Below are 257,666 nucleotides of genomic sequence, written 5' to 3'. Positions count from 1 at the left end.
AGTTTTCTGCTCATTTTCTTTAACTTTGTCCAGAAACAAAAAGGTAGCTGTTGAAACTTGAACAAGAAATATAAACTGAGAAAGGGACTCACTGATGTCTCCTCTCAGATTGGCGAAAGCCACTGGCTCTGGAAAAATGTCAAGATTTTCTCTACCAGATGGAAGATACCAGAAAATCTCTACAAGTCCATTAGCTAGGTCCTTCTTAATCGCTCGGTCCTCCATGTCTTTATGTATGAAGATATTGTGGCTTTGCTGCCCACGGCTAAGAACAAGATTGAGCATCTGGGACTTTGAAAAACTGCTGTTCTGTAGACGAACAAAGGAATATAATGGAATGTTTGCTTCCACAACAGTGTCCTCAATGAAACCTTTTGATTCAGACAAGGCATGAGGTTGCCACTCTTTTACAATTCATTGTAAAGCCCAAATCATCAGGCTACACTGACTCTTGTGGCTTTGTGGCAAGACTAGTGGGACAGAAAACTGACACATCGACATTCTGAGAGCCAATTCTTGCTGTAAGAAACTGTCGGCACAAAGAAAAAGTGCTACTATAAGGTCAAGAACGTTGATCCCACTGTTATTTTCTTCTTTTGAGTTGAGGTCTAGGCTTAAAAGGTCATCCTTTCCCTCATCACTGCCTGGTAATTGTGCACAGCTTCTGCATTCAGCATTCATCTGTAAGAGGTTTCTGAGAAAATACCATGGAATTTCCTTCCGTGATGAAGCAGGATTTGCATTTATGTCATCTTTGCTGATCTCCAACAGAGAACGAAGGGTGAGTTTGTTGGGGTAGAATTTTGTCAAACCAAGTCTGGAAAGAGTAACGAACAAGCCTGTAAATGACCAAAAGAGGAAAATGTTAAGAAAATGAAATTATTTAACTAATGTTAATTATAGACAAAAGCCCACTGGTAGCTATATATTTTGCTAAAATTTATTCCTATTGTTTTTTTGTTTTTTTTTATTCTCCTTGGTGAGTAACAGGATTTCCTTTCAAATGTAAGAAGAAGGATTTTTACTGTTGTCCTTTCCACTACAAATGTCCTACAAATTTACTGGACCTGTGTTCTGTAGCTATATGGTGTCTTTGAGAGGATTTAATGTGAAGATGAAAGGTTCACTCCATTTGTGACATCTCCATACCAACGGGAGATTCTCATTTTATGAGAAAGGGCAAAAGAATGGAATCTGAATGGGAGTTCTGGAATCTCATTGCAGACATGGTTTAGTGGAGCCAAGGCTTTTTGGTAGCCGAAGGAGCAGTTGTTGAATTTTCCTTACGTATAAGTAGAAATATGTAAATATAGTTTTGCATCACCTTTTATAAGCCGGAAGAAATAAAATCCTGAAAATTAAACAAAATTATTTTGTACTCTTGGCAGATGGTATTGTTCAGCCAGATATAGTTTAAGTTGGAAAAGCAGAGACAGCCAAGTGAATGTTCAAAGCAAAGAGCTGCTGAGAAGCACAGACATGTGGTTAAGAGTGGGCAAAAACAGATTTGTATACAGCTGGTGGAGAATAGTTTGTCAGAGTTTAGTGCATACCAGTGGCGGCCGGCCCATAGGGGGCGCTGGGGCACCGCCCTCCCTGATAAGAAGAGAGAAACGTAAAATATATTTTTAGAAATTAACTCATAAATGTCAGTTTTACTCTCTAGAGTGTGTACCTATAAGCAAAACAAATTATATAAACTACATTTCCCTACCTACTGTCATTCTTTTGTGGATTTCCACAGACAGACTCCTACTGCCTCTGTCTTGGGGCTCTGATCAGACTGCACCACATTTGCAGAGAATCTGTCAATCATGTACTATTGCTAGGTGAATTTAATGGCCAATCAGCATCTCAGAACTTTATGGTCTTGTGGCGCTGAAAATACTGCACTTTAACAGGCTTCTGCACCCAAGCGCAGGTGCAGACAATTAGAGGGATGATGGCGAATATAAGGTGTACACGAAGGTGTACGTGTTTATGCTACGGGGACTTGTCATCTTCAGTCTGGCGGCGTCTTTGCTGGATTCAAACCCAGTTTGGTGTAATTGAATAAGTCAATGAATCTGTGTAAAAGATTTAAGTTGTAAAAATTATTTGTTTTTGTATATCAATTGTTTGTGGAGGTAATATATGGACAAAACTGATTAATGAGACTGAGCCTGGATTCTTGGAGGCCAAAGAACCCGTCACAGTGACCCAAATCATCACTGTTACTGTTATTATATAGTAAATTAAATCATTACTGTTAAATTGTATTTCATTTCCAATTGTTTATTTGAATTCTTATTCCGAATTAGTTGGAGACATACACTAGGCTATATCAGCCCCACCAAAAATATTTTTCACCAGCCGCCACTGGTGCATACCACTTATTGAATGAATGTGTGCGAAAATTAAACACTGCACAACTTTCTAACTGCGTGCTGAAATCTGCGCTGAAGTTTTTACACAAAATAGTAGGTCTTCCTGCAACAGTTTACCGCCCCATAAATGTTTAAATGGCACGTAGTGCCAGACCTTTACTCATATTTTCACCCCTACTTTTTATATGGTAAATGGCCTGTACTTATATAGCACTTTTTTCAAGTCAGGAGACTTGACCAAAGCACTTTACACTACCTTCAGCCATTCACCCATTCACACACATACTCAAACACAGATGGTGGCAAGCTACATTGTAGCCACAGCTGCCCTGGGGCTCACTGACAGAAGCAAGGCTGCCATATACTGACGCCACCGGGCCCTCTGACCACCATCAGTAGAAAATGCAAGTGAAGTGTCTTGCCCAAGGACACAACAACACTGAAAGTCAGAGCTGGGGCTTGAATCGTCAATCCTTCGATTTCAGAACTGTCCCCCCACATATAGTTCCAGACCCAAGGGTAGGCTGGCCAAAGAGGGGTTCAGTAGGAAATCTCCATATGGCTTGTGTCAGGCTTAACTGGTCTGAACTTAGCCCAGTAAAATGTAGCCACATTGTTGCATTGCCCTCATGTATGCAGGTGGTACAGTGAAATGTCAGAAAGAGGAAGTTTCATAATTGGATATGAAGGGAAGGTACAAGTGGTCCTGCATACATGAAATAATATATAATCTGACCTTTTAATTTATTTCTATGTTTTTCTGACCAGAGAAGGGTTCACATTTCTATATTGCAAAAGGGAACCTTATTTCCAGGGAGAGTCCATTGTCTTGTTCCATCAGTACATTAACATGCAGCTATTTTTTTTCTAGTTTAGAAAATTACAAATAAGACGGAAAAAAAAATTGTCTTGTGTAGTTTTATTCATATGGTTGTATCATACTGTGAACCACTATCAAGATAATCATCATTCCGATTGTCAGGTACGAGCACCAGTGTCAGTCGTACTGAAGTTGATGCAGAGGGACAGGATATGCCAGTTATAAGCAGGAGGAAGAGGATAAGAAGGAAGAGATGGATCAGAAAGGACAGAAGAAGGAGGAAGAGAAAGACATGAAAGAGACTCATCTAGGAGGAGCATAACCTGCAAGTGTGAAAATATAATTCTTTCATGAGAGATCTGCATATGTTACCTGAGCTTTTGAAAGAAGTCAGCTTATATTTAATAAATATTTTTATTGAAGTAATTTGCTCATCCTGCTGTTTTCTATTTTCATTGTTTGTTTTTTTAACATACATTATTAGAAAAAGAGGAGGAATAAATTATGTAACAGAAAATAAATCAGACTCTCCAAGTATATGAAAACAAAAAAAAAATCTACGGTAAAAAGTGTCATTCAGCTTTTAAAGTCAATGCAATTTTACCAAGAATATGAAAAAAACTGCTAAACTCTGAAGTTGTAAATGTATATATATATGGCCTCCCGTTTAGGAATTTATTATTATATATACTGACAAGAGTTAGAATACATCAGTGGTGGCTGGTGAAAAATATTTTTGGTGGGGTTGATATAGCCTAATGTATGTCTCCTACTAATCCAGAATAAGAATTCAAATAAACAATTGGAAATGAAATACAATTTAACAGTAATGATTTAATTTACTTTATAATAACAGTAACAGTGATGATTTTGGTCACTGTGACAGGGTTCTTTGGCCTCCAAGAATCCAGGCTCAGTCGGGTTACCGGTGTTGGTGATTTATTGTGCTCAAAAACTTAAAACAGGGTGCAAAAGAAACTAAACATATACAAGATACTCTGGGCCTCAGCCTCCCTCCAGTTACCAGCAATGTAACAAAGAAACAGAAAACAGAATTGGCCACTCTTCTTCCCACAGCCCTCATTAAATAGTTTAAGCCCCTCACCTCAGGCTCTCTTATTTCTGATTTCTTCTCATAAATCAGTTTTGTCCATATATTACCTCCACAAACAATTGATATACAAAAACAAATAATTTTTACAACTTAATCCCTTTACACAGATTCATTGACTTATTCAATTACACCAAACTGGGTTTGAACCCAGCAAAGACGCTGCCAGACTGAAGATGACCAGTGCCCGTAGCATAAACACGTACACACACACACACACACCACACACACACACACACACACACACACACACACACACACACACACGGCTAACCCCACTGAAATATTAAGTGTGCACCTTCAATACGCCAGCAGGTAACCAGGAACAGCTTGTGTGTTTTAAGTTAATGGACCGCTACTGGGCTCAGCGCGAGTGTATTGGTCCTCACAAGCACAGTATAACAGGAATGTGTGTGTGGCACGCAAAGTTAGAGGTTATTTTAAGTGAGGAGGTGGATTCGTCACAGTCACAATAACCATGACATGAAGTTTTCATATCCTACAACAGGGATGTTCTTCTGGCAAACGGGTAGATAAATAAGGATCTCACCGAATTTGGTGGAAGCTGCATCTCGCTCATTACGTTCACCATCGTCCCTCTAATTGTCTGCACCTGCGCTTGGGTGCAGAAGCCTGTTGAAGGGCAGTATTTTCAGAGCCCCAAGACTATAAAATTCTGAGACGCTGGTTGGCCATTAAATTATTAAATTCACCTAGCAGTAGTACATGATTGGCAGATTCTCTGCAAATGTGGGGCAGTCTGATCAGAGCCCCAAGACAGTGATGGTAGAAGTCTGTCTGTGGAAATCCACAAATGAATGACAGTAGATAGAGAAATGTAATTTATATAATTTGTTTTGCTTATAGGTACACACTCTAGAGAGTAAAACTGACATTTATGAGTTAATTTCTAAAAATATATTTTACGTTTCTCTCTTCTTATCAGGGAGGGCGGTGCCCCAGCGCCCCCTATGGGCCGGCCGCCACTGGAATACATCGAACGAAAGTTGAATATTTTGAATAATGTTTAAATATTTTGAATGATGTTCTGAGAAAATTGAATGAAGCCTGAATATTTTGAATGAAAAATTAATATTTTGAATGATTTCCTGAGAATATTGAAAAAAACTTGAATATTTTGTGTTGGGATCCTCAGGCTTGCCCACCAGAGGGCGCCAAGGATCCTCTTCCGCTCTTTGTTGTTTTTACTGTTTAGGACTGGAGTTTCTGTTGGGATCTGGAAATTACCATCTGTCTCCAGCAGAGTGCGCCGTGGGTCTCCTAGGGCTGGAGTCTTCCAGCACACCTGAGACGCATCTACTCATTAGGAGACCTTCCCTTTATAAACACCGGCCAGACCTTGCTTCCACGCCGCAGTGTTGATCTTAGTTTGGTTAGCAACCTGAGCCTCTGTATCTGAAAGTGTCTTAGTTGTCTCTAGTGAGAGATCTGATTCTAACTCTCCTTTGTTTGTGCCTTACAGGAAACCTGTCTCTAGCCTGAAGCTCTGGATGAGCTGCCTCACAGGAAACCTGTCTCTAGCCTGAAGCTCTGGGTGAGCTGCCTCACAGGAAGCCTGTCTCCAGCCTGAAGCTCTGGGTGAGCTGCCTCACAGGAAACCTGTCTCTAGCCTGAAGCTCTGGGTGAGCTTAACCTGCCAATCTGCCCTGGTGAGCCAACCTGAAGATTCCTATGTGGAGTTTACCTGCAGATTCCTATGTGGAATCAACCTGAGGATTCCTATGTGGATATCCCCTGCTGTTCTCTGAGAAGAACTGGAAGCTCAGATCAAGGTTGGCCATGTTAAGTCTGAAGCTAGACGCTTTAGCTCCTCATGAACTCTGCTAACCAACAGTCTCTGGTCCCAGTCAAGACTTCAGTGAACCAGCCCGAACCAGTTCCAGATCCAGTCCTTGATTTTGTGTTTCTGTGCAACTAAACTCAGTTAAACTTTTTCCCTGCCTCCGTTGTGTTCTGCATATGGGCCTGCATCTAGACCCATCATGACATTTTGAAGGATTTCCTGAGAATATGGAATGAAACTTGAATATTTTGAATGATTTTGAATATTGAATGAAATCTTGGAATATATGGAATGAAAGTTTGTTAGGTTTATTCAATGATGATTATAAAGTTAATGTGTGTACATATGAAACATTGGAGAAATGAGATGCTTCACTCTGTTTACTGCAAACTGTTATGCAACGGTGGTAGACTCTAATCCGGTATTCAGCTGTAACTTATGTTCAACTCCGCCAAGATGCTGGTGAAAATACTGATGATGTGGCAACTGTGTAATCTGTTACAGGGATAATTATAATTTTCCCTCTATTGGAGAGGTTTTGCCTACTCAAGGGATAGGTTTTTGAAGCTTTTTACATTCTTGATAAATGTAACATTTTTGCTTAAGTTTTACATTTCAATCCTTTTCATATTTTTGTGTTTTGTATATTAATCTTTGATCACTGAATTCCCTATCTACAATGCATTTATGATATTGTAGTAAAAATCTTTTTAGAAGTGCTACATGCTGATGTTTATATGCACAACAGGAGGGAAATGTTAGGTTTATTCAATGATGATTATAAAGTTAATGTGTGTACATATGAAACATTGGAGAAATGAGATGCTTCACGCTGTTTACTGAAAACTATCATGCAACGGTGGTAGAAAATTGCTGATGTTTTTGCAAGGCTAATCACAGTTATCAGAAGACCACTCTATTCTGTGATTCAATCAGAGGAGCATTTTGTCCTATGACCTGATCAATTGCCTTGTCAGAAGAACACTCTATTTTGTAACCCACCCCATGTGTTATGATCTGCTAATAAAAAGGCTTCTGCAGAGGAAGTCCGTGAGAGAGTAGATGTAGCTCTCTCCTTCTGCAGAAGCCGTTAATAAATCCCCCTCCTGTGTAGACTCAGTTCCTCTTTTACGAACCTACATTTTTTAACCTAACATTTTGGTGCCGAAACCCGGGAGTCAAGATCCAATTATCCAGGACCGTGTGGGACCAAGGCCAAGAATCTGTCGACAGCCGTCCTCCCTTCGCCTGACAGGGCCCATAGTTTGGTCCAGCCCTGCCCTGGGCATCCTGGTGACGACTCCTGCTGAGGACTGGTCTAAACGACAAAGGGTAGGCCTAACGCTTTTGATCAAAAGTTGGTCTGGGACTATTTAAGTTACAGCTATAATCGCAAGAATAGTTGTTGAAGGATGTGGCATTTGGGTATTCTGTGCGTTAGAGTTTGGGACTCTATGTTGTTCTCCAGATAGTAAGGTTTGCAGCTGCAGCAGCAGGGATATTTGACAAAACGAAGTTTTGTTGACAGATGTGGCATCTGTCCGGTGCGTGCGAGGGCCTGCAGTTTGAGACTCCAAAGTGTACACGTAACGATAGGTGTTTTGCGTCTATATTGGTTAAAATAAAAAATATATATAATAGGCCTTAAAATAGGAGTGACTGTGTGAGAGTGTGTGAGGAAATAATCGAACTGTTGGGTTCTGTTGTTTCATACTAAAACAGCAGGGGTTTAATACAGTACAGCTCTTGTGGATGCAGAGGCAAGAATTTCTCACCTGAAAAGGTAGAAGAAGAAATATCGTCAACAATTTTTGGGTACTGTCCTGCTGAATAAACATCCAGTGAATAGAATACCCTAGGTGTTTGTACTGGACTAAATTCTTTAAAATGGGTAAAGGTCAAAATAAATTTAGAAATAATTTAAAATCTATGATCAGAAGTTTGTAGAAGTGCAGGATTCAACAAAAAATAAACACTTGAATGTATGGTTTAAAAAAAAAATATGGGTTTGAGGGACGACTCTATTCCAAAATAATAAAATAATAAGAACTTAAGAATAAAATAACTAAGGAGAGCCAGGGAGGTAAAAGAATTAAAAAGGATGGGTTCAGGGAAGAGTGTAGAGAAGATCATAAAGGGGATGAAAAGTTTGTGTCAGATTGATCCAAGTAATTTAAAATACTTGTAGAAGTGGAAGCAAAAGTATGAAATAGATGGTGTGTGGAAGTAGATCAATGGAGAAATGTTATGTGCCGGCTAGAAACAAGCACTAGTGCAAAAATAGATAAATAAATATATAAATAAATAAATGAGCTCCAAATGGCGAGTTGTTGATATAATACATGTGCAAAGTAGATACGATGTTATTATTAAAAATCAAATAAATAGATCTAATTCTGTGTTTGTCCATCTTTTAATGTTATGTGTTTCTGTCTTTAAAGTTATGTTTGTGGGTTTTTTAGGTTGTTTGTGCATCCAAAAGATAATGAAACACAGTTAAAAGGGAGACAGCTTGAATCTGCAGCAGCGGGGGAGTATGTCAGTGGAACAATGACTGCAGCAATGATCCAACTGATAGCCTTCCTAATGCATCTGCAGGGTCTCCAAAACTATTAGGTTTGGAACCAAAAAATTAAAACTAAATAACCCACCAGAAAATTATTTTAGTCATTCAAGCTACATACAGGGAATCAAAAAAACTAGAGGGGTTAAAAAGGTGGATTGTGCAAGCTAAAACATAGAAAAAGCTATTAAGTGTGGTTTGGACCATAATTGGGCTCAAGTGAGGGACTGGTGGTCACAGGGGAAAAACAATTGGTCACTGATGAAGAGGGATTCATGGTGAAAGCTGATTTTGTGTTAAGCCCAGACTGTCCAGTTCATTTATTAAGCAGAGATTTGTTAAGGGAATTGCAATTAGTACTGGTACCTATAGACAATGGGAGTGAGAAGATGTACAGCTTTTATGTTACAAGAAGAAGTTACTCCAGACCTAGAAGCAGCTGACACACATGTGATACATTCAGGCTCATTCCCAAAAACATGAATAGTTCTAGCAATTAATGGACAGGCAGTTAAACTTATATGCGATTCAGGAGCCTGTGAGACTTGTGTTAAAGATAATGTAAATGCTAAAACCATTTAAAAGGCTAATTTTTGTAAAATCAGCAAATAATCAAACATCCTAGGAATGGATGTCAAGGATCATAGAAATAGAAGACCTTCAAACAGGAAAAAAGTTGCAAGGTTGCATGTTTTTGTAGTAATATCACCAATTCACCCCATTAATCTGTTAAAGTGAGACTTGATGGAAAATTAGGCATTGCAATTTTCCCCAACTGGGGGGAATGTAGGCTGTATGACTAATACATGTAATGGTGTTGAAACTAAATCCTTCTGTGTTTTATGCAACATGCTTAGCATTTCTGCTCTATGTCTATCTGTTCCAACGATGGAAACAGCCTTATAAAATTATGTTCTTGTAAAACCCCAGGTTCAAGATTTAGTATGTGTTAAAATAACTCAGCATTGTTTGCTATCCCAATCTGATGAAAATGATTTCAAAGATATTCCAAATGATTTGTGGTCTACAGGAAAAAAATTATGTAGGACTGTTGACAACTGTAGATCCAGTTAAAATAGTTCCTAAATTGCAATACAGGCCAAGGGTAAAACAATATCTGTTAAAATGTGAACCAAAGGAAAGTATAAAACCAGTTATAAAAATGTTAGCGGATGCAGAAACAAGTCTGTTGCTTGGGCCATGTTATTTCAGAAGAAGGTAAAAAGCTACAAGAAGAGTGCAAAAATTGTAATAGCAAGAGCATAAGCCAGTAACTAAAGAACAAATGTTTTTTTAGAATTGTGCAATTACTGCAGAGCTTAGATTCCACATTGTGAGAAAAAAACTCAGCTTTTTTTAAGTTTTTTTTTTTTTTTTTATGACACTAGTAGCTATGTCAGAGACCATCTAATGGACCCCAGAAGTAGAATAGAAGTTCACAAAGCTAAAAGTAGAACTTTTCTCAGCAACTGTCTTAGCTCTAAAAAATTATTAAAAACCGTTCATCTAAACAGTTACGGTTAAGCAAGGTTAAGCAAGTTATATGACCTCTGTGTTTGCAGCCTCAAAGTGATAGAATCATACTTGTAGTGTCCTACTCTAAAGGATTAAAGGGGACCCATGGAAACAGTAGCTCCCCCCTATTCTTATTTTTTATCTGTATTATATTGTGTAGTTGGATGTGTGTGTATATATATATATATATATATATATATATATATATATATATATATATATATATATATATATATATATATATATATATATATATATATATATATATATATATATATATATATATATATATATTAGCTTTTTCAGTTCATCTCATTTCTATTCTCAACCGAAGGAAATAACGCATTGTTGCACAAATGCCTATTTGCACTGAACCATTGCAATTTGCACACTGTTTTTATCCACTGCACTGTTCACACCTTGACCACTGCTGCACTTTTTGTATAACTCGTGTGTAACAATCCGGAAATGTATTCCATCTCATTTGAAATATCAATGCAATATTCATAAGCTGTATGCAACGCAATTTCGTTCTGTATGCACTCTGTGCATACAAAATGACAAATAAAGGGTCTAAAGTCTAAAAGTCTATATATACATATATATATATATATATATATATATAAAAAACTGTGACTGAAGCATGTAACAAAAGTAATTTCCCTCTGGGATTATTAAAGTGTTTCTGATTTTGATTGAAAGCAGCAGCTATTTTGAGCCATGAGTTTATCATGTCTCAACAGGAGGGATATTGAGTATAGTACAACAAATATTTAATCCAACTGCAGGATTAAATAACTACTTTAAAAACTTTTGCAGAGCATGTCTCACATGTTGCGAAGAACATGTAATCTGCCCATTGCTCCTTTTGTTTCCCCACAGGAAGGCCTGAAGCCTGGAGATCGAGAACTGATTAAAATCATCAAAAGGAAAAATTGGGCAGCTCCTAGGTGGGAAGGACCCTACATTGTGCAACTAACAACTCCAACCGCTGTGAAGATCCAGGAGAGAGACACTTGGATCCACCAGAGTCATAAGCTGATTAAAGATTTTCCTCAGCGAGAAGCCCAGTGCAGTTCACAGGGACCCCACGACTAAGGTAGGGATCTGTGGTGAAGCCCAGCTACAAAGGGGTTAAGCAATTTAGAGCTTTTCGTCTCAACGCTGGTGAAGAAACCAACCTAACCCAATACTTTAGAGTCCTGGTTAGTGGGTGCTTCCTTGGAGGGACTGGTGAAGATGGGAAAACTAAAGTGGCTCTGCTGCTTGATGGTGACCATTGGACTGGTGCTCTTAAGGACTCAAAATGACCGCCAGAAACAAAGGAAAACCAGAATGGTTTTTGATGGATCCACACCAAGTCATCCCTATGGTGCCAAGATGTGGTGGCAGCATTCCAAGCGCTTTTGAACAAAACAGACTTTTCACACCTCCGGTGCAAGTCCAGCACCATGGACAAGTTGGTTCACCATCAGATCATGGTTGCAGGTGCTGATGAAGATAGTTTTACCATTTGTAGGATTGTTCATATTTTTCCTTTTCATTTGTTGCTTAATACCATGCCTCCAGTCAATGATTCAGAGAATAATAGGATCCACTCTAATCCAGTATTCAGAATCCTGAGATTGGGAGTTCGATCCCCGACTCCCCCAGACTGCCACCCTGGGTCCCTGACCAAGACCCTTAACCCCACACTGCTCCCTGGTCACCGCACAATGGCAGCCCACTTCTCCCCAAGGGGATGGGTTATATGCAGAGATAAATTTCTCCAATGTGAGATCAATAATGTTTAATTTATTTATTCTCAGCACATCATTCAAAATATTCAATTTTCATTCCATACTCTCAGGAAATCATCCAAAATATTCAAATTTCATTTAAAATATTCAAGCTTCATTCAATTTTCTCAGAAAATCATAAAAGATGTTCCAACATCATTTCAAATATTTGAATATCATTCTAAATATTCAACTTTCATTCAAAATATTCAACTTTCATACCATATTCTCAGGAAATCATTCAAAATATTCAACTTTCATTCAAAATATTCAAGCTCAAAGATTTCCTGAGAATATGGAATAAAACCTTTGAATATTTGGAATGAAAGCTGGCCTGAAAGAATCATGGGTAATGTAGTTTCACAACAGATAGACAACTGTAGACTTCAGGCCAATTCACAGATTTTGGCTTGTTAAAGGCTTTCATACTGTTCTTAAAAGTTTTAATAATTTAATTTGTGTTCATTTAGAATTAGAATTAACCTAAACAGTGTTTATTTATTTATTTCACAAACACCAACAGATGGTCACTTATACGACCACCTTAAATTACCAAATCAGATCACATAAATCTACAGTGAGGGAAAAAAAATTGGATTTTGAGTGGATGTTATTTAAGAATGTTTTTATTTATACACTGATTAGGTTATTTTGATTAATTATTTTAAATGAACACAAATTAATTCGTTTTGAAACTACATTATATATATATTAGTGCTGTCAATCGATTAAATTTTTTTAATCGCGATTAATCGCATCAATGCCTGAGTTAGCTCGCGATTAATCACATTTTAATCGCAAATTTTTTTTCTGATTGAAAATCATTTAAATACTCTCGATGACATACAAAAAATACATACAGGCTAGGTTTGTGCCAATGTTCTTTTTTTTAATGAAAACAGGTCACAGATACTGATTTATGCCATAGAAACATATGGCAAGAAGATGGGGAGGCATGTAGCAAAAAAAAACAAATATGTAGCCAAAAAAAAGGCCCTGAAAACAGGCTGATGTAAAAGACAGTCTTTACAGTTAATACAGTCTTTTGAACAAAGACAAGCATTTTACCCTACTGCTATAAAATGTAGTACAGTTAACATTAGATGTTAATTAACCAAGATAATAATGAACAATTTTCAATCAATACATCAAAATCAATAGACCGACATCACTAGATGGAGGTAGTCTGTGCTCTAGAAAGTTACTTTTCAGCCTCTTAACAAAAATGAGAACACACAGACACACCCACCCACCCACCCACACACAGACACACCCACACCCACACACACACACACACACACACACACAGGATACCGACCTGTGGCGTACACAGACAGCAAGAGTGCCGTAGCAGATTCCATTTCACCTCAGTAATCTGTTTTCTCAGCGTATTTCAGGTTGCTACTAGGCACCAGACACTCAACTTGTTTGTTGGTGGTGGGGCTTAAAGAAAAGGCACTAGCGTCACCCAGTGTATGAGCGTCTTTTTCCCTTGAGGAGCTCCGCTCTCGAAGCCTATGAGAAATGCATACACTGGGGGAAAATAGCCCCGCCTTCTCGCAGGCTGCAGCGGGATGTACTTGGAAAATTGTACCATAAAACCACATAGCGTTAATCTCACGTTAAAAAAATTAGCGCCGTTAAAATGGCGCGGTAATAACGCGATAATTTTGACAGCACTAATAAATATATATATATATATATATATATATGTATATTAGGGGTGGAACGGTTCACAAAATCCACGGTTCGGTTCGATTCACGGTTTCTGGTCACGGTTTTCGGTTCGGTTCGATACATGTTGATTGTTACACCGAAATCCCATAAAAATTTAGGAAATAATGAAAAAATCCCCCCAAAAATAATGGATTGTAATTATTTTAAATGATCCGCGGAAACCCTGGATCATTTCCGTATGTTTTGCTGCTTTGAATTTAATCATCTCGCGCATGTTCTCTACCATCTCCAAGGGACTCAGAGGGGAGCGGACGGGAGCCACAGTGGGGGCTGTAGGCTTTGCTTTGAGCAGCCGGTCTGGAGCGCAGCGGGGCGGAGCGGGGGTTGCTGACGGAGTATGAGGGATTTTGGGGTTAGCGTGACATGTTGGTCATGTTGCTGTTAGCGTAAACAAAACGTGTTGCACAATGCTCGCACACTGTTGCACTTTTATCCACAATTTTTTTCCGCCGTCATCGTAGGTCACTCTAAATGCAAAGCGATACCATACAGCAGACCTATAAAGTGCTGCTGGCGCGTCTTCCAACTCCTGTTCTTTCCACAACACAATTCTCCACAACAACTGATTTTTTTCCTGCTACACCCGGCTAAGCTGCTTCGCTTCTTCTTCTTGTTTACTACTGCTAGTTGGCTTTGGTCGCAGTAGCGCCACCTTCTGCTCTGGAGTGTAAAGGCTTTACCTATGAGGAAAAAAGAGCAGCGCATGAACCGAACGAAACACACGCGAACCAAACCGAGACAGTCGAACCGAACGGTTCTGACGGTTTTCATAAATCGTCCCATCCCTAATATATATATGGATGGATGGATGGATGGATGGATGGATGGATGGATGGATGGATGGATGGATGGATGGATGGATGGATGGATGGATGGATGGATGGATGGATGGATGGATAGATAGATAGATAGATAGATAGATAGATAGATAGATAGATAGATAGATAGATAGATAGATAGATAGATAGATAGATAGATAGATAGATAGATAGATAGAAATGTACCTTCTGGCAGTTGTTCATTCATTGTAGATGTGGTCCGACTCTTTTCTTTATCTGAAAACTAAAAGAAACAATAAACATAGTATAAAGAAAGAACACAAAACCACATTTTGTGTACCCAAATAATTGAATACATTGGTTCTTTTAAAAGGAAACGAAACTGTTTTATTTTGCATTTATCTTCACCTATCAGTTAAACTCTTCTTAACAATCAAAATCATTGTTTAATTTACTTCATACTAATATTTTTATTATGACTTTCTAGTAATTGTTAATTGATAATAATAAATAATAAACTATTTTAAGTTGAGAGAGGTTTACCAAGCATATGGGGAATTGTGATCCAAAGGCTGCAACACTGCCCGTGAGTATATAGTACCTGAAACAGAAAGTAAAAACTTTAAAATACTTTTGACTTTGCTTAAAATCAAATAGATTCAAATGCAAAATCTGCACACTGTGGTTAAAGACATACAAGTGTGCAGTTTCTTGAGGCTGTTTTGATCATACTTATTAAATTTCTTCACTTTTCCAACAAGATATTTGACTATTTTCCACATTCCCACAAATCACAAGTTATTAGCAAATCTTTAAGCCTCCAGCATGTTCACCATGTTTGTTGCTGTTGTGCAACCATAAGACTGATGTAAACGTTTCTTCCAAAAAATTTTGCATTTACTCATCAAAATACCAATGGAGACATGGGAGAGCTTCTAAATAATAAGAATGATGTGTCTGGTGAATAATTGAGAAAGATATGTGTAATTGTCGACATGGCAATAAATGTACATTTCTGATCAAATAAACTGATTTAATATTGTTACCACAGATGTCCAGATACCACAGATCTGAAAACACTGAAAACTACTCTGCACTATGTTGGTGTGTGGTTTGAAAAGTGAGCTGTAATGTAATGTAATGATGTTTCTTGTTTATAATAATGAAAAATTAGATGCTTTGAAAACTTTATATTTTTGCACATTTACAGCCTTCAATTGTCTCCATAATATATATGAAGCAGATTTTTTTTTTCAAACAATTTAATAATATATAAAAAACAATATTAGATAAAATAAAAACTGTTTCAGGAAAAAAACGCGAGCAGGACCGTCTGATTCCCAGAATCTTTGCATAAAAAAATGTAAAGTTAAGTAATACAGCCCTGATAAAGTAAAGAATGCGTGTTGATTAAAGGCAGCCAGCTGTCAGTCAGTGTCGGCCGCGCTCAACAACGTTTCTCGGTAATGCGCGCGCTCGTGCTCATCGCTGCGCGTGCTCATATCTCTTCGTGCTCTTCTCGCGCTCACAACTTTTTAGTTTATGAAGCTGGATGTAAATTAAACACACCTAGTGTCCAATCAAAGACAGGCCTTGATTTAATTGCAATATAGATCATGTATATAATAATGTACATTTTAGAGCTAAGTAACGCGAGAAAAAAATGCCTTTGTCTCATTATTAGATTGTGGATATTTAGGTTATTATTGCCTTTGTATCGGATGAAAGCAGGAAAAATAAATCCCATTTTAATTTAAATCCATATCAAAACTTCTGCAGGTAAAATAATAAAGAAAATACAATATAGGCATTTGTTTGACCAACATACTACATCATCTCTCAGGAGCTGGTATAAAAAAAAATCCTAAAGATAAGACAAAAACGTTTTTTAATTGTGATTTACGCGACGTTCTCTGGAAAATAAAAATTGTATATTTTAGTAAACATATTAAATATTTATTAATATTGAACTTTTAAGTGTTTTTTATATTATTCTCTAGAATTATATTTTGCTTTTCCTTAAACCCTGCTGTTTGTTTTTGTAGTCCTCTGCCAATGTGCAGTATTTTGAGTATTTTTGAGGATTACTGATCGGATAACAAAAAGGCTTGTCTTTGTTTGGCCTGTTTGTGTGGTTCATTTATATACGGTTTTACAAGTTGTCAGAACGAGCACATTCCATTTGTTCATCAAAATACCAGTGGAGACATGGAAGAAACTGCTTAATAATAATAAAAATGATGTGTCTGGTGCAATGCTAATGAAGGTTTTGTCTATTATTGTTAAAGGTGTCATTTTTGACACAGCAATAAATGTAAAATTCTGATAAAACTCATTAAATATTTTTACCCCAAATTATATTCATACATTTGTACCTCAATAATTATCTTTTATTATAGGCTTGTCTTATTTCCTACCAGACAAATAAACCAGATTTATGTATATTTTTGGGCTAAATGTTAAATTCTCTCCAACCTTTTATGTATCTAAAATAAACAATTCAGAATAAACAAGTTATCACAATAACATATCATGTTCTTGATTTAGTTACATTAAAATATTGAACTTGGCTTAACACTTTGTAGAATATTACAGTCTCAAATGAAAAATGTAGTTGGTGAAGCACAGCTTACCTGGCATAAATGTAGGGTTGGTTTGGAGGATGTCTCAGCGCTGGTGTTTTATACACTAGCAACCGAAAGCAAAACACATTAAAGAGCTTGAAGAACTGGTTTAGATCTAACAGAATTCCTGTTCTACTTACTTAATAACAGGTTATTCTCTAACACTTTTTCTATAGCGTTTTTTTTTTTAGAAATACAAGGTAACAGAGAAACACAAATGATGAAAACCGTCAAGATCTGTGTTGTTGGTGTGATTTGAGTCTGTTTTCCTTTTCCCCTAGTTCACTAACAGTGTTGTTGATTAAAAAAAATTTAGTTATAGTTAGGCTACTACTTACTTCCCCAAAAAAGTAACTAAGCTAGTAACGAGGTCACTGCTCAGTAAAGTAAATCATTGCTAGTCAAATTAACTGTTAATTCAATTCAATTCTATTCAGTTTATTTATAAAGCACAGCAGAACCAGGCTCAGCATGAGCGGCAATCTGCTGAGGTCGACTGGAGTTCAAGGAGACAGAAACAGACATACAGAAAGAAGCAGAGACACACAAACTGTCAACCAGCTCCAGCCCCTTGCAGGAAACACACAGCCAGGCAGACGAGCTCCGACCAAGCTCCCATGTCAGAGGATGAAAAGAGCACATCCAGTTAATCACAGTCAGAGAAACAGGACTAGACTAAAAATAGGCTAAGCTCCAACTTCTATAAAGAAAGGTGTTGATGGCACAGCTGATATTTCTCTCCAGGATGGAGTCACAGCCAAACAGGAACAGCTCAGCTGAAGCTACTATAACAAAAAGCAGAGAGAGCATGGGGTCGTGGGGTTAGCATCTTCAGAAAGGGGGACGAGATGTCCCACTCATCAGCCACTTCAGCCAGCTCCTCTGGGGGAATGCCAGGGTGCTCCCAGGCCAGCTGAGAAATAGCATGTCCTGGGTCTCCCCCCTCCCCCTCCTCCCAGTGGGATGTGCCCGGAACACCTCACCAGGAAGATGTCCAGAAGGCATCCAAACCAGATACTCGAGCCACCTCAGCTGGCTCCTCTCGACGTGCAGCAGCAGGAAAGTCAGCAAGTCAGTTCTACTCTGAATCCTCCCGGGATGACTGAGCTCCCTATCCTATCTCTAAGAGAGAGCCGAGACACACTACTGAAAAAACTCATTTCAGCCACTTCTATCCGGGATCTTGTTCTTTCGGTCATGACCCAAAGCTCATGACCATAGATGAGTGTAGGAACATAGATTGACAGGTAAATTGAGAGCTTTGTCTTTTGGCTCAGCTCTGTCTTCACCACAACAGACCGGTACAGCGCACGCTTCACAGCAGACGCCGCACCAATCTGCCTATCGATCTCCCACTCCATCTTCCCCTCATTCATGAGACCCCAAGATACTTAAGCTCCCCCACTAGGGGCAGTATCCTCCCAAACCCGGAGAAGGCACCCTACCCTTTTCTGGCTCAAGACCATGATCTCTGATCTGGAGGTACTGATCCTCATCTCAGCCGCTTCACACTCGGCTCCGAACCACTCCAGTGAGAGCTGTAGATCATGCCCCAATGAAGCCAATAGAACTACATCATCTGCGAATAACAGAGACGCGATCCTGAGGCCACCAAAACGGATCCCCTCAGCACCTTGGCAGCTCCTAGAAATTCTGTCCCTAAAAGTTATGAACAGAATTGTTTTGCCAAAGGGCAACCTTGGCGGAGTCCAACCCTCACTCAAAACAAGTCCGACTTACTGCTGGCAATGTGGACCAAGCTCTAACAACAGTCATACAGAGTCCCAACGGACCTTATTAAAGGGCCAGGTACTCCATACTACCGGAGTACCCCCCACAGGACCCCCCAAGGGACACCGTCAAATGCCTTCTCCAGATCCACAAAACACATGTAGACTGGTTGGGCAAACTCCCATGCACCCTCCAGGATCCTGCTGAGGGTGTAGAGCTGATCCAGTGTTCCACGGCCAGGACGAAAACCACACTGTTCCTCCTGAATCTAAGATTCGACTATCTGATGGAACCCCCTTTCAAATGGAAACTGATGAGTGGGTCGTTTGGTTCCATTGTTAGCCTGTAATACCTGGAACCTGTCTATGATTCTGAAGGTCGGTCGTTAAAGGGGGAGATTGTCGTTAAAGGGGGGGGGGGGGGGGGGGGGATTGTCTCCTGTAATATCTGAAACCTATGATTCTAAATCTATGATTGTTAAGGGTCGGTCGTTAAGGAGGTGTTGTTCATTGGCTGGAGCAGGTAGGGGCTTTGTTCCTCTGTGATGGGGTGGGGGGTGTGGTGATGATCCTGGAAAGGATCATCTCTATAACTGAATTGTAAGTTTTTGGAAGCTGGAATCTGAGTCCACCACCTCTGTTTAAAGTTGTTTTTTCTCTGTTAAGATAGATGGCTTCCTTCACGCCCCTCTCAAACCACCTATTTTCTTTATCCACAATGTGATCATGCCGGTCCTCAAAAGAATGTCCTTTGTCCTATGTAGATGTACTGCAGAGTCTTGTCCAGAGGAGGCCACTCTTCTGTGTTGGGCCATGCGTCTGTGGAGAGGTTGTTTGGTTTCTCCAATATAAAGATCAGAGCATTCCTCGCTGCACTGAACAGCATATACCACTCCTCTCACATTCGGTCTGGGGGTTTTATCTTTAGAATGCACTAGCCTCTGTTTAAAGGTTTTGTTTGGTTTGAAATGTACTGGGATTTTGTGTTTGAAGAAAATCCTCTTGAGCTTTTCAGACACTCCAGCAACATAAGGGATTGTGATGTTTTTGCGTTTTATTTTCTCATCGATATCTTCTGTTACGTGTCTTTTGGATTTCCTTGCTGATTTGATAAATGCCCAGTTTGGATATCCACAGTTTTGGAGAGCATCTTTGATGTGTTTCTGTTCTTTGTGCTTCCCATCTGTTTTAGTAGGGACATGTTCTGCCCGGTGTTGTAAGGTTCTGATGACTGAGAGTTTGTGTTCCAGTGGGTGGTGTGAGTCAAAAAGAAGATACTGGTCTGTGTGAGTAGGTTTCCTATACACTTCAATGTTTAGGCTTCCATCTTCTTCCATGCTCACCAGGCAGTACAGAATGGGTAGTTTGTTGTCCTTGGCATCCTTTCTGGTGAATTTGATGTTATGGTCAACAGAGTTGAAGTGTTTTGTGAAAGCTTCCACTTCCTTTAGCTGGATTTTGACGAATGTGTCATCCATGTATCTTAACCAGTGGCTTGGTGGTGTTCTCTTGAAAGTGTCTGAAGCTCTCTTTTTTTATTTCTTCCATGTAAAGATTGGCTACAATTGGTGACACTGGAGATCCCATTGTACAACCAAACTTCTGTCTGTAAAAATTACCTCTGAATTTGAAATAGGTTGTGGAAAGACAAAGGCCCAGTAGTGAGCAGATCTGGTCCGGAGTGAAATTAGTCCTGTTGTTTCTCTCCGGACCAGATCTGCACACTACTGGGAAGTATAGGAAATATAAATTCCCAGCGGGCTGGGATGTAGTAATGAGTGGGTAACCGTAGAGAAGCTGTAGAGAGGTCTGTTTAACTATGACTCTGCTTCCTGGTCTGCACCCTGGGATTTTCAGATAGCCAAAGTTTCCTTAAATAATTTTTTTTAGGAAATTAAACCAGGTCAAACTGAATAGAGCATATTGAAAGATTTTCTTTATTTTTAATTCAAAATGTTTGTATATATATATATATATTTTTTTTTTACAATTTTGATATAATTACTGCTCTAAGTTAGCCTGACGTAGTCCGACTCAATTCTAGTCAGAATATGAGTCTGATACTGCTCCATAGAGCTGTGATTATGGGGCGTGTTTCGAATGAACCAGGAAAAAAAATGCCTCTGCACTCAATTGGATAGATCTACAACCAATAAGAGCAACGGAGTGCGTGACGTATGTTAAGCGAGGCATAGTTGTTGTCCACAAAAATCAAAGCGTGCAGTTTCACGCCTAGAATAAGAAGATGAGACTTGATCGCGTTTCTCTGTTCCTCTTTTAAAATTAATTTGCTGTCGATATCTTCTAGAACAGACCTAATAGCAGAATCTACTCACCCAAACTCTCCAGCGGCAGCCATTATTGTTGTCACCCTAGCGCGCTTTGGTCACGTGGTTGATTACGTTACTCTTGATCATCTGTCCATCATCGTATTAAGTCTGTCCTGACAATTTGATTGGATCGCCTGACAGTGGGCGATAATACTCGCGCTACTGTGGAGCAGAGCCAGACCGAACTTCCCCGAACTCAAACCTTGTGGGCGGGACTAAGTTCTGACTGGCACCCAGGCTAGCTCTAAGTTGGTTGCTCTGTCTGCTAAAGGCATGTTTTAGAGTCTCTATACTCCAGGTAGCGATTAATCGATCGAAATTAGCTGATGATTATTTCAATAATAGATTAATCCCAATTAATCCAATTCAATGTTTTAGCCTTTAAATCTTTGCATCTGTTTTCCTTCTATGTTTTCTCTGGATTTATAAATGATAAAATGGAACTAGGTGTTCAGTTTTAGCAGTGTCTGTGTGAGGTACTATTGCTGGCAATGTTAATCTAAAAAGTAAAAGTAAAATTGGTTCTAACTGCTGCAGGAATGTTGTCCAGCATATCAAAACAACCACACCTTTTTAGAGAAACAGCCTGTTCATCAGACACATTGTTTATATCTAAAGCATACCTAATATGTTTTGACATTGACTTCCTGATGACATTTCTAATTAACACGGTTTAATTATCTAACCTGTAAAACTTCTAACAATGGAAACAAAAAATATTGGACATCACAAGATTTGACCTGAGATATAGGAAAAATACAAGAGAAAGGATAAGTCTAATGCCTGAGTTATCTTGTTTTGAATCCTTAATCAGACTCTGGTATTGATATGCCTTAGGTCTTACCCACCAGTGAGTGTCAGAACCTCATGCACATGGTCTCCCCAGTGTGACCAGTTCAGGGCTACTGGTAAAGAGAAGGTAATCAACCTTTAAGCAGAGTTTTGTTTAGAGGTGGCTGACTGAAGCTGTGACATTGCCCTCCAGGGGCCACGTAAAAGCTCTGCTGGGCTTTCTTGGTGAGGGAGTTGATGTTTAGCTCCCACTTTAGGTCCTTTCAGATGATAGTTCCCAGGAAGCAAATAGACTCCACAGTGTCATTATCATGATCTTCTCCATTGGGATTCTTTTCTAATTTATTTGATTTTGGTCATGGGAAAGACACTGTCTGGGTGGAGTAATGAGTGGGTAACAGTAGAGAAGCTGCAGAGAGGTATGTTCAACTACGACTCTGCTTCCTAGTCTGCACCCTGGGTTTTGCAGTTAGGTAAAGTTTCCTTAAATAAGTTTTTTTTAGGAAATTAAACCAGGTCTAACTACAACTTTTCCCCTTGAGGAGTTCTGAAAAGAGCATATTGACATATTTTTTTTTTCTTAAATGCAATCGTTTATATATATTTTTTTTTACAATTTTGGTATAATTACTGCTCTAAGTTAGTTGCTCTGTCACCTAAAGACATGTTTTAGAGTCTTTACACTCCAGGTTGCGATATCATAATAATGTTTCAGCCCTACTTTAAATCTTTCCATCTGTTCTCTTTCTGTGTTTTCTCTGGATTTATAAATGATAAAATTAAACCAGATTTTCAATTTTTAACAATGTCTGTGTGAGATGAAGCTCTAGCGGAAGTTCAATTGAAGAAACTCTGACTTACCTCCATCAATCAGAAGCCGATCCGTCTCTGAAGCGAGCCAATCAGCTTCGAACTACTCCACCACGAAACCCAATCAGCGTCAGGCTTCCACTTTATAAACTCCCTCAAATCTCACCACAGCCGCTATCCTGCAATCGCAATGTCGGATTTCGATTCAGACGACAATTCACCCACCTCCATCCCCTTCTCCGCCATCGCAGCTGAATCGTCCTCCATGACACGACTTCACCTCAACCTCATCAGAGAGTATTAATCCCAGTTGTCACCATCCCTCGTCTCATCGCATTGGTCCGGCAGAAGACCACCATGTTGAGCCCGGTTCTGCCAGAGGTTTCTTCCCAAAGGGGAGTTTTTCCTCTCCACTGTCGCTCCATGCTTGCTCATCATGGACAGTTCACGGTACCTGCATCACCAAGCAGGACCTCTATATCCCGAGTCTGAGTGAAGCCCCGGCGTCAGCTCCCTCAGTCTTCTAGTCCCACAATTCTGCCCAGCAGATCACCTTGTCAACCAGCTTGGATTAAACCACCACCAGTTTCAGGCCGGGGGGAACATCCCTATTCTCATTCATCTACTCATGCATGTTAAAGCATAAGTCAGCATGAATGTTCCTGCCGAGGTCTGAGCGCCAAAGACTATACTTTCTTATCAATAAATTCTTCTAATTATCTTTTCTCTCTGTGTGAGTTTTTCAGATTGAAATACTATTGCTGGCAATGTTAATCTAGAAAGCAAAGTAAAATTGGTTCTAGCTACTGCAGGAATGTTGTTTAGCATATCAAAACAACCACACCTTTTTAGAGAAACAGCCTGTTCATCAGACACATTGTTTATATCTAAAGCATACCTAATATGTTTTGACATTGACTTCATGATGTCACTTCTAATTAACACGGTTTAATTATCTAACCTTTAAAACTTCTAACAATGGAAACAAAATTTATTGGACATCACAGGCTTTGACCTGAGATATAGGAAAAATACAAGAGAAAGGAGAAGTCTAATGTCTGAGTTATCCTGTTTTGAATTCTTAATCAGACTCTGGTCTTGACATGCCTTAGGTCTTACCCACCAGTGAGTTTCAGACCCTCATGCACATGCTCACTGTAAAAGGGTTAATGTTGTACAGTCTGGGTATGTTGTGTTATTCAGTTCAATGTTTCCATCCATGGCCTTGAGCAAACAGGCCAAATATTTGTGCAAGTTAGTAGAGATCAATAATAACTGTCAGTGTTTTTTTTTTTTTTTTTGTGATTGCTGGGTTTTGGCATTTTTAAAGAATTTATAAATGAAAACTAGAGCCACCCATTCAGTTTTAACAATTTCTAATGATATCTGGGTAGTTCTGGCAATGATCACTGTGAAAGCAGAATTTAGCCCAGAAACTTTAAAAATGTTACCTAGCAGGTCTTATCGTACCCATTTCTATTTAAGAGACAATCTGTTATATAGAACCATTGTTTTTGTATGAGATATGGATCTTTGATGACTAAAACATAGCTAGTCATAGGTTTGAGTTTTGGTCAATGAGACGAGACTAAATAAAAATTAGCAAGTCGTTGGTCACACCTGTAAAATTCATCATTGTTCTGTAATCAGCAAAGCAGTAACATCCATGCAGCTGTGTCCTGTTTGATCCTGCCACCCACATGCTACGCAGCGTTGCACATGCTGCAGGAGCACAGATGGATCAGGGCAACATCAGCAGGGTCTGAGAAAATAATCTGAAATGGTCCAGTACTGTGTGCTAAAAGCTGACAAATTCTGCTCTGATCTTCCATCTGTGCTTGTGCAGTAATGTCTTTGCACTTGTAGCTCTGATTCTGCACTTTCAGGCTCCACTCTAATAGTTCGCTCTCAGCAGTATGTCTCTTCCATCGCTACTAAATAAACTATATGGCTGATCATCCACAACCAACTGTAAAAAATCCCCTTTGTCTAACTATCAAGATTTTATTTATTTCAGCTCACAAGGGGTGATACTAAACATTCTTTAATTTCTACCTAATGAATCCCTAAGTTATATCCAAACACAATATTTCATTGAATTCTGTTTATTTTTGGATAAAGAGCCAGATAAATAGGTACATAGATCTTTGGATATTACTCTCTTGTTTCTATCTATTTAAATGTGATGGAAATGTTTCCTTGTATTGTCATTAAAATATTTCAGTTAGCATATTCATTTAATTTAGATCTGGACTGCCATGGCAGAACAAGGCAATAATGTACGTTCTCTCTGCATTTTTTTTGTTATATTAAAACCCTAAGAGTTTAAAACTACTTTGACACCTGAGCAGTGGTAACTAAGGGGCAAATTCTTAGAAATAAAGCCAAAATTGCCAAAGTAGAAAAAAGAATGCGTTTGTCCTTTGCTATTGTTCTGTGTGTAATGCATAATTTATAGTAGATCAGGAAGTGTTTGCTTTTGAACGGAAACCGTGTGCGTCTAAAACCATTCATTTATTGTGCATTTTTTCAGCTTGTCTGTCTGCTATTTTAACCAATATGATGTATGGAACTAGATCTGCTATTTTCACAACTTTTGTGAGACAGTTTTTTATAAAGTAGGGCATTAATTCATGAAAAAGTATTTGATTTCTATAAATCAGAGTTTTCAGCAATTATAAACTGCACGGCAGCATTCTATACCCAGTGATTATAGTATCTAGGCAAGAGCTGTCAGTCTGGTAAAGATTATGGTTGTTATTCGAAATTGGTTTTGCAACATAAAACTGACTAAAACTAGACTGAAGCCTTTCTAAGTTTTAGTCGGCTAAAACTATTACATATTGTAGTGACTAAAATGTGACTAAGTCTAATAATAGTTTTCATCCTGAAGACTAAGACTTTGTCAGAGTAAATGAAAGATGGCTGTCAAAAACAACACTGGTTGTACACTAATGGCACTCTAACAGACTCCAAACAGGGTACTCATACCCCTAGTGGTCCACGAGTGCATTGCAAGGGATATATGAAAATATTTTATTTGTCAGGTAATTAAATAGAATAAAATAGATAAAACAAGATATATCGACCACAAAGCATGTTTTAATCATAAGTTTGAGTTCACCTTCAGGGTTGACACAAATTGGCCAACAGGGTAAACAGGTCGAACAGTTTGGGAAACACTGCTCTAATACATCCATTTGTGTTTCTATAAGTAAAACAGAGCAATGTTTAAACACTTGATTTTTATATTAATCACACTCATTCTTAAAGCTTTTTTTTTAAAACTTAGGGTAAACAAACAAATTCAATCCACTTTTAAAATAAATCTTGCACCAAATAAATCAATGATGAGAGGAGTCCTGATCTGCAAAGTAACCACTAGGTGGCAGCATCCGACAGTTTTAAACCAACCAAGTGATTGGATTTTAGTATCATTGTGTCCTGGAAAACCACAGCACATGAAACACAATTACCTTCTTCAGTTTGACTCTTATTAAGGGCGTTTTAAATCTTTATTGCGGCTCGACTCAACAATACTGAATGGGCTGAACTTTTAATTTGCTACTTAACTATTACAGACAAAAACACTGCTGTAGGGTTATCATTATCAGCAAACTTTCATGCTACTTATGAAATAATTTTTAATATCAATTCAGGAATTATTTTGAAAATGTCCCTGTTCAAGCATTTGTGTTTATGATATTTCCAGGATCTTTGATTAATGAGAAGCAGCTTAAACCGGTTCTCACTAATAAAGGTGAGGGATAGAAGGACAGTAGTTCTGCTCACTGTGAGCAGTGTTAGTAATTATAGTCTTTTACTTGTGTGATTGCAGAGCTGTGATCTATTAATGCTTAAAGAGCAACTGTTTAATTTAGTAGCTTTATAATTCCTGCTGAACTGCATGTGTATCACTTCATCCCCCTGAATTGCTAACAATTTGCCCCTGGATAATCTGTTGTGTTGTATTTAACTAGGATGAATAGTTGAATACTTTTTAAAGGGAGTGTAAATTACCTGTAGATAATGGGACAGATTTTGAAGTTCTATCGTAGTAGAACAAAAGGCAAGGTTCCAGAGAATTGTCAACTCCCCAAGAAGAAATTTTTGATTTAATGTTGCAATACAAAGATAAGATAAACCAATATGATGAGAAGCTAGAGGCTAAAAAGAAGGTAAGGTAAGAAATTTACAGATAAAAAAAAAAACAGTTTAAAATGACGGATGGATGAGAGGAGATTTCAAAGAAACTCTCAGCTCCAGAGAGAAATGGGTTAAAATAAGAATTGAAAAACACTGCATGAAAAGTGGGATTTTCGTCAATATGCAGCACTGTAGATTGTCGTGGAACTTCAGGTTAGCGGCAGTTTACGAAAATTTGCAGGCTTCGCCGAAAACTCCCGTAAATTGTCAGAAATTGACGTGGACTTTCTTAGGCAGTGTTCCCCCCATGCCTCCCCCCCATGAAATTCTAGGGGAGGCTTTAACATGTAAATGAACATGCTGTGAGCTATACAAATGCAAATCAGGGTTGCAGGGGGGGTTTTACTCCAAGTGACATTTTTCTAAAAGGTAAGAAAATCTCTGATACAAAGATATCAGGCTTAGTATAGCCTCTTACATTTTAGCTTGAATTGATTTATTTAATTAAAGTATAGAGACCAAAACAGATCTTTAGCTGACAGAGCAATACATTTAGAGCAGTAATTATTTAAATAAAAATTTGCATTTAAGATAAAAAATAAAATGTTGTCTGTCAATATGCTCAATTCACAATTACTTAAGTGGAAAAGTTTCAAGAAATGAGTCTGAGATGATTCACTTTACAACATGGCGCATTATCCTGCTGGAAGTAGCCATCAGAAGATTGGTACACTGTGGTCATAAGGTCCGGCCAGGTCAAGATCCGCAATTGCAATCGCACCAAACAGGAAAAACAACATCGACAAATTCCGGTTCGTCAAATTAAAATATAGCAGCAACAGATCGGTGACTAGAAATTATAGCACAATTCTTATATATATAAAAAAAAAAAAAACTAACACCGTTTATTTAAATGATTGGATCCAAACTATTGGTTATTCACCAACGAGGAAGCAGATTTCTCATCTCCATCAAAATATTTATTTTATACCGAGGGACTTAAACTTTAATCAAATCCATTCAAAAGAAACTTCTTATTACAGGAATTTAAAAAGATGCTGAGTTTGGGAGTAGTGAACAAGTTCATAAAAAAAAGCAGTTTTGAATTATCCTTATCCCCGTTACAAAAATCTACAAAAATATATATATATATTTGGGCAGAAACTGAACATATGCTGGATGATGGTGGGATTTTTTTAATATGTCATATTAAATTAAGCGCTCACAGGGTTCATACAGGAATGAGTGACTCTAATTTAATGCTATTTTAATGCTATTTGAAATGATTTTAATGCCATCAACAAGAACCATGTACACAAGTTATTAGTGTACATGAAATATGAAGGAGCTGTAAGCAGAGTTCCATGACTCCTGTATGTATGTAAACACACACACACACACATCCTTAGTAAAATGGCGGCGCCCCTGGCGGCAGCGGCTGGCATACAGCTCCGACCAACTTGCGGAGATTTTCATAAAAATATACCGCCAAACCCGCTGCAAACTGCTTATCTACCTAGCAAATCATCACTGGACCGCCAGCGCCTGCTGGAGTTACGATCATGCAGTGTATTTGGACTTGTAACCACCACTACGCTCGACTGTTTACGTGACTCCGGAGTGCTCCGGGATCAAGCCCCGGAGGCCTGCGATGCAGCGGACCCGTCGAGCGGCTCACGCTGGAGGAGAGCCAAGCGAAAGCGGTGCAGCCGGCCGAGGAAACGCGGCTGTCGCGGAGGGTTAGCAGCCAAGCTAAAGGCTAACCCCCACAGACCATCGCTTCCATCCATCCTGCTCTCCAACGTACGTTCACTGGATAACAAAACTGACCATCTTCAACTCGAGCTCTCAGCAAAGAGGGAGTTTAGGGACTGTTGCGCTCTCATTCTGACAGAGACGTGGCTCACATCATCAACCCCGGACAACGCCATTAGCCTGGAGGGGCTAGCTACTTTCCGCGCCGACAGAAACAAAGAACTCAGCGGTAAGAGCCGAGGAGGCGGACTCTGTGTTTACATCAATAACAACTGGTGTAAAAATGCTAGAATAGTCACAAGTTTTTGCTCTCCGGACATAGAGCTTCTGACTGTTAGCTGCAGACCCTTTTACCTGCCCAGAGAGTTCACTGTTGTTACCATCACAGCGGTGTATGTCCCCCCCAGCGCTGATACAAAGGAGGCCATGAGTGTTCTCTATCGGACTGTCTCTGAGCTGCAATCTACACACACAGAGGGCGTTTTCATCATTGCTGGAGATTTTAATCAGGCGAATATGAAAACTGTTCTCCCTCATTTTTATCAACACGTGGATTTTGCTACTCGTGGAGAGAACACTCTGGACTTAGTTTATACAAACATAAAAGACGCATTCAGAGCAGCCCCCCGCCCCCACATCGGCTCCTCAGACCACCTTTCTGTGATGCTAATTCCTGCATACAGACCCCTGCTGATCAGAGCAAAACCTACAGTGAAGCAGGTGAGGGTCTGGACGGAGGGGGCCATGGATGCACTCCAGGACTGCTTTGAATGCTCTGAATGGGACATGTTCAAATCAGCAGCAACATATGACAACAAGATCAATGTTGATGAGTACGCCATGACTGTTTCAGCCTACATCAACCACTGCATCGAGGACGTCAGCACAACAAAGACCATCACCACCCGAGCCAACCAACGGCCCTGGATGACTGAGGAGGTCCGCCACGCGCTAAAAGCACGGAACTCAGCCTTCAAGTCTGGTGACAAGGAGGCACTGAGGACAGCTAGAGCCACCCTGAACCGTGCCATCAGGTTAGCAAAGCGGAACCATAATCAGAAAATCCAGCATCTGTTCCACGACGCCAACAACACCAGGAGCATGTGGCAAGGCATACGGGCGATCACAGACTACAACACACCCCCTGCCCCGGTGGATGAAGTTGATGCTGACTTCCTAAACGGACTAAATAACTTCTTTGGGAGGTTTGAGGCACTAAATCGCACTCCAGCAGTGAAGGCTGTCCCACATCAGGAAGAGGAGGTTCTCTGCCTTGACACAGCCGACGTGTGGAAGACTCTGAGGACGGTCAACCCGCGGAAGGCCCCAGGTCCCGACAACATACCTGGGCGGGTGCTCAAGGAGTGTGCAGGTCAGCTAGCTGGTGTCCTCACGGACATTTTTAACACCTCGCTGGAGCAAGCCACAGTGCCAGCATGCTTCAAGTCTGCCTCCATCATCCCAGTGCCAAAGAAACCTCAAGTCACCTGCTACAACGACTACCGGCCCGTCGCACTGACTCCCATCATGATGAAGTGCTTTGAAAGGCTGGTAAAGGAACACATCGTCTCCAGTCTCCCCCCAACACTCGACCCGTTCCAGTTTGCCTACCGGCGAAACCGCTCCACTGAGGACGCCATCTCCTCTGCTCTTCACCTGAGCCTGGCCCACCTGGAGGAGAAGAACACCCACGTGCGGATGCTGTTCCTGGACTTCAGTTCAGCGTTTAACACCATCATCCCACAGCACCTGGTGGGAAAGCTGGAACATCTGGGCTTCAACACACCCCTTCGAAACTGGCTGCTGGACTTCCTCACCAACAGACCTCAGTCAGTCCGGGTCGGTCAGAACACCTCTGATGTCATCACCCTCAGCACGGGCTCCCCTCAGGGCTGCGTCCTGAGCCCCCTGCTGTTCACCCTGATGACATATGACTGCGTCCCCAGGTTCACCACCAATCACATCGTGAAGTTTGCGGACGACACCACGGTGGTGGGCCTCATCAGGGACGACAACGACCGGGACTACAGAGAGGAGGTGGAGCAGCTGGTGGGCTGGTGCAGTGAAAACAGTCTGATCCTGAACGTGGAGAAGACGAAGGAGATCATCGTCGACTTCAGGAAAAACCGCCCCCACCATGCTCCACTGCTCATCAACAGCTCAGCTGTGGAGGTGGTCAGCAGCACAAAGTTCCTGGGGGTGCACATCACGGACAACCTCACCTGGACTGTAAACACTTCATCTCTAGTGAAGAGGGCACAGAAGCGCTTGTACTTTCTGCGGAGGATGAGGAGAGCCCGCCTGCCCCCGCCCATCCTCACAACCTTCTACAGAAGCACCATAGAGAGCGTTCTGACCAGCTGTCTCTCTCTGTGGTGTGGAGGCTGCAGAGCTTCTGACTGGAAGAATGTGAGGAGGGTGGTGAGGACAGCGGAAGGAATCATTGGGGCTCCTCTTCCCTCCATTAAGGACATTTCATCACAGCGCTGTGTGTCCCGAGCCCGTAATATCATCAAAGACCCCTCACACCCCCACCATGGACTGTTCTCCCTGCTGCCCTCTGGAAAGAGGTTCCGCAGCATCCGCTGCAGATCCACCAGGTTGTGCAACAGCTTCTTCCCCACTGCCATCAGACTGTTGAACCTTTGATCCACAATCCGAACTCTGCACCTATTGCACATTATCGGGCATCAAATGCTGCTGAACTTTTAACTTTTAGCCCTTTAAATTGTTCATCTCATTGTATTTTTCAATAACGCATTTTTTGCACAAATGCCATTTTGCACTGAACCACTGCAACTTGCACACTGTCTCTTATCCTCTGCACTGTTCACACTTTGACCACTGCTGCACTTTTTGTATTTTTCTATAACTCGTGCCATTTGAAATATCAATGCAACGTTCATAAGCTGTATGTAACGCAATTTCGTTCTGTATGCACCCTGTGCATACAAAATGACAAATAAAGAAGTCTAAGTCTAAGTCTAAGTCTACATACACTCACCGGCCACTTTATTAGGTACCCCATGCTAGTAACAGGTTGGACCCCCTTTTGCCTTCAGAACTGCCTCAATTCTTCGTGGCATAGATTCAACAAGGTGCTGGAAGCATTCCTCAGGGAGTTTGGTCCATATTGACATGATGGCATCACACAGTTGCCGCAGATTTGTCGGCTGCACATCCATGATGCGAATCTCCCGTTCCACCACATCCCAAAGATGCTCTATTGGATTGAGATCTGGTGACTGTGGAGGCCATTCGAGTACAGTGAACTCATTGCCATGTTCAAGAAACCAGTCTGACATGATTCCAGCTTTATGACATGGCGCATTATCCTGCTGAAAGTAGCCATCAGAAGTTGGGTACATTGTGGTCATAAAGGGATGGACATGGTCAGCAACAATACTCAGGTAGGCTGTGGCGTTGCAACAATGCTCAATTGGTACCAAGGGGCCCAAAGAGTGCCAAGAAAATATTCCCCACACCATGACACCACCACCACCAGCCTGAACCGTTGATACAAGGCAGGATGGATCCATGCTTTCATGTTGTAGACGCCAAATTCTGACCCTACCATCCGAATGTCGAAGCAGAAATCGAGACACATCAGACCAGGCAACGTTTTTCCAATCTTCTATTGTCCAATTTCGATGAGCTTGTGCAAATTGTAGCCTCAGTTTCCTGTTCTTAGCTGAAAGGAGTGGCACCCGGTGTGGTCTTCTGCTGCTGTAGCCCATCTGCCTCAAAGTTCGACGTACTGTGCGTTCAGAGATGCTCTTCTGCCCACCTTGGTTGTAACGGGTGGTTATTTGAGTCACTGTTGCCCTTCTATCAGGTCGAACCAGTCTGGCCTTTCTCCTCTGACCTCTGGCATCAACAAGGCATTTCCGCCCACAGAACTGCCGCTCACTGGATGTTTTTTCTTTTTCGGATGATGGTTGTGCGTGAAAATCCCAGTAGATTAGCAGTTTCTGAAATACTCAGACCAGCCCTTCTGGAACCAACAATCATGCCACGTTCAAAGTCACTCAAATCACCTTTCTTCCCCATACTGATGCTCGGTTTGAACTGCAGGAGATTGTCTTGACCATGTCTACATGCCTAAATGCACTGAGTTGCCGCCATGTGATTGTCTGCTTAGAAATTAAGTGTTAACGAGCAGTTGGACAGGTGTACCTAATAAAGTGACCGGTGAGTGTATATACGTATATATATATCCTCTAGCTTTTTCTCCGCCTGGAGCGATATAATATATCTGACGAAATTGTTTTTATAAGCATTTTTTATTAAAGAATTATAAATACTTCGATAAACATATTTAAATAACTTTAGTGCCAATTAAGGCCTTGATTTAAAAAAAAAAAGAATGATTTTTTAATTATTTTTATTGATCCGCGGAAATCCTGGTTCATCTCGCGCATGCTCTTTACGATCTCCAAAAAAACTCAGAGCGGCGCGGTCTGCAGCCACAGTGGAGGATGTATGCTTTGCTTTGTGCAGGCGGTCTGGAGCGGAGTATGTGGGATTTCGGGGTAAAACTCCTCTTGGACGCGATGGCGACTCTGCATCGAACAAGACGAACTCAAAGAAGAGATGCTAGCGGTAAATATATGTTCGATTACTGCCTGCTAGGCTAATAGCAGCCTAGCCTAAAGCTACGGCTACTAACAGCCTAGCCTAAAGCTACGGCTAATAGTAGCCTTGCAAGAACAAGCTTTATTAAAGTGTACTTTTTGTGATTTACAGGAAGCAGTACGCCGTCTTCACAACTCGGAGACTAATTGCAGGCGCTATGAACCGGAGCAAGGGTAAGATTTAAAGAATATGCTTTCATTCTGCGGTAAAAGGCAATGGATACGGATAGATACCGATCATAGCTGTACATTTTGTTTTCACAGACCTCCTATTTGCTCGGAGTCATATCAGCAAGTCCAGATTTGCACGATGTTGATAAAGACGACATTGTGTGTAAGTGACATGTTTTAATGTTTTCTCCTTCCTTGTTACTGTGACTTGCGTTTGATTTTTTATTCATACCACTCTCATTTAATTGTTTTCCAGCTGCCTGTAAGACGTATTTTCAGACGGTACGCAGGAGCTTCAGATATACGCAGCCAGCCAACACGTTGCGTGCGGAGGCTATCTGCTCGGAGTCGGGCCAGAAGAAAGAGGGTAAGACTTTATTTGGTGACTATTTTTCAGGTGCATTGATAGATGTGTTGTGTCCATACGCAGTGCGCTGATTCATTGTTTTTTTTCGGCTGCTGAAAGCGAGGCAGAGTGTGCTAGCAGATGAGGAAGTGGAACTCTGGAAGTCCGCCACCGTCGGCCTCATGTCCGACGAAAAAGATGGCGTCGTTGGCGGGGTCTCTGGATGGATTGTACGGTCGCCGCCATTTCGTAGGCCGGATCTCACTGAACTCTGTGTTAAGCTGCAGTCCCGGTTAGAAGCGATGCCGAAGTACAGGGCCACGCACAGTAGGCGTCTGCACATCGGACCTGCCTCGGAGGGAATGCTGCCAGTTACCTCCAACCCCGAGGAAGCAAACGGACCGTTCACGGACTTGTAATTTTTAGATACGCATGTGTTTGGATACGCGTTGTATATAGTTGTGTGTGTTTTAATAAAGCTCTTTCTTTGCATAAACAGCTTCCAGGCAAATGTTCATTTCCTGTATAAATTCATTCATGTCCTTGATGGTAGCCTAATAATTGTGTAGTAGTGTAGGATAACATAAATACACAGCATATGAATGAATAAATATATGAATGAATAAATATATGAATGAATAAATATATATTCATATATATATATATATATATATATATATATATATATATATATATATATATATATATATATATATATATATGTAAATTTTATGTAAGTATATATATATGCCAACCAATCACGAGCGACTTTACTTGTTTAAAAAGAAGTGGTTCCGTCCAATACTCAGTAAGAAAATTAAAGCCTGGCGTGGCCATGTGTGGTTTTGCTGCCAATCACGAGCGATTTTACTTGTTTTAGAATAGTGGTTTTAGCCAATACTGAGTAGGTTATTCAAGCCAGACCTGACCAGCCGCGCAGGTTTACTGCATTCATATGCTAATTAGGGCCATTAGTACAGCTGATCGCTCTCCACATACATCAGAGTCCGTTTCCGACAATTTGTGGCACGACAAACGCGGACAAGCGCGGGTTGCAAATTGTCGGAAACTGACGAAAATCAGGCAGATCTGCGGGAGTTTACGGGGACGAAAATCACACTTTTCATGTAGTGAAAGGCAGTGTTTAAACCTGATACTAAACATATTTACACTGTATTATATATTAAACGTACACTATACTAAGTAATAATAATGAATTTTAATTTAAATGGTGCTTTTAAAAGAAACAAACTATCAATTTTTTACAGGAAATTAATAACTCATAGCTAAAAATAAAAAACTGTTAAATTATTACAGAAAAAAAGTAAGTAGGGCATAAAATAAGGTGAAATTAAAAGTTTAAAACTGAAAAAACTTGTAAAATGGAGGAATTAACCCAAAATTAAATTCCAAAAAATCTAAATTAAATTGTGAAAAGTATGTTGAAAAAAAAAGGCAGAGTATGTTGAAAAAAAGGCAAAGGTATGTTGATGAGAAAAGCAAAGATATGGTGATGAGAAAAGTATGCAACCAGAAGGGGAACGTGACTTAAAGTGACTGAAGGATGAAGTGGGGCGAATGACAAGACGACATTTCCTTCCTGAAAAGGCTTCTTCTTTTATATGGTGAAGATGAACAAGTTTATATTATTTTGTATTATTATTATTCATTTGAAACATTGAAACTCTTCCTTAAACTAACCATTGTTTTTTTTTTACTCCCTGCCCTTTAAACAAGACTCCCTGATCGGAGCCGCTCCTTGTGGAATTCAGACCTGGAGGAGTTGCCCCCTCCCATCAGCCTGCCGGAGAAAGACAGCCTGCAACAACAGTCAATCTCCCCCCACCCCCCAACGCACACACCGTCACAGCAACCGGATGGAAATGATGAGTTAAAATATGGGGAAAACAAGACAAAAGGATTTTCATCTGCTCTGAACCCCTGACCCTAATAACTCACCTGAGCTGCAACTTGCTCCCCAGTGTGTGTGTGTGCAAGAACCATGAGGACAGAGACACTGGCAAATTTTATTTTGTGGGGAAACAAGGAGGAGGTGCACCAAAAATAAGGCTTTCCTTCTCTCCGGTGCCAAATAAATTTTTAATTATTGAATTATTTGTTTTGTTTGAGAAGTGGCTAACCTTTTTGGACTGAGGTGGGGGAGCTCCAGGACTGAAACCGCCTGGAAGTAGCAATCAGTAAAGGGTAAAGTGATTGTTTATATATTTTCTTTTCTTTATTTTATTTTATTTTCCATTTCCATAGACTTCCAACTATGCAAGAAAAGCTTGATAACTTTCTTATTAGATTCCTTTCTGCATCTTGCAATGAAGAAAATGCTGCTGACTAGGGGTGTAAATCATATCCATCGTGGCGATTCAATTCAGTATCGATTTCCTGACCCAACGATTCGATTATTTTCGATACTCAAGAATACACCACGATGCGATTAGATTCGATTCGATTAATCGGTTAATTTTTTTTTTTTTTACACCTTACAGGCTAAACAAAGTTTCAAGTTTGAAATAAATCAATGAAAGCTTTAATATCGTTATGCATATATTTTTTTTAGAAACAACAGCAAATAACAGAAGTAGAAAAGTTGTATCAAAAAATACTGCACATAATCAGTGCAATGAGTGCAATGCAATATCTCGGCTCCAGACGTCCCCGCCCCCTTGAGAGATGCTCCACTGCTCCTCTCCCAAATTGTAGCTGACCACAAACAGTGCCGCAGACAGGAGGCCAGCTTGTTTTGTTTTTATGACCGAAACTGCGGAAAACAACTCGTGAAGTTTGACCCGCTAGAAGAGCGAGGTGTGCAAGAACGCTGGGACCCTTTTTCCATCTGGATCTCCGCTCTTTTTGGCCCTCATGTCCCTCCATCGTCGGACTAAACTCGCCCCCACTTCCTCGCCGCCTCGGCCGTATCTAGATCCACAGAGTGTAGCACAGACCACGCTTCAATATTGAGCATAATTTAAAAATGTCTGTGTCAAGCAAACCAGTAAAGTAAATAAATAGGGGAATAAAATGGCCTTATAAAGGAAAAGGATCTATTAAGGTAATTCTTAGCAGCAGAGGACAGAAACGACTGCTAGACTACTGGATGAAGTTTGAACACCTCAGCCTGACTGTCCGATGTGCATTTGGGAAAACCAGCTTTGTTGATGGTTCAGCTTCGTGCACCCCGTCTTGTTTCTGCTTCTTTGATTTTGCTTTGCCTTGGAAACATTGTTCTTGAAATCGGATGGAAAGCCTATTTTCTTCTTCCACACAGTGTGTGGAAGAAGTGTGTGCTGCAGCGTCTCCCCTTGTTTACATTGCTGCAGTCCACTGACACACACACAGTCCTCTGCTGAGGTGAAGTTTGTTTGGATTTCTGCAGGTGCAGAGTATAAGGAAGTACATTTACTGGGTAAGTTTGAAATTATGGAATAATTCAATGATTTGTGACAAAGTTCAAATTTTAATCTACAATTCCTTAAGCTACATGAACTTGTTTTATCTACTATTGTTTGTGAAAGGGTATTGGTTAATTAACACATCAGTAGTCCACCTGATGTGTTGAGGACCAGCTGCTCTGCAGACCACCCACTGAACCTCGTTCAAAATGTCGCCTGTATAAGGGACCAACATCAACAGAAAGATGAAGACGCCCACCTGAAGATGTCTGACATCAGCTTTGGCTTTTTGATTTTTTAATCATACAACATGAATGAGAAGGGAAATGTGTTGTATTTTAATCAAAAAGGAAAATTTTTAGTATCTAAGTGTTTGATATTACTTTTGTTGATAAAAAAAGAAAGTTCAAGTGTTAGATGAGCACCTGATGGCTGATGGTCAGTATTGGCAGAGATTTCTGGAATAGAGAATGAACTCTGATGATCGGGTCATCTCAGCTACCATTGAGAAAGAGGAGCGCTGAGATTAAATCCTCCAACTTTTCAATGTGTGCTTTGACTGACCCTGATTCTAAAGAGCTGAACTCTTCATCTGCGTGAAACATCTTTGTGTTATAATTTTAACATTTTGCAGGGAGATTGATCCTTTTTTTACTTTTTCATTTCAATTTCATTTCAATTCAGTTTATTTATATAGCGCCAAATTCACAACACATGTCAACTCAAGGCACTTTACAGTTCAACCAGATCATCCAGTCAAATTGATACAAAGTTTTCTATCTAAGGAAAACCAGTTGATTGCATTGACTCATTGACTCAAATACAATCCCTCACACTAAGCATGCTTGTAGCGGCAGTGGAGAGGAAAAACTCCCGTTTAACAGGAAGAAACCTCCAGCAGAACCAGGCTCGGTGTGAGCGGCCATCTGCTGAGGCCGACTGGGGTTCAAGGAGACAGAAGCAGAGACACAAAAAGCAGCTGTAAAAGGCGGCCCCGTCCAGGAAACACACAGCCAGGCAGACGAGCTCCGAGCCAGCTCCCATGCCAGAGGAGGAAGAGAGCACATCCAGCCAGTTACAGTCAGAGAAACAGGACTACACTAGAAAACAGACCGATCTCCAACATCTATAAAGAAGGTTGTTGATGGCAGCAGCAAAGCTGATATCTCTCTCCAGGATGGAGTCACAGCCAAACAGGAACAGATTTATTTTAATGGTTGTAACTTAATCTGAATATAAAAATCTAACTAAACTGTTTTATATTGACACAGATTTTAATCCAGGCTGCTGGAGGATACCCAGCACTTTTACAGGATACAGTAAAAACAACTGGAGGGCATTTCATTTTATAGTGGTCATTATTATTATTATTTTTTAAATCATGTGTTTTTATTTTTATATATAAACCTATAAAATGGTAAAAATAACTGTACTGATGCAGACTTGCCCTGAACACAATGTTGCTCACCTGTCATTGGGAGAGGGACGGTGCTGTAGGTGGATGCATCTGTTTTCATGGTGAATGAGGAACAATTTTGGATGCCGTGGCTTGGCGGAGCACAGGGAGGTAGGGGAATAATAATTGAAGTGAATCAAACGTGAGCAAGATGCCTACTCCTAGCAAGGTTGTAGATGGCCCATAAAAAAGTAATAATCTTGTTTAATGTTGGGATTAAAGGAATAGTTCAATCCATGATCAAATTGCTGTGCAATTTTGCCACGTATTTTCTTATCTTGTATCATGTAATTTTCCAGGTACTGCACATCCTTTAAATATTAAAATCAAAATGTTAGAAATTGCATTTCTAAGTTAATTTGTATAAAATCCTCCTCTTGTGGAGTAGAGAACACAGAAAGTGAGGCTGTCTGTGTTTAAAGCAGTTTAGCTTTATATTCTGTTTACCTCAGACGAAAACTTTTTGTTGATTACATCACACATAAATAAATGAGCCTACTTGTATTTCGCTATACATTTCTGGTAACAAACTATGGGTGAGCTGACACTTATAGTATCAAACTAGCATACGCGTATGCAAATCTGACGTCTTGGGCATGCACATTGATTATGGGTATGCTAGTCTGATGGGGTTTCCTGATCTGACAGATCACTGGCTGTAGCTAGATCAGTGCACAAAATTATTTGCAAGGCCAAATCTATTCCTCCAACCTCTATCTATGCTGTTCAGTTCTGAGCAAAACTCACATAGCTCAGCAATTTTCCTTTGCAATGATACATTTGAAAGAGATTATATATTTGTGATTGGTCATCATAAGCTAATACATTCAGTTGATATTGTTAGCGAATGTATTTATTTTCCCACAATGGTAACAAAATTGTATTTTTTTTCCGACACAAAATACAATTTATTACAAATTCAGTACACTTCTTAAGCAGCCACAGAATCTACATTTTTCATCGATTGTTTTGTGGAAATGCAGACTGTACAGCATGGTTGCTATGCTGGAAGAAGCAGAAAAGGTGTAGCTAAAAAGCACCATTAGATCCCAGGGCTTTAGTGCCAGAAATATGTTTAGTTTAAAATTAAAATCTACGAGATGTTCACTGGGCGGTTTGTGGCCCCCTCTCATGACCAAATTCAGGTAAGGAATGAGATCACTGTTCTCCTCAAATGATGCAAGCTTCTTGGGTTAAAAGCTTGTAAAATGCAACAACACAACACTTTAATCCTTAATCCTTGTCAATTTATCTTATAACATTCTGCTTACCTTTCAGATAGAATGCAACATAAAGAGGAGCTGACCTTTGTATACTGGAAACTTTGGTTTGAGTGACCCAACAGCTGTCATTGCTTTAATAACTGCGACCCCCAGAGACAAAAAAAAGCTCAATTCAAGGATTATTCTGAGCAGCAGATACACCATAAAATTCATGACATAGAAAATCTTAATTTGATAAGACATTTAACCTGTTCCAGGTAGCCCAGTGTTTGCAGAGAGGTGAGGGAAACAGGCTAACAGAGAGGAGGAATCTTACAGGGCAACTTTTGGTCCCAGCAGGTTTCAGGCATCCTTGACATGTGTAGTGGAAAAAAGGATTCAACTAATCACCCTAGTTAAATAAACAGAGATCAATGGATTTCACTAAGTCGGCACATTTATTCATATCTTTGCAAAGAGAGAACAGATCATCATACAGCCCTAATGGCACAGCATTCTGCCCTGTTCTGCTAGAGCAACATTCGTCCCCCCTTAGAACAATGCAAAAGTAGTCAAAGTCAAAACTAATTACGGACACTTTGGTTAAACAGTAACATGTTATGAATAAACCTTGAGAAAGAATATGGTTTGTTAGGGGAAGAAGCAATGTCTGGTCTACAAACACCATCCTGCAGAGAATGGTGTGGCCTTGAGAGAGAAACAGACTGAGTGAAAACTTTTATACTGAGTAAATAGGATAAATTAATATATAATAGAAGAGAAATAAAAATTTTCTGAAAACAGTCCACCTTCTCGATTATAAAAGGATATTGTCCTTGTGTAATCGATATTATAAAAAAAGGAAAATTTATGATATAAAAAACAAAAAAACTAAAATTTTGCGTAAATGTAAAAAAAAGCTAACAACTACAAAACTAAAATTATAAGTATATGTACAGCTATGACCTAAAAACTAAAATTGTGAATAAATTTAAAGAAAGCTGAAAACTAAAATAAATTAAAATAAAAAAAATTATAATAAAAAAATATCAAAAATCCACAACTGCATTCAAGTGAGTAGCAATGTTAAATGATTATAATAGATGCAAAAATCATGGAAAAGATTATGATAGCTAAAATGTGTTGCCAATAAATAGAGGCCTGGAATCACATCTTAGATGGCAAAAATATTTACTGTTTTTCCCCATGATGATACTTTTATGGTAAAATATCTATTTGCCAAAAATTAAAATTTTTAGTTCTTATCATTATCAGTTACCGTTTTTGTTTCCCTGGAAAGAGAAAAGTTCAAATCAGTCAAAACAATAGACTCCTTCATCTCTACAAAGTGTAAGTCAAATTATTAATCTGAGCTTCATTAAAAGTAAAAAAAAAAAAAAAAGGATCAATCTGTATGCAAAATGTTAAAATCATAACACGAAGATGTTTCACACAGATTCAGTTAAGCTCTTCAGAATCAGGGTCAGTCAAAGCACACATCGAAAAGTTGGAGGATTTAATCTCAGCGCTCCTCTTCCCCAATGGTAGCTGAGATGACCCGATCATCGGAGTTCATTCTCTAATCCAGAAATCTCTGCCAATACTGACCATCAGCCATCAGGTGCTCATCTGACACTTGGACTTAAAGACTAATATCAAACACTCAGATACTAACAATGTTCACCTTTCATTAAAATACAACACATTTCCCTTCTCATTCATGTCGTATAATTAAATAATCAAAAAGCCAAAGCTGATGTCAGACATCTTCAGGTGGGCATCTTCATCTTTCTGTTGATGTTGGTCCCTTATACAGGCAACGTTTTGAACGCGGTCTGCAGAACAGCTGGTCTTCAACACATCAGGTGGACTACTGATGTGTTAATTAACAAATCATAGGGGATTATTCTGCCCCTCTATTCTGATTTGTTTTTTTTAAGCTTTTCCTGGTTCCTTCCTGATGAGCTCAGATGTGCTCTGGTCACTTTATTTTGATGACTTTTAGCCACACCTCCTCATGCTGAAGAATGGAAGGATGGCTGAGATGGTCGGTCCTCCATGAGGGTCTCCAGGCACCTTGGTCCATCTGTAAAACCGTCTCTAACTAAGGGAAAAAATGTCTTGTAGTTCATTTTAATGTGTTACCTGTCAGTCCTAGTCTGGCCAGAGGTCAGTGGTCTGGTCCGCTCTGTGGTCCAGGAAAGGGTCGACCAGTCATGAGCTCATGTGGAGGAAAACTGTGAGTCAAAGTTACCAACAGTCTGAATTAAAGGAGCCGAGAGAAGGACAGATCAGATGTTATCTTACCCTTTCACAAGCAATAGTAGATAAAACAAGTTCATGTAGCTTAAAGAATTTTAGATTAAAAATGTAACTTTGTCACAAATCTCATGAATTATTCCATAATTTCAAACTTACCCAGTAAATTGTACTTCCTTAGTGTTCGGTACTCTTTATCATTTCTGCACCTGCAGAAGTCCAAACAAACTTCTCCTCAGCAGAGGAGGGAGGAAGGACAGTGTGTGTGTCAGTGGACTGCAGTGCTGTAAACAAGGGGGGACACTGCAGCACAGCCTTCTCTGTTGCTTCCACCAGACATGATGTGTGTGGAAGAAGAAAAATGGGCTTTCCATCTGATTTAAAGAACAATGTTTCCAAGGCGAAGCAAAATCAAAGAACCAGAAACAAGTGTTTCAGGAGGTGAAGAAACACCGAACCGGGGGTGCAAGAAGCTGAACCATCAACAGACATCAACAAAGCTGGTTTTTCCAAACGCACATCAAAAATTAACAATTGTTTGATGTTAAACATTTTACAATATTTTCTGTAACTAAAACACTACTTTACTGATTTCCATTTTACATTTTTTTAATGTCATGATTTTACCAAATTTTTATGTAAATTTTACTGACTTTTTTTACTGTGTGCCTCACCAGTCCAGTGTCTCCCTGTGTTCTGACAGAGCCTCCCTCACCAGTCAACCTTCTTCCTAGGTTCTAACTGTTTCTGCCTCATCAGTCCAGCTTCTCCCTGGATTCTGACTGTTTATCCCTCAGCAGTCCAGCTTTTTTCTGGGTTCTGACTTTGTCTGCCTCTTCAGTCCATCTTCTCCCTGGTACTGACTCTTTCTGTCTCATCAGCCCACCATCTCCCTGGGTTCTGACTCTTTCTGTCTCATCAGCCCACCTTCTCCCTGGGTTCTGACTCTTTCTGTCTCATCAGCCCACCTTCTACCTGGGTTCTGACTGTTTCTGTCTCATCAGCCCAGCTTTTCCCTGGGTTCTGACTGTTCCTGTCTCATCAGTCCAGCTTTTCCCTGGGTTCTGACTGTTCCTGTCTCATCAGCCCAGATTCTCCCTGGGTTCTGACTGTTTCTGCCTCATCAGTCCAGCTTTTTTCTGGGTTCTGACTTTGTCTGCCTCTTCAGTCCACCATATCCCTGGTTCTGACAGTTTCTACCTCATCAGTCCAACTTCTCCCTGTGTTCTGACTGTTCCTGCCTAATCAGCACAGCTTCTCGCTGGATTCTGACTGTTCCTGCCTCATCAGTCCACCTTCTCCCTGGTTCTGACTCTTTCTGCCTCATCAGTCCACCTTCTCCCTGGTTCTGACTCTTTCTGCCTCATTAGCCCAGCTTCTCCCTGGTTCTGACTCCTTCTGCCTCATCAGTCCACCTTCTCCCTGGTACTGACTGTTTCTGCCTCATCAGTCCACCTTCTCCCTGGTTCTGACTCTTTCTGCCTCATTAGCCCAGCTTCTCCCTGGTTCTGACTCCTTCTGCCTCATCAGTCCACCTTCTCCCAGGTTCTGACTCTTTCTGCCTCATCAGTCCACCTTCTCCCTGTGTTATGACTGTTTCTGCCTCATCAGCCCAGCTTCTCCCTGGTTCTGACTCCTTCTGCCTCATCAGTCCACCTTCTCCCTGGTTCTGACTCTTTCTGCCTCATCAGTCCACCTTCTCCCTGTGTTATGACTGTTCCTGCCTCATCAGCCCAGCTTCTCCCTGTGTTATGACTGTTCCTCCCTCATCAGTCCACCTTCTCCCTGGGTTCTGACTGTTCCTGCCTCATCAGCCCACCTTCTCCCTGGGTTCTGACTGTTTCTGTCTCATCAATCCACCTTCTCCCTGGGTTCTGACTGTTTCTGTCTCATCAGTCCACCTTCTCCCTGGTTCTGACTCTTTCTGTCTCATCAGCCCACCTTCTCCCTGGTTCTGACTGTTTTAGCCTAATCAGTCCAACTTCTCCCTGGTTCTGACTGTTTCTGCCTCATCAGTCCACCTTCTCCCTGGTTCTGACTCTTTCTGCCTCATCAGCCCAGCTTCTCCCTGGGTTCTAACTGTTTCTGCCTCATCAGTCCACCTTCTCCCTGGTTCTGACTCTTTCTGCTTTATCAGTCCACCTTCTCTCTGGGTTCTGACTGTTAATGTCTCATTAGTCCACCTTCTCTCTGGGTTCTGACTGTTTCTGTCTCATTAGTCCACCTTCTCTCTGGGTTCTGACTGTTCCTGCCTCATCAGTCCACCTTCTCCCTGGGTTCTGACTGTTTCTGTCTCATTAGTCCACCTTCTCTCTGGGTTCTGACTGTTCCTGCCTCATTAGTCCACCTTCTCTCTGGGTTCTGACTGTTTCTGTCTCATTAGTCCACCTTCTCTCTGGGTTCTGACTGTTCCTGCCTCATCAGTCCACCTTCTCCCTGGGTTCTGACTGTTTCTGTCTCATTAGTCCACCTTCTCTCTGGGTTCTGACTGTTCCTCCCTCATCAGTCCACCTTCTCCCTGGGTTCTGACTGTTCCTACCTCATCAGCCCACCTTCTCCCTGGGTTCTGACTGTTTCCGTGTCGTTAGTCCACCTTCTCCCTGGGTTCTGACTGTTCCTGCCTCATCAGCCCACCTTCTCCCTGAGTTCTGACTGTTTCCGTGTCGTTAGTCCACCTTCTCCCTGGGTTCTGACTGTTTCTGCCTCATCAGCCCAGCTTCTCCCTGGGTTCTGACTGTTTCTGTCTCATCAGTCCACCTTCTCCCTGGTTCTGACTGTTTTAGCCTAATCAGTCCACCGTCTCCCTGGTTCTGACTGTTTCTGCCTCATCAGTCCACCTTCTCCCTGGTTCTGACTCTTTCTACCTCATCAGCCCAGCTTCTCCCTGGGTTCTAACTGTTTCTGCCTCATCAGTCCACCTTCTCCCTGGTTCTGACTCTTTCTGCTTTATCAGTCCACCTTCTCTCTGGGTTCTGACTGTTTCTCCCTGATCAGTCCACCTTCTCCCTGGGTTCTGACTGTTCCTGCCTCATCAGCCCACATTCTCCCTGGGTTCTGACTGTTTCTCCCTGATCAGTCCACCTTCTCTCTGGGTTCTGACTGTTCCTGCCTCATCAGTCCACCTTCCCCCTGGGTTTTGACTGTTTCTGCCTCATCAGTCCACCTTCTCTCTGGGTTCTGACTGTTCCTGCCTCATCAGTCCACCTTCCCCCTGGGTTTTGACTGTTTCTGCCTCATCAGTCCACCTTCCCCCTGGGTTTTGACTGTTTCTGCCTCATCAGTCCACCTTCTCTCTGGGTTCTGACTGTTCCTGCCTCATCAGCCCACATTCTCCCTGGGTTCTGACTGTTTCTCCCTGATCAGTCCACCTTCTCTCTGGGTTCTGACTGTTCCTGCCTCATCAGTCCACCTTCTCTCTGGGTTCTGACTGTTCCTGCCTCATCAGTCCACCTTCCCCCTGGGTTTTGACTGTTCCTGCCTCATCAGCCCACCTTCTCTCTGGGTTCTGACTGTTTCTGTCTCATTAGTCCACCTTCTCTCTGGGTTCTGACTGTTCCTGCCTCATCAGTCCACCTTCCCCCTGGGTTTTGACTGTTTTAGCCTCATCAGTCCAGTCCCTGGTACTGACTGTTTCTGCCTCATCAGTCCACCTTCTCCCTGCACAGTAAATGTTGCAGTGTTAAAATAACACTCAAGAGTACATTTGGTCCCACTCTGAATTAGTGTGGGGACCAAATTTACTCTCAAAGTGTTAATTTAACACTGCAACATTTACTGTGTGGTACTGACTGTTTCTGCCTCATCAGTCCACCTTCTCTCTGGGTTCTGACTGTTTCTGTCTCATTAGTCCACCTTCTCTCTGGGTTCTGACTGTTTTTGTCTCATTAGTCCACCTTCTCCCTGGGTTCTGACTGTTTCTGTCTCATTAGTCCACCTTCTCCCTGTGTTCTGACTGTTCCTGCTTCATCAGTCCAGCTTCTCCTCCAGGTTTGGAGGTTTTCAGGCCACAAATATCTGAATAGAGCTGAAGGTTTCTCACTGCTCTCCTCTGCTGCAGCAGAAAGAACTGATGTTCCTCCTGATGAGGGCGGAGATCCACCAGTACAGGTCTCAACAGGAACCAGCGTCGCTTACGCACGTGCACGCGCAGGCTGGCGGGCACGCGGGCCGTCTGCCTATCAGATGGGACGGCGCTGCGCGTGCCGCCTCCTGTCTGTCTGCATTCAGACGTCGGAAGGCAACGCTCCGCTGCAGCGTCACCGATCCGCTTTACCCCCGACCCGTCAGGACCATCATCATCATCATCATCAAAGGTCAGTGGGCTGATGAAGGCGTTTATCACACACGGTGTGACGCGCGTGTTTCTGCCACATCCCCACGGGGTTAGATCTGCCCACAGGTGTGTGTTGTGGATGTGGCTTATGTGCGCGCGCATCCACTGCGTGGCAGTTTGCTTTATGGCTGTCAGTGGGCTGTCTGTCCTGGTCCTGGTCCTGGTCCTGGTCCTGGTCCTGGTCCTGGTCCTGGTCCTGGTTCTTGTTCTGGTCCTGGTTCTGGATCTCGTTCTGGTCCAATGGAAGCGGACCAGAACCTGCTTTTCACTGCAGGAAACAGGGAGGAAGTTTAGGAATTGATGTGATCTGCAAACTAACATCTAAGGAGTTTGAGTGTGAAGATCAGGAGGAGTTTCTGCGCAGCTGGAAGCAGGAAGCAGATTCTCTGCTGAAGTTATGCAGAGGATTGTCTATTCTGGTTCTTTGTGCTGATGAGGATTCTCAGTCATCCAGGTTATAGTCATTCCGTTAAAATCCACTGGACTTGGTCTCCAAGTTTTAAAGACATTGGAGACCAAGTCCAGTGGATTGCTTTTAATTTTTACGGAATTTGGGTTCTTTCATCCTTTCACTCTTTAATGTTTATTGTTTATTAAGTTTTATTTGTTGGCTTTTAACACTGGCAGGACTTAATTATTGTGACCTTGTTTATTTAGCTTTAAATAATTCTTATTTTTGTCTTATGTTATATTTATATGCTGTATTTTATTCTTTATTATGCTCAGCACTTTGTTTTCAGCTGTAGATGTTTAAAGTTCTACAGATAAAGATGATGATGGTGATGACGATTATGATGATGGTGATGATGGTGATGACGATGATGTTGACGATGATGATGATGATGATGATGATGAGGAGGAGGAGGAGGAGGAGGAGGAGGAGGAGGAGGAGGGCAGAGGAGGCTGGCTGACTGTTCCCTGACAGCAGTGGTGCTGCGCTGCCACTAGGGGCACTAGACCCCCCAGCCACCCCAAAAGTTACACAATGTGCCTTTAAATCAAATTCATAAGAAATTAGCTTTACCAGTTATCACTGGTTTGTTTACTGTATTTCTATGGATCAAAACTAAAATAATTAGAATAAAGTTCAAAACAGCTGAATAAATATGATTAAAATACTTTATCTTATAATTCCCTCATTTATTCATCCATCCATTCATTCCTCTATTCATTTATTTATCCATTTATTCATTCATCCATCCATTCATGTCTACATCTGTGTCTCTGTATCAGCTGAGGAGTCTCTGACTTCCATCTATTGATTAGCAGATATCATCTCTGTGGTTTTACTCCTTTTTTTTATGTTAATAAAGTTTCCAGTCAGAACTAAGTTAGTTTCTTCTTAGAACTAGAATCAGCACCGGGTTAAATAAACTCATAGACCAGCGGTGCTGGGCACCTCACTTAAAAAAACAACTAGTTATAGTTATTAGTTACTTCTCCAAAAAAGTAACTGAGTCAGTAACTCAGTAAAAGGAACTAGTTACTAGCCAAAGTAACTATGTAGTTAGTTTTTATAATGTGTAGTGTACTGGATAATGTGTGAATATTTTTTTCTGTTATTGGAATTTTGAAAACAACATGTTCAATGATGAAATATAAGGTTTTTGATACTAATTAATAAATCAAATAATTAATTAAAAGGTCCGTTTATCTTAAAACATTAAAACCTAATCTGCTCTATTTCTGTGTGTGAATATCTGTTGTTTATAATCAAAGAAAAATAAGATGTTTGAGAACTTTATGTTGTTGCTCAGTGGCAGCTTTTAATTGGCTATAAAATAAATCTGAAGCAGAAAATTATGTTTTTCAAGCAGTTTAACAAACATTAAATGTCCTTTGCAGTAGAATGAAGCAGCGGTTAGTCTATTCCAGACAAACCCAGGAGGATTTGGTCCTGGGAAAATGGAAACCATGAAAGGAAAATGCTTGAAGTCCTGAGAAAGTGAAGATGGTGTGTTGATGGAAGCTGTCAGTCAGTGTAGTTATGATGGGCGGAGCTTCATTACGTCAGCCCTGGCCACTGCAGACTAGTTATTGTTTAAATTTATTTGTTATACAAATGTTTCCCGCTTTGGAAGTATATGAATGTTTGTTTGACCTTCTTCACACAATATTGAAATAAACCAACAAAAAAACAAATTTTTATACATTTTTGTAAAAGCTCCAGGGAGCTGCAAGGGAGCTAAAGAACCGCAGGTTGCCAACCCTTATCCTGGATAAACTGCCATGAACAACTAAAGAGGTATTCCTCTGACTGTGGATGTATGCTGACTCACACTAAAACATCTGTATCTCTTAATCTCTTATTGTCAGTGGACATGGCAGAACAGATCACAGCTCTTACCAGATGTTTGAAATTCTGAAATATTTGCAATACTTTCAATTCTATTCAGTTTATTTCTATAGCTCCGATTCACATCATGTCATCTCAGGTCACTTTCCAGTTCACCAGATTATCCAGTCAAATTGATTCAAAGTTTTCTATCTAAGGAAAACCAGCTGATTGCATCGACTCATTGACTCTTCAGCAATCCCTCACACTAAGCATGCTTGTAGCGACAGTGGAGAGGAAAAACTCCCTTTGAATAGGAAGAAACCTCCAGCAGAACCAGGCTCAGTGTGAGCGGCCATCTGCTGAGGCCCACTGGGGTTCAAGGAGACAGAAGCAGACATAGAAAAAGAAGCATAGATACAAAAGGCAACTGTCAACCAGCTCCACAGGCGGCCCCTGTGTGCAGATCTAACCCTGTGTATAATCCAGATGAAGCTAACCCATTATATAGATTACAGACATGTCTGAAGACATAAAAACCTGGATGACTCTTAACTTTCTCCTTCTGAATGCAGACAAAACAGAAGTTATAGCCTTTGGACCACAGTCTTTGAAAAAGAAGCTGATTAGTCAGTCACTTCATTTGGACGGGATTAAACTGATTTCAGATAATAAAGTAAAAAATCTTGGTGTTGTTTTTGATCAGGACCTGTCATTTAAATCCCAGATCAAAGAGGTTTCTAGAATTTCCTTCTTTCATCTGAGGAATATTGCAAAAATGAGAAATCTCCTGTCCAGGGGTGATGCTGAGAAACTAGTCCATGCATTTGTTACTTCAAGGCTGGACTATTGGAATTCTTTACTATCAGGAAGTCCACAAACTGTAGTTAAAAGCCTTCAGCTGATCCAAAATGCTGCAGCCAGAGTTCTGATGAAAATGAAAAAGAGAGATCATATCTCTCCTATCCTGGCTTCTCTTCATTGGCTTCCTGTTAAATCCAGAATAGAATTTAAAATCCTCCTTCTCACATATAAAGCCTTAAATGGCCAAGCTCCATCTGATATCAGAGATCTGATTGTTCCTTATGTTCCTAACAGAGCACTTCGCTCTCAATCTGCAGGTTTACTAGTGGTTCCTAGAATTTCTAAAACTAGAATGGGAGGCAGATCTTTTAGTTATCAGACTCCTCTCCTGTGGAACCAACTACTAGTTTTAGTCTGTGAGGCAGACACCCTGTCTACTTTTAAGGCTAGGCTTAAAACTTTCCTTTTTGATAAAGCTTATAGTTAGAGTGGCTCAGGTTATCCTGAGCTATCTCTATAGTTATGCTGCTATAGGCTTAGACTGCTGGAGGACATAGGGACCCCTTTTTCATCATTCTGCTTTATTCTATCTCTATTCTCCCACCCTGCAGAATCTGTTAGTTCAATCTCTAACGTTCTGCTCTCTCTGCTTTTTCTCATAGTAGCTTCATCTGGTCTGTTCCTGTTTGGCTGTGACTCCATCCTGGAGAGAAATATCAGCTGTGCTGCTGCCATCAACACCTTTGTTTCTAGATGTTGGAGCTTGGCCTGTTTTCCAGTGTAGTCCTGTTTCTCTCACTGTGACTAACTGGATGTGCTCTCTTCATCCTCTGACATGGGAGCTGGCTCGGAGCTCGTCTGCCTGGCTGTGTGTTTCCTGGACGGGGCCGCCTGTGTAGCTGGTTGACAGTTGCCTTTTGTATCTATGCTTCTTTTTCTATGTCTGCTTCTGTCTCCTTGAACCCCAGTCGGCCTCAGCAGATGGCCGCTCACACTGAGCCTGGTTCTGCTGGAGGTTTCTTCCTGTTCAAAGGGAGTTTTTCCTCTCCACTGTCGCTACAAGCACGCTTAGTGTGAGGGATTGCTGAAGAGTCAATGAGTCGATGCAATCAGCTGGTTTTCCTTAGATAGAAAACTTTGAATTCATTTGACTGGTTGAACTGTAAAGTGCCTTGAGATGACTTGTGTTGTCATTTGAACTGAATTGAATTGAATTGAATAAAGCTGGGTATCATCATCATAACAGTGGAAATTAATCCCATGCTGTCTAATATTTCTACCGATTGGGAGCATGTATAAAGTAAAGAGAATTGGTCCTAGCACTGATCCCTGTGGTACTCCACAGGTAACCTTTGGGCATGTTGAAGATCTATCATTAACGTGAACAAACTGAATTCGATCAGATAGATCAGATTTAAACCAGTCTAGAGCTGCTCCTTTAATTCCAACAAAATATTCAAGTCTTTCTAAAAGAATATTATTATTATTAAAAGAAATTCTAGGAACCACTAGTGAACCTGCAGATTGAGAGCGAAGTGCTCTGTTAGGAACATAAGGAACAATCAGATCTCTGATATCAGATGGAGCTTGGCCATTTAAGGCTTTATATGTGAGAAGGAGGATTTTAAATTCTATTCTGGATTTAACAGGAAGCCAAGGAAGAGAAGCCAGGATAGGAGAGATATGATCTCTCTTTTTCATTTTCATCAGAACTCTGGTTGCAGCATTTTGGATCAGCTGAAGGCTTTTAACTACAGTTTGTGGACTTCCTGATAGTAAAGAATTACAATAGTCCAGCCTTGAAGTAACAAATGTATGGACTAGTTTCTCAGCATCACCCCTGGACAGGAGATTTCTAATTTTTGCAATATTCCTCAGATGAAAGAAGGAAATTCTAGAAACCTCTTTGATATGGGATTTAAATGACAGGTCCTGATCAAAAACAATACCAAGATTTTTTACTTTATTATCTGAAATCAGTTTAATCCCATCCAAATGAAGTGACTGACTAATCAGCTTCTTTTTCAAAGACTCTGGTCCAAAGACTATAACTTCTGTTTTGTCTGCATTCAGAAGGAGAAAGTTAATAGTCATCCAGGTTTTTATGTCTTCAAGACATGCCTGTAATCTATGTAATGGGTTGGCTTCATCTGGATTATAGACAGATATAGCTGGGTATCATCAGCATAGCAGTGGAAATTAATCCCATGCTGTCTAATAATTCTACCGATTGGGAGCATGTATATAGTAAAGAGAATTGGTCCTAGCACTGATCCCTGTGGTACTCCACAGGTAACATTTGAGCATGTGGAAGATCTATCATTAACATGAACAAACTGAATTCGATCTGATAGATAAGATTTAAACCAGTCTAGTGCTGTTCCTTTAATTCCAACCAAATCTTCAAGTCTTTCTAAAAGAATATTATGATCAACTGGATCAAATGCAGCACTGAGATCCAACAGGACGAGCACAGATACAAGTCGATTATCTGAGGCCATGAGAATATCATTAGTGACTTTCACCAGAGCTGTTTCAGTGCTATGATGAGCTCTAAAGCCAGACTGAAACTCTTCAAAAAGTTCATTATGGTGGAAGTGATCGCACACTTGTTTGGCAACTACTTTCTCAAGAATCTTAGATAAGAAAGGAAGATTGGATATAGGTCTATAATTGACCAAGTCATCTGGGTCAAGAGACGGTTTCTTAAGCAGAGGTTTAATTCCAGCAACCTTAAAAGCTTTAGTTAAATATCCCTGTAACAGGGCACAAAGCTGGATTCATTGTTAGTGGGGCTCGTTACCATGGTAACTCATTCTAAATGAAAAAACTTGCTCTGGTTCAGGCTAATTTCCAAGATTGATCTGCTTTCCTGTAGAAATATCTGTGTTTTCAATGTAGGATAAATATTTGTACTTGGATTCGGACCATGATGAAATCTATTTATTTCTTTACTTATATTTAAAAATTAAATTTAGCTCTGGTGCTAATTCTGGCATATGATCAATCATTCACTGATGCATTGATGAACGTGAACTGTCCTAATTCAAATAAAATAAATAAATAATAGCTCTAGTGTCTTAATAAAGCAAAACTAGCTAAAGAAGTTAAAAAGGTCCATACACCCAATTATCACAGGTGGTTGAAAACAATTGTCTAAATAAATATTGATTTCAGATTTAGTCAAATCATTTCATAACACATAATTTTTCTCAGATGTTTTATTTAGCTCTCCGATTTGCATTGAAATTGTTTGAACAATGACCTCATTCCAAATTCTCCTTTGGAAGGAGCAGGGATTTTATGATTTCTCAGACATAAAATCCCTGCAAACTGGAACATCTTTGCATCAATTTATTCCTTTTAGAATGAGCTTTAACTCCAACCTCTGGCAAAGCTTTGAACTTGTTCCGAGGGAGGTGGGGGACATTCAGTCTGAGTGGACCATGTCCCATGCCTCTATTGTTGAGGCCGCTAGTTGGAGCTGTGGCTGCAAGGTTGTCGGTGCATGTCGTGGTGACAACTCTCGAACACGCTGGTGGACACCAGCAGTGAGGGAAGCTGTCAACCTGAAGGAGGAGTCCTATCGGGCTTTATTGACCTGTGGGACTCCAGAAGGGACTCCGGATATGTACCGGCAGTCAAAGCGGCAGATGGCTCGGCTGGTCACTGAAGCAAAAACTCGAGCGTGGGAAAAGTTCGGAGAGGCCATGGAGAAAGAATTCCGTACAGCTCGACTCGGGACGTCGTATGTCGGTGGGCGGAGTACTTCGAAGACCTCCTTAATCCCACCAACACGTCTTCCGTCGAGGAAGCAGAGCCTGGGGGCTCCGGCTAGGTTTCTCCCATCTCTGTTGCTGAAGTCACTGATGTGGTTAAAAAGCTCCTCGGTGGCAGGGCTCCAGGGGTGGATGAGATTGGCCTTGGTACCTTAAGGCTCTGGATGTTGTGAGGTTGTGTTGGTTAACGCGGCTCTGCAACATTGAGTGGACATCATGGGCAGTTGCCCTGGATTGGCAGACTGGGGTGGTGGTCCCTCTATTTAAAAAAAGTGGACTGGGGGGTGTGTTCCAACTACAGAGGAATCACACTCTTAAGCCTCCCTGGTGAGGTCTATTGCGGGATTCTGGAAAGGAGGGTCCGTCAGATAGTCTAATCTCAGATTCAGGAGGAGTAGTGTGGTTTGCGTTCTGACCGTGGAACATTGGATCAGCTCTAAAGCCTCAGCAGGATTCTGGAGGGTACATGGGAGTTTGCCCAGCCAGTCCACATGTGTTTTGCGGATCTGGAGAAGGCATTCGACCGTGTCCCTCGGGGGGTCCTGTGGGGGGGGTACTCCGGGAGTATGGAGTACCAGGCCCTTTAATAGGGGCTGTTAGGTCTAGAGGTGAGTATTGGCATGAGTGTTGCGATACTTGGGTCACGATACGATATCATGATATTGCAGTATCACTATATATTGCCATATTTTCCCCAGCTATCAAAATCAAATGATGAGATAAAACAGCAAGTGCTGTAAATTTTCATCAGAAAATATTGATTAGGTATTATTATCCATGTTGTTTGGGGTTTTCTTCCACTGTGACTGCCTCAAATACAGATTTGGTGCTGCACGCCCAGTTAAAGGGCTCCACGGCGCTCTCTGCCAGAGTGGGGGTGCAGAGGTATCCCATTTTCCTATCAATGTTTTAATGTAACCATTTTTTTTTTAAATCGATACTAAGAAGTGAAAGATCAATATTATATTGGGCTGCCGAATATCACGATATATCGCCAAAACGATTATTTCCCACACCCCTAGTTAGGTTTCTGTATGACCGGTGTCAGTGCCTGGTCCGCATTGCAGGCAGTAAGTCGGACTCGTTTCCGGTGAGAGTTGGACTCCACCAAGGTTGACTTTTGTCACCGATTCTGTTCATAACTTTTATGGACAGAATTTCTAGGCACAGCCAAGGTTTTGAGGGGGTCTGTCTTGGTGGCCTTAGGATTGCATCTTTGTTATTCGCAAATGATGTGGTTCTGTTGGCTTCATCAGGGCGTGATCTAGAGCTCTCACTGTAGCGGTTTGCAGCCGAGTGTGAAGCGGCCGGGATAAGGATCAGTGCCTCCAAATCCGAGACCATGGTCTTGAGCCGGAAAAGGGTAGAGTGTCTTCTCCAGGTTGGGGAGGATGTACTTTGCCTAGTGGATGCGGAAGCGTGCGCTGTAACAGTCTGTTGAGGTGAAGAGAGAGCTGAGCCAAAAAGCAAAGCTCTCGATTTACCGGTCGATCTACGTTCCTACCCTCATCTATGGTCATGAGCTTTGGGTCATGACCATAGAAAGAACGAGATCCCGGATACAAGTGGCTGAAATTAGTTTTCTCTGTAGTGTGTCTGGGCTCTCCCTTAGAGACAGGGTGAGGAGCTCAATCATCCTGGGAGGACTCAGAGTAGAGCCGCTGCTGCTCCACATCAAGAGCAACCAGTTGAGGTGGCTCGGGCATCTGGTTACGATGCTTCCTGGACAACTCCCTGGAGAGGTGTTCCTGGCACGTCCCACCAGGAGGAGGCCCAGGGGGAGACCCAGGACACACTGGAGGGACTATATTTCTCGGCTGGCGTGGGAGTGCCATGGTATTCCCCCGGAGGAGCTGGACCAAGTGGCTGGGGACCGTCAAAGACCGTCTGAAGACACGGTCACCATCACAGACAGTCTGTAGATGCGGTTACCATCACAGACCATCTGAAGACGCAGTCACCGTCACAGACCGTCTGTAGATGCGGTCACCGTCACAGACCGTCTGTAGATGCGGTCACCATCACAGACCGTCTGAAGATGCGATCACCATCACAGACTGTCTGAAGATGCGGTCACCATCACAGACCGTCTGAAGATGCGGTCACCATCACAGACCGTCTGAAGATGCGGTCACCATCACAGACCATCTGAAGATGCGGTCACCATCACAGACTGTCTGAAGATGCTGTCACCATCACAGACTGTCTGAAGATGCGGTCACCATCACAGACCGTCTGAAGATGCGGTCACCTTCACAGACTGTCTGAAGATGCGGTCACCATCACAGATTGTCTGAAGATGCGGTCACCATCACAGACTGTCTGAAGATGCGGTCACCATCACAGACCGTCTGAAGATGCGGTCCCCTTCACAGACCGTCTGAAGATGCGGTCACCATCACAGACCGTCTGAAGATGCGGTCCCCTTCACAGACCGTCTGAAGATGCGGTCACCATCACAGACCATCTGAAGATGCGGTCACCATCACAGACTGTCTGAAGATGCTGTCACCATCACAGACTGTCTGAAGATGCGGTCACCATCACAGACCGTCTGAAGATGCGGTCACCTTCACAGACTGTCTGAAGATGCGGTCACCATCACAGATTGTCTGAAGATGCGGTCACCATCACAGACTGTCTGAAGATTCGGTCACCATCACAGACCGTCTGAAGATGCGATCCCCTTCACAGACCGTCTGAAGATGCGGTCACCATCACAGACCGTCTGAAGATGCGGTCCCCTTCACAGACCATCTGAAGATGCGGTCACCATCACAGACTGTCTGAAGATGCGGTCACCATCACAGACCGTCTGAAGATGCGGTCCCCTTCACAGACCGTCTGAAGATGCGGTCACCATCACATCGTCTGAAGATATTTTCAGTTTATATCTTTTTTTCAGGAGCAGCCAGAGGTCCTTCTGAGCTTAATGTCAGTATTTCCTGTTACCTTAAACCCCTTCCTGCTCCAGAGGAGCATTAAACATCATGTCTAGTTAAAAAACAACATCAGGTAATCCTGGATTAGCCCATCAAATGAAATGGTTCAAAGTTTCTTATGTTACGTTTAGTTTAATCTGGTTTCCAGGCAATGTGTGATATGTTGGTGATGCTGTGCGACAAGGCAGCATTTTATCTCCTTGCCTTTTTAACCTGTATATGGATGATTTATCCAAACTGTTGAATCAATACAGGACTGGCTGTCGGGTTGGTAATCCATCAACCACCTGATGTATGCTGATGATCTTGTGATATTCGGTCCATATAGTGCTGGTCTGCAGCAACTGTTAAGGGTTTGCTCTCAGTATGGGTTACAGCATGACATCAAATACAATGCAAAAAAGAGCAACATCATGATTGTTAAGAGCAAAGAAGACACTAAATTATCTTTTCCTGACTTCACTCTGTCTGGCAGCATCCTCCAGATCAATGATGAGGTCTAATATTTGGGACATTACATCACTGCTGACCTGTCTGATGATAAAGACATTTACAGGCAGCGTTGTGCTAAATATGTATAAGCTATATTCTTCTTCTGAGGTTCTCCATGTGCTCAGCATCTGTCAAAATTGCACTTTTTAAAGCATACTGTACTCCATTGTATACAGCCCAAATGTGGCGGCGTTACAGGAAAAGCAGTATAAATAAACTTCAGGTTGCTTATAACGATGGCATGAGGATGCTGCTTAGGGTGCCCCGATGGTGCAGTGCCAGTCAGATGTTTGTGATGTCAATGTAGCAACCTGCGCTTCTGTGCTTCCAAACATTATGCACAGATGTATGTGTAGATTAACAGACTCTGCAAACAGCATCATTCAGACTCTGACCAAGCCTGTTCAAAGCCAGTGACATTCTTCTCCAGTTTGTGGAATCACTGGGGCTTTAGTTTAGATGTCAGTGATTGATTACTTTATTATAAGTTTTAAATTTTTCTCTTTTTTTATTATTGTTCTTGTTTTTGTCTGTTTATGGACCATAATTGTGTCTAAATAAAGACACAATACAAAGAGAATCTGTGTCAGTTAACTCTAAGCTAAACCTTAGCCTGGCTACCTGCACAGAATAAATCACCTTGGTAACTGCTGGATACCGCTAATTAATCCAGGGTACACCCTGGCCTCAGGTTTACGCTGAAGTTTTTTTGAAGCCTGTTTATTTAGTTTTTTGAAGGAGATTCATGTTGCCTTATTTTCCTTTGAAAGGCTCCTGAATCAGAGACATGATGGCAGAAGATGCTGGCAGAAGACTTGTTGACACATATGCTGCTCTTCTTGCTGCTCTCCTGATTCCCAGCATGAAAGCAGGTGAGTGAATCATCAGATTAAAGTGTGAAATAGACAAGAAGATGAATGAGTGTCTGAAGTCTGGGTGCTGTCTTCCATTCTAACCATTTGCCTTTAAATATAAGACATTTCTTTTATTTCAGGTTAACTTTAAATGTTCTGGTTTCTCTGTTTACTGCTGGAGATAGGCACCAGCACCCCTCGCGACCCCACTCAGGACAAGCGTGTAAGAAAATTAATGGATGGTTTCTCTGTTTCCCTAAAGTTGCAAACTGCATCTCTAGCTTGAAAAATTCTAGGTTTATCTGTAAATAAAGCTCGTCACTTTGTTTGTCTACTCCGTCTTTGAGGACAGACCACAAGTGTTTGATGAAATTAGGATCAAGGAAGGATTTTTGGCCACGGCTCCAAAACTCCTGAGTCAGGGGCGACTCTGTGTGTCTGCTGCTGTTTACATTTTGTCTGTCAGACATTCCTGATGACCAGGAACAGACCACCGTCTGTGAAAGGAGGGGGACACATCTACGGAGATGCTCGTCCTGTCCCATTCTGCGGTGCCTAACTAACCCCAGGAAACACACAGCAGTGCAGCACCATTAAACCCACATTAGCTCCTTGAATGACAAACTGACCAGATCTAAAGTGTTAGCTGGTGGAACTGCTGTGATGATCCTGTAGCATCTAGATCACATATGTCAAAGTTGAGGCCCACAGGCCTAATCCGGCCCGCGAACTGTTTATCTGCGGCCCGCTGGATGATATTTAATGACCATTAGAACCGGCCCACAAGCCACGGCCGCTTGTGTGAGCTGCTGTTACTCTGCAGGCTACCGTTGCATTGTGGGGAATGTAGTGTTGGTGCAGTTGTGTTGCAGCACCAACACTACATTCGAAGGGGAAAACATAATTGTGTTTTTATTTTCCATAAATTTTTTTGTTGTACTTTGCATTTTTGGATTGTTTTGGTTTTTGGTTTCCCTCCTTTAACAATCCAAGCTGGGCTGGAAGCGGAACGGACTCACTGCGTTCCCTAACTGCTGCTGCAGGTGTCAGCAGAGGCTGATTGAAGCCAAAATAAAAGGAGCCTGGATGGAGGGAGGGGCGGAGCTGATCCTGCAGGTGATGGAGGCGCTGCTGAGTGAGGGGCAGGTGGGATCCACACCATACTCTGATGGAGACGGGCAGAGGTGTCAAGTAACGAAGTACAAATACTTTGTTAATGTACTTAGGTACACTTTTTAGGTATCTATACTTTACTCCATTACTTATTTTTCTTCTTACTTTTTACTTCTACTCATTACATTTTTACACAAGTATCTGTATTTTCTATTCCTTACATTTTTAAAACAAACATTACTCGTTACTCTTGGCTTCGGTTTAATGCAGAGGTCACGGATTAGCGGACCGCGCCGCTTCTCCTGTTACCCTGAAATCCCACATCCTCGACCCCACAAAGCCGCTGTTCCTCCCACCTTGCTTGGCTCTGACCTATTCTCGAGCAGAGCATGCACCATATTATCATTAAATTCATAGGAGAGAAACATGCAGAGATGAACGCTTTCTGCATGCTTAATCCCCGTCAGCACCCAGCAAATGTGCGGTTTCTGATGGAGATGAGAAATCTGCTTCCTGGTCTGTTGAAGCACCAATAGTTTGCATCTAATCTTTGAAAAAAATATTGTGTGAGTTTTTTGAAATATATAAGAATTATGTTCTAATTTGTAGTTAATTCAGTTCAATTCAGTTTATTTATATACCACTAAATTCATATCATGTCATCTAAAGGCACTTTCCAGTTCACCAGATCATCCAGTCAGATTGATTCAAAGTTTTCTATCTAAGGAAAACCAGCTGATTGCATCGACTCATTGACTCTTCAGCTATCCCTCACACTAAGCATGCTTGTAGCGACAGTGGAGAGGAAAAACTCTCTTTGAACAGGAAGAAACCTCCAGCAGAACCAGGCTCAGTGTGAGCGGCCATCTGCTGAGGCCGACTGGGGTTCAAGGAGACAGAAGCAGACATAGAAAAAGAAGCAGAGATAAAAAAGGCAACTGTCAACCAACTCCACAGGCGGCCCTGTCCAGGAAACACACAGCCAGGCAGACGAGCTCCGAGCCAGCTCCCATGTCAGAGGATGAAGAGAGCACATCCATTTAGTCACAGTCAGAGAAACAGGACTACACTGGAAAACAGGCCAAGCTCCAACATCTAGAAACAAAGGTGTTGATGGCAGCAGCACAGCTGATATTTATCTCCAGGATGGAGTCACAGCCAAACAGGAACAGACCAGATGAGGCTACTATGAGAAAAAGCAGAGAGAGCAGAACGTTAGAGATTGAACTAACAGATTCTGCAGAGTGGGAGAATAGAGATAGAATGAAGCAGAATGATGAAAAAGGGGTCCCTATGTCCTCCAGCAGTCTAAGCCTATAGCAGCATAGCTATAGAGATAGCTCAGGATAACCTGAGCCACCCTAACTATAAGCTTTATCAAAAAGGAAAGTTTTAAGCCTAGCCTTAAAAGTAGACAGGGTGTCTGCCTCACGGACTAAAACTGGTAGTTGGTTCCACAGGAGAGGAGCCTGATAACTAAAAGATCTGCCTCTCATTCTACTTTTAGAAATTCTAGGAACCACTAGTGAACCTGCAGATTGAGAGCGAAGTGCTCTGTTAGGAACATAAGGAACAATCAGATCTCTGATATCAGATGGAGCTTGGCCATTTAAGGCTTTATATGTAAGAAGGAGGATTTTAAATTCTATTCTGGATTTAACAGGAAGCCAAGGAAGAGAAGCCAGGATAGGAGAGATATGATCTCTCTTTTTCATTTTCATCAGAACTCTGGCTGCAGCATTTTGGATCAGCTGAAGGCTTTTAACTACAGTTTGTGGACTTCCTGATAGTAAAGAATTACAATAGTCCAGCCTTGAAGTAACAAATGTATGGACTAGTTTCTCAGCATCACCCCTGGACAGGAGATTTCTAATTTTTGCAATGTTCCTCAGATGAAAGAAGGAAATTCTAGAAACCTCTTTGATCTGGGATTTAAATGACAGGTCCTGATCAAAAACAATACCAAGATTTTTTACTTTATTATCTGAAATCAGTTTAATCCCATCCAAATGAAGTGACTGACTAATCAGCTTCTTTTTCAAAGACTCTGGTCCAAAGACTATAACTTCTGTTTTGTCTGCATTCAGAAGGAGAAAGTTAATAGTCATCCAGGTTTTTATGTCTTCAAGACATGCCTGTAATCTATGTAATGGGTTAGCTTCATCTGGAATATAGACAGATATAGCTGGGTATCATCAGCATAACAGTGGAAATTAATCCCATGCTGTCTAATAATTCTACCGATTGGGAGCATGTATATAGTAAAGAGAATTGGTCCTAGCACTGATCCCTGTGGTACTCCACAGGTAACCTTTGAGCATGTGGAAGATCTATCATTAACATGAACAAACTGAATCCGATCAGATAGATCAGATTTAAACCAGTCTAGTGCTGTTCCTTTAATTCCAACAAAATCTTCAAGTCTTTCTAAAAGAATATTATGATCAACTGGATCAAATGCAGCACTGAGATCCAACAGGACGAGCACAGATACAAGTCCATTATCTGAGGCCATGAGAATATCATTAGTGACTTTCACCAGAGCTGTTTCAGTGCTATGATGAGCTCTAAAGCCAGACTGAAACTCTTCAAAAAGTTCATTATGGTGCAAGTGATCACAAACTTGTTTGGCAACTACTTTCTCAAGAATTTTAGATAAGAAAGGAAGATTGGATATAGGGTAGGTCTATAATTGACCAAGTCATCTGGGTCAAGAGACGGTTTCTTAAGCAGAGGTTTAATTCCAGCAACCTTAAAAGCTTTAGGTACATATCCCTGTAACAGAGATAGATTAATCACATCTAAAAGTTACCCATCTGTTGTTACTATATTTTAATTTGACAAACCGGATCTTCTCGCCTTTCTTTTTCCTGTTAGGTGCGATTGCAATAGCGCATCTTGACCTGGCCGGACGGGGCGGAGCCTGAACATTTAGAGGATGTTTGGCTCAACCTGCTGCTGTGATGCAGGATTCTCCACCATGAACAGAATCCAAAATAAATCTGGATCCAGGCTCAGAAGGAGCACCTTGATATGTGCTTGAGAATGGCTTAGTCTCCATTCAAACCCAAGTTTAAAGCAGATCATTAAAAATGTCTCTGGACCTTTACTGGTTGATGATTTTCTTTATTCAGACCCGCTGATTTTTAATTGGTTACCCCTGGTTTAATGTTTATTAATATTTATTTGCCGTCATGTGCTCCATCCAATGCAGATCATAGGCTCCATCCACATCTAGTGAAAACTAGTGTGATTGGATGAGTCATAGAACGCAAACTCTCATTGGTTAGCTAAAGGAAATCATCAGAAGCAAGCAGGTGTTCTTCAAACTGCTAACGTGAATTGTCTATGCCATGCTACAATGTGGGATTCAGAAAAAGATGTTGAAATGTCTGAAACGTCGGACACAGGCGAGAGCGTATCGGGAGATGGAGACCAACAAGACCTCCCTCATCCTTGGCCCTATCTCAGAGAAGTTTTAGAAATTGAGCTTTCAGTTCATATAGTGGCATCTGACTGTTTTTATTAAAGGTTACTTTATACTTTTATACTTTAAGTAGTTTTTTGAGCTCATACTTTTTCACTTTTACTTGAGTAAAGAGGTCAAGCTGATACTTCTTTTACCAGAGTGTTTTTAAACTGCAGTATCTATACTTCTACTTCAGTAACAAATGTGTGAACTTTTCACACCACTGGCGACGGAGCTCTACTTCCAGGCGCAGACCTCTGCCCTGACTCTACCCTCTGTTCACCTCCCGGTATCCTGTGGCTGGTGTGTGGATCCCACCTGCCCCTCGCTCAGCAGCGTGTCCGTCTCCATCACCTCTCCCTCTATCCAGGCTGCTTTTATTTTGGCTTCAATCAGCCTCTGCTGTCACCTGTAGTCTGTGGTCTTTTTGATTTTTCAGTCCTTTTTGGTATTGCTCTGCTTTTTGCTTAATAAATTCCTTTTTTAAAGAACCTCTGGCTGAATTCTGGGTCCGCTGCCATGAATAATTACAAAGTTTCTTTTTTCAAGACGTGAGTGTACATAGATTTTTGTATATTACTTTATTTATTCATATTTTTCAGTTGAATTGACTCAGGGATAAATGCAGATTAGAGCCATGTGATTCGGTTTTTTCCTTATTTTATTATTTGAAAGCAGTGATGGGTAGGATCATAGAGCAGCACAGTAATGCATTTTCGGTTAATAATGAATGCACTTTCATTTATGTATTTACCTTAACCTTTATCTTAAGTTTATTAATAAAATAAAAGTTTATTAATAATATTGATATTAATATTTTGTTTGAAAAAAAACTGTGTGTTAGATCTTGCTTCAATAGGCTATGTTCATTTCAATATACTTTAGACTTAGACAGATTTTATTTGTCATTTTGTTTACACAAGTGCAAAACAAAAAAAAAAATCATTTTGAAACAGCTCACTGGATAATTTCATCTTATTTAAAAGTGAAGACTTGTAAATATAACTAAATAAATAAATACATATATAAAAACAGTGATATAAATATATGACTGTAAATGTACAGTTCTAACGTTTTTTGTTTATATATATATATATAATGATAAAATATAATAAATAGAATAAAACAAAATCCAAAAATACCCATTTTACAAAACATTCATCAGTGTGATGGCGGTGGGGAAGAAGCTGCTGCAGAATCTGCTGGTCCTGCATTGAATGCTGTGAAGCCTCTTCCCAGAGGGCAGCAGGGAGAACAGTCCATGGTGGGGGGTGAGGGGTCATTGATGAGGTCATGGGCTCGGGACACGCAGTGCTGGGATGAAATGTCTTTAATGGGGGGAAGAGGAGCCCCCATGATCCTCTCTGCTGTTCTCACCTTCTTCCAGTCTGAGGCGCTGCAGCCTCCACACCACACAGTGAGACAGCTGGTCAGAACGCTCTCTATGGTGCTTCTGGAGAAGGTGGGGAGTATGGGGGGGGGCAGGTGGGCTCTCCTCATCCTCCGCAGGAAGTCCAAGCGCTTCTGGGTCCTTTGGACCAGTGAGGTGGTGGCTCTGTTCGAAATCCTGGACTGCATCCTCCAAGGATCCGGTCTACCTAGACTGGTTCCTTCGAAGTCCGTGAAAATAAGGAGACCGGAAGAGTTTAGTCTGTGAATTCTAACAGATCTACGGCGGGTTTTACCGTCTTATGTTCTGTTACTTAGCAACCGTGAAAGGTGACACACAAAGCAGGAAAAGAATGAATACCGAAGTTTTCAAAACTGTTTGTTTATTTATTTATTTTTTTATTGTAAAGTGAACAAAGACTGATGAGAATCCAGAGTGGAATAAAGGTTCCAACCACCGGGAGCAGCAACAAATCAAATCAAATGTAATGATAGAAACCTTAGTCAGTTAAACAACCTGCTGCTGTCATTCTGCACATCTCTGATGTTACTGCTATTTTCAAATATACATTACTGTGAAAATGTCCATAGCTGCATATTGGTTATTTATTCTCCAGTTTTATATTGTTAAAACACTTAGCAGGATTTTATTGTTTATATTTTAACTCTTCCCTATAATGTTATTCTTAGACATTTTTCTAAGGTCCACATTTGTGTGGTCTCATCAGCAACAATGATGAGACTGCTTATAAGGAGGAGATCGAGCACTTGGCCACATGGTGCACTGAAAATAACCAGCTCCTCAACACCACCTAAACGAAGGAGCTCATCATGGACTTCAGGAAATATTCAACAGGCACCCACGACACCATCCACATCAATGGAATAGCTGTTGAACGTGTCTCCAGTTTCAAGTTTCTGGGGACTGACATCTCAGCGGACATGTCCTGGTCAACCAACACCTCCTGCCTGGTCAAGAAGGTTCACCAGCGCCTCTTCCTCCTGAGGACACTGACGAAGAATCAGCTCCCCCCAACTATCCTGGTGAACCTCTATCGCTGTGCAATAGAAAGCATCCTGACCAACTGTGTAACAGTGCGGTATGGAAGCGGCTCTGTTGCAGAGCGCAAGGCACTGCAGCGGGTGGCGAAAGCCGCCCAGCGCATCACTAGGACTTCACTACCCACCATTGAGCATATCCAGAAGAAACGCTGCCTACATCAAGCCGGCAGCATTCTTAAGGACTCATCCCACCCAGCCCACAGACTGGTTTCTCTCCTGCCCTCCGGCAGGCATTTCAGGTGCCTCTGGACCAGAACCAGCAGACTAAAGAACAGCTTTTTCCCCAGAGCTGTCTCTTTACTGAACTCTAACCCTCACTGATGGACTCTACTCTCCTTCTTCACACCTACCACCATTTTGCTATCCTGTTTTTTTTACAAGACTGTAATGTTCACCTGCACTCCTGACTGTAACTATAGTTACAACTGTTTACATGCATCTTGCACTACTCATCTTGACTGAATATTGATTTGCACTGCTGACTGCTTATATTGCACTGCTGACTGTTTATTCACAGCACCAATTGTTTACATTTACATTTTCAATAACATACTTTAACTGTAATATGCAATTACCTTCAACTGCACTTTAATTTAGAAAGCTTCTGTCCAAACTTTATTTATTAATTTTATAGTAAATCCCATCTGTATATATACTATTGTACATAACTGTAAAAACCCTTTTGCTAGTAATATCCACCTGTATATTATATTCGGTACATATCCAGCGATAAATATAGTTAATAACACTAGTTATCTATATATTTTATTCATCTATTAGTAAGATTACGTTTATAATGGTATTCATCTCTATGCTCATTCAGTAGAACCCATGTCCTGTATCTATGGAACCATTATTTATCCTGCACTTGCTGCTATTGCACTTTTGGTTAGACCTAAACTGCATTTCGCTGCCTTGTACCTGTACCTGTGTAATGACAATAAAGTTGAATCTAATCTAATCTAACCATATGGTGCACCATAATGGTAAGGACAGACTTTTCTTTAACTGCTCTTTCCAGTATCAGGGCCTATCCCTCAATGAGCAGCTATTACCAGGCTCAACACTTGGCCCCTCTTTGATAAGAGTTCTCCTGCGATTCCGTCAGCATGCTGTTACCGTCAGTGGTGACATTCAAAGCATGTTTCACCAGGTGCGCCTGCTTCCAGGTGATCGACCAGTTCGTTTTCATCTGGAGAAACATGCAAAGAGAGCAGGAGCCAACCATTTATGAACGGCAGGTTCTACCCTTTGGAACTACATGCAGTCCATGCTGTGCAATCTTTGCTTGCAGAAGAAGATGACTGCAGCAACGTCAGAAGTGGAAGAGCGATGGCAAGGAACCTACTATAGGTCAGGTTGTTCTTGTTGTTGATCCACGCCTCCCGCGGGATCTGCGGCCTGTGGGTTCAGTGGTTGAGACCTTCAAGGGCGCAGATGGACATGTACGTATTGAAGGTAAAGGACAAAATCTACACAAGGCCTGTCCTTAGACTGGTCCCCAGTTCAATGATGACTCTTAGTTCATATAGCAGTCTTTCTATGTTCAATACTATTCTCACGTTAAAGAATTGAGGGCGGCTGTGTTAGAAAGACTGAGAGGGAATCTAGTTTAGTTTCTTGTTCCCGCCCAGACTGCTATCAGTGTGACACACGCCGAGTCTTTTTTCTTCATGGTGGATATTTGTGTGCATAATAAATAAAGTACCTTTTAGATATTACTTTACTCTTTACATGTTCTGCATTAATATAATTATAGTGTGAATCAGTAATTTGCACCATATTTCTGTGTTTCCTGCTGTTCTGGTAAGCTGCTTTGATTGCTAGCTCCGGTTAACATTTGTTGCTGAAATGTTTAGTGAAATCCTAATTTGGCTCATAAGCACTTTTATGTTTGTTCCTTTTAACAGACCATACTCATATGCTCCATGAGCCCAGCATGTAACATGTGTTTCACATGTAATTATGCATCTTCGCCTGTTATGGACTACATTCTGTGTTTGGAGCTATATTAAAGCTGCCGATCATTATCTCCAGTCTCATGATTCTCTAACCGGAGTCTCCCATCCATGGTGCCACTTCAATCAGCCTTCCTATTCTAACTTAAAATGTAGAAGGGTTTTCTACAATTTGAATTCTGTCTTTAAGGCCTTTGGCTAATGGTGGTAGTGATCATGTGTTTTTAATGTTTTCCCTCATCAGTGGTGTCAAAAGAACACACATTTGTTACTTAAGTAGGAGTATAGATACTGCAGTTTCAGACATTCCAAGTTCCAAAAACTCATTTCAGGGAGATGTTTAAACACCCTTACCCCCCATCCCCTATTCAACAACTTTTTATTAACTAACAGTAATTTCTTAAACACAAAACAGGGCATCCTTCCATCCATTATCTAACACGCTTATCCCGAGTGGGGTCACGAGGGGTGCTGGTACCTATATCCAGCAGTCAATGGGTGAGAGGCGGGGGTCCACCCTGGACAGAGAGGGGGGGGTCCACCCTGGACAGAGAGGGGGGGGTCCACCCTGGACAGAGAGGGGGGGGTCCACCCTGGACAGAGAGGGGGGGTCCACCCTGGACAGGTCGCCAGTCCATCGCAGACAAAACAGAACAGCATTTGTCTTTTATTTTTAATACTTTCAGTCTTGTAGCCTTGACCATCGGTTGTGCTTCCTGTTTTTCATAGGACTTCAGCATACAGTGCACCTCGCCACGGTGTCGTCATTCCTCACCATGGCCGGTTCTAGACGGGAGCCAACGGGGGCCAGAAATTCTAACAATGACATGCACTGGAACAGACATGGTTACTGATTGGTCATTTGGATCTAATTCATTGTTTTTCTTTACAAATTCTGTTTTACTAATTATTCAAAAACAATAAGGTGATAGCTTCAGTGGTTTTAAGATAGGATCCCAGTTTTAATCTGCTAAATGTTTTTTTCCACAACAAATAGAAAAAAAATTATCTAATTTTAAACAGCTGATTTTAATAGATTTTTTTAGTTCTAATTCAAATTTTATAGATAACACTAGTTGTAAATTAAATTAAGTCAAAAATTTGTAAAATTCCTAAACTTTTAATTTATATTGACCTCATAAGAAATAGAATTTTTATTGAACCTAATTGAAAATAAAATTCCCTTCATGCAGCTCTCTTAATGTATTTAAATCCCTTTCCTAGTTTTTTATTTCATGCTTTTCTGGGCCCCCATTAAAACATACTGGCCCCCTCCTGGCCCCCTGGTACATTTGGTCTAGATCCGCCACTGTTCCTCCCCTTCACTAGATGTGGATATACTTTAGTATATTGTGCTGTAGATTTAGTCCTATATTTTCGTTTTTCCTCGAGGATTGAACCTCTGCCGTTTCCCAGGATGCACAGCTTTGAGTGGTAACTAGGTGACTGCCAGAGAGGAACCAGAGAAACTTATGGGACTGATCCAATCAGCTCTCTGATCAACCAGTCGCCTGGAACGCTGGTTGATCAGAGCATCGCTTTGGACAGATACACTGCACAGGTTTCACCAGCAACCTCCTCCCCACACCCCACTCTCTATTGTTGTTCCTGCGCAATCACAGTAGTTCTAATCCGCACATGATGCATGAATTATTGTACTGCCTGCTCACTCTCACTCGCTTTAGAAAAACACCCCCTCCTATAGTCCGTGAACAACTATCGACATCAGGAAGACTCCCGGAACTTCTGGGAGACTCGGGATGTCTGATGTTTAAAAACACTCTGGTAAAAGTTGAAGTATCAACTTGACCTCTTTACTCAAGTAAAAGTGATAAAGTATGTGCTCATTAAAACTACTTTAAGTATAAAAGTATAAAGTAACCTTTAATAAAAACAGCCAGATGCCACTATATGAACTGAAAGCTAAATTTTTCGACTATTTCTAAAAATTCTCTGACATAGGTCCAAGGATGAGGGAGGTCTTGTTGGTCTCCATCTCCCGATACGCTCTCGCCTGTGTCCGACCTTTCAGACATTTCAACATCTTTTTCTGAATCCCACATTGTAGCATGGCATAGACAATTCACGTTTGCAGTTTGAAGAACACCTGCTTGCTTCTGATGGTTTCCTTTAGCTAACCAATGAGTGTTTGCGTTCTATGTCTCATCCAATCACACTCGTTTTCACTAGATGTGGGTGGAGCCAATGATCTGCATTGGATGGAGCACATGACGGGAAATAAATATTTAGAAACATTAAACCGAAGCCAAGAGTAACGAGTAACATTTGTTTTAAAATGATACAGATACTTGTGTGGAAATGTAATGAGTAGAATTCAGAAGTTGGAAGAAAAATAAGTAATGGAGTAAAGTATAGATACCTAAAAGGTGTGCTTAAGTACAGTAACAAAGTATTTGTACTTCGTTACTTGAGACCTCGGCCATCATTCTCTCTGCGGAGGTGCGTCAGTACACAACATATCCAAAAGGTAGACTCGAAGCCGGCATCCGGGCAAAGATCGGAAATGACGGCCATGTAGGCGGTATTATAGTAACGCTTGAGCATGAAATCTCATCTGTCTGCAGACAGTGCACGCAGACTCTAATCAGTACACGCCCAGTAAGGTGGAGTATTTTAATCTCCCTAGAAATACTTCATAAATGTTCTAATCATTTTGTAAAGGTTGGAGGTTGAATTTATTCCCAGTTTGCCCAGTATCCTGTGTGGTGTTCATGGAGAGGATCTCAGGCTGCAGGCATTTATCTGATGACTGAATGCTTTAGACTGAACAATCAGTACATTAACTTTATTTCAAATTAATCTGATTTGCTGTAAATAATTGAAGGTGTGAATTTTGGAAGGATGAACAAAATGAGACCAAAGCTGCTTCAGGATTGGCTTAATAGTTTAATTTTATTGTACGGATAGTCATTCAAATATTAGAATATTATTGAAAAGTTGATTAATTTTAATACCTTAGTTCATGTTTTGAATTATGAGGCCCTTATTTCTGTAGTTGTGGATGGTTCTGCTCATAGCCGTTTCATCTGTAGCTCTATCTTTTTGGTTTCACTGGAATTCCTGGTTTTCAGTCGTTCATGTAGGAGCAGGTCTCGGCTTGTTCTGTTTTCGTCTTTCTGGTTTCTATGTTGTCTGTGCTCATATTTGTTTTTTTGGTTTTCTCCATGCTGACTCTGTTTTTACCTTTCTAGTTTAGTATTGAAACTTTATACTTTGGTTTTCTATGTTTGGTTTTATTTGTGTTTCTCTATTTTTTTTATCATTAACAGTATCTTGGTTGTTTCTTTGTGATAACTTAGCTTTCTTAGCCTGTTTCTTGTCACTTCTTTTAGCCAATCTGTTTTCACTTGAGCCTTTATGTTACTTCTTATGCTAGTTTTGGTTTGTCGTTCCATCAGGCTGAATATGGTTTTTCCGCAGCTAGTTGTTAATCCTTCCACCGCCTCCAGGATTCCACTAGGACCAAAGGTCTTTCTTTGTGTGTCCCGGTCTACAATGTTCTTCTCTGGTTTAAAGCTTCCAGGTCTCTGTTAGGAGTCCAACCTTCCAGTCCTTTGCCCATAGATCACCATGATTATGTCAGGTAGGGTGTAGGTTTTTGGAAGACCCAAAAGCAGATACAGAGTTTTTGTGGATTTAATGCAGTTACAAAAATGTCAGAAGAAAAGTCCAAAAGCAAATACAGAAAGCCAAAAAAAAAAAAAATAAATCAGGGAAAGCACACCAGGAGCAAAGAAACAATGAATCCAGCAAACGGTAACTGCAGAGGAGGAGTAAATATGCCAAATAAAACAAAGGGGGTTAAGGGTCTTTATCAGGGACCCATAGCGGAGGCTTTGGGGATCGAACCGGATACTTGCAACCTTCTTAGAGCACAGTGCACTGCTCTAGCCACTAGGCCGCCTCCTTTTTCCCCACTGTTCTCCTTCATCTGATCCACCTGCTCCTGTATTTTTAACCAGCCCTTTAACCCTTCATCACTTCCAGATTATTCTCGACCTAGGGGGGTGAGTGTGCCAGTGTTACTTTAGTGTTTTTGATTTCCTGGTCTGCCTCTCAACTACTGAGCCCTCCTGTTCCTATCGGATTTGTTTAATCTGCCTGCTTCCAGTCATGAGACGAAATTATTCTCAAGCCAGTGGTGAGAGTGTGCCACTGTTACCTTAGTGTTTCTGATCCTGACCTGTTCTGCTTCTCAACCACTGAGCCCGCCTGTTTCCATCTGATCTGTTTGCCTGACCTGTCTATGGACTTCTGCTGGATTCTGCCTGTTAATTGAAATTGGAACTGCTTCCCGTCACCATCCTGGATTTCCCTTCGGAACCTTTTCGGACTTCTGATCTCCTTGATCTGAATCCTGAGCACGTCCACGATATCGGCTTTGGTTTCGCCCTCTGGATGATCCTACTTTCCTTAGTCTGCTTGGATCTGGTCTCCTGCTTGTTCTCCCGGCCTGCAGCGCCTGGGGCTCTCTGGGTGGCTCCCTCCGAATCTTGTTGGCAGCCGACCGATCTTGGCACAGAGTGAACTATTAAACCAGGTTAGTAACTCATCTGTTCATTATCATCCTCCATCAGATTTACATGGTCAATAACCTTATTTTTCCTCCTGCAGAGTTTCCTGCCTTAGATGTCCTTGCTGCTACTGCAGATCCGCACTTTTTAAATAAATGCTTTTGAATTATGTAGCCGTGTGTCTTTCTTTATTACTGGGTCCTCTGTACTGAGCCTTGACAGGGTCTTTTTAATCTTTGTTGTTTTTTTCCCTGTGTCCTCTTCTTCTTCTAATCTTAGTTTCCCCATCAGCCCCATTACTTCCAGCCGATCTGTTATACCTGTTTTTAACTTGGCCAGACACTTAACATGCTAGTTGTTTACTTCTTAAATATTGCTTTAAAGGCCAAGCATGTTGTGCCTTCTACCTCCAAGAATCTTGCCTCAGAAGCCTCAGATTTAATCTCTAGGCTGCACACATCTAGTAGCCAGTTGATGCTTTTTTCCTTTCCCCCAGTTTGTCCTGATAAAGAGTTGGGACTTCACCTTTGGATGCCAGGACACAGTGAAGACCACCGCGTTACAATTGGCTATGGACAGAAAATCCTTCTTACTACCTCAGCTACGGTTCACTCAATTGAGATTCTCAATGGAGGTATGCCAACTAAATCAACTTTTTTCTCCCTCTATATTACAAAAGCATTTTGGTCTTTAAATATTGTGTCTGTAAACATTATAGTTCAAAACCAAGGTGTGAAAACAGGATAGAAACATTTTAACTAGAAACTGCTGAGAAACCTCCATGTTTTTCAGAGGATTTTCAGATGAACATGGTTTGATGTAGAACCTTCTCATCGCTGACAGTTTGAATTAAAGGTGATGTCAGTCAAATTTACTTATATGCCACTTTCCTTTTGCTTTACTGAGGTGGAAATCAAAGTACACACAACATAACAACAAGGTTATTGAGGTTTGAGGTTAACAAATGTTACATCACCAACACAAAAAAACAAAAAACAAAAACACTAAGATTATAAAATAGATTTTCTTAATTAATGGGCTAATGGTCCATTTAGACCAAAAGATTTCTGGGCGTCAGAACATCTGATTTACCTGCAAAGTGATGCAAAGCAAAGCGAACATTCGCAGACAGACTAAAGGGATTCATTAAACGCGTTTATAGGAGTTAGAACAGGCTTGAAACGTAGGGCGTACTTTCATCGCACGAGGGAGCTGGAGATGAACAGCCACCGGGTTCACCACCTCAGTGATGGGGAACGACCCAATAAAACCAGGTGCCCGATTCTTACTATCTACTGTCCTGTAGAAGTTAGCAAACGCCACGAACCTCTGCAGTTGTTTCTTATCCTTAGGAACCGACCAGTCAGTAACTGCATGCACCTTTGTAGGGTCCATTGAGATCTGACCAGGAGAAACCAGAAAACACATGAATGACATTAGGTCAACATTAAAATTGCATCTCTCTACCTTAACCAACAATTGATTTTGCAACATACATAAGATAACAGATCTGACATATATTTTATGGGACTCCAAGTCCTGAGAGTAAATGATGTAAAGTAAATGTTGTGTTGTTGATGTTGTCTAAGTCAACAAAAAGTAATGTGTCTAAGCAATGGGTCGGTAAAGAGACTCTGTCAGTCTCTTGCGGCTTGCTGGAGCTTTTTCAAAAATGTATAAAAATTAATTTTTTTGGGTTGTTTATTTTATTGTGTTGGGCAGGAGGTCAAACACAGATTCATTGTTTTCCAATGCTGTAAACATTTGTATAATAAATAAATCTAAAAAAATAAATGTAAAAATTTCTTTCAACGAAAATTTGCGCCATAGCCATACATCAATGGTCATAGCTTGCCGCAGGTTTCAGCGTGGCTTGGTGCCAGGCAAAGAAAGCTGTGGGTGTGTCTCGGACCATGGATTCTGAAGGGAAAAAAGGAAGAATACTGATGAGAACAGAGGATTCAAAAAGAATGGAATGAAGCATTTGCTTTTATTACCAATGAGGAAGGATTGCCTGCATGTTTGCTTTGGAATGAGAAGTTATAAAATAATAAAAAGAAAGGCATTTCCACGGAAGGCATGCTAAATATTCAGCCCTCCACCAAGCTGGGAGGGAGAGAAAAAGTGTGATTGCAAAACTTCTGGATAAATTAGAGAGCAAAGATAGATTTAAAAATTGAATTTCATCTCCAAACTCCACTTCTGCTGCTGGTTTGGTTGCAAGGATTGAAAACCATTAACAGATCAAACAGGTAGTGCTCTGATTCAGGGATGGCAAGATTTTTTTCTTTTGTCGTGCGCTCCACGTGGTGAATCCAATATTCCAAATTTGTTGGGCTTTTCCGCCTTGAAGCGAGCATGCACATCCAAGATATTATCCATTCTCACCTTTGAGTTCAACCACCACCACCAGCCTATTTTCAATAGCACACAACATACGGCTCAGCTCACGGTCCTGCTCGTTTACAGCCTTTGTGAGCGTATTAACCTCTTCCGGCAGCCTGATAATTACCCAAATAGCCGCTGACATGCTCTGTAATTGTAGATACATCAGGTATCTTCCGAATCTAATCACAAGAAATCAAAGTATCATAAATCCAAAAATCCATAAATTTCTCAGAAAAGACAAGACACAGCAAACCAGGGACAGATGAGCAGGAACCTTAGTCAGATCACAATAAAAGTCATCCCCCCCTCCTTCTACTGAACCTTTCCTTTTACTGGACAAGATCTCACCCGGTGCTCCTCTCCATCGCAGTAGAGGCACAGCTAAAGATGGATGATTCCCAGCTTTGTTGGAAGGTGATCAAGACACTGCCACATTAGGCATAGGGGCGTAAGGAGGGTTTGGCCAAGGATTAGCTGATATTTGGGCTGACCTCTCTCTGTGCTGTTCGAGGAAGTGAAGAACAATCCGAGTTGTTATATCCTCTAGCTGCTTAACGCTAGAAGTCCCAGAGAATTCCAGTTTTCCTACAAGCCCCCGTCCCCTGTTCAAGTTTGTGTATTCACTCTGACTTGCTAACTGTCTATATTGTAATGCAAATAACCTGTGAAATGACCAGCCCTTCTACATGAGACTGAATAAAGGCTGAAACAAACTGGCATTAGAACAAGCATTTTTTTCCAGCACCTTTCATTACCTTCCCCTGCAACATCAGACCTTTTTGCAGGAATATCTTGATAAGTCATATCTAAATCTTTAATTTAGGCAAACCTATTGAAAAACCAGATATCATATGGGTCCTACTTCCTGAGCTGAGAACAGGTCATAACTATACTTTTCCAACAAGGCAAGGCAGAGCCTATTTCTATTGTCCATTCACCAACGGACTGATTTATATTGCAAAGCTCATTATGTGAAAGAAAGAACAACATAGGCCTTTTCATGTCATTCACTCTCCAAAAATACAGTTTGGCTTATCTTCCCAAAGTAAGAGTCGTAGTATGATCCAGATGTAGCTATCTACACTACTCAAAAAAGTTAAAGGAACACTTTGAAAACACAACAGATCTCAGTGGGGGGAAAAAACAACATGCTGTTTATTTATACTGATATGGACTGGGTGATGTGTCAGGACCAAAAGCATGCCACATCCTTTGATGGAAAATGATCAAACTACAGAGGGCTGAATTCAAAGACACCCAAAAATTACAGTGAAAAAATTATGCGGCAGGCTAATCCATGTCCTGAAATTTTATTATACAACGGATGGCGTCCTGGGGTATCACCTCCCAGATCTGGACCAGGGCATCACTGAGCTCCTGGACAGTCTGAGGTGCAACCTGGCGGCATGGGATGGATGGAAACATAATGTCCCAGAGGTGTTCTATTGGATTTAGGTCAGGCGAGCGTGGGGGCCAATCAATGGTATCAATTCCTTCATCCTCCAGGAACTGCCTGCAGACTCTCGCCACATGAGGCCGGGCATTGTCATGCACCAGGAGGAACCCAGGACCCACTGCACCAGCATAGGGTCTGACAATGGGTGCAAGGATTTCATCCCAATCCCTTATGGCAGTCAGGGTGGTGTTGTCTAGCCTGTATAGGTCTGTGTGTCCCTCCATGGATATGCCTCCCCAGACCATCACTGACCCACCACCAAACCGGTCATGCTGAACGATGTTACAGGCAGCAGAACGTTCTCCACAGCTTCTCCAGACACTTTCACGTCTGTCACATATGCTCAGGGTGAACCTGCTGTGAAAAGCACGCGGCACCAGTGGCAGACTTGCCCATTCCGAAGTTCTGTGGCAAATGCCAATGGAGCTCCACCTTGCCGGGCAGTGAGCACAGGGCCCACTAGAGGATGCCGGGCCCTCAGGCCACCCTGGTGAAGTCTGTTTCTGATTGTTTGGTCAGAGACATTCACACCAGTGGGCTGCTGGAGGTCATTTTGTAGCGCTCTGGCAGTGCTCCTCCTGCTCCTCCTTGCACAAAGGAGCAGATACCGGTCCTGCTGATGGGTTGTAGACCTTCTACGGCCCTGTCCAGCTCTCCTGGAGTGACTGCCTGTCTCCTTGAATCTCCTCCATGCTCTTGAGATTGTGCTGGGAGACACAGCAAACCTTCTGGCACGTATTGATGTGCCATCCTGGAGGAGTTGGACTGCCTGTGCAACCTCTTTAGGGTCCAGGTAGCGCCTCATGCTAACAGTAGTGACAGTGAGCCTAGCCAAATGCAAAACTGGTGAAAAAGAGTCAGAAAAGATGAGGAGGGGGAAAATGTCAGTGGCCTCCACCTGTAAAACCATTCCTGTTTTGATGTCCTGTTTTCTCACCTGACCAAATCAATATCCCAGAACTTTAATTAACTTGATACTATGCTCTGATTACAGTGTTCCTTTAATTTTTTTGAGTAGTGTATGTATCCTACAAGTTTGGTGGCATTACAATGATCTATAGCATAATTATTGGATATATGCTTTTAATAACAATGAAAAGAATAAAATAAAATAGAGTTTAGCACATTTATTCACATCTATACCTAGATGCTGCCATTTACGGTTTCTATAACCACATCCCAAAAATGAAAACTCCCAAGTTATACTATTTCAAAGTCACTTCCAGTCCAAAATAGGTTAGATGCCTCGAAATTTAACCTCAATCCCTTTGTCTATTAGTCTGATAAGACTCCTAAACACTATTTTATATCTTGTAGAACAAGATTTGTTGCCAGATTTAACGTAAGTTAATCTGTGGTCCTACCCGACCGAAAGGGGGTGGATTCAAAATAAATTGCTTAAAATCCCTTAAAGAAAGGTGAATCATCAGCTAATTTGCTAGTAAATCCTTAACGGTTAAGCTTTGCGCCAAACTGCTTATAAATCCTCAGAGACAGGTAAAGCATGCGCTAAAATAGCTAGTAAATCCTAAACAAGGTGTAGCATTTCCAACACTGAAAGAAAAGTGTTTATTTGATATCACAGGTTTAAAGATAACCCGTGACACTTTTCTACACATAAAAATAAGTCCTTACAATATGTATATGGAAATATACAAGTATAGTGGGTACTGACTGGATTGTGTTCTTTTGAAATTTCTTCATAACTTGTGTTTTTGTGCCATCAGCCGAAAATGGATTCAAGCATCCTCAATTCTGGGCACACCATTGACTCCATAGGCATAGAGAAACAGAAACAAATTGTTGCAAAGCTTATCCACTTATCTCCAGAAAAGCAGGATAACCTAAACAATTTTAACCTCAGTCTATGTGAAGAAAAGATTCAAGAACTCGAAACTGAAAAGTATGAGCAGCTGGAAGCTGAGTATCAGATGACCATGCACAGAGTTAGTGCTGCAAATCTTTTATTGTCAGGAGCTGAGATAACAGTAGAATTCGATTGGATCAAAGACCAACAAGGCCAGAGTGACAATGCCTCAGAACAAAACGTGTGGACCCCTCTTTCTGAGGAGCTATGCGATAAACAAAGCAGGCAGACTCGGAATCAGCAGGGGGTCAAACCAGTTGAAAGGAAAACAGTTCCTGAAACCGACACAAAATCTCCAAATTCTAAGTTAAAACAAAATATCTCTGAAAATAAAGATGTTCAAAGTCAAAGTAGTGCCACAGACAGAGAGAGAGAAACAAATAGATCTCTTAGTGGAGCTAAATGGTTTAAAATGTTGCAAAGTACAACTATCCAGTACAACTACTACTCATTTAGCAAAATCCTTTCTATAAATGGCACCATTGTTTAGCTTATGTTACATTTAGTAGAAGTTTTCATTTGCTCTTTTCAGAGTTTCTATATTTATTTTCCATTTAAACTGTAAAGTTTAGTAAAATTGTTTTGTTTCCAAAATGTTGTATTAGAATGTTAGAAAGCCTTTAGTGTGGATATTCAGAGAGCAGAATATTTTAGGGTCACCAAGTCATAGAAATGGTTCGAAGATTTTCATTAGTTGAATATTTTCCAAAGCTTTGACTGTGTTTAGTATGATCAGATATAAGATAGGAGTATGATAGAAAGTTTGGGCGTCTTAATGCACACCATCCACAGGTCTCTAATCTCACCAGGTTCCACATTTAGTGGACAAAAGCTGTGATGTGTGAGAACTGATGGATCCTGCTTAGCTTTAGCTGTTAGGGAACTAATCTGGAGGCTCCATCGCTCATCTGCACTCCCTCTCCTTTGTAGGAAAGCTGGTGATTGCTGACACCCCCCAGGCCATCCTGCTGCGGGCCAAGCACATTCTGATAGGAGACAGAGGAGAGCTGCACATTGGAAGTGCATCCTGTCCCTATCAGGGCAACCTGACCATCTCCTTGTTTGGAAGGTACATGTATCTAAATGAATAAGCAGCAGGTGATATGGACACATAAACTTTAACCCAGCTGCTTTCAGTGCCAACAGGGACATTTCGGGGTGCCAACAGGGACATTTCTCAGAATTAGCTGTATTAGCTTACTCACACAGATTAAATCAGACTCTTTCAAGCACTATACTAAACAAACCTGAACACGCAATAGTAAAAATCCATCTCATAAACAAGTGAAAAACTGTTCATAGAAATACTCAGATGGTTTCAACTGAAAAGGATGTTTGTGTTTGTAACCTGGTTTAGTTCACGTTAGCAGTGTTTTTTAAAACACCAGAGACTTGACGTAAAAAGTGATAACGCTTTTTTTTTTTCATTATTTCCCTTCATGGAGCTGATTCTCTTTGGATTGGAGGTCCAATCAGGTTCAGATATGATCCTAATAAAAGAGACATCAACAACGTTGTAGATGACACAGCCTTCGGGTCTATATCGCACTCTATCTGAACATCCCATCTGGAGCATCATTCGCCGTGCCTACTGGGTTCTGTAGGACAGTTTGTGTCCTATAAAAGACACAGATTGTTATTCCAGATTTTTTTCCAATAGATGAAGCCTATAGGTAGATTAAGGTCCTGTTTAAGGAATTGCATTGTTTAAATATTCCTCTGAAAGCGTTTATATTCATTTCAAGTTTAAGAAATGTGGCTGCTGTTGGAGAAAGATGGATCTTGGTGGGAAAGTTTGGGTGCAAATTTTGTTTGGGCAGTTTATATTTCAAATAAATGTGATTACTTCCAAAACATGACCAATCAATCAACTGTGCAATCCAGTTTACAGAGAGAAAAATAAGTATTTCAACACCCTGCTATTTTGCAAGTTCTCCCAATTACAAATAGATCTGAAATTGTAGATGCATGTCCACTGTGAGAGACATAAACTAAAAAAGAAAATGTTTATTTATATGATTCAGCTGCAAATAATTATTTCAACACCTGAGAAAATCGATGTTAACATTTGGTACAGTATCCTTTGTTTGCAGTTCCAAAGGTCATTTCCTGTAAACCCCCTTAGTTTCCTGTAGTTTTTCAGCAGGTTTGCAAACACTGCAGGAGGGATTTTGGCCCACTCCTCCTCACAGATCTTCTCTAGATCAGTCAGGTTTCTGGGCTGTTGCTGAGAATCACAGAGTTTGAGCCCCCTCCAAAGATTCTCTGTTTGGTTTATGTCTAGAGACTGGCTAGGCCACGCTATAGAACCTAGATCTGCTTCTTCCAGAGCCGCTCCTCTGTTATCTTGGCTGTGTGCTTTGGCTCATTGTGATGCTGGAAGACCCAGCCTCCCCCCATCTTCAATGCTTTAACTAAGGGGAGGAGGTTGTTCCCCAGAATCTGGCAATGCATGACCTCGGTCCTCCTCTCCTTAGAAAAGCACTCCCACAGCATGATGCTACAACCCCTATGCTTCACAGTAGAGATGGTGTTGTTTGGGATCCTCATCTGATCACATAACTTTCTCCCATTACTCCTCTGGATCGACGACGGCACCAACCGTTATTAGCTCTAAGATCAAACGGCACCCATGTTTTAAAAATATTAACATCAGCTCTTCCCTGACAGCATGGTGGGAATTTCTAAAAATAACGAAGTCATCACTTATGCAGTCGTACGCCCATCTGGAATAACCCTGACATTCTACAAAACAATATTGTGATAAACTTTCCGTACTGGAAGAATAAAGGTATTAACTATCTGGATCATTTGTTTGAAGGTACGGAGTTTATCACATTTGCTAGATTAAATTTGCAATATGGCATTAACAAAAATAAATTCTTAGAATATGAGCAAATTAAAGCTATAATTAGAAATAAATTTAAGCATATTGATGGAGGTTTAAAAATTCCAACTAATATATCAGAGTTTCTAGAGTTAAACCCCCCAAACTACTGTCTAAATTATACAGGACACTGACTAAACTGGATGATACAATATCTCTTTCTATTACTAAATGGGAGGAGGATTTATCAGCCAGCTTTGAACAAAACATCTGGGCTCAGATATGTCTAAGAACTTTTAACATGACTAGAAACCCCAATTTACAATTAATACAACACAAAATCCTCCACAGAGTGCACTATACAGGTCAAAGATTATTCAAGATGGGTTTTGCGCAATCTAACATCTTTCCACAGTGCACAGGCAATCAACTTGATAATTATTTTCACGAGTTACGGTTATGCATGCCGGTTTAGAGATTCTAGGTACAGGTATGTACGGATCTATCACTGTGCCTGGGTTGTAAAATCCCACTTTCCCCTCCAGTTTGCTTGCTGGGTGACTTTGAGGGAAGTTCTATGGAAAAAAAATCAGTTTGCATGGCCTTCACTGCATTATGTATCGCAAAGAAAACTATCCTCATGAATTGGAAAATTAAGGATAAACTCAACATCAATCAGTACAGAGATCTGTTGTTGGATCATATTATTTTGAGACAGCATCTGCATCCCCATCAGACCGATCTCTCTGGGCTCCCTTGATCAGCTCATCACTTAGTGTAGTGGGGGGCTGTGGGGTGCGTCCAAGGGGCATGGGGGGTGGTTCGGGGGTCCTTGGGTCCTGGGGGCTCGGGGGGGCGCTCAGAGCAGGGTGCCTGGCGGGTCTAGCCCGGGGGTCTGTTGCCTCCATCGTGGCGGGGTCTGGGGTGCCTCAGGGGGGTCCTACAGCGGCCGCGTGCGGTGCGCTAGGGGGGTTCCGTGGTGGCGGACGTGGGCTACTGGCTTGGTAGCTGTGCTGCTGCTGGGTGGGGCTGGGAGCCGGGCATCGGTTCTTTTGTGGTGCCGGCCGGAGTGCTTCTGTTCTGTGGGTCGTCGGAGCGTGCCTCGTCTTTCGGTGCCGGATTTCGGTGGTTGGCTGTAGCGCTTGGCGTGGTTGCATTGTCCAGGGGGACAATGTGCATGGGTGGTCGCGCCTGTGGCCGGGGTTCATGTGTGTCTGTTGTGGGCTGGTTGCTGGCTTCGGGGGGGCCCCTTTGGGATGCCTCCCGGGTCGGGGGTGTGGCTTTGCTTTGTTGGGGCGGGTGCCGGTGGGCATCGTGCGCGGGGGCGGTTTTGGAGTGGAGGGTTGCTTGGTGTTTGGCGGCGGGGGGCGGGCCGCGGCCGGCGCGGGGTGGGTCGTGCTGCTTTCGCGCCGGGGCGGGAGCGGCGGGGTTGCGTCTGTTGCTTTCTTTTCGCTGCTTGTGCCGGCTTTGCTGCTCTGGCTCTCTGGCACATGCCAGACGGGGCTGCTCTGTCCCTTGTTTTGCCTTGCGGATGTGTTTGCTGTGGATGGTGGGAGTGGAGTGGTTTCGTTGTGTTTTTGGGTCGGGGAATCCGCCTGGGGGCTTGGTTGGTGCCGTCGGTTCGTCCATATCGGCCTTCCGGTGTTGTTTCTGTCCGGCCCCCGTTTGCAGGTGGTTTGCTGTCGGTGGGGTTCCCGTTCGGCGGGCTTGTTTGTCTCCTGGGAGGGCAGGCATGTTGATTTTTCTGGGGAGGTGCGTCTGGATGGAGGGTTCCTCGCAGTGTGGTGGTGGGTGTTGGACAAATAAGTAAAAAAAAAAAAAAAAAAGAAAGAAAGATCCACAGACAGAAGATGGTTCTAGAGTTATTATCAGCTGGGCTTATGGAGTAACATCATCCAAGTTTAGTTGGATTAGTGGCTTAAAAGACTAAAGCTTTTGGGGATGTTTGTTTAGATGGCAGGGAGGAGGTCTGTCATCTATAAACAGTCTCTAACATGGGACATGTTCTGACTCCTAGTTAGAACTAGAGGGAAAGGCTCCTAAACAGTGGAAGAGACAGGAAGTGGTGTTTTAGAAAATAATCCACTTAATTTCTCCACAGTCTCTGGGAAACATCTTAATTTGAAAGGTTTAGATGAAGTTCCTGTGGAACTTTGGCCCAGTAACAGTCTCCAGTCCAGTGTGAGTTGGCTGCTGGTTGCTACCTTGGCTGACTTCACTTTGACTTCAGGGGGAGGATGCGTTTCAGTTACATCAGTTTTATTCCTGACAGATTCCACCCAACATTCCTACCATGTTCACAGAGGAACATAAATCAAAGTGCTGTATATATCTATATATATATATAGCTATATACATACACTATATTGCCAAAAGTATTTGCTCACCCATCCAAATTATTGGAATCAGGTGTTCCAATCACTTCCATGGCCACAGGTGTATAAATTCAAGCACCTAGGCATGCAGACTGTTTTTACAAACATTTGTGAAAGAATGGGTCGCTCTCAGGAGCTCAGTGAATTCCAGCGTGGAACTGTGATAGGATGCCACCTGTGCAACAAATCCAGTCGTGAAATTTCCTCGCTCCTAAATATTCCACAGTCAACTGTCAGCTGTATTATAAGAAAATGGAAGTGTTTGGGAACGACAGCCACGAAGTGGTAGGCCACGTAAACTGACGGAGCGGGGTCAGCGGATGCTGACGCGCATAGTGCGAAGAGGTCGCCAACTTTCTGCAGAGTCAATCACTACAGACCTCCAAACTTCATGTGGCCTTCAGATTAGCTCAAGAACAGTGCGCAGAGAGCTTCATGGAATGGGTTTCCATGGTCGAGCAGCTGCATCCAAGCCATACATCACCAAGTGCAATGCAAAGCGTCGGATGCGGTGGTGTAAAGCACGCCGCCACTGGACTCTAGAGCAGTGGAGACGCGTTCTCTGGAGTGACGAATCGCGCTTCTCCATCTGGCAATCTGATGGACGGGTCTGGGTTTGGCGGTTGCCAGGAGAACGGTACTTGTCTGACTGCATTGTGCCAAGTGTAAAGTTTGGTGGAGGGGGGATTATGGTGTGAGGTTGTTTTTCAGGAGCTGGGCTTGGCCCCTTAGTTCCAGTGAAAGGAACTCTGAATGCTTCAGCATACCAAGACATTTTGGACAATTCCATGCTCCCAACTTTGTGGGAACAGTTTGGAGCTGGCCCCTTCCTCTTCCAACATGACTGTGCACCAGTGCACAAAGCAAGGTCCATAAAGACATGGATGACAGAGTCTGGTGTGGATGAACTTGACTGGCCTGCACAGAGTCCTGACCTCAACCCGATAGAACACCTTTGGGATGAATTAGAGCGGAGACTGAGAGCCAGGCCTTCTCGTCCAACATCAGTGTGCGACCTCACAAATGCGCTTCTGGAAGAATGGTCAAAAATTCCCATAAACACACTCCTAAACCTTGTGGACAGCCTTCCCAGAAGAGTTGAAGCTGTTCTAGCTGCAAAGGGTGGACCGACGTCATATTGAACCCTATGGATTAGGAACGGGATGTCACTTAAGCTCATATGTGAGTCAAGGCAGGTGAGCAAATACTTTTGGCAATATAGTGTATGTAGACAGCTGAGAAAACAGGGAACATAACAGTAAAAAGGAGACTACTGTCAACTAAACATCAAGAAAAAGCTTTTAGAGCAGCAGGTATCTTTTAGACTTCCGTTTGTTTAAAAGGAAAAAGCTACAGATTCCACAATATTATTCAGGATGGGATATATCTGTAGTTGCAGCTCTGTATTTACTCCTGTGGTTAGTATGTATGAGCATGGCTGGGTATAAAGGATTTACAAAGATTATTCTGGAGGAAAATATGCTTAATTGCTTAATAGTCAGCAGCTCCAAACTCACTCTACAGGGGCCAGATAAAGAGGCCAGCCTTGCCTTAGATATTCAGAGGCACCAGCAGGAGGGCTGACATACGGATGGACACACCCACCAGAGAAGGTTAGATGAGAGCACCCCGGGGCCCAACGCCACAGGGGCCAAACCTAAAAGGGGCCCGGCCATAATGGTGAGGTTCCACAGGGCCACGGCCCTAGGGCTCTGCTGGCGGCCGGTCACGCCCAAGGTGGACCAGGATGCACCACCTCCTAGTGGGGGGCCCAGGATCCCCAGGCCCTGGCCAGCGGCCACCGGGAACGAGACAGTGCTGAAGTACCTAACCCCACACCTAGAGAACCATCAGCATGCGTGGAAGGCACTCTCCCTCCTACGCTCATGATTGGCTGCTAACCATGAACCAATGAGTGGAAGCAGGGTTGAGGTTTTCAGCTTTGACCTCATGCCTCATTATCGCTGTCGGTAGGAAACTAATAAAGTCAGGTACTAACTACCCACTTCTCTTACATTATGTATAAGAACATTAAACACAACCTTCAATTTACTAGATTTGAACTAACTAGATTTGCATTAACTAGATTTGCACTAACTAGATTAGCATTAACTAGATTAGCATTAACTAGATTAGCATTAAGTAGATTTGCATTAAATAGATTTGCAATAACTAGATTTGCACTAACTAGATTTGCATTAACTAGATTTGCACTAACTAGATTAGCATTAACTAGATTTGCATTAAATAGATTTTGACTAACAAATTTGCATTAACTAGATTTTAACTAACTAGATTTGCATTAACTAGATTTGCATTAAGTAGATTTGCATTAACTAGATTTGCATTAACTAGATTTTAACTAACTAGATTTGCATTAACTAGATTTGGATTAACTAGATTGGCATTAACTAGATTTGCATTATCTCAATTTCATTAACTAGATTTGCATTAACTAGATTTGCATTAAGTAGATTTGATTTTGTAGATTTAAAGTTTCTGATTGGAAAATAACGTTACAGATGCTAGATTTACTGGGATGATGCCAGTGTGTTTTTTAAGCCAGTTATCCCTTTATAGGTAGAATGAATTAAAAGAAATCCCAGACAAGTGAAGCACAGATCTAATCCACACAGATCCTCTTTCCTCCAGCATAATCTGAGGAGTCAGATTATTAACAGATGAAACCGTTTTATTTTTATATGAATGGAAAATGCTTCCTGTTCTGATTAGGTTGGATGACGGTGATGAAGAACACAGCTACTTTGGGAGGAAATACATTGGAGTTGGAGCAGGAGGAACCCTGGAGATGTTTGGTAGAAACAAGCTGGCCTGGACTTTCCTCAACCAGACCCTCCATCCTAATCAGAGCAGCAAGAGAACCGTCCTGTTCCAAAGAAGCTGGGGGAGCCGAGGCATCATTCTCCATGTCATCCACCCGGGTTCCTCAGAGGTGCTGCATAGTGACAGGTGAGTCACACCTGAGGTAGACTCAGCTGCTCTGAGCTTCATGGGTTCTAACTTTCCCTCCAAGTGTCTGAATGGTTGATGGTTCCCACTAAGTAGTGCTGATAAAGCCGTCCCTTCACCCTGAGGTCACCATCCATTACCTGCAGCAGTCTGGATCTGTTTATTACCAGTGATTTCTAATTATGCTGCACGCTTATTAAAACATCTGTATAAAGACAATAGAGGAAGAGTTTTAACTGCATGAAGTTCTCCTCCAGGCGGGGGCCCCTAAAGGGTTCACGGCTTGATCTTAGCCAAAAGGCCAAGAAGCGATAAGTGAGAAAAGGGGGGAGAAGAACTTGCCATTTTGCCTGACCTCATTTTAACTAATGGTTCACAATCTTTGATTACTCGGCTGGGGTGGTGGTGGGGATTCTGGCTCACATGGCATACGTTATCGTCACATTCAATCTAAACCTAATGTCCCCCCCCCATCCCCCACATGGCAAGGCCGGGTCAACCTAAGCTCTCCTATCTCAGGCTTTGAGGCACTTAGTGACATGCCTTCTTCAGCACCCGCATCCTTGTGAAAGCCTTGACAAAATGCTTCAAATGCATACACAGGGCTAGTCTTTAAGTGCACCGAAAATGACCCCACAATTCAACGGTCACCACGTGTCCTTAATGGATGCTGGCGTTTTGGGAAACGTGTTGCATATGTGGGAACCTGAAAATGTCCAGCCATCAGATTTTGTTCTGGCTCATTGGTCAAAAACCATGTGAAAATGGTTTGTTCAGATTTTGGTCCCAATCGGTCCATGTTAAGTTGCTTAAACTGAGTTAATTGGATGCCATGTCCCTAAATTTTAGGCAAAAAATTGATGGCCCATAAATCTGCATCCGGAGCTCAAAGAGACCCCCTTTTTAAGCCCTGGGCAGGTAGCGGGGTCTATTTTGAACATGCTGCGTCTTTATGGGCCAACCAAGTGGCTTCCCGTCCCCTACTCCACAAAAATGATGGTTCTTCCGGCAAACAGCAGATTTTGGACTTGATTTTAACAGGGATGCTCCTGCAAAAGGCCTGCAGACTCTGTGTGGAGCCCCAGCAGCCTGGCGCCTTTTTCGAGACCTTCAGGGGGGAGTGGATTCCCCACTGCTCTGTCCAGCAGAGAGACTCATTATCGGCTCAGCTGCTCCCCCGCTCTGCATGATCCACCATATCCGGGCTGACAACCTCCAGCTCTAGTTAGAGAGTTATAGAGAGTAAATAGCTTACATCAATATATGAAAGAAGGAAGGAACAGAAATTAAATTTTCTGACACGGATGTCATGTGAGCCTTGACTTCCTCCAGACAATTAGCAGCATTTAAATCAGCAATGAAAGGGCAGGACATATTATTAAAAAACAAATGGAATCCAGACATAGGAGTTATGGTGAAAAAAGAAAGGTAACTTCTATTCAGTTTATTTCTATAGCTCCAATTCACATCATGTCATCTCAGGTCACTTTGCAGTCAGATTGATTCAAAGTTTTCTATCTAAGGAAAACCAGCTGATTGCATCGACTCATTGACTCTTCAGCAATCCCTCACACTAAGCATGCTTGTAGCGACAGTGGAGAGGAAAAACTCCCTTTGAACAGGAAGAAACCTCCAGCAGAACCAGGCTCAGTGTGAGCGGCCATCTGCTGAGGCCGACTGGGGTTCAAGGAGACAGAAGCAGAGATAGAAAAAGAAGCATAGATACAAAAGGCAACTGTCAACCAGCTCCACAGGTGGCCCCGTCCCCGACCCAGTTGAAGGCATGAAGTGACCTAGACTGTCAGGATATGCGATTAAAATACTGCGGCCCACTCTGTGCTGTAAGATTCCATTACTGTCCAAGACACATTTAATGGCACTAATACAACCTTCTCTGATATTGAGTTGAAACTTGTTTCTAAAGTTTCACTTTCAAGGCCTGTTTCTTAATGAAGGGTTGCTCCACGGCGTGCTTTCAGACCCCAGGGACCACATTTTTAGCAACACTGCTATTGAAATTGAGCAGGACCGATGAAGAAATAGCATTAAAACCATCTTTTGGGGGGGGGGGGGGTCTCTGGGGGAGCCAGAAGAATTCATAAACTTTATAACCATCTTCAAACTGAAGAGAGGCACAGGCTGGAACTGGTTAAGAGCAGCAAGTTGGAGCTGAAAGGAGTGATATGGAGTGACTGTTCTCTACTGCCCAAAGCAGTGCTCTAAGGGGGGGTTCAGCACATTCTAGTCTAATGGGGGGGTTCAGTACATTCTGGTCTAAGGGGGGGGTTCAGCACATTCTGGTCTAAGGGGGGGTTCAGCACACTCTGGTCTAATGGGGGGGTTCAGGACATTCTGGTCTAAGGAGGGGTTCAGCACACTCTGGTCTAATGGGGGGGTTCAGGACATTCTGGTCTCGAAGGGGGTTCAGCACATTCTGGTCTAATGGGGGGTTCAGCACATTCTGGTCTAATGGGGGGGTTTAGCACATTCTGGTCTAAGAAGGGGGTTCAGCACACTCTGCTCTAATGGGGGGGTTCAGGACATTCTGGTCTAAGGGGGGGTCAGCACATTCTGGTATAAGGGGGGGTTCAGCACACTCTGGTCTAATGGGGGGGTTCAGCACATTCTGGTCAAGGGGGGGTTCAGCACATTCTGGTCTAAAGGGGGGTTCAGGACATTCTGGTCTGGGGGGTTCAGCACATTCTGGTCTAAGGGAGGGTTCAGGAAATTCTGGTCTAGAGGGGGTTCAGCGCATTCTGGTCTAAGGGGGGGTTCAGCACATTCTGGTCTAATGGGGGGGTTCAGGACATTCTGGTCTAAGGAGGGGTTCAGCACATTCTGGTCTAGGGGGGGTTTAGCACATTCTGGTCTAAGGGGGGGGTCAGCGCATTCTGGTCTGGGGGGGTCAGCACATTCTGGTCTAGTGGGGGGGGGGTTCAGCACATTCTGGTCTAATGGGGGGGTCAGGACATTCTGGTCTAAGGCGGGGTTCAGCACATTCTGGTCTAGGGGGGGTTCAGCACATTCTGGTCTAAGGGGGGGTTCAGCGCATTCTGGTCTGGGGGGGTCAGCACATTCTGGTCTAAGGGAGGGTTCAGCACATTCTGGTCTAGTGGGGGGGGTTCAGGACATTCTGGTCTAAGGGGGGGTTCAGGACATTCTGGTCTAGGGGGGGGTTCAGCATATTCTGGTCTGGGGGGTTCAGGACATTCTGGTCTAGGGGGGGGGTTCAGCATATTCTGGTCTGGGGGGGTCAGCACATTCTGGTCTAAGGGAGGGTTCAGCACATTCTGGTCTAGTGGGGGGGTTCAGGACATTCTGGTCTAGGGGGGGGTTCAGCACATTCTGGTCTGGGTGGGGGGTCAGCACATTCTGGTCTAAGGGGGGGTTCAGGACATTCTTGTCTATTGGGAGGCTCAGGACCTTCTGGGGGGCCTCCCTGTTTGGTTTCCCAGGTTCTTTCTGGTCAGCAGAGCTAGGGTTGTTGGGTGTTCTGTAGGCCTGATATTCAAACTGGTTACAATAAAGTATTGACAGAATGAGTGGAATAGACTGCTTTGACCTTCTAACCACCTCCTTTATACGCCGGCCTTTCCAGGAATATTACGCTCACATTATTTGTTTACTTAGCAGAAAAATTCTCACTAACTGCAGAACATCAAATCCTTTTATCTGATTGGTCGCTTTCAGCAATCTTTGTGTTGCAGGTTCGACACCTACCGCAGTAAGCAGGAGAGCCGCCGCCTTGCAAAGTTCATAGATGACGTGGAGGCGGGTCTCATCCTGTCTTTGATGATCAATGATGAAGGTTCAAATCATCTGGAAGAATCAGCCAAGTCGAGCTTATCCAGGCTAGGCAGCCGCTTCATCAGCAAGCTGGGATTTCGGTAGGATCTTTGAAATGATGTGTTAGACAACATTTCATTCTTTTTCTACTGTATACAGCTGTTTGTATTTGAGATTATTTCTGTGTCTGCATTTACATCTGATTCTGGATCCCAGAACTTACTGGATTTAAGAAATTAGTTTCACTTTATGGCCTAAGTTTGTTCCATATAAGTGGAATTGCTCTTTTGTTTCACATCATAAATCAACATCAGTTCAAACCAGTAGTGCAATATTTATCCTACCCTATAGGCAGATAAATGATTAACAATAAACAAACTGTTTTCTGTTGAAAAAGTTCAGGCCCTGCATGGAGTCCCTGGTGCTGCTGATGGCCTGGCTCTGTTCCAGCAGACTGCCTTAACCTAGTTAAATTAGAGACGGATAACCTAACCCAGTCCACCTGGTCAGATCAGTGATGTTTAGGAAATTTGGTTTCAGAAAAAGAGGAAATAATAATGTACCTCAACTAGCTAAGAGGGTCAGCTGGGGGTCTGTGGGTTCCCACAGCCTTTAGAGAGAAGCTGTCAGTCACAGCAGAGGAGTAGAGACTAAAAAAGAAAACAGCTCTGGTCTAATGTAAGATCTGCTCCTAATGGAGCAGGTAAGTCAAAAACATTACATTATGCTAGCATAGCCTATCCACCAGCAGTAGCCTCAAACATGCTAAAATGTCAGAACTTAGCTTATTTGAACCCTTTATTAACTCCACCAATAAATGACGAGCTATGAGTTTAGAAGTTGTTGGATTATATCAATTAATTGAAAACCGAGGTAAAGTTATTAGTTTTCGTATTTTAGAGACTAGTTTACTGTTTGCTACTGCCTTAAATGACAAACCTCACTTATCTTCTTCCAAATGATATTTCATGTCCAATAGTTTTAAATTATATTTAATTCAATCAGTCGGAGAAAAGTGCAATTCTGTTTATGAAGGTTAATTGGGGCTTAATTGGGCTTAAAAAGAACCTGCTTAGTTGACATCTGCAGCAGCCTGGCCTGCATAGCAATAACTCCTCTGTGTCACACTGTGGTCACCTGATGTCATATTCACTGATAATTCTATTCAGTTTATTTCTATAGGTCCAATTCACATCATGTCATCCCAGGTCACTATATAGAGACGATTCAACCAGATCATCCAGTCAGATTGATTGAAAGTTTTCTATCTAAGGAAAACCAGCTGATTGCATCGACTCATTGACTCTGCAGGATTCTCTCCTCCTGGATCAGCAGGTAGAGAATCCAATGTGAAAGTAGCCATCTGATTCATGCATATAGGGCAAGAGACACATCTTAAAGTTCCAGGATTTGAGTTTGAGATCACTGCTCTTCAGCAATCCCTCACACTAAGCATGCTTGTAGCGACAGTGGAGATGAAAAACTCCCTTTGAACAGGAAGAAACCTCCAGCAGAACCAGGCTCAGTGTGAGCGGCCATCTGCTGAGGCCGACTGGGGTTCAAGGAGACAGAAGCAGACATAGAAAAAGAAGCATAGAACCACTGATGTATAAAGACTTAGTATGTTAGAAAAGCTAACAGTATACCAGCTCCACAGTAATCTCTGTCTAGGAAGGAAACAGTTAATCAGACAAGTTCTGATCCAGTTTTCATGTGTGAGAAGGAGGATTCTGGATTTTACTGACGAAGAGAAGCTCGGATAGGAGAGATATGATCTATTTTTCCTTTTCAGCAGAACTCTGGCTGCAGTTTAGCTCTGGAGAAAATTCCAAGAGTCACTCCTAACATATACCTGCTAAATGTATTTATTTGCTATTTAAATTTGCTTCATTCAGGGGATATTTCCTGCTTGTTCTTTAGATAACATCCAAAGGACTGACATTACAGATTCATTCACACATTTGTTTGAACTCGTGTTGCTTCTGACAAATTTTCTGCAAACCTTCAGGCTGAGATGATGTGTTTTGGAAGCAGAGGCTTTGCGGTTCCTTCAGGAACCATTAGGGTGTAACAAACATAATGCAGGGAAGATTAAGAGGGTTGAGAAACTGATTGAGGGACAGCCTTGGGTTACTATTACTTTCCCTGTCATGATGAAGACAAAATAAATGGATGGGGAAAATTATGTGGTCACTGCGGGATTCTGGGTAAATGACTCTTGCCGCCTGTTCTTTTCACACTGGTGCCAAATAGGGCGGGTCTGGTGGAGTGGGATTCCAGAAGAGCCACAGAAACATTTTAATTTGTTGGTATTTCTCTGACTGGTGGATGTGTGCTAGTGGTTTCCAAACGTGCAGCCAGTGTTTGGGAAGCTCCAGGCCAGCGTTAGCTCACCTTGCATCCTGGTCGATCCCCATCTCTACATGCATGTATCTGACAGCCGAATACATCCATGTTTGGAACTTACTCCTTTTCTAACGGTTTTTATAGAACTGATGGTGTTTATTCATTCGAATCTGAACAGGAAGACAGAGAAAAGCAATGAAACAGGCCTGGAATTTAGCTCAGAAAGCAGCTGTCTCCTCTATCACTGACATCCACAGCTCCTTTTTCTGCTGTACATTGCTTTTCCTCCTCTTCCTAGCATATCACGGTAAATTCTTTTCAGAACAGTCAGATGTTGGCAGCTGCTACTAGTTTATGATTCCTGAAAGGTAAAACAGAAATGAGGTTTTTTTTTTCCGTATCTCTGCTTTCATTTGTTGTCAGTCAGAGTGATCAGGGTTAGGATCTGACCTGCAGACATGCGCAGATCTCAGACAGCTACGTTCCTGACTGGACTGGACAGTCGGATCCAAACAGACCAGGGTTTATTTGTCAAAGTTCTCGACAGTCTATTTAAAAACAGACTAGACAGTATGATTGAAAAACATCAATGACTGCACAGTCAGTATGGCTTCCAAAATAGCATGCATGAATTGAATACATTGAGGAAATTAGAAACTGTAGATAAAACGAGATATGCTGGTGGTCGTTGATGCCAGAACAGCTTTTGATACTAAAAATCACAGTATATATAATCATTTTGATAATTTCTGTCGGGGGGGGGGGGACTTGTGAAGATTAGACACATAGATTGTGGATGTGTGGACATAGTGTGTGTGTTGTGTCCTCAGGGAAACAGTGAACATTCATATATGCAGCATCCAAACAAGGAAGAGGTTTTATTTTAACTTTTTATTTAGTATTGTTCAGGTTTGAATAGAAAAGAAAAAGGCAACAAACATACAATAAAGGGGTAACAGAGTCATTGTTTTGGGGGGGTGGGGGTCGCGCAGGTCTTTTTATATAGTTTAGTCTGGTGTTTAAGTCTTCCTGAGGGTAAGTCCTTACTGCTTTGTGTAATTAAGCCATTTTCTCCAGCGTTGTTTCTGGTGTTTGGACTTGATCCTCAGGCGGTAGATCATTTTCAGCATAGTGCAGATTTCCACTGCAACAGGTGTGAAGGGCTCACTTTTTAACCACTTTCTACTAACCACCTTTTTGGCTGAAACTATCAGGATTTTGAGGAGATGCATGTCTTTCCTTTGTATCTCTTCACTCTCCAGCCAGCCCAAGTAAAAGATACATGGGTCCTTGGGTATCTTGTTGCCTGTTATTGTCATGACTCAGAACAGAGGATCCAGTATTCAGGCAAGACAGACAGTGGGATTACTCAAAAAGTATTTATATACAAACTGGTGCATCAGAGAAGCTGCAGCAAGGGTGTCTGAGGCAGGAAACTAGAGAAAGGAAACACAGGTTCGTGATCACGAATACTTGAAGGAGGATCATCTGAACGCGTAAGTCACTAACCTGGTGTAGAATTCAGTCCGTGGCCAGAGAAAGAGGTGGGTGCCAGCCGCTTGGCTGACAGGTGATTGTAATGAGAAATTAAGCCAGCCATCAGTGCCAAGATCATGACAATTATTTCTTCTTCTCCAGCCTTAAAAACTCGATCCCAGTAGGTCTTCTCTGTAAGGAGCCTTGAGGTGACATACTATGAATTTGAGTTACAGAAATAAACTGACTTGAATAGTTTTTTTTTCATACAGAAGAAATGAAAGGATCTAAGTCTTGATTTACTGGCCTAGTGGAGTCCACTTCTACTATCCAGGAGTTAAAAACATCCAACAATCAGCGAATGACACAAAATTCATGAATGAAAGAACATCTAAATTCCAAGCCCAATGCCCTAACCACTAGGCTGCCCCTCCCCAAAGCAGGCATTAGCATGAAGGGTCTTCCCTAAAGGGTCTTCCCTATGGACCCACACTGGAGCTCCTTCCCTCCAGCTGGGATAGGACGCTTCCAGGACGGATGACTTGCTACTTCAGCTAGCCAACCGCTAAACCCTAAGAATGTTTTCACTCATCTTTAAGGTCTATCAAAAATGAAATGCATTCTTAGCTTTAAAACATTTCCTGCAACTTTGTTAAATGAATACAGATGAAAAGAAAGAAATATAGCCTGGCCGTTTGACCGTTTAGTCTATATTAGACATATAAACTAATGTAGATTAATATTGCAGCTCTGACAGCTTCGAAACTTTGCAAGGTTCCGGTCAGGAAGGAGTTTTACATTTTAGGACAACCTGGATGAGAAAATGTTGACGTGTTTAACATTTAGAGACCCCTCAATAGGCCTAAAATAAGTAGATATGCCGCAAACATGGTTCTTCTTTGGCCAGAGATCATCATAAAAAGACACATGATAGATGGGGTTGTGGATCACTGAATCCCGTGATACCAAACATGTGAAGATAACAGAATATAGTCATTTTTATCACTAAATGAAGTGTGCCGTTTAAATAGTCAGCCAGTAGCTGCAGGGTTTGGCAGCAACAGCTCCACTGAACTGAACTAGCTGCACCATTAAACTAGGGAGTAAAACAGGACGTAAAATAAAACTAATCAAATTTAAAGCTCTGATCTCTAACGTATGACTTAAACTAAAACGTTTTTCTGCAGTGGACTGGAAGCAGCTTCCTCAACCCAATCTAGCAGCGGACACTAGATCTACCAACAGTTCAGATCAGCCACACCCAACAAACAGAAAAGTCTCTCAGATTGGGCAGCTAGTTTTATGAACTTTGGAGTTCATGAAATTAAACTACAAAATGAATCAAAATCTGCAAAAGCCAGAATCATCCTAACAGATTTAGAAAGGCTCCTCAAAAGAGCAGAAAAATAAATCATTGTCATCAAACAGAGAACCCTACAACCAAACACTGAAGAGCAACAAAACCCCAAAAACTACCTCCACATAATAGAGACAGACGCAGGGAGAGATAAACCAAAACAAGGACCCTCAGAGATCCCTGCACCACCTCACTAAGATCACAGAAACCTCAACATCCCACCAAACTGGATTTGAAAACTGTTCTCCCAACTATACTGAAGCCAAGATGGCAGAAGCTGGGCGTGCAGGTGTAGCAGTCGTTAGCGCACATGACCCATATACAGAGGCCTTAGTCCTAGACGCAGGCGACCCGGGTTCCAATCCAACCTGTGGTCCTTTGCCGCATGTCTCTCCCTCTCTCTCATTCCCCCTTTCCTGTCAGCCTGCTGTTGAAAAAACGAGCCACTAGTGATGTAAAAACTCCAAAAAAATAAAAAATAAACTATGGCGTGAGCTTCCATTTAGACTTAGAAAAGCTTTATTGTAATTCTGTATACACAATAAAAATGTTGTTTATACAGCTTTCCAACAGTGAATATTTCTTTTTTTTTAGCAGCAGCTTAGCAGTGAAAAAGAACAAACAAGTGCAGCAGTGTTAACAGTTTTTCAGAGACATGGTGCAAAAGGCATTGATGTGAAAGCTTCAGAGCATTGCAGAATTAATAAATAGATGGGGTGCAAAATGCAGTAAAACACATTTGAGTTGAATTCTATTTTAAAGATTCACCATGTAGTGCATGTTTGGTGTCATCAGTGAGATGCAGAGTCTGTGACATGATTTAGTTTCCTCAACAGTTCATCAGTGTGATGGTGGTGGGGAAGAAGCTGCTGCAGAACCTGCTGGTCCTGCATTGAATGCTGTGAAGCCTCTTCCCAGAGGGCAGCAGGGAGAACAGTCCATGGTGGGGGGTGAGGGGTCATTGATGATGTCATGGGCTCGGGACACGCAGCGCTGGGATGAAATGTCTTTAATGGACGGAAGAGGAGCCGCCATGATCCTCTCTGCTGTTCTCACCTTCTTCCAGTCTGAGGCGCTGCAGCCTCCACACCACACAGTGAGACAACTGCTCAGAACGCTCTCTATGGTGCTTCTGGAGAAGGTGGGGAGGATTGGGGGGGGGGGGGGGGGTTCTCCCCATCCTCCGCAGGAAGTCCAAGCGCTTCTGGGCCCTTTGGACCAGTGAGGTGGTGTTTCCAGTCCAGGTGAGGGTGTCTGTGATGAATGTGGTGCTGCTGACTACCTCTACAGCTGAGCTGTTGATAAGCAGTTGAGCCTGGTTAGGCCGGTTCTTCCTGAAGTCCTCCATGATCTCCTTGGTCTTCTCCACCTTCAGGATCAGGCTGTTATCTCTGCACCACCAGCTGCTCCACCTCCTCTCTGTAGTCCAGGGGTGCAGGTTTAGTGGGGGGCAGGTAGAGTGGGGGCATGTTTAGTGGGGGGCAGGCAGGGAGGGGGCAGGTAAAGTGGGGCCAGGTTGTGTGGGGGGCAGGTTGAGTGGGGGGCAAGTTGAGTGGTGGGTAGGCAGAGTGGGGCCTAGGCAGAGCAGGGGGGTGGAACACTGTTTGTGTTAAAGTGTGAGGATCAGATTATCACCTTGGTGGGCAGGTAGCAGTGTCTGGGGTAGGCTGCTATAGGTGGCAGGTTTCAGACTTCTCCCCCCTGAAGTGCTGTTGGGCTACAGTGGTGTGGGATGCAGCCTTTGGTCATTGGTTTAAGCTCAGGCTCCAGCTTTCAGTGTTGTTGTGTCCTTGGGAAAGACACTTCACCTGCTTTAACTCCCACCTCTGGCAGAGCTTTGAACACGTTCCGAGGGAGGTGGGGGAGATTGAGTCTGAGTGGACCATGTTCCGTGTCTCTGTTGTTGAGGCGCCTAGTCGGAGCTGTGGCTGCAAGGTTGCCGGTGCATGTCATGGCTGCAACTGCTGGTGTCAACCGGTTTACAACAGCGGAGAGGGAAGCTGTCACTCTGAAGGAGGAGTCCTATTAGGCTTTATTGACCTGTGGGACTCCAGAAGCAGCTGATGTGTACCAGCAGTCTAAGCGGCAGGTGGCTCGGCTGGTTGCTGAAGCAAAAACTCCGATGTTGGAAGACCTCGGAGAGGCTATGGAGACAATCCGGTGTCTCAGGAGGGGGAAGCAATTCCCCCAAACGACCCCCTTTCAGAGTAATGGCCCAGTATCGGGTATTGCAGGCTAATAAAGAACCCCAAAAAGACTCCCCATTCCTAAGGGGCGTACTCGTCCTTCTGGTTCAATCTGAATGTTTTTTAAGCCAAAACAAGTTTTTGGACTACTATATAAAGCTTTGAACTCAACCCTAATTCTGACATTTTGAATTAAAAATGCTTCCTGGATGGGAAGCAAAACATCTTTAAACCTGGAAAAAAAAGTCCAGTGGATTGTTTTCCTTACTTTTTTTTGGAATGACTATGACCTGAGGGAGAATCTTCACCAGCATAAGCTCCAGCAGAAGAATATCAGAGATTAGGAAGATCCCAGGGTTCCAGCTGAAGGATGATCAGACAGATGGAGGTCTGGACAGAACCAAAGAACTGAATCCATTCTTCATCAGGTTCAGTTCAGCATCTTTCTCTCCTGCCCACAGTCACATGGACATCCTGCCCTCCTCTGACATTCACTCTCCTGCTTCTATTATCAGCCAGACCAGCAGGTGGAGCTGCTCCCTCCACCTTCCACCTGTCTGCCTCTAGAAGTCAGTAAAGAGGCAACAGGAGAGACTGGATGGTAATCAGTCAGCAGGTCCTGATGATGTCAGAGTCCTGAAGGCCTGAGCAGAGCAGCCCTGTTGGATTCTACAGCACTTCAGCAATCAAACCAGCAGCTATCAGGACCCCCTGCAGTTTGTTTATCGCCATGGAGATGGAGTTGATGATGTCATCATCCACATGCTTCAATAAACCCACTGTCATTTAGCCAAGGCATACAGCACTGTGAGGATAGTGGTCTTTGATTTCTCCAGATTCAGACTGACTTACTTTCAGAGAAACTCCAGCAGACTCAGGTGGAGGCATCAACAACCACCTGGATCAAAGACTACCTGACAGACAGACCACAGGTTGGTAGACTGAAGGCTCAGCTGTATGATCCAGCAGCACAGGAGCACCACAGGGGACGGTACTCTCTCCATTCCTTTTCCCTCTGTTCACCTCTGACTTCCAGGACCAGACAGAGTCCTGTCATCTGCAGAAATCCTGGGATGACTCTGCAGTCATTGGGAGCATCAAAGATGGAGCAGAAGCTGAGGACAGAGAGCTGGTGAAGCGCTTTGTGGCATGATGTGGAAACAATCATCTGATCCTGAAGGTCAACAAAACAAGGAGATGATTGAAGATTTCAGAACAAGTTGAATCCTGTTAACATCCTGGGAGAAGAAGTGGAGGAGGAGTAGAAATCCCTTGGTCCATCATCATCATCATCATCATCATCATCATCATCATCATCATCATCATCATCATCATCATCATCAGCGCTAATGACTGAAAGAAGCTCAACCAGCTGATAAAGAAGGCCGGCTCTGTTCTAGGAACTCCTCTAGAAGTGAGCATCCTCTTCATCAGACTGTTAGACACCAACAGAGGCTCTTCAGTCAGAGGCTGATCCAGACAGACCTCTACAGAAGATCCTTTCTGACTATAGATATCAACACCTACATTAATTGGTTTAAACAAGATTAATTATTGTAACATTTAATTTCCTTTTGTGATAAATAAAGTATTGAATTGAATACAGGCACAAGCACAGACATTTTTTACATGTGCACGTCAAATATGAAGAGGGGGTAATCCACTGCCTTTAGATTTATTCTAATTCTAACCTTATCTCTAAGCCTTTTGTTATTTAATCTTCTTTTACTTCACTTCTGTTTAGTTTTATTTGTTCTCTTTCACAGAGATCCTTGGACCTTCATTGTCAGAAAAGGTTTTCCTTCTTCAACTGTGGAGGATCATACAGTCTATCAAGGTAGGATTCAGCTAAAAACACTATCAAATAGACAGAAAATGACTGAAAAAGTTAAGAGAACTCTGATTATGATATAATACATTCTAAAATAAGAATATTAATGATGAGCCCTCCAAAGCATGTTTTGCTGTTTTGAGCTGGAAACTTCTCTCAGATTAGGCAGACAGTCTACATTTTTTCAAAACAAGCTATTTTAGCTTCCCACACCCCCATCCTTCTGAAGTCTGCAGCCCTACAACACAACCATGACAGCCTGTTAGAGTTTTGAATGGTAACAGCTGGGATTAATAAGAAGATGAAGACCTACCTAGATCGATAGGCTTCTACAGACCCTTCTGTGCAGCCTATGTGATAACAACACATAACAATAGCAGCTTGATCAGATGGGCGCTCATTCATTCAGTTATGTTTTCAACAAGGATATTATATATTTCTTTATTTCTGGGAAATACAGACAAATCTCTCTCTAAACATCTCAACAAAGAGCACAGAGCATTGCTTCTAAAGATGAAACAATCCTATTTTTAAAGGCGCCTAGAAACCGTAGACCATAAACAACCTTTCAATCTATAAAGAAATATATCAACACCTCACATTTATCCTGAGCGGCTAATGGCATCTGTCTGCTGTATTAAACTGACCGGCCTGCTTCTAACTACGGTGGTTTAATCCTGGTTCAGAAATTACTCTTTGTGAAGCACAGAGTAGATTATCCATCTTCTAAAAACCAACTGCTTATAAAAACAGCTGAGGGCCAAATATGAGCTGCACTGCTTTTATGTTTCCAGGCCTTCTGGCTCAGCACCCACACACAGTAAACTTATTCTTAATATTTATTCTTATTTCTAACAGACAGTTGGTATCCATTCACTCTTCAGTCTAAGGTGTGTGAAGAAGCCTACTTTGTTCGCACCAATTTTGTGAAAGCAATTCTCTGAAATGCAAAACCTTCTGAGATTTAGCAGATATATTTCCATCAAAAATAAAATAAAATCCTTCCACTGAGTCTTCAGGGGTTCAGATGAAGACAAAAATACTTTTGTCCAGTTGATGCAGCCATTAACAGAGCAGCTGCTGTTCTTAGCTTAGCCATGTAAAGGTCAGGATTTTAAAACTGAAAAGTTGGACACACATTGGCGACGAGGTGGAGCAAAGCAGTCAGAGAGGGTAAAGACATTTTTCTTTTTCAGTTTAGGTCATGATCAAGATTACATTCTTTGCCTTTTGGCTCAGCTTTTTATGCCCCACAACAGACCAGTGCAGTGTCCACATCATAGCGGGGTCCACTCCAATCTATTGATCATCCATCTGCAGTGAAGAGGACCATAAATACTTGAACACCTCCATTTAAAGGGGAACGCTGTGTTTTTTTCCGTTGGGTCCTTGATTTTACGTTATTTCATCATGTTCTACTCACCCATATGAGTTTAGTGTCATTTGGAGCCGTTCTGAAGATATTCTGTTAAGTTATATCCAAGTAACGTCTTCCTATGGGCAACGACTTGAAGGCACAAACTAAACTGTTCATCATTTATTCTTTTTGGTACGCCAGCATTCATAACATGGAGGCCAATCACTGTCCCCCAGACATCCGCAGTTAGATTTTTTTATATTTATATCTTTTTAAAACAAAGCTCAGTGTGTATGACGTCATCCGCACGGCGGACTGGAGTAGTGACAGGCAGCCTGGGCCACAGGCGGCTACGCTCTACCCCTTCTATTCATACTAGCTGATCTGAATCGTTCAATTCCATTTGGAGAGCGAGATCATCTGTGGTAGCAGCACTAGACATCTTCCAGGCATGTGAGGAATACTAGCAGCAGTTCAGCCGACAGGAAGAATGAACGGTAGGCGGCGCACGTGGATGACGTCATACACACGCCGCTTTGTTTTTAAAACTGCTGAATCGTAGGAATGGTGGTCTGACTCGGTCCAGCAAGCACACTCATCTCTGTAGGGATTTGGTTGCTACTTTAGCGTAGCCTTCAGCTGGAAAGCAGTTAGACTCTAGGCTTAAAGGAATAGTACACCCAAAACATGATTAGCCTTCATTTTCTACTCACCCCCATGCTGAACAACACTCTGGAGTACTTTTTTGATATCTCAAATGCATCTGGAGATCTGGGAGGCTTCTTGCTGTCTGCTGACATTCAAATAATGGAGGTCTATGGTGCTCGAGGCAGAAAGGTCCATAAAAGTCCACAAAAAACGTGTCAATATTCCTCCATACTGCTCGTCCAATGTATTCCAAGTGTCATGAGTGGGTAGCATCCATAATTTACTCGAAACGAAGTCATTTAGAATGTTTTTAGAGCATAAACAGTAGTGTATAGGATTTCCTAAAAGCGCGTTCACGAGTCTACGGAAACCGCGGTAGACCAAACCAGAAGAAAGTGCGCATTCAGCTCGGCAAAGAACTCATGCTCTTCCTCAACACTGAAGTCCTCAGACATTTTTCTTTCGTTGTTTCTTTCTTTGCACAGGTAAACAGCACATTTCTTCTTCTATGCTTGCATTATCGGCAGAGCAGACGCTGAATGCGCACGTTCATCTGGTTTCCGTAGCGTTGTGAACGCGCAGGTGCGCGCTTTTAGGAAATTCTATACACTACTGTTTAGGCTCTAAAAACATTCTAAATGACTTCGTTTCGAGTAAATTATGGACGCTACACACTCAGGACACTTGGAATACATTGGACGAGCAGTATGGAGGAATATTGACACGTTTTTTGTGGACTTTTATGGACCTTTCTGCCTCGGGCACCATAGACCTCTATTATTTGAATGTCAGCAGACAGCAAGAAGCCTCCCAGATCTCCAGATGCATTTGAGATATCAAAAAAGTACTCCAGAGTGTTGTTCAGCATGGGGGTGAGTAGAAAATGAAGGCTAATCATGTTTTGGGTGTACTATTCCTTTAAGCAGCTGCGCGCTGCCAGCAACAAGAAGTTGAACAGGAAGCATTTGCTTTAATAAACTCCGCCGGAGGGGCGTGCTTTCAGCCGGGAGTAGTTCCACTTACACCATTGACATTTGATCCCATTACTTTGTTTAATCCCTATTTCTAGGCATAATAACACAAATAAATACATAAAAACCCAACAAAGTTCCTTTAAAAGACGACAATACCTGTACTAATCATAATCATATTCCCGTAATTCATGTGTTTTACCAGGAATTAAGGCCACATCGAAGGCAGAGAGCTCTTTCCATTTCCAGCGAAGACCAGGAGAGCGCTTTACCATCACCAGCAGCAGCCAGTGGATTCAAGGTAAGTTCTCATCCTCTGCGCCAACCAGAAAAAATAAAAAATAAAAACTACACCCTGTACTTTTCTTTGAAGATTTACATAAAAATAAATACTTCCTCTGTTTGAAATTCCCCAGACACATAAACCTGAGGAGCGAGTTTACCATTTCCTTTATTAGCATAGAAAGTGTTTATAGATCTGTGCTTCTGGGTTCCTTTAGAATGGCCCTTTTTCTACTGAAAGGTTTTTAACCCCCAGGACTTGTATTACCCAGGTGACAGGAAACCTGTGTTTATATATCTGTGAAGATTGTCTGTCATCCAGGTCCTGGTCAAGCTTGGAAAGTTCAATCTAGGCAAGTGGACAGGAAGTTTTCTAGAAAACGTTCCTCCTCTCTCTAGAGGCTTCTTCAGTTCTAACTGATGGTGGGGGGAACTGAGATTATTATACTAAAGGAGGAACAAAGAATTAGGGGGAATTAAAGGAGGCCCTGCTGTAGGTAAATGGCATGTACTTATATAGCGCCTTCCCTCTGACCACCATCAGTAGACAATGCAGGTGAAGTGTCCAAGGACACAACAACACTGAAAGTCTGAGTCGGGGCTTGAACCGTCAACCCTTCGATTTCAGGGCAAGCTCCTACATCCAACGCCACTGTCGCCCCAACAGGTGACAGGTGAACAGCTCAGTCCTGTCCTGAGGAGTTCGCCCTCCTGTTTTGAGCCATGTGCTTGTGCAACGGTTACTTGGTCTAATCTACAGGGCTGTGCTCTCTTCACTACACTGAACGGCGTGAACCACGCTGTTGGTCTTGTTTCTGGGTGTCTTTGGGCTGAACCACTTTTTTGTGTCCAGAAACATTTGGAATCACAATCTTCCTTCTGTTTTCTTCCTTCTGTTGTCTTCTTTATCTGAGATAACCACAGTTCTTTAGGGATGTCCTAATGTGTCCCTATTCTTTGCTCCCCCTCTGTCTGTGGAACGAATGGTTTCTGCTCATTCTGATGACGCCTAGTTTGTGATCCAGTGGGTGGTGTGAGTCAAATGTACGTACTGGTCAGTGTGTTGGTTTCCTGTAGACTTCTATGTTGAGTTTTCTTTCTTCCATAATGGGAACCCTGCAGTCCAGGAAGGCAAGCCTAGCATCTTTCAAATCTTCATGGGTGAACTGGATGTTTCTGTCCACTGCGTTAATGTGGTCTGTGAAGGTGTTGATGTGCTGGGTCTTTATTTTGACCCATTTGCCATCCATGCACCTGAACCAGTGACTGAGTTCTGCTTTCCACTTCTTCCATGGGTATGTTCACCACTATAGGAGCCCACTGCGCATCCATGCTTCTGGCTGTAGAAATCTTGGTTGAATTGGAAGTATGGCTCAAGCTGAAGAGAGCACAGATGTGGTCATTGGTGGGTTGGTCCTATTTGGCAGAGGGTGGTCTTGAACTAAACACATCCTTACTGTGGAGACCTCTTCTGTGTCTGGATGCAAATAAAAGTCAATCAATCAATCAATTTCTTTATTGTGAATCCACAATTTACATTGTATTTGAGATTTCAGTTTGAGTACAATCACATCACGTGGGGGGGGGTTTTACACTTTATCCTTGTAAAGATACAGTTTGAGATATCAAAAAACCTCCGCACATGAAAAGCAGATGTAAACACGAGACAGACATCTCAGCAGAGGTTCACATCGGAGGCTTAGTCACATGGAGTCAATCTGACATTTGAGACATTAGTTGTGTGTCTTGATGAATGCATTCAATATGTCCGTGAACGCTGACCACAGGCCATCGTCCTCTATGAGCTGTTCCTGGGTAGGGGAGGGGGGAGCAGTCCTTCTGGGCCCTTTCACCATAACATCCAGGGAAGATTAGATAAAGGGGGGGGAGGTCAAATCCAGAGTAACACTTATTGTTTTGAACGCAGCTGCACAGGAATTTTCAGCCTTGAGTCTTTTTATGCTGGCTCTACGTGGCAAATCCAATATTCCAAATGTGTTGGGCTTTTCTGCCTTGAATCGGGCGTGCACATCCAAGATATTTTCCCATCTCACCTTTGCGTTCAACCACCGCAGCCAGCCTGTGTTCAATCACACCCAGCATGCGGCTCAGCTCCTGGTCCTGCTTGTTCACAGCCTTTGTGAGGGCGTCAACCTCTTCCGGCTGCCTGATCAATACCCAAATTGCAGCTGAAATCCTCTGTAATTGTAGATCCATCAGGTATCCACCAAATCCAAACAGGGGAAATCCGAGTATCATAAAACCAAAACTCCACACATCTTTAATATCCTCCCCTGACAGCATTGTAAAACACACCATCATTCAAGCCTTCCAGGAGTCCATGGTGTATCCCATGAAGTATGTCCCAGCAGGACAGGACGGGTTACCTTTTCCCTGCCTTCCAGTTGAGAAGTTTTGATCAATTGCATTGAGAGACCAGCTGACCAGTTTGGGTGAAATGAAGAGAGAGCTCAGAAAAGACAAGACACAGCAAAGCAGGGACAGATCAGGGAGTTGGATAGCAGCAGGAAAATGCGACCGCCTCCTTCAAGAGTCAGAACAGAATGGGATGTGACATCATAGGGAAGCACCGTCTCATCCGTGTCCAGTGCCAGGTTCTTTATCCTGTTGGAGAAGTCCAGTGAGTTAGCAATGTAAGTGACAGAGTTAAAGCTGCTGATGGTGGGCCTTAGAGCATACACTTCCTTGTGTATTTTTGGGAGGCTGTAGATCAGGTGTGCCCAACCAGTCGATCGTGGGCGGAGTTTCAGTCGATCGCGAGAAGTTTTACAATGTAGACCTATTTATGGCTATGACAAAAAAAAAATTTTTTTTAAAAAACACTAATCGACACATTGATCATGAGAGGCCAATGTGTATTTTCATAATAAAAAAATGCAAAATATAAAGTATGCAGGGAACCTTTTCTTATGCATGGTGATTGCTGGGCATGGTTTGCCACAGTTGCTAGGTTACCAGAGACTCTAAAGCGCGAAGAGGAATCTGCAGAGATAATGAGATAATGACATCTATCCCAACTGATGGGGCTCCATCTATGGTTGGGCGCTCTGATGGATTCGTTGCTCTGTTCAAGCTGTCTGAAACTTTCCTGGATTTTTGGAGCTACCGCTACATCATTCATCAACAGCTGTGCAGCAGTATTTTAAATATGAAGCATGTCATGGACGTTAGATGAAGATCGCTTCCTCTGTTTGGGCAGGAGTTTTCAGAGGCGTTTATTCCGTGCCTGGAGAAGGCAAGTGCAGACCACCCTGATCTGCTGCTGCACACCGACGTCAGGTGGCTGAGCCGTGGCAGATTCTTCAAAAGACTTTTAGGTACTTTTGCCGAAATTAAAGAGTTTCTGAAACAGTCACCAACCCATTCTGCTGTATGTTACATCTTTACATCCACATAGTTTGTACTTAGTATTTTCCTATTTTTATCTGTTTTCCTGTTGAAGTTTAATCCATCTGCCAGTTTCTCTGCCAACGCCCAGTGAAGTTTATCATTCTGAAATAGTGGACTTCCCTTCTCCTTCTTCCTGCTTTGAAGTGATCTTAGACTTAGGCAGATTTTATTTGTCGTTTTGTTTACACAAGTGTAAAACAAAAAGAAATTTAGTTTGGAACAGCTCTCTGGACAATTTCATCTTTTTTTAAAGTGCAGCCTTGAAAAGTAGTAGAAAAAATATATATATATAAACAGCGATATAAACATATGAGGACTGTGTGTGCATCAATTGGTTTATTTAGATTTTTTGACTGCACAGCATTTGTCTGGAGATCTTGACTGTTTTTTTCTGTAGTTTTGGTGAGTGAGTGAGTGAGTGAGTGAGTGAGTGAGTGAGTGAGTGAGTGAGTGAGTGAGTGAGTGAGTGAGTGAGTGAGTGAGTGAGTGAGTGAGTGAGGGAGGGAGTGAGGGAGGGAGTGAGGGAGTGAGTGAGAGAGAGAGATATGGCGTGAAGTTCTTATGAGATTGTTAAGTTCTGTTTTTGCAACCTATTTTTTGACACAATTGATAATTTCCTCATTTGTTGGACTTACTGTTTATTCTCTGACCATGGAACGGCTTCTTCTGGGTACAGCTGGTAGAATTGTTGCCTGTTGATGGCTTTGTCCTTTTCTAACTGCTGAAGGTAGCTGATGACCTTCTTCCTGTAGCTGCTGGTGGAGTATTTCTTCAATGATTGATAGGTGGCTGAGTGTCTGAGGAGGGCTTTAACTTTGGTAGTCGGCTGTGTCAGGTTCTACTGTGCATCTTCTTTGTCCGCTGGTAGTATGATGATATACTTGTTTCTTTGGAGGGCTGTCAGAGCTTTCCTGTCCAGAAGGGTGAGGTTTGAAGGCGGAGCCTTTGCATTGGAGAGAGATGCAGTGACCTTTAGCCTAAGTTGTTCATCTTCTGTGGAGGTCAGCTTATTGTTTCAGGAATGTCTCTGTGGCTGTGGTGAGGTCCACAGTGGAGGATTTGTGCAGGAAACTGCAAACTTCAGACTCACTCTAAATTGAATTCTGGGTTCAATCCAGTTTATCCCATTACTATGGAAACCCGGAGACAATCAGTCTGAGAGAAACTGCAGTACACCTACAATCCAGCGGGCTGCAATGATGAGAATATACATTTGGTTCTCCTTTCATCTCCAGTGCCGACCAGCTAGACGCTAATCCTTAACCTTATAAAGTTTACTTCATTTTTTAATCACCTGCATCTGGACAGATTTGGTTTTTAACTGGGGAATTAATATTTAAAAAAAAACACTTAAAGCCAATCGGCACAGTTACAGTGGCTAAAATAGGTATTGAACACGCCACCATTTTTCTCAGTATATATATATTTCTAGAGGTGTTATTGATATGACATTTTCAGCAGATGTCAGAACAATCCATGCAATCCAAAGAGACAAAGAAAACAAACCGTAGATGTTCAGAAATGTAGTTATGTGTAATAATGTTGAATGGAACGGCTAAAAAAAGCACAGAACACTCTTACTGAAATTTCTTTAATACTTTTTGGCAATGATCGCTTCAAGATGGCTGCTTTATGGAGAAATGTGTCACGCATGTGCCAGGGTGGGTTGGAAGTTTGTTTAGGACCTAAATATAGAGATGAGGAGGCAGAGTTCTTGTATTGTCTCATTTCAAGTGCATATTATCTAGGTATCTTAGTTTAAGAGTTAAAATAGTTATTTCATTGGCAAATCATCTTATTTACCTGCTCAAATTAACATTTTTGCTTATTTCTAGATCATTGCAGTGCAGATGATTACTCTAAATATCTTTGTTTAAACGTCTTTAAACTGTTTAAAATTAATACCAACGTTGACCTACAGTGTTAAAACTTTCTGATGAAACAATGAATGTTATATTCTGGTACCAGTAGTTTTTACCACATTACTGATTAACTGTTTCTTTTGCCTTTCAGTCACTACAGACAATTACAGACAGCAGAAAATCCTAGAGTCCGTGGCTGAGAAAGCTCGCTCTTGGGATTCCCACTGCTACTAGTACCCAGTTAGCCTAGCACCCACTTTGGACTATCAGAAGCGCTCTGCCACTAAAGATAGTACAATCATTATCTTGATCAGCTGACCAATCAGATGAAGTTTTGAAGTGTAATTTCCCACTTGAATATATATTTAAAGGACTTTTGAATTAACAGGTAATGACCGGATGACCTAGCCAGCGCTCACACTCCATATCCAGGCTCAATAGACAGAGTTTTTCTTGAAAAACTGAGGGGCTACTTTTTTTTTTCTTTTACGAGTTTTTATGGCACTAGTGGCTAATTTTTTTTACCGTAGGCTGACAGGAAAGGGGTATGAGAGAGGGGGAGAGGCATGCTGCAAAGAACCCCAGGTCAGATTCCAACTCAGGTCGTCCACCATCCCTAATGATATACATTAAAGAGATGTTCCACCAAGTCAGAGTAGCTCAGTAACATGTAAATTACCTTTGTTTTCTCTGGTGGTCCAACGGTAACATTACAAAGGAGCTTATTGAGCCTAGAATGTTGATCCATATATTTGGCGCAGTATCCTCCCCCAGGTGTGTAGCATATGCACTCTTAAAGACTGCTGATGACAACCAGCATGGATGCACAAGAGGTTATAAGTACAATCAGGCACAGTTTCTATGTATATTCCAGTCTGTTGAACAGGACTTCTGTCTTTATCAGAAGAGTTCTGTGCAAAAGGCGTATTTACATAAATGGGTAGGTAGGGAGAGCTATGTCCTGTCTCAGATCCCTGAGCAACAGGTGAATGGATCTTAGCTGGGACCAGTTTCCAACAGAAAGAGCCTTAGGAGTGAAATGGGCTGTGGAACAGGATGTTTTTACCCTCAGGATCATATACAAGGACAAACCACTAACAAGACGTGGTATTCTGTCCAATAGCAGCTCTATTTACAATCCTTTAGGTTTCTTAGCTCCAGTCATTCACCCTGCTAAAGTAATTCTTCAACAGCTATATAAACTGACGTTTGGCTGGGATGAGATGATTCCACCAGAAATGGCAAACGTTTGGGAAAAGTGGGTTGAAGATTTAGTGTTATGTGTCAACTTTGGTGTCAGAAGATGCATCACACCCAAAGGATTTGGGAGATAAGTATTAGGGACCATTTAAACAAATCACTATATCACAACTTAAATTTGCTGCTGCAGTTTTAGCTGTATCACTAGACAAAATGCAATGACTTAGACTCCATCTGACCAAGTCTTCTGGTCTGATAGCATGACTGTTGTACAGCACATTGCAAACAAAACCACACATGTTTAAAACATATGTAGCTTAGAGAGTTTCTATCATTCATGCTCTTATAAAAGTTCAGCAGATCCAGCATCTCAAGGCATAAAGGTTGGCCCTTTTTTAAAGTCTTCTAACTGGATCATCCATCCATCATCCATCCATCCATCCATCTTCTCCCGCTTAGTCCTGTCAGGGTTGCGGTGGGGTCGGTGCCTATCTCTGGCAGTCTGCGGGTGAGAGGCGGGGTCGACCCTGGACAGGTCTCCAGTCCATCGCAGGGCAACACAGAGACAAACAACCAATCACACACACACACACACACACCTAAGGAGAATTTAGAGAAGCCAATTAACCTAACAGTCATGTTTTTGGACTGTGGGAGGAACCAGAGTACCCAGAGAGAACCCACGCATGCTCAGGGAGAACATGCAAACTCCATGCAGAAAGACCCCGGCCAGGAATTGAACCCAGAAACTTCTTGCTACAATGTAGCAGTGCTACCCACTTCAATGACCAGCAGTGGTGAAAGAAATGCCTTTCCATTTGAAAACCAATCTGGAAATGAAAGACCAGGTCCTAACATGTACAGCTGTGATCGAAGAAATGTGTCCCACTGCTTAATTGCTAATGTACATTTGAAGTTGGAAAAAGTGAAAAAAAAGATAAAGAGCATGTATACTGAAACTAAAGGAAAGGCTGCATACAAAGAAAAACAGTTTGCTGAACACACACTTACAGTCAAATGTGTGCTAAACAGAATTGTTAGCTCACAAATGATGATTTAGCCAAATCAAAGAAGCTGTAGTAAGTTTTGTGCAGATAAAACATTATGGCGATGAAATAGCTGAATTGGGTCTGGTACTGTGAATAGGTCAAGTCATCTATTTAAACTTGATTGTGTTGTTACTGATGGTGTTTTAAGAGTGGGTGGCAGACTAAGTAAAACATTACCTGAAGACACAATTAATTCTGCCAAAAGAAAACTGTGTTTCATTGCTCAGTCTTCAACATATGCATGAAAAGGTTGGACACAGAAGAAGAAATGACACGCTTTCTACAATTCCACCTTAATACTGGGTCCCTCATGCTATTTTGGCAGCTAGAAAGATCATCAGACACTGTAGGGTGTGTCAAAGACAATGGCAGAGGCCAGATTCCTACATAAATGCTTTCAGGATATTCATCTGCTGCGGAGTAAAAGTCAGGAAATCCGGTCAGACAACAGAACCAACTTTGTCAGCTCAAAACGTGACTTAAAGCAAGCCATGTCGGAACTGAATCAAAAAGCAAAATCCAAATTAGTTTTGTTCTGGATGGTTTGAAGTGGACTTTTAATCCCCCATGGAGCCCATCACGGAGGTGCACGGGAATGCCTGGTACAGGACATAAAGAGAGTATTATGTTCCACCACAAACCAACAAGTGCTAGAGTCTGAAAGCTTGCATACAGTTTTATGTGAAGTGCAGGCTATATTAATAACCCTTCTTCTGATGATCCCAGTGACTTGGAGGCTCTAACTCCAAATAATTTGCTCCAGTTAAACGGTATACCTGTGTTGTCGCCAGGTTTGTTCAAAAAGGAAGGACCTCTATATTCAAAGGTGATTGAGACAAGCCCGATATATTGTGGACCTGGAACTCAACGCTATTTCTGACATTTTGAATTGAAAAATCTTTCTGGATGGACGAGAAACGTCTTCAAACATGGAAACAAAGTCTAGTGGATTGTTTTTTACTTTTTGGGGCATTTACTTTACCTGGATGACTGAGAAACTTCACCAGCATACATAAAAATATCGTATTTCTTAGGTAAAATAAAATAGGGCTGGGATCTGTTTTTCCTTCTGAGGACCCAACTAAAAATAGAACATCTAGAGGACAGACTGGACATAGAGAACAGACTAGACGTAGAGAACAGTCAGTAGAGAACAGTCTAGATCTAGAGAACAGATTGGATGTTGAGAACAGTCTAAAGAGAACAGTCTGGATGTAGAGAACAGATTGGATATAGACAACAATCTGGATGTAGAGAACAGACTGGACATAGAGAACAGACTGGATCTAAAGAAGAATCTGGATGTATAGAACAGACTGGACATAGAGAACAAACTGGATGTTGAGAACAGCCTGGATGTAGAGGAAATACTGGATGTAGAGAACAGACTGGATGTAGAGAACAAACTGGATGTTGAGAACAGACTGGATGTAAAGAACAGACTGGATGTAGAGAACAGGCTAGATGGAGAGAACAGACTAGATATAGAAAACAGACTGGATATAGAGAACAGACTGAATGTAGAAAACAGGCTAGGTGGAGAGAACAGACTGGATGTAGAGAACAGTCTGGATCTAAAGAACACACTGGATGTAGAGAACAGTCTGGATCTAAAGAACACACTGGATGTAGAGAACAAACTGGACATAGAGAGCAGTCTGGATGTAGAGAACAGACTGGATGTTGAGAACAGTCTCGATGTAGAGAACAGACTGGATGTAGAGAACAAACTGGACGTAGAGAGCAGTCTGGATGTAGAGAACAGACTGGATGTTGAGAACAGTCTTGATGTAGAGAACAGACTGGATGTAGAAACAGTCTGGATGTAGAGAACAAACTGGATGTAGAGAACGGACTTGATGTAGAGAATAAACTGGATGTAGAGAACAGACTGGATGTAGAGAACAGTCTGGATCTAAAGAACACACTGGATGTAGAGAACAAACTGGACGTAGAGAGCAGTCTGGATGTAGAGAAAGGACTTGATGTAGAGAATAAACTGGATGTAGAGAACAGTCTGGATCTAAAGAACACACTGGATGTAGAGAACAGACTGGATGTTGAGAACAGTCTGGATGTTGAGAACAGTCTGGATGTAGAGAACAGACTGGATTTAGAAACAGTCTGGATGTAGAGAACAAACTGGATGTAAAGAACAGTCTGGGTGTAGAGAATGGACTTGATTTAGAGAACAGACTGGATGTAGAAACAGTCTGGATGTAGAGAACAGACTGGACGCAGAGAACAGTCTGGATGTAGAGAACGGACTTGATGTAGAGAACATACTGGATGTAGAGAACAGACTGGTTATAGAGAACAGACTGGATGTAGATAACAGTCTAGATGTAGAGAACAGCCTGGATGTAAAGAACAGACTGGATGTAGAAAACCGTCTGGATGTAGAGAACAGACTGGATGGAGAGAACAGACTGGATGTAGAGAACAGACTGGATGTAGATAACAGTCTGGATGTAGAGAACAGCCTGGATGTAAAGAACAGACTGGATGTAGAAAACCATCTGGATGGAGAGAACAGACTGGATGTAGAGAACAGACTGGATGGAGAGAACAAACTGGACGTAGAGAGCAGTCTGGATGTAGAGAACAGACTGGATGTAGAGAACAAACTGGATGTAGAGAACAAACTGGATGTAGAGAACAAACTGGATGGAGAGAACAGACAGGATATAAAGAACAGACTGGATGTAGAGAACAAACTGGACGTAGAGAACAGTCTGGATGTAGAGAACGGACTGGATGTAGAGAACAAACTGGATGTAGAGAATAGACTGGATGTAGAGAACAAACGGGATGTAGAGAACAAACTGGATCTAAAGAACACACTGGATGTAGAGAACAAACTGGACGTAGAGAACAGACTGGATGTAGAGAACAAACGGGATGTAGAGAACAAACTGGATGGAGAGAACAGACTGGATATAAAGAACAGACTGAATGTAGAGAACAGGCTAGATGGAGAGAACAGACTGGATGTAGAAACAGTCTGGATGTAGAGAACATTCTGGATCTAAAGAACACACTGGATGTAGAGAACAAACTGGACGTAGAGAGCAGTCTGGATGTAGAGAACAGACTGGATGTAGAAACAGTCTGGATGTAGAGAACAAACTGGACGTAAAGAACAGTCTGGATGTAGAGAACAGACTGGATGTAGAAACAGTCTGGATGTAGAGAACAGACTGGAGGTAGAGAACAGTCTGGATGTAGAGAACAGACTTGGTGTAGAGAACAGACTAGACGTAGTGAGCAGTATGGATGTAGAGAACAGTCTGGATGTAGAGAACAGACTGTACGTAGAGAACAGTCTGGATGTAGAGAACGGACTTGATGTAGAGAACAGACTGGACGTAGAGAGCAGTCTGGATGTAGAGAACCGACTTGATGTAGAGAACAAACTGGACGTAGAGAGCAGTATGGATGTAGAGAACAGTCTGGATGTAGAGGGCAGACTGGATGTAGAGAGCAGACTGGATGTAGAGAACAGTCTGGATGTAGAGAACGGATTGGATGTAGAGAACAGTCTGGACGTAAAGAAAAGCCTGGATGTAGAGAACAGCCTGGATGTAGAGAACAGTCTGGATGTAGAGAACAGACTTGACATAGAGAGCAGTATGGATGCAGAGAACAGTCTGGATGTAGAGAACGGATTGGATGTAGAGAACAGTCTGGATGCAGAGAACAGACTGGATGTAGAGAACAGCCTTGACGTAAGGCAAGGCAAGGCAAGGCAAATTAATTTGTATAGCACAATTCAGTGCAAGGACAATACAAAGTGCTTTACATGATTACAATATAGGGAAATAAAACAGAATCTAAGCAAGTAGGAAAATAAATAAATAAATAAATAAAAAATAAGATAAAATAAAAAATGCAGAAACAAAAAAAAATATTAAAAACAGTTGGACTAAAGAAAATAAAAAAGTTGAAATAATGATGTTTTAGTTGAACTGTTTAACTAGAACAGTCGAAGGCAATCCTAAACAAATGTGTTTTAGTCTTGATTTAAAGGAACTCAGGCTTTCCGCACTTTTACAGTTTTCTGGAAGTTTGTTCCAGATAAGTGGAGCATAGGAACTAAATGCTGCTTCTCCATGTTTAGTACTGGTTCTAGGTATGCAGAGCAGGCTGGAGCCAGAAGACCTGAGTGGTCTGGAGGGTTGATACACTGATAGCAAGTCTGTGATGTACCTTGTAATTGTTTTTAAATGCTTTTGGAGGTTCAAGTCTGAATCCAGTACTACACCTAGATTTGGGGCATGATCAGTGGTTACTAGCTGAAGCGACTGAAGCTGTGTGCTAACTTTAGATCTCTCCTCTATTGGTCCAAAGATTATTACTACAGTTTTGTATTTATTCAGTTGAAGAAAATTATGGCACATCCAGGCATTGATTTATTCTAAGCATTTCCTCAATGCTTGAATTGGTTCATAGTCACCTGGTGACATGGTGAGGTAAAGCTGTGTGTCATCTGCATAGTTATGGTGGCTGATGTTGTTGTTTATTATTAATTGAGCCAGAGGGAGCATGTAGATATTGAATAGGAGGGGACCCAGGATGGACCCTTGGGGAACCCCACATGTGATTTTTGTTATCTCTGATGTAGGGTTGCCTATTGACACAAAAAAGTCCTTGACGTAGAGAACAGACTGGATGTAGAGAACAGACTGGGATCAACTGTTTTTGTTAATTAGTGAAACTAATTCAGTCAGTCTGACTATAATTTTTGTTTAAATTATTCTAATGGAGTCACTCAGAGGAGCTGCAGTTTTATAAATGCAGGTTTATAATAGGATTTTATTTTGTATTTGTTTGCTATTAATGTTCATTGTTTATGTTGTTGTTTTTTTATTTGAGATGAACACATAAAATGCCTAAGAATTAAATGCTATTGGTAAAACATAAAGGAAAATTTTTTGTTCCACTTTTGGACGATCATCAAAAAGTGCTGGGGGGGGGGGTATTCAAACTGCAGGGAATCTTATTTCACTTTTGATAGCTGTTCAAAGCTAGATAAACAAGTTAGTCTGTCACTAAATCAAGTTTTTACCACCTGCAGATTTTAGCAAAACTTAAATTGTCATGTTCGGATTTAACTTCTGACCCACATGCAGAATTGGTTAAAATTTTGGGGGAAAAAAGGATAAATTGACCAAACAATGAGAAACAGACAGTTCTAGATCCTTCAGGACTGTGAGAGGTTCTGTGAACGGTGGCGTCTGGAATCACAGAGGACTTACTTCTGAATACTTTGAGCGGGCCGTGGAGGGAAGATGGTTGCAGGTGGAGCGGGCAGGCAGGTAACTAGCTGGCAAGTCCACTGGAAGGTGAGTCAGTGAACTGAATCCTCTGAAACCAAGCCTTATAAAAACCTGGAGAAAATAAGGACAGGGAATGAGCAACTTCAGGCAAGTTCACTGGAGATAATCAAACTAGAAAATGATTTAACCAGAGATGGCCAGAAAGACTACCGGTAAATGTTAGTCATCCAGCTCTGAGTGAAGGCTCTGCTACACCTTTAATCCCAGCACTCTGATGAAGTTGACAGGCTCCACCTTTGTAGGCAGCCCAGGTACTCCACCCAGATCCTCTCAGGTGAAGATGCATCACTCGCACTCAAACGCACACACACACACACACACACACACACACACACACACACACACACACGGGAACCCTGACATAAATCCATACCTTCATTACATCTTGTTTAGATTATTGCAATTCATATACAGAGGCATGGATCAATCACACATGCAGTGACTTCGACATGATAGAATAGAATTCAACTTTATTCCGATGTTATTCCATGTTCATGAGTACAGAGCAGTGAAATTAACTCTTTGCATTTAACCCATCTCCGTGGGCTGCCATTGTGTGGCGCCTGGGAAGCAGTGTGGAGTTAAGGGTCTGGCTCAGGGACCTAGATTGGCAGGCTGTGGGAGTGGGGCTTAAATTCTTGGATCCAAGCTCTATGCCCTAACTACTAGACCACCACATCCCATGGTCCACTTCACAAATGTTCCAGAACACAGCAGGATGGCTTCTTAATGGAACCAGGAAACGTGACCATATAAGGCTTGGCTGGCTACTCTTCACACTGGCTTTATCAAATAGATTCTTAGACTCTTTTATTACTTATAAAGTTTTAAATGGGTCAGCTCCCCCTTACCTTTAGGAGCTTTTAAAATGTCAGTCTGTGTCCAGAAAAAGCAGTTCCTCAGACTGGCCTTTAGAGGAAAGCAGATCAGACCTTTTCTCTGGTTTCTCCTATTCTATGGAACAATTTGCCTTTCCTAACTCGATCTGCCCCCAGCCTGGATCACGTTTAAACACTTCTCAAAACGCATTTTTATTCATTGGCATTTATTTGAAGAGAGTATTAATATTCTGTTTTTATTAACATGTGTTTTTGTTGTTCTTGTACAGCACTTATTTATTAAGTTCTTTATAAGTAATTTTGACATAGAAGTATTAGTAATAGTAATTTTAGTAATAGTAGTAGTAATAATAATAATATTATTTTATTATTAGTAATGGCAGTATTACTGTTAGCAGTGGTGGTATTAGTCATAGTAAAGATAGAAATAATAGTAGTAGTAGTAGTATTAGTTCTAGTGAAGGTAGTATTATAAAATAGTATAATTAGTTTAATAATTGTAAAAAGGTTGATTAGAGCAGCATCAGAGTCTAAACCAGTTGAACCATTAAGGCAAGCTGTGCTTTCCACAGAAGCAGAGTGGTCTGACTGGTTTGATCGGGACGATGAAAGGGGATCTGGAGACTGGGAGAAGCTCCATGACCTGCAGCAAGCTCATCCAGAGCAGCTGTGCCGCCGTCCTTTGGACATCCAGGTAAACCTTTCCTGCTCACGCCTTTCCTCTCTGTAGCCTTTGATGGAAGTATCAATAATTAATGATGGTGGCTTCAGGTTTGGCTTCTTCTCTGCGCTGTTGAATATTTCATTTTTTAATCTAGAAGAGTGTAGAGTGACTTATCTAACTGACAACAAGAGATTCAGGGACAGAAAGCTGCTGGATGAACGGCAGCCTCTCAAGTTATCTCTATTAAAAAGGTTGATCTGTGCTTTTTACAGCCAGGGCCACCAGGGGGCGCCGGGAACCCAGAGAATTCAAAAAAAAAAAAAAAAGGAAAAACAAACTATGTAAAAATAGCCTCTAATTGTTTTATGATTGTCATAGGTTTTAATTAATAATATTTGATCATTGATATGAAAGTGTTTGTAGTAATGATTTTTCCCACTGAGATGGAAAAACTCTAAAGCTGAACTTTGAGGCTCTTCCTGTCCAACATGGAATGAAGGACGATCCATAACAGAAGACAACATGAATGCTTTCTTCCATCGGCTCCAGCCTCAACCTGAAAAGATTTTTATTTCTCTCTGTTTCCACTATTCCAAAGTTTAATCAAACTCTTTGTCCTGCTTTAGAACATCATGTTCTAGAACTCATTGCCTCGCTAACCTGTGATTGTTTTACCTTCTAAACACGATGAATTCTGACAGCGTTTGTAAACTCACAAACTCCCAAATAATCCTTTTTGCCAGGAGCCAGCAGATACGTTTGGCATCGATACAGAAATATGTTGGACCAATGAAATGCTGGGACATGTATGACATCACTGTGTTTACCAGAGGCAAAACAAACATGGCTGCCCCAGTTTTAGCTGGAAAAATGCCTGGTTTTAGCCTAAAGACGTTTTACGTGGACTGGCATTCACTGAAGCATGTTTTGGGTTTTGTGAAGATTTTTTTTATGTTAACATCTGTGAAAGGTGCAACAGAAATAAAACTTTTTTTTATAACTTTACTAACTTACAGCCTATTTATCTGAGTTGTTATTATCACCTTTATAATGGTTGAGAAGCACCCATAAGGTGAGCAGACTTCTGAAATTCAGTCTGGGGACATTTCCAGATTATAGATAAAAATAAATACATATCATCAATATTATAATAGGAAATGGAGACAGTGATGCTTGCATCAATTTTTAAATATGTATTGATATTTAAAGAACAAAAATCAAGTGTTAAATCCAGGAATGTGCCTCTCCTATTTCCTAAGAAATCAATCATTCTGTGGTGTTTATTAGAGCCATCTGGTCAATCAGTCTTCTCTGCATTCTTCCCTCCAGCTTATGTTCTTTCTAACTGACTCCTGCCAGGTAGATTTTTCTTCCTTCTCTTTAACTGATCTTTCCATCAGTCTTCCTATTTTCCTCCGCTCTCATTCTATCTGCTTTCCATCAGTCTTATAATCTTTTTCCTCTGTTCTTCTATCAATCTAACACTGATCTAAAACAGGGAAATAATCCCTCAAAACACAGAATCTAATCATACATATTATGATTATTATTATTTTTGTTATCTCTCCTGGTTAAATACTAAAAGGTTCATCATCACAATATTTGGAGCTAGAAGTAAAAACCACCTAATAGATGCAGATTAAACAGGCGGTTATCTCTTCCTCCTTCATTCTCAGATCATGCAGATCTTGTCTCATTCAGTTTTCCTTTTACTGCCTTTTATTTTCTATAATGAGGAACTTTCATAGATCCAAACTGAGTGGTAGAAAAGTAGATCTAAGCCTGGAAGTCTATGCTCAGAGATCGCAGCCACAAAAAAACTTATAACTCTCCTGACTAACTATCTGCAGATCTAAACTAAAGGTCACCGGTCAGTTCTAGAAGCATCTTTAGATGAACCCTTGTTGATCCTGGAGAACCACTGATCAGATTAGCTCCTTATGAGGAGTTTTCAATTATTCTGGTTCATTTAATCTGAGTATTTCCTCCTCCAGCTGCAGCCAAAGGTCTGTCTGACTATTTGTTGATTAGTTTGGTTTATTCTACATTTCTGCTCCTCGTCTTCAGTAAAACAAACACATAAAAGCCTTTTTTTATTAACCTGGGAACGAAGCAAACATTTATCCCAACGATCGGCCCAGTTCAGATCAACTCAGATCAATTAACACACATTAGCACAGGGCGGCTGAGAGCGCTCCTGATGACCATCTTCCTCATCTGCTCCGCATCTATACGCTAACAGCTGCTAACCAGCTAGCAGCAGTTTCTGGGCCTGGTCCCAAACGGGGAAATATAGGACGTCTGTCACTGCAGCCCATAGAGCAGGTCTACCTATGGTCAGGGACAGCCATGATTAGCCCTGCCCTCCCACCACACACTAAACGAGCTTTGATCTAACATTTTCGCAAAGTATCCTGTTAATCATTAAACAGTCAATAAAAGGTGGATTTTTCTTTAAATGTTCAGTAGCTTTCTCTGTCGATTACCCTGAAGCTAATGCTGCTTTGGGAGAGATCCCATAATCTAGGTAATCTAGATCTAGAAAACATGAGTAGAATTTTCCACATCGACACAAACAATGAAAAGGTCTTAAATGATGCATGTAGCTGTCTGCTATGACTGCTATGATTATGGCTCTACTCTGCTGTAACGTCTCGCTCACAGACAGACCTGCAGGTGACTGCAGACAGAGAAGCACAGACAGCTGCTGCTGATATAGTTTGATCATAAAACCTTCAGTAGAAAACCCCCACAGCTCCTCACCTCCTTTCTGCCTCAGCTGTTCCCTGATTGCCATCCGATTGCCCCTATGAACCACTTTTAGTTTTTATTCATCACTGTTTTGTCATTTTCTGGCCTCATGGCTCCTGACTGCTCCACTCTCTGTTTGTCTGCCTCATTCTTTTTGTCCATATTAAAGACCTCTCCTGAGGGGTGGTTGCAGTGTTTGGGTCTACCTTCAGTCACTTTGGGTTGCTGGACATTACATAATAGGAAGATATTTTTGGACACAGGTGTAAAGCTGCCAACTTAAATGAAATAATGAGTCGTCAGGTGGCCAGAAAAAGATGGAAAAAGTGACCAGAACCTATCTGTCTTTGTTCAGGTCCAGACCCAGGATGGAATACCTTTCAACCAGACAGGAGATGTCATCCACAAGATCAGCAAGGAGTTTGGATTTGTCTGCCTGAACAAGGACCAGGTTCATGGCCTGTGTCACAATTACCAAGTCCGGTTCCTGTGTGGAAAACTGGGTAATTTTCTCAGCTGCCTGCAGTGTCTTTGAACATGTTAACACTGAGCTCTGCACCAGTATGTCTGATTTAATAACATCCACTATACCTCTGAGATCCCCTGAATCATATAAAATATAGACCTTGGGTAGAAAGATCAGTTGCAGCTGGTGTTTGAAGGAATGTAAACAGCCACTGTGGGAATCCCATGGCCGCTGATGTGGATGACTTGATTTCCTCAAGTCTCTAATTGGGAGCGTTAGCAGGACACCGTCTGTGCGCCGGTCTCTGCTGATAGATAGAAGCACCCCAACAGCCGGGTGCCGTCACAGAGAAGGAAAAAGCAGCTTCTGTTGAGATGTTGGTGAGTTAAAGCAGATGTTAGAGGTATGCTAGGAATGCTGAGTTTAGAGTTCCTGCTTATTTAAAGCATGTCTCTGAATCATCATTCATCAGTGTTTTCTGTTTGCAGACCAACACCCTGCACACATTCTGAAATCATTATAGACGTTCATAAAAGCTTCATCAACAATTTCAAGTTTTCTTGACTTAAGAGTAAAAAGGGCAAAGCCTTTGACGGCAGCATAGCCTGAGAAACAGTGCCCTCTAGGGACGGGCTGTACCAATAATAGAGTTTGTGATCACTGGGTTTGATCAAAATGCCTCCCTTGGTTAATTTCACTAATGTTGGTTCATCTAAACAATGTTTCCACTCACATCCACAGACTGGGCAGTCCATCTAGACATTAAGAAATATATTACAATTATGATAATTATTTTAATATAGAATAAATATCACAAAATATAAACTATAATACTTTTGGTTTTGCTCCCACTTTTTATGAGATAAACTCAAAGATCTTAAAGTTTTTCCACATACACAATGTCCCCCGTTAACCTTTGCACTAATCATGGTGTCTAATCGGCATCTTGATATGACAGACCTGTGAGGTGGGATGGATTAGCTCAGCTAAGGAGGAGTGCTCACTATCACACATCTAGACTGGTTTGGGACAATATTTGAGGGAAAGGGCGACATTTAATTGATCTCATAAAAAAGTGTTGCGTTAATATTTTTGTTGAGTGTACTTATTAATATTGCAATTCTAATCATTATTTTCTTGATTAAATATGTTCTTAAACCAATTATGTCACAATAGATAGACTTAAACAAACTTTGTTGTAATTTTGTATACACAGTTTGTATACTAAACAAAATGACGTTTCCTTCAGCTCTCATGACATTTCCATCCATAAAGTGCAGCAGTGATCAAATGTAAACAGTTTGGGAGAAAAAACATGGTGGAAAAAACTCATTGATATGGAAGTTCACAGCATTAATTTATATGGTGCAAATATGAAGTGTTTGGTTTGGTGTCGTCAGTGTGATGCAGAGTCTGTGATTTAGAGTTTATCCAACAGTACATCAGTGTGATGGCGGTGGGGAAGAAGCTGCTGCAGAACCTGCTGGTCCTGCATTGAATGCTGTGAAGCCTCTTCCCAGAGGGCAGCAGGGAGAACAGTCCATGGTGGGGGGGTGAGGGGTCATTGATGATGTCACGGGACACGCAGCGCTGGGATGAAATGTCTTTAATGGAGGGAAGAGGAGCCCCCATGATCATTGATCTCATCCACCAACTCATTCCGATTTATACTTGGCTAAGCCCAGCTATCAGGGCCAGATCATTGTTTTGCTGTTTGATGCTTTGTTAGTTCTGTTCCATTAGTTTTAGTTATTCCAGTTTCCATGTCCCCATCCCCAGAGGCCTGTGGTTAGAGAGGGTTTTAGTTTTTGTCTTGTTTCCTGATCGTGTCCTGACTCCTAGGCGGGAGTCCAGTTTTAAGTCCTGTAAGCCTGGCTCCTCAGTGGAGACCATTTTAAAGTTCTGCAGTGATCCCAGTACCACGTCTTGTCTCAGTCCCTCAACCACTGTGTATGCCTGTCTGCATCTGTGTATTTCTATCTGACCTTGTCCCTTAACACATGGGACTCTGAACCTTCCTTCCCGCTCTGTGGATTCCTGGAACCCTGGACCTGTCTGTTCCTGTGTGGATTGGAACCCCTGACCGGGCTCAGGATTTCTGGATTCCAGAACTGTCCATGTGTGATCTGTTTCTCATATCTGGATCTGATCCCTGACGACTCACTGGGGCTGCATCATGTGATTCAAACCCATTGCATGTCGTTGGCAGTCCATTCTGGACTGTACTGTTAACCTGGTTACTGACTCACACAGATAATCATCTTCTGTCAGATGATTGTGGTCACTTACCTGTGTTTCTCCCACGTCCAGACTGCCAGTGATGGGTTGCACCCCACCCCCCCACAGCCTCTGGGGTCCACAGATTCACAGCTCTGCGCTTCCGTTTTGTTTATGTTTTTTGTTTAAATAAACACTTTGACTTTCCCACTGATATACTAATATCAGATTAACTAAACTACTTCCATACTACTTATCAAACTGTAATTTATAAAGTTAAAGAAAAATTTGATTAAGAAAAAAATAGTGTCATATTCTCTCTACTTTGACCAATGATCGTACATTTCTAGTCCTTTGTGATCTAAGACCTTCATATTCCGTATTCAGTAGGATTCTGACGATGAATCTTCACTTTCCAGTTCGTCCACAGGCATCTCTTTCAATCGATGTGTCGACATACAACACCATCCTGGAGCTGAGCGATAAGGTGGTGGGCTGGGGAAGTGGGGACCGAGTGGTTGTTGCCAGCACTGACTACTCTATGCACCAAGCTGAGGAGTTTGTCCTGCTGCCCTGTCCTTCCTGCTTGCCCAACCAGGTGAAGGTCAAAGGTGAGATAACTATGACTAAAACCACCTTTCCGTAGGATAAGGACCGCTACGAGGCACTTAATTATAATTGAACTTTATTGATCTTCCATTGGTGAAATTCCCTCTATGCATTTAACCCCTCCCCTTGGGGAGCAGTGGGCTGCCATCGTGGGGCGCTCAGGGAGCAGTGTGGTGTTAAGGGTCTTGCTCAAAAACACAGAGTGGCAGTCTATTGGAGTTGGGCTCGAACTCAGAACCTAAGGATCCTTTATGCCCTAACCACTAGGCTGCCACTCCCCACAATTTACATAATTACAATCCTTCAATCCTTTTACAAATAATAAGATTTAAAATTGAATTAGACGTTATTCAGCCAGACAGAGGTCATTAGCCAGAGTAACGTCACAGTGACGTCATTCTTCCAGAGTGACGTCATTCAGCTGGAGAGAGACGTCATCCAGTTAGAGTGACATCATTCAGCCGGAGAGAGACGTCATCCAGTTAGAGTGACGTCATTCAGCCGGAGAGAGACGTCATCCAGTTAGAGTGACGTCATTCAGCCGGAGAGAGACGTCATCCAGTTAGAGTGACGTCACTCAGCCGGAGAGAGACGACATCCAGTTAGAGTGACGTCGTCATTCAGTTAGAGTGATGTCATTCAGCCGGAGAGAGACGTCATCTAGTTAGAGCGACGTCATTCAGCCGGAGAGACACGTCATCCAGTTAGAGCGACGTCATTCAGCCGGAGAGAGACGTCATCCAGTTAGAGCGACGTCATTCAGCCGGAGAGAGACGTCATCCAGTTAGAGCGACGTCATTCAGCCGGAGAGAGACGTCATCAAGTTAGAGCGACGCCATTCAGCCGGAGAGAGACGTCATCCAGTTAGAGTGATGTCATTCAGCCGGAGAGAGACGTCATCCAGTTAGAGTGACGCCATTCAGCCGGAGAGAGACGTCATCCAGTTAGAGCGACGCCATTCAGCAGGAGAGAGACGTCATCCAGTTAGAGCGACGTCATTCAGCCGGAGAGAGACGTCATCCAGTTAGAACGATGTCATTCAGCCGGAGAGAGACGTCATCCTGTTAGAGTGACGTCATTCAGCCGGAGAGAGACGTCATCCAGTTAGGGTGACGTCATTCAGCCAGAGAGAGACGTCATCCAGTTAGAGTGATGTCATTCAGCCGGAGAGAGACGTCATCCAGTTAGAGTGACGCCATTCAGCCTGAGAGAGACGTCATCCAGTTAGACTGACATCATTCAGCCAGAGAGAGACGTCATCCAGTTAGAGTGACGTCATCCAGTTAGAGTGACGTCATTCAGCAGGAGAGAGACGTCATCCAGTTAGAGTGACTTCATCATTCAGCCAGAGAGAGACGTCATCCAGTTAGAGTGACGTCATTCAGCCGGAGAGAGACGTCATTCAGTTAGAGTGACGTCATTCAGCCGGAGAGAGACGTCATCCAGTTAGAGTGACGTCACTCAGCCGGAGAGAGACGTCATCCAGTTAGAGTGATGTCATTCAGCCGGAGAGAGACGTCATCCAGTTAGAGTGATGCCATTCAGCCTAAGAGAGACGTCATCCAGTTAGAGTGACTTCATCATTCAGCCAGAGAGAGACGTCATCCAGTTAGTGACGTCATTCAGCCAGAGCGAGACGTCATCCAGTTAGAGTGACGTCATTCAGCCGGAGAGAGACGTCATCCAGTTAGAGTGACATCATCCAGTTAGAGTGACCTTATTCAGCCTGATTGACAACATCCGACCAGAGCGACTTCATCTATCCAGCGTGTCGCTGCAGTTTAAGTGGGCAGTACCTGTAATCTGTAATAATATTTTAGCTCTTTCCTGCATTCAGAGTTATTGTTCAGTTTTTCTTTCATTCTTTGTTTTTTACATTTGTTTAAACTTGAAAACACTCTTTTAACAAACAACCTATGGCCTAACCAGTAGGCTGCAAACTGACCTCCTATTAAATCTAGCAGCTTTTTTCAGAGAAAATAATTGCTGGGGCTGCATCATGTGATGCAAACCCATTGCATGTCGTTGGCAGTCCATTCTGGACTGTACTGTTAACCTGGTAACGTTAGAGCGACGCCATTCAGCAGGAGAGAGACGTCATCCAGTTAGAGCGACGTCATTCAGCCGGAGAGAGACGTCATCCAGTTAGAACGATGTCATTCAGCCGGAGAGAGACGTCATCCTGTTAGAGTGACGTCATTCAGCCGGAGACGTCATCCAGTTAGGGTGACGTCATTCAGCCAGAGAGAGACGTCATCCAGTTAGAGTGATGTCATTCAGCCGGAGAGAGACGTCATCCAGTTAGACTGACATCATTCAGCCAGAGAGAGACGTCATCCAGTTAGAGTGACGTCATCCAGTTAGAGTGACGTCATTCAGCAGGAGAGACGTCATCCAGTTAGAGTGACGTCATCCAGTTAGAGTGACGTCATTCAGCAGGAGAGAGACGTCATCCAGTTAGAGTGACTTCATCATTCAGCCAGAGAGAGACGTCATCCAGTTTGAGTGACGTCATTCAGCCGGAGAGAGACGTCATTCAGTTAGAGTGACGTCATTCAGCCGGAGAGAGACGTCATCCAGTTAGAGTGATGTCATTCAGCCGGAGAGAGACGTCATCCAGTTAGAGTGATGCCATTCAGCCTAAGAGAGACGTCATCCAGTTAGAGTGACTTCATCATTCAGCCAGAGAGAGACGTCATCCAGTTAGTGACGTCATTCAGCCAGAGAGAGACGTCATCCAGTTAGAGTGACGTCATTCAGCCGGAGAGAGAAAATAATTGCTTGGTTTTAATGCTCTGTTTTGTTGGTCTATAGACTGATTTCTGCTGCACAGTGAAGCCTGCAGCAGCAGAAGGCTGTGAATACTTTTCCACTGTTCTTTCTCATATATCTGAGCATCACCAGTTTGGCCCTGAAGATGACATGCCTGTGTGTCTGTGCTGCTGCTGCAGGAACCGCCCAGTTCCTCCACATGGGTGAAGTGGTCGACGGGGTGGATATGAGGGCAGAGGTTGGTCTGCTGACACGTAGCATCCTCATCCGAGGGGAAATGGAGCCCACCTGCTACGGCCACCAGGCCTGCAAATTCTTCCCCTTTGATACCTTTGGGGGACACCTGAAGGTAACCTGCTGCTCAGTTGATTGCTTCCAGAGCCAGCAGCAGCGTCTCTTATTTCCACCTAGTGAAGGATTGATGTCAGACTCTGGTTTCTGCTCTGCCAGCTGCTTCAACAACCATCTATAAATATTTATGGTGTTTCAGTCACACCAGCAATGAAATCCTCCATCCAGCAGTTTTCCCGTAGTGTGTGAATGAGAGGATAATGGTAACAGGTGGTTACCTGCCAGGCTTTGGCCTCCTTTCACTACAGGGAGCTACGGCTGATGAGACGTATCGTGTTAACTTCCTGTATGGACTGTTGAACAGTGTTGTTGCTGTCCAGTTGCTGTCCAGCTGATCTGACCAGTGATGACATGTTTAGCCGCATGTCGTCATTCAACCGCTGGTTGTCTAGGTGGTGTCCTGAAAACAACGTGAGCTACATTAATAATTGGCAATCCTTTTGGGGAAAGCCTGGTCTGATTCGGAGAGACGGCATCCATCCCACTTTGGATGGTGCAGCTCTTCTTTCTAGGAATCTGGCCACATTTATTAGTCCTCCAAAACCCTGACCCGCCAGGGTGCAGACCAGGAAGCAGAGTTGTAGTTTAACAGACCTCTCTGCAGCTTCTCTACTGTTACCCACTCTTTACTCCATCCAGACAGTGTCTTGCCCACGACCAAAATCTAATAAATTAGAAAAGATTCCCAAAGGACTAAATCATGATAATCTGATTAAAATCAAAATAACTCCAATTGGGGAAAAGTTCTGGGCGAGGAGGAGTAGCAACAATCTTTCAGTCTGACTTACTGATTACTCCCAAAACAGTTAATACCAACAACTCTTTTGAACATTTAACCCTTAATTTCCCTCATCTACATTTTAAAGCAAGAAAACCTCTTCTTTTTGTAACTTTGTATCGTCCACCAGGTCCTTACTCTGAATTTTTAGATGAGTTTTCAGAGTTCCTTTCTGATTTGGTATTAAAAACTGACAGGGTCATCATAGTGGGAGATTTTAACATCCATGCTGACATTGAAGGCGATAGCTTAAGAGCATCCTTTAATGCTATCTTAGACACTATTGGCTTTGCTCAAAATGTGAATAGTCCCACACATTCTCATCTTCATACTTTGGATCTTGTGCTGACATACGGCATAGAATGTGAAGAAATAACAGTATTTCCTCACAACCCTGTCCTCTCTGACCACTTTCTAATAACCTTTAGGATTACTTTAACAGAGTTCTCCTCCCCCAAAAGAAGGTTCAATTTTAGTAGATCTTTATCAGATAGTGCAGTTATACATTTTAAAGAATCTGCTTCACTTTCTTTCTCCTCTGTGTCGCTGAGCAGTGCTGCAGAGTGCAAAAGCATAGCTTATTTCCCTTCACAGGTTGATGATTTTGTTGATGGGGTTGCTAGTTCTCTGCGTACTGCCTTAGACAATGCAGCTCCTTTGAAAATGAAAACTTTAAAAATAGAAAGCTGGCTCCTTGGTTTAATGCAGAGCTGCGTACTTTGAAGCAAAATGCTAGGAAACTGGAGAGAAAATATCACTCCACAGGCCTGCGGGAATCCTACCTAGTCTGGAAAAATAGTTTACTGCTGTATAAGAGGACCCTTTGTAAAGTAAGAGCAGCATATTTCTCCTCATTAATAGAGGAGAATAAGAATAATCCTAGATTTCTTTTTAATCCAGTTGCCAAACTCACCCAGAGCCATAGCTCTGTTGAACCGTCCATTCCACCTGCTTTTATCAGGAATTATTTTATTGGATTCTTTATAAATTAGATTGAGCTTTTTAAGAATAAGGTCATTAGCACTCCTCTATCCGCGATTGGTTTGTCTCTGGAGGGTGGGGCAGCATCTGAGGTAGTCATGGAATCTGAACCGGGTTTAGACTGCTTTGATCCAGTTGAACTTTCTGAGTTAGCAAAACTATTGTCTTCATCTAAGCCTTCAACTTGGATTTTAGATCCAGTTCCAACCAGGTTATTTAAGGAGGAATTCCCTTTGATCTCCTCCTCCATTTTAGATGTGATTAATCTATCTCTGTTACAGGGATATGTACCTAAAGCTTTTAAGGTTGCTGGAATAAAACCTCTGCTTAAGAAACCGTCTCTTGACCCAGATGACTTGGTCAATTATAGACTAGGCCTGTCGCGATAATCAATAAATCAATTAATCGCACGATACATAAAAATTATCCACGTCATTTAATTTATCGGCTATATCGTCTCTGCCTGTGTTTTTCTCCTTCTATTGATGACGCTGGATGAAAAGGCTTAACTCCGGTGCTATCCACTGAGCCCTCCCCTTCCTCATTTTTGAGGAGGAAGGAGGAGGGGGCTATCGCATCAGGTAGTCAGCGCGCATTAGTTTGTACTTCTGCAGCTTTAGAGCCCCGTGAGGAGTTAGAGGAGTTAGCGAGGTAAAAAAAAAACCACACAACAGCCGCAGTGTGGAAGTATTTCGGATTCAAACCAAATGACAGAGGCGAACTGCTGAACCTATGCGAGCCAGTATGTCGCATTTGTCATAAAACAGTAGCAACTAAGAGCAGCAATAAAACCAACCTACACATGCACCTAAAGCACAACCACTCAGCAAAGTTTCTCCAGCTGGAAACAAAAAGTACAAGCGGTGGCCCGTCTGCGTCTTCAAGTTCGCGACAGTCCATCACTGAAGCAATTAATCAACAGGCAGCATACAAAAAGGACGGCGCAAAGTGGCGCACGCTCACAGACAGCGTAGTTCATTTAATTGCTAAAGAGATGCTCCCTTTTAATATTGTTGAAAAGCTGGAATTTTGAAAAATGTTGCTGACATTTGATAGACAGTATGAACTCCCCAGAAAACATACACATCACCAACGTGATGTTTTGTATATACGTTTTTATTTTCACTGTTGTTCTATCTTGTGTTTAGTTTTTATTCAAGTGTATTTTAAGTTAACAGAGACTGAGAGTCCATTTGATTTTTATTTCTCGTTTTATTTTGTTAAACAGTTCCAGTGTTAAATGTTCTGTTGAAAATAAAGTGTGTTTATCTTTGGCAGGAAAATAAATGCATTATACATCATTTCCATTAAATCAGTGTAAAAAGGTCTTCAAACAATATTATCGTTTATCGCAATAATTTTTGAGACAATTAATCTTTCAGCAAAATTTGTTATCGTGACAGGTCAATTATAGACCTATATCCAATCTTCCTTTCTTATCTAAAATTCTTGAGAAAGTAGTTGCCAAACAAGTGTGCGATCACTTCCACCATAATGAACTTTTTGAAGAGTTTCAGTCTGGCTTTAGAGCTCATCACTGAAACAGCTCTGGTGAAAGTCACTAATGATATTCTCATGGCATCAGATAATGGACTTGTATCTGTGCTCGTCCTGTTGGATCTCAGTCCTGCATTTGATCCAGTTGATCATAATATTCTTTTAGAAAGACTTGAATATTTTGTTGGAATTAAAGGAACAGCTCTAGACTGGTTTAAATCTGATCTATCTGATCGATTTCAGTTTGTTAATTTTAGATTTTTGCTTGAGCACCATCCCCTCGATTTACTGGACTGGATTTATCTATTTGAAGTAAGTAAAAGGCTTTGCATATTTTTTTTTTGTGTTTATTACAGTGTCTACAACATGTAAATATCTTAGGGTGACCAAACGTCCGTATTTCCCGGGACATATCCGTATTTCACGTCCTGTCCTGGGCGTCCCGGGTTTTTTTTAGAAAGTGAGGAAATGTCCTGATTTAACTGCGCACAACGCTCCGTGTGACGTAATCCCTGAGCCGCGTCAGTGCGGGCAGCCCTGTTCTTAATCAGAGGCTCTGTTCAAAAACCTATAGGGCGCATCCTCCAAGACTAGACTGGTTCCTTTGAAGTCCTTGAAAATAAGGAGGCCGGAAGAGTTTTGGCTGTAAATTCTAACAGTTCTACCCTTCAGCGGGTTTTACTGCCGTATGCTCTGTTGCTTAGCAACCGTGAAAGTTGACACACAAAGCAGGAAAAGAATGAATACCGAGGTTTTCAAAACTGTTTGTTTATTTATTTATTTATTTTTAAAGTTAAAGTGAACAAAGACTACACACAAGAATCCAGAGTGGAATAAAGGTTCCAACCACCGGGAGCAGGAACAAATCAAATCAAATGTAATGATAGAAACCTTAGTCAGTTAAATAACCTGCTGCTGTCATTCTGCACATCTCTGAGGTTGCTGCTATTTTTAAATATCCATTAATGTAAAAATGTCCATAGCTGCATATTGGTTATTAATTCTCCAGTTTTATATTGTTAAAACACTTTACAGAATTTTATTTTTTATATTTTAACTCTTCCCTATTATGTTATTCTTATACATTTTTCTAAGGTCCTCATTTGTGTGACTATTTTCAATAATCTTTTTGCTGCTGTAAATTTGCCCATTGTGAAAGGGATTTTCTATTCTATTCTATAAAAGGGGTAGAGAGATATAAGTAAATCTAAACAATGTTTCTACAAAATGAATCTGCAAAATCTGTAATATTCAACAACAAAAAATACGTAGTTAAGCAGATTGTGCAAAACAACAATAAAAAAATTAAACTCCTATCAGATTTATAGTCCCCACTCTGCAGATTTATTAGAACCCATTTACACAGTAACAGATAAAAACCTTTAGATAAATCAAACATTACCGCCACATATCTGACTCTATAACCATTAAAACAACTAGTAACAAGTTACGTTTCCTCTCATCAAGGAGCAAATCCCCCCCCCCCCAGCTCCAAGGTGTCCTGGTTTTCCAAACTGAAAATATGGTCACCCTAAAATATCTAGTTATTGTGGAAAATGTGCCCTACATTTGATCTAGCGCTTGTTTTGTAACTGTTGCAAAATAACAACATTGGCTGAATGTGGTAGTCAAAACAACCCTGTTTTTGAGAGGAAAGTCTTGAAAGAACTTTTCCCAATATAACTTTGAAAAACACATAATTTACACATTCTAGCCCTTAGCCTTATGTTGGATTATATATATTATTGTGTTAGAACCTAATATACAAAGATATATTGCCATATCTAATCATTTTAATTTACTTATAAGGATTTATAACCAACTTCAACACTCAGTATTTTTCGCTTATCACAGAAGACAGGGATTTCTAACATGACTACAACACAACAGACATGTTGTGCATGTCTGCCCTTTGTCTTGGCTATTGATAAAGAACTTTTCCATTCAGTTCATAGTCAAAGCGGTGTGGGGGACGCCTGGAGGAGCCTTTGCATTGCATTGCTCTGGAACAGGGGTTGATGTTAAGGATTGTAAGGTGTGGCTGTAAGATTGAGGCTACTTGCATTCCTATTTTGATGATAATCAGAGTTTAGAATTGGTCGGCCACACAGTATTGTGTGACCAGTGAAATGTGTGAATAGTGCAATGTGCAAACACTTAAAATCAATCTCTCCATCACCCCGTCTTTTCCTAGCCTGGGTGCATTCCGAACTTAGTCCCGCCCACAACGTTTGAGGTCGGGAAGTTCGGTCTGGCATTGCTCAACAGTGGCACGAGTATGCTAGCACAATATCTGGCGGGCCAATCAAATTTTCAGGGCGGGCTTTATACGATGATAGACAGATGATCAACAGTAACGTGATCAACCACGTGACCAAAATGCGCATGGGTGACAACAACAATGGCTGCCGCTGGAGAGTTGAGGTGTGTAGATTCTGCTATTAGTTCTGTTCTAGAAGATATCGACAGCAAATTAATTTTAAAAGAGGAACAGAGAAACGCGATCAAAGCTCATCTTATTCTAGGCGTGCAACTGCACGCTTTGATTTTTGTTGACAACAACTATGCCTCGCTTTACATACGTCACGCACTCCGTTGCTCTTATTGGTTATAGGTCTATCCAATTGAGTGCAGAGGCATTTTTTTTCCTGGTTTGTTCAAAACACGCCCCATAATCACAGCTCTATGGAGCAGTATCAGACTCATATTCTGACTAGAATTGAGTAGGACTACGTCAGGCTAGTCTTTTCCTGCACGCTATCTAGAATATAAGTATATGTACTATGTATATATACACATTTGTTTTAATTTTATCTTTTCCATTTCAAAATACCAGCAGCAAGGAAAGATCCTCGGTACAGTGTGCAGGATATCATTGCAATAATCCAAGATGGAGACAGTGATGTGGACATACCCCTTGATGACACCGATGCGAGTGACGAGGAGTCAGACAATGATCCCTGTGTGGACAAAGAAAACCAAGAGCCCTCTGACTGCCCAGCCAATGTGGACATTGAGCCCAAAGAAAATGAACACATCATGCCCCGTGACAGATATCGGTGGCTAAAAAAGGATTTTATCAGTCCCAATACCGATTTTTCTGGTCCAGCTATCACAGACGATGTAACCTTCCTCCACACACCACTCCAATACTTCCAAAAGTTTGTGTCAGAGGATATGATTCAAGCTCTGGCTACAAGTACAAATGAGATACAGCGTTCAAAATGATGGAATGTCTGTTAACACTAGTACAAAGGAAATACAGAAAATGCTGGGCATGTACCGAAGGTCTGGAAGCCGTATGTACTGGGAGGCAGATTCATGGCACCCCTCTATTGCTGATGTGATGCCACACAAGCTCTGTTGACAAAATTACATTTTGTCAACAATTTGACAGTGTCAGAGATTGAAAAGAGGTACAAACTCTGGAAACTTAGACCATGGCTTGAATCATTCAGGGAGAAATGCCTGCAGGTGGTACCAGGAGAGCACAATTCTGCGGATGAAATGATGATTCCTTTCAAGGGGAAGTTCAGCTGCAACAAGCAGTATGTGCGAGGCAAGCAACACCCATGGGGGTTCAAAGTATGGATGATAGCTGGAATCTCTGGCATGATGCTTGATTGTGATGTTTACCAGGGCAGCAAGAATGAAATACGCATCAAATCTGAACTTGGAATGTCAGGTGATGTTGTATTGAAGCTTGCCTCCACACTTCCAAAGGGTCGGAACTACAAGATCTATGCAGACAACTACTCCACCTGTGTTCCACTGGTAGTAAAGCTTCTTGAGCATGGAATCCATTATGTGGGTACAGCCAGGCATGTGCGGCTCCCCAAATGCAGCCTTGAAGATGAGAAGAGCTTAAAGAAGAAGGGTAGAGGAAGCTGTGACTACAGAGTGGAGGGGACACACAACATCTGCGCTGTGAGATGGTATGACAACAGGGCAGTCACACTTGTTTCATCCTTCACTGGACCAGAACCTGTGCAGGAGATTTAGCCACCAAAACCTACATTGATGTTGAAAGACCTTTCATTGTGGCTACCTACAACAAATACACGTGAGGTGTGGATTTGTTGGACTCATTTAGAGCAAAATATAAGTTCAGCCTGAAATCCCGGCATTGGTACATGTACATCTTCTGGCACACAATCACCCTCACTGTGATCAACGCCTGGCTCCTCTACAAACGGCACTGTCATGCTCTCGTGATATTTGACATGTACATGACTTGATTATTTTTAATATTGATTCTTCTCTTTTCAAATATGTTCATATATATTAATAAAAACATGACTGAGATTATTTTTCATGTTATACCATTCTGGGATAAAAGAAAAACCCTGCAAATGAATCCGTAGTTCTGTATTGTCTCAAATTCTACTCCCCATTTGGCCCAATGTTGCAACATTTCTTTAAAAACTTACTAAAACAAGAAATTTTTTAAAACACTTCATTTTCAGCCTCAAAGGCCTCCTACAACAACATCTCAGTGGTTGAATTTTTTTGTCTGTGTGTGTTTCTATATTTGGGTTTTACAGGGTTAATGACAAATTATGTTCATGATCAAAGGTTACCTGTGGAGTACCACAGGGATCAGTGCTAGGACCAATTCTCTTTACTTTATACATGCTCCCAATCGGTAGAATTATTAGACAGCATGGGATTAATTTCCACTGTTATGCTGATGATACCCAGCTATATTTGTCTATAATCCAGATGAAGCTATCCCATTACATAGATTACAGGCATGTCTGAAGACATAAAAACCTGGATGACTCTTAACTTTCTGCTTCTGAATGCAGACAAAACAGAAGTTATAGTCTTTGGACCAGAGTCTTTGAAAAAGAAGCTGATTAGTCAGTCACTTCATTTGGATGGGATTAAACTGATTTCAGATAATAAAGTAAAAAATCTTGGTGTTGTTTTTGATCAGGACCTGTCATCTAGAATTTCCTTCTTTCATCTGAGGAATATTGCAAAAATGAGACATCTCCTGTCCAGGGGTGATGCTGAGAAACTAGTCCATGCATTTGTTACTTCAAGGCTGGACTATTGTAATTCTTTACTATCAGGAAGTCCACAAGCTGTAGTTAAAAGCCTTCAGCTGATCCAAAATGCTGCAGCCAGAGTTCTGATGAAAATGAAAAAGAGAGATCATATCTCTCCTATCCTGACTTCTCTTCATTGGCTTCCTGTTAAATCCAGAATATAATTTAAAATCCTCCTTCTCACATATAAAGCCTTAAATGGCCAAGCTCCATCTGATATCAGAGATCTGATTGTTCCTTATGTTCCTAACAGAGCACTTCGCTCTCAATCTGCAGGTTTACTAGTGGTTCCTAGAATTTCTAAAAGTAGATTCGGAGGCAGATCTTTTAGTTATCAGGCTCCTCTCCTGTGGAACCAACTACCAGTTTTAGTCCGTGAGGCAGACACCCTGTCTACTTTTAAGGCTAGGCTTAAAACTTTCCTTTTTGATAAAGCTTATAGTTAGAGTGGCTCAGGTTATCCTGAGCTATCTCTATAGTTATGCTGCTATAGGCTTAGACTGCTGGAGGACATAGGGACCCCTTTTTCATCATTCTGCTTCATTCTATCTCTATTCTCCCACTCTGCAGAATCTGTTAGTTCAATCTCTAACGTTCTGCTCTCTCTGCTTTTTCTCATAGTAGCTTCATCTGGTCTGTTCCTGTTTGGCTGTGACTCCATCCTGGATAGAAATATCAGCTGTGCTGCTGCCATCAACACCTTTGTTTCTAGATGTTGAAGCTTGGCCCGTTTTCCACTGTAGTCCTGTTTCTCTGACTGTGACTAACTGGTCTCGTCTGCCTGGCTGTGTGTTTCCTGGATGGGGCCGCCTGTGGAGCTGGTTGACAGTTGCCTGTTGTATCTATGCTTCTTTTTCTATGTCTGCTTCTGTCTCCTTAAACCCCAGTCGGCCTCAGCAGATGGCCGCTCACACTGAGCCTGGTTCTGCTGGAGGTTTCTTCCTGTTCGGGAGTTTTTCCTCTCCACTGTCGCTACAAGCATGCTTAGTGTGAGGGATTGCTGAAGAGTCAATGAGTCGATGCAATCAGCTGGTTTTCCTTAGATAGAAAACTTTGAATCAATCTGACTGGATGATCTGGTGAACTGGAAAGTGACCTGAGATGACATGATGTGAATTGGAGCTATAGAAATAAAATTAATTGAATTGATGTTGACGTGCTTCAGGCTCTGGATCAAACCAGCTGCTCTAACTTTAACTTTACCTTGGAGGAATGCTCTCAGCACACCTTTAATGCACATAGTTCTTCTCCCAGCTGCTCACAGTTTCAAACTTCATTCTTCTGGTTGTTCTTCAGAGGATAGGATAAGCTGAGCATTCTTCTGCTTCATTTATCAGGTCCAGAGGGGCTTTAGATCTGTTCATCTGTCCGGTTTGGAGCTTCAGCACATGGGTCAACAGAGCATGGGTCACTATCCCGTCCACTTTCACATGAATGGAGATGTAGATGAGCAAGGAGGCTACAACCCGCCAACATTTATCAGCCAACTATCCATCCACCACTCCTTCTCCAGATGTGTCACCATCCACGGCTCCAATGGACTTCTGGTGAGTTTAATGATCTCTACCCAAATTGTCCTTTTACTTTATAACTGATATTATTGAGATGAAACAAATGTCTGAACTTGTTGAGTCTGAAAACAGATGTCCATCCCAAACACAATTTATCTGCACCATGCTTTGAAAAGCATCATTTTTGGAAAAGCAAACCTTTTTTCTATCTATAACTGAAGAATAGTCGAGATAATGATTTGTGTCATTAAGATTAAAATTTTTTTTTGTAATTTATCTTTTGTTAAACTTTAACTTAATAAAAAAACAACTCATCTTTGATATATATGATGTCAAAGCAGCTTCCCTCTGCCTCCAGCAGGTAGCCTGGCTTTAGCTAACTTAAATCAGGCTACCTGCTGGAGGTTAGCCTGCTCAGCATATTAACACGCTAGCAGGAAAAATCAACTTGTCTGATTCTCACTGTTCATCATTAGGAGGGAAGGACGGAAAAGAAGCAGTGCTCTGCTTCTAAATGATATTCATTTTATTTTAGAAAAAAAATATCAATAATAAAGCTTTTCAATTCTTACATACCCAACAACCTATCAAGACAGTGTCCAATCAATCAATTAATTAATCCATCAATGAATCAACCAATCAACCAATCAATAAATTAATCAATCAACCAATCAATCAATTAATCAATCAGCCAATCAATCGACTAATCAATTTCAAAAAATCACTTAACAATTAATCAATCAATCAATCAATCAATCAATCAATCAATCAATCCATGGTAAAATAAATAAATTATAGAAAGAAAGCCGATTAAATGTGGTCTGTTTAACATAAGATCTCTTTCCTCTAAAAGTCTGCTAGTTAATGACTTGATTTGTGATAATCACATTGACTTGTGTTGCCTTACAGAAACCTGGCTGCAGCAAGAGGATTATGTGAGCATAAATGAGGCAACTCCTTCAAGCTATTTGATTTTTCACATCCCCAGAAGTTCTGGGCGAGGAGGAGGAGTAGCAACAATCTTCCAGTCTGACTTACTGATTACTCACAAAACAGTTAATACCTACAACTCTTTTAAACATTTATCCCTTAGTTTCCCTGATCCAAATTTCAAAGCATAGAAAACCTTCAGACACTCTGGTTAGGGAGAGAAACACAGGTCAGTGACCGTGATAATCTGATGGAACGTGATTATCCATGTGAGTCACTTACCTGGTTTAACTGCCAAAGAGTGAACCAGAGGCTGCAGCCCAAGTTAACAGGCTGGAGTCCGAGCCAGGTCAGTAAAAGAGTTCAGAACAGGATGGTTCTGAGACCCAGGAGTCCGTAGCATGGTCGGGGGCTCTGATCAGAACCGGAACAGGCAGATCCAGGGTTCCATGAGTCCACAGAGCGTTCAGATGCAGACCGATAGGCGCAGTAGTTGAGAGGCAGAACAAGACATGACATAAAGAAAACCACAGAACTTTCTGCTTCATTCTATCTCTATTCTCCCACTCTGCAGAATCTGTTAGTTCAATCTGCCTTTGTATCTATGCTTCTTTTTCTATGTCTGCTTCTGTCTCCTTGAACCCCTGTCAGCCTCAGCAGATGGCCACTCACACTGATCCTGGTTCTGCTGGAGGTTTCTTCCTGTTCAAAGGGAGTTTTTCCTCTCCACTGTCACTACAAGCATGCTTAGTGTGAGGGATTGCTGAAGAGTCAATGAGTCGATGCAATCAGCTGGTTTTCCTTAGATAGAAAACTTTGAATCAATCTGACTGGATGATCTGGTGAACTGGAAAGTGACCTGAGATGACATGATGTGAATTGGAGCTATAGAAATAAACTGAATAGAACTACTTATGAAAATTGTAAAAAATAGCAACACAAAATATAAAAAATAAAGAAAAGCTATTCAATAGTAAATTAGACCATTAAATAAAGATATAAATATTGACAAAGAATAATCACTAGACTGAAATAAATAAATACTATAAGCTGTAAGGGGGAATTAAGAACGACATTCAGACAGAAAAGCATGGAGTCTGAAGACATTTTCTTTAAGGACAAAGGGAGTATATTTATTTCATCTTTAATTATTACGATTTTAGAGAGAGTTTTGGTAAGATAGCAGTTTCGTATGAAAAAAATTGTTCATAATAATTATATTATTAATTATAAATTCTGTTTGTTTATATGGGGCAATAATATCAGATTTCATTGGGAAGGAGGAGAGCAAATGAATGTTTAAGGATTTAGAGATTAACCAGTTATAAACTGAGGATGTTTGGGTTTTACTACAATAAATAAAAAATGTTCAAGACTGGATTGGACTGGTTGAATTGTTTGGCAGGATAAATGTCATTTAAAGTTTGGAAATGACTCTCTTTAAATTTAGGCAGAATAGCAAATTTAAGATATTTGGTTCTCGATGAACGGATATCAGTTTTGGAGTATTCTCATTTTGCAGGACACAGTGGACCCGTACTTCAAATCGGGTAAAAGAAGAACGCATTTGTTGGCCGCATAGCCGTACTATGATGTAATCGGCCTTTGGATTTGCTCTTCAGAGGAGAGAGCCGCTGAAAAAGAACTCCGCAATTTAGTCATAAAACACCTAAATGGTCAAAGGAGGCGGGATTAATAGAAATGGGGAGCTGAACGGGTGAAAAAGCTGACAAATGGCCGCTCCTTCACCACGTCCATGTTTCTGTTTTTCATTGATGCAACACAGACCAAGCTGAACAGGTGGTTTAGTCTAAAGAGGATGTCTGTTTATAATGCAGGTGAAGGACGTGGTGGGATACGACACCTTGGGTCACTGTTTCTTCACAGAGGACGGAGCAGAGGAGAGAAACACTTTTCACCATTGCCTGGGTCTGATGGTGAGAGCAGGGACACTCCTGCCCTCTGACAGAGACAGCAAAATGTGTCGCACCATCACCGACGGAGCATTCCCAGGATACGTGGCTAACCCTCGCCAAGACTGCAGGTAGCAGCCGACCCAATAATCAGCTCCATTTCTCTGAGATAAAGGAATAACATAAGCTCTACTGTCCCAAAGTTACATGATTATATAAAGACGTGACTCTAAATAGCTGTTTTAGTTCAGCGCCTTCATCATAATGTTGGTCAAATTCATCAGCTTGGATTCAATCATTTAACTGTTAAAGCAGTGCATCATTCTATTCATTGAACTTTATGGCCTTTATGAGGCGGATCCTTCAGCAGCGACATGATGCAGTCTGATAGACCTTCGCAGCTACACACAGGCATCACATTACTATCAGCTGTTGGCTTGATGTACACTTTGTTTGTGTTGATTTTTCCTGCTTCGTCAACATGTTATATTTATCGAGTTATTTATTAATGTTGGATAATTGTTAAAGTTGGAACTCAGCTAATACTTGAACCATTATTCTGATCTGAGAATTCCATCCGGCTCCCTCGATCTCTAGGCGTTTACTGGGATTCAGATCTACTGTGGGATCTTCATGGTGGGGAACAGGATACACTGACCATGTTCTTCCTCACCCTTCTTCAACCAGCAGATCAGATGATGTAGCAGCCTGTCATCATCCCGTCATTTCTACATGAGGATGGCTCCTGCTCTCATCCTAATGTTTCTTGGAATACTGGTCATTAACATTATCTAGCAGGGGTTCCAGAAAGACGCACCTGTTCAGGTGCTGCATTGCGCTGTGAACAGGTGCGTCTTCAGATGTTTTGTTGCGCTGCGCGGTGAACAGGTTCGTCTTCAGATGTTTTCTTCGCTGCAAGGTGAACAGGTGCGTCTACAGCTGTTTGCTGCGCTGCAAGGTGAGCAGGTGCGTCTACAGCTGTTTGCTGCGCTGTGAACAGGTGCATCTTCAGCTGTTTGCTGCGCCGCGTGGTGAACAGGTGCATCTACAGCTGTTTGCTGCATTGCGCTGTGAACAGGTGCGTCTTCAGCTGTTTGCTGCACTGCAAGGTGAACAGGTGCGTCTTCAGCTGTTTGCTGCTCTGTGTGGTGAACAGGTGCGTCTACAGCTGTTTGCTGCATTGCACTGTGAACAGGTGCGTCTTTAGATGTTTTGTTGCGCTGCATGGTTAACAGGTGCATCTTCAGATGTTTTCTGCGCCGCAAGGTGAACAGGTGCGTCTACAGCTGTTTGCTGCGCTGCGTGGTGAACAGGTGCGTCTACAGCTGTTTGCTGCATTGCGCTGTGAGCAGGTGCTTCTTCAGCTGTTTGCTGCACTGCATGGAGAACAGGTGCGTCTACAGCTGGTTGCTGAGCTGCGTGGTGAACAGGTGCGTCTTCAACTGTTTGCTGTGCTGCGCTGTGAATAGGTGGGTCTTCAGCTGTTTGCTGCGTAGTGAACAGGTACGTCTTCAGCTGTTTGCTGCGCTGCGTGGTGAACAGGTGCATCCAGCTGTTAGCTGTGCTGCGCTGTGAATAGATGGGTCTTCAGCTGTTTGCTGTGCTGCACGGTGAACAGGTGCGTCTACAGCTGTTTGCTGCGCTGCGTGGTGAACAGGTGCGTCTAGAGCTGTTTACTGAGCTGCACGGTGAACAGGTGCGTCTTCAGATGTTTTGTTGCGCTGCGCGGTGAACAGGTGCGTCTTCAGCTCTTTGCTGCATTGCGCTGTGAACAGGTGCGTCTACAGCTCTTTGCTGCATTGCGCTGTGAACAGGTGCGTCTACAGCTGTTTGCTGAGCTGCACTGTAAACAGGTGCGTCTTCAGATGTTTTGTTGAGCTGCGCGGTGAACAGGTGCGTCTTCAGCTGTTTGCTGCTCTGCACCGTGAAAAGGTCCGTCTTCCGATGTTTTGCTGTGCTGCGCTGTGAACAGATGCGTCTTCAGATGTTTGATGCACTGCACGGTGAACAGGTGCGTCTTCAGCTGTTTGCTGCGTGGTGAACAGGTGCGTCTACAGCTGTTTGCTGAGCTGCGCGGTGAACAGATGCGTCTTCAGATGTTTTGTTGCGCTGCGCTGTGAACAGGTGCGTCTTCAGCTGTTTGCTGCACTGCGTGGAGAACAGGTGCATCTACAGCTGTTTGCTGCGCTGCGCCGTGAACAGCTGCGTCTTCAGCTGTTTGCTGCATTGTGCTGTGAACAGGTGCGTCTTCAGATGTTTGCTGCGCTGCACGGTGAACAGCTGCGTCTTCAGCTGTTTGCTGCGCTGCGCAGTGAACAGCTGCATCTTTAGATGTTTGCTGCGCTGCACGGTGAACAGGTGCGTCTTCAGCTGTTTGCGGCGCTGTGTGGTGAACAGGTGCGTCTTCCGCTGTTTGCTGCGCTAAGTGGTAAACAGGTGCGTCTACAGCTGTTTGCTGCGCTGCGCGGCCGGCCGGGGCCTTGCTGGGGCTCCTGTCTGGGGGTCTCGGATCCCTGGGGCCCAGGACTGGATTCACTTCAGGGTGGCCGGCTGCTTCTTCTTCCCTTAGTGGGGGTCTGATTTCTGGGGCTGGCCCCTCCTTGGTGCCTTCGCTCTTGGGGTCCCTTTTGGGCGCCTGGGGCTTTGGGTCTCCCGGCACTGGACTCAGTGCTCTGGGGGGTGCGCCTCTTCGGCTCTCCACAACCACTATTGAGCATTTTCTCTTTGGATAAACTTTACATGCACAAGTGCACCCTCACAAACATCTACAGGTGCTTGGCTCCAGGTACTTAGAGATTCACTTCCATACAGAAACCCCACATTCATATCTTCAGGTAACACAGAGTACATGTTAGACTTAATAATATTACTTCAGCAATAGTTTCAAGATGTTGCTTTATTGTATGTCTCGTACCATGTCTTTCGTTTGTGCTGTTCTTTTTACATCTTGTTACAGGTAATGAAGCAGACTGAAAATGTTTTGTCATTGTCTCCTTTCTATCTCTTCTTTCTTTCATCTTTTCCCTTTTTTTCTTGCTTTTTTTCCCTTTTTCTTCTGTTTTTCTGCTCTACTTACATTGCAGTGTCCATATAAACTGTAAAACTCCCTGCATAATTATAATAAAGCAATTTCTATGCATGAAACAAGTGTAGCAGTATGGCAATTGCCATACTGCTACACTTGTGAAAGTAAAATCTGTTGGGCTCTTTTTGGCATCAACACAATTACTGTTATTGCCACATTGCCAGACAGGATACTGTTAAAAAAAAAAAAAAAAGAAAAAAAGAACAGGTGCGTCTTCAGATGTTTGCTGCGCTGCGCGCTGACCATCTTCACAGCGATGCACAGCGATGCATGCTGAACAGGTGCCTCTTCAGCTGTTTCTTCAGCTGTCCATCCATCTGTCCATCCGTCTTTCAGTCTGTCTATCCTTCATCCATCCGTCCATCTGTCTGTCGGTCTGTCTGTCTGTCCGTCTTGTGATCTCTCTGTCTGTCCCTCTCTCTGTCCGTTCCTCTCTCCGTCTGTCCGTCTCTCTATCTATTCGTCTTTCTGTCTGTCCGTCTCTCTCTGTCTGTCCCTCTCTCTGTCTGTCCATCAGTCCATCTGTCTGTCCATCCGTCCATCTGTCTGTCCTTCATCCGTCTGTCCATCTCTGTCTGTCTGTCTGTCCGTCCGTCTGTCCCTCTCTCTGTTTGTCCGTCCCTCTCTATGTCCCTCTCTCTGTCCGTTCCTCTCTCCGTCTGTCCGTCTCTCTATCTATTCGTCTTTCTGTCTGTCCGTCTCTCTTTCTGACCGTCTGTCTGTCGGTCTGTCTGTCTTTCCGTCTTGTCATTTCTCTGTCTGTCTCTCTCTCTCTGTCAGTCTCTCTGTCTGTCCCTCTCTCTGTCTGTCCATCGGTCTATCTGTCTGTCCTTCATCCATCTGTCCATCTACCTCTGTCTGTCTGTCCGTCTGTCCCTCTCTCTGTCTGTCTGTCTCTCTATCTATCCGTCTTTCTGTCTGTCCGTCTCTCTTTCTGTTTTTCTTTCTGTCCGTCCGTTTCTGTCTATCCGTCTCTGTCTGTCCCTCTCTCCGTCCGTCTCTCTGTCCTTCTGTCACTCTCTGTCTGTCACTCTCTGTCTGTCAGTCTGTCCATCTCTCCGTCCGTCTCTCTGTCTGTCTGTCTCTCTGTCTGTCCATCTGTCTTTCTATGGAGGTAGAGCAGTCCAGGGTTGGGTGATGTTGCCCAGGATCTTAGATGACATCATAAGCAATAAACAGTTATTTTAATGTTCATATAATCCAGTTGATTCCTTCTGCTGCTAAAAACCAAGAGAAGATGATTTCACCTGATGACCATTTATTAGTTCTGAGTAACCAAACAAATTGGCTTCATAAAGCTGGACCCATCCTTTGCTGTTCTGCAGCATTCACTGTTTTTATTCAGCTCTCTTTCTCTTCTCCTTCAATCTTTCCAACAGTGCATCTTCAACCTTCTGGATTGCCAACCCCAATAATAACCTCATCAGTTGCGCTGCTGCAGGCTCAGAGGCAAGTCTGGATCTGAGCTAGTAACCCATTTCTCTGTGGTTCTGTGTTGAATTTTAATATTTTCCTTCAGGAAGCGGGTTTCTGGTTTATTTTCCATCATGTTCCCACGGGCCCTTCAAGGGGCCTTTACTCTCCTGGACACACCGAGCACACGCCTATGGGACAGTTCACTGACAACAGAGCCCATTCCAACAACAGGGTAAGCTGATGGACGGATAGAGGGGAAACCTCTGAAAGGTCATGGCTGACCTGCAGCCATTTTAGGAAACTACTAACTGCAAACAGACGGATGGATGTTAGAGCAGTTTCTATAAAATCAATAAATAAAGAAGGTCTACTGGTTGTAGGCTGCATTCGGTTGCCTGGCGATTCACTGCTGCACTGTAACTCTATTCAGTTTATTTCTATAGCTCCAAATCACATCATGTCATCTCAGGTCACTTTATAGAGACAATTCAACCAGATCATCCAGTCAGATTGATTGAAGTTTTCTATCTAAGGAAAACCAACCGCTGTGGGATGTTGAAGGTTTTTTCAGTTGCTCTTGCATCTTGGTGGCATCCCAGCAGCCACTGACTTTGCGGTCTAGTGGTCAGGGCATAGGGCTTTGAATCCTGAGATTGGGAGTTCGATCCCCCAGTCCCCCAGACTGCCACTTTGGCTCCCTGAGCAAGACTCTTAACCCCACTGCTCCCCAAGGGGATGGGTTAAATGCAGAGATAAATTTCTCCAATGTGAGATCAATAATGTTCAATTTATTTATCAGTGTGCCAGCCTATTTTCTTCATATCACCAGGGAAGATTCTTAGTCATCCGGGTCATGGTAATTCCAAAAAAGTTTAAAAATAAAAGTATTTGACCATTTGATGTTTTCCAAGATTTCCCATCCAGGAAGCTTTTTCAATTCAAAATATTTAGAGTTAATTAAAAAAGCCTGGAACTCGACGCTATTTCTGACATTTTGAATTGAAAAACTTCCTGGATGGAAGAGAAACGTCTTCAAACTTGGAAACAAAGTCCAGTCGATCGCTTTTTAGCTTTTCTGAAATCACGTAAATTTTTCTTATCACGAGTCAAACCACTCACACAAACAGTTACCTTATAACTTTGTTATTAAACTATTTAAAGATGTTACATATGTCCATGAAAGGATGTTATATTAAATTATGTGAATTTAGCAAATTATTAATTGAACGTAAATATAGACCAGGCATTAAAGCTACAGTGTGTAATTTTCAGCGACATCTAACGTCCAGACTGCAGACCGCAGCAACATGAACATCCCCCCCCCACCGCTTCTCCCCCCCAACAGTACGGCGAGCGTTACGGGACAAAATGTCTTCCACGACGTCCGCATCACCTTCCTTCTCAAGTGATGAGGTTTGTTTACATAGATAATTTTACAGATAGTATTTCATTAGTCTGTGCAGGGTATAGATTTCATGTAGACTTAAGATAATAAATATACCCGTTATTTTTTCTACATCGTTGTGACGTTTTGGTGAGCTGCTTTTCATGGTGATATAAACAGACGAAGTAATTGTAGTAATTAGTTTAACAGCGAGATTGTGTTCGCTGGAAGAATATATATTTCCCGTTTACAGAGTCCAAGTCTTGTTTGTGGAACGGGGGTTACAAGGCGAGGAAGAGTGAGAGGAAGAGGGCGAGGAAGAGGGCAGAGAGGCCGGGGTGGGCGTGCAGCCAGGGCCAGGCGAGGGAGAGGTGCCAGCGGGGTGAGTAGAGCAGAGGAGGAAAGGCTTGAAGATCTCCAAAGGAGCCGGAAAGAAGTAACCGAGGTATATATCCAGAAAATTATTTTACAGAAAATTACTGAAGCATTACCTGTGAAACGTCAGGGACGTTGCTGAATAAGTATACTGGAGAGTAACAGCATCATCACGCAGCATGTTATTGTAATGGGCGATCTCGCAATCGCTAGTTTGTTGGCTCTGCGCTGCCGTAGCGCAAAGATGTCTGCCTCAATGGCTGCGAGACCCGCTCCTATGTAATTATAAATAACTAATTCTAAGGCAACGCAAATATTAAGGTTAAGAGGCTGAGCTCGTAGATGATGATAAATAACATAGTTATGTATAATATATTACATTTCTGACTTTATATCCCTGTAATTATTACACACTGTAGCTTTAAATAAGCTCAAAATCAAAGCATTTGCCCATAAACAGCAATAGAAGTTGCTCTGCTGAGTAGTGACGCCTTGTGGCTGCTGCATGCCATTGCAGCTCCCCCTGAAAGTGCCACCATTAGATGCCACTGCCACAAATTTAGCTCGGTCCTGCTGAGTAACCTGCAGATTGAGAGCGAAGTGCTCTGTTAGGAACATAAGGAACAATCAGAACTCTGATATCAGATGGAGCTTGGCCATTTCAGGCTTTATATGTGAGAAGGAGGATTTTAAATTCTATTCTGGATTTAACAGGAAGCCAATGAAGAGAAGCCAGGATAGGAGAGATATGGGCCGTTTCTCAATATGCGTTCTTGAGCGTTCTCGTGTACTCGTGACACGTCATCAGCCTCAGCCCGAGTACCGTTCCAATTCTCGAGAACGCCAGATCGAGAACACACCAAATCTCCGGATGTTGTTCTCGCCCCGCCCTCTTTATCGAGCATGCATCAGAGCAGACTTGTGCGTTCTTCAGACTGACCGCTTCCCCAGAATGCCCCGCGGCCGCAGTTTGATTCGAGACAGCGCTCACAGTGGTAAGTTAAACATTCCCTTTTCTGCTGCTGTTGTTCTTCAAAAGTACGTTTTGAAATCGTTTGAGGCGATAACATTATACAGTTAAGCCTCCCTGTGTGGCCTGTTTACAGAGTTAGTGCGAAATTTAAAAAAAAAAGTCCGAAGTTGAGTGGACCAGAGTGACCAGCAGACCTCCGAGGGTAACCGCAGCCAGGGCTAATGTTACCCCGTCTGTAGTGCACTTCTCTCGGTCTAGTTATGTGTGAACTACCGCTCGTTCTGATGGCGGTTTTTTGCTTTAATTCGGCCAAACGTCCATTTGTTTTGTGTTTATCTGACTGCCTTGTGCTGCTTTATTATTATTTGTGTAGGGAATAAACAGTTTTGACTGTTAAAGAAATGCTAAAGAACGTTGCATGTGATGACGTCACGAATACGCTTCTGTTCCAATACACATACGTGCTTGCGTGCTCGTGTTCTCGTGAATTTAGAAACGGCCATGATCTCTCTTTTTCATTTTCATCAGAACTCTGGCTGCAGCATTTCGGATCAGCTGAAGGCTTTTAACTACAGTTTGTGGACTTCCTGATAGTCAAGAATTACAATAGTCCAGCCTTGAAGTAACAAATGCATGGACTAGTTTCTCAGCATCACCCCTGGACAGGAGATTTCTAGTTTTTGCAATATTCCTCAGATAAAAGAAGGAAATTCTATAAACCTCTTTGATATGGGATTTAAATGACAGGTCCTGATCAAAAACAACACCAAGATTTTTTACTTTATTATCTGAAATCAGTTTAATCCCATCCAAATGAAGAAACTCGCTAATCAGCTTCTTTTTCAAAGACTCTGGTCCAAAGACTATAACTTCTGTTTTGTCTGCATTCAGAAGCAGAAAGTTAAGAGTCATCCAGGTTTTTATGTCTTCAGACATGCCTGTAATCTATGTAATGGGCAGTGATGGGCAGTAGCGCCGCTACATGTAACGAAGCTATTAGTTTAACTACATTTTCCAGTAGTTTGACCGTAGCGTCCAAAAACGCTACAAAATCCAGAGCATAACTAAGGAATGAAAGCAGGTTTTCTATTTTGAAACAACAATCGGAGTTATTCGTTGGACATTCACGCATGAGCCTCTATTCTGCCTCTCCTGTCTGTGTCTACGAAACATGCGCATGCGCACGGCAGTGGAACTCAAAGAACGACACACACAGACACACACAGCCACACACACAGGATGGAGGAGGAGACAGGAGCAGAGCGAGAAGAGCAGCCAACTGCAGTTTACCTGACAGGATGTTTACATAAATCTGTTTTAAGGCTTATTTGCACAGATAAGATTTTTAGGTATGGAGGAACAGCTCTACTGTATATAACATAAATACATACATAAATAAATAAGCATTCAATTAATAACCCCCCAAAATACAATGAATAAATATGTAGGTAGACATTAAATTATACAGTGAGACATAAATGTATATATATCTCTTAATTAGCTTCTTTATTTTTTCACCTTTTTTGTAAACAGTTTCATTTGTTACTTGAATCAACTGTTTAATTGAGGTCTGAAGAAGTTTTCTCTAAGGGAGACCCTAAAGAAATAAGATGCCTTTTGTAGGGTTTTGTTTTCCCTAGAGATGTCCATTGAATGCAAACTCATAGCCATGTCTCGATTTGTAGAACACTACACAGTACCTTTAATTTGGTTCTTATAACAGTAGATTGTTTACTAGGTAGTCTACTAGTAATTACTTCAGTTTTTATTTTATTATGCTGATCATAAAGCAATGTTTACACTGTGTTATGTCATTGGCTGATCTTTAATAAATGTTTTAACCAGTGTGTTAGACTCATTTTGAATTGACATTAGGTTGGTACAACGTTAAGTAGCTTCTGATGTAGTTAAGCTACTGTTAACACATTAGTGTAACTTAGCTTGCTATAATTCTTTAGGTGGTAGCTTTGGTGTAGTGAAGCTTAACTGATAGCTTACCTCACTACACTCGACAAGTAGCTTGCCCAACACTGGTAATGGGTTAGCTTCATCTGGATTATAGACAGGTATAGCTGGCTATCATCAGCATAGCAGTGGAAATTAAACACATGCTGTCTAATAACTCTACCGATTGGGTTAAATATATACTGATCAATTACTGATCAGTTAAGGCTGATTACATGTGATGATTATAGAAGATCCATCACTTCTCATGTTTAATAATCAAGCTTAGAAGAAACTAGATGATCATTGATCTTCTTCTATTTTAGGCTGGAATGATCCTTGATAACGGAGTGAAGACTACAGAGGCCAGTCTGAAGGACAAGAGACCCTTCCTGTCTGTAGTTGGAGCCAGGTTAGCTCCTCCACCGACCTCTGACCTCTGACCAGTAGGAGGTGCTGGCTTCATTTATGTCGGATGGAGCTGCTAGAGTTTCCTCTTCATCATCATCATGGTTTACATTCCAACATCGACCTAAAGATTGGCTTAAAAACGTCTTTCATACGTTTTCTCAATTCATTCAGGGCATTTGCTAAAATTAAATAATATGGTTCAGTTTTTTTGCAGCTTCATTGATCAGATTCCTGTTCACTGCAAAAACAGATCCAATAATCAGCAAACATTTCATTAAAAAGGGGATTTTCATTACGGTAATCTGAGCAGATTATTACAGCGGTCTATCAATGGAAGGAAAATTAGAAAATGAGAAGCATTCAAATAAGATTCTTTTTCTTTTCTTTTTGTTAATTTAACCAGAAATCCTCATATTGCCAAATAGTCTCCTTCAGGCTCCTCCTAAATGATTGAATGATCTGCATCTGAAAGTGATTATCCTGCTATACGTATAAGAGGAATCTCTGCACCTCGGCTCACATCCCATCCAAACACCTCACCTTCTATTCTGCTGGCAGCAGCAGTGAGCACAGCCTTTAGTGGAAGCATCTAAACTGGGCCCACTTTAAACCACAACACTGCCTTTGGCCTCCTGGGCCTGGAGCTCTCAGGTATTCTGAGGATGGCCTCTAAGGGGCTCTAAAGGGTTCCAGTCCAACCCTGAGTCTCTTTAGCAAGGCAGCAGTGTTGCCATCATTTCTGCTCTGTGGTCCAACTTCTGAAGGGAAGGGGTCATGTTCTGTCCATATAGGCTTCCCTGGTTCCTCCTTACAGCTGCAGCATCCGTCCAGCCCCAAACCATGACACTTCCACCTCCATGTCAGACTGTAACCAGAAACAATCCTCACCTGGTTTCTGCTATTAACACACCACACCATCTGAACCAAAGATGTGGTCTGAAGCTGGTCTCATTGAAGGTTAGGTTCCAGTGGTCCATGTCTTCAGTCTGCTGGTCTGCAGGTGGTTGAAGGTTAATAGCCTTATTTTTGGTCATCTTCAGGGGCGGCTTCCTGCTTAGACCAAAGCCATGTGGTCCGATTAGGAGCTGGCTGTAGCATCCGTCCTCCTTCAAACCCTTAGACTCTGATTCCTGAATGAAAGGCAGATCCAGGGATTCAATCCTCCTCCTCTTGGCTCCAGCTGAGAAGCTTCCTCTCAACCCTGCCATCATACTCCTGGGGGGTGGGGGGAGGCTCCTTCATCTCAGCTCCAGTTCTCTACATGAGGGTTCCTCTCAGTATCTCAGCTGTCCCTAGAACTTAACATTGCTGGGCTGACATCTCTGATGTTTCTCCAGGAATCTGTTGGAGCCACTTCTCCAATGTGGGCTTTACTGCCCCACTCCACTCCATTTCTAGGAGGCTGCTACTAAAGAGAATTGGTCCTAGCACCGATCCCTGTGGTACTCCACAGGTAACCTTTAAGCATGTTGAAGATCTGTCATTAACGTGAACAAACTGAAATCGATCAGATAGATAAGATTTAAACCAGTCTAGTGCTGTTCCTTTAATTCCAACAAAATATTCAAGTTTTTCTAAAAGATTATTATGATCAACTGGATCAAATGCAGCACTGAGATCCAACAGGACGAGCAGATACTAGTCCATTATCTGAGGCCATGAGAATATCATTAGTGACTTTCACCAGAGCTGTTTCAGTGCTATGATGAGCTCTAAAGCCAGACTGAAACTCCTCAAAAAGTTCATTATGGTGGAAGTGATCGCAAACTTGTTTGGCAACTACTTTCTAATGGATTTTAGATCAGAAAGGAAGATTGGATATAGGTCTATAATTGACCAAGTCATCTGGGACAAGAGATGGTTTCTTAAGCAGAGGTTTAATTCCAGCAACCTTAAAAGCCTTTGGTACATATCCCTGTAACAGAGATAGATTAATCACATCTAAAATGGAGGAGGAGATCAAAGGGAATACCTTCTTAAATAACCTGGTTGGAACTGGATCTAACATCCAAGTTGAAGGCTTAGATGAAGACAATAGTTTTGCTAACTCTGAAAGTTCAACTGGATCAAAGCAGTCAAAACCCGGTTCAGATTCCATGACTACCTCAGATGCTGCCCCAGCCTCCAGAGACAAACCAATCGTAGATAGAGGAGTGCTAATGATCTTATTTTTAATAAGATCAATCATATTTATAAAGAATTCCATAAAATCATTGCTGCTAAGAGCAGGTGGAATGGACGGTTCAACAGAGCTATGGCTCTGGGTGAGTTTAGCAACTGGATTAAAAAGAAATCTAGGTTTATTCTTATTCTCCTCTATTAATGAGTAGAAATATGTTGCTCTTGCTTTACAAAGGGTCCTCTTATACAGCAGTAAACTATTTTTCCAGACTAGGTAGGACTCCCGTAGGCCTGTGGAGCGATATTTTCTCTCCAGTTTCCTAGCATTTTGGTTCATAGTACGCTGCTCTGCAATAAACCAGGGAGCCTGTCATAGAACGGGGGACAGAAAGACCAAGTAAGGTGAGACAGCCAGTAGGAAAGTTCAAAACATTTATTAAAATAAAAACATAAACATACGGAACAGAAGTGAAGCCGCTGAGGATCTGCGGCTCATGGAAGCTGCTGGAGGGAGGCGGGGCACCGCCCAATCACTGCCACTCTGGTTTAGGGTGAAACACAGGTAAGTGACCACGATCATCTGAACAGAAGATGACTATAACGTGGGTCACTTACCAGATTCAACAGTTCTGTCCATCCGCTCCATCATAGGCAGGATCAGCCAACAAGTGCTTTTCTGCAGGTGCAGCAGCCCCTGTTAGCAAGCAGGACTCTGATCCATGACAGGGATTCAGATCAGACTGGAGTAGTAATAGAATCCAGGAGTCCTCAGTCCGGTCAGGGGTTCCCATCCACTCAGGAACAGACAGATCCGGGTTCAAGGAATCCTTCAGAGAGTGAATGCAGGTTCAGAGTCCCGTGCGTCGAGCATCCAGTTCAGACAGAAACGCACAGAGAGGCAGAATCCAGCAGTCCAACCGTGGTTCAGGCAAACAGCTGGGACAGACAGGGCCAGTGGGTGAGAGGGAACAGAATCACTCGGGAAACACTGAAACGCTCTCACCACAGAATCACTCGGGAAACACTGAAACGCTCTCACCACTGGTTATGGAAACAACCCACCTGAAGACACTGGCTTAAGCATAAACTCCTGACTGGAACAGGGACATGCACATTGGAACTAACTAAAAACAAAACTGACAGACAGGACACCAACAGAAAGCACACAGGGAACAAACAGCAAACAATGATCTGTCCCTGATAGCTGGAACTGAGCCCAATATAAGGGAGAACAGCAGGTGGATGAGATGAGAGATGATTAGGAGCTGAAAAGAGTTTAGCAGGTGAGAGGCATGAATGTTTAAGGTGAGCTATCAGGGAAGATCATGACAGAGCCAGCTTTCTATTTTTAAGAGTTTTTCATTTTCTGCATTGTCTAAGGCAGTACGCAGAGAACTAGCAACCCCATCAAGAAAATCATCAACCTGTGAAGGGGAATAAACTAAGCTTTTGCACTCTGCAGCACTGCTCAGCGACATAGAGGAGAGAGAAAGTGGAGTCTAAGTTGCTGATAGATTCAGCCTTTAACTATTGTTAAAGAATGAGGAGAATCAAGACCTTGTTGTTTTGTGTGTTACAAGGTTCTTTAAAATTACTATGAAGCTTCTACAGGGGATCCAGATTAGAGACGGCTTCTTCAAGGCAAAGTGTTATTTTCCATTCTGTTGATGCAGCAAATGGGATGCTGTGACTGGATCCATGTTGAGCCTCCAATGCTTCCTTCATGCTGCATGTACACTCACCGGCCACTTTATTAGGTACCCCATGCTAGTAACGGGTTGGACCCCCTTTTGCCTTCAGAACTGCCTCAATTCTTCGTGGCATAGATTCAACAAGGTGCTGGAAGCATTCCTCAGGGAGTTTGGTCCATATTGACATGATGGCATCACACAGTTGCCGCAGATTTGTCGGCTGCACATCCATGATGCAAATCTCCCGTTCCACCACATCCCAAAGATGCTCTATTGGATTGAGATCTGGTGACTGGAGGCCATTTGAGTACAGTGAACTCATTGTCATGTTCAAGAAACCAGTCTGAGATTATTCCAGCTTTATGACATGGCGCATTATCCTGCTGAAAGTAGCCATCAGAAGTTGGGTACATTGTGGTCATAAAGGGATGGACATGGTCAGCAACAATACTCAGGTAGGCTGTGGCATTGCAACAATGCTCAATTGGTACCAAGGGGCCCAAAGAGTGCCAAGAAAATATTCCCCACACCATGACACCACCACCACCAGCCTGAACCGTTGATACAAGGTAGGATGGATCCATGCTTTCATGTTGTAGACGCCATATTCTGACCCTACCATCCGAATGTCGCAGCATAAATCGAGACTCATCAGACCAGGCAACGTTTTTCCAATCTACTGTTGTCCAATTTCGATAAGCTTGTGCAAATTGTACCCTCAGTTTCCTGTTCTTAGCTGAAAGGAGTGACACCCGGTGTGGTCTTCTGCTCCTGTAGCCCATCTGCCTCAAAGTTCGACGTACTGTGCGTTCAGAGATGCTCTTCTGCCCACCTTGGTTGTAACGGGTGGTTATTTGAGTCACTGTTGCCCTTCTATCAGCTCCAACCAGTCTGGCCATTCTCCTCTGACCTCTGGCATCAACAAGGCATTTCCCCCCACAGAACTGCCGCTCACCGGTTGTTTTTTCTTTCTCGGACCATTCTCTGTAAACCCTAGAGATGGTTGTGCGTGAAAATCCCAGTAGATCAGCAGTTTCTGAAATACTCAGACCAGCCCTTCTGGCACCAACAATCATGCTACGTTCAAAGTCACTCAAATCACCTTTCTTCCCCATACTGATGCTCGGTTTAAACTGCAGGAGATTGTCTTGACCATGTCTACATGCCGAAATGCACTGAGTTGCCTCCATGTGATTGGCTGCTTAGAAATTAAGTGTTAACGAGCAGTTGGACAGGTGTACCTAATAAAGTGGCCGGTGAGTGTAGAATGCAGCAAGTTTTGTTCATTTCTGTCTCTTTTAATCCATCTCGTACAACAAGTTGCAGGGTCTGTGCAAAGGCCCGTAGAGGCTGTTACCAGCAACTGCTCCAGATGGATGCTACATCATCCTGTGAGTCCTCCCATAAGTTACCCTTTTTCCAGATCATCGTCACCATCTTCCTCATCCATCACAGCTGAGGGGAAACAAACTGTGAAAGCTTTCTTCATATTATCTGAGATGATGGAGTCTTATTTGTGTTTTGCGTTAAAGTTGTTACATTTCTCTTCAAACTTTTCCCTTATTGGCTCTCCAGTGTGTGACCCACAGCTTAAGAGGACTGACTGCAGCCTTGGACCGTTTTTCTTCATCTTCCATGAAGTGGGATGTTACAGCTGAACAGCCGCGTATGGTCCTGTCTGTCCAGATATCCAGTCCCATAAACAGTGTCTGTCTTTAACTTTTAATTGGACACTATTTCTGCAGCAAGACGTTAGGTTACTGTGCTGCACTGGGCTGTACACAGCTTTCTTTGTCTGGTTTTACAGTTAGACAGTCTAGTAGGTCCAGTCGCTGCAATTTACTGCTTAACTTGTGTTTTATACTTTAACATTTTTACCTTTACACAGTAATGACTGGCGACGTTAAAATGCAGAGGTTAGGGTCATTATTTGGGTTATTTTGGGCTGTAGACCAATGACTGGTCCCCACAAGTACAAGATTTTTTCTCCATCTCATTGTGGCCCAACTCTTCCTTCCCACAGTCCTCTCCCATAGTTCACTTGGGAACATCTTTAGCATCATTATCTTCATTCTGACAGATCTTCAGTGTTTAATAGCATCATATAGTTGCCGCAGATTTGTCGGCTGCACATCCATGATGCGAATCTCCCGTTCCACCACATCCCAAAGATACTCTATTGGATTGAGATCTGGTGACTGTGGAGGCCATTTGAGTACAGTGAACTCATTGTCATGTTCAAGAAACCAGTCTGAGATGATTCCAGCTTTATGACATGGCGCATTATCCTGCTGAAAGTAGCCATCAGAAGTTGGGTACATTGTGGTCATCAAGGGATGGACATGGTCAGCAACAATACTCAGGTAGGCTGTGGCGTTGCAACGATGCTCAATTGGTACCAAGCGGCCCAAAGAGTGCCAAGAAAATATTCCCCACACCATGACACCACCACCACCAGCCTGAACTGTTGATACAAGGTAGGATGGATCCATGCTTTCATGTTGTAGACGCCATATTCTGACCCTACCATCCGAATGTCGCAGCAGAAATCGAGACTCATCAGACCAGGCAACGTTTTTCCAATCTTCTATTGTCCAATTTCGATGAGCTTGTGCAAATTGTAGCCTCAGTTTCCTGTTCTTAGCTGATCTTCAGTGTTTGACTGTTTCGCAGCTAAATCCACTGCTGACTTCTGCCAGACTACTGAGCAGCTGTGGTTAGGGAAGCCATTGGTCCACGTCTGATATCCGACCCCTTAGATCCGGTCTGACCAATTAGCCTTTCCCCTTCAGTAGCTCCTTGTCTCTTTATTCCCCGGCTAAATATTTCTGTATCAGTCACTTTTAATTTCAAGCAGATGTCAGTATAGATCCATAGAAAGTCATTGGCTGGATTCCCTGGAAAAGTAAACCCATGCCTAGGCTTTTCTAAAGTTCCCCCTCTGGATATGACTCCACTCCTGAGTGGACCATGGTGGGGCCTGTTCTGAGTGGATCCTGTACTTTGGGCACTGTTTCAGGGTGTTGGCAGTTAGTTACAGCCCAGGCCATCTTTATGAAGAGACATAACTCTATTGTTTAAGATCTTCATGAAGTTCTTTGGTACAAGGTTCCCTGTTGAACCTCCAGTGACCACGAGCTCAAAGGCCTCTAGGTACCAAGAACCATTTGTTACAGAAAAACGCCAGAGCTGAACAGATATGTGATGCATCTCCACTTCTCCAACCTAAACATTCCCATCTAAACAGCCCAGAATTCAGACACCCAGTGAGGAAAAGTTCTGCCAGAACGTTGTGTTCAGACCAAGGAGTGAGACCTTTCAAGACGAGGCAGAGAGAACCAAAGGAAGTAATTTGCTTTGGGAGAGACAACAAATGCTTTAAGAGCTATAGCTTCAAATATAACGCAACTGCTCCCCAATTACAGCTGAGAGCTGTTAAAACTCTCATGACCCCTGGGAGGGAAGATGGCTTCTTCTGAACAGTGTGGGCATTTTCACTCACGGCTGCACTGGCCAGTAACTTCATGACCTCACAATCTACATGGACCACAGAGGAAAACCTGTGAGAAATACCTGCTGTGTGGTTTGATGGTAACACTGTGTTACTTTGCTTAGGTACAGTCCACACCAAGATGCAGACATCTTCAAACCCAGAGTTCCTGCCATCATCAGTCATTTCATAGCCTTCAAAAACCAGGATCATGGAGCGTGGCTGAGAGGAGGAGATGTTTGGCTTGATGGCTGCAAGTGAGTAAAGATCCTGAATACAGGATCTACATGTCAGAGGGACGGAATACTGCAGAGATAGATAAGCTGAGGATGCATCACTGGGATCTAGATAAGTTACAGAATCTCCTGGAAGCCTCAAATAAAATGTTATATTAACCAAATTAATCAATTACCGTATTTTCAAGACTATAAGGCGCACATAAACGTCTTTTTTTCCTCTCAAAATGTGCGGTGCGCCCTTTGGTGCGGTGCGCCCTATGTGTGTTGTTACTGCAGACTTTTGAGACCACCTCATTGAGGAGATGATGAAAGTGTGGCTGAGGGAGGTGAATGTAAGGAGACCAGGTGTTTTTTTCCACTCATTATCATCGCTGTTAATCTGTGACTCCATGCGTGCCCATCTCACAGCTGATGAGAAAAACATGGTGAAACAAATGAACGTTGTGCTTGCTGTTATTCAACCGCTCGACATCGATGTGAACCGGACGCAGCAGGCACAGCGAGTTTACATGCAAAGTCAATGGTTGACGCGCGTATAGGCGCAGCAAAAGGTCCCGCAGCGCGTTTTGAGCAGCAGGCGCAGCGTGACGGGAGCATTTAAGCATCTGACGCGCCGCCAACGCGCTGCTGCTGCTCGAGATGGAAAAATTTAAGTTTTGCTGCTGGACGCGCCGCATCAACCAATCAGAGAAGCTGATCTGGGAGCTGACAGCGAGACAGACACATCGCTGATGATACACATATACAGAGCGCTGTGATCGCTCCTCTGAAACAGTTTATTGACGCCTAAATTAACTTAACCTGCCGACAGAATATGTTCGCTTTTATTATCCAGTTTTAAGGTGGATTTTCCCACTTAAAAATATATTAAAACTACTTTATTCCCACTGCTCACAGCAAATATAGCTGCAAGGTGTATTTAATACAAAGTATTAATCAAACCTGGGAGCTCGCCGTGAGACAGACACATCGCTCTGATGACATATGATATTAAGGCAAATGAAAAGAGCTGGATGGATGAGGAGATGATGACAGAGTGGCTGAGGGAGGTGTATGTGAGGAGACCAGGTGTTTTTTTCCATGCATCACCATCGCTGTTAATCTGTGACTCCATGCGTGCCCATCTCACAGCCGATGTGAAAAAAAAGTTGAAACAAATGAACCGTTATCCCGGGGGGGTCTGACAAAGGAACTTCAACCGCTCGACATAGGTGTGAACCAGCCGTTCAAAGTAAGGCTGCGAGCAGCGTGGGAGCGATGGATGACAGACGGAGACCACAGTTTCACCAAAAGTGGAAGGCAGCGCCGGGAAAGTTACGCCACCGTTTGCGGATGGATTGTAGATGCTTGGACTAACGTGTCTGCTGGCACTGTTGTTCGAGCTTTCGCAAAAGCCGGCGTCATTTCTGAGGAGCCGCACGGCACGGAAAGTGACTCTGACAGCGAAGAAGGGGAAATTGGAATATCTGATTTAGCGCAGCTGTTTAATTCAGAAACAGAGGATGATGACTTTGATGGGGTTGATTAATACTTTGTAATAAATACATGAATAAAGCACAATCATACTCAGTTTTGCTCCCGCTCTATTTTTCTACCTGAAAACTTAATTCAACAGCAGCCTCTGGCCGGGTCGCCTCCGGGTTCACCGCGGCGGCTGGCGGGTGTTTTTCATCTAAATAATCTAAATCTTGCAGCTATATTTGCTGTGATCAGTGGGAATAAAGTAGTTTTTATATGTTTTTAAGTGAGAAAGTCCACCTGAAAACTTAATCAGTGCAGTCAGTTCATCCAGATTATCATCCTGCATATACTATTTCTGTCGGAGGCGCTCAGACCCCCACATACCAGCGGTGCGCCAACAGTAGGAATCCCTTCAACAGCAGCCTCTGGCCGGGTCACCTCCGGGTTCACCGCGGCGGCTGGTAGGTGTTTTTCATCTAAATAATCTAAACTGCAGGCAGCAGGATAATAAAAGCGAACATATTCTGTCGGAAGGTTTCAGGATTTTAAGTTAATTTATGCGTCAATAAAGTGTTTCAGAGGAGTGATCACGGCGCTCTGTGTCATCAACAATGTCTCTGTCTCACGGCCAGCTCCCAGGTTTGATTAATACTTTGTAATAAATACATGAATAATGCACAATCATACTCAGTTTTGCTCCCGCTCTATTTTTAAATACGCAGTAGAGGCATTTAAACGTAGTAGAGGACATGTACCTGTATATAAAACCCGCGCCCTATAGTCCGGTGCGCCTTATGTGTGTGTTAAATACAGTAATGGCACATATAACTGAGACTGCGCCTTTTAGTATGGTGCGCCTTATCGTCGTGAAAATACGGTAAATTAACTAAACATTATTAAAGGAGAAGTTCGGTTTTTTACACTTTAAGCCCATTTTCTGTAGTGTCCAGGATGAAATCGAATGATCGACACCAAAAGTTTGACAATTGCTCCGGTCTCTGCTTTTTGGCTCATTTAGAATCAACCCCTGGCTGCTTCATAATGGCGGCCATAGTGCATGTCGGATAATGTCCTTAAAACAACCTTAAACGTTCTTTTTTTAAAATATGCTACTCACCGTGTCGTCAGCGCTGTTCAATGACGTTCCAAAAAAAGTTTCGTGAAGAAAAAACGTTCCTGTCTTGTTTTATTTAGCATTTTGTAAATCCCATTGAGTTCTGTAGGAATAGTCAACATTCCCCTGCCACCGGAAACGGAAATGGGGCCTGTTTACACAGTTGTAGGTGCTAACGTCTCTCTTAAACACTTTAAAAAACTCTGAAAATGGAATACGAAAGGTGGATTCTTGATTCTCGACGTCGGAGTACGCAGAGTGAAGCGAAAAGACTACAACTGTGTAAACAGGCCCCATTTCCGTTTCCGGTGGCAGGGGAATGTTGACTATTCCTACAGAACTCAATGGGATTTACAAAATGCTAAATAAAACAAGACAGGAACGGTTTTTCTTCACGAAACTTTTTTTGGAACGTCATTGAACAGCGCTGACGACACGGTGAGTAGCATATTTTAAAAAAAGAACGTTTAAGGTTGTTTTAAGGACATTATCCGACATGCACTATGGCAGCCATTATGAAGCAGCCAGGGGTTGATTCTAAATGAGCCAAAAAGCAGAGACAGGAGCAATTGTCAAACTTTTGGTGTCGATCATTCGATTTCATCCTGGACACTACAGAAAATGGGCTTAAAGTGTAAAAAACCGAACTTCTCCTTTAACTGTGAAAACCCTAAAAATACTTTATGAATAGTTATAGCGGTAAAAGCCTAGGTGTTATTTTGTTTGATTGTTTTTGACGTTTGAATCTGACAGGAGAATTATGAAATGTGGTTATTAGATCAATCTTCCTCCTGTTTCCTGCAGATTTGCTGATAACGGCATTGGCCTCACCCTGGCAAGGTAAGACTTTATATACCTTCCTCTTTGCTTTGAGACAATATTAAGGATGTTATTTGCTGCACTAAGAAACTCTTTATTAGTGCTGCATGACCCTACTCCAGGCTAGTTTGGAATGTGGTGATGTCATCAGTATGCTTCTATTACAATTAATCCAGATTAATTGTAACAGAAGGACCCCCCCCCCCCCCCCCCCCCCCCCCCCCCCCCCCCCCCCCCCCCACCCCCCCCCCCCCCCCCCCCGAGTCCAGACTTTCCAGTGTTCTAGTCAGGAAAGCACTTGGCGAGAATACAAGTCCGTACTGCGTTCTTGAGAAGTGGTCCCAGTTTTCATGCAGTAAAATATCAGTTGTTTCATTACAGAGGTCCATGATACATTATGTCCAACTTCTCCACAGTGGAGGAACCTTTCCGGATGATGATGGTTCTCATCAGCAGGTCAAGAACTCACTTTTTGTTGGTGAGAGTCGTAATCGTGGGATGCTCCTTCTAGATAACAAGATCTGGGGCCCAGGAGGCTCCGACCCTTCAGAAAGGACACTGCCCCGGGGCATGTAAGTCAGCTCAGAATGGATGTTGATGTCAACGTGATTAATCCTGGTTTTGCTTTAAAATATTTCAGCTCAGTCTGTTTATGTAAAACCTGAAGCCTATTTCTGTGTTTCACCCATGAAATCTTGAAATCATGAAATCACAAATCATCTGCCCAGAGAGTTCAGTGTGGTTAGCATCACTGCTGTTAATGCCCCCCCCCCAGCACTACCACTAAAGAGGCCATGAAGACTCTATACCAGGCTATCTCTGAGCTCCAATCTGCACACAGAGGCTGTTTTCATCATTGCTGGGGATTTTAACCAGGCCAACTGGAAGACTGTTCTCCCTCATTTTTACCAACATGTGGACTTTGCAACTCAAGGTGAAAACACATTAGACCTGGTTTACTCTAAGATCAAAAATGCATTCAGAGCCCCCGCCCCCCGCCCCCACCTCTGGTGTTCAGCTCATCCATCTTTCATGTTTATCCCTGCATATAAGCCCCAGCTGATCAGGGCTAAACCAACAGTTAAAGAGGTCAGAGTGTGGTCTGAGGGCGCCATGGAAACACTCCAAGACTGTTTTTAATGTTATGACTGGAACATCTTCAAGGCTGCAGCAACATATGACAACTTGTTAAATATTGATGAGTATGCCATGACTGTGTCAGCCTACATCAACAAATGCATTGAGGACGTCAACATAAAAAAGAACATCACCACCCGGGCCAACCAACCACTCTGGATAAATGGAGAGGTTCCGAAATCGCTAGAAGCACCAAACTCAGCTTTCAAGTCTGGTGATAAAGAGACACTGAGAACATAACGTGGCAACTTAAACCGTGCCATCAGATCAGCGAAGCAGAACCACAACCAGAAGATCCAGGATCTTTTCCACTACGACAGCAACACCAGGAGGATGAGGAAAGGCATTTGGATGATCACAGACTACAACACCCCCCCCCCCCCCCAGTAGATGCAGCAAACACTGACTTCCTAAATGAACTGGACAACTTCTTTGGAAGGTTTGAGTCACTAAACAGCCTCCAGCAGTGAAAGCTGTTCCACACCAGGGAACACCTGGCTGGACTTCAGTTCAGCTTTCAACACCATCATCCCACAGCATCTGATGGGCAAACTGGAACAGCTGGGCTTCAATACACCCCTCTGCTATTGGCTGCTAGACTTCCTCACCAACAGACCTTAGTCAGTCCGGGTCGGACGGAACACCTCTGATGTCATCAGTCTAAGCCCCTCCCCTCAGGGCTGCGTCCTGAGCCCCCTGCCGTTCACCCTGATGACACACGAATGCGTCCCCAGGTTCACCACCAATCACATGGTGAAGTTTGCAGACGACACCACGGTGGTGGGCCTCATCAGAGACGAAAACGACCTGGACTACAGAGAGGAGGTGGAGCAGCTGGTGGAGCAGAGATAACAGCCTGATCCTGAAGGTGGAGAAGACCAAGGAGATCATGGTGGACTTCAAGAAGAACCGTCCTAACCACGCTCCACTACTCATCAACAGCTCAGCTGTAGAGGTGGTCAGCAGCACCACAATAATCACAGACACCCTCACCTGGTGTCTGGTGTAATGGGGGCTCCTCTTCCCTCCATTAAAGACATTTCATCCCAGCGGTGCGTGTCCCGAGCCCGTGACATCATCAATGACCCCTCACCCCACTACCATGGACTGTTCTCCCTGCTGCCCTCTGGGAAGAGGCATAACAGCATTCAATGCAGGACCAGCAGGTTCTGCAGCAGCTTCTTCCCCACCGCCATCACACTGATGAATGTTTTGTAGAAATGGGTTATTGTATTCTATTTTATTATATTTATTATATTTTATCATTATATAAAAAATGTTAGGACTGTAAATTTACAGTCATATATTTATATTACTGTTTATATATATTTTTTATAAATATATATTTTTTAAAGAGGAAATTTTCCAGAGAGCTGTTCCAAATAAAATTTATTTTTGTTTTACACCAGTGTTAAAAGACAAATAAAATCTGTCTAAGTCTAATGAACTTCTGCTTGAACCGGCTTTGTTTCCCTGCAGAGACTTCCCTATCCGAGGCATGCAGATCTACGACGGGCCGATCAGCGTCCACAACTGCACCTTCAGGAAGTTTGCGGCACTGAGCGGGCGGCATACCAGCGCCTTTGGGTTCAGACTCAACAACTCGTGGCAGAGCTGCCCACAGAATAACGTAACTGACATCATCTTTGATCAGGTCCCTGTAAGTTAGCAGCCATTATTCTTCTATTTAAATACAACCTATCTTAGGAGCCCTGATCTACAACCGAAGTCATGCAGGGACTAAGGTACATTTTAAATTAGATGTAACTTATTTAGGTGAAATGGATAAATGTTTTATATTTCCTGCAGCAAATGTTTTATTCCAACACAGCTTAAATGAACAGAATTGGGTCTGATTCTAACCAAAGCAAAGCAGTCAGATCCAGCTAGATGGAACAATCCCACCTGTGGAAAATGATGGGATCATCCCATCCTTTGGAATGAATGAATGAATGAATGAATGAATGAATGAATGAATGAATGAATGAATGAATGAATGAATGAATGAATGAATGGATGGATGGATGGATGGATGGATGGATGGATGGATGGATGGATGGATGAATGGATGGATGGATAGATGGATGAATGAATGACTCACATTTCTATGAACTGTAGTAGGATTCATAGCAGAGGAAACCAGTATGCTGTGGAGAGGCTTACTGGTTTATCAAGCCTCAGCAGGAGCTGCAGCCTGATCATCAGCACCTTTGTTATCCGGGACTCAGAATCAGAACCTGCTGTCCCAGGTCAGGCCCCTCTGAGTCAGCAGCTTCTTGCTTGACGTAGCAATAGTGATAGCATGTCGCGCTCCATTCGCTGTGTGAACTTTCACCTGTTGACCTGCTTCCAGCTGCAAACTCAGGAGGTCCGTAGACCGAATGTCCATAGCAGGTCTGAGGAGCTGAAGGGACAGCTGAGGTCACTCTTTAGAAGAATTTAAAGGATGTCTGATGAAAACAGGCTGAGGGGATTTTCTCTGGTTGATCTCTATGTTCATTTGGTTCAGACTGTCAGAAATCCTGGGATGGTCCTGAACTGATTCATCAAGTGGCAGATGTCCAGCCAAGGTTTATTATTTCCAGGATAAGTCTGTATCTGTGGAGTCCTCCCATGTCTGGAACAGCTGACCTGTTTCTCCAGACTTACTGTCACTAACTGAGCTTTTAAAGCTGAGAGAGCATCTCAGCCTCCTGTTCATGGCGGCTGAAGATATGAAGCTGTTCCTGGGATAACCCACAGGTTCAGTATGGCTTCCCCCAGCGAAGGCACAGTCAGACACTACGATGCTGTCTAACCACTGAGCTTTGAGAAACGTCCGGCTATGGTCTGCAGCCCACTGGGGACTGGAGAGGAAGCAGAAGGGGGATGGTCTGCAGCCCACTGGGGACTGGAGAGGAAGCAGAAGGCGGATGGTCTGCGGCCCACTGGGGACTGGAGAGGAAGCAGAAGACGGATGGTCTGCAGCCCACTGGGGACTGGAGAGGAAGCAGAAGGCGGATGGTCTGCGGCCCACTGGGGACTGGAGAGGAAGCAGAAGACGGATGGTCTGCGGCCCACTGGGGACTGGAGAGGAAGCAGAAGGCAGATGGTCTGCAGTTTCCTCAGTTTAAAGCCATTGTTCCTTATATGCAGGATGCTGGACCCAGAGCAGAGGGACAGTTTGCAGCGTTCGTTACCCTTTCCTGGGTTATTCTCACACTGTTGGTCTGCAGGCATCCAGTTCAAAATGTCTGGCCTGAAAAGTTAGTCCCATTTAGTGTGAAGTACTGGGTGCAGCTCTTTGGTGAAGGTTCATGTTCACAGTGAAAACATCTCAGGCTGAACCATAAGATGAGTGATGAAGAATCCTGCCCTGGACAGATGCAGATTATCTCCTTTCCTCCAGATCACATCCAGGGTGTTCTTTGGAGAACCAGGACCCTGGTTCCACAAGATGCAGATGGATGGAGATAAGACCACCATCTTCCATGATGTGGACGGCTCCATCAGTGAGTATCCTGGAGCGTTCCTGGTTAAGGAAGACAACTGGCTGCTTCGTAACCCTGACTGCATCGACGTGCCTGACTGGAAGGCTGCCATCTGCAGTGGCCGCTATGCTCAGGTAGGTCTGCCTCACGTCTGAAGGGCTTTAGGTTGTCCCTCTGAGATGCTGGTTGTCAGGGTCTGGGTGATGGAACACATGCTATAACCTGCATCATCTTCCTCTACTGCCATGTCTCCTCCAGGTCTACATCCAGGCACGGAAACCTGCCGACCTGAACATCCACATAGTGAGGAATGAGTATCCTGACAGGCCCCTGACACTAGAGGGCGCCTTAGGCAAGAGGAAACACTACCAGCAGTTCCAGCCTGTGGTCTCACTGGCCAAAGGTTACACCGTCCACTGGGACCAGGCTGCTCCTGCAGAGCTCACCATCTGGATCATCAACTTCAACAAGTTAGTGCATCCTGACCTCCTCTCTGGCCTTCCAGTGGGTCGTCCTCAGAGGCCTGAGAGCAGCCGGCCCATCTGTGGACGGACAGCAGAACTTAACTCCAGACTCAGTTCAGGATATATATACACTGGCTGATCAGACCATTGACACAATAGGGCTAATTCCAACTAAACAAACAATCACAAATTACAAACCAAAGCAGTACAGTTAGATTTGATAATAAACCAATCTACATCTTAGAAAAGAGAAAACACACCAACTGCAAAACAAATCCTAAGTGAAAAATGCAAAAATGTAAATTCAAATTCCCCCCTTCTAGGAACAGCTGATGGAACAGTCCAATATCCCCTCCTGTATTTAACAGATCTGAGCCCTGGCTGCCATCTTTTGTCTGGCCGAACTCCTAGGCACCATAGAAGCTAGAAAAAAAGATTAGTGATAAAAACAGAAAGAAATATGAATGAGTGTAAAAAAAAAAATACAGTGAACTAAATGTGCGCACTTACAAATAGAACAAAGGTATTTGAATTAAGTGTGTATGGATTAAACAAATAAAGGTGCATGTATAGTCCAGACTTAAGGTGTGGACATGGGTTTGGATGACGATCAGGAGGTAATATTCAGTAAAATATGCAGTTAGCACAGCAAAGGTCTGTGCTTTTACTTTAGTCCCTCTAGTAACGAAACACAGTATTACAAGAACAAAGACTTTCACCATTTTGTCTATAAAATTAATTTCTTATAAGAAGTTATTAAATTGTCTGAACATATTTAACTGTTAACTGGTGATAGATATTTAAATGTGGGACTTCAATGTGGAGCTGAGAGGCAGAAGGAGGTTACGAGGAAACACCCAAAGACTGTCGCTGTCTACTGGATAGACCATTGCTACCAATGGAGAGAAAGATTAAAGCTATAAAACTAATTTGGACCATCTTTAGAGTCTGCTATGTTAGCAGCTTCACCTGAGCTTACTTTGTTACGGTGAGATTATTCAGGTGGTCAGAGGGAGGAATAAATCCAACATGGCTGCTGCTTCTGTCATTCAGTTTAGTTTATTTCTGTCGCTTCAACACAAAATTGTTAGACAGACTTTTAACCAGGTCAATCAGTCAGGTCACAGGTTGCTCCAAGCTTGAAAACCAGCCAACTGCATCCAGTCAGCGGCTTTAGGTGCTGTTCCTCCAAGAATGTGTTTTTCTTTTTTTTTTCTGGGTACAAATCATCAAAGATGTCCTTCAGATCAGAGTTGGATCCATGACTCATCCAACCAGCCTCAGACTGGGAACAATTTTCCGCCCTGGCATATTTCCATCTACAATGGCCCACCTATGGACCCATCCCCCGGCGGACGCTGCCCACAGAGTCCCAGATGTTGAAGTCCAGGAGACCGGAGAACAGGCAGGAGGATAAGAACCGAACAGACGAAGGAAGGCAAGATAATCCAGAGGGCAAAGCCAAAGTCGGTGTCGAGGACATGCCCCAGATTCAGAGCCAGGAGATCACAGATCCGAAGAGGTACTAAAGGGAAATCCAGGATGTGTCAGGAATAAGTTCTAGGTTTAGTCAACAGGCAGAATCCAGAAGGAGACTGAGGACGGGTCAGGCAAACAGATCCAAACAATAACAGAAAGGCTCAGAGGTCCAGAGGCAGAACAGGTCAGGATCAAGCAATCAGACACACTAAGGTACACTAGAGAACTCTCACCAAAGGCTCCAGTAATCTGGCACTGATGACTGGTCTGAAGGTTGGTTCAATAGAGGCTGGAGCAGGTGGATCAGATGAGCGGTAATGAGAACTGGGCGGGGCTAAGCAGGTGAGTGAAATGAGTAATCCGAACAGTCATCATCTTAAGTCTGTTATGATGTGTACCGCAGCCTACAGTGTTTGCTTATTGACCCGTGTTTGTCTGTCACCTTCTCTTCTTTCTTGTTTCCTGACACATCAAAACAAAACTGCTCCTACAGCTCAGATTTAAAAGCCACTTACGCCACCGTCTGCCATGTTTGATTTTCTTGTGTGCTCTGTGTTCTCCGTTAGGACGAAAGACCTCAAAGGATCATGGTTTTTGTAGTTTAGCATTTTTTGTTCTGCTAGAACACTCATGTGGATCCAAATTACCTACTGTCATTGGTTGACATGCTGTGGTTTTATTGCAGAAATGACTGGATCAGTCTGGGCCTCTGCTACCCACAAGGCTCCACCTTCACAATCATTGCTGACATTCACAACCGCCTCACCAAAAAGACGCACAAGACCGGCACCTTTGTGAGGACAGCTCAGAAGGAGAAGATCAGCCAATCGCAGCCGAGCAGAGGCTACTACTACTGGGAGGAAGAAACCGGGTCAGAAATAAACACTGGGGCGCCTGCTAGCACGCATCTATTAGCTTATTTACATCCTAGAACTTCTCTGTTTGCCTCAGTGCAGCTGTTCCTCCTAACTCACTATGGCTGCATTTCAACTGACCAACAGTCTATCACAATAAGTTAAAATCAAGTTTTGATCAACAATCAGCTTGTTATTAATGCCTAACAAAACTAACTGATTTGAGGAGAGTTGTTGTTAGTAATAAGTAATTAGGAATGATTAACCTATCACCTGGGTTTTGAGAGGTTTGAGTTTTCAGAATAACTCAGAATACATGAAAATTCCACTGGTAAAATGTTTACCATTACTGATTCCTGATCCGTAATGATCTCTGAACCGTAATGATCTCTGATCCGTATGATCTCTCATCCGTAATGATCCCTGATCCGTAATTATCTCTCATCCGTAATGATCCCTGATCCGTAATGATCCCTGATCCGTTATGATCCCTGATCTGTAATGATCCCTGATCCGTAATGATCTCTGATCTGTAATGATCCCTGATCCGTAATGATCCCTGATCAGTAATGATCTCTCATCCGTAATGATCCCTGATCCGTAATGATCTCTGATCAGTAATGATCTCTGATCCGTAATGATCCCTGATTCGTAATGATCCCTGATCCGTAATGATCTCTGATCCATATGATCTCTCATCCGTAATGATCCCTGATCCGTAATGATCCCTGATTCGGAATGATCTCTCATCCTTAATGATCTCTGATCCTTAATGATCCCTGATCCGTAATGATCTCTAATCTGTAATTATCTCTCATCCGTAATGATCCCTGATCCATAATCATCTCTGATCCCTAATGATCCCTGATCCGTAATGATCCCTGATTCGTAATGATCTCTGATCCGTATGATCTCTCATCTGTAATGATCCCTGATCCGTAATGATCCCTGATCAGTAATGATCTCTCATCCGTAATGATCCCTGATCCGTAATGATCTCTGATCAGTAATCATCTCTGATCCGTAATGATCCCTGATCCGTAATGATCCCTGATTCGTAATGATCTCTGATCCTTAATGATCCCTCATCTGTAATGATCCCTGATCAGTAATGATCTCTCATCCGTAATGATCCCTGATCCGTAATGATCTGTGATCCTTAATGATCCCTCATCCGTAATGATCCCTGATCAGTAATGATCTCTGATCCGTAATGATCTCTCATCCGTAATGATCTCTGATCCGTAATGATCTCTGATCCGTAATGATCTCTCATCCGTAATGATCCCTGATCCGTAACGATCCCTGATCCGTAATGATCTCTCATCCGTAATGATCCCTGATCAGTAACGATCCCTGATCCGTAATGATCCCTGGTCCGTAATGATCTCTCATCCGTAATGATCCCTGATCAGTAATGATCTCTGATCCGTATGATCTCTCATCCGTAATGATCCCTGATCTGTAATGATCTCTCATCCGTAATGATCCCTGATCAGTAATGATCTCTGATCTGTATGATCTCTCATCCGTAATGATCCCTGATCCGTAATGATCTCTGATCCCTAATGATCCCTGATTCATAATAATCTCTGATCCGTAATGATCCCTGATCCGTAATGATCCCTGATCAGTAATGATCTCTAATCCGTAATTATCTCTTATCCGTAATGATCCCTGATCCGTAATGATCCCTGATCCGTAATGATCTCTGATCCGTAATGATCTCTGATCCATAATGATCCCTGATCCGTAATGATTCCTGATCCGTAATGATCCCTGATCCGTAATGATCTCTGATCCATAATGATCCCTGATCCGTAATGATCTCTAATCCGTTATTATCTCTCATCCTTAATGATCCCTGATCCATAATCATCTCTGATCCGTAATGATCCCTGATCCGTAATGATCCCTGATTCGTAATGATCCCTGATCCGTAATGATCCCTGATCCGTAATGATCCCTGGTCCGTAATGATCCCTGGTCCGTAATGATCTCTCATCAGTAATGATCCCTGGCCCGTAATGATCTCTGATCCATAATGATCTCTCATCCGTAATGATCTCTGATCCGTAATGATCTCTGATCCCTAATGATCCCTGATTCATAATAATCTTTGATCCGTAATGATCCCTGATCAGTAATAATCTCTAATCCGTAATTATCTCTTATCCGTAATGATCCCTGATCCGTAATGATCCCTGATCCGTAATGATCTCTGATCCATAATGATCTCTGATCCCTAATGATCCCTGATCCATAATAATCTCTAATCCGTAATGATCCCTGATTTGTAATGATCCCTGATCCGTAATGATCTCTCATCCATAATGATCCCTGATCTGTAATGATCCCTGATCCGTAATGATCCCTGGTCCGTAATGATCCCTGGTCCGTAATGATCTCTGATCCGTAATGATCTCTGATCCGTAATGATCTCTCATCCGTAATGATCTCTGATCCGTAATGATCCCTGATCCGTAATGATCCCTGATCCTTAATGATCCCTGATCAGTAATGATCCGTGGTCCGTAATGATCCCTGGTCCGTAATGATCTCTCATCCGTAATGATCCCTGATCCGTAATGATCTCTGATCCGTATGATCCCTGATCCTTAATGATCCCTGATCAATAATGATCTCTGATCCGTAATTATCTCTGATCCGTAATGATCCCTGATCCGTAATGATCTCTAAACCGTAATGATCCCTGATCCATAATGATCTCTCATCCGTACTGATCCCTGATCCGTAATGATCCCTGATCCGTAATGATCTCTGATCCGTAAAGATCTCTGATCATCTTTAAGGGTCTCTGTGATGCTGGGTCGTCTTAGAAATGGCTCCATCACAAAGGCTTTAGTCAAACCAAAGGCTGAATCCCAAACCAGCCCCTAAACACTAAGCCTCCGTTCCCATGGAGGCTCTGCCACATTAAGGACCGTCCCAAACCCCGTAGTGGGAAGGGCCAGTGGGCCGGTCAGCCCTTAAATAGTGGGTCTGCATCAGTGCGGGCTCTCTGGAACTGGCAGCATGTGTAGTAGTGGCCTGCTGATGGAGGAAACATGCATTCAAAAAGCTCTGCTGATTTGCCATCTGTTGATCACACTGAGAGAAAATCACAAGTTAGGAAAATAAAAAAGATATTACTTCTGAAAGGGGAGGTCCTCTTTGAAATAGTTTGATTGGACTGGATAGATTTGTTTAAAACAAAATAGTAAATGTTTGAATCTATGTTAATCTGCACCACAGGGCTAACACCAGACACATAGGACGCCACTGGGTTGCCATAGCAACGACTGCTCTCCCTTTCCGCTGAGGGGAACAGTTCGTCCCATTCACGTTTATACGCCACCCCTTCAATCAAAGCACCTTCCACAGCTGATAGTGACACTTCATTGGGAATAACACTGATAGTTAAGGGTTAGTGGTTATAGTTAGTGGTTAGGGTTAGTGGTTAGGGTTCACATACAAGTCGCATATATTTCGAAATATGATGGCAACATGAAAAAAAATCAGATTTAAAAAAAAAAATCAGAATTGAGCATCAAGGCCTGCAGTGTGAACGTAGCCTTAGTGTGGGACCAAATGTATTCTTTCAATGTTACTTTAATGCTGCAAGATTAACTGTGTAGTGCTTAGGTTTGGTTCTTTATTTTTTCAGGGTTAGTGGTCAAGGGTTAGGGCTTAGGGTTGGTGTTTAGGAGGTGGCTTAGAAACCAGCCAGAGGTTGAGCTCTTGTCATAAATTGAGACCCAGAGATTAAAGGTTTTCTTGATTTGTTTTTGGCTTTTTTTGTATCTGCTGCAGATTACTCTTCTTGAAGTTGAGATCCCATCATGAGAGGGAGCAATTTGCCTTTTGCTCCATGAAAGGCTGTGAAAGAGTGAAGATCACGGCTACCATTCCAGAGGGAAGTCCACCCAGTAACTGCTTGGGCAAGGCCTACCCTAAGCATGCAGAGATTCCCGTTAGCGAAGCATTGATGCCCACAAAGATACCAAACAGTCAGCTAGTAAGTATCAGTTTAACCCTAACTCTAACATTTTGGTTTGCACTTTGATTTAAATGATAACCATTACTTAATAATAATAATAATACATTTGATTTATACTGCACTTTTCATCAAAAAGACCTCAAACTACTACAAAAAAGAAAAACATTAAAAAAGAAATACTTAATAAATAAAAATAATGAAAAAAAAATAGTAAAAGCTGTTTTTAAAAAAACTTCTTCCCACATGGATGGAAACAGGGACGCGGTTTAGCAACTGAAAAGGAAAAAAATTGATCTTTTACATAAATGGACCTGAACTTTTCCTGTGATGCTAGAAAGTCTTTCTAAAGTTTCTGCGGACCGCTAAACATGGAAACAGTGTCTTTGGTCAGAGGCTCCTAGAGCGCTCTGTGGGGCAGACCTTTACAGAAGATCCTTCCTTACCTCAGCTTCTGCAACACCTGGATGAATAAAAAGTGGATGAGTTATTAGTTTCTCTCTGGAATCAATAAAGTATTGATGACTTGAATAGAAATTAGATGAATTTAATTAAATTGAATCATGGATTCTCACAGCAAAAGCAAATGATCCTAACAATATAAAGTTTACTTTGTTCAGTAGAAAAATTGCAAGCAGCCATGTTGCTGCTCCTGTCGGCATCCATATTGCTGCTCCTGGTAGCAGCCATGTTGCTGCTTCTGTCGGCAGCCATGTTGCTGCTCCTGGTAACAGCCATGTTGCTGCTTCTGTCGGCAGCCATGTTGCTGCTCCTGGTAACAGCCATGTTGCTGCTTCGGTCTGCAGCCATGTGGCTGCTTCTGTCGGCAGCCATGTTCCTGCTTTGGTCGGCAGCCATGTTGCTGCTCCTGGTAGCAGCCATGTTGCTGCTCCTGTCGGCAGCCATGTTGCTGCTTTGTTCGGCAGCCATGTTGCTGCTCCTGGTAGCAGCCATGTTGCTGCTTCGGTCGGCAGCCATGTTGCTGCTTCGGTCGGCAGCCATGTTGCTGCTTCGGCCGGCAGCCATGTTGCTGCTCCTGGTAGCAGCCATGTTGCTGCTCCTGTCGGCAGCTATGTTGCTGCTCCTGGTAGCAGCCATGTTGCTGCTCCTATCGGCAGCCATGTTGCTGCTCCTGGTAGCAGCCATGTTGCTGCTTCTGTTGGCAGCCATGTTGCTGCTCCTGGTAACAGCCATGTTCCTGCTTCGGTCGGCAGCCATGTTGCTGCTACTGGTAGCCGCCATGTTGCTGCTTCGGTCGGCAGCCATGTTGCTGCTTCTGTCGGCAGCCATGTTGTTGCTCCTCGTAGCAGCTATGTTGCTGCTCTTGTCGGCAGCCATGTTGCTGCTTTGTTCGGCAACCATGTTGCTGGTCCTGGTAGCAGCCATGTTGCTGCTTCGGTCGGCAGCCATGTTGCTGCTCCTGGTAGCAGCCATGTTGCTGCTCCTGTCGGCAGCCATGTTGCTGCTTTGGTCGGCAGCCATGTTGCTGCTCCTGGTAGCAGCCATGTTGCTGCTTCGGTCGGAAGCCATGTTGCTGCTCCTGGTAGCAGCCATGTTGCTGCTTCGGTCGGCAGCCATGTTGCTGCTTCGGTCGGCAGCCATGTTGCTGCTCCTGGTACCAGCCATGTTGCTGCTTCTGTCTGCAGTCATGTTGCTGCTTCTGTCGGCAGCCATGTTGCTGCTCCTGGTAGCAGCCATGTTGCTGCTCCGGTCGGCAGCCATGTTGCTGCTCCTGGTAGCAGCCATGTTGCTGCTTCTGTCGGCAGCCATGTTGCTGCTCCTGGTAACAGCCATGTTGCTGCTTCGGTCGGCAGCCATGTTGCTGCTTCTGTCGGCAGCCATGTTGCTGCTTCGGTCGGCAGCCATGTTGCTGCTCCTGGTAGCAGCCATGTTGCTGCTTCTGTCTGCAGTCATGTTGCTGCTTCTGTCGGCAGCCATGTTGCTGCTCCTGGTAGCAGCCATGTTGCTGCTCCGGTCGGAAGCCATGTTGCTGCTCCTGGTAGCAGCCATGTTGCTGCTTCGGTCGGCAGCCATGTTGCTACTCCTGGTAGCAGCCATGTTGCTGCTTCTGTCTGCAGTCATGTTGTTGCTTCTGTCGGCAGCCATGTTGCTGCTCCTGGTAGCAGCCATGTTGCTGCTCCGGTCGGCAGCCATGTTGCTGCTCCTGTTTGCAGCCATGTTGCTGCTCCTGTCGGCAGCCATGTTGCTGCTCCTGGTAGCAGCCATGTTGCTGCTTCTGTCGGCAGCCATGTTGCTGCTCCTGGTAACAGCCATGTTGCTGCTTCGGTCTGCAGCCATGTTGCTGCTTCTGTCGGCAGCCATGTTCCTGCTTCGGTCGGCAGCCATGTTGCTGCTCCTGGTAGCAGCCATGTTGCTGCTCCTGTCGGCAGCCATGTTGCTGCTTTGTTCGGCAGCCATGTTGCTGCTCCTGGTAGCAGCCATGTTGCTGCTTCGGTCGGCAGCCATGTTGCTGCTTTGTTCGGCAGCCATGTTGCTGGTCCTGGTAGCAGCCATGTTGCTGCTTCGGTCGGCAGCCATGTTGCTGCTCCTGGTAGCAGCCATGTTGCTGCTCCTGTCGGCAGCCATGTTGCTGCTTTGGTCGGCAGCCATGTTGCTGCTCCTGGTAGCAGCCATGTTGCTGCTTCGGTCGGAAGCCATGTTGCTGCTCCTGGTAGCAGCCATGTTGCTGCTTCGGTCGGCAGCCATGTTGCTGCTTCGGTCGGCAGCCATGTTGCTGCTCCTGGTAGCAGCCATGTTGCTGCTTCTGTCTGCAGTCATGTTGCTGCTTCTGTCGGCAGCCATGTTGCTGCTCCTGGTAGCAGCCATGTTGCTGCTCCGGTCGGCAGCCATGTTGCTGCTCCTGTTTGCAGCCATGTTGCTGCTCCTGTCGGCAGCCATGTTGCTGCTCCTGGTAGCAGCCATGTTGCTGCTTCTGTCGGCAGCCATGTTGCTGCTCCTGTCTGCAGCTATGTTGCTGCTCCTGACGGCAGCCATGTTGCTGTTCCTGGTAGCAGCCATGTTGCTGCTTCTGTCGGCAGCCATGTTGCTGCTCCTGGTGGCAGCGATGTTGCTGCTCCAGGTAACAGCCATATTGCTGCTTCTGTCGGCAGCCATGTTGCTGCTCCTGTCGGCAGCCATGTTGCTGCTCCTGTCGGCAGCCATGTTGCTGCTCCTGTCGGCAGCCATGTTGCTGCTCCTGGTAGCAGCCATGTTGCTACTTCTGTCGGCAGCCATGTCGCTGCTCCTGGTTGCAGCCATGTCGCTGCTTCGATTGGCAGCCATATTGCTGATCCTGTTGGCAGCCGTGTTGATGCTCCTGTCGGCAGCCGTGTTGCTGCTCCTGGTAGCAGCCGTGTTGCTGCTCCTGGTAGCAGCCGTGTTGCTGCTCCTGTCGGCAGCCGTGTTGCTGCTCCTGGTAGCAGCCATGTTGCTGCTTCTGTCGACAGCCATGTTGCTGCTCCTGGTAGCAGCCATATTGCTGCTCCTGGTAGCAGCCATGTTGCTGCTTCTGTCGGCAGCCATATTGCTGCTCCTGGTAGCAGCCATGTTGCTGCTCCTGTCGGCAGCCATGTTGCTGCTTTTGTCGGCAGCCATGTTGCTGCTTCTGGTAGCAGCTGTGTTGCTGCTCCTGTCGGCAGCTGTGTTGCTGCTCCTGTCAGCAGCCGTGTTGCTGCTCCTGTCAGCAGCCGTGTTGCTGCTCTTGTCGGCAGCCATATTGCTGCTCCTGGTAGCAGCCATGTTGCTGCTTCTGTCGGTCGCCATGTTGCTGCTCTGGTAGCAGCCATATTGCTGCTTCTGTCGGCAGCCATGTTGCTGCTTCTGTCGGCAGCCATATTGCTGCTCCTGGTAGCAGCCATGTTGCTGCTTCTGTCGGCAGCCATGTTGCTGCTCCTGGTAGCAGCCATGTTGCTGCTTCTGTCGGCAGCCATGTTGCTGCTCCTGGTAGCAGCCATGTTGCTGCTTCTGTCGGCAGCCATGTTACTGCTTCGGTCGGCAGCCGTGTTGCTGCTCCTGGTAGCAGCCGTGTTGCTGCTCCTGTCGGCAGCCGTGTTGCTGCTCCGGTCGGCAGCCATGTTGCTGCTCCTGGTAGCAGCCATATTGCTGCTCCTGGTAGCAGCCATGTTACTGCTTCGGTCGGCAGCCGTGTTGCTGCTCCTGGTAGCAGCCATATTGCTGCTCCTGGTAGCAGCCATGTTGCTGCTTCTGTCGGCAGCCATGTTACTGCTTCGGTCGGCAGCCGTGTTGCTGCTCCTGGTAGCAGCCGTGTTGCTGCTCCTGGTAGCAGCCGTGTTGCTGCTCCTGGTAGCAGCCGTGTTGCTGCTCTTGTCGGCAGCCGTGTTGCTGCTCCGGTCGGCAGCCGTGTTGCTGCTCCTGTCGGCAGCCGTGTTGCTTCTCCTGTCGGCAGCCGTGTTGCTGCTCCTGGTAGCAGCCGTGTTGCTGCTCCTGGTAGCAACCGTGTTGCTGCTCCTGGTAGCAGCCGTGTTGCTGCTCCTGGTAGCAGCCGTGTTGCTGCTCTTGTCGGCAGCCGTGTTGCTGCTCCGGTCGGCAGCCATGTTGCTGCTCCTGTCGGCAGCCGTGTTGCTGCTCCTGTCGGCAGCCGTGTTGCTTCTCCTGTCGGCAGCCGTGTTGCTGCTTGTGTCGGCAGCCATGTTGCTACTCCTGTCGGCAGCCATGTTGCTGCTCCTGTCGGCAGCCATGTGTCTTCATCAGCCAGTTCCTTGTTCTCATAAAACAAATGTGAAAAAAACAAAGCTTTATTTGATCATCTTTGATCACTTTTCTTGGATTTTCACTTTATTTGGATTTAGTTTTTACATATGCATAGATATACGTACAGATATATATACAGAAGAGCTACATGGGTATATATTTTATCTCTTTTTATTCTTATTTTTTATCTTTATTTTATTGTATAGTTGGATGTGTGTGTTTTTACTATATAAAACTGTAACTGGAGCGTGTAACAAAAGTAATTTCCCTCTGGGATTATTAAAGTGTTTCTGATTCTGATTTAGGCAGGGCGGCGTGTTACAGCACTACAAGCAGTGATGTCACTGGGTTGGTTGATGCTACCGCTAGCAGTTAAAAACACATGACGAAAACTATTATTAGTTTTAGTCGCATTTTAGTCATCAGATATGTGATGTTTTAGTCATTTTTAATTGACTAAAACTCTAAAAGGTTTTAGTCAGTTTTACTTTATAACAAAGTGTCTCAGAGAAGTTGTGAAAATAGCAGATCTAGTTCAACACATCCTATTGGTTAATATAGCAGACAGACCAGCTAACAAAATGTCCAATAAAGGAATGATTTTACCATCCAAGGTTTCCATCCCAAAGCAAACACTTCCTGATCTGCTATGAATTCTGCGTTAAACACAGATCAGTAAAATCTGCATCAGTCCAAAAAAGCAAAGAACAAAAACATTCTTCTTTCTACTTTGATGGTTTTAGCTTTATTTCTGAGAATTAACCCCTCGGTTCCCGCTGCTCAGGGGTCACAGTTTTGATATAAAAGAAAATACAGGGAGAACCTTAATAACTGCCTTGTAAGTAGGGTTGGGAATTGATAAAATTTCCCGATTCCGATTCTGTTATTGATTCTCTGAAACAATGAAGTTGGTAAGCGGACGCTGACATTCATCTACCTTCACCTGGGACATTCTATCTCTGCCTGCCTCAGTGAAAACAGAAAGCAGTGAACGGGAGCTGCAGTCTCTGAGCCAACCAGACGGGCCGTCTCCTCACAGTCGTCTAAATCTAATGGAGAAGGAATCCGTTTAATGAAAAAGCATTACTGTACAATTTCTGGAAATAAACTCACCTCCCCCTGATTTAAATAAACAAGCGTCACCTTTCTCTCGTTCCCTGAACTGCGGAGCAACTTCGTAGCATTTTTCGTAGCCTCCAAAGAGAGGCAGGAAACTGGTTCATTTCCAGAAATGGCATCTGATTTACTAGGAACCACATTAAGTTCAGCCAGTGATATAAAACTAGCTGCTTCCCACCAGAGTTTCCTTCCATGCTGGTCGTAACTTTAGCTTCTGTCTGGAAGCATCAAAAACACGGCATTCGTTAAAATCTACGCCATGTTGTGTGCGCAGGTGTTTCTGCATGTTGGAAGTATTTCCTCCCGCAGATGTTATTGCCACTTTACATCCAAACGTTTGATCACCTTACCCGATGGGATGCCATTTTTTTCTGTCTTGCTTTTCTAGATTCATGCCAGGTCACATGGTCACATCTTGCTTACTGAATGCCGTGTGCGTAACTTCTCGTGCTGCCCGGCACTAGGCTCTGGTGCTTCCTGGAATCGATAAGAGAATCGTAAAGCGAGCTGCCAAGCGGTTCCATGGAATTGGAAGCGGTTTTTGATTCCCATCCCTATCCATCAGACACATTAGAGGTCCGTTTCACAAACAGTGATCAGACCAGTCACCATGACAACGTGCAGGGGGAAGTCTGACCTCTGACCTTCAGACTATAAAAACATGCTCACACTGCCCCCTTGTGGCTTAAGACAAATTAAATCAACTTCCATTCATATTTCACCAGGTCATTTATATAAAACTGTTTGATCATCATCACCATTATTACCTTCATCACTGCTGAGTTTCTATTGGTTAACAGACTCTCATCAGCCATCCAATCATTCCTCATCATTTGCCTCCAGGGATGCAAAGCAACCAACATCAGCTGATGAAGAACATGAGAAGTTTCCCTTTACTGTTTCCAAACATAATAGATAATAGATTTCTACTTCTATCCTCATTAAATCTATCATCATGAGGTCCTAAATCATTTATTCTTCTAATGGGTGAATTAAAGCTGCCATCATAAACAGGAACAGGTTAGCCGCAGCCTCAGAGCCTGAGGTCTTCCGTTATCTGCATAATCACAGGATCCAGACTTCCTATCTATCCTCTCTGTTTCTAGGCAGATATTCTGATGTTTGGTGGATCCAACTGAATCCCAGCTCAGCTCCTCCTGGTGCTTTAGAAAAACCCAGACTAAATAAACTCTTCAGCCCCGACCAGCTTCCACTCACTAACCCATGGACAGACAGGAAGTCAGAAATAAATAAAGTTAATGATGACGTCATCAACGTAAGTCTTCAGGTCTCCATGTTTTTCACTCAAACTGAGGAGAATAACTAAGGATTGATGGCATAACCCGATCCGTCTCAGAAGCACGATCTATCCTGGAAGCTTGAGCCGTACTCAGAGCAGTCTGGCTAAATCCTTCTGGGACGGATCTTGCTTTCGTGATGGGTCATGCTTCCGGGACGGAATGCGCTTCCGGGACAGATCGTGCTTCTGGCAAGGATCGAGCTTCCAGGATGGATCAGTTAGTGACAGTTCCTTCATGATTCCCTAAAACGTTCAGAGGCTCTGGCTGCTTTAGCTGCAGAGCCCCCTGCTATAACCATAGAGAACGTCAGAACTGCCAGAAACTTTCATCTCCTTGGCTACCATCTCTCCTCTTTGTAACCATCTAGCAGGCGGATGTGATGTCATCAATGAAAACCTACAATGCAGCGATAGAGCATATTCCTTCCCATTATCATCACATCTCATCTCAAGCCTCATCATCATGCAGGGGACCAAAACACCTCGCTTGTTCAGCCAGGCCAACAATTCCCTCTAACGACCCCCCTTTCAGAGACATAGACAGGTATGGGGCATTGCAGGCTAACAAAGAAGCCAAACAACCTCCATTCCAAAGGGGGGGGCCCGTTCATCCGCTTCTATTTGCATGTTTTCTAAACTAAAACCCGGCTTTGTTGGGCTGCTGGATAAAACCTGGAACTAAACACTATTTCTGACATTTTGAATTGAAAAATCTTCCTGGATGGAAGAGAAACGTCTTCAAACTTGGAAACAAAGTCCAGTCGATTGATTTTAACTTTTGTGAAATACTGGTTTACTACTGGTTTACTGATATAATGGTGTACTGGTTTATTTTTTTACTGCCAAGATGGGGTTTATGGTCCCATGCATGGTCTTTTCTGCATTCCTAGGACCATCTATGAATGTTCTAAGTTCTTGGGCTGGTTCCTACCTCATGTTTCCAACTCTCACTGTTCTCTGTGTGGACTGGTTCTGACCCGACCTGAAGGCCTGTTTTTACCTTCCTTGTTCCTTTGCTTCTGTCTCCTCAGAATTCAGCGGATCACTTCCTGGAGGTCCAGCTGGTTTCCTACAGCGTTGGATTTTTCCACGCCAAGGAGGACTTTGCTTTCACGGAGGTAACTTGGTCTCAAACTGACCTTGTGGATGAAGTTCATCCAAGTCTTCAATCCTCACAGTTCTGAGACACGCTGTGGACAGAGTAGAAGGTCCAGGAGAAGAAGTTCTCCATGTTCAAAGATTCTACAGAGGTTCTGGTTCTATTGGTTCTGTCAGGGAAGTTCTGGGGTTTGGGTGTTTCTGATCCAGTAAAGTTCTGGCTGTTTCCAGTTCATATTCCACATCCCAACTGAGTGTTTTGTCAAAGCTTATTTGTCTTCTGGAAAGTTCTACTTTACATGAAGATTGTTGGTTCTGGTTCCTTAGAACTTCTTGTATTGTGTTGGTAACCCAACAGACTGAGCAGAACTGATGCTGATGGTTCTGCTGTCTCACCAGGTGAACGGCAGGAAGTGGTACCAACTAGATGATGGACTCCACCTGACTGTGGTTGATGGAGGTGATGGGAAGCTGGTGGAGAGCAGAGGCTTCAGGACGTCTGTCCTCCAAGGAGACTCTGCTGAGCTGGAAGCCTACGTCAATGGACTGAAAGACGGGTGAGTAGATCCAGTTCTGGTTCTTGTGGTTCATCTCTGTGAGTCTGCAGGACCTCCTCAGCCAGAAGAGCTTCTCCTCCTGGTTAGTGCTTAATTATTGTCTTGTATTTTCAGCTCCATCGTGCTCCTGACATCCAAAGGCAATCTGGTTCCTGGAGGATCCTGGACCAAAGTCCTGGAAAAGCTTGGAGCAAAACCCATCAGCAGTTTAAAAGGTACTGAATGACAGCGCTGGAAAAATTACTCAGAAACGGTACTTATGTGTAAATACAAATAAACAAACAAATTAATACTCTAGTAAAAGTATCACACTGACATTTGTACTTAAGTAAAAGTAAAAAGTACTTGCTTTTAAAAATACTGGAAAGTGTTAAAAGTAATTCCTGAATAGCATTATTAAGTGTATCTACTATATGTATGTTTTCTTTACGTCAGTAATGTTATTTAATGAACAGTGCTGTTTTGTTTTTACCTTCTATCAAAGTTCAGACTTGGGATTTCTAATTTTGAAATTTCAGGGATGATCAGTAAAATATCATTAGGTTCAGAAAGACGACTGGTTAAACCTCTGAAAGTGTTTAATTCAACAAAACATGCCGTGTTTTATTTAATCTGAAGTTAGCAGATTGCTACAACACCAACCTGACTGTGACTAACAGGATTTAATATTTTCAACTAAAGTTTTTATCTCCAGTTTAATTCTGAACTCCACTGTTTAACAATCCTGTAAAGGCAGCTTTGAAATTCAGGGCTGTCAGACTTCTAATGAGACCAGTTTCCAGCAGCTTTCGTATTTGTCTCTATTTTAACACTAGAATCAAATAATTTGATCATTCTGGCATCGTTCAGAAATGTAAAAAATGGCAGAAAGCAGACGTGAGTCTCTGGATCCAGGTTCCTTCCTTTGGGTGGCAGCTGCAGCCAGAGCAACCAATTCATGGAGACGAGAGCTGAGCTTTCTCTGGAAAACAATCAGTGAGTTTTAGTCAGAACTAACGCAAACTGTACTAAACTCATAGAGAATCAAATGAAGCATTCACACATGCAGATCAACTAATCTATCTATCAATGTCTTTCATTGCTAAGAATATCCAAACATGATCAATATGATTAGTTTAGCCAGATGAATGTACATCTGCTTAGTCTGCCTATTTCTGCTGTGTATAGGTATCAAAGAAGCTGAACAGGGATATCATCTAGCATCACATCATCAATTCTCTGTGCTAATTAAAAAACGGTAAACGTTTAAAAATAGAGAGTTTATTACATTATTAGGATTTGTGGATTAAATGCATATTCAGAATTATATACGCTAGTACATATCAAAGCTTTGTGCTTCATTTGCAGGTATATAAAAATGTACTTAAGTACAGTAACACAGTACTTGTACTTGGTTACATCAAACAACTGAATGATTGTGATGAACTCAGAGAAGGAAACTTCCTGTTTTGGCAGCTTCTAGCCCCTGGCTGTCAGAAACCTTTGGTTTTCATTCATATGCAGAAAAAAGAAAGAAAAAACTACTTTGAGGTTCCTGTTGTACGCAAACCAGGCAACGCTGAGATCCCAGTAGAAGATGATTGTAGACCTTCATCCGACAGAGCTGCAGCTTTTGGATCTAAGCGTTATTCTAAGTGACTGGTTAACACAGATGTCACTCCTGAATCTTTTGCAGATAAGCTGGTGTTTGTGGGCTTCAAAGGTTTGTTCTACCCTGAATGGGTCAAACTGGAGATGAGCAACAAGAGAGCGAAGATCCATCAGGTCCTACCTGTTCCCACGGTAACCAAGAGGAAACTATGACTCCCAGACCAGCAGGGCAGGTTAGAAAAGCAGTGGTTAATCAGACAGAAATAAACAGATGTTAGAGAAACACTGATTGTTTTTCTGCCTCTCCAGAGTCCCTGAAGATGTTCCTGATGTAGAAGCTGAAGATGTGTGGAGGAGCTCCAACCAGAGCAGGACCCCCCCAAGTTTATCCCTGAATGGTCCTCAGGCATTGACCTACGGCCCCCCATGGCTGCTTTTATTCTCAGGGCATCACTTCTTTCCATTTTTGGTTCCAGTCAAGGAAAAGCAAGATTTCCCAAAGTCAGAAAATCTACAAACAAAACAACACAGGTATAAAGGCGTCCATCTAAACCGTTTTAAATCTTTAAAACATCTAAAGAAAATCTGAGTCTGGAGAAAATGTTTAATAGTTGATGTCTCAGTCCATGGTTGAAAACATGCAAAGAAGGAAGGTTTAGAAATCACCAAGGCTTCCTGCTCCGTCATCACCTTCATCTTAGAGGATTATTAAACTGTCCAGGCTAGAACTTTGCTCCATTAGTTGATGGGGTTGCTGGTTCTCTGCGTGCTGCCTTAGACAACGCCGCCCCTTTGAAAAAACAAACTGTTAAAAATAGAAAGCTTGCTCCTTGGTTTAATGTAGAGCTGCGCACTTTGAAGCAAAATGCTAGGAAACTGGAGAGAAAATATCACTCCACAGGCCTGCGGGTATCCTACTGTTAAATATGGAAGTTCGGTCCCCCTGAAGGCGGCTGCGCATCGGAACTTCCCTTCCGGTTCTTTTCCTGAGAGCAAGTTATTTACTACTCTTAACTCAAACTGGGTAAAACTATATAAAAAAGGGCTATTATGGGATTCTTCATAAATAAGATCGATCTTATTAAAAATAAGATCATAAGCACTCCTCTATCTGCGATTGTATCTGAGGTAGTCATGGAATCTGAACTGGGTTTCCTAACAAAAAGCACTTCGCTCTCAATCTGCAGGTTTACTTGTGGTTCCTAGAATTTCTAAAAGTAGAATGGGAGGCAGATCTTTTCGTTATCAGGCTCCTCTTCTGTGGAACCAACTACCAGTTTTAGTCCGTGAGGCAGACACCCTGTCTACTTTTAAGGCTAGGCTTAAAACTTTCCTTTTTGATAAAGCTCCTAGTTAGAGTGGCTCAGGTTATCCTGTGCTATCTCTATAGTTATGCTGCTATAGGCTTAGACTGCTGGAGGACATAGGGGCCCCTTTTTCATCATTCTGCTTCATTCTATCTCTATTCTCCCACTCTGCAGAATCTGTTAGTTCAATCTCTAACGTTCTGCTCTCTCTGCTTTTTCTCATAGTAGCTTCATCTGGTCTGTTCCTGTTTGGCTGTGACTCCATCCTGGAGAGAAATATCAGCTGTGCTGCTGCCATCAACACCTTTGTTTCTAGATGTTGGAGCTTGGCCTGTTTTCCAGTGTAGTCTTGTTTCTCTGACTGTGACTAACTGGATGTGCTCTCTTCATTCTCTGACATGGGAGCTGGCTCGGAGCTCATCTGCCTGGCTGTATGTTTCCTGGACGGGGCCGCCTGTGGAGCTGGTTGACAGTTGCCTTTTGTATCTACGCTTCTTTTTCTATGTTTGCTTCTGTCTCCTTGAACCCCAGTCGGCCTCAGCAGATGGCCGCTCACACTGAGCCTGGTTCTGCTGGAAGTTTCTTCCTGTTCAAAGGGAGTTTTTCCTCTCCACTGTCGCTACAAGCATGCTTAGTGTGAGGGATTGCTGAAGAGTCAATGAGTCGATGCAATCAGCTGGTTTTCCTTAGATAGAAAACTTTGAATCAATCTGACTGGATGATCTGGTGAACTGGAAAGTCACCTGAGATGACATGATGTGAATTGGAGCTATAGAAATAAACTGAATAGACTAAATGAATGTTCAGCTTGAAGCCACTCTAACAGGGCAACCCTGCTTACAGTCTCAGATCTCTGCTAACATTGTTTTATCAGTTAAACCTCCTGCAGCCTTTATGGGTTATAGTTACAGCTGCAGGCTTCTGACATCATTATTCATACATTTCTTCTTTAGCTTCAACAAAATCTTAATGATACAAAAATCCTTTTTAACATTTAATGAAAAAGGATCTGATCTTTTTAACATTTCTATGAAATTGCGGTTTAACAGACATTATAAAACATCAATTTTCACTTTAGTTTATTTCATCAGCTCCTATTTTCATCATGTCATCTCAGGCCTCTTTATAGATCCAGATCATCCAGTTTCTAAGGAAAACCAGCTGATTGCATCCAGTCCATGACTTTACAGCAATCCCTCACATGCATCATCTGTGGCGTCGATTAGCTGATGGCTGTTTGTAGATTAAAGCATTAGATTCTGTCGCAGGTTAAATAGCCTCCCAGGAGCTTCAGATGGACAAAGGACGGCATTATGAGGTCTTAGAACCATGAGGAGGAAGGATTTGCGTAGTTCTCATGTGATGTAACATCCGGCGCCTCGTCGCTAAGCACCATCCTAGCAGCACGCCTGTAGAGACGGCAGACTAGATGTCATCCGTCCTGATGGGGTTCAGCAGAGCGCAGGTTTCACTACATCCTAAACTTCTCCTTAGCCAGAGGAGCTGAAGGCAGATTTCAGCCTCCATGGCTTTATTCAGGCTAACTAAACCTTCGTCTGGTTCAACAGTCAGAGAGATGTTTCAGATTTTTACCTTAGACCAATGAATTACAAATGTATTCCATCACAAGTTGTTTTAGTATCAGACCGAGTCAGCAATGCTAAGGTAGCTACAGTAGCTAATTAGCTCATGTGATTTGTTCCTGCAATGGATGACAGATGAGTGTGTCCTCCACTCACTTCCTCTGAACCAGCAACCCTCAGACTAGGGGTGCACCGATTGCAGGTTTCTGGACCATCATTGATTCCCGATCTTTAAAATGCCTGACATGCAAGGTTTCACTCTTATATGACTGAAAGGCAGTAATCAGTTCCTGTGAAACCATAAAAATATCTGACATTACTACATTATTGCTGTCAACTATCAATCAAAGCTAAGAGCAAAGATTTTCAGATCTTTGCAGATCTGGGGAAAATATCGCTTTCTAATTGTCAACCAATCACCAATCTCCCAGCATTAAGGAAATGGAGGCCAATAAATCAGCCGGCTGATAAGTTGCCGCACCCCGACTTTAGACGTCCTTCATGGCGGTGGAGAAAGACCTGACGGTGGTCATTACTGAGTGAAGCTCCTCCAATGTATCTCAATGTCACAGTAGTCATGGTGGGTCTGACAGACATCATTGTCCTCAGTGTCCTGCGCATGTTTACTGCGATAGCAGCTAGAGGGCGCTGCATTCCCCTTGTTTTCACATCTCATCTTAGCTGCTTATCCAGGTTTGCTCTGTATGCAGACGATACACAGATGATTATTAAAGGAGAAAAAGAACGAAGGTTAAATCTGGGAACAGGTTATAATTACTGATATGAAGGTAAACATGTTAGAAACATCTCATCTGTGACCCGATCCCAACCCAACAGTTTTTTACTAAAGAAACATTTTTCAGTCTTTTAGCTGGATGTCTTCTCTATAAATACGAACTATTTGAATCCAGTGAAATACCTGCTGCAGCGAGCTGTACAAAAAAATACATGGTTATAGTTGGGTTCAGTTATTAAAACGTTCCTGCTCTCCTCAAATTATTATTATTTTATTTAAAAGAAGAAAAACGGATCTTAATTTAATTTTTGGGTTTATATATTATATCCCATTTTCTGTTCTTGAAGACTCTCTGATGTCTTTGGATGTAAAGAAGGACAAAGCCGTGTGTCTATATGTATATATATGTGATATTAAATGTATATAAAGATCAAAGGATGATACTTTAGTTCTGGAACAGCAGACAAATCAAACATTCACCATCTAGAGATGTATTTCTATAAGTTTGTGAATAAGTTTTGGATGATTTTTTTTGTTCTTTTCTTACTTGGTTTGACTGGAATACTTTGCTTACGATGTTGTTCCACAAACATGAAGACCTGTTTGCTATTTTAGATGTTTGAAATAAATACTTCTCAGTTATTTTCAGTTCTAGTTTCAGTTCTTCTTGGTTCCATCATTACTGGACCATCCACCCACTCCACCCTCCTACATGTAGGGGTCCCAGGAGCCCGCCCCAGTGGGGGAGGGAAATGAGTATTTGAACAACCTGCTATTTTCCAAGTGATTTATTTGTTTGATGCAGCTGCAAATCAGTATTTGAACATCTGTCTATCAGCTAGAATTCTGACCCTCAAAGACCTGTTAGTCTGCCTCCATTTATTCTCCTAAACTAGATGCACCTGTCTGAGGTGGTTAGCTGCATAAAGACACCTGTCCCCCCCACAATCAGTTAGAATCCAACTAGCATGGCCCAGACCAAAGAGCTGTCCAGAGACACCACAGACTAAACTGTCCTCCTCCACCAGGCTGGAAAGGCTGCAGGGAAATAAACAAGCAGCTTGGTGAAAAAATTATAAATTAGAAAATGGAAGACGCTAAACATGACTGTCAATCTCCCTCAGACTGGAGCTCCATGCAGGATCTCACCTGGTGGGGCCTCACTGATCCTAAGAAAGGGGAGGAGCTGCTCAATGGCCTGGAAATAGCTAGATAGACCACTGTTTCCATGGTTACTGTTGGTTACACACTAAGGCGTCACGGTTTGAAATCATGCATGGAAGGTATCCTCTGCTTAAAGCACCTGCCAGGATCTGGATGATCCAGAGGAGTCAGGGGAGAAAGTCATGTGATCAGATGAGACCAAAATATAAGTTTTTGGTCATAATTCCTCTAACTGTGTTTGGAGGAAAAACAAGAACACCATCTCTACTGTGAAGCATGGGGGTGGTAGCATCATGCTGTGGGGGTGCTTTTCTAAGGAGAGAATGACCGAGGTCATGCATTGCCAGATTCTGGGGAACAACCTCCTCCCCTCAGTAAGAGCATTGAAGATGGGTGGAGGCTGGGTCTTCCAGCGTCACAATGAGCCGAAGCACACAGCCAAGATAGGAGGAGCGGCTCTGGAAGAGCAGATCTAGGTTCTAGGCCTAGCCAGTCTCCAGACATAAACCCAATAGAGAATCTTTGGAGGGGGCTTAAACTCCGTGGATGAACAACAGCTCAAAGCTGCTGGATGTCATTTTAAACAGGGGGGGGGCTGTGAAATGTATATTGTTGTTTTTTCATATATATATATATATATATATATATATATATATATATATATATATATATATATATATATATATATATATACATGCCTATTTAAAATACACTGAAGTGTACATATACCGTTCAGTGCACCACCCAGGGTCTGTAACAGACAGTTCTGAACAGTTCTGCATTACAGGAAGAACCCAGGATGTAAATAACTCTAAAATACTATGCTTACCTTAAACAACATTAATGGATGTTTGTGAGCTGCGGCTCCATGCTCTAACTCTGAGCAACAGGCAGGTTGCCATAGTTACACTCTAAATTGGAGACAGGCTGCTCTCGTTGTCATGGTTACGGTACCAGTGTTCTTCTTCACTGGTGGTGGTTTTCCAAAAAAATCTGAAATGTGTTTCTTTCATATAGACTAGTCTGCCGCCAGCGGGATACCTCTGTACTTGGCAACCACTAGCCTGCTTGACGTTGCAATGACAACGTAACCTTGATGAACTTGTGTTGATTAGGCCTCTAATTAATTAAATTAAAAAACTCTGATTATCAGCATCTATAGATCTACAATCTGACAGCATCCACCTTCTTCAACACAAGTCACTCAGATTTCCTTTTTTACCATCAATAGATTTCCTTGTTCTAAAATTTTGAATGTGTAATTACAACCTGACACCACAGGAGGGCAGCATAGAGACCATGTTCAGGACAGAATCTGGACAAATAAAAGAGGAATTCTTGTTTAGTGCATTTTCTCTTAACTGAATATTTTCAGAGTAAAACATGCTGTTCCATACTTTCATCTTTTGTGTTTATTAATGATATTTTTAGCTTTTCAAACTTTGGTTCTCCAAACAACCAACTGTTAATCCGTCTGGGATAAAAGCTGGCAGAGTATTTATTTGATCACTTGATCCATTTCCATCTAAATGAACAGAACTATTAATACTTCTGACTGTTTTATACCATTTAGTATGAATGAATATTTGATCATGAAACTCCATCTCTAATAATAAAGGAATATAAAACAGGTGGATCTCATATGTGAGTCGGTGAATATTGAGACTAACTCCATAGAGGAGAAATGTTTTCAAAGACAAAATGATCTTTTTGCTCTTTAAGAGATTTAAAATGACCAAGTTTAAGTCCTGTAATTAAAGAGTCTGTGCAGAGAGGCCTCAGTGTGTCTGAACTGCCTCACCTTTAGCTGCTGTCCCTGATTCAGAAAAATTAACAAAAAGCTTCTTTAGCTCATATAGACATAAACATGACGTCCAGATAGAAACGCTGCTGATAGATTGGTTGATGAGAGTGGAGGCACTGTGGACCAAGATCTAGATGCTAGAGACTCAGTCCCTCTTCAGGTTGCACAATCTGTCTGCTTTAGTTCTTTATTTTTGTGGCTTTCATGTTAAAAAGGGTCTGATTGGACGGAGACATGAAAGAGTGGACAGGAAGGACTGAAGGGTCCCTGCTGGACAACAATGTCCACTTCTTGTCTTCATCCGCTCTGCTACATGCTAACAGATGCTATTGGCTAATGGTAGTTTAGGAAAGAAGTGAAATCTGACTGAAAGATCTGGTTGATCTGGATCTATGAACGGACAGGATGGAGCATAGAAATAAACTCCTGGTGGGTCGGTAGCAGAAGTGGACCATCAGAACACGGAGCGGTTCTGTAAACAGAGTCTGGATCTATGTTTAAATCACTGACTGGGTCAGCCTCAGTTCTGGATGTGGGTGGAACCAGAACCGGTACCAGAAGGACAACATTTAGAAACAGGTTTTTATTATTTACATTTTCAGTGAAAAAACAATCAGAAATGTGCTGATTTAATAGTGAATGAGCAGCAGAACCGAGTCCATCAGAACCAGCAGGCTCCAGAGGAATCATCCCAATATTGAGTGTCAGTGATGCTCAGTGAGTGGAAGACTGAAGCAGCTCCGCCATGTTTCCCTGCTACAGCTCCACCTTCAGGCTGCTGCTGGCACTGTTCCCCTCCACGTCTGGACTTCTGCTCTCCTTCTTCCTGCCCTTCTTCTTGGTACCGGCTCGGTTCTGCTGTGAATCCTGGGTCCGGTCCTTTTTGGCAGCCGTTCCCGGGAACACTTGTCCCTCCACGGTAACGTCTGCACACCGCTCCTGGGCCACCAGGAAGTCCTTGACCTCCCAGGCCAGACTGCCGTCTCGCAGCATGAAGATGACCCGGTTAGAACCCACCACGAACCTGGAAACACAGACAGATATTTGAACCAGTCCAACGGACCTGAAGAGCAGAGGTGTTTTCTTCAACGATGATGAAATTATTTCGCTGATGCTCCTTTTTTTCCACGAAGTTTTGAGCTAAATGTGGATCTTTGATGACTACGTCAATAAATGTTAGCTGGTGGTCTGCAGATGTTTAAATGCATCATGGTGCTGTAATCTGCTAAGCAGTATCTGCCGTGCTGCTGCATCCTGTTTGGTCACGCCGCCCACCTGGCATGCAGCGGTACTCATTCTGCATAACCTCAGATGGATCATGGCAGCAGCAGCAGGGGAGAAAATAATCCGGAATAATCCGGTACTGCACGCCGAACTCTGACTTACTCTGCTCTTCCAGCTGTGCTTGTGCAGAAATGTATCTTTGCACAGCTTAGCTCAGAGTCTGCGCTTCACGCTCCACTCTGATGGTTCACTCTCAGCAGTACGGCTCTTCCTGCTCTCACTACCTAATAAACTACCGTATATGTGGCTGATCATTCTCTGCCAAGCATAAAAAATCCCTTTGTCTAACTATCAAGATTTGATTTCTTCCAGCTCACAAGATCTGATGCTAAAAATTCTTTAACTTCTACCAAAAGGAATCCCTAAATTATATCCAAATATTTCATTGCTTTCCGTTTGTTTTTTGGATAAAGATCCAGTTGAAAAGGTTCATCAATCTTTGAATATTTCTCACTCAATGTTTCCTTGTATTGTCATTAAAACATTTTCTCAATTTCCTTTAAATATTTCAACGTTTAAGTAGCTATTCATTCAGTTTAGGTCTGGGTTGCCATGGCAATACAAGACAATTATGGAGGTTCTCTCTGTATTTTTTTATCAAACCCTGTGAATTTAAATCTACTGTGACCCCTGAGCAGCGGGAACTGAGGGGTTAATTCTCAGAAATAAAGCTAAAACCACCAAAGTAGAAAGAAGAATGTTTCTGTTCTTTGCTTTCTTGGACTAATGCAGATTTTATAGATCTGTGTTTAATGCAAAATTCATAGCAGATCAGGAAGTGTTTGCTTTGGGATGGAAACCTTGGATGATAAAACTATTCCTTTATTGGACATTTTGTTAGCTGGTCTGTCTGCTATATTAACCAAGAGGATATGTTTAACTAGATCTGCTATTTTCACAGCTTCTCTGAGACACTTTTTTATAAAGAAGAACATTAATTAATAAATGAGTTTTTTCAATTCTCTAAATCAAAGTTTTCTGTCCAACAGCAATGATGATCTGCACGGCAGCATTCTATACCCAGCTATTGTAGCATCTAGGATAGAGCTGTCAGTGAACCAGCAACCAGCTGTCAGTGAACCAGCAACCGGGGCGCATTACTGTCCCAGTAATGCACCCCGGTTTTCCAGTAATACGCACTAGTTTCCCAGTAACGCACCCTGGTTTTCCAGTAATGCGCCCTGGTTTCCCAGTAATGCGCACTAGTTTCCCAGTAACGCGCACTAGTTTCCCAGTAATGCGCACTAGTTTCCCAGTAACGCGCAATAGTTTCCCAGTAACGCGCCCTGGTTTTCCAGTAACGCGCCCTGGTTTCCCAGTAATGCGCACTAGTTTCCCAGTAACGCGCCCTGGTTTCCCAGTAATACGCACTAGTTTCCCAGTAACGCGCCCTGGTTTTCCAGTAACGCGCCCTGGTTTCCCAGTAATACGCACTAGTTTCCCAGTAACGCGCCCTGGTTTCCCAGTAACGCGCCCCGTTTTCCCAGTAACGCGCCCTGGTTTTCCAGTAACGCGCCCTGGTTTCCCAGTAACTCGCCCCAGTTTCCCAGTAACGCGCCCCGGTTTCCCAGTAACGCGCCCCGGTTTCCCAGTAATGCGCACTGGTTTCCCAGTAACGCGCCCTGGTTTTCCAGTAACGCGCCCTGGTTTCCCAGTAACGCGCCCCGGTTTCCCAGTAATGCGCACTAGTTTCCCAGTAACGCGTCCTGGTTCCCCAGTAATACGCACTAGTTTCCCAGTAACGCGCCCTGGTTTCCAAGTAACAGGCTCCAGTTTACAAGTAACACGCCCTGGTTTCCCAGTAATACGCACTAGTTTCCCAATAACACGCTCCGGTTTCCCAGTAACACGCCCCGGTTTCCCAGTAGCGCGCCCCATTTTACCAGTAGCGTGCCCTGGTTTCCCAGTAGCGCGCCCTGGTTTCCCAGTAGCGCGCCCTGGTTTCCCAGTAGCGCGCCCTGGTTTCCCAGTAGCGCGCCCTGGTTTCCCAGTAACGCCCCCTAGTTAAGCTAGATCCATATCAGATCACAGATGTTGTGATCCATCCAGCCTCCCCACATCCCAACCAATCAAGTTTTGCTCATCATCACATTAATCGGGTTCTACAGAGCTGTGGTCCTGTGGAGCAAAACCAGAATCTGACCCGGTCTACCTCTGGATGTCGTAGTTGGCATTGAAGAGGCTTCCCTGCCAGAGGCCAGTGATCTCCTCGGTCTCCTTCTCTGTGGGATCTCCTGACACCGTGGCAAACACCATCAGGGTTCTGCCCTTCTTGGACATCTTCAGCAGGTCCTCTGGTTTGGACGGGTCCACCTTGGAGAAATCGATGGGTGGAGGAGAACGTTTGTGCTCAGGAAGGTCTCCTTCTTCTATGTCGTCGTCCTCCTGTTGGACAGAGAAGAAGGGTTCATCTACAGAAATCTGCGGTCACCCCCTCCTCCATGCCCAGAGGCAGGCTGAGACAAGGAGACCACTTTGAAGGCACCAAGGCTGGATTCAACAAGACCCTGAGAGACCTGTAGTCCTAAGAGGTCATCAGAGAACCTCAGTGGTCCTCTGAGACCCTCAGTGGTCCTAAGAGAGCCTCGGTGGTCCTAAGAGACCATCTAAGACCCTCACTGATCATGAGAGACCCTCATTGGTAACAGACCTAAACAGACCCTCAGTGGTCCTCAGAGACTCCTCAAGGTCACCAGAGACCCTCGGTGAGCCTCAAGACCCTCTGTGGTCCTCAAAGAAACCCTCTGTGATCCTCAAGGAAAAGACCCTCAGTGGTCCTCAAAGAACCTCTGTGGTCCACAAAGACCCTCAGTGGTCCTCAGAGACCCTCAGTGGTCCTCAGAGACCGTTGGTGGTCCTCAGAGACTCTTGGAGGTCATCGGAGACCCTCAGTGGTTCTCAAGGACCCTCAGAGGCCCTAAGAGGTGACTTTGAGATCCCTGGTGGTTCTCAGAACCTTGGTGGTCCTCAGAGGTCCTTGGAGACCCTTGGTGGTCCTCAGAGACCCTCGGTGGTCATCAGAGACCCTCGGTGGTCATCAGAGGCCCTCAGTGGTTCTCAAGGACCCTCAGAGGCCCTAAGAGGTGACTCTGAGATCCCTGGTGGTTCTCAGAGGTTCTCTTAGAACCTTGGTGGTCCTCAGAGGTCCTTGGAGACCCTTGGTGGTCCTCAGAGACCCTCAGTGGTCATCAGAGACCCTCGGTGGTCATCAGTGGCCCTCAGAGACCAGCTAAGACCCTCATTGGTCATGAGAGACCCTCATTGGTAATAAGAGACCCTCGGTGGTCCTTAAAGACCCTTTGTGGTCCTCTAAGACCCTCAGTGGTCCTCAGAGGTCATCAGAGACCCTCGGTGGTCGTCAGAGACCCTCAGAGGTCCTCAGGGACCCTCAGAGGTCCTCAGAGGTCCTCAGAGACCTTTAGTGTTCCTCAGAGGTGACTAGGAGACCCCTGGTGGTTCTCTGAGGTTCTCTGAGACCCTTGGTGGTCCTCAGAGATCCTTAGAGACACTTGGTGGTCCTCAGAGGTCCTTGGAGACCCTTGGTGGTCATCAGGGACACTCGGTCATCAGAGACACTCAGTGGTCATCAGAGGCCCTCAGTGTTCATCAGAGGCCCCTGGTGGCCCTCAGAGACCATCTCAGAGGTTCTCTGAGAACCTTGGTGGTCCTCAGAGGTCCTTGGAGACCCTTGTTGGTCATCAGGGACACTCGGTGGTCATCAGAGACTCCTCAAAGGTCATTGGAGACCCTCAGAGGTCCTCGGAGATGCTTGGTGGTCATCAGGGACCCACAGTGGTCCTCAGGGACCCACAGTGGTCCTCAGGGACCCACAGTGGTCCTTAGTGGCCCTCAGAGGTCCCCAGAGACCTTCTGTGTTCCTCAGAGGTCCTCGGAGACCCCTGGTGGTCATCAGAGACTACTGGACCGGCTCCAGACCGGCTCCAGTAGTGGCCCCTGCAGGGAGTCCATGTAAGAGCAGGAAACACAGGAAGTGACATCAGAGCAGCAGTCAAAGACAGTTTGATGATGGGTGGAGGAGCAGGACCAGAACCTTCAGCCTGAAAACCCACAACTAGGGGCCCTCATAAAGAGCCTTCAGAACCTCTGCATGGCAGGAGGAACCCGCTCCGTACCGGTCCGGTCCGGTCGGTCCTGGCCGATGCTGGGTAAGAGCCTCCAGCAGCAGCTGGAAGAAAGCGGAAGTCATCCACCCACCTCCCACTGCTCCAGCAGCCGCGCCATGTCTGCGTCATTGTAGTCTCTGATGTCCTTCTTCTTCTTCGGGGCTTTTCCTGGACCTTCTGCTGCAGAGAGACGCAGCAAAGCAACGCAGAGCAGAGCGGCGACCAGCAGCAACCTCACCACAGACGCCATGTTTACAGATGGGGGGCTGTGATTGGTCAGCAAGCAGCCGGTCACGAGCGAACGGCAGCCAATCAGGATGGAAAAACCAAGCCGGAAGTGACTGATTTCAAAATAAAAGCTGACCCTGAAATGAATGGGTTCATAATTTATTATTATTATTATTAGCATCAAATAGTAATTTACAGGAAGGACAAATAAAGCCAAACTTTAGTCTCATCAGTTCCAGAGTATTTATTGTTTTAAACATTTCTGCATCTTTTTCTTTGTCCATGAATTTTAGAGAGTAGAAGAGGCAGATAAGATGGTTTGTGAATGAAAAACTTGCCCATATTATATTTAGTATTCTTTCACATTTCTTTTCTTTTCTCAGAGTCCCAAAATTCACATCTTAGAAAATTCAGGAAAGTTTGGAACTTTAGAGTTTTCTCTAAAGTTCCAAACAGTAGTTCACACATCATCCCACAAAGCTTCACAATGTTTTAGTTTACTATCTGTGATACTTTGGCCATTAATCAGAGGTCCAGGAGGAGCAGATGTAAACAGGCTTCTCAGAAAAACATGTAGCTGTAAATTAAATATTTGGGGGGAAAGCTTTAATAATATTTTGAAATTCACTTTTAGTTATTTGCAGGTTATATTTAATAATGAAATCTTCATAAGACATAATTATTTAGTAAATGCATCACAGATCAAACACCTTGTTGCAGCCAATTCTGTGCAAAGATTGATTTATTTATTTATGTAATGGTAATTCTACAGGGAGTATAGTTTGGCTGTAGTAATGTTTAGATTAGATTCAACTTTATTGTCATGATTGCACAGGTACAGGTACAGGTACAAGGACACGAAATGCAGTTTAGGTCTAACCAGAAGTGTAATAGCAGCAGTGCAGGATAAATTATGGTTCCATAAATACAGTACATGGGTTCTACTGAATGAGTATAGAGATGAATACTATTATAAATAATGAATATAATATATAGATCACAAGAGTTATGAACTCAATTTACAGCTGGATATGTACCGAATATAATATACAGGTGGATATTACTATAAAAAGGTTTTTACAGTTATGTACAATAGCATATATACAGATGATTGTTATTATAACAGAGTTTGCTGGTGAATATGTACTATGAATATTGTACAGATAAAGTTTAAAGTTTTAAATAAAGTTTGGACAGAAGCTATCTAAATTAAAGTGCAGTGGAAGTTAATTGCATATTACAGTTAAAGTACGTTAATGCAGATGTAAATGTAAACAATTGGTGCTGTGAATAAACAGTCGGCAGTGCAAATCAATATGCAGTCAAAGTGAGTAGTGCAAGATGCATGTAAACAGTTGTTACTATAGTAACAGTCAGGAGTGCAGGTAAATATTACAGTCTCATAAAGAAACAGAATAGCAAAATGGTGGTTGGTGTGAGGAAGGAGAGTAGAGTCTATCAGTGAGGGTTAGAGTTCAGTAAACAGACAGCTCTGGGGAAAAAGCTGTTTTTTAGTCTGCTGGTTCTGGTCCAGAGGCACCTGAACTGCCTGCTGGAGGGCAGGACAGAAACCAGTCTGTGGGCTGGGTGGGATGAGTCCTACAGAATGCTGTGGGTTCCATGTAGGCAGCGTTTCTTCTGGATGTGCTCAATGGTGGGTAGTGAAGTTCCAGTGATGCGCTGGGCGGCTTTCGCCACCCGCTGCCGTGCCTTGCCCTCTGAAACAGAACAGCTTCCGTACCACACTGTTACACAGTTGGTCAGGATGCTTTCTATTGCACAGCGATAGAGGTTCACCAGGATAGTTGGGGGGAGCTGATTCCTAAGAACCCGCCGATTATTGACCAAATTGAGCGTTTTTAATTAATATGGAAAGCATTTCATAAATAGCAGAGGACGGATTATACAACCTTGTTTTATACCTTTGTTGATGCGGTGGCACCATGTTTTAATTACATTAATACGTTTATGGGCGTCTTGTTTTTTATTATCCAGATTGAGTGTCAAAAAATTTTTGGGTTATGTCTGAATTAAATGAAGCTGCGTTCTGGTCGCCATCCTCCCCGGTTCGCCATCTTTCCCAGTTGGCCATCCTCCTCGGTTGGCCATCTTCCCCGGTTCCCCATCCTCCCCAGTTGGCCATCTTCCCCGGTTCGCCATCTTCCCCGGTTCGCCATCCTCCCTAGTTCGCCATCTTCCCCAGTTGGCCATCCTCCCCGGTTGGCCATCCTCCTCGGTTCGCCATCTTCCTCGGTTCGCCATCTTCCCCGGTTTACCATCCTCCTTGGTTCGCCGTCCTCCCTGGTTCACCATCTTTCTCGCACCGCGGAAGAGTTCATAAATCTTTGCTCCAGTAGTAAATAAATTCAGCTTCCGGATGGTTTAGTGTCACTAAAACAGATTCATAACATCGAGGCGGTCAGTTCTCCTTCTCCTCATTTAAACATCTTCAGACAAATAAAAAGAAGACTTTAACATTCAAAACAATAAAAACACAGAAAATGATCAAAAGCAATAAACGAGAATCATTAAAATGATTGATGATATAGAGGGAAAATAGAGACAGCTGAACACAACTTTTTTATTCGAACTTCTTTATTATCTGTTCATCTTTACAGTCTGTTCTTCGCTGCCTGTTCTTTAATCAGCAAAGAATCGGTAAATGATTCCCAGCTTTTATTCTGAAACTTCCGGTGTCCAGCTAGGCTAGGCTAGGCTAGGCTAGGCTAGCTATGCTGCTAGTGACGCCCAGACGCGGCGCGTTGCTAAGTCGTGTCGAACCGAACCGGAGCTGAAGGAACCAAAGAGGAGGCAGGACAGCACCGACCGGCTGCCCAGAGGACACCCGGTCCAGTCAGAGGTTCTGGAGTTTTCTCGGTTCGCCGAACCCAGCGGGTCCGAAGCAGCTGCCCAGCGGAACCACACCCTCCCTGCTTCCTGATAGAGAGGCGGCGGGATCATCTGGATCTCCGGGAAAGACGCCGAACTTCCTCTCGGTAGATCTGTGGTTCTGGGGCCGCAGAGGAGGCGATCCACGGACTGGACCGGGACCGGGACCGGCTGGTATGGATGTAAACAAGCAGAACCTGCGGAGGAAACGGTGAGGCTCCCAGCGGAGCGGAGGAGGAACGCGGAGCGACTGACGGACGATGCCGAGGCGTCCGGAGCCGCCGACAGCTTCCAGTCCAGGGCTCGGTTCCAGGAGGAAGCGGTGTTCAATGACAGCAGCCGTGGGAAGCTGCGTGGATCGGGTCGGAACCAGCAGGACCCACAGTGAGTGGATGAGCAGGACAGGATGACATGGCTGAATGATGGACAGACCGGAGGACCCGCAGAGTTCTGGTTCTGGGACCCAGCTGGACTGATAGATCTATAGAAAGACAGCATCTAGAAGTGCAGCTCTTCTTCTTCTTCTCTTATTTGGTTCTCCAAGCAGAACCCAGCGCCGCTGCCTGGGAGCGGAGGTCCATGAGGGGCTGGGACCCCTCCAGCCTCAGAGCCAGCTGACTTTCTGAAACCGGCTGACCTTTGACCTGAGGAATGCCAGCAGGTCGGTAGGAGGTGAAGCTCCCGCCTTGTCGCCATGGCCACCGGCGGCTCTGGAAGGTCTAGGTGCGAGGCTGCGGCCGGCCCCCCGGGGGCCAGCCTGCAGCAGAGGAAGCGGCTGGCGTTCGTCTGCGACGCCTCTAAGGCGAAGGTCCAGATGGTGGCGGACCTGCTGCTGCTGTCCAGCGAGACGCGGCCCGTTGTCTCCTCTGAGGGCGTGGCCATGGCCGACACTTTTGACCAATGCCGCGACACGCTGATCGCCAGGACCAAGGAGCTGTCCATCCTGACCCACGACCTCCAGAGCCAGCTGAACATGGGCCGCTTCTCGGAGGTGGGGGAGCGCCTGCTGGAGATGGCCGACCTGGTGGTGTCTCTGACCGAGCGCTCCGCCCACGCCGCCTACCTGGCCGCCGTGGAGACGCCCGGCTCCCAGCCCTGTCTGCCGGGCCTGGTGGACCGCTACAAGGTGACGCGGTGCCGGCACGAGGTGGAGCAGAGCTGCGGCGTCCTGCGGGTCTCCCCCCTGGCGGACCTCACCCCCCAGGTTCTGCTGGAGCTCTCCCAGAACATCTCCGCCAACCTGAAGACGCTGACGGACATCTCCATGCTGGCCAGCGAGCGGTCTAGGGACCGCTTCGCCAAGGAGCAGTTCAAGCTGGCGGTGAAGTCCATCAGCACCAGCGGCACCGCCTTCCTGGCCTGCATCAAGGAGCTGAAGACCCAGCCCAGCGAGCTGACCCGGAACCGCTGCGTCCTCTTCAGCGCCGCGCTGGTGCAGGCCGTCGCCGCCTTGGTGGGCTTCGCCACGGAGCCTCAGTTCCTGGGCAGAGCGGCCGGCGTGTCTGCCGAAGGGAAGGGGGTCCAGACGGCGGTGCTGGGGGGGGCCATGAGCGTGGTGTCGGCCTGCGTCCTCCTCACCCAGGGCCTCAGGGACGTGGCCCAGCATCCCGACGGCGGCTCCAAGATGGCCGAATACCGAGAGCGTCTGCGTAACGCGGCGTGCGCCGTGTCGGACGGTTGCACCCTGCTGACCCAGGCGCTGAGGGAGCGCTCGTCCCCCAGGACGCTGCCGCCCGTCAACTCCCACCCGGGGACTTAGCTCGGGGGACGGCGCCCATCCCTAAAGACGCTCACCTGGGTCAGGCTGTGGATGGAGGAGGCCGGAACCTGGCCCCTGATCCAATGGACGTGTGGGGGGGCCACGGGGGCCCCTCAGTGTGGTTCTGCAGTGACCTGGTCTATTAGAACTCTGCGTGTTTCTATGTATTTATTTCAATAATAAAACCCAAGGTTGTTCACTGAGCAGCGACACGCCTGGTTCTGGTTCCCCTCACTGACCCCCGCAGGTCCAGACTGGCTGGGTCTGGTTTACTTCACCTGGTCTGGGTCCCAGCAGGTCTGGACCGACTGGGACCAGTTTCAGTCCCACTATAAAGAACTGGGAGCTGAGATCTGTTCTGGTTTATCTGAGTCTGCTAACCGACTGAGGCGCATCTGCTCTGCTAGCATCTACATAGATCTACAGCATACAGAGGTAAACATAAATCTGAAGGCATAGAGGTAGACATAGATCTGAAGCATACAGAGATACACATAGATCTACAGCATATAGAGGTAAACAGATCTACAGCATATAGAGGTAAACATAGATCTACAGCATACAGAGATACACATAGATCTACAGCATATAGAGACACATAAATCTACAGCATATAGAGGTAAACATAGATCTACAGCATAAAGAGGTAAACAGATCTACAGCATAGAGATGTTATACACAGATCTACAGCATATAGAGGTAGACATAGATCTACAGCATACAGAGGTACACATAGATCTACAGCATATAGAGGTAGACATAGATCTACAGCATACAGAGGTACACATAGATCTACAGCATATAGAGGTAAACAGATCTACAGCATACAGTTATACACAGATCTACAGCATACAGAGTTACACACAGATCTACAGCATATAGAGGTAAACAGATCTGAAGGCATAGTGGTAGACATAGATCTACAGCATATAGAGGTAAACAGATCTACAGCATACAGTTATACACAGATCTACAGCATACAGAGGTACACAGATCTACAGCATATAGAGGTAGACATAGATCTACAGCATACAGAGGTACACATAGATCTACAGCATATAGAGGTAAACAGATCTACAGCATACAGTTATACACAGATCTACAGCATACAGAGTTACACACAGATCTACAGCATATAGAGGTAAACAGATCTGAAGGCATAGTGGTAGACATAGATCTACAGCATATAGAGGTAAACAGATCTACAGCATACAGTTATACACAGATCTACAGCATACAGAGGTACACAGATCTACAGCATATAGAGGTACACATAGATCTACAGCATACAGAGGTACACATAGATCTACAGCATACAGAGGTACACAGATCTACAGCATATAGAGGTACACATAGATCTACAGCATACAGAGGTACACATAGATCTACAGCATATAGAGGTAAACAGATCTGAAGGCATAGAGGTAGAAATAGATCTACAGCATATAGAGGTAAACAGATCTGAAGGCATAGAGGTAGAAATAGATCTACAGCATATAGAGGTAAACAGATCTGAAGGCATAGAGGTAGAAATAGATCTACAGCATATAGAGGTAAACAGATCTGAAGGCATAGAGGTACACAGATCTACAGCATATAGAAATAAACAGATCTGAAGGCTTAGAGGTACACAGATCTACAGCATATAGAAGTAAACAGATCTGAAGGCATAGAGGTACACATAGATCTACAGCATATAGAGGTACACATAGATCTACAGCATATAGAGGTAATAAATATAAATCTGAAGGCATAGATGTAGACATATATTGGTACACAGATCTACAGCATATAGAGGTAGACATAGATATACAGCATATAGAGGTAAACATAAATCTGAAGGCATAGAGGAACAAATAGATCTACTGCATATAGAGTTAGACAGATCTGAAGGCATAGAGCTACACAGATCTACAGCATATAGAGGTAGACAGATCTAGAGGATATGTTTGTACACATAGATCTAGACTATATAGAGGTACACATAGATCTACAGCATATAGAGGAACACATAGATATACCGCATATAGAGGTACAAATAAATGTGAAGGCATAGAGGTACACATAGATCTACAGCATACAGAGGTACACATACATCTGAAAGCATAGATGTAGACATAGATTTATAGCATAATGAGGTACACATAGATCTACAGGATACAGAGGTAGACATAGATCTACAGCATATACAGATAAACAGATCTGAAGGCATAGAGCTACACAGATCTACAGCATATAGAGGTAGACAGATCTACAGGATATATTTGTACACATAGATCTAGACTATATAGAGGTACACATAGATCTACAGCATATAGAGGAACACATAGATATACAGCATATAGAGGTACACATAAATCTGAAAGCATAGAGGTACACAAAGTTCTACGTTATATAGAGGAAGACAGGTCTACAGGATATAGAGGTAAACATAGATCAACAGGATATTGAGGTACACATAGATCTACAGCATATAGAAGTAAACATAGATCTGAAAGCATAGAGGTACACATAGATCTACAGCATATAGAAGTAAATATAGATCTGAAAGCATAGAGGTACACGCAGATCTACAGCACATAGAGGTAAACAGATCTGAAGGCATAGAGGTACACAGATCTACAGCATATAGAGGTACACACAGATCTACAGGATATATTTGTGCACATAGATCTAGAGCATATAGAGGTACACATAGATCTTCAGCATATAGAGGTACACATACTGTAGATCTACAGGATATAGAGTCACACTTAGATCTGGAGGGTATAGAGGTACACATAGATCAGCCATGTTTGTTACGGATTGAAGGCCTGGTGCTTTACATGATTAAAATACAGGAAGATAAAACAGAATCAAAGCAAGTAGGAAAAAAAATACAATAAAATAAAATAAAAAATGCAGAAACAAAAAAGAATATTAAAAACAGTTGGATTAAAGAAAATATGTTTTAGTTGAACTGTTTAACTAGAACAGTCGAAGGCAATCCTAAACTAATGTGTTTTTAGTCTTGATTTAAAGGAACTCAGGCTTTCCGCACTTTTACAGTTTTCTGGAAGTTTGTTCCAGATAAGTGGAGCATAGGAACTAAATGCTGCTTCTCCATGTTTAGTTCTGGTTTTAGGTATGCAGAACAGGCTGGAGCCAGAAGACCTGAGTGGTCTGGAGGGTTGATACACTGATAGCAAGTCTGTGATGTATTTAGGTGCTAAGCCATTCAGAGATTTATAGACTAACAGAAGTATTTTAAAGTCTATTCTCTGAGATACAGGGAGCCAGTGGAAGGACTTTAGAACTGGGGTGATGTGCTCTACTTTCTTAGTCTTAGTGAGGACACGGGCAGCAGCGTTCTGGATCAGCTGCAGCTGTCTGATCCACTTTTTAGGCAGACCTGTGAAAACACCGCTGCAGTAATCAATTCGACTAAAAATAAACACATGGATTAGTTTTTCCAGATCATGCTGAGACATTAGTCCTTTAATCCTGGAAATGTTCTTCAGGTGATAGAAAGCCGACCTTGTAATTGTCTTTAAATGCTTTTGGAGGTTCAAGTCTGAATCCAGCACTACACCTAGATTTGGGGCCTGATCAGTGGTTACTAGCTGAAGCGACTGAAGCTGTGTGCTAACTTTAGATCTCTCCTCTATTGGTCCAAAGATTATTACTACAGTTTTGTTTTTATTCAGTTGAAGAAAATGATGACACATCCAGACATTGATTTCTTCTAAGCATTTCCTCAGTGCTTGAATTGGTTCATAGTCACCTGGTGACATGGTGAGGTAAAGCTGTGTGTTGTCTGCATAGTTATGGTAGCTGATGTTGTTGTTTTTTATTAACTTAGCCAGAGGGAGCATGTAGATATTGAATAGGAGGGGACCCAGGATGGACCCTTGGGGAACCCCATATGTGATTTTTGTCATCTCAGATGTTAAGTTGCCTACTGACACAAAAACGTCCCTGTCCTTTAAGTATGATTTAAACCAGTTGAGAGCTGTACCAGAGAGGCCGACCCAGTTTTCCAGGCGCTCTAACAGGATGGAGTGATCGACAGTATCGAATGCTGCACTGAGGTCCAATAGTACCAGCACTCTGGTTCTTCCGCAGTTTGTATTTACCGTATACGGATGTCATTAAACACCGTCATAAGGGCGGTCTCTGTACTGTGGTGAGCACGGAAACCTGACTGGAACACGTAAAAGCGGCTGGTCATATCTAAGAAAGTGTTTAACTGTTAAAACACTGCTTTTTCAATAATCTTACTGATAAAGGGGAGGTTTCATATGGGCCTGTAGTTCTGGAGTAGTAGTTTGTCTTAACTGTTCTTTTTCAGCAGTGGTTAGATGTTTGCTGTTTTTAGGGAAAACACCTGACAGAAAGGACGTGTTTATTATCTGAGTCAAATTAGATGCTATGACAGGCAAAACTTTTTTAAAGAAAGCTGTGGGTAGAACATCAAGGCAGCAGGAGGAGGAACTTAGCTGCTGAATGATTTCCTCTAAGCTTTTATAGTTTATTTGGCTGAATTGGGACATTTGGTCAAGATCAATTCCAGTTGGAGACAACTTTGGTACTGAACTTGATATGGATGTATAAACTGATCCTCTGATCTTTAGGATTTTCTCAGTAAAGAAATTAGCAAATTCATTGCAGGCCCTGGTGGAGTTGAGTTCAGGAGCCACAGGCACAGGAGGATTTGTTAGCTTTTTGACTGTGGCAAATAACGCACAAGTATTATTAATGTTCTTGTTAATGATTTCAGAGAAGAAAGATTCTCTTGCATTTTTCAGTTGTAAGCTATATCTGTAAAGTCTCTCTTTATAGTGTCATAGTGAACCTGGAGTTTCGTCTTTCTCCACCTGCGTTCAGCTTTTCGACACTCCCTTTTTTCCCTTCTAACTGCTGGAGCATTTTTTCTTTCCGGAAAAGATTTTCACTTTAATTGGAGCAATGCAGCTAATGATGTCTGAGACTTTAGACTGAAAGTTATCTACTAGCTCATCTACAGAGTTGCAGCCCAAGGTTGAAGTAGCAGAGTAAGCTTGAATAAAAGTTTCTGTGGCATTTTCCTTAAAGGTGCGTTTTCTTATGATGTCCCTTTGGCTAAACGAGTCCCTGGAAATGATGTCCTCAAAGGTAACAGAAAAGTGATCGGATAGGGCAACATCAGTAACACTGACTTTAGAAATCTTCAGACCTTTAGTGATGATCAAGTCTAAAATATGTCCCTGTTTGTGCATTGGTTGTTTAACATGTTGAGTTAAACCAAAGTTTCTCAGTCTGTCACACAGTTCTTTTGCACTTCTGTCTTCAGGGTTGTCAACTTGAAAATTAAAGTCTCCCACAATAATTAAACAGTCATAATCAACGCATATCACAGACAGGAGGTCACTAAAATCATTTAAAAAGTTTGACGTGGACTTAGGAGGCCTGTAAATATTTAGAAACAGGTTAGTTCTATACCTTCTGGGTCTGTGAGGTCCAGAACCCAGTTCAGTGGGACCTTAGAGTCCAGTTTGGCCCCTGGATGTGTTCCTACCTTCACCCCCCTTTGAACCACAGGGCGTCACCATCTTTATTTAGACTCCAGGAAAACAATAGAGTCCAGGGAGGTCTACATCCTGACCAGCCCCGCCCTCTTTCCTGAGCCCAAACAATGCCTGCAGAACCGGACCAAACCAGCTGTTCCTTTCAGGATGAGTGGGCTTCCTGCAGGGAGCCATATGTTTAGGAAGGTTCCAAGGGCCCTTGAAAGAGGGGCCCCCATAAAGATATGTTCTGCTATCTTTGTTTAAAAAATTATTTTTGATAAATAAGTTATCTTTCAGCAGTAAGCAGCAAAACAAAGCATGAATAAATGGACTAACCCACCCCATCAAAATGAAAGAATGGTTTGGTCCGCAGGTCCTATCTTGGTGCATCAGGTCCCGTCTGAGCAGCAGTTTGCTGATTCAAGGACCTTAGCGCCACGCGTCCTTTTGAAACCATAAGGATAAAGACTTGTTACCTTAGTAACGATTGATCACTAACTGGTTAAAGGAATATAAGCTAACTATGTGCTGGATACAACTAATAGCTGTCAACAATGGGTGGTGAGGTTGGTCAAGGACCCAGAAGCAGAGATGAGTAAAGCTGAGATGAGTTCTGACAGATTTAGTTGAAGAACCCAGGAAACAGAGGCAGCAATCCAGAAATCCAATTTAAAGGGTTAAACAAACCAAAAACCATGGAGACATCAGAGGAAGACGAGCCTGAAGAGCCAGCGAGAGACGAGCTGAAAAGAAGTACAGCAACGACAAAGAACCAGCGCTGAGTGAATGCAGAGCTGGAGTATATAAGGAGAACAGAGCAAAGGATGAACTAATGAGCTGAATAAGGAGCAGGTGTGGGTGGAACTGGCATGAAGGAATCCAAGGGGAAAGAAAACAAGCACCAGGGGGCAGCAGAGAGAAACTAAAGAATGCTTGAATATGATGGAAAATAAATCAAAGAACAAGACAGAACAAGACAGAACAACAGAAAACAGAAAACTCAGAGTCACGACAAACTGGACGAACCATAACAGTAGCTTTGTTTTTTATTTTCCAGGGAATTTAAAGCAGGAATAATCCAGCATTTAACGAGCCTCTAGTGAGCCACAACCAATCACATCATTGACCCGACAACTTTCTGTCGTTTGTACCGATGCGTAAACAACTTTTAACGTCAAACTTTTAGTTTTTACGGGTTTCAGACACTAAATGAGCAGCAGCTGAGCAGTTGATGAACATTTCTATCCTTAAATGCAGCAGTGATCAAATGTAAACAGCTTGGAGAAAAAAACACGTTGACAAATATATATGGTGCAAAAATGCAGCAGAACATGCAGCAGAACACTCCAGCGCCAGAGTGTTAATCCAGTTATGGTTAGCGACGCCTGAGCCAACCAGCCTGTCTGATTCTCTGACTCCCCTGAAACCTGAACTTGAACCTAATCAGTTGTTTGTCTTGTCTGCCTCTTAGGAAGAAACCTGACTGAACCCTGGAACTCTGGAAGAGTTTCCTCTGCTGAAATCTGCCTGCCGGCTCTCAGGAGCTCATCTGAAGAAACTAACCGTCTGAACCTGCCTGCCCGCCCTCAAGAAGAGCATCGGAAGAAAACTCTGGATCTGAACACTGATAAGTCTGAAGTCGAGCCCTGCCGTTGCTTAGCCTTCTGCCAAGTTCTAGCCTCTGGACCCACCTGGTTCCCTCCCTCAGCTGCTAAACCAGAACCATGTCACAGGTACAAACCTGCAAATTTTCTCTGGCAAAGATCTACCGCATACTGGCTAACCTATCTGTCCCTCTCTACAGAGAACTCTGTGTGACCAGTCCCAGATCTGTTTCTCTGCAACATTCATATAACCTTGTGTTTATTTCAACAAACAGTCAGACTTTTCATCTGCCTCAGTTGTGTTCTGCATGTGGGTTAGAAATCTGAATCCCATCATGACAGTGAGGGATCATTGATGATGTCACGGGGCATGCAGCGCTGGGATGAAATGTCTTTCATGGAGGGAAATGTCAAATTGTTTCTCAAGCAGTTTAACAAACATCATCCTTTGCAGTAGAATGAAGCAGCGGTTCGTCTATTCCAGGATTTGGTCCTGAGAAAATGGAAACCATGAAAGGAAAATGCTTGAAGTCCTGAGAAACTGAAGATGGTGTGTTGATGGAAGCTGTCAGTCAGTGTAGTTATGATGGGCGGAGCTTCTTTAGATTGCAGCTTCTAACTGATAAAGTCTTTGTTCCAAAACATAAAGAGCAAATCCCAGAAACATAAAAAACTTGCTAGTTTGTTATTTCAAACATATTCAATATAATGATCACTAAGGACTTTGAATGCTTAACCAATTACATGACTGATGGTGTTGGTAGATGCTTTGATGAAGAGCAGCAGCATAAATATAAATTACTCTATACATCTTCCATAGTTCCCCTGCTGCCTTCTGCAAACAGCTCAGTAAATGAAGGGAGTCCATTGCTAGCGGGGTGAGAATATCTCACCTTACGGCGCAGGAGGACCAGGGTGTCAGAACCCAATCTGTGGGGAGGCCAAGGTTTTTCTCCTGGAAGGAGATTCAGGTTTGCAGGTTTAGCTGTTTTCCTGGGAGGGGTTATGCTTATATGTAAACTAATGAGGCTTTTGGTCGTGTTTCTGTGGGAAAAGTTGACTACTGTGTTCAAAAGACGCCGCGGGACGTCAGGACGCCCACTTAGCTTCACCATAGGACACAATGGACTGCAATGCTAATTCGGACAACAAGGATGTTGTAAATGGGATTATTATCATTAATAATGAGCATGCTGACCCCCCACCGCCACACACACACAGATACTCGTTCTGCTATATGTAGTGAGGACCATGAGCTGACTCCCATTGACTTCCATTGATTTTCAGTCATTTTCAGCCCTTTCTATGCCTTAACCCTAAGCATTACCAATGCATACCTAACCCTAACCCAATGACACCTTAGCCCTAAACATATCCATTAGCAAAATAGCTTGTAAGGACCAGCAAAATGTCCTCACTTTGCAACAACTGGTCCTCAGTTGATGGTGAAACTGGAAAAATGGTCCTAACTCTGAGGGCTAGACTGATACACACACACTTCTGTTATATATAAGATGTCCAGGTCTAATTAAAGTATGGAAACCGATGTTCTGTGAAGCAACACTCTGTCTCCTGTCTGCTCCTGCACTTGTAATTCTTTACTATCAGGTAGTGCACAAACTGTAGTTAAAAGCCTTCAGCTGATCCAAAATGCTGCAGCCAGAGTTCTGATGAAAATGAAATAGAGAGATCATATCTCGCCTATCCTGGCTTCTCTTCATTGGCTTCCTGTTAAATCCAGAATAGAATTTAAAATCCTCCTCCTCACATATAAAGCCTTAAATGGCCAAGCTCCATCTGATATCAGAGATCTGATTGTTCCTTATGTTCCTAACAGAGCACTTCGCTCTCAATCTGCAGGTTTACTAGTGGTTCCTAGAATTTCTAAAAGTAGAATGGGAGGCAGACCTTTTAGTTATCAGGCTCCTCTCCTGTGGAACCAACTACCAGTTTTAGTCCGTGAGGCAGACACCCTGTCTACTTTTAAGGCTAGGCTTAAAACTTTCCTTTTTGATAAGGCTTCTAGTTAGAGTGGCTCAGGTTATCCTGAGCTATCTCTATAGTTCTGCTGCTATAGGCTTAGACTGCTGGAGGACATAGGGGCCCCTTTTCATCATTCTATCTCTATTCTCCCACTCTGCAGAATCTGTTAGTTCAATCTCTAATGTTCTGCTCTCTCTGCTTTTTCTCATAGTAGCTTCATCTGGTCTGTTCCTGTTTGGCTGTGACTCCATCCTGGAGAGAAATATCAGCTGTGCTGCTGCCATCAACACCTTTGTTTCTAGATGTTGGAGCTTGGCCTGTTTTCCAGTGTAGTCCTGTTTCTCTGACTGTGACTAACTGGATGTGCTCTCTTCATCCTCTGACATGGAGCTGGCTCTGAGGTCGTCTGCCTGGCTGTGTGTTTCCTGGACGGGGCCGCCTGTGGAGCTGGTTGACAGCTGCCTTTTGTATCTATGCTTCTTTTTCTATGTCTGCTTCTGTCTCCTTGAACCCCAGTGGGCCTCAGCAGATGGCCGCTCACACTGAGCCCGGTTCTGCTTGAGGTTTCTTCCTGTTCAAAGGGAGTTTTTCCTCTCCACTCTCGCTACAAGCATGCTTAGTGTGAGGGATTGCTGAAGAGTCAATGAGTCGATGCAATCAGCAGGTTTTCCTTAGATAGAAAACGTTGAATCAATCTGACTGGATGGTCTGGTGAACTGGAAAGTGACCTGAGATGACATGATGTTAAATTAGAGCTATAGAAATAAACTGAGGTGTTTTGTGGTTTTTGATCAGCAGGTTAACAGGCGAGCTCCATGTTTCCTCTACTTCTCTGTGACACAGAGTCAGAGTTGGGCAGCGGTCTCCATGGTGATGGACAGTGAGCGTGACTCCCTACGTGTTAATGTAGCCACCAAAAGGTGTTGCCAATGCACCTTCTACCCTGTTACCATTCCATGTGCTATTCTCTACTGTTTCTGGTTACTTCAAATATGTAAACAATGCTTCAAACATTGGTTGCCCTGACAACCCACCAGCCCTCAGCCAGGATAGGAGAGATATGATCTCTCCTATCCTGGCTTCTCTTCATTGCTTCCTGTTAAATCCAGAGTAAAATTTAAAATCTTTCTTCTGAAATATAAATGACTGAGCTGTGTCGGACGCACATTAAGGTCCACTGCACAGGATGCACTTCTGCTCATTCATTTCCTAACCAATAAGGACCCTTAAAGCAAAGTGGAAGTGTGTCAGCAGCCGCCATGATGATGGCCGGGTTCCAGTGATCCAGTGATGCTGGCAGAGGAAACAGGAAGCTGCATTTCCTCTGACAAAGGGAGCTCAGGTGGTAGATCAGCACTACGCCAAGAGAGCAGACCTCTGCAGACCTCATGTTCTCCAACAGAGCAGACCTCTGCTGACCTCATATTCTCCCAGAGAACAGACCTCTGCAGACCTCATGTTCCCCTAGAGTGCAGACCTCTGCTGACCTCATGTTCTCCCAGAGAGCAGACCTCTGCAAACCTCATGTTCTCCAACAGAGCAGACCTCTGCAAACCTCATGTTTTCTGAGAGAGCAGACCTCATGTTCTCCCAGAGAGCAGAGCTCTGCAGACCTCATGTTCTCCCAGAGAGCAGACCTCTGCAGACCTCATGTTCTCCCAGATAAGAGACCTCTGCTGACCTCATTTTCTAGAGAGCAGACCTCTGCAGACCTCATGTTCTCCCAGATAACAGACATCTGCTGACCTCATGTTCTTCCAGATAACAGACCTCTGCAGACCTCATGTTCTCCTAGAGTGCAGACCTCTGCTCCCCTCATGTTCTAGAGAGCAGACCTCTGCAGACCTCATGTTCTCCCAGAGAGCAGACCTCTGCTGACCTCATGTTCTCCCAGATAACAGACCGCTGCAGACCTCATGTTCCCCTAGAGTGCAGACCTCTGCTGACCTCATGTTCTCCCAGAGAGCAGACCTCTGCAGACCTCATGTTCTCCCAGAGAGCAGACCTCTGCAAACCTCATGTTCTCCAACAGAGCAGACCTCTGCAAACCTCATGTTTTCTGAGAGAGCAGACCTCATGTTCTCCCAGAGAGCAGAGCTCTGCAGACCTCATGTTCTCCCAGAGAGCAGACCTCTGCAGACCTCATTTTCTAGAGAGCAGACCTCTGCAGACCTCATGTTCTCCCAGATAACAGACATCTGCTGACCTCATGTTCTCCCAGATAACAGACCTCTGCAGACCTCATGTTCTCCTAGAGTGCAGACCTCTGCTCCCCTCATGTTCTAGAGAGCAGACCTCTGCAGACCTCATGTTCTCCCAGAGAGCAGACCTCTGCTGACCTCATGTTCTCCCAGATAACAGACCGCTGCAGACCTCATGTTCTCCTAGAGTGCAGACCTCTGCTGACCTCGTGTTCTAGAGAGCAGACCTCTGCAGACCTCATGTTCTTCCAGAGAGCAGACCTCTGCTGACCTCATGTTCTCCCAGATAACAGACATCTGCTGACCTCATGTTCTCCCAGATAACAGACGTCTGCTGACCTCATGTTCTCCCAGATAACAGACGTCTGCTGACCTCATGTTCTCCCAGATAACAGACCTCTGCAGACCTCATGTTTTCCTAAAATGCAGACCTCTGCTCACCTCATGTTCTAGAGAGCAGGCCTCTGCAAACCTCATGTTCTCCCAGAGAGCAGACCTCTGCTGACCTCATGTTCTACCAGATAACAGACCTCTGCTGTCCTCATGTTCTCCCAGATAACAGACCTCTGCTGACCTCATGTTCTCCCAGATAACAGACCTCTGCAGACCTCATGTTCTCCTAGAGAACAGACCTCTGCTGACCTCATGTTCTCCCAGATAACAGACGTCTGCTGACCTCATGTTCTACCAGATAACAGACCTCTGCAGACCTCATGTTCTCCTAGAGCGCAGACCTCTGCTGAACTCATGTTCTAGAGAGCAGACCCCTGCTGAACTCATGTTCTAGAGAGCAGACCCCTGCAGACCTCATGCTCTCCCAGATAACAGACCTCTGCAGACCTCATGTTCTCCTAGAGAACAGACCTCTGCAGCATTCATGTTCTATAGAGCAGACCTCTGCTGAACTCATGTTCTATAGAGCAGACCTCTGCAGACCTCATGTTTTCTGAGAGAGCAGACCTCTGCAGACCTCATGTTCTCCTAGAGAGCAGACCTCTGCTGACCTCATGTTCTAGAGAGCAGACCTCAGCTGAACTCACGTTCTAGAGAGCAGACCCCTGCAGACCTCATGTTTTCTGAGAGAGGAGACCTCTGCAGACCTCATGTTCTCCCAGAGAGCAGACCTCTGCAGACCTCATGCTCTCCCAGATAACAGACCTCTTCAGACCTCATGTTCTCCTAGAGAGCAGACCTCTGCTGAACTCATGTTCTAGAAAGCAGACCTCTGCTGACCTCATGTTCTCCCAGAGAGCAGACCTCTGCAGACCTCATGTTCTCCCAGACGGCAGACCTCTGCTGACCTCATGTTCTCCCAGATAACAGACCTCTGCAGACCTCATGTTCTCCTAGAGAGCAGACCTCTGCTGAACTCATGTTCTAGAAAGCAGACCTCTGCTGACCTCATGTTCTCCCAGAGAGCAGACCTCATGCTCTCCCAGATAACAGACCTCTTCAGACCTCATGTTCTCCTAGAGAGCAGACCTCTGCTGAACTCATGTTCTAGAAAGCAGACCTCTGCTGACCTCATGTTCTCCCAGACAGCAGACCTCTGCTGACCTCATGTTCTCCCAGAGAGCAGACCTCTGCAGACCTCATATTCTACAGGGCAGACCTCTGCAGATCTCATGTTGTCCCACAGAGCAGACTTCTGCTGACCTCATGTTCAAGAGAGCAGACCTCTGCAGACCTCATGTTCTCCCAGATAACAGACCTCTGCAGACCTCATGTTCCCCTAGAGTGCAGACCTCTGCTGACCTCATGTTCTCCCAGAGAGCAGACCTCTGCTGACCAGAACGCGCTTTTAGGAAATCCTATACACTACTGTTTATGCTCTAAAAACATTCTAAATGACTTCGTTTCGAGTAAATTCTGGATGCTACCCACTCAGGACACTTGGAATACATTGGACGAGCAGTATGGAGGAATATTGACATGCATTTTGTGGACTTTTATGGACCTTTCTGCCTCGGGCACCATAGACCTCCATTATTTGAATGTCAGCAGACAGCAAGAAGCCTCCCAGATCTCCAGATGCATTTGAGTTATCAAAAAAGTACTCCAGAGTGTTGTTCAGCATTTGGGTGAGTAGAAAATGAAGGCTAATGATGTTTTGATTGTACTATTCCTTTAAAATGCGTCCTTCTTTTTGCCGATTTGAAAGATGGGTCCGATGTATCCTCGCTATCCTTGGTTTTCCCAGGATTCATTGTGAGACCAAGCAAGCCGTGATCTGAGGAAAGGTTACTTGGCGCCGAACAGTGGTGAAAATTGGAAGTTCAGTTTAATATAATCCAGTCTGTGAATAGTTCTGTCTGAAGTTAATGAAAATAGTTGTTTTAATGGTTATTGAGTCAGATATGTGGCGGTAATGTTTGATTTATCTAAAGGTTTTAATCTGTTACTGTGTAAATGGGTTTGGCTGGAATTTAAGGACAGATTCTAATATATCTGCAGTGTGGGGACTATAAATCTGATAGGATTTTTTATTGCTGTTTTGCACAATATGCTTAACTAAGTATTTTTTGTTGTTGAATATTAGAGATTTTGCAGATATATTTTTTATACATATATTGTTTAGATTTACTTATATCTTTCTACCCCTTTTATAGAATAGAATAGAAAATCTCTTTATTTTCCCACAATGGGCAAATTTACAGCAGCAGAAAGATTATTGAAAATGGTCACACAAATGTGGACCTTAGAAAAATGTCTAAGAATAACATAATAGTGAAGAGTTAAAATATTGATAAAATACTGTAAATTGTTTTAACAATATAAAACTGCTCACCTCGAGAATAAATAACTAATATGTAGCTATGGACATTTTTCCAGTAATGGATATTTGAAAATAGCAGCAACATCAGATGTGCAGAATGACAGCAGCAGGTTATTTAACTGACTAAGGTTTCTATCATTACATTTGGTTTTATCTGTTCCTGCTCCCTCTATTTGGAACCTTTATTCCACTCTGGATTCTCATCAGTCTTTGTTCACTTTACAATAAAAAATAAATAAATAAACAAACAGTTTTGTAAACTTCGATATTCATTCTTTTCCTGCTTTGTGTGTCATCTGTCACGGTTGCTAAGCAACAGAGCATACGGCTGTAAAACCCGCCGTAGGGTAGACCTGCTAGAATTCACAGACTAAACTCTTCCGGTCTCCTTATTTTCACGGACTTCCAAGGATCCAGTCTAGGTAGACCGCGTCCTTGGAGGATGCAGCCCATGAATTCTAACACAGCCCTTGTGTTGGCCTCCTAAATGAGCCAGGATGTGGATCTACGTCACTCCAGCCTCTCAAACGCACCATAATGTGCTGACGTAGATCCTGGCCTCTGATTGGGTAAATCACACCATATCTCAAATGTAGACCAATCACAGTGGCTGTAGCCATTATCACTGAGAACCATTCCTTGCTCTGCTGCTCTTTGACATGTTGAGGATTTACACAAATCAATGTTAGCCTTACGGATTTAAATATTTATTTTTCTACTTATTAATGGAAAGAAAAGGTAATGAACAATAATGATAAACAATTCAATTTATATATTTCTAATGTTATATATTTCCATTAATAAAAAACGCGTTTTTGTTTGGACTTCCGGCTCTCCGTAGAAATTTTTCATTCATTGGGGCCAATGCTAGCCTGCTAGCATCTGTTAGCATCCAGTGGAGCCGGGTCTCTGTTTACATGGCTGTCTCTCTTCTCTCAGACTGAGAGCCGGCTTCAGGTCGCACGCAGAGCCGCCGAAATCCGCCGGAAGTGCCGGTGTCAGAGCTGCAGGTTGCTGTGATGGTGGACTATGAAGCTAAAGCTAAGGCGGTGGCAGACTGCCTGCTGAGCTACCGGAGGGATGAGTCCGGCTGGAAGGTCTGCCGGAAGTCGGTAAATATGTTTCCGTCTGGGTCTGATGGTTCCGATCGCTGCTGGGATGAATCCAGAACCGGGTGACACCTTCATCCAGTCTACATAGACCTCCCCCCTAATACCGGTCCTTCAGGGTCTGCTGCTCGGGTCTCATCAGGAATCAGGCTCTGAACTGGGTGTCCTGGTCCTGGTTCTCTTCTGGTTCTGTCCTGTTCTTCTGGTTCTGTCCTGGTTCTGGTTCTTAACAGATGATCTACCCACCTCTAAATGGCTGGTCTGTCTGGTTCTAGATGGTTAATATAGAACCGTGTTTGCTCAGTATGAGGAAAGTAGAAGTTCTAAACATGGCTGGTCTTTCTGGTTCTAGATGGTTAATATAGAACCGTGTTTGCTCATTATGAGGAAAGTAGAAGTTCTAAACATGGCTGGTCTGTCTGGTTCTAAATGGTTAATATAGAACCATGTTTGCTCTGAGGAACGTAGACGTTCTAAACATGGCTGGTCTGTCTGGTTCTACATGGTTTATATAGAACCGTGTTTGCTCATTCTGAGGAACGTGGACGTTCTAAACATGGCTGTTCTGTCTGGTTCTAGATGGTTAATATAGAACCGTGTTTGCTCAGTCGGAGGAACGTAGACTTTCCAAACATGGCTGGTCTGTCTGGTTCTAGATGGTTAATATAGAACCGTGTTTGCTCAGTCTGAGGAACGTGGATGTTCTAAACATGGCTGGTCTTTCTGAATCTAGATGGTTAATATAGAACCGTGTTTGCTCAGTCTGAGGAACGTGGACGTTCTAAACATGGCTGGTCTTTTTGGTTCTAGATGGTTAATATAGAACCGTGTTTGCTCAGTATGAGGAAAGTAGAAGTTCTAAACATGGCTGGTCTGTCTGGTTCTAGATGGTTAATATAGAACCATGTTTGCTCTGAGGAACGTAGACGTTCTAAACATGGCTGGTCTGTCTGGTTCTATATGGTTTATATAGAACCTTGTTTGCTCATTCTGAGGAACGTGGACGTTCTAAACATGGCTGGTCTGTCTGGTTCTAGATGGTTAATATAGAACCGTGTTTGCTCAGTCTGAGGAACGTGGACGTTCTAAACATGGCTGGTCTTTCTGAATCTAGATGGTTAATATAGAACCGTGTTTGCTCAGTCTGAGGAACGTGGACGTTCTAAACATGGCTGGTCTTTTTGGTTCTAGTTGGTTAATATAGAACCGTGTTTGCTCTGTCTGAGGAACGTAGACGTTCTAAACATGGCTGGTCTTTCTGGTTCTAGATGGTTAATATAGAACCGTGTTTGCTCTGTCTGAGGAACGTGGGCGTTCTAAACATGGCTGGTCTTTCTGGTTCTAGATGGTTTATATAGAACCGTGTTTGCTCAGTCTGAGGAACGTGGACGTTCAAAACATGGCTGGTCTGTCTGGTTCTAGATGGTTAATGTAGAACCGTGTTTGCTCAGTCTGAGGAACGTAGACGTTCTAAACATGGCTGGTCAGTCTGATTCTAGATGGTTAACATAGAACCGTGTTTGCTCAGTCTGAGGAACGTGGACATTCTAAACATGGCTGGTCTTTCTGATTCTAGATGGTTAATATAGAACCGTGTTTGCTCAGTCTGAGGAACGTGGACGTTCTAAACATGGCTGGTCTTTTTGGTTCTAGTTGGTTAATATAGAACCGTGTTTGCTCTGTCTGAGGAACGTAGACGTTCTAAACATGGCTGGTCTTTCTGGTTCTAGATGGTTAATATAGAACCGTGTTTGCTCTGTCTGAGGAACGTGGGCGTTCTAAATATGGCTGGTCTTTCTGGTTCTAGATGGTTTATATAGAACCGTGTTTGCTCAGTCTGAGGAACGTGGACATTCTAAACATGGCTGGTCTTTTTGGTTCTAGTTAGTTAATATAGAACCGTGTTTGCTCTGTCTGAGGAACGTGGACGTTCTAAACATGGCTGGTCAGTCTGATTCTAGATGGTTAATATAGAACCGTGTTTGCTCAGTCTGAGGAACGTGGACATTCTAAACATGGCTGGTCTTTCTGGTTCTAGATGGTTAATATAGAACCGTGTTTGCTCTGTCTGAGGAACGTGGGCGTTCTAAATATGGCTGGTCTTTCTGGTTCTAGATGGTTTATATAGAACCGTGTTTGCTCAGTCTGAGGAACGTGGACATTCTAAACATGGCTGGTCTTTTTGGTTCTAGTTAGTTAATATAGAACCGTGTTTGCTCTGTCTGAGGAACGTGGACGTTCTAAACATGGCTGGTCAGTCTGATTCTAGATGGTTAATATAGAACCGTGTTTGCTCAGTCTGAGGAACGTGGACGTTCTAAACATGGCTGGTCTTTTTGGTTCTACAGGTGCTGGTCATAAAATTAGAATATCATGAAAAAGTAGATTGATTTCAGTAATTCCATTTAAAAAGTGAAACTTGTATATTATATTCATACATTACATACAAACTCATATATTTCAGATGTTTATTTTGTTTAATTTTGATGATTACAAATGACAACAAATGAAAATCTCAAATTCATCATATCAGAAAATTAGAATATTACTGAAGACCAATAAAAACAAAGGATTTATAGAAATGTTGGCCAACTGAAAAGTATGAACATGAAAAGTATGAGCATGTACAGCACTCAGTATTTAGTTGGGCCTCCTTTGGCCTGTATTACTGCAGCAATGCGGCGTGGCATGGAGTCGATCAGTCTGTGGCACTGCTCAGGTGTTATGATAGCCCAGGTTGCTCTAATAGTGGCTTTTAGCTCTTCTGAATTGTTGGGTCTGGTGTATTGCATCTTCTTCTTCACAATACCCCATAGATTTTCTATGGGGTTAAGGTCAGGAGAGTTTGCTGGCCAATTAAGAACAGGGATACCATGGTCCTTCAACCAGGTACTGGTAGCTTTGGCACTGTGTGCAGGTGCCAAGTCCTGTTGGAAAATGAAATCTGCATCTCCAAAAAGTTGGTCAGCTGCAGGAAGCATGAAGTGCTCTAAAACTTCCTGGTATGTGGCTGCGTTGACCCTGGACCTCAGAAAACACAATGGACCAACACCAGCAGATGACATGGCACCCCAAACCATCACTGACTGTGGAAACTTTACACTGGACTTCAAGCAACGTGGATGAAGTGCCTCTCTTCTTTTCCTCCAGACTCTGGGACCTTGATTTCCAAAGGAAATGCAAAATTTACTTTCATCAGAGAACATGACTTTGGACCACTCACCAGCAGTCCAGTCCTGTTTCTCTTTAGCCCAGGCAAGACGCTTCTGACGCTGTCTGTGGTTCAAGAGTGGCTTGACACAAGGAATGCGACAGCAGAAACCCATGTCTTTCATACGTCTGTGTGTGGTGGTTCTTGAAGCACTCACTCCAGCTGCAGTCCACTCTTTGTGAATCTCCCCCACATTTTTGAATGGGTTTTGTTTCACAATCCTCTCCAGGGTGCGGTTATCTCTCTTGCTTGTACACTTTTTTCGACCACATCTTTTCCTTCCCTTCGCCTCTCTATTAATGTGCTTGGACACTGAGCTCTGTGAACAGCCAGCCTCTTTAGCGATGACCTTTTGTGTCTTGCCCTCCTTGTGCAAGGTGTCGATGGTCGTCTTTTGGACAACTGTCAAGTCAGCAGTCTTCCCCATGATTGTGTAGCCTATAGAACTAGACTGAAAGACCATTTAAAGGCTTTTGCAGGTGGTTTGAGTTAATTAGCTGATTAGAGTGTGGCACCAGGGGCCATCAATTTTGAACCTTTTCACAATATTCTAATTTTCTGATATGATGAATTTGAGATTTTCATTTGTTGTCATTTGTAATCATCAAAATTAAACAAAATAAACATCTGAAATATATGAGTTTGTATGTAATGTATGAATATAATATACAAGTTTCACTTTTTAAATGGAATTACTGAAATCAATCAACTTTTTCATGATATTCTAATTTTATGACCAGCACCTGTAGTTGGTTAATATAGAACCGTGTTTGCTCTGTCTGAGGAACGTAGACGTTCTAAACATGGCTGGTCTTTCTGGTTCTAGATGGTTAATATAGAACCGTGTTTGCTCTGTCTGAGGAACGTGGGCGTTCTAAATATGGCTGGTCTTTCTGGTTCTAGATGGTTTATATAGAACCGTGTTTGCTCAGTCTGAGGAACGTGGACATTCTAAACATGGCTGGTCTTTTTGGTTCTAGTTAGTTAATATAGAACCGTGTTTGCTCTGTCTGAGGAACGTGGACGTTCTAAACATGGCTGGTCTTTCTGGTTCTAGATGGTTAATATAGAACTGTGTTTGCTCAGTCTGAGGAACGTAGAAGTTCTAAACATGGCTGGTCTGTCTGGTTCTAGATGGTTTATATAGAACCGTGTTTGCTCAGTCTGAGGAACGTCGACGTTCTAAACATGGCTGGTCTGTCTGGTTCTATATGGTTTATATAGAACCGTGTTTGCTCAGTCTGAGGAATGTAGACGTTCTAAACATGGCTGGTCTGTCTGGTTCTAGATGGTTAAAATAGAACCCTGTTTGCTCAGTCTGAGGAACCTAGACGTTCTAAACATGGCTGGTCTGTCTGGTTCTAGATGGTTAATATAGAACTGTGTTTGCTCAGTCTGAGGAACGTAGAAGTTCTAAACATGGCTGGTCTGTCTGGTTCTAGATGTTTTATATAGAACCGTGTTTGCTCAGTCTGAGGAATGTAGACGTTCTAAACATGGCTGGTCTGTCTGGTTCTAGATGGTTAATATAGAACAATGTTTGCTCTGTCTGAGGAACGTGGACGTTCTAAATATGGCTGGTCTTTCTGGTTCTAGATGGTTAATATAGAACCATGTTTGCTCTGTCTGAGGAAAGTAGACGTTCTAAACATGGCTGGTCTGTCTGTTTCTAGATGGTTAATATAGAACCGCGTTTGCTCTTTCTGACGAACGTAGACGTTCTAAACAAGGCTGGTCTGTCTGGTTCTAGATGGTTAATATAGAACCATGTTTGCTCTGTCTGAGGAACGTGGACGTTCTAAACATGGCTGGTCTGTCTAGTTCTAGATGGTTAATATAGAACCGTGTTTGCTCAGTCTGAGGAACGTAGACGTTCTAAACATGGCTGGTCTGTCTGGTTCTAGATGGTTAATATAGAACCGTGTTTGCTCTGTCTGAGGAACGTAGACGTTCTAAACATGGCTGGTCTGTCTAGTTCTAGATGGTTAATATAGAACCGTGTTTGCTCAGTCTGAGGAACGTAGACGTTCTAAACATGGCTGGTCTGTCTGGTTCTAGATGGTTAATATAGAACCGTGTTTGCTCAGTCCGAGGAACGTAGACGTTCCAAACATGGCTGGTCTATCTGGTTCTAGATGGTTAATATAGAACCGTGTTTGCTCAGTCTAAGGAACGTGGACGTTCTAAACATGGCTGGTCTATCTGGTTCTAGGTGGTTAATATAGAACCGTGTTTGCTCAGTCTGAGGAAAGTAGACGTTCCAAACAGGGCTGGTCTATCTGGTTCTAGATGGTTAATATAGAACTGTGTTTGCTCAGTCTGAGGAACGTAGACGTTCTAAACATGACTGCTCTTTCTGGTTTTGGATTCTCAGCAGTATTTTCGTTGGTAGACCATTTGCTGATAGATTCCGTGGGGTTTTCTGGTTGGTTGTCAGTCTTTTGTCTTCCTGAGAGTCAGTCCATCTATAGCTTTGGGTAAAATCTGTTCTGGTTTTAGACTTCTGTGATGTAGCTGAATCGATATCTGACGCCCGCTCTAGTCGTCCTGTTCCTTACAGTTGAAGCGTGGGGGAGAGGTTGAGTAGAAATGGTGAAGGAAGATCTGAGGAATCCCTTTTGGAAGGAATTCAATTCCAGCAGGTGATTGGAGTTGGGCTGAAGAACATGTGACCTCACAGGTTGTTTTTCATGAATAGCAATTCTAGGACATTTTACCCCCCGCCCCCCCCAAACTTTTTCGTAGCTGTCCATATAAGGGCTCCTATTTATCCGCAAACATTAAAAATAGTAGAGTCTGCAAGTTTTCTATGTTGAGGTGACCTGAAACACCGTAAAATCCCTTTCTAACCAAAAGGTCAGATTCTTTTATTTCTGCTAAACGGTCTGACATGTCTTTATTTTCTTATCTTATATCAGCAGCGGCTGGTGGAGATTTCTCTCCAGGGGGGGCTATTAATTCAAAATAGACATAACAAAAACCAATCAAATGCAAACTAAGTTATCACACCAGTATATTTAGATGAATGCCAACATCAAAAACATTATAAAAACTCTTTTTAAAAACAAAACATCATTTCATGTCCGGGTTTACTTCAGGGGGGGACTCGACCTGTACTAGCTGCAATATGACTGTGATGTCAGTTCCTGTCAGCTCAGGGCGCAGCTCTCCCAGAATCTCCTCTTATCTAACATTCCAGAGGAGCTTCTGCACATGGACAACTTTTAACCAGAGTCTATGGCCAAAGATTCTTGCACCCAAGGACGGAAATACGTCACCAATCTGACAACAAACCAAGCAGCATTAAAGATCTTGCACATCTAAAAAACATATCAACATATTTTTAAATTGTTAAATTTTATAATTTAATCATTTGTTTTTTTAACTCTTAATCGAGGTCTTTGGGGGGTGGGGCAGCGTCCTGGCGCCCTCTTTTGGCCAGATGCCACTTCTTATTATGAGCGTCAATATTCCTGCATATTGACCCTAATTGATGAAGTAATTTCTCCTTTCCATGGAATTATAGTTCTGAAAATAATGCAGTACCATCTGCATACTGGCCAATCTTGTTCCCGGTGATGCAGTAGTGAAGAATGAGGGTGACCTTCAGCAGCCCTGGTGAACGCCTGGCTGGATTTTATATCTAACAAACAGAAAGGGTTACTGACCAAACCATGTGACCATTGTCCATAAAGTCTACCTAATCTAGCTGCTAACGATCCATCAGGACTGTTGAGTGTACTGCCTTTAGCACTAAGCAGCTGATGGACCCCTGAGATGCTGAGGGAGGCCTATAGAGTTCCAGCAGCTTGGTTTCAGGCACTTCCTGAAGCCACCATGGACAGGAGGACCCGTAAAGTAACCTGAAGCCCCCGTCCAAAATCACCTACATAGAGGTGCTCTACGCCACACAGTCCAGGCCACCAATGTCACTAAAGAGATGAAGACCACCTGGGGTCATTGTTTAAATTAGCTGATATAATGTCAGAAGTTCATCTGACCCTAGGTCTGTGGTTCATTGAAAGGAAGCTGCTTCATTAGGAACCTGAACACTAACCAACTGGACATGTTTTCTCCTCTGCAGAACGATGTGGTCGTTTCTTGGCGTCCTTCTTCTGAGTTCCCAGGGAACGTGTAAGAACCCTTTTTTCTTTTTTGTTTCATGTAGTTAATGAAGGAAATGTTTTGACATCAGCTTTATGTCATCTGCGTCCTTTCACTGACGTCTATCAAAGGATGAAGGGAAGGAAGGCTGCATAAAGCCCAGCTATTCCTGCCTATGTTCAGTGTCCGGTCCTATGTCCTTCCATGTCTCACTGGCTGCAGAGCGTATAAAGGCTCTGACTGGGTATAGAGCAGGGCCCCCACGAACTGAAACCATTCCTCACATCTGACTGGGAAGGATTCCAACCGCCCCCCTCACGTTTGGAGTGGCAAGTGGCAAGACACTCTCCACCTGTCTATGGGCGAGGGACGCCTTTCTCCACCTGTCTATGGGCGAGGGGCGCCTATCTCCACCTGTCTATGGGCGAGGGGCGCCTATCTCCACCTGTCTGTGGGCGAGATGCGCCTATCTCCACCTGTCTGTGGGCGAGGTGCGCCTATCTCCACCTGTCTGTCGGCGAGGTGCGCCTATCTCCATCTGTCTATGGGCAAGGTGCACCTATCTCCATCTGTCTATGGGCGAGGGGTGCCTATCCACCTGTCTATGGGCGAGGTGCGCCTATCTCCACCTGTCTGTGGGCGAGGTGCGCCTATCTCCACCTGTCTATGGGCGAGGGGCGCCTATCTCCACCTGTCTATGGGCGAGGGGCGCCTATCTCCACCTGTCTGTGGGCGAGATGCGCCTATCTCCACCTGTCTGTGGGCGAGGTGCGCCTATCTCCACCTGTCTGTGGGCGAGGTGCGCCTATCTCCATCTGTCTATGGGCGAGGTGCACCTATCTCCATCTGTCTATGGGCGAGGGGTGCCTATCCACCTGTCTATGGGCGAGGTGCGCCTATCTCCATCTGTCTATGGGCGAGGGATGCCTGTCTCCACCTGTCTATAGGCGAGGGACGCCTGTCTCCACCTGTCTATGGGCGAGGGGCGCCTATCTCCACCTGTCTATGGGCAAGGGGCACCTATCTCCATCTGTCTATGGGCGAGGGGCGCCTATCTCCACCTGTCTATGGGCAAGGTGCGCCTATCTCCACCTGTCTATGGGCGAGGTGCGCCTATCTCCACCTGTCTATGGGCGAGGTGCGCCTATCTCCATCTGTCTATGGGTGAGGGACGCCTATCTCCACCTGTCTATGGGCGATGGGCGCCTATCTCCATCTGTCTATGGGCGAGGGGCGCCTATCTCCACCTGTCTATGGGCGAGGGGCGCCTATCTCCACCTGTCTATGGGCGAGGGGCGCCTATCTCCACCTGTCTATGGGCGAGGGGCGCCTATCTCCACCTGTCTATGGGCGAGGGGCGCCTATCTCCACCTGTCTATGGGCGAGGGGCGCCTATCTCCTGTTGTTGACAGGCGAGGGACGCCTATCTCCTGTTGTCGACGGGCGAGGGGCGCCTATCTCCTGTTGTCGACGGGCGAGGGGCGCCTATCTCCTGTTGTCGACGGGCGAGGGGCGCCTATCTCCTGCTGTCTAGGGGCGAGGGGCGCCTATCTCCTTCTGTCTAGGGGCGCCTATCTCCTGCTGTCTACGGGCAAGGGACACCTATCTCCACCTGTCTATGGGCGAGGGGCGCCTATCTCCTTCTGTCAACGGGCGAGGGGCGCCTATCTCCTGTTGTCAACGGGCGAGGGGCGCCTATCTCCTGCTGTCTATGGGCGAGGGGCGCCTATCTCCTGCTGTCTATGGGCGAGGGGCGCCTATCTCATGCTGTCTATGGGCGAGGGGCGCCTATCTCTTGCTGTCTATAGGCGAGGGACGCCTATCTCCTGCTGTCTATAGGCGAGGGGCGCCTATCTCCTTCTGTCAACGGGCGAGGGACGCCTATCTCCACCTGTCTATGGGCGAGGGGCACCTATTTCCTGTTGTCAACGGGCGAGGGGCGCCTATCTCCTGTTGTCAACGGGCGCCTATCTCCTGCTGTCTATGGGCGAGGGGCGCCTATCTCCTGCTGTCTATGGGCGAGGGGCGCCTATCTCCTGCTGTCTATGGGCGAGGGGCGCCTATCTCCTGCTGTCTATGGGCGAGGGGCGCCTATCTCCTGCTGTCTATGGGCGAGGGGCGCCTATCTCCTGCTGTCTATGGGCGAGGGGCGCCTATCTCCTGCTGTTTATGGGCGAAGGGTGCCTATCTCCTTCTGTCAACGGGCGAGGGACGCCTATCTCCACCTCTCAACGGGCGAGGGACGCCTCTCTTCACCTGTCAATGGGCGAGGGACGCCTCTCTCCACCTGTCAACGGGCGAGGGGCGCCTATCTCCTTCTGTCAACGGGCGAGGGGCGCCTATCTCCTTCTGTCAACAGGCGAGGGACGCCTATCTCCACCTGTCTATGGGCGAGGGGCGCCTATCTCCTGTTGTCAACGGGCGAGGGGCGCCTATCTCCTGCTGTCTATGGGCGAGGGGCGCCTATCTCCTGCTGTCTATGGGCGAGGGGCGCCTATCTCCTGCTCTCTATGGGCGAGGGGCGCCTATCTCCTTCTGTCAACGGGCGAGGGGCGCCTATATCCTTCTGTCAACGGGCGAGGGGCGCCTATCTCCTTCTGTCAACGGGCGAGGGGCGCCTATCTCCTTCTGTAGACGGGCGAGGGGCGCCTATCTCCTTCTGTCAACGGGCGAGGGGCGCCTATCTCCTTCTGTCAACGGGCGAGGGACGCCTATCTCCTTCTGTCAACGGGCGAAGGACGCCTATCTCCACCTGTCTATGGGCGAGGGGCGTCTATCTCCTGTTGTCAACGGGCGAGGGGCGGCTATCTCCTGCTGTCTACGGGCGAGGGGCGCTTATCTCCTGCTTTCTACGTGCGAGGGGCGCCTATCTCCTTCTGTCAACGGGCGAGAGACGCCTATCTCCACCTGTCTATGGGCGAGGGGCGCCTATCTCCTGTTGTCAACGGGCGAGGGGCGCCTATCTCCTGTTGTCAACGGGCGAGGGGCGCCTATCTCCTGCTGTCTATGGGCGAGGGGCGCCTATCTCCTGCTCTCTATGGGCGAGGGGCGCCTATCTCCTGCTGTCTACGGGCGAGGGGCGCCTATCTCCTTCTGTCAACGGGCGAGGGGCGCCTATCTCCTTCTGTCAACGGGCGAGGGGCGCCTATCTCCTTCTGTCAACGGGCGAGGGGCGCCTATCTCCTTCTGTCAACGGGGGAGGGGCGCTTATCTCCTTCTGTCAACGGGCGAGGGACGCCTATCTCCACCTGTCTATGGGCGAGGGGCGTCTTTCTCCTGTTGTCAACGGGCGAGGGGCGCCTATCTCCTGCTGTCTACGGGCGAGGGGCGCCTATCTCCTTCTGTCAACGGGCGAGGGACGCCTATCTCCACCTGTCTATGGGCGAGGGGCGCCTATGTCCTGTTGTCAACAGGCAAGGGGCACCTATCTCCTGCTGTCAACGGGCGAGGCGCGGGGGCCACCCTGGACAGGTCTCCAGTCCATCACAGGGCAACACAGAGACAAACAGGACAAACAACCATTCACACACACACACACCTAAGGAGAATCTAGAGAAGCCAGTTAACCTAACAGTCATGTTTCTTGGAGGAAGCTGGAGTTTAGAAGGATTCTGAAAGCGGCGCTGCCATAAAGCAACGCCCCATGAGTCTGAGCAGCATCTGATACAAGAAACCAGGATTTTAGTCGGCCTCTGATGGAAATGTAGCTAAGCACCAAAGGCTTTGAGGCGGTTTCTAGGTTCTGGTTCTGGGGCGGCTCTATCCGTTGGTTGTCCCACTGAGCTCCCACAGTGGTTAAAGTTTTCTGTTTTAAATATTGTATTGATTGTTTCTGTTCCTCCTGCTTTAAACTCAGGCTAAATTTTTGCCTAGTTCGACTAGAATAGACCTGTTTCCATCTCTTTGTTCTCTGCTCCTGCCTGTCCTTGCAGCTATAAGGGGGAGGGCGTTGTCAGCGGCCGTCCTGAGAAGGTGTGGGAGTGTCTGAAACCAGTTCCTAACGGGCTCCGGGTCAAGTGGGACAGCAACGTGAAGAGGTTTGAGCTGCTGGAGCAGATTATGGAGGTGTGGTCTAGATGTTTCCTAGTGTTGGACTAGAAAGCATGCTGCTATGGGAGCGCTCTAAGCTAGCTCTCACTCTGAGCTAACCCCGTCTCTCTGGTTCAGGATGTTTCCGTCTGCCGGACTGTCACGCCCTCGGCCGCCATGGGCATCATCGCGCCGCGTGACTTTGTGGATGTCATCTTAGTGAAGCAGTATGAAGATGGCAGCATTTCCTCTAACGGTGGGTCCCTCCGTTCTCACTCCTCATTCTATTTCCTTTAAAATACTTCTGCTGCTAGACCAAAGCCTGACAGGCTGAAAGTGATGATGTGGTTGACCGCAGGGGTTTGATGATGTCATCGACCACAGGGGGTGATGATATCATCGACCACAGGGGGTGATGATATCATCGACCGCAGGGGGTGATGATGGCATCGACCGCAGGGGGTGATGATGGCATCAAACATGGGTGGTATTATGATGTCATTAACCACGAGTGGGGGTGATGTTGTCACTAGCCATGGGGGTTGACGATATCATTGAACACAGGCGGGGGTGATGATGTCATCGACCAATGGGTCTATGGGGGGATGATGTCATTAAGCACAAGGGGTGACGATTTCATCAATCATGGGGTATGATGATGTCAATAACGCCGGTGGGGGGGTGATGATGTCATTAACAATGAGGGTTGATGACATCATTGACCACAGAGAGCGATGATGTAATTGACCACAGGAGGTGATGACTACATTGACCACAGAGGAACAATGATGTCATTGACCATGGGTGGTGATAATGCCACTTAACACAGATGGCGGTGAGGATTTCATTGACCACAGGCGGTGATGATGTCATTAACCATAGGGGGTGATGACGTCATTGAACACAGGGAGTGATGACGTCATTGACCACAGGGGTTTAGGCTGTGCTCTAATGCCCTCTGTTCTATAATTTTCCAGCGACCAACGTGACTCATCCCAGCTGCCCCCCCCAGCCTGGCTACGTCAGAGGGGCCAACCACGCCTGTGGCTGCATCTGCATCCCCGTCTCAGGGTGAGGTCACCAACAGCAGGCAGAGCAGCTCTTCCTAGTCCTTTTCTCACTGCTTCTGTGTCAAACTGGTTTCCAGGGATCCAGGCAGAACTCAGGTGATGACTTTTTTCCAGACAGACCTGGGCGGCCTCCTTCCTCGCTCTGTGGTCGACTCCTTCTTCCCTTCCAGCATGGCCGAGTTCTACAACAACCTGGCCAAGGCCGTCCGATCTCTGAGGGACCTTTGAGGTCCACAGCCTGGTTCTGGCTCTGGTTGGCCACCCATCATCCCACACGGTCCAATCAAAGATGGAGCATACTGACAAACTGATGCCAAATATCTCACTGTTGTTGATTCTGTACATGTTGGTTAATCTCTGAGCTGTTAGATGATCAGTTAATGTTTAACACTGAGGTCAATGGTCATCAGAGAGCTACACTGACATTCCAGCACTTTTTCAGCCCAGATCCAGAGGTAGTCATTTAAGAAGAAAAAGTGGAAGCCCAGCTGCTCTGATGAACAGCGGGCCAAAAGGTATTCAGTCAGCCACTGACTCTACAACTTCTCCTACTTAATCAGAGAGGTCCGTAATTTCCATCATAGGTACACATCAGCTATCAGAGACGATGTGGAAAGAAAAATCTAGGAAATCAGATAGATTTATTTGTAAATTATGGTGTAAAATAAGTATTTGGTCAATAACTAAAGCTATTGTTGTAACCTAACCATTGTTAGCAGTGATAGAGGTCACTGGAAGTCTTCACCAGACACACTGTACCTGGTATTTTGGCCCATTCCTTCATGCAGATCACCTCTAAGGGCAGAAATGTTTCTGGGCTGTTGCTGGGCAACATGGGCTTTCAACTCCCTCCACAGATATTCTATGGGATTGAGGTCTGGAGACTGGCTAGGCCACTCCAGGACCTCAAAATGCTTTTTACGGACCCTCTCCTTCGTTGCCCGGGCGATGTGTTTGGGATCATTGTCATGCTGGAAGATCCAGCCACATCTCATCTTCAAACCCTTTGTTCCCAGCTCTCTGCAGGTCATTCATCAGGTCACTCATTTTTGCTCATCGTTCTCATGATCATTTGGACACCACAGGATGAGATCGTGCGTGGAGCCCCAGATCCAGGGAGATTATCAGTGACCTTGTATGTTGCCCATTTTCTTACAGTTGCTCCAGCAGTTGAGTTTTTTCACACCAAGCTCCTCACCTATTGTAGATTCACTCCTCCCAGCCTGGTGCAGGTCTACAATGTCCTTCCTGTAGTTGTTCGACTGCTCTTTGGTCTTGGCCATGGTTGAGTTTGGAGCGTGACTGTGGACAGGTGTCTTTTCCACAGATAACGGGTTCAAACAGGTGCCATTAATACACCAAAGGAGTGGAGGACAGAAGAGCTTATAAAAGAAGAAGGTCTGTGAGAGCCAGAAATCTTGCCGTTTTGTGGGTGACCAAATGCTTATTTTCCAGCATAATTTTCAAAAAGATAATTTCCTGGAATATGTTTTTTTCATTTTGTCTCTCATAGCTGAAGTGTTCCTGTGATGGAAATTACAGACCTCTTTCATTATTCTAAGTAGGAGAACTTGTACGATCAGTGGCTGACTATCCCACTGTATGTGATGAGTGCCTTCATTCAGAAGGAGGTTGTCCTCATTTCAACGCACTTTGAATTGGTCATTATTAAATAATCCCTAAACTAGACTAGTCCCCTGTCCTTCCCCAGAGACCATGTTAGACTGGTCCTCTATCCTTCACCAGAGACCATGTTAGACTGGTCCTCTGTCATTCACCAGAGACCGCGTTAGACTGGTCCTCTGTCCTTCACCAGAGACTGTGTTAGATTGGTCCGGTGTCCTACACCAGAGACCATGTTAGACTGGTCCTCTGTCCTTCACCAGAGACCATGTAAGACCGGTCCTCTGTCCTTCACCAGAGACCTTGTTAGACTGGTCCTCTGTCCTTCACCAGAGACCTTGTTAGACTGGTCCTCTGTCCTTCACCAGAGACCTTGTTAGACTGGTCCTCTGTCCTACACCAGAGACCGTGTTAGACTGGTCCTCTGTCCTTCACCAGAGACCATGTTAGACTGGTCCTCTGTCCTACACCAGAGACCATGTTAGACTGGTCCTCTGTCCTACACCAGAGACCATGTTAGACTGGTCCTCTGTCTAACATGGTCCAACACCAGAGACCGCGTTAGACTGGTCCTCTGTCCTATACCAGAGACCACGTTAGACTGGTCCTCTGTCCTAGACCAGAGACCACGTTAGACCGGTCCTCTGTCCTAGACCAGAGACCACGTTAGACCGGGCCTCTGTCCTAGACCAGAGACCACGTAAGACCGGTCCTCTGTCCTAGACCAGAGACCACGTTAGACCGGTCCTCTGTCCTAGACCAGAGACCACGTTAGACCGGTCCTCTGTCCTAGACCAGAGACCACGTTAGACCGGGCCTCTGTCCTACACCAGAGACCATGTTAGACTGGTCTTCTGTCCTTCACCCAGAGACCATGATAGACTCGTCCTCTGTCCTAGACCAGAGACCACGTTAGACCGGGCCTTTGTCCTACACCAGAGACCATGTTAGACTGGTCCTCAGTCCTAGACCAGAGACCACGTCCGACCGGGCTTCTGTCCTACACCAGAGACCACGTCAGACCGGGCCTCTGTCCTACACCAGAGACCGTGTTAGACTGGTCCTCTGTCCTAGAGCAGAGACCACGTTAGACCGGGCCTCTGTCCTACACCAGAGACCGTGTTAGACTGATCCTCTGTCCTACACCAGAGACCACGTTAGGCTGGTCTTCTGTCCTTCACCCAGAGACCATGATAGACTGGTCCTCTATCCTAGACCAGAGACCAGGTCAGACCGGGCCTCTGTCCTACACCAGAGACCACGTCAGACCGGGCCTCTGTCCTACACCAGAGACCACGTCAGACCGGGCCTCTGTCCTACTAGGTCACAGTAAATACATCTGAGGATGCATCTAGGCTGGAGCTGCTGAACGTGGTGAAACTCTCCCTATCTTCCTGATGTCTGAGGACCAACTACCGTGCTGATGCACTTTGAAACCTTTTTATTGTCTTTTTACTGTAAACTGATACTTATGCATGAAATCCACTGTGATGAGAATGTTTGATATGTTTAAGTTAGTCTGAGCTGCTCAGAGGAATCCCATTAAACAGACTGAGGCATTCTGGGATTCTTCAACAACACAAAGATTTTATTTAGTTTTAAAATGAAATGTAGAATATTATGACAACAGTGTTTAATTCCACATAAATTATTAATTGGATCATTTAGAACAATTTCTGCTTTGGCTGTTTGAAGCACTTAATGATGTCTTTCCATTTCAGTAGTTCCACAGCGTGTTCTTAATGTTTAGGTGTGCATGTTCTGCTGTATATAACCAGAAAAAGGACGGTTCGACTTCTGATTATCCAACATGGATCCAAATATAATCTGCAGAATCTATTAATAAATGAGTGGAAGCCATCCATGACTTTGTAGAAATGTCCTGCCTCGTATCTCTGAACTTTTTAGATGTTTGTTCTTCTGACATTTCTGCTCCCACATGATTAATCCTCATATATTTAGATTGGTAGAGACTTCAATGGCTGTTTAGATCCTTAGCTAGATAGACTTCCATCTAAACCACCAACTAAAGCTTTCTATCACCTTTATAAGATCAAGAAACATGCTTGATATATGGAGAGCAAAACGTGGATAAAAGGAATACTCTTTTTACTCTTCTGTACATAATTCACATACAAGAGCGAAGCAGCTCAGCAGCTGTTGAGTATCACAGCAGTTGTTCTAAATCATAGCCCAGTTCTCAAATTCAGACTGATTCACCCTAAATTAATTTTTACTCTATTACCTAGACCTCAACTTGATGAAATACAACAAGGACTTTTAGATAATGCGATTCCTACAGAAGAACTTGTAATTGCATTAAAAGTCCCGGCCTTGATGGATTCCATGCAGTTTTATCAAGGTTTTAGTGAAAGATTGATTAACTTTATTGATCTCACCGTTGACAAATGTACAGCTGATTGAAGGCCCATCTCACTGCTTATAAATTTCTAACAAGGTGCCTGAAGGAGCTGAGTTTAAAGATGATCCATCAAGACCCGACCAGCTTCATCCCTGGTAGACCTTCCTTTGGTCATTACAGACACTAAAGCAGCTGTTAGGCTGATATGACAAACAAAATAAAAAGGCAGCCATTTTGACTCAATAGACTGGAGAGAGAGGCTCTGTTCGAAAACCTAGGACGCATCCTTAGAAGACCGGATTCGAAGGCAGATTACGTCATAGCGCGGCACCGAGGTCTGGTCAGATTCCAAGAGTCCTCGTTATGCGGCCTTAAAATGCGTCCTTCTTTTTGCCCGATTTGAAGGACGGGTCTGATGTATCCTCGGTATTCTTGGATATCCCAGGATTCATTGCGAGACCAAGCAAGCTGTGATCAGAGGAAAGGTTACTTGGCGCCGAACAGTGGTGAAAATTGGAAGTTCAGTTCAATATAATACAAGTCATTTAATAGTTCTGTCTGAGATTAATGCAAAATAGTTGTTTTAATGGTTATTGAGTCAGATATGTGGCGGTAGTGTTTGGTTTATCTAAAGGTTTTAATCTGTTACTGTGTAAATGGGTTTGGCTGGAATTAAAGGACAGATTCTAATATATCTGCAGGGTGGGGACTATAAATCTGATAGGATTTTTATCTTTTTATTGCTGTTTTGCACAATATGCTTAACTACGTTTTTTTTTTTTGTTGAATATTAGAGATTTTGCAGATATATTTCTTATAAATACATTGTTTAGATTTACTTATATCTTTCTGACCCTTTTATAGAATAGAAAATCCCTTTATTGTCCCACAATGGGCAAATTTACAGCAGCAGTTGTAAATTGGACCTGTTCACTTCCTGTTTGGATTAACTGAGTGTGCAGCTGTTCAGAGGATCTCCATCTGAAGTTAAGTTATTTTCTCTATGATATCTCTGTATCTAAGTAACTCTAACTGACTACTTTAAAACATAGCACCTTCTGCTGCACTTTTCTACTGAGCACTTGTCAGTTTCACACGGTTTTATTTCTGATAGCAAGGAGTAGCTAGCCTAGGCTAGCGCTAGCTTAGCATTGCTATGGCTTCTCTCTCTCCCTCCCTTGACTCTTTTCCAACTCTTCCTTCTTCCTCTCCTCTCTCCTGCTCTCTGTGTCAGATGTTCAGTTATTCCTCTGCCTCCTTTAGTGATAATGGGATGTGTAATAAGTGTAGTATTTTTGTAGCTTTGGAGGCGAGGGTGTCAGAGTTAGAATCCAGGCTTCAGGCTGTTGAACATCCAGGAGTTAAAGTAGGCCCCCCACGTAGCTGTCCTCCAAAAGTGCCTGAGCAGCCAGGCGATTGGGTAACTGTACGCAGAAAGCGTAGTCGTGGATCTCTGCCCACTGGTCACCACCAACCCGTTCACGTTTCTAACCGGTTTTCCCCACTCAGTGACACACCCACTGAGAAGCCCACTCTGGTGATTGGCAGCTCCATAGTCAGAAACGTGGCATTAGAGACACCAGGGACCATAGTCAAATGTTTGCCGGGGGCCAGAACGGGCGACATCAAATCCTACCTGAAACTACTGGCTAAGGATAAGGTTAAATACAGTAAGATTGTTATTCACGCTGGTGGTAATGACACCCGGTTACGACGATCGGAGGTCACTAAAATTAGTGTTGCTTCGGTGTGTAAGTTTGCCAAAAAAATGTCGGACTCCGTAATTTTCTCTGGTCCCCTCCCTGATCTGACCAGTGATGACATGTTTAGCCGCATGTCGTCATTCAACCGCTGGTTGTCTAGGTGGTGTCCTGAAAACAACGTGGGCTACATTAATAATTGGCAATCCTTTTGGGGAAAGCCTGGTCTGATTCGGAGAGACGGCATCCATCCCACTTTGGATGGTGCAGCTCTTCTTTCTAGGAATCTGGCCACATTTATTAGTCCTCCAAAACCCTGACCACCCAGGGTGCAGACCAGGAAGCAGAGTCGTAGTTTAACACACATCTCTGCAGCTTCTCTACTGTTACCCACTCTTTACTCCATCCAGACAGTGTCTTGCCCACGACCAAAATCTAATAAATTAGCAAAGATTCCCAAAGGAGTAAATCATGATAATCTAATTAAAATCAAAATAACTCCAATTGGGGAAAAAGTTAAAACAATTAAATGCGGTCTGTTTAACATAAGATCGCTTTCCTCTAAAAGTCTACTAGTTAATGACTTGATTTGTGATAATCACATTGACTTGCTTTGCCTTACAGAAACCTGGCTGCAGCAAGAGGATTATGTGAGCATAAATGAGGCAACTCCTTCAAGCTATTTAAATTTTCACATCCCCAGAAGTTCTGGGCGAGGAGGAGGAGTAGCAACAATCTTCCAGTCTGACTTACTGATTACTCCCAAAACAATTAATACCTACAACTCTTTTGAACATTTAACCCTTAATTTCGCTGATCCAAATTTCATGGCAAGAAAACCTCTTCTTTTTGTAACTTTGTATCGTCCACCAGGTCCTTACTCTGAATTTTTAGATGAGTTTTCAGAGTTCCTTTCTGATTTGGTATTAAATACTGACAGGATCATCATAGTGGGAGATTTTAACATCCATGCTGACTAAGGGTGTGCAAAATAATCGTCAAATCGATGAATCGTGATTCTAATTTTTGTGATCTACTGAATCGATTCTTGAAGGCAAGAATCGATTATTAAAAAAAAAAAATGAACAAATAAAATACATTAATGGTTGGCGCACATCAATCAAACCAAGTGGAATACAACTTCCAGTCCAGCAGATGTCGCTGCGGATGTGTTGACGCCTGCTGCTTTGTGTCATAAGCATGTCCGGACTGATTATCCTCATTTTGTTATTTTAAGTTTGATGAATCCTAAGATCTTTTTGTTGGTGTGTCCATGCCAGTAATAGTAATATTTCTGTCCAGTATTTGTTTTCATTGCAACACCTCCAAAAGTAATTTCAATAAATACAGCTATGTATGAATTCAGTTGCTTTCAGTTATGTATCAATTGAAGACACTATCCAGATCACACCCAGCCAGTCAGCCACTGGTAAGGGCTGTATCTTTTTCTTACAGTGTTCAGTGAAAATATCACAATGCATCGCAATATTTCAAGTATCGTGATGCATCGTGATAGAATCGCATCGTGGCATGTGAATCGTGATTCGAATCGAATCGTGACTTCTTTGCCAATACCCACCCCTAATGCTGACATTGAAGGCGATAGCTTAAGAGCAGCCTTTAATGCTATCTTAGACACTATTGGCTTTGTTCAAAATGTGAATAGTCCCACGCATTCTCATCTTCATACTTTGGATCTTGTGCTGACATTCGGCATAGAATGTGAAGAAATAACAGTATTTCCTCACAACCCTGTCCTCTCTGACCACTTTCTAATAACCTTCAGGATTACTTTAACAGAGTTCTCCTCCCCCAAAAGAAGGTTCAATTTTAGTAGATCTTTATCAGATAGTGCAGTTATAAATTTTAAAGAATCTGCTTCACTTTCTCTCTCCTCTGTTTCACTGAGCAGTGCTGCAGAGTGCAAAATCTTAGCTTATTCCCCTTCACAGGTTGATGATTTTGTTGATGGGGTTGCTAGTTCTCTGCGTATTGCCTTAGACAACGCAGCTCCTTTGAAAATGAAAACTGTTAAAAATAGACTTGAATATTTTGTTGGAATTAAAGGAACAGTACTAGACTGGTTTAAATCTTATCTATCTGATCGAATTCAGTTTGTTCATGTTAATGATAGATCTTCAACACGCTCAAAGGTTACCTGTGGAGTACCACAGGGATCAGTGCTAGGACCAATTCTCTTTACTTTATACATGCTCCCAATTGGTAGAATTATTAGACAGCATGGGATTAATTTCCACTGTTATGCTGATGATACCCAGCTATATCTGTCTATAAATCCAGATGAAGCTAACCCATTACATAGATTACAGGCATGTCTTGAAGACATAAAAACCTGGATGACTCTTAACTTTCTGCTTCTGAATGCAGACAAAACAGAAGTTATAGTCTTTGGACCAGAGTCTCTGAAAAAGAAACTGATTAGCCAGTCACTTCATTTGGATGGGATTAAACTGATTTCAGATAATAAAGTAAAAAATCTTGGTGTTATTTTTGATCAGGACCTGTCATTTAAATCCCATATCAAAGAGGTTTCTAGAATTTCCTTCTTTCATCTGAGGAACACTGCAAAAATTAGAAATATCCTGTCCAGGGGTGATGCTGAGAAACTAGTCCATGCATTTGTTACTTCAAGGCTGGACTATTGTAATTCTTTACTATCAGGAAGTCCACAAACTGTAGTTAAAAGCCTTCAGCTGATCCAAAATGCTGCAGCCAGAGTTCTAATGAAAATTAAAAAGAGAGATCATATCTCGCCTATCCTGGCTTCTCTTCATTGGCTTCCTGTTAAATCAAGAATAGAATTTAAAATCCTCCTTCTCACATATAAAGCCTTAAATGGCCAAGCTCCATCTTATATCAGAGATCTGATTGTTCCTTATGTTCCTAACAGAGCACTTCGCTCTCAATCTGCAGGTTTACTAGTGGTTCCTAGAATTTCTAAAAGTAGAATGGGAGGCAGATCTTTTAGTTATCAGGCTCCTCTCCTGTGGAACCAGCTACCAGTTTTAGTCCGTGAGGCAGACACCCTGTCTACTTTTAAGGCTAGGCTTAAAACTTTCCTTTTTGATAAAGCTTATAGTTAGGGTGGCTCAGGTTATCCTGTGCTATCTCTATAGTTATGCTGCTATAGGCTTAGACTTCTGGAGGACATAGGGACCCCCATTTCATCATTCTGCTTCATTCTCTCTCTGTTCTCCTATTCTGCAGAATCTGTTAGTTCAATCTCTAACCTTCTGCTCTCTCTGCTTTTCCTCAGAGTAGCTTTGCCTCGTCTGTTCCTGTTTGGCTGTGACGTCATCCTGGAAAGAAACATCAGCTGTGCTGCTTCTATCAACACCCTTGTTTATAGATGTTGGAGATCGGCCTGTTTTCCAGTGTGATCCTGTTTCTCTGACCGTGACTGAGTGGATGTGCTCTCTTCGTCCTCTGGCATGGGAGCTGCCTTGGAGCTCGTCTGCCTGGCTGTGTGTTTCCTGGACGGGGCCGCCTTTTACAGCTGCTTTTTGTATCTCTGCTTCTGTCTCCTTGAACCCCAGTCGGCCTCGGCAGATGGCCGCTCACACTGAGCCTGGTTCTGCTGGAGGTTTCTTCCTGTTAAAAGGGAGTTTTTCCTCTCCACTGTCGCTACAAGCATGCTTAGTGCGGGGGATTGTATTTGAGTCAATGAGTCAATGCAATCAACTGGTTTTCCTTAGATAGAAAACTTTGTATCAATTTGACTGTATGATCTGGTTAAACTGTAAAGTGCCTTGAGATGACATGTGTTGTGAATTTGGCGCTATATTGAATTGAATTATTGAAAATGGTCACACAAATGTGGACCTTAGAAAAATGTATAAGAATAACATAATAGGGAAGAGTTAAAATATAAACAATACAATACTGTAAAGTGTTTTAACAATATAAAACTGGGAAATAAATAACCAATATGCAGCTATGGACATTTTTACAGTGATGGATATTTGAAAATAGCAGCAACATCAGAGATGTGCAGAATGACAGTAGCATGTTATTTAACTGACTAAGGTTTCTATCATTACATTTGATTTTATTTGTTCCTGCTCCCGGCTGTTGGAACATTTATTCCATTCTGGATTCTTGTGAGTGTAGTCTTTGTTCACTTCACAATAAAAAAGAAATAAAAGTTTTGAAAACTGTATTCATTATTTTCCTGCTTTGTGTGTCAACGTTTAAGGTTGCTAAGCAACAGAGCATACGGCGGTAAAACCCGCCGAAGGGTAGACCTGGTCGAATTCACAGCCTAAACTCTTCCGGTCTCCTTATTTTCAAGGACTTCGAAGGATCCAGTCTAGGTAGACCGCGACCTTGGAGGACACGTGCTAGGTTTTCGAACAGAGCCAGAGACTTTATGAACTGGACTCAAATGATCAAACCAACAACATGATATCCGAGACCTTTGAAGGCAGCATGGAAGAGGCGGAGCTGAATGTCCCTAAGCTCTCCTCTTGAATCTAGCTCTGGAACGGCTGGCAGTTCAGTCAGCTCATTTCATTTTGTGCTGATTATGGACTGTTACGCTATAAAATAGGCAGATTCATTTGGCAAAATATCAGGTTACAAGATATTCAGGTCCAAAGTCAGCTAATGTTTATAGGAGAAAATCGAAGCTGTGGATGATTACTTTTCCTATTAAAAATGTTCAAACCGTATGATTGATTAATACAACTGGTTGACTGAGGCCATGGAAAAGCTTCAGAGATGTAGTGACGAGCCGTCTCCTCCATGTAGGCCAGTCTGCACCATGATCACTCTCCCTATTTTCATTTTTTTTGTTTTTCCTAACCTGCCAATAACTGGTCCCCCAGATTAATTTCAAAAACTTGTATCAGTTTAGATTTTGTTTGAAGAGGTAAATACATAGAACATATAAGAAAAACAAAAAAAGAGGATTGGCTTGATCTCCACTTATACAACTTTTGTTTCTTGAAATCTCGTTTTGTACAGCTCTCAGAACATTTCCATTTCATAAATAGAATGGAGAGAGTCTGGAGGCACCGTACCGGGTCCTTCAGAGAGTCTGAAGGAACTGTACCGGGTCCGTCAGAGAGTCTGGATACACCGTACCGGGTCCGTCAGAGTCTGGAGGCACCGTACCGGGTCCTTGAGAGAGTCTGAAGGAACTGTACCGGGTCTGTCAGAGAGTCTGGATACACCGTACCGGGTCCGTCAGAGTCTGGAGGCACCGTACTTTACTGGTCCTTTTAGAGAGTCTTATGGTACTGTTAGATTAGGAGCAGTCAGATGTCCATGAGCTTAACCTGTTTGCGTTGGACTGACTCCAAGTGAGGGTGATATGCTGTCAGGTCAGTGACCTGCTGAGGTGAACCAGGGGGTTCCAGTGCCATCAGCTCTGATGTCAGACATGTTCAGTAAACACAGTCTGTTCCATTGAACTTTGATCGTCTTCCTCACCTGAACAAGGTCAGCTCTGCAGAACAGAAACCAGACCTCTGGACAGCAGAGATCTTTGAGCATCTACTGATGGAGGCTGAGCTGCTGGGTTTAACTTCTGCCAGGCTTGATGTTTGGTTGTAGCTCAGCCTGGTGCTGCTGGGCTTCAATAAGGGGTTAGGTATGGCTGATAGATGGAGGAGGATGGATAGCTGCAGGAGTTTAATGTCCTGTCCTGCTTTGTTCTTTGACCGGTGTAAAATCAACCCAGACCTCAGTGCTTTGCTAGATTGTTCAGAGGAGCTAAACGTTTCCTGTTTGTGGCATTAAAAGCAGCCTTGGTGTTTAACTGATGAACTGGGAGCAGAAAACATCCAAACCAGAACTTCTTTCTTTCTCATCATCTGCTCAGACTCTGCAGGTTTAGTGTGTCCAGTTTGGCAACTCCTTTCTTCCTCATACAATATTGTGGTGATGTTCGACGAGCAGACCTGCAACCAACAAGACGTCTACGTCTACGTGTGTGTGTGTGTGTGTGTGTGTGTGTGTGTGTGTGTGTGTGTGTGTGTGTGTGTGTGTGTGTGTGTGTGTGTGTGTGTGTGTATATATATATATATATATATATATATATATATATTTGAAATACTTTTTCCATTTTCTCAGTAAAACAGCTTCTCTGGCGTCATCATGGGACACGCTAAGAGCAGTCCGGCTAAATCAGATTAAACCATGTTTATCTGCATTTTAGTTCCTTCTTTCTTTCGATTACACTCTATATACCATAATGTTATCAGGAAAGAGAAACATAAAACTATATATATATATATATAAAAAAAAAAAAAAAAAATAGATTTATGTTTAAATCCAAAGCAGAAAAATTTGGTTTCTGGAAGTAGCGTAGCAGTAGTACGATCACTCCTTTTAGGGAGGAAAAAAAGGAATTTACGTCTTTTTTACAAATTAAAATCAAAGGCGACCCGGATGTATATCAGCTTGAAGATGTGCTGATGGTACAGATGGTGCTTCCGGGACTGATCATGCTTCCGGGACGGATGTTTTTTTTTTTTTTTTGCTTTTTTTTCTTTCTTTTAAATAAAAATCAGTGCCCCAAGTTCAATGTGTGTTTGTTTCATTGTAATGTTAAAGAGTATAAACATTACAAAATATCCATTACATGAATTTCATAGAGATTTTAGACAAATAAAACAGTTATTCTTTTTGTAGAAAATTATTAATGCTTGTTGTTGACACAAAGTTAAAAGTAGTGCAGCTTAATATGGCTAACTGGCCGAGCTAATAGAGGCTAACCTGTTGGCTACAGCTAGCCCCAGCACTACCCGGCTCTTCCTATCAAGTTTTCAGGTGGATTTTCTCACTTAAAAACATATAGGTCTGGCCATCCGACAGGTCTGACCACCCAATAGGTCTGGCCATCCGACAGGTCTGGCCATCCAGCAGGTCTGACCACCAAATAGGTCTGCCCACCCAGCAAGTCTGACCACCTAGCAGATCTGACCACACAATAGGTCTTACCACCCAGCAAATCTGGCCATCCAGCAGGTCGGACCACCCAACAAGTCTGACCACCAAGCAGGTCTGACCACCAAATAGGTCTGACTAGCCAGCAAGTCTGGCCACCTAGCAGATCTGACCACCCAATAGTTCTGACCACCAGCAGTTTTGACCACCCAATAGGTCTGACCACCCAACAGGTCTTACCACCCAGCAGATCTGACTACCCATTAGGTCAGACCACCCAGCAGATCTGACCTCCCAACAGGCCGACCAAATGAGCAGATCTGACCACCCGATAGGTCTGACCATCTGACAGGTCTGACCACCCAGCAGGACGGACCACCAAGCAGATCTGACCACCCATCACGCCGACCAAATGAGCAGATCAGACCACCCGACACGTCTCACCAACCAGCAGGTCGGACCACCCAACAGGTCTGACGAGCCAGCAAATCTGACCATCCAACAGATCTGACCACCCACCAGTGCTGACCACCCTGCAGGTCTGACCACCCAGCAGATTTGACCACCCATTAAGTCTGACCACCCAGCAGGTCTGACCACCCAGCAGGACGGACCACCAAGCAGATCTGACCACCCATCAGGCCGACCAAATGAGCAGATCGGACCACCCGACAAGTCTCACCAACCAGCAGGTCGGACCACCCAACAGGTCTGACCAGCCAGTAAATCTGACCATCCAACAGATCTGACCACTCAGCAGTGCTGACCACCCTGCTGGTCTGACCACCCAGCAGATCTGACCACCCATTAAGTCTGACCACCCAGCATGTCTTACCACCCAGCAGATCTGACCACCCAACAGGTATGACCAGCCAGCAAGTCTGGCCACCTAGCAGATCTGACCACCCAATAGGTCTGACCACCAGCAGTTTTGACCACCCAATAGGTCTGACCACACGGCAGATCTGACCACCCAACAGGTATGACCAGCCAGCAAGTCTGACCACCCAGCAGATCTGACCACCCAATAAGTCTGACCACCAGCAGTTTTGACCACCCAATAGGTCTGACCACCCAACAGGTCTTACCACCCAGCAGATCTGACTACCCATTAGGTCTGACCACCCAGCAGGTCTGACCACCCAGCAGATCTGACCACCCAACAGGTCTGACCACCCAGGAGGTCAGACCACCCAGCAGATCTGACCACCCAACAGGCCGACCAAATGAGCAGATCTGACCACCCGACAGGTCTCACCAACCAGCAGGTCGGACCACCCAACAGGTCTGACCAGCCAGCAAATCTGACCATCCAACAGATCTGACCACCCAGCAGTGCTGACCACCCCGCAGATCTGACCACCCAGCAAGTCTGACCACCCAATAGGTCTGACAACTCAATAGGTCTGACCATCCAGCAGATCGGACAACTCAATAGGTCTGACCATCCAGCAGGTCGGACCACCTAGCAGATCTGACCACCCAACAAGTCTGACCACCCAGCAGGTCTGACCACCTAGCAGATCTGACCACCCAATAGGTCTGACCATCCGACAGGTCTGACCACCCAGCAGATCTGACCACCCAACAGGTCTGACCAGCCAGCAGGTCTGACCACCCAGCAGGTCAACCACATAAGCAGATTTGACCAGCCAATAGGTCTGATAACCTAGCAGATCTGACCACCCAATAGGTCTGACCAACAGCAGTTTTGACCACCCAGCAGATCTGACCAACCAGTAGGTCTGACCACCCAATAGGTCTGACCAACCAGCAGACCTGACCAACCAATAGGTCTGACAGCCAATAGGTCTGACCAAACAGCAGACCTGACCACCCAACAGATCTGACCAGCCAGCAAGTCTGACCACCTTGCAGATCTAACCACCAAGCAGGTCTGACTCACGACAGGTTTGACCACCCAGCAGATCTGGGATGACCATCCGACAGGTCTAACCACCCAGCAGGTCGACCAAATGAGCAGATCTGACCACCCAATAGGTCTGACCACCCAGCAGGTCGGACCACCCAGCAGATCTGGGATGACCATCCGACAGGTCTAACCACCCAGCAGATCTGACCACATGTGTATATATACATGTATATATATATATATATATATATATATATATATATATGTGTGTGTGTATATACGCATATATATACATATGTATATATAGACATGTATATATACATATATACATATACATAAATAGATAATTTTCCTTTATAAGGCCATTTTATTCCCTTTTTTATTTACTTTACTGGTTTAGTCATAATATAGTATTTTATTTAGGTTGTTTATTTATTCTGCTCTCAATAATATAAACCCAAATTCCACATGAACTGTTCCAGATGGAAAAATAAACAGCATCTATATGGATCCTTATCAGTTTAGCTTTGCTTTTTTTCTAGTTTTATCTTCTTTCCACCCTTTTCTTCATCAGAACAAATAATAAATGTTCTGTTGAAAAAAAAACAACAAAGTTTCAGTCAATTTAACCTACAGATATATCTGAGCTATGGAGTCATTGAGAGTAGATAATTTTAAAGCCTCCACCATGTTAGATCAGCTTACGAGAAATTTAATTCTTAATGAATTGTCAATAATTTAAAAGTAAATTCAATCAACCTAATTTATTTTTATACAAGTATATGCTCTACACACAAATAGATTTATTTACCCTTAAAGTTTAATCTAAATCTTAAGGAATTAAGGTTAACAAATTAAACTTTAGCATTTAGCATTTAAATAATGACACAGGTCCTCGGTTATTTGAAGAAATGCCCAATTATTGTTAAACAAGCAAAATCTGTTCATTTGATTTAATTTTTTTTCTTTAAATCTGTCTCATTAAACTTTATTTGTTGTGATATTTGAACCTTTTATCAATCCCCTTTATTACCTATTTAAACAGCTGTGCATTAAGTTTAACACATTTAACTCCTGCTTTGTTTTGAAAACAGGTTAGGGGGAAGAATGAGCCACATAAACTAGAAACTGTCCTTATTTTACAGTTTAACCTTAATTATTCACTCATTTCTATTTTACCAAGACAAAAATATCTAAATTATCATTTCACAAATTGGACAACATACAATAGTTAGAGTGGATCCACAGACACTACAGACAACATATAAGACAAACAGATAAGACAAACAATACACAAACAAATGGCCATAACATAAATGATTAAACGTTGTAATTATTGCATGCAAACCTTCATAGATGTGTGTCTCAGGCCCTTTTTTCTCACTGGGGGGCAGTTTAGGCAGATTCCTGGAACCTTTAGCCCGCCTATCTTTACCGAACCTCCTGTAACTGGCTCAACGGTAAAATGGACGCTTTTCAGTCTATTTATACGCAGGTACTTTAACTCTAGTCAACAAACAGCGAACCAGTTACTATTCTAAGTAAAAGAACTATATTTTTGATTTTTCACAGATAAGAAGAAATTACCAGCATAAATCATTTTGTATTCAGTAAAATAATCTTGATGATGTAACGTTCCATTATCCTGCATTATACTCTGTATTATGCCTTTATTATTCTGCATTATAATCTGTATTACTGTCTTATTATTTTACATGGTAAGCTATACATGGGCAGCTGTTTAGAGGACTGGGGACTCAGACTACTGACTGACTCTACTGACTGACTGACCTACTTAATTTTTCCTTTTTCTTTCATTTACCTAGCCTTATATACTACGATACACTATAACTAAGTTCAAGTTATTTGAAATGTTTTGAATAGTTATCTTTCACATATTAAGTAATATCAAGATTGGGTTGAAGGGTTCAAACAGTGTTGGTTTCACAGATCATCATGAGTAGCATGGTCAAGATGCGATTTGTGCTACGGCCGACGCCGGAGGAAGGATGAATGTTTGGGGGAAGCATGGGTCGATGGGATAGTTTCCTCTTACATGACTATGAAATGAAAGAGTAAGATGCCCACAGGACGAAAAAGGGGTTTTCGATCCCATACTAATCGAATCATGGCCATGTGGAAAATGATGAACTTTCTTTGAAGGTTCAGTAATATTCACTTTGTTTTGATATTCACTTTAGTTTTGTTATTAATCATGACACTTTAATTTTCATTTACTTTGTTTTTCTCAACTTGCATCCATACTGGGCTGCGTCGGTAACACTTAGATACCGTTTCATTTAAACTTCACATACACGTAAGTGCACTTAGTTGCGTAATATTACCATCACTATGCAAATTCTCATTAGTACTTCATTTTCAATGAACTACAGGAGGGAATGTAGAAGCGAATTGTGTTGCCTCAGGTCATCGTGACCTTAAGCTCACAATAATTGATAACACAGAGCAAGCAGTCTGGAAGCCACGTACACATCTTGGCAATAACAAGCGTTCACAGTCTGGAAGCCACGTACTTATTGGCAGAAACAGTGTGTTCACAGGCTGGAAGTCAAGGACTCGTCTGGCGAAAACAAAGTCTTTAAAAGCCCACTCGCACGCTATCCGGTCACAGGCCAAGAACTTCCAGGAAATTTTATCAGAGCGTCCAGTCGTGCACATACATCCACACAGTGCAATGTTGAAACTATATAAACGCTCAGATTTGAATGAGAGTTGAGAAAAGCCAGATGTGTTCTGTTGAAATGTTCAGCGCTCGATAAGTGGACAGCATGTCAATTTGATCTTTGAAATAAACGCTTCTTCTCCCATCCTGGGGCAATCAGATGATCGACTGAAGGTGTCCTGATTTTTGATATTCTACCATTGAAAGCCACCACAATGTCATCTCAGGTCTCTTTCCAGTTCACCAGATTATCCAGTCAGATTGATTCAAAGTTTTCTATCTAAGGAAAACCAGCTGATTGCATCGACTCATTGACTCTTCAGCAATCCCTCACACTAAGCATGCTTGTAGCGACAGTGGAGAGGAAAAACTCCCTTTGAACAGGAAGAAACCTCCAGCAGAACCAGGCTCAGTGTGAGCGGCCATCTGCTGAGGCCCACTGGGGTTCAAGGAGACATAAGCAGACATAGAAAAAGAAGCATAGATACAAAAGGCAACTGTCAACCAGCTCCACAGGCGGCCCCGTCCAGGAAACACACAGCCAGGCAGACGAGCTCCGAGCCAGCTCCCATGTCAGAGGATGAAGAGAGCACATCCAGTTAGTCACAGTCAGAGAAACAGGACTACACTGAAAAACAGGCCAAGCTCCAACATCTAGAAACAAAGGTGTTGATGGCAGCAGCACAGCTGATATTTCTCTCCAGGATGGAGTCACAGCCAAACAGGAACAGACCAGATGAAGCTACTATGAGAAAAAGCAGAGAGAGCAGAACGTTAGAGGTTGAACTAACAGATTCTGCAGGGTGGGAGAATAGAGATAGAAAGAAGCAGAATGATGAAAAAGGGGTCCCTATCTCCTCCAGCAGTCTAAGCCTATAGCAGCAGAACTATAGAGGTAGCTCAGGATAACCTGAGCCACTCTAACTATAAGCTTTATCAAAAAGGAAAGTTTTAAGCCTAGCCTTAAAAGTAGACAGGGTGTCTGCCTCACGGACTAAAACTGGTAGTTGGTTCCACAGGAGAGGAGCCTGATAACTAAAAGATCTGCCTCCCATTCTACTTTTAGAAATTCTAGGAACCACTAGTAAACCTGCAGATTGAGAGTGAAGTGCTCTGTTAGGAACATAAGGAACAATCAGATCTCTGATATCAGATGGAGCTTGGCCATTTAAGGCTTTATATGTGAGAAGGAGGATTTTAAATTCTATTCTGGATTTAACAAGAAGCCACTGAAGAGAAGCCAGGATAGGAGAGATATGATCTCTCTTTTTCATTTTCATCAGAACTCTGGCTGCAGCATTTTGGATCAGCTGAAGGCTTTTTTAGATCCAACAGGACGAGCACAGATACAAGTCCATTATCTGAGGCCATGAGAATATCATTAGTGACTTTCACCAGAGCTGTTTCAGTGCTATGATGAGCTCTAAAGCCAGGCTGAAACGCTTCAAAAAGTTCATTATGGTGGAAGTGATCGCAAACTTTTTTGGCAACTACTTTCTCAAGAACTTTAGATCAGAAAGGAAGATTGGATATAGGTCTATAATTGACCAAATCATGTGGGTAAAGAGACAGTTTCTTAAGCAAAGGTTTAATTCCAGCAACCTTAAAAGCCTTTTGTACATATCCCTGTAACAGAGATAGATTAATCACATCTAAAATGGAGGAGGAGATCAAAGGGAATACCTCCTTAAATAACCTGGTTGGAACTGGATCTAACATACAAGTTGAAGGCTTAGATGAAGACAATAGTTTTGCTAACTCTGAAAGTTCAACTGGATCAAAGCAGTCTAAACCCGGTTCAGATTCCATGACTACCTCAGATACAATCGCTGATAGAGAAGTGCTAATGATCTTATTTATAAAGAATCCCATAAAATCATTGCTGCTAAGAGCAGGTGGAATGGACGGTTCAACAGAGCTATGGCTCTGGTTGAGTTCGGCAACTGGATTAAAAAGAAATCTAGGATTATTCATATTCTCCTCTATTAATGTGGAGAAGTATGCTGCTCTTGCTTTACAAAGGGTCCTCTTATACAGCAGTAAACTATTTTTCTAGACTAGGAAGGACTCCCGCAGGCCTGTGGAGCGATATTTTCTTTCCAGTTTCCAAGCATTTTGCTTCAAAGTGTGCAGCTCTGCATTAAACCAAGGAGCCAGCTTTCTATTTTTAATGGTTTTCATTTTCAAAGGAGCTGCTTTGTCTAAGGCAGTACGCAGAGAACTAGCAACCCCATCAACAAAATCATCAACCAGTGAAGGGGAATAAACTAAGCTTTTGTCAAGTCTCCAGTTTGTGTGTTTGTCTTTTTGTGTTGTTCTCCCTTTCACCAGCAGGAGGTGCCTGGTCCTGGTGCGCCTCCTCACACACCTGATGTTGGTTGCCTCATTAGCGGGGTGCTCTTAAGCTGCTGATTGCCAGTTTTGGGTACTCTAGCCAAGCTGAGTTTTTGCTGAGTAAGACTGAGTTCTTGTCTACCTGAGTCTTAACTTTGTTTTTTGTCTTTGCCTCTCGGCAGGAAGTCATCCTGCAAACTGGACCTTTTCGGACCTCCACTCCCAGTAGGGATCAACTGAGACTTAAACTGAGTGGGGGATTCAAACAGGAGGTTTGGATCCAGTCTCCTTGAGAGGACGTTGAAATTACTCTCTGAGCAAGGGAATCATCCTTACTAAGACACGTTCAAGTACAGCAGGAAATCTGAGTGGCAATCAGCGTCTCCGTCCCCCTACACCGTCCGAGTTCTGGGTAAACCCTGTTCCGCCCTCCACCGAATCAGACAAACTCTGGAAAACAACACACAGATTGGAATCAAAGATCCTTCACTTCTCTGGAAACGTGAGTCAACAACCAGATTCTCTTCTTCAAATCAACGAATGAAATTTCCCACTGAGCCTGAACTAATAGTCTGTCTTCCCCTCACCTTCCAGTTCCGGCTGAGAATAGTTCAGAGCAACACTGCACCGTGCTTAATCTCTTCAAATAAACCTGTTAAACCTTCCACCTTTGTCTCTCTGTTTGGACTTCTGCATTTTGGGTCAGACCTTTATTAAAATCATGACAGCGTTTGCACTCTGCAGCACTGCTCAGAGACACAGAGGAGAGAGAAAGTGAAGCAGATTCGTTAAAATGTATAAGTGCACTATCTGATAAAGGAGAACACTGTTAAAGTAATCCTGAGGGTTATTAGAAAGTGGTCAGAGAGGACAGGGTTGTGAGGAAATACTGTTATTTCTTCACATTCTATGCCGTATGTCAGCACAAGATCCAAAGTATGAGGATGAGAATGTGTGGGGATATTCACATTTTGAACAAAGCCAATAGTGTCTAAGATAGCACTAAAGGCTGCTCTTAAGCTATCAACTTCAATGTCAGCATGGATGTTAAAATTTCCCACTATGATGACCCTGTCAGTTTTTAATGCCAAATCAGAAAGGAACTCTGAAAACCCATCTTAAAATTCAGAATAAGGACCTGGTGGACGATACAAAGTTACAAAAAGAAGAGGTTTTCTTCCTTTGCAATTTGGATCAGGGAAATTAAGGGTTAAATGTTCAAAAGAGTTGTAGGTATTAACTGTTTTGGGAGTAATCAGTAAGTCAGACTGAAAGATTGTTGCTACTCCTCCTCCTCGCCCAGAACTTCTGGGGATGTGAAAATTTAAATAGCTTGAAGGAGTTGCCTCATTTATGCTCACATAATCCTCTTGTTGCAGCCAGGTTTCTGTAAGGAAACATAAATCAATGTGATTATCACAAATCAAGTCATTAACTACCAGACTTTTAGAAGAAAAAGATCTTATGTTAAACAGACCACATTTAATTGTTTTAACTTTTTCCCCAATTGGAGTTATTTTAACTTTAATTAGATTATCATGATTCTCCTTTGGGAATATTTGCTAATTTATTAGATTTTGGTCGTGGGCAAGACACTGTCTTGATGCAGTAAAGAGTGGGTAACAGTAGAGAAGCTGCAGAGAGGTCTGTTAAACTACAACTCTGCTTCCTGGTCTGCACCCTGGGGGGTCAGGGTTTTGGAGGGCTAATAAATGTGGCTCGATTCCTAGAAAGAAGAGCTGCACCATCCAAAGTGGGATGGATGCCGTCTCTCCGAATCAGACCAGGCTTTCCCCAAAAGGATTGCCAATTATTAATGTAGCCCACATTGTTTTCAGGACACCACCTAGACAACCAGCGGTTGAATGACGACATGCGGCTAAACATGTCATCACTGGTCAGATCAGAGAAAATGACGGAGTCTGACATTATTTTGGCAAACTTACACACCGAAGCCACACTAATTTTAGTGACCTCCGATCGGCGTAACCGCGTGTCATTGTTGCACCCTGACCATATTTTATTTCAATTTATAACATTTGTTCACTGTTTTATTGACTTGTTCAATCTGACCGTTATTTTTTTGTGTCAATTTTGTTGTTTAGAACATCGCATCTAGTTGCTATTGTTTAGGCACATCTGATGTAGGAACTACGTCAATGTTATTGGCTGGAGTGGCAAGGAAGAAGAAGGCTAGAGTGTGATGGTTTTATCTGCCCGGCTGCTCCAGAGAGAACAATCAGAAAAAAAGAAAAAAAGGTGGAGCGTGGGGCAAATAAAGCGAAGCGAAAAGCGAAGTTGAGTCCTTTCTGTCTCGGGAGTGCAACATCATTAAAGGCAGCGTGAATAACAATCTTACTGTATTTACCCTTATCCTTAGCCAGCAGTTTCAGGTAGGATTTGATGTCACCCGTTCTGGCCCCCGGCAAACATTTGACTATGGTCCCTGGTGTCTCTAACGCCACGTTTCTGACTATGGAGCTGCCAATCACCAGAGTTGGTTTCTCAGTAGGTGTGTCACTGAGTGGGGAAAAGCGGTTAGAAAATTGAACGGGTTGGTGGTGACCAGTGGGCAGAGATCCACAACTACGCTTTCGGCGTACAGTTACCCAATCGCCTGGCTGCTCAGGCACTGCTGGAGGACAGCTACGTGGGGGGGCCTACTTTAACTCCTGGATGTTCAACAGCCTGAAGCCTGGATTCTAACTCTGACACCCTCGCCTCCAAAGCTACAAAAATACTACACTTATTACACATCCCATTATCACTAAAGGAGGCAGAGGAATAACTGAACATCTGACACAGAGAGCAGGAGAGAGGAGAGGAAGAAGGAAGAGTTGGAAAAGAGTCAAGGGAGGGAGAGAGAGAAGCCATAGCAATGCTAAGCTAGTGCTAGCCTAGTCTAGCTACTCCTTACTACCAGAAATAAAACCGTGGGAAAGTGAAAAGTGCTCAGTAGAAAAGTGCAGCAGAAGGCGCTATGTTTTAAAGTAGTTTTGGTCAGTTAGAGTTACTGAGATCCAGAGATATCACAGAAAAAATAACTTCAGATGGAGATCCTCTGTACAGCTACAACACTCAGTTAATCCAAACAGGAAGTGAACAGGCCCAAACAAGTCCAAAAAGAAAAAAAAACTTCACATCATAGGAGACATTCTGCATCCAGATTTTAGTATCATCCTCAAACGCTGTAGCCTTAAATGTTGGGATCCTCAGGCTTGCCCACCAGAGGGCGCCGAGGATCCTCTTCTGTCTCTTGTTATTGTCTTTTAGGACTGGAGTTACTGTTGGGATCTGGAGATTACCCTCTGTCTCCAGCAGAGTGCGCCGTGGGTCTCCTAGGGCTGGAGTCTTCCAGCACACCTATTTCCATCTACTCATTAGGAGACCTTCCCTTTATAAGCTCCTGCCAGACCTTGCTTCCTCGCCGCAGTGTTGATCTTAGTTTGGTTAGCTACCTGAACCTCTGTTACTGATAGAATCTTAGTTGTCTCTAGTGTGAGATCAGATTCTAATCTCTCCTTTGTCTGTGCCTCACAGGAAACCTGTCGCTAGTCTGAAGCTCTGGGTGAGCTGCCTCACTGGAAACCTGTCTCTGGTCTGAAGCTCAGGAAGAGCTGCATCACAGGAAACCTGTCTCTAGCCAGAAGCTCTAGGTGAGCTTAACCTGCTAATCTGCCCTGGTGAGCCAACCTGAAGATTCCTATGTGGATTTAACCTGAAAGACTTCTATGTGGAGTTTACCTGAAGGTTCCTATGTGTAATCAGCCTGAAGAATCCTATGTGGGTATTCCCTGTCGTTCTCTGCAATGAGCTGGAAGCTCAGCCTGAAGAATCCTATGTGGATATTCCCTGTTGTTCTCTGCAGTGAGCTGGAAGCTCAAATCTAGGTCTGCCATGCTAAGCCTGAAGCTAGACGCTTAGCTTCTCATGAACTCTGCTAACCAACAGCCTCCGGTCCCAGTCAAGACTTCAGTGAAACAGTCTCAGAACGTGTTTATTCTCTCATGTTCAGAACTTTTAATAAACATTTGAACTTTTTCCCTGCCTCCTCCGTGTGTGTTCTGCATATGGGCTTGCTCCTTTGATCCATCATGACATTAAAGTTTTTTGGAGACACTGTATTGTTGGCTACAGAAACCTGTTCAAAGACTGACTGTTACTTTAGGTAAATGGCCTGTACTTATATAGCGCCTTTTTTCAAGTCAGGAGACTTGACCGAAGCCTTTACACTACATTCAGTCAAACACCCATTCACTCACACACTGATGGTGGAAAGCTACATTGTAGCCACAGCTGCCCTGGGGCTCACTGACATAACATGAATGCCTTTGACAGAATTCAAATGATCCATTTTAAGATTAATTCCAAGATTACAGGGAGATTAATCTAAATTAAAAAGCATCATCTATGCCCACCTCTAGTTTTTACCCAATCTATACTGATGAAAGGGCAAACCAATGAAGATCCTTATTGATTGTAAAGAAGTGAATATCACACCCACCCGAATGAAGCACAACTGTCTTTCTGTAAATGTCTCCATGTATCAGTGGAGCCAGTATTTCCATGTTTGTTCTCAGGTGGTTTGGTCAACTTTTGGGTTTAGAAGCAAATAAAACTCAGCAGAGATAAGACCAAATACCACCTTTAGTGATATGTAGACCTTCAGAACGGGTTAGGGTTAAGCCTAACCCAGGGGGCAGAAATGTTCCCTTCCTCCTGCAACGGTTCATAGCTCCCTTCTTTACCGCTGTGCACTGCAATAAAATGCTGCCTAATATCAGGGCGGCTGCACCTCTTTTCTTACCACATCAAAATATGTTTTTAAATAAAATTTTTCAGAGAGTCTAAGGGAGTCAAAGTGAGTCAAATGGGGTCAAAGAGAGTCAAATGGGGTCAAAGAGAGTCTAAGGGAGTCAAAGAGAGTCAAATGGGGTCAAAGAGAGTCTAAGGGAGTCAAATAGAGTCAAATGGGGTCAAAGAGAGTCAAAATGAGTCAAAGAGAGTCTTTCTTTTCCACTTTTCTCATGTTGTTTGAGAAGGAAAGACAGCCTTAAAACTTTTTTATCAGCCAACATATAAGCTGAAGCAGACTTAGATGATGGCTGAAGCTGACCTTGAACTTAACTAATTATTTTATAAAGGGAAATTTATGAAGAACAGGAATTTCCATTTCTGTAAATAAATAGAGTTGAGCTAAACTAACAGAACAGTTTGATTTCTGCTGAGATCAAGTCAAACACAGATGGAGTCGCTTTGTAAATCGAGTTCCAAAGCTGATTGATTCATGACTTTATTTTGCTGTATCAGAGTAAAGGAGACGGGACAGAAGTACAGATGCAAACGTTTCTTTTGTATATGTCTTAAGCATAGTGAAATACTATCTTTTCCTTGACTGGACCTGAAAAATAGAAGATTATGAGCGATGAAATGTGAAAAGAAGCTTTTTATTCCTCTGCTGCTGCCCGTCTCCTGATGACCAGGGAAACAGGCCCTTCAGGTAGAGCCTTGATCATGTTCCAGGCCTCGAATCTGGTCATGTCCTGCAGACCTGCTCCCTGAACCTGCAGGACTTCGTCTCCACACTGCAGACCGCTTTGCTCTGCTGCTCCACCTGAAAGCACAGATGTTTCCTCATCAGAAAAACTCCAGCTGGAGTTTAACTCTTTCCTGTAAACATGGCATACCCTTAAATATCCTGTTGATGACCAAAGGTCTGTCTCCTTGGATTGAACCTTTCCCTCCTTCCAAAGAAAAGCCAATCCCTCCAGCACCTTTCTCCAGGTCCACACTTATTGGGACGCCCTGTTCCTCTGCTGAGACAAAGTCACAGCCTTTCAGAACACAAACTGGGCAGAGGTCAGAGGTCAGGTGCTTTAGTGAGACTCACTGGGAGCACTGGGTTCCTCCCCTCTCCTGCTCCCTCCATCTTTGCCCTCTTCATCGGCTCTCTTGCAGATCACCACCACAGCCAGGGTTTGATTGCGGGCCTGACGTAGAACAGCCGTGGCGTCCGTGTGCTTGACTCCACGCAGAGTTTGGCCATTGATGGACAGAACCTCGTCTCCTTTCTGGATGGTTCCCTCCTGAGCTGCCAGTCCACATGGAAACACTTTGTGCACCTTTAGGGCAGAAAAGCACGGGAATGAACAGAAATAACCTTCTGGTGTAATGATTAATAAACAGAATGTGGCTGTGACTGGATGGGGTTAGGGTTAGCAGAACCAGGCTGAGGATTGTCGGATCATGGAAGCAGCTGCTGATCCCTGGAGAATGGAAAGTTTAAACCTAAACCTAAAGCAAGCAGCTTGATATATTCAATGAACTGATGGATAGAGAGGAAGATGAAGTGGTTGGAAGATGAGTTTTCACTCTGCTCACTGAAAGGACCAGGATCATCATCACATAAACAACACAGAGGAGCTTGGGTTCTCCTACCGTTGGTGCTTTGTTCTCCAGGTCACATCCTCCAGCGATGCTGAAGCCCAACCCAGCTCCTTCCTCTTTATGCAGGATCACAACGTGGATGTCCACCAGTTGCTGAGCAGAATGAAGTCATCATCAGACTTTACTTAATTTCTAAATATGTTTCCACACTAAACATTCAACTAGCTAATCAGATGTTTAGGGAATTTGGAAATATGTATGTATGATATGGTGATTATATGGTGATTCTCTTTTCCGAGGCTAAATAAGTCAAAGTATTGCTGCAAAAGGTTGAAGTTTATCAGCCTTCAGTCCAACTTTATGGTGACTGATCCGGTTCAGGTGCGTTTATCACAGTATTTAGGTTCAGAGCTTTAATCAGAGGTTTAAGTTTGCAGTCTTTCCCCAATGTTGGTATTTCTGACAGTCCAAATATGGTCACAGACTCTCCCTCCATCCTGTCATAATACCAGCATCCCCTTTGTGGCCTCAATGACTATCCGAATCAAACATCCTCCTTTGTTTTCCGTATCATTTTAATCAGGACTACTTGGTAGTTAAATGTAGACCACCTTGTCCATCTGATCCTGATCAATAAACCATTCAGAGGGGCTGGTGGCGAGCCCCAGGGCAGCTGTGGCTACAGGGCGTGACTGACTGATTAACTGGATGCAATGCAGTTACTTTTAATGCTCTTCAGTTTTTATAGATCATTTGATTTGTAAAAACAATAATTTCCTTTTCTATATGAAATCTCTGTGTCTGCATTAAAAAATAAATGTTATTGGTCCACCGATGAATTTTAGAGCAATAGAGGTACTTAGATAGTTTAGTTTTTACCTTCAGTGTCTCTTCTTCCAAAGTCTTAGCTTCTTCAATCATCTTTCGGATTTCCTGGGAAGGAATTCCTGACATGACGGAGTGAAGGCAGGTTGCCTGGTCCAAGTTCTCCCTGCCTTGCTCAATGGTGCATTCTCTCAGAGTTGCTAAGCTGCATTAAAGAAAGAGAACACATGAGGAATGCCGGTGATCACACACATACCTGTGGAAAGCCATCTCACCTGACAGAGAATCCTTTATTTGTGCAGACCGTACTCAGCTCAGACTCCGAGGGATTATCTACCTCCCTCGCTGGGGGGTCCATTAAGCTTTGGGACGGAGGGTTCCCTTGGTAGGAAGTAGGGTGGGAGCGCATTATTGCCTGTGAAACCTGGAGAGCAAATTACCAGAAAGTAAACAAAACCAGGTGATTACATTCATTTCAGTTGATCCCTTTTATACAGCAATGTAGTCCAGTCATGATTGCTTAATTCTATTTAAAGGAACCCTGCAGATTGCATCGAGGAATTGACTGGAATTAATCTTCTTAATCCCTCACACCGAGCATGCATGCAGTGACAGTGGAGAGGAAAAATTCACCCTGAACAGGAAGAGACCTCCAGCAGAACCAGAAGCAGGCTCAGCGTTAGCAGTATTCAGGTGAGGATAAGAAGCAGACATAGAAATCTAGAATATGTTCAATGTCAGTAGTTGCTGTTATGGCTTCTTCCAGGATAGAAACAGCTCAGCCTCGTTGGGGCAGCAGTCAGACGATGATCAGGTCTATAGCTACAGTATTAGTGCTCACTGCAGTGAATGGAGGCCATGAAGGCTCCTTGCCGCTGCCCTCCAAAGGTCCATAGATCAGAGGTCTGATCAGTCAAACATGTCTGCCTTAGGATTGAAATGGTCAAATCGTGACATAAAAGTTATGCATTGTCTGTGGAAGTGAAATGACGTTCCTGTTTGCTGAGGGACCCAGGGGCAGACTGGCCATCGGATTAGGAGCTACTAGTGGGCTCTGATTTGCTGTAAATCCCACAAACTGAGAAGGAATGATTAGCAAGAAGCAGGAAGATGTTTCTGTGCTGCTGCACAGGTTAACCATCCGACCTGTATAGTTCTGAATGCAGGAGAGCAGAAAAGACATAGACACTAGTACAGCCTTCTTGGCATCCTTAAAGAGGATGGATGGATGGATGGATGGATGGATGGATGGATGGATGGATGGATGGATGGATGGATGGATGGATGGATGGATGGATGGATGGATGGACGGATGGATGGAGGAACGTGCCTCCATGTGTGACTCCATCCTGTCTTGGTGTGATGAGGTTACCTGGTTGCTGAAGGCAATGATCTTCCCAATGTGTTCCTCCTCCTGGCTCCTCGGGGGCCGGCCCTCTGCAGAGGGAGGAGCTGCCATTGGGGCCTCTCCACAGTCTTCTCCAGAGGTCTGGTCTGAGTGTTTCACCTCCTTCTGTTGATCCACTCTGACTGATGAAGGCTGGGCTTCTGTGGAGGTGGTCAGATCCTGCTCTTTCACCTCAGCTTCTTGGTTGGACTGTTGAACTTTCCTGTCTGAACTCTCCTCCATCACAGAGTCGCTGATGGTGTCAGAGAAGGGGACATCATTAGAGAGGTGGTTTCCAGAGATCTGGTCCTCAGGGGACTCCGCTTCAGTTTGATCGCTGTCTTCATGAAGGACTGACTGAACAGCAGAGGGTGGAGCAGAGACGTCCTCGGTCAGGACGGATGCAGACCGCTCTGACTCTTCATGAAGGACTGACTGAACAGCAGAGGGTGGAGCAGAGACGTCCTCGGTCAGGACGGATGCAGACCGCTCTGACTCTTCATGAAGGACTGATTGAACAGCAGAGGGTGGAGCAGAGACGTCCTCGGTCAGGACGGATGCAGACCGCTCTGACTGCGTCTCATCGGAGAGGTTTTGTTTGCTCTTGCCATCATCTCTGTCTGAAGCAGGAGGAGGGTGACTCGGACTCGTACACTGCTTTTCTTTCAAAGATAAGGAGTTGGAAGGAGTGGTGGATCTCCTGCCGGCTCTTTTGTCCGGAGCTTCTGGACTAGAAAACGTCTCAAAGGAGTGAATCTTCTGCCTGATGGACATGGTGGCTGCTCCTGAGGAGGACCTGCCCCCCAGGCTTCTGCTGACTCCAGCTGCAGCCACCTCTGCTGAATGATTAGCTTGCCTCATCTGATCCTGGTTGTCTCGTCTTTTCTTCAGACTTGGATTAAACCAGGCTGGTTTCGGGGCCACTGGGGGGGGTACTTTTGGCCCGGAGGCTTCATTAAGCTGGTCCTCTGAAGGAGGGGGCTCCAGGCTTCTTTTATCTTCCTTCATGGTTGCAGGGGGGGGCTCTGGTTGAGACGGGTCTATGGCAAAGCTCTGATCGATCAGTTTAAGCCTCAGATGAAGAACCTGCAAACAGCAAGGAACCATTTAGGAGCCAAGAAGCATTTCAAAAAAATCCTGAATAAATGCAGAATATTAGCAGTAAACTCTGATTTCCAAATATCTGGGATGTTTCTTCTCGTAGTCGGAGGCGACTCCCAACATGTTTGTTTGTGACTTAGAGGGTTTAGAATGCATCAGCAGCAGCTGTTGTTTACATAACTGTAGAATAAATAAATAAACAAGGTAATTTCAAGCTGTTTTGTGTTTTTTTTATAGCCAAGAGAATCTGTCTTTTTCCAACTTCTGTCCCTTCAGCCTGACAGAAATAAAAGTCACCAAACACAGTTTTCCAACCTGTAGTGTGTATTTATCATTTTTCATTGCTGATAAAAGACGATGGCTGAAAGCAGGGCACAAAAATGAAGATTTCCTTCATTTTTGTGCCCTGCCCTGATTTAAGGCTAGGCTTAAAACTTTCATTTTTGATAAAGCTTATAGTTAGGGTGGCTCAGGTTATCCTGAGCTATCTCTATAGTTATGCTGCTATAGGCTTAGACTTTTGGAGGACATAGGGACCCCCATTTCATCATTCTGCTTCATTCTCTCTCTGTTCTCCTATTCTGCAGAATCTGTTAGTTCAATCTCTAACCTTCTGCTCTCTCTGCTTTTCCTCAGAGTAGCTTTGCCTCGTCTGTTCCTGTTTGGCTGTGACGTCATCCTGGAAAAAAACATCAGCTGTGCTGCTTCTATCAACACCCTTGTTAATAGATGTTGGAGATCGGCCTGTTTTCCAGTGTGGTCCTGTTTCTCTGACCGTGACTGAGTGGATGTGCTCTCTTCGTCCTCTGGCATGGGAGCTGCCTTGGAGCTCGTCTGCCTGGCTGTGTGTTTCCTGGACGGGGCCGCCTTTTACAGCTGCTTTTTGTATCTCTGCTTCTGTCTCCTTGAACCCCAGTCGGCCTCGGCAGATGGCCGCTCACACTGAGCCTGGTTCTGCTGGAGGTTTCTTCCTGTTAAAAGGGAGTTTTTCCTCTCCACTGTCGCTACAAGCATGCTTAGTGTGGGGGATTGTATTTGAGTCAATGAGTCAATGCAATCAACTGGTTTTCCTTAGATAGAAAACTTTGTATCAATTTGACTGTATGATCTGGTTGAACTGTAAAGTGCCTTGAGATGACATGTGTTGTGAATTTGGCGCTATATAAATAAACTGAATTGAATTGAATTGAATTGAATTTCCTGAAAAGATGAGAGATTAGACTTTCTGCTAAACCCCCTTCTAATGTAAAATATCACAGATTACTGGATTAAGGACATTTCTGTTATACGACATGCCATCACACATAAACAATTTCTGAGAATTTGGAAACAGTTGCTCTTTATTTACATGGTTGAGGACCTATTTATTGTTCCACGCTGCCCCTCCTCCCTTTCATCGTGGGGGGCAGATTCCCCTGCCCCTCCCATTTGCTGAACAAACTTCTGCTGCTGTTGTTTAACAGCATTTTAACCATTTATCATTTAAGCTGAATGTATTTTATGTTATTTTAATTGCACTGTTGTTCTCATCATACCTGCTGCTATTAGTGAATGTATTAACATCTGGCCTATCCTGGACAATCTCAGAAGCCAGTTAAAGGATTCTTAGGGTTTTATTCTTTTTCTTTATTCTTTTTGTTTTCGTTAAACTAGTCATTTAATCTACCTGGTGTTTATTTTCTAATAGCGTGTATTGTTTGCATAGATGTTAGATTTCTGTAATCCTGAATTATTAGAATAAAGACGTCAGTGTTTAACTTGTAGTGGTCTTGTAATCCATATAGCGGACTGTTTGTCACTGAGGCCAGAGACGCCCTCTTTTGGTAATAATTTAAATAAACAGAGACAAATAGTTATTTGATTGATAATTAATAGCTCTGCTGATAACCTAGCCTGGGTCACTATTGATCTGGATACCTGGATATAAACCGCCGGTTTAAATCCGGTGGATGGATGGATGGATGGATGGATGGATGGATGGATGGATGGATGGATTGATTGATTGATTGATTGATTGATTGATTGATTGATTGATTGATTGATTGATTGATTGATTGATTGATTGATTGATGGATGGATGGATGGATGGATGGATGGATGGATGGATGGATGGATGGATGGATGGATGGATGGATGGATGGATGGATGGATGGATGGATGTTTTAAACAAAATATAGAAAAATAATGACAGTTTCAAAATTCACAGGATTTCTTTCCCTCGTTATGGAAGAATGGATTATATCCGGTGTTGGGATCTGGAGTTTCTGCCACCTGTCTCCAGCAGAGAGCGCCCTGGGTCTCCTGAGCAGGAGCTTCAGGCACACCTGAGGATCATCAGCTGATCAGGAGACCAGCTACATAAGCAGCAGCCAGACCTGTCTTCAGTGCCAGAGTGTTGCCAAGTTATGGTTAGCAAAACCTGAGTCAAGCGTGCTAAGTCTGTTGTCTGATACTCTGAGGAGTAACCTGAGATCTAACCCGTTTTTGTCTTCTCTGCTTCCTAGACCTGTCTTGCTGCCCTCACGAGCCAAACCTGAAGATCCACAAGCTCTGTCTGATTCCAGTTCTCAGGAGAGAACTTTGGCAAACCCTCAAGGTCTATACTCGAATCTGAAGACAAGCTCTGCCGCTGCAAGCTCTCTGCTGCAACAACGAACTCTGGACCCAACTGGTTCCCTCTCTCACCGGGTCTGTCTAATTACCTTCAGGTACATTACTGAATCAGACTCTGTCAAGATTTCCCCAGACCTCCTGGCTAACCTAACTATACCTTCTCTACAGAGAACCCTCGTGAAGTCTGTCCCAGACCAGAACCTGTTTCCAATGATTTACTTGTGTGAACATCTTAATAAACTGTTTGAACTTTTACTCCCGTTCCCGTGGTGTGTTCTGCATGTGGGTTAATTCAGTAAGCCATCATGACATCCGGTGGCTAAAATAGTTGGTTTCCCTCTCATAATTTTGGCAAATAAAGATCAAACGTCACCAAATCCACAGAGTTTGTTGTTGATGAAGAGAGGAATAAACACAGTTAAAGACTTGAAGGTACATTTATTTAATCCCATGTTATGGAGGAGGATTGTTCTGTGTGATAGAATGTAGTTTACTAGAAATTTCCTTAATCCAGAAATCTGTCATTTTACATTAGAACTGGATTAACCACAAAGTCTCATTACAGTCTCATCTTCGCCCTCAGTGCTAAGCTTTTGATCTAGAATCCTAGATCCTCCCCTGGTTGAGATGTAGATTCCATCTTCCTTTAGAAGGGAAGGAAAGACAGCAGTGGGATCTGGAATGCTACTTTGGGAAAATGGCATTTTCCATTTTCACCCAAGGTCCTGCCGGCCACCAGATGTTGTTATCTGGTTTTATTGACGATGTATTTTTGCAGTTATGAAGAAGAATGTTCATATATGTGGTTGTAAATGTGTGTCTGTGTTGAAGAAAACCAAATCTTTTGAAATTGTGGCTGAATGTTTTCCTGAAATGACAGCATGTTTTCAATATTCCACTGCGACCTGCTAACTGTTAGTCTAGCCCCCGTCTGAACGCTACTTCTTCTTTGTCTCTGGTTGCAAACTACAGGTGATTCTTCATCTTCTTCTTCAAGATTAGGGGCAACCAACTTTAAAGGGCATTACAGCCCCCTACTGGAGGCTACTGCTGAGACAACAGGCCTACAACCTGCATTCACATTCACACAAAAACTGTATCTACAACTTGCTATAAGCCCTGTGTCCTTTGAAAAGTACAAAACAACCTTAAGCTGTGCTCTACTACTCTTTAAACTCCTTTGCATTCAGTTCTCTAAGCCTCCTCCTCCATAGTGCATGGTAGCCTTAACCTGCTCTACAGTCACCTTCTCCTGGAAACCTTCATATCTCCCAGGCTGGTGTTTCCCTCTGCTGTGTGTGATGATCTAACCTTACTGGTCTTTGCTACTCCTCATTAATACGCACAATTCTTTTTACCTCACATTACTTTTATTAAGAGCCTATTTTGCCAGTCTGTCCACTCCTCTGCCAGTCTGTCCACTCCTCTGCCAGTCTGTCCACTCCTCTGCCAGTCTGTCAACTCCTCTGCCGGTCTGTCCACTCCTCTGCCAGTCTGTCCACTCCTCTGCCCGTCTGTCCACTCCTCTGCCAGTCTGTCCACTCCTCTGCCCGTCTGTCCACTCCTCTGCCTGTCTGTCCACTCCTCTGCCGGTGTCTACTCTGGCAGGGAGTCAGGGACA

The 257,666-nt window shown here is 43.4% G+C and overlaps 5 protein-coding genes across 9 annotated transcripts in view; 3 read left to right on the top strand and 2 right to left on the bottom strand.

Annotated features, from left to right (window-relative positions):
* The first annotated feature begins 46,307 nt into the window (after nucleotides 1-46,307).
* On the top strand, nucleotides 46,308-180,801 carry LOC119798269 (cell migration inducing hyaluronidase 1). Its single transcript, XM_038307642.1, has 30 exons — nucleotides 46,308-46,445; nucleotides 57,528-57,629; nucleotides 71,634-71,771; nucleotides 77,779-77,917; nucleotides 84,784-85,020; nucleotides 88,728-88,907; nucleotides 97,938-98,008; nucleotides 101,184-101,279; nucleotides 115,533-115,654; nucleotides 118,731-118,878; nucleotides 121,478-121,669; nucleotides 124,619-124,788; nucleotides 134,438-134,647; nucleotides 137,380-137,585; nucleotides 141,919-141,988; nucleotides 142,059-142,187; nucleotides 146,958-147,043; nucleotides 154,470-154,601; nucleotides 157,963-157,998; nucleotides 158,394-158,549; nucleotides 160,594-160,774; nucleotides 162,503-162,718; nucleotides 162,843-163,054; nucleotides 165,213-165,398; nucleotides 169,195-169,399; nucleotides 177,539-177,625; nucleotides 178,005-178,162; nucleotides 178,277-178,377; nucleotides 179,838-179,985; nucleotides 180,062-180,801. Exons 2-29 carry the CDS (start codon nucleotides 57,545-57,547, stop codon nucleotides 179,963-179,965), a joined length of 4,077 nt encoding a protein of 1,358 aa, XP_038163570.1. The 5' UTR covers nucleotides 46,308-46,445; nucleotides 57,528-57,544; the 3' UTR covers nucleotides 179,966-179,985; nucleotides 180,062-180,801.
* A 6,109-nt stretch (nucleotides 180,802-186,910) lies between these two features.
* Nucleotides 186,911-192,032, bottom strand: mesd (mesoderm development LRP chaperone). The gene is made up of 3 exons (XM_038307624.1): nucleotides 191,846-192,032; nucleotides 189,783-190,015; nucleotides 186,911-187,370 (listed from the first exon to the last, which is right to left on the bottom strand). Exons 1-3 carry the CDS (start codon nucleotides 192,002-192,004, stop codon nucleotides 187,103-187,105), a joined length of 660 nt encoding a protein of 219 aa, XP_038163552.1. The 5' UTR covers nucleotides 192,005-192,032; the 3' UTR covers nucleotides 186,911-187,102.
* Nucleotides 192,033-194,676: 2,644 nt separating this feature from the next.
* tlnrd1 (talin rod domain containing 1) lies at nucleotides 194,677-196,833 on the top strand. Its single transcript, XM_038307637.1, has one exon. It carries the CDS (start codon nucleotides 195,566-195,568, stop codon nucleotides 196,628-196,630), a length of 1,065 nt encoding a protein of 354 aa, XP_038163565.1. The 5' UTR covers nucleotides 194,677-195,565; the 3' UTR covers nucleotides 196,631-196,833.
* An 87-nt stretch (nucleotides 196,834-196,920) lies between these two features.
* stard5 (StAR-related lipid transfer (START) domain containing 5) lies at nucleotides 196,921-227,746 on the top strand. Of its 3 annotated transcripts, none has more exons than XM_038307641.1 (7): nucleotides 196,921-197,065; nucleotides 203,630-203,891; nucleotides 219,127-219,176; nucleotides 223,079-223,211; nucleotides 223,314-223,431; nucleotides 224,153-224,246; nucleotides 224,323-227,746. In XM_038307641.1, exons 2-7 carry the CDS (start codon nucleotides 203,883-203,885, stop codon nucleotides 224,471-224,473), a joined length of 555 nt encoding a protein of 184 aa, XP_038163569.1. In that variant the 5' UTR covers nucleotides 196,921-197,065; nucleotides 203,630-203,882; the 3' UTR covers nucleotides 224,474-227,746. The 3 variants fall into 3 exon arrangements, with proteins under 3 accessions (XP_038163569.1, XP_038163566.1, XP_038163568.1); XM_038307638.1 differs by lacking the exons at nucleotides 196,921-197,065; nucleotides 203,630-203,891 and adding exons at nucleotides 211,301-211,460; nucleotides 211,662-211,834; XM_038307640.1 differs by lacking the exons at nucleotides 196,921-197,065; nucleotides 203,630-203,891 and adding an exon at nucleotides 211,557-211,834.
* Nucleotides 227,747-248,991: 21,245 nt separating this feature from the next.
* Nucleotides 248,992-257,666, bottom strand: part of il16 (interleukin 16) — a 16,927-nt gene continuing 8,252 nt past the window's right edge. Inside the window, exons 2-9 of one of the 3 annotated variants that reach the window (XM_038307634.1) lie at nucleotides 252,875-253,417; nucleotides 252,317-252,796; nucleotides 251,220-251,368; nucleotides 250,999-251,149; nucleotides 250,171-250,272; nucleotides 249,623-249,854; nucleotides 249,420-249,548; nucleotides 248,992-249,346 (exon numbers count right to left, since the gene is read on the bottom strand). In XM_038307634.1, coding sequence (XP_038163562.1) covers nucleotides 249,180-249,346; nucleotides 249,420-249,548; nucleotides 249,623-249,854; nucleotides 250,171-250,272; nucleotides 250,999-251,149; nucleotides 251,220-251,368; nucleotides 252,317-252,796; nucleotides 252,875-253,339 — 1,875 coding nt within the window. In that variant the 5' untranslated portion in view covers nucleotides 253,340-253,417 and the 3' untranslated portion in view covers nucleotides 248,992-249,179. Of the gene's footprint in view, nucleotides 249,347-249,419; nucleotides 249,549-249,622; nucleotides 249,855-250,170; nucleotides 250,273-250,998; nucleotides 251,150-251,219; nucleotides 251,369-252,316; nucleotides 253,418-257,666 lie in introns of all 3 variants that reach the window. The other 2 variants (XM_038307632.1, XM_038307631.1) reach the window with 2 other exon arrangements.

The sequence above is a fragment of the Cyprinodon tularosa genome, unplaced genomic scaffold (assembly GCF_016077235.1).
Source record: "Cyprinodon tularosa strain WSP-4 unplaced genomic scaffold, ASM1607723v1 ctg616, whole genome shotgun sequence".
In the NCBI taxonomy this organism is placed as follows: Eukaryota; Metazoa; Chordata; class Actinopteri; order Cyprinodontiformes; family Cyprinodontidae; genus Cyprinodon; species Cyprinodon tularosa.
The sequence above is the reverse complement of the archived record's forward strand: the minus strand, read 5'-3'. Positions and strand labels throughout refer to the sequence as shown.

Excerpts from the sequence above, each read along its gene's own strand:
- LOC119798269 (XM_038307642.1), top strand. The coding sequence starts at position 57,545 with ATGATGGCAGAAGATGCTGGCAGAAGACTTGTTGACACATATGCTGCT. Across the intron at positions 57,630-71,633 it reads GATTCCCAGCATGAAAGCAG|TTTGTCCTGATAAAGAGTTG; the intron begins GTGAGTGAATCA and ends CCTTTCCCCCAG. Across the intron at positions 163,055-165,212 it reads TGGATCATCAACTTCAACAA|AAATGACTGGATCAGTCTGG; the intron begins GTTAGTGCATCC and ends GTTTTATTGCAG.
- stard5 (XM_038307638.1), top strand. The coding sequence starts at position 211,742 with ATGGTGGACTATGAAGCTAAAGCTAAGGCGGTGGCAGACTGCCTGCTG. Across the intron at positions 219,177-223,078 it reads TCTGAGTTCCCAGGGAACGT|CTATAAGGGGGAGGGCGTTG; the intron begins GTAAGAACCCTT and ends CTGTCCTTGCAG. Across the intron at positions 223,432-224,152 it reads TGGCAGCATTTCCTCTAACG|CGACCAACGTGACTCATCCC; the intron begins GTGGGTCCCTCC and ends ATAATTTTCCAG.
- mesd (XM_038307624.1), bottom strand. The coding sequence starts at position 192,004 with ATGGCGTCTGTGGTGAGGTTGCTGCTGGTCGCCGCTCTGCTCTGCGTT. Across the intron at positions 190,016-191,845 it reads GGCTGCTGGAGCAGTGGGAG|GAGGACGACGACATAGAAGA; the intron begins GTGGGTGGATGA and ends TCTGTCCAACAG. Across the intron at positions 187,371-189,782 it reads GCCAACTACGACATCCAGAG|GTTCGTGGTGGGTTCTAACC; the intron begins GTAGACCGGGTC and ends CTGTGTTTCCAG.
- tlnrd1 (XM_038307637.1), top strand. The coding sequence starts at position 195,566 with ATGGCCACCGGCGGCTCTGGAAGGTCTAGGTGCGAGGCTGCGGCCGGC.